General features: G+C 37.7%; 2 protein-coding genes across 2 annotated transcripts in view; both read right to left on the bottom strand.

Annotated features, from left to right (window-relative positions):
- Window positions 1-13,946, bottom strand: part of LOC111156971 (regulator of G protein signaling 7 binding protein) — a 97,822-nt gene extending 83,876 nt beyond the window's left edge. The window contains exons 1-2 of the mRNA XM_022518157.1: window positions 13,729-13,946; window positions 12,683-12,849 (exon numbers count right to left, since the gene is read on the bottom strand). Of these exons, the coding sequence (XP_022373865.1) occupies window positions 12,683-12,849; window positions 13,729-13,893 (332 nt within the window). The 5' untranslated portion in view covers window positions 13,894-13,946. The remainder of the gene's footprint in view (window positions 1-12,682; window positions 12,850-13,728) is intronic.
- A 66,398-nt stretch (window positions 13,947-80,344) lies between these two features.
- On the bottom strand, window positions 80,345-242,395 carry LOC111156979 (ring finger protein 180). The gene is given in 7 exon segments (XM_022518162.1): window positions 80,345-81,272; window positions 127,100-127,225; window positions 134,656-134,881; window positions 218,819-218,869; window positions 221,960-222,919; window positions 224,719-224,814; window positions 242,261-242,395. Coding segments are annotated over 7 exon segments (1,794 nt in total). The 3' UTR covers window positions 80,345-81,072.
- Window positions 242,396-288,358: the final 45,963 nt, after the last annotated feature.

The raw sequence follows: 288,358 nt of genomic DNA, 5'->3' as shown, positions 1-288,358 counted from the left end.
ATCGAGCCCCCACATCAGGCTCTGCATTCCACATGGAATCTACTTGAGACTCTCTCCCCCTCTGCCCCTCCCCTCTGTGTGTGCCTGCATGCGCCCCCCCACCTCAAATATTTTAAGAAAATCTGAAAAATGAAAACAAAAGAAGCCCAAAGACCGTAGTCCTCATATGATTCAACTACTGAGATAACCCCAGTGCCCAGCTACCTGCATAGTTGGGTCTATGATTAGACCCCTGTAGTCTAATCACTGCTACTTTGAGGTAGGTGCATTTCTTAGCCAAAATATCAGACTTGAAAACCTCTCCCTGGACTAAGTAGATACTATTTCAGATGAACGCATGTCCTCGTGAAAGGGTACCGCACATCGATTGTTCTCACACGGACATTGCTATTTCTCCTTTCCCTTGGTTCAAGACAGAAACGTTGACTCTGTGGCAGGGAGCCAGCAGCCACACAAATTAAAGAGAAAGGAATTGCCGCTTGTTCTTCAAAGTGTGGTACAAGCGCCACCATCCCCTTCTTGAAGTCTTGTTTCTTGGCTACAGTCACTGGAGCAGAGCTGATCACTGCCTCCCTTGTATCTGTCCTGTATCACCTGCACATCTCTGTCGCATCACCCATGCCGTGTTCTGTGATGACCTGTTGACATGTGTGTCTCTACATAGATGCTAGCCCCTAAGTTCCACAGAAGCAGAGCTGGGAACCTAACACTGTGCCTGGTCCAGAGTAGGTGTTCAGGATTTCATGGATAAATAAATGAACAAACAAAGCCAGAAGAAAATGGCAGAAGGGAGCTGGCAGACAGTGAGAGGTTGCCTCCCCCTTATTTCTCCCCACTGTAGCAGCCCTTTCCCCATGTGTCATGTCCAAGCTCCCTACCCATCACCAGTCTTGCTAAAGATCCCGTCCTAGGCCTCAGGAAGCATCACTTTGGCTTACAGGCTGGGACATTTTGTCCCCACTGGACAGTTAGGGTGAGGGATGTATGTGAGTCAGATCATGAAACTTGTGATTGGGAGATCCACGTGACCTGGTCCTGGCCAGTGACCTGCTCATGGAAGTTCTGTGTTAGGCTTCCGAGAAAGTCTGTCAGAAAGGGATGCATTTAATTATTTACATCTTTGCCTTTTATTCCCTGCTGGAAATGAAGACACAATTTCTAGAGCTGGAGCAGCAGTCTTGGGACCTCTCGCATCTCATACTTGATCTCTTTACATCACAAACCAATGCTTACTGTTCCCTACCCTTGACTTTTTAATGATGTGAGAAAATAAACGCTTCTGTGTTTAAGTCAATGAAATTCTATCTGTGTTATTTGCAGCCGAAGATAATTCCAAACTGATAGTCTAGTTTTGTTCTTTTTTTTTTTTCCTTAGACATGACTAGGTCAGTTAATGTCTGGACTTTCACATTTGCTCTTCCCTCTGGCCAAAGTACTTCTCTCACAGATCATCACCTAACTGGCACCTTCTCAAGGTCAGATACTAGGTTAGAATGTCATCCTGTGCAGGGCTGGGGGGCGGGGAGCTCTCTGAAAACCCCATCTGAGAATAACCACCCATAGTCCTCCATCATTCTTTAATCATATCATTCTCTTTTCTTCACTGCATTTATCACTCTCTGAATTGCAGTCCCCTTTGCCTGTTAGTTTTCACTCAGTGCATTCAGGCTGCTGTAACAAACCGTGGACTGGCTGGGTGGTTTGAAACAACAGAAATTTATTGCTTATTGGTCTGGAAGTTGGGCGGTCCAAGACCAAGGCGCCACATGGTCACGTCTGGTGAGGGCTCCCTTCGCAGCTCATAGCTGGTGCTTTCTTGCTGTGTCCTTACATGGTGGAAGGAGTGAGGGATCGTTCTGGAGCCCCTTTTAGAAGGGCCCTAATCCCATTTATGAAGGTTCCCCCTCATGGCTTGAGCTTCACCCAAAGGCCCTACCTCTCAATACTGTAACTTCGGGTATTAGGTTTTCAATGTAGCAGCTGTGCAGGAACATAAACATTCAGACCCATAGCACTTCTTGATCACCCTAACCAAGAAGGCAGGAACCTTCTTTATTCTGTTCAGAACTGCTGTATCTCCAGCACCTAGAAAAGCACGTGGCATATGGTGGGTGCTCTATAAATAGTTTCCCAGACAGGGAGGAAACTTTCCGAGTTGCAAAAAGAATATATTTTCCCCGTAGAATACACTGTTCTATGTTGCACAGGTTTATAATTTAGGAAACAATGGGTTAAATGCATTTTAGGACCTAAATGCTGCCTCACATAGTTTAGATGAGTTTCTAGTTCAGTTTCTCTTAATGGCCTCATTGCAATCTTGATCATAGGTTGTCCTGCAGCTTATCCTTGTATCCAGAAGGCACTGCCTCTCTACCTTTTATTCTTGAGAGCTCGTCAAATTTTAGCTCCTTGATGAAATTCTTTCTTTAGTTTATTAAAGGAAGTTATAAAATCGTTCCAAAAGGAGCCTTGCTCCATCTCAGGTAGTTATTTTCAAATTGATTTCTTGAGTGCTGCTGCTTATACTCCCTGCAGGCCCCATCCCGTTTCACATCCTGTCTGGAGACTATACTCAACCTCTTTCAACCGTACCCTTGCCGAACTTCCTGCCCTCTCCAGTGGTTCCTGCACCTCCTTTTCCACAGGTCCATTTAAAGTGGGAGAGGTTTGTCAATCCCCTTGGGACTCTCCCTTCTGTTTGGCATTTCGGTGTGAGGAGTATGGTGGGCTATCAGGAGACTACACATAAGACCTTGACATTCAGGAGAGTAAATGATCTCTTTTAATGGCTGAAGGGTTGGGGCACCTAGGTGGCTCCATTGGTTACATGTCTGCCTTCAGCTCGGGTCATGATCCCAGAGTCCTGGGATCTAGCCCGTGTCAGGCTCCCTGCTCAGCGGGAAGCCTGCTTATCTGTCTCCCACTCCCCTGCTTATGCTTGCTGTCTCTCTCTCTCTGTCAAATAAGGAAATAAAATCTTTAAAAAAATAATGTCTGAAGGGTAGGTTTTTATAGGGGGAATCCACAGATGCAGACTGATAGGATGGGACCATCCTTTATATACTTTGAGGGAATAAGAAGTCGATCTGTTTGAGGAGGTAAAGAATTTATGTCAGATGGTAGGAGAAGAGCCCAGGAATACAGTTTGGGTGCTGTGGCCCAGAGAGTTAGTGGTTGGCCGGTATCCATTCTCTCCCTTTCCTTTCTAGTCAAGGTGCCAGTCAGAGAAGAATACACTTCCAGTCTCCCCTGTACTTAGGTGGGAGCACGAGATGCAGTTCTGGAAGAAGTGTTTGGGTTTATTTAAAAAGAGCTGACCCAGCTGGGAAGTGTGGCCTTTCCCCTCTTTATCCTTTCCTTTGGACTGCTCGCTGGAGCTTCTGTCATAATCTTGGATCATAAGGTCAAGTTGAGGGTGGAAGGCCTATGCTAAGAGTGAGCAGCAGAGCCATGATTTCATGGAGCCCCGTGCCGGTTCTGAATTCCCATTCTGGGGCTGCTTTTCTGTGACAGAAGAAATCCTGGTGTCTTTTTTTTTTTTTTTTTTTTAAGATTTTTTATTTATTTATTTGACAGACAGAGATCACAAGGAGGCAGAGAGGCAGGCAGAGAGAGAGAGGAAGGGAAGCAGGCTCCCTGCCGAGCGGAGAGCCTGATGTGGGGCTCGATCCCAGGACTCTGGGATCATGACCTGAGCCGAAGGCAGAGGCTTTAACCCACTGAGCCACCCAGACGCCCCAAATCCTGGTGTCTTTAAGCAACTGCTTCTTTGGATTTTTTGTCCAATGCAGCCAAATGTAAGCCATTTTGATACAGATGCCCACGGGGGAGCTTTAAAAAAAAGATCTCAACATCCAGGCTGCATCCCAGATCGTTTAAATCAAAAACTCTAGGGATGGACCTCATGCATCAGCAATTTTTTAAAGCTTTCCAGGTGGTTCCAGTGTGTAGCCCAAGTTGAGAATCACGGCTTTAGGCTGCCAGGCCTCATGTTTAGCATGTTCAAGGATCCCCTGGAGGAGTGGGGTGGTACTCGTTAAAAACTGGAATTTCCACCCCTTACTCTCTAGAGATGTTGTTTCTTTAGCTGTGAGGGCACAGGTGATTCTGAGACTGCCAGTCCAGGAGGATCAGCTTTGAAGAAACACTGCTTTAGGTAATGGGCAATGGCTTCAAGTTTAAAGGCAAAGAAGTGGCAAGATTGGAAGAAAATGTCAGGAGCATTCATTTAGAACTAGTGAATAAGTTGAAAAGAAGAGGCGAGAGACGGGTGGTATGGAGACCAACTGGGAGACAGTGCGGTGCTTGATGGCCCCGGGGGTCCATCTGTGAGCTAAGAGGGAGACCTCAGAAATGGGGAGGAGAGGAGAGAGACAGTGGACACTGCGGAAGATAAAAGATCACAGAGTTTACTAACTGACAGGAGAGGAGGATTTATTATTTACTGACTCACTTATTCTTAGTGCCTAAAGAATACACTAGGGGTTTGACTTCTGGATTCATCCATATATCCCCACCTTCGCTCAAACTCCGTTAAATGGGTGTAGATGATTAGTTTCCTTACAGCCGCAAATGTTAAGTTGATTTTTGTTAACCTGGTGGGGGAACCTTTATTTGCTTAAATCAGCTCTTCCATTTAAAGGCTCAGACACTTTACACTAACAAGAGTCTTTTTGACAAATTTTAGTATTTGTTTATATATAAATACATGCATATATACATATAGACAAGGACTATACATATGGGCATATATGGATATAGACAAGCAATTAAATGTTTTTTCATGTGGTTTTTGCTTTTTTTAAAGTCTTGTCTCGTAGAGCAGAGGAAATAAATGAACACAGTTACTGCTCTTGAGCTGTGCTTTATGTACATATCCTTTTAGAAGATGGCTTTTAAGGGCGATCCTAATGGAAAAATCATTATTCAACCATTCAATATCCACTGAGCAGATAGATGTTAGGGTGATATTTTATCAAATAACTTTAAACATGACTTGAGTAACCTTAAAATAACACCCTGTCTGCTGATCCATTGTAATAATGAATACCTATGCCTTGGAAAGTGCTTGTAGGTGTGCCTTTTTTTTTTTTTTTTAAAGATTTTATTTATTTGAGAGAAAGAGGGAGCATGAAGGGGGGAGGGGCAGGGGGGAAGCAGACTCCCCATTGAGCAGGGAGCCTGATGCGGGACTTAAGGACCCTGAGATCAGGGCCTGAGCCCAAGGCAGACACTTAACCGACTGAGCCACCCAGGCACCCCTTAAGTGTACTTTTTAAGTCTTCTGTTGTTTAAAAGCAACATACTGGTTTTACAGCTACAAATCATAATGAAATAATAGATACATCATAAAATGTAAGTTAGTCTAACTGATCAGTTCTTACTGAAGTCTTTATTGGAATAGGTTTTACAATACCAACTAAAGTTAATGAACAGAAGGGACACATCCTCACTGACTTGGCACACAGGGAGCAAGCATGAATGAAACACGGCTTGGCTCTCTTGTACTTCACCATCTAAATAATAAAGTGACAGTAAATTTTCCAAAAGTTCATTTTAGTTTAATTTTCTCTCTGGCGCATTTGTTAAGAAGGCTCTAGCAGGGTGAAGGTCATTAGATCTGTTCAAAGCATAAAAAGGCTAACTTCAACAGGCCCCTGTCTAGATTCCATATCACCTGTCATTTTGTGGCTAATAATAACACTGTTCTTTAATTTGGTCTGAGTCAGTACTGTGTCAGTTGCTTATGGTTCTTAAGCAACAATATTAGTATCATGGAGAGACCACCAGCACCTGCCGACTTGCTAGCCAAGAAGACGACAGAATGTGAACACCGTGTATGTGGACTGTCACGAGGCTTTGCTATCCCCCTCCCTCCAGATATTCTCTCCTGCAGCTGGATTTTGGTTCCACGTTTATACACTAGTAGCTAAATTAATTAGAGCCAAGGGCTGACCATATTGGGGATTCAGTACCTTTGTGATCACATTCATTGCATACAGAAAGGGATCTAGTCCTTGGTCCCAAACTCCACCCCTAATGTGAGCTAAGTGAAGTCTTTGCAAATGATAAAGCACTGGGCACTGGGGAGTCTTTGTGTGAAGGTGTTGGGCAGAGCTCTACCTCCATTCCCATTGGGCCCAACAACCCAAAGTGTTCATTCTCCTACAGATGGGCCAAAGGAATTTGCTCTGGGTTGAATTATGTCTCCTCAGCCCTAAATTCATATGTTGAAGTCCTAACTCTTAGTACCGAAGAATGAGATCTTCTTTGGAAATACATTGTTGCAGACGTAATTGGTTCCGTTAGTGTGAGGTCAGACCAGAATAGATCAGGCGCCCCCAATCTGATATGACTGATATGATATGACTGGTTGTCTTAGAGAGAGACAAAATTTGGATCCACACACATACATGGCGGCGGGTGGGGGGAGGGATGTATGAGGATAAAGACAGAGGCACTTCAACAAGTCAAGGAACAAGCAGGATTGTCAGCAAACCCCCAGAAGCTAGAAGAGAGGAACAGATTCTTCCTCCCCACCCTCAGAAGGAACCACCCCTCCCTACACCTTGATCTTGGATGTGCAGCCTCCTTCTGTGTGACAAGAACTTCGTGATGTTTCTGCCACCCACTGGGGCCTACTTTGTCGCTGCAGCCCTAGCACACTAATAGAGAATTGTTCTCCAGTCCTTCCCTTTGATGGATAGCATATGGAACTCCCCTTTCATTATCTGACCAGTGAGAGTTAACATTTTTAAACCAAAAACACCTGTATATAGAAAGGGAACACACAGGACAGAGTGGATGGCTTGGCAGGCTTGCCAGCCAGGCCTCTGGTACTAATAAGTCCTCCTCCATCACGTGGATTAAGAAAGCTGAGGGGGCTGCCTCCAGGCTCACCAAGCACTTCCATACTCTCCCACCCCATGTACTGGCTGCCGTCTCAGCCTCGCTGTGGAAAGGAAGCATTACTGAGTGAGCTGCCAATCTGAATTTTCCCTCTCCCTGCCCTCCTGACTTCCTACCAAACAGAACAAGGAACAAATAAGAACCAGCTAAAAGTGGGACTGGAAAAAATGGGGCAGAAAAGTCAAATAGGAGTCAAACAAAACTAAAACAGACCAAAAGGGGAAAAAAAAAAAAAACAGGAGGAGAGGTGGAAGCAGAAAAGAAGAGTAAACTAGGCGTGGTTGGTCAGGAAACTAATTGCTGGAGGAAAAAAAATCTGAAATCTCTGGGTATGAATCTCTATGATATTCATTATATTATTCCCAGAATCCATTAGAAAATTAAGATTCTTCTTGTGATCCCGTGTGTTCACATCTCAACAAATTGTCTCTGGAATTCAATCATCAAACTTCCTGCATGATGCTTATTTTATTTTTTATAGCTTAGTTCTGTAACCAAAGTCTGTGATTCACCCTGAATTAACACAGAACACTGGAATGATGAAGGTAGAAGACTCAGGTCCCTCAGTTCAGCCCTTTCATTGAGGTGTGCAGAGAATGTAATAGACTCGTCCAATGTCACACAGCCTGTACCAGAGCTAGGCCAAAAGATTTTTTATAAATATGTAATTTATGAGGAATACAGTTTGATTTATACAAAGAAAATCTTTCTAAACTATTTTGAACCCTCACATATCCATATTGTTTTTAAGGTATTAAAGAAGCCTTGGGTCTCCTGGGTGGCTTAGTTGGTTGGGCATCTAAATCTTGGTTTTGGCCCAAGGCATGATCTCAGGGCTGTGAGATCAAGGCCCATGTCAGGCTCTGTGCTGAGTGTGGAGCCTGCTTGAGATAGTCTTTACCTCTGTCTCTCCCCTGTAATCGTGCTCTCAAAAAAAAAAAAAAAAAAAATTAAAGCCTTTTGATAGCCATCTGGGAAGCTTCAACCTAGAAGATTCCTCCAAACATAATGTAAGGAACTAAGATAAGCAAAAATTTATTTCAACCAAAGTATTTGAAAAATATTTGATGGATACATTTATTTTTCATATAAGTGTATCATGATGTCCTGAATTTTGCATGTCTTATGAATAATTACCTGAACTCAATCTGAATTTCATCATAGTGTATCCACGTGCTACTCAGTCTTCTGAGTGCTTGATGTACGTTTACTTTCAGTCCTTAACAATACTGTATGATTCAGTCTTATTAGCTATTAACCCCATTTTCTGATGAGAAAACTGAGGCAGGGAAGGACAGTATCTACCCTTATCCGAGGTTACACTATTTGTAAAAAGGCAGGGCTGAGATTTGAACACAGGCAAAGTCTGTGTACTTAGGCCAGTGTGTCTGTCTGCCCCACGCCCAGCCCACTGGCCATAGCATCATCTCCCGGCATCTGCTGGAGGATCCTGGCTCCTCTGGGGCCATTCCTAGCCTGCGTGCATGCGCTGTGCTCTTTTCTCTTGGTTCTCAGGACATGTTTGACGGAACTGGCGCCAGACCATGGAGCGATGGGCATGGGCTCTGGTCTTAGAGCAGCCTTGGATTGGCAGAGTAACCTCTGAAGGCTGGGAGTCACCTACCTGGCCCCACAGACCCTCTCAACTACTCCGTGGGGAGCATGACAGCCAGTTGACAGAGAAGGGAATCGAGATTCAGACAGTGAAGTAGTTCCATCAAGGTCACAGAAGATGGTTCTCTGCCGAGGTCTGCCTAAATGCGAAGTCTTCACATACACTTGCCCAAGTTGTCCCTAAAGCCACTTGAAAGCCTCTAAATCTCCTCAAATACGAAACAAGGAAATGGTGCTGTATGAGTACACTCTGTGCCCTGAAGGCCTAGGGATTCTTCAGAGGTATTTCGGAAGGAAGTCCAAAGTCACTGGCCCTGATAGCCACCTAACCCTGATGTATGTGTGTATGTATACACACACACGCACGCAGCAGGGCACAGCAATGCCACTTGAAATCTGCCTTCTAAGTCTGACTTTGCACATGTAGATGGAAGGAAGATTCTGTGGCTAAAACAAGTTTGGGGACCATTCTAGCAAGGGATCCCTGAGGCCCCTCTTAGCTTTAGTACCAATGAGAGGATCAGCATCGTAAAGGGACAGTAGCTGTGGTCACTCAAACCAGGCAGAAGAGACTGGGGGTTCACCTGGCTGGCTCTGTCCAGAAAACATCAGTTGTCTTTGAAAGAAAAGGATATACTGCAACTTTGGCTGATCTAGACACAGTTTGAAAAGCTGTTGTAAAGATGTCTGTGATGATCGCCTTCTTTCCCAGGGCCGGCTAGTGAGAGACACAGTCTCAGTTTTCTTGTGGTCACCATTCCCTGAGGGTATCATTTAAGGATGGAGGGGTCTAAGCATCTGTGGCTTAATCAAAACTCATGGGCTTTTCTCCTCTTCTTTGTTTATCTTGCCTCGTCCTCTTTTTACTCTGTCCTACCTTCAACCCAGTCTCCCTCCTCTGGCTTCAGTGCCAAGTGATAAACAGGAAAGGAGGGGTCTGTGCTGGTTAAGAAATAAGTCATTTCATTTACTCCTCCAAGTCTTGCTTTTGTCCCACCTATGTTCCTACTCAAAGCAAAGCACTGGAGTTTAGGTGACAGGTGTCAGGCTGGCATCTTGATGCATGCCCGGAGAGTCAAGTTTTCTGTTTCCCAATCCCTATAGTTTCCACCCCTTTCACTAAAAGGTGTGTATGTAGAAAAGAATAAGGCCAAGTGGGGGGCGCCTGGGTGGCTCAGTGGGTTAAAGCCTCTGCCTTCGGCTCAGGTCGTGATCCCAGGGTCCTGGGATCGGCCCGCATCGGGCTCTCTGCTCCGCGGGGAGCCTGCTTCCTCCCGTCTCTCTCTCTGCCTGCCTCTCTGCTTACCTGTGATCTCTGTTTGTTAAATAAATAAATAAAATCTTAAAAAAAAAAAAAAAAAAAGGAATAAGGCCAAGTGTTATTATTCATGGTGATGTTGATCATACCTTTTCACAGGACACTTACTGAGTTATATTTTACACATCATAAACTTCACTCATTTTGAATGTGCAATTCAATGATTTTTAGTAACTATTTAGTTGTACAATCATCACCAGTTCAATCTTGGAACACTTCCATCACCCCAGAAAGTTACCTCAAGCTCATTTGCAGTGACTCCCTGTTCCCACCCACAGATCTAGGCAACCACTAATCTCCTTTTTGAGGTGTATAGATATGCTTTTTCTGAGCATTTCATGTAAAAGGAATCATATAATAATGTGGCATTTTGTAACTGCTGTCTTTGATTTAGCGAACTCTTCTGATTCACCCATATGTTAGTGTGTTTTTGTATTTCATTTCTTTTTACATAATACTTTTTCAAGTGGCAGCATTATGTAGAGGAAAGATCATGGATTTCAGAAGCATGCAACGTAGGGCCAAATCACAGTCCTACCACTTCTGAGTTGTGTAACTTTGGGCAAGTACCTTAACCTCTTTGAGACCCATTTGTAAAAATAAGGATAATAATCATCTCTCCCTCAGAGGTTTATTCTATGAATTATCTGGATTGTGCTGGCAAGTGATGGGAGCTCAAGAAATCTAGGCTTTGTTTCTACATTCCCCAGGAGGCTTTGCTTTTCTTAACCCTGCATCAGAGTTTAAGGTGAATGCTACAGTCTCCCTACCAGCTTTCACATTAAACTTGACATGAGAGCCAACATAACTAGCAATGTTAGGAACAGAATTGCACCGAGAAGAATCATCACATCCTTCATTAATGAAACCCAGATGGTAAGAAGCTAAAGGGATTTCCTTCGGTCAGAATGCTGTCATTTTTTTTTTTAAGGAAGAAGGTTAAATTGTATTCATTATTTTAAGGAGAAAATGTTTCAGATTCTCTCCTAGAACACTGTACAGAGTAGGCCTTATCTTTGCAAGGCTCTAAGAACAACATATTTTCCCCACTAAGTCTTAAAAAACTGCTCCCAATGATATCAACTCTCAGGTAACATAAAAGTAAGTAGCAAGGGGCTACCAACCCCTGAGTATATCAAATTCATCTCAACTCCTCAAAACTCAACTTTGAGCCAGTAGTTTCAGACTCCTTCTTTCCTGAAACTTTGGAAGGACTGAAATTCTTGTGTTTGGTAATGCAGACTAAATCGAACTCTTTGTTTCTTTCTCCAGTCTATCTTCTGTGATTAGAACTTGTCACCCTTTGAGTTTCTCCTTAGAGAGGTCCTGAATATAACCCCATCGTACAGTCTTGGACACAAAGTTGACAAAGGTGCTACTCTTTAGCTCTGGGCATAACATTTCCTGTTGTTAAGCTGTTTTCCCTTCTGAATCATTGTTTCTCTACAGTTTTTACTCCACCACTGTTCCTCTTTGTGTTTCTGATTGTTTTACTTCCCTTCTTGTCTGGGATTTATCACAGCTGCATTTCTTCCCCGAATTCCTTAAACACTGAATCCCTTTCCACCTTCTAGATGGAATCCCAGATTCACTTCCTCTTAGGCACAGTGTAACAGTTAAAACAGAAAAGGATGAGGGTTCTAACTATTTCTACCAAATGAAATAGGTTTGTAATACACTTTTTGTCTCATCTCAAGGACATTAGATACTGTGTCTTTTCTCTTGATATAAAATGCCACTTGTTAAATGCAGTTACTGAGAAAGGCAACATAGGGCTTTCTAATCTGTATATACCAATAGTCACGATACATATTATCAGCCATATATTATTGGCATTAAAAATGACAGAGTGATTTCTTCAAATGGATAATTAGATTCAATTCCTACACATGATCAATCTGCAACATTATCAGATTAGTCTAATAGACTTGAACTTTGATTATGATACAGACATACATAGATAAACAGATAAAGGTTATAGCCAGATGGACTCAAACACTTAATGTATTTCTATAAGGATTCCTGTGTTTCCTCACTCTGTGTTCTTACTTGAGTGTAGTAACTGTTGACAAAATCCATGACTGACATCTTTCCTGATATTGAGAGATCAGGAAGAAGTAGATGGGGTCTCAGAGGAGAAGTTTCTGCTCACTGTATTAGCCCCTAAAGTAGGACCCGGGACCCATAAGGGGGATAAAAAGAGATAAAAATAATGGGGAGGGGCACATGAACAGCCTAGGTTTAGATGGATTTGTGAATTTCCCCAGTCTTCATAAAAATTTTCTTCTGTTAAAACTTTTCCTCTCATACACTACAGTGAGGAGAGTAATTTATATCCAAGACTTTATTTTAGAGATTTTATTTTAAATGGTATCACAGGAATTTATCTCATGGTATAAATAGTTTAGTCAATCTAGGATTTAGCAAAGATTTTCTCTCTACTGAACTGGCCTTTCGTGCCGTAGATGTTCAGCAGATGACAAATAATCTCGAGGCGTGATGACTTAACTTCATTTTGACAGCCAAACATTCTGCAAAAAAATTCCGAAGCCCTGTGTCCGGATATGTGGACAGCATACTGCCAGTTAATTTTAAAAAAGAAAAGTCACGTAATGACCCAGATATTGAATATATGTATATTTAAGAATCACACAACCTTCAGATTGTAATTTGGCACCTAGTTAGTCTGTCTACAGCTCTCGAAAGAGTCCTGGCTCAGGGTGATTGGTTAAAACCCCAGATTTGCAGAGATCACTTCTGAGGTCTTGACCACCAGAAATCACTGTCAGCATCCATGCATCAGTATATGAATGACCAAAAATAATGCCAAGAGTCTCCTACCCTGAGATGGCAGCAAGTTTTTGGTGTGCCTGACGAGCCATTTCACAGCCTTTGGTTCTGGTCTTGTGCATTTCCGCCCCGATTGAGGGGCAGCTGACAGAGACGTCCCCGATAGAAATGACCAACTCTCGGTACAGGGCCACTTGCGTGTTGAACTCCTGGACAAGCTGGAAAAGAATTGACTTTCTTTCAGGAACGTTTCCTATTTGGGTGTATACAAACATGGGTTTTCAGTGACCCCTCAGCCAACTCCACAAGTCTCCAGCTACAGACTGCTTAAAGATCAATGTACAAAGATGGTAAGTTTCTCTTTGTCCAAGGCGAGTGTTTATTTTCATCAGTAAGTCCGGGTGCAGAAGCTCTATTTCCAGACGTCCTCCCGCCCCCCGCCCCCACCCCCAATTCAGTTTCTGAAGAGCAAGAGCATATGCCACTCCCAGGTCACTAGAGCTTGATGCTGGGAACTCTCACATATAATGCTCCCCTTTACTACAGCTAAGATAAGGATTTTAAGTTGCGTGGGGAAGAAGGCCAAAGATAGGTTGCAATAGGGAAACGGTTCACCTCCTCCCAGGCCACTGAACCAGAGACTGGCTTAGGATCCTGACTGGAAGACCGGCCACAGCCTTTGCGCTGGAACCTTCGTCCCCTCTGCAGCGCCCCGTGTGCTCTGTTTGGGTTTATTTGCTGCTGTCTCCCCACAAAGCAGCACCCCCACCTTCCCATTCTCTCCCTCCCTGGTGAGCAAGCCACTTCACCGTGTCTTTCCTATCCACTATTCTCTGATGGGGTAGAGACATGACTTAAAGCAGCTGACCCTTGCTGTGGCACTTCTTTGCGGGGACATTACGACCCGGGTGCCACCCCGAATCTGGGGACTGCAGATTTAAAAATAGTGCATGTGCACGTGATCGGCATGGAGGAGCTGAGGGTGGGGGAGTGGCTGGCAGTCAAGCAAACGATTAACATACAAGATGCCCCCACCTCCTCTCCAAAAAAAAGAAAAAAGAAAAAAAGAAAAATAAAAAGGCGCAGTTTTCACCTACCATCTTGCAGTCGTCCAGGGCTCGTTGGGTTTTGTGGGCGCTTTCGGAGTTGCTGCCCCTGCGCTCCCAATCCCCGCTCTGCAGCGGGGGCTTGCTGATCTGGAAGATCGAGGAGCGGGTGGACCGGCTGGGGCGCTTTTTGCGCCCATTCGGTGCAGAACTCATGCATACACATCCACCAAGCCGAAGCCGCTGGTGCAGTGCGCCCCGGCGCGGGCGGCCCGGTCGTTGCCCTGCGCGCCGCCAAGCAGCCGGAGCCGGGAATCGAGGCGCGGCGCTCACAGGGTTGGGGCTGGCTGCGCGGGTGGGTAACCTTCAGCTTGAAGGAGAGCCGGGAAAGCGCTGGCTGTGCCGTGCAGCATCGCTTCCACTAAGCAGCGAGGAAGGGGCTCGGTCAAGTTCTGCTCAGCAGCATTGCCGGCCCTGTCCCGGGAGCTGGGCGCTGGCGCGGGCTCGCACTACCTTCCCCTCGGCATGGATCGCAACGCTGGGCCAGGAGGAACGCGCCGCCAGGCGGTTCTGAGTTTCCATTCAGATGGGGGAGCAGCTTTCAAAGCCTGCGCTGTAAGGTGGGGGTGGGGGGGCTGCGAGTGTCGCTCCGGCTTCAGTGTCTTCCCGCAGCGGCGCTCCGTCGTCTTTTCCCTCCCTCCCCCCACCCCGTCGCGGGGCCTGGAAGGGCTGGCAGTCCCCGAAGCAGGCAATCGGCTCTAATAGGCTGCCTTGATCCCCAGTCTCTACGGGCTCATCTGTTTGAGGATCCCAAATGAATCCGTGGCGGGACTGGCAGACGCCGGGAATCGGTCCGCCTGACGTTGTGCGCTGCCCCGCACATTGATAGGACGGGAATACTAATGTGATCCGGCCAGAGAACCCACCCCCCCTTCTCCCTCCACAGTTTATGCACTTACCCAATCAAATCCCCGGGAACGTCAGTTGCAATATTACTTCATCTGCGCTATTCTTAGAAGCGCAAAGTGTCATCAGAGTGGAGCACATTGCCACATGCTGGGACCTAAACATGGTTTTCAAACCAACCTGTGTGCGTTGAAGGCCCTCACCATCTCAGGCCATCCGGGGGCCCCAGATAATCAAAGCCCAAACGGAGGAGCAAGCGTGATTTTTCATTCAAAAGGAAAATGTCTTGATTGACCTAAAAGGAAAGCCTTGTTTCCCTGAGTGTGTTGCTGGTGTAGTTGTGTTTTTGTTTTTTTTTTTGTCTTTGTTGGGCATACAGGGAGGGGACTAGCAGCCGGTAGGGCAGAAGGCACAGTTTCAGTCAAATTGGTCCTCCTCCCGGTTTCACCAGTAACGTTCCTGGTCTTGTGTTCCAGAGTGTCCAGACCGTTCTGTTTCCCCTTGGAGGCATAACAAGAGCGAGCCACCAGGTCTCCCTTATGAGACATCAGTGAGCCAGAGGCTGGCGGAGGTGGTCCCGGAAAGTGGAAGGGGTGCCTGTGTAAAGGGGGGTGGGGTGGGAGTGAGTTGCTGGGCCATTTAAGTCCACTTTTACCACTGACCTCTGAAGATTCTTGTGGGAAGAAGAGGGGGGAGTTGACATTCTGCTCTAATGTTTGTTCCCATGAATGATTTGTTTGGAGGGGACAGAAAAAGAGGTCTACCACAGGGGAACTAATTATGTGTCCCAAAGCCTCATGAAGAACAAATCAGACGTTCCTGCTCACTCTCTTAAGAGGATATGGAGAGTACACACAGAGGGAGTGCCAGAAATAGGAAGACAGACACCTTAAGGAGGGTGTCTCTAGGGTTGTGGTCCCCCCCCCCCCCGCCCCCGCCCTTTTTAAAAAAGATAGGTAAACATAAAGGAGTGGGATAAGAAAGATATTTGGTCTTTGTCCCCAGTTCCTGTCACAGAGCTCCTAAAAGCCTTGGAATTTCCTGAGTTGATAAGGGTGATAGGAGTCTTCTGTCACTAGGAAGACTAAGAATTGGTTAGACGTTTGGACTCAGTCCCACCTCCAACTTCCTCGAAGAGGAGAAGGGCTAGAGATTGATGTAATCATGAATAGCCAGTAACCTTATAAATCATATCCACATCATGAAACCTCCATAAAAAGCACTACATAGTGGGATTGGGGGAGCTTCCAGGTTGGAGGTGTGGAAGGTTTGGGAAAGTGGCAAGCTCTGCATCCCCTGCCCCCATACCTTGCCCTGGGCATCTCTTCCTTCATTGCATTCTTTATAGTAAACTGGTAACTAAAGCCCTTTCCTAAGTTCTTTGAGTCAGGCTGACAAATTATGCAATCTGAGGGGGGGGTTTGTGGGAGCCTCTGAATGGGTCTCAGGTGCGACCAGAGTGTGGGCAATCTGTGGACCTGGTACTCATGTCGGTCCCTGGAGTGTAGGCAGTTGTGTGAGAAAGAGCCCTTAAATCATGGAGTCTGATGCTAACTCCAGGCAGTTAGGGGCAGGGTGGAGAGGAATTCCTGAACACCCAGCTGCTGCTGGAGAGTTGAACTAGTGGTGAAGGGGACACCAGCCATTGGGGAAGGAAAAAACCCTAACAGGTAGACATCTGGATGGCTATTCAGTTGTAGTTGCCTAGTATTTTACAAAGATTGAGAATCTTGGTGTGCTCCCTTCCCTCCAGGTGTTTGGATGACTTGGAGACCAGTGTGGGGAGCTCTTCTGTTGGCAGAGTCTCTCCAAATATTGGGAGATAAAAGAAGATAAAAGATAACTCTTAGCCAACTCTGACTATTCCTCTTTCCTCAGTTTCCATTTTCTCTGTGCTTCTGTGTGTAGGGAGAAGTTGAGAAACACTTCAGATGATTCAGTGAGATTGCTAGCACGTGGCGAAGGATGGGGATGCTGACAAAGTAGTTACAGGCAGGCTAAGGAGCCTTAAGGAAGAATGGATAATACTCATTTGTAAACTGTTTTACGTCCTGGTGATAATATAAACCCCTATCATAACAAGTAACGAACCCTTTCCACCCCTCCACCCCCAGGAGTTAAAGTCGGCTTTAACCCAAGGTTGGTAGCCCTTTGGGGAATTAAAGGAAAGGAGACTCCGTTTTACATGTGTGTGGTCAGAGGATAAAGAAAACAGGATGCTGATGGTCACTCTTCGGAAAATCTTTTGCCACCTTTCTCTTGTTTCCTCCTTTTCCCTGCGGGGTGATAGTGGCTGTCACCAGATTTGAGTGTCTCAAAGCTCCTCAGTAGTAGGCTTCTACTCCAACTACAACCATCTGGTTTTGACTCCCCCCTTCTTCTGCCTAGAGACAATTTCAACAAATTAAAAAAAAAAAGGCGACATAATTGTGCTGCCCGGTTTCTAGCCATATTTCTTGGAGGAGGTGGGGGGAGGGAAAAAATGGATTCAAACTCAGTGCCACATCTGAAGGACTACAGATTTGGAAACCTGCTGGGGCATTAAGCAGAAATTACCTTTGTCGATGCCCCTTGGCCTTCCCTGATACATAGCCCAAGCCATTTTCCTGAGAGGGGAGAAAAGTAGCATCCGTGCCAAAGCTGTCTCTCCCAGGGACAAATGCTGTAATCAGAATAGCAGCAGGCAGGCTTAGTTCCCTCACCTTCCCCCACACTCAGAACAGCATGAATTTACATTCCTGGGGCTGTCTGACTGCCAAATCGAAGGGTAAAGTGCAATTGGAAATCCCAATAAGAAGGGCACATTTTCTGGTCATCCAGACCCAGTTTTGGCACAGCCCTAATAATGGGTCCTCTGTAGGTTTATTTGCTTTGACGCCATCTCCTATCCTAGATTCACTCCAGTATAAGATCCGCCTTACATTTCACATTCTCTGGTAATTTCAGAGAATTCATTTTGATTTGCAATTTTTAAAAATAAATGTTAGTTTGGAGTGACTAGGAGTGTCTGTGAAGTTTCTTCAGGTTGGGGCTATAAGGCACCACACTAGGGCGCCTGGGTGGCTCAGTGGGTTAAAGCCTGTGCCTTCAGCTCAGGTCATGATCCCCGGGGCAGGTCGTGGGATTGAGCCCTGAGTCGGGCTCTCTGCTTGGTAGGGAGCCTGCTTCCTTTTCTCTCTCTGCCTGCCTCTCTGCCTACTTGTGATCTCTGTCAAGTAAATAAATAAAATCTTAAAAAAAAAAAAAAAATCTATTATAAGGAACCACACTGAGACCCAGAGATGCCCAGATGGGAGGCAGGTTTCATCTGGGAGTGAAGCTCAAGGTGAGAGCAAAAGTGAGAAAGGACCTTATTTGTGTGGGTCTGTGACCCAGGCAAAGAAATATTCATGAAGATGCCGAGCTCTGAGAAGTTGGGGAGATTTGAAGGGAATGATCGGGTTATTTCCTGTTCGTGTCAAAAGAGATTGAGTTGTTGAGAAGAATTTAGTGGGCAAACTACCTACTAAATGCTTTATTTCCACTAAATGCAGAAGGAAGTACAATACACTGGGAATACATACTTACTAGTTTCAAAAATAGGTTTGAGTATTTTTACTAGTTGCACTTCCATGGTCTGTGGGCCCCAAAGCTTATATAATTTGGAGGCCCCCTTTTAAAGAAAAAGAACACTGACACATTGTTTTGTATGGGAAATAAAGCACAAGAAAGCGTATTTTGCACTGATTACTGTACCCTCTGTATGTGTTTGGATCTGTGTTTGGGTCAGAGTGCAAATAAAACTCACTCATAAGAAAAAAAATGGAAAAATGTAAATACAAAACTAGATAAATGGTTTTGAAAAAGCCTGTGCAGGTGAGGTTTGCTGAAGTGAGTCTTCAATACCTTCATGGTAAATTGACACATTTTGTGTCTGTTTTATGCACAGTGGGCATCTGATGTTTTTCCTCCTCCATTTTTATTCCTCCTTTTCTGATAATAGCTCCTTAAGTTTTCTTTGAGGAATCGGTCTGACCTCAATTCTTCTGACATGACTCATGAATGGACATATGTCTCAGATGTGGTCAAAAAGAGTGGTCTATTCTAGTGGCCACAGTGATTGGATTACAGTGGGCATGACACTGAAGCTGAGCCAAGGAAATTTAGACCTTGGGGACTCTGGAACTCTTGGGTCAAAACATATGAAATAGCCTCAGTCAACCATTTTTGACCTATGTCAGAGGTAATTTCACCCTAATATTTTTTCTCTGTGTTGGGTTTCTTAGGGTGGTAGGATAACAGCCTGTAGTTCCTGGTGGCAGCCTTTTCCACTCAGGGTCACGCGACTGCCTGAGAGGCAACTCAGAAGAAAACAAAATGGAGAGATGGAGAAGGAGTCTCTTTCCTCCCTCTTCCCTCCCTTCCTCCCTCCTTCCCTTCCTACCTTCCTTCATATAGTTGACATATAATGTATCAGGTTTGGGTATATAGCTAAGTGATTCCATATTGGTATAAACAATTCACTGTTGAACAACACGGGTTTGAACTTCATGGGTCCACCTATGCATGGATTTTTTTTGATAAATGCAATATGGTACTGTAAATGTATTTTCTCTCATGATTTTCTTTAATATTTTCTTTTCTCTAGCTTTGTAAGAATACGGTAAATATCCAGCTTACACATATGTATTGAATGACTACCATGTTCTCAGTAAGGTTGCTGGTCAACAGTAGGCTATTAGTAGTTGTTTTGGGGTGGTCAGAGTTATACATGGATGTTTGACTGCATGGGGCTAGGCACTCCTAATCCCCGAGTTGTTCAAGGATCAACTGTATTGCCAAATGGTCACCACAGTGAGTAGGGTTGGTACCATCAGCATATACAGTTGCAGAATTACTTTTCTTGTGATGAGAACTTCTAAGGTTTCCTTCAACAATTTTCACACACGCAGTGTGGTTTTAACTATATTTGCCATGCTGGACATGATGTCACCATAACTTACTTATTTTATAACTGGGATTTTACATCTTTTGGCTCCCATCACCATTTTTGCCCTTCCCACCCCATGCCTCTGGCAACCACTGGTCTTTTTTCTGTATCTTTGAGCTTGTTTTTTTCTTTATCTCTTTTTGGATTTCACACGTAAGTGAGATCATACATTTGTCTTTCTGTCTCACTTCATTTAGCATGATGCCCTTTTGGTCCATCCATGTTGTGGCAAATGGCAAGATTTCCTTTTTGGTGGCTGAATAATATTCCACTGTGTGTGTGTGTGTGTGTGTGTGTGTGTGTGTGTGTGTGTGTGTACACCACATTTTCTTTATTCATTCATCTACCAGTGAATACTTAGATTGTTTGTATATCTTGATATTATAAAGAATGCTGTAGTGAATACGTGGGTGCATATATCTTTTTATTTTTAAAAATTTTATTAAAAAATTTTTTTTAAGTAGGCTCTACACCCAGTGTGGAATTTGAACTTAAAACCCTGAGGTCAAGAGTCACATGCTCTACTGACTGAGCCAGCCAGGTGCCCCAGTGCATGTATCTTTTTGAGTTAGTATTATCATTTTCTTCAGAAAATGAAATTCCTTTGAAGGGACTTGCTGGATTATATAGGAGCTCTATTCTTAATTTTTTGAGGAGTCTCCCCACTGTTTTCCACAGTAACTTGCACCAATTTACATTCCTACCAGTAGTGCCTGAGGGTTCCCTTTTCTCCACATCCTCACCAACACTTGTTATTTCTTTTTTTTTTTTTTTTTAAGATTTTATATATCTATTATTTGAGACAGAGAGAGAGAATGAGAGAGAGAACATGAGAGAGGTCGGCGGGAGAAGCAGACTCCCTGTCAAGCAGGGAGCCTGATGTGGGATTTGATCCTAGGACTCCAGGATCATGACCTGAGCTAAAGGCAGTTGCCTAAGCAACTGAGCCACCCAGGCGCCCTATTTCTTGGCCTTTGAAAAATGCCCATTCCAACAGGTGTGAGGGGATATCTACTAGTGATTTTGATTTGCATTTACTCTGATGATGAGTGATGTTGACCACCTTCTCACGTACCCTTTGGCCATCTGTCTCTCTTCTTTGGAAAAATGTCTATTTAGATCCCCTACCCATTTTTTAATATGATTTTTTTTTCTGCTATTGAATTATAGGAGTTCTTTATATACACATATAGAGGATAATAACCTCTTATCACATAGATGATTAGCAAATATTTTCTCCCATTCACTAGGTTACCTTTTCATTTTGTTCACAGTTTCCTTTGCTATGCAAAAACTTTTTTTTTTTTTTAAAGATTATTTATTTATTTGACAGAGAGAGATCACAAGTAGGCAGAGAGGCAAGCAGAAAGAGGGGGGAAGCAGGCTCCCCGCAGAGCAGAGAGCCCGATGTGGGGCTCCATCCCAGGACCCTGAGATTACTACCTGAGCCGAAGGCAGCGGCTTAACCCACTGAGCCACCCAGGCACCCCTATGCAAAAACTTTTTAGTTTGATGTAATCCTGCTTGTTTGCTTTCATTTTTGTTGCCTTTACTTTTGGTGTCAAATCCAAAATATCATTGCTAAGACCAATGTCAAGGAAACTGTCACATATATTTTCTATGGTTTTAGGTCTTACATTATAGGAGTTTTATGGCTTTAGGTCTTACATTAAAATTTTTAATCCATTTTGAATTAATTTTTTAAAAATTTATTTATTTGACACAGAGAGATCACAAGTAGGCAGAAGGGCAGGCAGAGAGAGAGGAGGAAGCAGGCTCCCTGCTGAACAGAGAGCCCGATGCGGGGCTCGATCCCAGGACTCTGAGATCATGACCTGAGCTGAAAGTAGAGGTTTTAACCCACTGAGCCACCCAGGCACCCCTTGAATTAATTTTTAAGTGTGGTGTAAGTTAGGGGTGTGTTTCATTCTTTTGCATGAGGCTGTCCATTTTTCCTCACACCGTTTATTGAAGAGACTGTCCTTTCCCCATTGTATATTCTTGGCTCCTTTGTCGCAAATAAATTGTTCATATATGTGTATGCTAATTTCTGAGTTCTCTACGGTGTTCTGTTGATTGATGAGCCTCTTTTTATGCCAATACCATACTGTTTTGATTATGATATCTGTGTAATATAGTTTGAAATCAGGGTGTGTGATGCTTCCAGCTTTGTTCTTTTCCTAGATTGCTTGGGTTATTGGGAGTCTCTTTGTTCTGTTTCTGTGGAAAATGCCATTAGAATTTTGATAGAGGGGCACCTGGGTGGCTCAGTGCGTTAAGCCACTGCCTTCGGCTCAGGTCATGATCCCAGTGTCTTGGGATCGAGTCCCACATCGGGCTCCTTGCTCAGCGGGGACCCTGCTTCTCTCTCTGCCTCTCCCTGCCACTTCGCCTACTCGTGCACTCTCTCTCTCTCTCTCTCTGACAAATAAATAAAATAAAAAAAAAAATTTTGATAGAGATTGCATTGAATCTGTAGATTGCTTTGGAGACTATGGACATTATAACAGTATTCTTTTAATATATGAGCACAATATTTTTCCATTTGTTTGTGTCTTCAATTTCTTTAATCAATTTCTTAAAGTTCTCAGTGTACACGTCTTTCACCTCATTGGTTAAGTTTATTCCTAGGTGTTTTACTTTTTTTGATGTCATTGTAGAAATACTGATTTTTAATATTACATGAGTAGGTGGATCTAACTTGGCCTCAAATTAATTTATACCTGTAATTTCAGTTAGGTGAACCAAATTCCTTTTAAACTCAGTTAGTTTGATCAGAGTTACCACAATATGCAGCCAGAAGAGTTCTGATTAAAATAATACATAAAGGCTAACTGTGCTCAAGTATATGATGCATCAAATTATGGTATCATAGTAGTTATTCACTATGAACAAAGCACCATGTTGCCTATGGAGAATACAAAAAAATCAAAGTTATGGTTCTTCGTTCTCAGGTACTTTAACTGAGGAGATGAATACATGCATACATGAAATAATGAAGAATGGTAAAATCTGTATTAGTGTTATTTTCTGATGTGTATGAATACTGCAGGAATTTAGAGATGGGATCAACCTCTGTAGGCTACTAGGACATTACTAGTACAATTACTAGGACAGGCTATGTGGTAGAGATAGAGGCAGCCTAATGGAGGTATGTGTAGGATCTGGATAGATGAAGGAGGGGGGAGAGCTGTCTAGGAGTTGGCTAATAGGAGCAAAGGCACAAGAGTGGAGTGCATGAAGAGCATGATTTGAATTGAACAGAATTGAATTGAACAGAATTGAATTGAACAGAAGGAAGACGGGCTAGTGTGGGAGTGATAGGGTTCCAGTCATGGAGGCAGGGTAAATGGCTCAGGTACTTCGTTCAGGAAAAGGAGGATAGTAGTTAGAAGCAGAGAAAACAATTTTCTTTGAAAGATAATCACTAAGCCACATTGAGAAGAAACACTAGGGGACTACTCAGGTCTCCCACTGACTCTGTAGACTTTTGAAAGAGTAGACTTGGGGACTCTCTTCCAGTGATCTAAGGAAACAGTGATTCAGGTTATGGGCAGAGAGGGAGTTCATGGTAGCCAACTTGTAGAGCAAAACAGAGGAGTTTGATCCTGACACTGTGTTGGGATAGACTGTAGGCAAAAGAGAATGACTGCTGTTTCTTGGTGAAGTGAATTGATAAGAGGCAAGTGATACTTTAAGAAAATGAATTTTGTAGTGGTAGGTAGGATGCCTTGTAATGAAGATGGAGTGAAGCTATTTGTTAGGCTGTTAAAATAATCCAAGTGGATCGGGAATCTGACTGGTCACTAAGAACTGGGGAGAAATTTAAGATGTTTTTATAGTGAGAGCATTACCTCATAATAGAACTGACTAGAAAACATTGTGAACTATCTGAGGTAAAAAGCAACAGGCATTTCAGTCTCCACAGAAAAAAACATCTAACTTTCAGTGTGTAGAGCTCTTTGAGCCTTCCATATACACAGGACATGTACCCTTTGGCCAGAGTTCTGCCTGACTTGTTAATGGATTCTTCTGGAACCTCCTGCCCGTTGACAAGACCTCTTTTTAGCCAACCATGGCTCTGGTCTAAACCTGATCTGCACCAAGTCTGTCCAACTCTGTCTTCAGTGGCCACTCTTTCCAACACAACTTGGTTCCTTTGAGGACGGTTCTGGGCCTGCCAAGTGTGCTGAAGCACATGTCCAAGGAACACTGCAGTGGACAGGCTGTGTCTGCAGAGCCAGTTGTTTAACTGTCCTTTGATCTGTCTGTGCCCTGGCTCATTTCTGGCTATTCTGTTTCCTGTCTTTGCTTCAGTCCCTGGTTCCTGTTTGCTGCCTCTCATCCTCTCTTTCTCTCTCGCTCTTCCTCCCTCTCCCTCTTCATTTCCCACTGTCCTTGTCTCTCCAATAATTACATAATTAATATGAACTAAAACAAATGATAGTGCAGATAAGGGCAAAGTCCCCTTTGAGTACCATCCCAGCCTCGGTCCTATCCTGTTTCCCTAGAAATAATCTTTCCTAGTGGTTTGCTGTGTAGATTTTCTGTTACATGGTTGTATACTTTACATCTCCCTGAAAAGAAGGTAGTCTTTCAGCATTGTTTATGTATGTGTATATTTTCATAGAAATGATTCATTGTATGTGTTACTCTGGGACCTATCTTCTGCTCAATGGTGTTGTCTTTGGAGAAGGTTCTCTGTCAGTACATATCTACATAGCCCTGCCACATCATATTCCAGAGTAAGAGATACATCACCGTTCACCAAACCATCCCTAGTTGGGACATTTAGATTATTTCCAATATTTTAATATTAACAATGTTGCAAGGAAATTCTTAAGCATGCTCTTTTCTTCATATGAAGGCATATATTTCATAAGAATTTATAAAGAAGTGAAATTGCTGGGTCATAGAGTATGTGCATTTACATTTGTAAGAGGCACTTTGAAATTTGTATCCCAAGTAGCTGTATCAAATTTCATGCCTGCTGGCTTCTTACAAAAGTACTGGTTTCCTCACATACCAGTTTGATATCATTAAACTTTTAAATTGTGCCAATTTGACTTTCTATATTGATCATATATTCTTACCTCTCAGCCTTCTAGTTTTTCCTCTTAGGATTCTACTTTCTTATGTCCTCTTAGCAAAGACTCTTTGTAGACTTTTCTGGATTGGTAATGATCCCCTATGCATGCATGCACATACACACGCACACATGCACGCGCACACACACTACTTTTCCATTCTTCATGGTTCCAGAACTCCTGCTCACGTGAGTAGCCCTGAGTGGGTGCAGCCCATCTCCAAAAGAGTGGGCTTCCAGATGGCTCACTATTAAGGAAAATAGGGCAGGGATGAGAGAAAAGAGTAAAAGATGAATTCATATTTCCTAGTCTTAGAAATTAGAAAATGGAGCTTTTCCTGATAGACTCAGGCAAGTGAAAATGCTAGACCTGGTAATAGCTTAGGGCTGGAGATATAAATTTAGAAGTCAGAAGAAAAACTGGTTCAAGGAAGCCTGGAGAATGTCTGTGTTTCCAGGAAGGATGTGTAGAAAGGAAAGCGGGCAGCGGGACATCCTGAGGCATGTTAGCAGGTAAGAGGTGAGACGAGACATGGAGCCAGCACAGGGATGGAGAAGGGACTGCCAGAAAAACAGAAGAATCACTCAGTGCAGTGTCACAAAGCACAAGGCAGAGTCCCAGTTAGGGAGTGAGCCGTAAGTTGTCCTAGAGATACTAAGGAGGAAAGGGACATAGAAAAATTCCTTTTGGCAAGGAGAGGTCATTGGGGAAAGTTGTGTATATCTAAATGGAAGAAACAGAACCCAAATGGTAAGTGAGCAATTAGGATAAGGAGGACAGGGTAAGGTGGAAGGGCCAGTGAGTATGAGAAGGACAGAGATAGGACAGTTGATACAGAATTGTGGTTCTGGTGTTTGCCTTTCAAAGCCCATTTTTGAAGGAGAAGGGAATAACCAGTGGATAAGCAAAAGTAACATGTTGTTTTAATAAAAACACATAATTATAGAAAAAAGGCATCAGAGAAGAGAGGGAAGAATGTGGTCCAATATGCAAATGAATGGAAATCTACTGATATTTTTGGAAATGAGAAGAGTGTGGACAATATTTCCGAGAGTCCTTAATTGGAATTCAGTGTTGTTGATCTCCGTTCAATACTGAAAATAAAATCTAGATTTAAAGTATCTAGATCTTAGATAATGCTAATAAAATAATCAATTGAATCAAACAAGGGCCACAAAATAACACCATTGGCTGGCTTCAGGGATTCAGGCATTCAAACTCTTCAATTTCTAATCTGATGACTGAAATTTGGAAGCATCCGAGGGTGGTGAGTGACATTCCTCTCACGAGAGAGGCCAGCTGAGAACCGGGCTTATGTTTCCACTTCAAGGTTGGTTCTGGGAGAAGATTCTAAAGTATCTCTCAATCACTTGTTCTAGACCCAGGAAACTTTGCAGCCAGGACATCATTCTTTATGTATGTTTCAAATTTTCCCCTGAAGCAATTTAATTCCATTTTCTTAGGGAATGTAGGAAATAAAGAGCATTTGTGGCCAGGTTGGAAGTGAGATGGATGAGTTAATATCAAAACTGGCTTTGAAATTGATGGTGTAGGGAAGTCTTCTAAGGTCTGACAGAAATAGGACAGAATTGAGGCTGGGAGAGTGTCTCTTAATTCCTAGGCATGGAGGATTGGGGGGGTTTTCCTCCACCAAGGAATCCGGGAGTAAGAGGGCCCTTTCGGGGCAGTACAAGATGGAGGTTTCAGCCTCAGCCTAAGATGAGTTCCAGCCCCTCCCGTCTGGCTCATTCTGTCCTCTCTCTCCATTTCTGTGGCAGTTGGAAGGACTTATCTGACGTCTCTGTTCTGGCAGCCTGGCAGAAGGACAGTGTGTCTGACTTCCAGTTTGGCAGTAAATACAGCTGCAGTACCTCTGGCTTTTTCAAAACTGCCAGGGCCCCGTCCGTCCCCAGTTCTCTGAGTCGTTGCACAACGATGGGTAAAACGAGGCCACCGTTCCCTTTACAGTAACTCTTACATCCTTAAAGAAGGATGGCAAGTCACCTTTCAGGTTTTTTTCCTTTCAGACTAAAATAATTCCATTGCTTCACCTTTCCCTCCAGGAGGCATGCATTCATTTTTGTTATTTCCAAAGAATTGGAACTAACTCTATAATAAGGTCTCTAATAATCTGATTAAAGTAAAAGCAACTTTCTTAGACCTTTGTGGTATAGCCCACAAATAAACAGTCTCTCTACTACTTTTTAAAACTAAATGACTGCTTTAGTAATCTGTTGACTCCATGATCCAAATGACAGATATGATTCTCACCTTACATGGCAATGTTAGTTAAGAGCAAATGTATATCGATAGGCTTTTACATCAGGCCTAAAATGAGAGAAAATAAATAAATAAAGGTTGATTTATTTAGAACTTTCAAAAGGAGAGGACCTTATTAATTATCAATGTTTTTGTGTGCATTAAATTGAGCTACCAGCTCCTTCCTTTTTACAAATAAAATTGTTCTTGTTACTCTAGTCATAATTAAATGCAAATTATTAAAATTCTCGGGTGAGGAGACTGTACAACAGGAGGAAGTATCTAAATCTGGCACAGTCCAGGGTTATATTGAGGAATAAGAAACCAATATTGAGTCATTGTTAGATAATTCTTCATTATAACATTAAAGACCACAGACCATTTCAGTTTTATATAATAAACTCAGATCATCATCAGCAAAACATTATCGAGTGTCTGGTGTTTTCAGGGCACTGGACTATGCAATCGGGAGTCTAAGAAATTAGATGATGATACCATGTCCACCCTCAGAGCCATCTGAACAGATACCAGTCTGAGACGGCAAGTGCTAAATGCTGTCACTCATGTCTGACTGAGGCATTCTGGGAAGTTAGTAGTATGGACATATAAGGAAGGGAAGAAGAAAATCTGGACAGGACGGAAACAAGGAAAACTGATCCTTGGTGGGGAACTAACTGGCCATTTTGTTGTGTGCAAAGGGGAAGGACAAAATTGGCCTGATTCATATGAACGTAAGAGTTCATGGAGATCTCATTTAGTGGGGATTTTTTGTTGTTGTTGTTCAAAAGCATGACTCATGTACCTACTGTGTGCTAGTTGCTGGGGATCCAAAGACAAGGTAAATTCCTGCCGAAGAGGAACTTTGAGCAACAGAAGTAGAAATGGCAATCAATCCCTCGGGGGGCAGTATCATCTGGGAGAGTAGTGTGTTGGGAGTGCATCTCCCAGAAGACAGGGTAATAGGAAAGCAGGCTGACAAGAGGGTTACAGAGAATGAGCTGCCATACAGAACTGAATCCTGTTTTCCAGAAGGAATTGGAGAGGTGAAGAAAAACTTAGAAATGTAAAATAGGAGTTTGCTGCTACTAGACCATGCCAACACTCTTGGGGACAGAGAAAGTTTGCAGCTCAGCGATCACATGGGTATAGAAACTCACCCACACCAGGCATCTGGTCTTTGCCAACAAAACTGACTTTAGATCTGAAGATTGTGATGCACGACCTGTCTTCGGAGTATCGGGCGGGGGGTGGGGCGCTGGGTGAAAGGCAGAGTGGGCTTGGGACACACAGAGTGACTTACCTGATTTCAGAAAGGTGGCCTCCCATATTGTTACTGAATGAGTAATGGGCCAGATTGCCCATAGAGGAGGGAGCCAGCACATTGCTTAAGTTGGAAGGAAAGATTTCAGGAAGAAATGAAATTGGAGGTGGGTCTTAAAAGAGGACTGAGATGAGGAGAAAACAATGATGAAACCTTTCAAAGCAGGGGACTCAGTAGAAGCAAGAGTACAAGAAGGTTCTGATGTCTGTAGTATGTGTGGGGAATGATAAGTACATCTGTTTGGCTGGATCTGAGGGTCTATATAAGCAAATGATAATCAAGGAGATTGGGAAAGTGGATTGGAGCCAGATTATAGCAGATATTGAAATATCAGGCCAAGTGTTTTGGACTGTATCCTATAAACACTAGAGAAAATTGATTTTATTTATTTATTTATTTTTTACTTAGGGAGTTGAAGTCCAGCAATGTTTTGTGACTATTAATCTGCTATCAATATACAAAATGGAGAAGGTAGAGTTAGCATGAGAAAGACTGATGCCATAAGATAATGGGAGCTGGAATTCAAAAGCCACGGTGGGGGAGGAAAGGGCATTTGTGAGGGATGTTACCTAGGAATACTTGGGAAAATCTGCAGAGATGGGGAAGGGTGGTGTGGAGAACGTTTCCAGTGTTTTAAATTTAGGAGGCCGAATCATGATACAGCCGTCGCCTGAAATAAGAAAATGCAGAGGAGAAGCTAGTTTGGTGAGGAAGTAATTAGGCTGCATCTTAATGTGTTAAGTTGTGGTGATGGTAAGACTTCTTTGGGAAGAAGCCTTGCAGATCATTATAAATGCCATGCCTGAAATTCAGTAAAGAGATGAGGGCTCTGGATGGATGTCTGAGAATTCCCCTGGTAGAAGTGAAAGTTTAGGGCCTGAGAATAAATCTCTGAGAGAAAGCGTAGAACGACTGTCCCCAGGCCATCTATCAAAGTCACTGGTACAATGGCAGTGGTCATTTCTGTCAACACCCCTCTTCTGCTAACAGAAGACCTCTTTGCATTTTAGAAGCTGCCTCTTTCTCTCTTTGTATGATTTGGTGACAGGGGGATGCAGTTATGGGGTCGTACTTCTCCACCCTAAGGGAGGATCACAACTGAATCTGAACAGTCAAAACATCCATCTCCCAGATGTAGTGACTAGTCCAAAGGTAGAGACAAGACGCTCTATCCTTTTAGGATTTGGCCTAGAGATTAAGGTAAAGAGGGTCAACTCTTTTCTGTGTAATCACTCACTATGTAGATAATGGAAGCCAGAAACTTCCTATAGTCCTCTTTACTACCACATAAATAGAACCTACCTGATAACTCAGTCACCCCAGAGGGAGGTAGAGACAGAGCTGTAATGTCATCATTTGAATCCTTAGAACCAGATATTGGTGAATATAGTTTTACCTCCTGTCTGCAATACACCACTTCATTTAGAGGCCACCGTACCACACAGCGAGAGGAGGGACCCAAACAAAGGCTACCTAACATGAGTGGGCTAAGTCATCTTGTTTATTTGGCCGTTTAGGTCTTTGTGATGACAGAACGGTTCTGTATCTTGATCACAATGGTAGTTTTGCACAACTGGGTAAAATGACCTAGAGCAATACACACATGTTGTACCAATGTTGGCTTCCTGGTTTTGATATTGTCCTATGGTTATGTAAGATGTAATCATTGGGAGAAACTGAGTGAAGCTAATATCTTTTAAACTGCCTACAAATCTGTAATTCTTCCTATAATATCTTTTCAACTTCCTGTATATCTATAATTCTAAAATAAAAATCATTAAAAAGGGCGCCTGGGTGGCTCAGTGGGTTAAGCTGCTGCCTTGGGCTCAGGTCATGATCTCAGGGTCCTGGGATCGAGTCCTGCATTGGGCTCTCTGCTCAGCAGGGAGCCTGCTTCCCTCTCTCTCTCTCTGCCTGCCTCTCTGCCTACTTGTGATCTCTGTCTGTCAAATAAATAAATAAAATCTTTTAAAAAAAATCATTAAAAATTGCTATTGACAAGAGCCACATTTAAATAAAGATGCAGAAAGATAGAAAGTTAAAGAGAAAAATACATTCCATGCAAGTAATAACCAAATTCAAGTTAATAGATGTATTAATATCAGAAAAAAATATACTTTAAAATAAGAGGCACTGGGGAGCCTGGGTGACTCAGTCAGTTAAGTGTCTGACTCTTGATTTGGGCTTAGGTCATGATCTTAGGGTCCTGAGATCAAGCCCTGGGATTCTGCTTGAGATTCTCTCTCTCCCACTCTCTCTGCCCCTCCCCCCAATCAATCAGTAAATCTTAAAAAAATAAAATAAGAGGCATTAATGTGAGATAATCACTCCATGGTGGTAAAAACTTTACTAGGAAGCTAACTGGTAACATAACCTCAAAACATATAAAGCAAAGATTTTAATGACTTAATTAAAAGGAGAAATAGACAAGCCCACAATCATAATAGGAGATTGTAACATACCTTTCTTAATAGGTAATAGATCAACCCATATTTTATAAAAATTAGTCATATAATAGATGTATAGCACAATAAATTGATATATGCCCAGGATTGTTATTTCCTTTCAGAGGCATTGGGAAACATTAGAATAACATATATAGACATCCAAAAAAAAAAAAAAAAAAAGAAAGAAAAAAACAAAAACAATGGAAGAAAGAAAAGGAAGTAGTTTTAGAACAAGGAAAAGCCAAAAGTGGTTCAGGAGTCTGAAATAAAAATCTAGATGATGATGGGTTTATTCATTCATTTATTATTTAAAGGGTATCAGAAAGTGCTCACCACATGTCTAGCTTTGTGCATATCGTAGGCACTCTAAAGAACAGTGATTATATGAAAATGAAAACTCCCTAGATGCTGCCATCTAACCTTTACAAGACCATGGCAGTAAAAGAGAGCCAGCAAAGGATTAAGTAGTAGCCAGCTGTGAATTCTTCACAGCCTTGGGAAGAAGAGAGTTTAAAAAAGGCAGAGAGAGGGGCACCTGGGTGGCTCAGTGGGTTGAAGCCTCTGCCTTCCGCTTGGGTTGTGATCTCGGCGTCCTGGGATCGAGCCCCGTGCCTGGCTCTCCGCTCGGTGGAGAGCCTGCTTCCTCCTCTCTCTCTGCCTGACTGTCTGCCTACTTGTGATCTCTGTCTGTCAATTAAATAAATACAATATTTAAAAAAAAATAAAAGGCAGAGAGAAAAGGTGACAGCTGGCTGAGCCAGCGCAACCCTTTTTAAGTATTCCTTCACATGGTATTATGAAAGATGGTACAAGTGTCCACATCTCTTTTTTATCTTTTTAACTGGGTCTATGGTGTTCACTCACAAGTGAAAGTGGCCAAGGAAATATCCCTTTGGCCAATGGTAACAACCTTTTTTTGAGGGTGGCATGAAGTGTGTGTATGTGTGTGTGTGTGTGTCTTTGGGATAGAGAAATGGAGAAAGAAATGGCCTCCAAGAGGCCAACATTCCTATGCTTTAAAAATTTTTTAAAAAAAATTGTTATCTTAACTAATAAGCTTGAAATTTGACCATTGGTTTATCAAAGATTTGGTTTATTTCTTTTGAGAGAGAGAGAGAGAGATCCAAGGAATATAAGAGAACTCTTTTCCATAACTTCGTATGGTTCCTTTCTCAGTTTTTGCCACTATTCCTTTCTATTAGGGTTGTCCTCTGAAATTTCTAAAATGTTGAAAACTAATAAGTAATTTGAGTCTTCCTTAAATATTAGGCCAAGAATTCACATCTAGTTCTATTTCCTATCTGAACTTATGGTCAGTAACATTGTCTAACTGAACTTACAGACAAGGATATTGACGTAGGAAACAAAAGCAAAAGAAATAATTAGATTTCCTTACAACTTACAGCCCACTGACAAATCCTCGAGACAGGCAGAGTGATCTTCCTCTAGGAACTCAACTGCCTCGATGCTGATACTTTGCTAAGGGCCAAAGGCAAACTTAGAATTATTCTGACTTCCAGGATCCTGTAAGTCTCCTTTACTATATAAAAATTCCTTCAGAAATTTCCTTTATTTCTATCCCCTACGATGCATTTTGGCAACCATCCTCCAGCATATGGCCTACTGCTATATATCTGAAGGGTCTCATGACTAAGGTTTTATTAGATAGTGATAAATGACCTTTTCCTAACAACAGCTAGCCCCCCAAGGTCCTGGAAACCTTGCTTCCAAAATCTCTTAGAGACTTACCCTATCCCTGTCCACTCCCAACTTGAAAGTGTATAATCAGCCATTCCTCATGACCTCAGTGCAGCTTTTTTTCTGCCCATGGATCCTGTCCTGGTGCTTTAATAAAATCAACTTTTTGCACCAAAGACATCAGAAGAATTCTTTCTTGACTATTTTCTCTGAACCCCAACATACCCATATCAGATGTCACCAGGTAATAGTGTAGTACAAATAATAAAAATTTAGCAGTATAAATATCCTGAAGTTTAAAATTTAAAAATATGAATTATTTTCCTATTATTAGATTCCCTTGGGTAAACTTAAACTCCTCTTCTAAGTAAATTCCCTCATCTAGTTTTTATCCTGCCACTGAAATTTGAGTAGTGTTCTTTAGTGCTCCATAAGCTAATCTTAAATCTTAAATCTCTACTCTAAGGGTCCAGATTGAAAAAAACACATTGCATTTCAGTGTAAATAAGAGATCTACCCCAAAACATATGCTCATAAAATATTTTTTAAAAGATTTTATTTATTTATTTGACAGAGATCACAAGTAGGCAGAGAGGCAGGCAGAGAGAGGAGGAAGCAGGCTCCCCAGTGAGCAGAAAGCCCGACAAGGGGCTCGAGCCCAGGACCCTGGGATCATGATCTGAGCTGAAGGCAGAGGATTTAACCCACTGAGCCACCCAGGCGCCCTTGTAAAATATTTCTAATATTAGACTAAAAAATCATAAGCACAGAGGTTAAAAAAATACCTTAATTTCAGAGTGACAAAAATCAGGCTGACCTCAGAATTCTTTTGCAATATTATGTACCAGAGGACAATGAATAAGGTCTGTAGTAATAATGAGGAAAGATTGTGTTTTCCAAATTTTATACCCAAGTTTTTACATCTGAGAGTTAAATGAAAATAGTTTATTGTCTGTAATGACCTATTTTTCTTGGTAAAATTATTGATAGATAAAGCAGAAGAACTCAAGAGTGGCAAAGTATAAAAAACAAAGCTAAGTATGATGAGTTGGCATTGATCTAGGCATATAACTAATATCGAAAGAGGCAATGTGTGGTGTTAATATAACACGATAGTAATAATCCAGACCTCAGGCCACACACACTGTTAACCAAAGCCAAGAAATACACATGCAAAAAAAAAAAAAAAAAAAAAAAAGAACTTCTATGGTATAACTACACAGTAATAATCTAGACCTCAAATCTCAGACATTGTTAAGAAAAACTGGGAATTAGAGGGGAGAAGGATGGGGGGTTAAAATGTGCTTATCACAACAATGGCACGCTTCAAAAGAGAGGGGAATTGTATTTAATGAGTTACATTGTTTAGCCTTACTAGTCATGGCAATAGTAAAAAAGCAGACCAACTTTAACTTGGTTTTATTCTTGTTTTCAAATTCTCTAATCTATTTACATTTCCTGAGTCCATTCAGCCTGTTCCCACCAACCTCTCTCTCCTATGCGATGGTCTTAACCAGGAAGAAGTGAATACATTGTTTAGCATTGCCTTTAACAGAAATCAGTGTAAGTTTAACAATGCCTTTAAAGATGAGCGCTGATAGGGGGCGCCTGGGTGGCTCGGTGGGTTAAGCCTCTGCCTTAGGCTCAGGTCATGATCTCAGGGTCCTGGGCACATCGGGCTCTCTGCTCAGCAAGGAGCCTGCTTCCTCCTTTCTCTCTCTGCCTGCCTCTCTGCCTACTTCTCTGCCTACTTGTGATCTCTGTCTGTTAAATAAATAAATAAAATCTTAAAAAAAAAAAAAAAGATGAGTGCTGATAGCATTTAAAAGAACTTACCAAAAAATTGAGAAATTTAAAGTAAAAGAGAGGAGGGGAACCTTCTAGTAAATGTGTGTGGAGTCATGTAATAATGTGAATCACACTAGAGGTAATGATGACAATAATAGCTGGATAAAATATTTTAAAATGCAATGGGTTGAAGGTACTGTGAGCCTCTGAAATAGAAGCCAGAGAAAAGTTTTCTCTTAAAAAATACTGAAGAGTTAAGAATTTCAAGGTTGTGATTTGGCTTGAGAATTGTTTGGCCTTATTCCTAACCCCCACAGCTACAGAGTTAGAAACCCACAGATATAAACCACTGCCTTACCAGCTCAAGGTGCCAGATCACACTTCATCATTGAAAAACTAGATGAAAGTATAAGGAGAAACTCTGTGGGACAGTAATAAAGAGTAAGATCAAAATCTGAGTATCAACTCTGCCTAAATTCCTGGCCAACAGCCAAACTGACTGACTCCAGGGGAGACAACAAAAAAGAGGCTTGAAAGACAGAACTTAAAAAGGCACCCATGAATTTACTGCCACTTTTTTTTTTTTTTTAAAGCAAGTACATTTTCCAATTATGTGCATTTTGGGCAAGATAAAGTTGAAAATTTAAGAATAAAACCAACTGGAGGACAGAACCTGAGGATGGCAGGTTGATTTGAAGTTGGTTAGAGGGTGGGTTGCCTAGAAGCAAGGAAACTTGAGGGTGATCTCTCAGATGTAAGTGTAATGTCAGTCCATATCCTTGGATGACTGTGAAATTACTTTCAAAACCTCCAGTAACTTCAAGAATTTCCAAAAACATTGAGGCACAGTGTGTACCACAGGCTAACATAGCAATTACTACACACTATAAGATTAGAATAGATATATCAGCAGTAGCATAACCTAGGAAAGACAAAGTTTCCAGTTTTAGTCCAGGCAAGTGAACTACCAGTAGAACAAAAAAGCAACAATCTGCAGATGAACACAACACAATTCAAAATCACTACAACATCATTATATAATGTCTAGTTTCCAACCAAATATTACTAGACATGCAAAGAAACAGGAAGGTGTGACTCATACTCAGAAAAATGGGATTCAGTAGAAAATGACTTCAAATGGGTCCAGATGTTGACTTAGCAGACCAAGACTTCAAAGCAACTATTACAAATATATTCATAGAATTAAAGGAAAATGTGTTCAAAGAACTAAAAATAAATGTTCTTGTTTGTCAAATATTTTTGGCAGTTTAGATCCTTTCCTGTTCCGTATAAATTTCAGAATCAGCTTGTCAGTTGCTGCAAAAGAGCCTGCAGGGATTTTGATATGGTTTATACTGAATCTATAGATCAGTTAGGAGAGAAATGACATTTTAATAATATTGAGTCTTCAAATCTATAAACCTGAAATACTCCTTTCCACTCAGATCTTCTGCAGTTTTCCTCAGTGTTTGTAAATTTTGATGTACAAGTCTTCCATTTTTTGGTTAACTTTATTTCTAAGTATTTTATCCTTTTAAAAATTTCCAGTTCTTTAAAAAAAATTTTTTTTACTTTTTAAAAATTTTTAAAAAAATTTTTAATTACTTCTTTTTAAGTAAGCTCCATGCCCAATGTGGGGCTTGAACCCAAAACCCTGAGACAAGAGTCACATGCTCTGTGGACCAGTCTAGACAGGTGCCCCAAAATGCATGTTTATTTAGAGGATTTAATTAATTTTAAGTAATTTCTACACCCAACAAGGAGCTCAAACTCACAAGCCCGAGATCAAGAGTCAGAAGCTCTATTGTCTGAACCAGCCAGGCACCCAATTTTTTGTATGTCTAGTAGAAATATAGTTGACATACATTGATTTCAGGTGTACAACATAATGATTCAACAATTACATACATTATGAAATCTCACCACAATAAAGCTAGTTACTTTGCATCACTGTACAAAGTTGTTACAATATTAGTGAGTATATTTCCTGTGTTGACATTTTATTCCTGTGATTTAACTGCTTTGTAACTGCAAGTTTACCTTATAATCTCCTTAAACTATTTCACCTGTCTCCCCACCTCCTTCTCTCTGCACCTACAAATTTGTTCTCTGTGTATGAGTCTGGCTTTGTTGTTGTTGATGTTTGTTTGTTTATTTATTTATTTATTTGAGATTCCACATATAAGGAAAATGATGTGATCTTTCTCTGTGTGACTTATTTCACTAGCCTAATAATCTCTGGGTTTACCAAGATTGTTACAAACAGTAAGATTTCATTCTTTTTTTATGGCTGAGTAGCATTCCCTTGAATATACAATGCCACATCTTCTTTATTCATCATCTGTTGATGGACATTTAGGTTGCTTCCATATCTTGGCTCTTCTAAATAGTGCTGGGATAAACATAGAGGTGCATCTGTCTTTTTGAACTAGTGTTTTCATTTACCTAAGGCAAATATCCCAAAGAGGACTTTTGGGTTGTATATTTTTATTTTTAATTTTTTGAGGAAACGTTACACCATTTCCACACTGGCTGCACCAATTTACATTCCCACCAATAGTGTATGTGGGTTACTTTTTCTCTACATTCTTGTCAACACTTCCTCTTTCTTCTCTTGTTGATTCTAGCCATTCTAATGGTGTGAAGCCCTATCTCATTGTGATTTTGATTTGCATTTCCTTGATGATTAGCGGTGTTGAGCACTTAATCATGTGTCTTTGGGCATCTGTATGTTGTCTTTGGAAAAATGTCTATTTAGGTCATTTCCCATTTTTAATTGGATTTGGGGGTTTTTTTGGTTTGTTTTCTGGTTTTGAGATGTTTGAGTTCTTGAAATATTCTGGGTATTAACCCCTTATGAGATAGATGATTTGCAGGTATTTTCTCCTATTCAGTAGTCTCCTTTTTCATTTGTTTAATGTAGTCCCAATTGTTGATTTTTGCTTTTGTTTCCCTTTCCTGAGGAGAAATATTCTGAAAAATATTGCTGTGGCTAATGTCCAGGAGATTACTGCTTATGTTTTCCTTTAGGAGTTTTATGGTTTTAGGTCTTACATTCGGGTCTTTAGTCCATTTTGAGTTTACTTTTGTGTAAGGAAGTGGTCCAATTTCATTGTTTTCCATGTAGCTATTGAGTTTTCCAAGCACCATTTATGAAGAGACTCTCTTTACCCCTATAGTATATTCTTGTCTCCTTTGTCATAAATTAATTGATCATTTAAGTGTGGATTGATTTCTGGGATCTCTTTTCTGTTCAGTTGATCTATGTATATATTTCATACTTTTCGGTTACTATAGCTTTGCAATATAATTTGATATATGAGATTTGATACCTCCTGCTTTGTTGTTTTTTCTCAAAATGCTTTGGCTCTCCAGGGTCTTTTGTGGTACCATACAAATTTTAGGATTACTTGTTCTAGTTTTATGAAAAATACTATTGGTATTCTGATAGGGATTGCATTGAATCTGTAGATTGCTTTGGATAGAATGGAAATTTTAATTCTTCTCATTCTTTTAATTAGAATTCTTCTAATTCTTTTAATTCTTCTAATCAATGAGCATGGTGTATCTTTCCAGTTTCTTTCATCAGTGTCTTAAAGTTTTCTGAGTATGGATCTTTCACCACCTTGGTTAAATTTATTTCTAGGTATTATATTCTTTTTGATACTATTGTAAGTGGGATTATTTTCTTACTTTCTCTTTCTCCTAGTTAATTATTAGTGTATAAAAATCTGAAGGATTTCTGTATATTGTTACTGTATCCAGCATCTTTACTGAATTCATTTATTAGTTTTAGTAGTTTTGGTGGAGTCTTTAGAGTTTTATATATGTAGTGTCATGTCATCTGCAAATAGTGACAATTTTACTTCTTTCTTACAAATTTGGAAGATTTTTTTTCTTTTCTGTTTGTTGTGGCTAGGACCTACAGTAATATGTCAAATAAAATTGGTGAGGGGGACATCCTTATCTTGTTTCTAAGCTTAGAAGAAAAGCTGCCAGCTTTTTACACTGAGTAGGGTTTTAGCTGTGAATTTTTCATATATGACACTTATATTCTGACACCTCGAGGTCTGAAATAAGTCTCAGTAAGCAACATATAGGTGAGTTTTGTTTTTCTATGCATTCAGTCACCCTCTGTGTTTTGATTGGTGCATTTAATCCATTTACATTTGAAGTGATTATTGATAGGTATGTAATTATTGATAGGTGTGTACTTACTGCCATTTTGGTAATTGTATTCTGGTTGTTTTGTGCTTCTCTGTTCTTCTCTTGTTCACTTCCCTTATGATTTCACAAGGGATTTCATTTTTTAAATTTAAATTTTAATTTTTTGTGTATCTGTCATAGATTTTTGGTTTGTGGTTACCATGAAATTGATATATAACATTCTGTGTACATAGCAATCTAGAAATACATTCTAAAAGCACTACATTTTGACTCCCTCTTACATGTTTTATATGTATGATGTCATATTCTACAACTTTTTATTTGGAATATCCCTTGAGTAGTTTTTTGTAGATAAAATTTATTTTATCACTTTTGTCTTTTAACCCTGATACTAGCTTTATAAGTGATTGATCTACTACTGCCTTCAGTGTATGTTTGATTTTACCAGTGAATTTTTTTTCTTTTATAATTGTCTGAGTTATATTTAGGATCTTTTCTGCTTAAGGAAATCCCTTTAACATTTCCTGTAAGGCCTGTGTTGTGATGGGGAACACCTTCGATTTTTGTTTTCCCGGGAAATTATTTATGTTTTCTTCAATTCTGAATGATAATCCTGCTGAGTTAAGTATTTTTGGTTTTAAGTTTTCCCATGAGAACTTTGAATATATTGTGCCACTTTCTTCTGATCTGTCAAGTTTCTGCTGAAAAATCAGCTAAGACACTTAGGGGGTTTCCATTGTATGTAACTAGTTGCTATTTTCCAGGTTCTTTCTGCACCTTTACTCTTTGGCCTTTTTATTATGTGTATTGTGGACTACTTTGGGTTTATCTTGTTTGGGGTTTTCTGTGCTTCCTCACCATAGATGTCGTTTTCCTTCTCCAGGTTACGGAAATTCTCAGCTAGTATTCTTCAAATAAGTTTTTTGCCCTCTTTCTCTCTCTTTTCCTTGTAGGACCCCTATAAAGTGAATGTTAGTAATGTTAGTACACTTGATGGTGCTGCCAAGGTGCCTTTATCCTCACCTTTTTAAATTCTTTTTTTTCCTCTCCAGCTTGGTTGCTTTTTACTACCATGTCATCCAGCTCAGACGTTTTCTTTTTCATCATTCTCTAATCTATAGTTGATTCCCTTTAGAGTATTTTCATATAAGTTACTGTATCCTTCAGTTCTGACTGGTTCTTTTAGACATTTTCTATCTCTTTGTAGAAGTTTTCACTGAGTTAATCCATTCTTTCAAGTCTGGTGACTATCTTTATGGCCATTACTTTGAGCTCTCTATTAGGTTGATTGCTTATGTGTGTTTTGCTTATCTTTTTCTGTGGTTTTGTCTTGTTCTTTTAGTTGAATTATATTCCTCTCTGTCATTGTTTTGTTTGACCGTTTGTGTTTGTTAGTATCAATTAGGTAGGTCAGCTATGTCTCTTGGTCTTGAAAGTAGTGAGTGGCCTTATGACCTCTGGTGCCCAGTACTGTTGTCCTCCTGGTCACCAGAACCCCTCTGTAAGGTAATGCACCCTCCTATTGTGGGTCAGCCACAACTGTTAAGGATGCCCACTTGGCAAGGCTAGCTCTCAGCCTGGCTGTCTGTATAGACCAGTGTAACTGCCGTGTGCTCCCTGGTGGGTAGAGTTAGCTCCTGGCCCAGCTGAGTGAGAGGCCTCGCTGTAGCTACTGTGGAGGCACTGGTAGTTGGGACTAGTTTCCCCAAACCTCAGGCAGGAATTGTTCTTAAAGGTGCTTGCTCTGGCTGGGTCTGCCAGTTGAATGTGGTGGGGTTGGAGCATCTTTGGAGGGGTGCCTGATAGAAAGGCCATTTGGGTAGGGTGGGTCCAAAGGGGATTGCATGGTGGGGCAAGCAGTGCCAGCATGGTAGATGGAGAGTGTCAGAGCTGGTTTCATGAGCATCCAGCTGGTTAGGCTGAAGGAGAACATGAAAATGGCACCCAGTAGCACTTCTCTTCCCAGGGAATGCTCCTGTAGAAGCCAGCCCTTCCAGCAGATGTCCTAAAATTAGCTAATGCATTTCCTCATGTGTACCCTATGTGGTTTTCAAACTGCTGCTTCTGTGCTGGGTCTCTGGCTAAGTGATACAGCATGCTGGCCCTTTAAGAGCAGAGACTCCGTTTCCTATAGCCCCCTGGTCCTCCTAGAATTAAGCCACACTGATTTTCAAAGGCATATGTCATGGGAGCTTGTCTTCCCATTGCAGGTGCTCAGAGCCAACCCCACTTGGGCTTGATCCCTTTGCTTCTCATGTTGTGCCTCCACACCTGTGATATACTTCCTGATTGTGGGTTGCCACTGTGCTGGAGGTTTGTTTCCCTACTTGCCTCTTTCCTTCCTGCTTTCTCAATGGAGCTTTCTCTTTATGCCTGTAGCTGTGAGAGGTCTGCTGCGTCAGTCTCAGGTCGTTTTCGTAGTGAATTGCCTTACAGGTAGCTGTTGCCTCTGTGCATCCCTGGGAGGAGGTGAGCTCAGGATCTTTCTGCTCCACCAACTGCCATGTCAGAATTTTGTTATTTTTGATGTTATTGTGCATGGAATTCCTTTCTGAATAGTTTGATTATTTGTGGTATATAGAAATAAGATCAGTTTTTGTAAACTGATCTTGTGTTCTTTGCTTTCGCCAACCTTTATGAGTTCATATAGCCATTTTGTATGTGGCTTTATTAGGAATTTTTTAACAATTTCACATTGTATGTAATTAAAGAATTTTACTTCTTTCTTTACAATCTGGGTGTCTTTTAGTTCAGTTTCTTGACTGATTATATTGTCTAGAACATCCATGAATGCTGAATCAAAGTGTTCAAAGTGGATATCCATGCATTGTTCTTAATCTCAGGGAGTGAAAATTTAGACTCTTAACATTAAGTACAATACTAACTATAGGTTTTACAGAGAGGCTCTTTATCAAGTTGGGGAAGTTCATTTCTGTTTCTCATTTTTGAGAAATGGGCACTGGATTTGGTCCAGTGATTTTTTTGTGTCTGTTGAGGGGATCATGTAGGTTGTGTCACTCATTCTCATATCTGCTATATTGAGTTAATTATTTTCTCCCTTGCATTCTTTTTCTTTTGCTGTCTCTCTCCTTTTTTTTTTTTTTAATATATATAATGTCTTACAGGACCTTTAATAATCTGTCAATCAATGTTGGTCATGGGGTCACCTTTGTCTTATTTATGATCTTATCAGGAACATATTTAGAGTAAGTTTACTATGTAATGTTTTGTTGTTGGTTCACCAGGCTGAAAAACGTGCCTTAATTTCTTAGATACTTATGAATTTTTCATGGTAGGTACCACTTACTTTAATAGAATTGCCCCCCTCATTGTTTGCCATAATGATTTCAGTTCTATATTTCAGCATATTACTATGGTGAATAACATTGATAGATTTTTTTTCTGGTGACAAATCATACCTACATTCTTAGGAATGTACGAACTCTAAAAAATGTAATTTTGAAAAGTACTATTGTATTTTGTTACTTTTGAAATAATTTTAAAACCACATTCATAAATAAAATGAGCATACATATTTTTCTTCATTTACTGTTATTATCTGACTTTGGCATCATAATTACACTGGCCTCGTGCAAAAAGCTGAACAGCTTTGTACGACTCATCTGTTAAACATTCTTGGCTTTTTGGAAGGGGGGATATTTGGCCATCACTTCAATTTCTTTAATGTTTACTTATTTATTCAAGCTTTATTTTGCCTATTTTATCAAATTTGGCACTTTGTATTCTTCTAGATGTATCCATTTAACCCAGATTCAATTGAACGAATGACCAACTGGCAATATTCCAAGGCCTTGCAGTACTCTGGGAGTACTTACTGATTAACTGGGATTCCATCTGTAAAATAGAATTCGATACAAGCATTAGTTTTCCCTTCAGCCTGTTCTCACAGAGAATGTCAGAGCCCACACCACAAGAGAAGACAGGATTCCTGAGTTGTAGTATTAGATGTGATTGAAAACCACTCCTGAAGGATCACGTGGTTAATCAGAAAACAAAGTGTGGAGTGTCTAGATTTTAAGTAAAAGTGGAAAAAATAAAGGCTCTTTACAATTATAGTAGAGGCAGAAAGGGGCCACCAGGATTGTGGCGAAGCCTGGAAAAAATGGGATGGGGGGAGGTGAAGGCATCCAGTGTAATCTTCTTTAGAACAGAAGCTGTATGGATATGTGTATGATTTTATTTAATTTTTTTAAGATTTTATTTATTTGATAGCTAAAGAGCACAAGTAGGCAGAGCGGCAGGCAGGGAGAGAGAGAAGCAGGCTCTCTGCTGAGCAGGGAGCCCGACTCAGGGCTCCATCCCAGGACCCCAGGATCATGACCTGAGCTGAAGGCAGACAGTCAACCAACTGAGCCACCCAGGCACCCAGAAGCTGTATTTATGATGCTAGTTTTATCCTCAGCCCCACACCTGCATGAAATAATGGTATTTAATTATGGTGAATTAACTATCAAAATGAAGGACCCTTTAGATGAAGCATAATCTGGGAAATGGATACCAAGAGTGTTTTACTGAAAGAGTTCTTGACTAACAGGCTGTTTTCCTGTAAAGAGGGCAAAATCCTTACAGAGGAGAGGTGTGAGGCTCCTAGACAAAAATATTTGCCCAGTAGTATTTTAATGCAATGAGCTTTGACAGCACTCTGTGAACCCAGAGCTTGCTAGTTTGCAAACTGTTTCACACATCCCAGGAAGAGAAGACTTAGGGGGATCTGTGTTACTGTTAAGCCATCAAGGTCCCCACAGCCCCTTGGCCAGGCCTCTCTAAACTGGGATTGGTCCAGTGGTGTCTGGTGACTGGGGCCTGCTCAGTGAGCTGGGCTGCCAACGCTGAGAATGCCTGGGAGGTCACCGCTAGGTCCTTTACTGAGAAATGGAGGCCCCTAGGGAGGTTCCACAGGTCACTGCCTTTGCCTTAAGAGCTGCAGGCTGAGCCCTCTCCGATGATCTAGGGGGCAGTGCGGGAGACATTGGTCTCACAACTCCATCTTTCTTTTCAATGACCTTCACAATGTGGACTGAAACCTGCAGCAGCCTGTGGGAGACACCACTATTGTTGGCTACCATCCACCCTGCCCAGTCCTGGAGGGGAAATGGGGGTGGTGAGTCTGGGAACCTGGTGAAGAAGTCTTGGAAGCTGTGAGGGCTTCTCCCACACAGACCAGGGATGCCCTGTTAGCTCCTGTAATCCTGGTAGTAATGGTCCTGGCGAATATGTCACCATGGTTTTCCAGGCTGGTCGTTAGAGGCAAGCCTAAGAAAGGGAAAAAGCAGGTAGTGGTGTCTGCACATGTTAATAAGGGAATAAAAACCTTTTATTGACATGTGAGCAAAGGGAAATGCCAGTAATATATTTAATCCAAACCTGGGTTCAAATTCAGCTTTTCCACCAATGGTTTGTGTGATCTTAGACAAGGGCTTATGCTTCTTAGATCTTTTCCATCATTTGTGAAAAGAATTGTTTTTTTCCTCTGCAAGATTAAGTGAGGAAATTTATGCAAAGAATTGATCCCTGTGTCTAGCTTGTGTGAGCATCTACTGTCAGTTAATTTTTTTTTGTATTCTAAAATTGCCAGGAGTGAGTGAGACATCTAAAACTACTAATAGTGAGCTACTAAATTTTGTCAGCATATCTTTTCTTTCTCCTTTGCTAAGACTGTTAAAAACTAGTACACCTGAAATTATCAGATATTTGACTAGAACTTAAAGGTAGGACGTGGAAGTGGAGCTGGGAAACATTTCAGGATTAGCATTTATGGGACCTACGTTTGGATTTCTGTTTGTTTTCGCCTCCTATGCTGGGGCAGGGCAAGGTGTTTGAACTTCTGAGTTTATTTGCCTTTTTGTAAAGTTAGGAGGTTGGATATCATCTGACATTGCTCTAGATGGAACATATTAGGAAATGGAGAGATATAGTGGGTATCATGTAGTGGAGTAGTGGGGTATAAAACTTGGAGTGGTAGAAAACATTGGATGCTGGGCTGGCAGTTGGGAAACTTGTCCAGGTTTTTGAGAATGATCAGAAAATTGTGACATGACTTCCCAGGTGTTTTAGCAATATGAAGGGTAGTTTTTTTGTGGAAAATTTTGGATTGGGGAAAACATGTTAAGAGAAGAAAATACTAGCCAACAGGATCCAACAGAACATTAAAAGGACTATTTACCATGACCAAGTGGGATTTATTCCTGGGCTGCAAGGTTGGTTCAACATCTGCAAATCGATCAGTGTGATACACTACATAAATAAAAGAAGGAACAAGCACCATATGATTCAACAGATGCAGAAAAAGCATTTGACAAAGTACAGCATCTTTTCTTGATTAAAACTTTTCACAGTGTAGGGATAGAGGGAACATACCTCAATATCATAAAAGTCATCTATGAAAAGCCCACAAAAAATATTCTCAATGGGAAAAAAACTGAGAGCTTTCCCCCCAAGATTAGAAACACGACACTATCACCACTGCTGTTCAACAGAGTACTAAAAGTCCTAGCCTTGGCAATCAGACAACAAAAAGAAATAAAAGGCATCTGAATAGGCAAAGAAGAAGTCAAACTCTCACTCTTTAAAGATGATGTGATACTTTATGTAGACAACCCAAAGAGTCCACTCCAAAATTGCTAGAACTCATACAGGAAGTGAAGTGGCAGGATATAAAATCAATGCATAGAAATCATTTGCATTTCTATACACCAACAGCAAGACAGAAGAAAAAGATTAAGGTGTAAATCCCATTTACAATTGCGCCCAATGCCAAAAGATACCTAGCCAAAGAAGCAAAGGATCTGTATACTCAGAAAACCATAGATTATTCATAAAAGAAATTGAGGAAGATGCAAAGAAATGGAAAAACAATTTGTGCTTCTGGATTAGATGAACAAATATTGTTAAAATGTGCTACCTAGTGCGATCTATATATTCGATGCAATCCCTATTAAAATACCATTGGCATTTTTCAAAGAGCTGGAAGAAACAATCCTAAAATTTGTACGGAATTAGAAAAGACTGTGAATAGCCAAAGGAATGTTGAAAAAGAAAACCAAAGCTGGTGGCATCACAATTCCAGACTTCAAGCTCTACTACAAAGCTGTAATCATCAAGGAAGTATGGTACTGGCACAGAGAAAGACACACAGATCAACGGAACAGAATAGAGAACCCTAAAATGGACCCTCAACTCTGTGGTCAACTAATCTTCAACAAAGCAGGAGAGAATGTCCAATGCAGAGAAAGACAGTCTCTTCAAGAAATGGTGTTGGGAAAAATTGAACAGCCACATGCAGAAGAATGAAATTGGACCACTTTCTTATACCATATACACAAAAATAGACTCAAAATGGATGAAAGACCTCAATGTGAGATAGGAGTCCATCAAAATCCTTGAGGAGAACACAGGCAACCATCTCTTTGACTTTGACCACAGCAATTTCTTGCTGGACACATCTCCAAAGCCAAGGGAAACAAAGGCAAAAATGAACTATTGGGACTTCATCAAGATAGAATCTTTTGCACAGCAAAGGAAACAGTTGACAAAATCAAAAGAGAACTGAGAGAATGGGAGAAGATACTTGGAAATGACATATGAGATAAAGGGCTAGTATCCAAAATCTATAAAGAACTTAACAAACTCAACACCCAGGGACACCTCGGTGGCTCAGTTGGTTAAGTGACTGCCTTCGGCTCAGGTCATGATCCTGGAGTCCTGGGAACAAGTCCTGCATTGGGCTCCCTGCTTGGCAGGGAGTCTGCTTCTTCCTCTGACCCTCCCTCTTCTCATGCTCTCTCTTTCTCTCTTATTCTCTCTCTCAAATAAATAAATAAAATCTTAAAAAACAAAACAAAACAAAAAAACAAACTCAGCACCCAAAGCACAAATAATCCAATCGAGAAATGGGCAGAAGACATGAACAGACACTTCTCCAAAGAAGACATAATATTGCTAACAGACATAGGGAAAAAGGCTCAACATCACTCGGCATCAGGAAAATACAGATCAAGGGCGCCTGGGTGGCTCAGTTGGTTAAGCCGCTGCCTTCGGCTCAGGTCATGATCTCAGGGTCCTGGGATCGAGTCCCGCATTGGGCTCTCTGCTCAGCAGGGAGCCTGCTTCCCTCTCTCTCTCTCTCTCTCTGCCTGCCTCTCTGTCTACTTGTGATCTCTCTCTGTCAAATAAATAAATAAAAAATCTTTAAAAAAAGAAAAAAGGAAAATACAGATCAAAACCAGGGTGAGATACTACTTCATACCAGTCAGAATGGCTAAAATGAACAAGTCAGGTTATGACAGATGTTGGCAAGGATGTGGAGAAAGAGGAACTTCCCTCCTACACTGTTGGTGGGAATGCAAGCTGGTGTAGCCACTCTGGAAAAAAGTATGGAGATTCCTCAAAAAATTGAAAATAGAGCTACCCTGTGACCCAGCAATCACACTACTGTGAATTTACCCTAAAGATACAAATATAGTGATCTGAAGGGGCATGTACACCTGAATGTTTATAGCAGCAATGTCCACAGTAGCCAAACTATGGGAGGAGCCTAGATGGATAAAGAAGAGGTGGTGTGTATTTGTGTATATATATGCGCATGCAATGGAATACTATGCAGCCATCAAAAATGGAATCTTGCCATTTGCATTGACATGGATGGAACTAGAGGATATTATGCTAAGCACAATAAGTCAGTGAGAGAACGACAGTTATCATATGATTTCACTGATATGTGGGATTTAAGAAATGAGGAAGAAGATCATAGGGGAAGAGAGGGATGAAATAAGATGAAACTAGAAAGGAAGACAAACCATTAAGAGACTCTTAATCATAGGAAACAAACTGAGGGTTGTCCAAGGGAAGGGAGTGAGAGGGATGGGGTAACTGGGTGATGGACATTGGGAAGGGTATATGTTGTAATGAGCACTGGGTATTATGTAGGACTTATGAATCACAGACCTGTACCTCGAAACAATACATTATATGTTAATTAATTGAATTTAAATAAAAAGGGAAAAAAGAGAAATTGATGGGTGCTTTTGTGGGGCAGTAAGAACTGAAAGGAATGGGTAGATTTGAGAGAGTGCAGGCACAGTGAATAAGACATCGTTGCTCATTCAGTGATGTGTGTACCAGTGTACGAAATGGAAAAGGGAGGGGGTCTCCAGTTACTCTTTTGTCTTACTGGGTAGCAAGAGCATTGAACTACTTCTGGCAGAGTAGCTGGTGTGATGGGAATTGGTGTTGGAAACGTAAGTTGAATTTAAGGTGTGCATTTACTTTGCGGATAGAAGTAAATAGCAAATAATTAGGCAAAATGCATATCTCAACCATCCTTTTTCTTTTTTAGTATTTTAATTCTTTTTTTTTTTTCTCTACAAGCTCTTTTGTACATGTATAGCTCTTCTGTAAATTGAGGGGGAAAATCCTTAAATTCTGTGGCTTCTATAAGGAAAAGACCATTTGTTCTGTACTGGCCTTATTGGGAACTACCAAGTTCCCCATATTAGGAGTGGGCTAATTTGCCTAGATGTTTTCACTGAAGACTGTCTAGTCGTGGATCTTCCGGGTTGTGTACTTGGAATTGTATGTTGGGGATCATATAGGAACCTGCATACATCTTTGACTGTGTGTAAGAACTGCAGTGTGTTCACATCAGAATGTAAACTATTCCAAGCAGGAATTTGATTTTAGCCATTATTTAATTCTTAGCACCCAAAATATTGTCTGCTATGGTACATAATGTGTACTGAATACATACTTTTTTGAATGGTAAAATATGGGAAGTGTGGTACAATTAGAACTAGATAGAATGGCTCTGAATGTTGACTTCATAATTTAATCTGCATTGGTAGTAGTGGTGAGCTAAATTCTAGTGATTCTTTTTTTTTTTTTTTTTTTTAATTCTAGTGATTCTTGGCCATTGCTGTCTTTTTAATAAACTTTATCTTAAACTTTTTTTTCTCTAGGCTTTCTTTGTGTTTTTTTCTTTTATTTATTTATTTATTTATTTATTTGACAGAGATTGAGATCACAAGTAGGAGGAGAGGCAGGCAGAGAGAGAGAGAGGAGGAAGCAGTCTCCCCGCTGAGCAGAGAGCCTGATGTGGGGCTCGATCCCAGGACCCTGAGATCATGACCTGAGCCAAAGGCAGAGGCTTAAGCCACTGAGCCACCCAGGCACCCCTAGGCTTTCTTTGTTTAACCAACTGAGCCACCCAGGCGTCCCAAGGCTTTCTTTGTTTTTGATGATCTTGACACTTTATTGGAGTACTAGTCAGGTATTTTGTAGAATGTCCTTGCAATCTTTTGGATCATTTTCTTATGATTAGACTAGGGTTATGAGTTTTTGGAAGGAAGACCATAGGGGTAAAGTGCCATTTTCATCACATCATTGTTGCATTTTTATCCACAGGACTTTTGACTGTCGATATTGACCTTGGTTGGGTTTCTATACTGTAAAGCTAATCTCCACAACACTGCTCTTTCATACTGTACTCTTTGGAAGGAAGTCACTGTGTGCAGCCTATACTTCCATGAGAGTGGGGAGTTCTGCTCTACTTCCTTGAGGGTGAAGTAGCTACATAAATTATTTGGAGTACTTTGGCATGAGAGATTACTTCTTCTTTCCTATTTTATACTTTTGTGACAAAAGTACCACCAACTTGGTTGCTGAACACAGTAGAAATTTATTCTTTTACAGTTTTGGAGGCTAGAAGTCTGAAATCAAGATGTTGGCAGGGCTGGCTCCTTCCAAGGGCTCTGAGGATGAATCTGTTCCATGCCTCTCTCCTAGCTTCTGGTGATGGCTGCCAATCCCTGGGGTTCTTTGGTTTGTACATGTATTATTACAATCTCTGTCTCTTGCTTCACATGGCGTTGTCCCTCTGTGTGTTTCTGTGTCAAAATTTTTTTCATCTTTTATGGATACCAGTCATTGAATTAGGGCTTACCTTAATGACCTTTCCTTAATTTAATTACATCTTCAAAGACCCTATTTCCAAATAAGGTAACCTTTACAGATCTGAGTGAAATGAGGTAGTATGAGACATGTGGTAAGCTATGAGGAAAGTGTTTCAGGCTGAGGAAGTTACAAAATCAAAGATTTTGAAGTAGGGCTGTGCTTAGAGGGTTCCGTGAACATCAGGAGGTGACAGGGGCTGGACGAGAGGAAGCAGAGGGAAGTTTGGTAGAAGATGAACTCGGAGAGGTAGCATGGATCAGAATATACAGAGCTGTGTACACCACGTTGACAATTTTGGGTTTTGCCAAATATTCTCAAAGAATGGTTTGGGGATCCTTGGAAGTCTCCATGAGATCCTCTGAAGGTCCTCAAAGCCAAACTATTTTAATAACAGTCTTAATAGATGTTATCTGCCTTGTTCACTCTAATTTTCTCCTGTCTGTGGAGTTTGAAAAGTTTGCTCATTTGGTTTCAGATATCACATTGCAAGTAATTGTTAAGAAACTGTCTCTGGTTGAGTTTTGAGGTATATTAAAGAAAAATATCCACCATTATCTGTGAAATTTATTGAAATACTTTTCCAGTTACCTGTCTGTGGGAGACCAGATTTGCTTCACATACTTTAGCCAAAGCATTCTCTTCCAGTAGATTAAATGCAACAGCAAATATGAGACTCCATCTATTCCTCTTAAGCTAGACATGAAAGAGATTTGCAGAAATCCACATTATTCATAGATTTTTTTTTTTTTTTTTTTGCTTTCGGAAAGAAATTCATCATAAAAATACATGTGGGGGTTTATTATTTAAATGAATTAATAGGTACATATTTTAATTTCTCAATTTTGATTTTAATATAGTAAATATTGCTAGATGTAACCCATATAAGAAGCTTTTTGGGGTCCTTAGTAACTTTAAGAGTGAAAAGAGTCTTGATATTTAAAATAAAGAGCCTCTGATGTAGATTATATATTGTTGGCAATAATGGTAGAGTCTTTCGGTTCATCTTTGTATCCCTAGGAACTAGCAATGTGTAGCAATTTATAAATTTGGAATTAGTTGCTTTGTACATTCTAGTCCTATATCAAACACCTAGCCCTGACCTGTTTTTTTAAAGCTCTAATTTAAATTCCTTGTAGTTAAAATAGTTTAATATTAGTTTCTGGTGTACAGTATTGTAGTTCAGTACTTCTATTACAACACTTATCACAAGTACACTTTTAGTACTCATCACCTGTTTCACCCATCCCCCCACCCACCTCCCCTCTGGTAATCATCAGTTTGTTCTCCATTGTGAAGAGTCTGTTTCTTCATTTACCTCTCTCTTCTCTTTTTTTTTTCCTTGCTCATTTGTTTCTTAAATTGCACCGATGAGTGAAATCCTATAGTTTTTGAATTTTTAACAAATTGGTAGCTGGTGTTGATGTTGCTGGTCTGAGGACATAATTTAGAAACCGCTCATCTGTATTATTTTACTGGAAATACTCATCAATTACATATGACTTATGTTTACTCACTGTATAATTTACTCATACACTCACTCTCCGTGCTTATTTCGTTCCTGTCTATGCAAGAGTCAGTCCAGATCTTATGGCTTTACTTTCCATTTTAGATTTAACTGTCCTGAGAGTCCTCTGATCTCTTGTATCACTCGCTTTTTGTATTTTTTTTTACTACTTTGCATAGTGTGTCTGTGTTATTTTCAATTTGTTTTTTGTTCATTTTCTTAAAAAAATGTATTTATTTATTTGAAAGAGAGAGAGAGCGAGGATGAGCAGGGGAGCCCAATGCAGAGTTCCATCCCAGGACCCTGGGATCTTGACCTGAGCTGAAAGCAGACTCTTTTTTTTTTTTTTTAAATTAACATATAATATATTATTTGCCCCAGGGGTACAGGTCTGTGAATCATCAGGCTTACACATTTCACAGCACTCACCCTCCCCAATGGCCATCACCCAGACACCCTATCCCTCCCACCCTTCTCGCCTCCAGCAACCCTCAGTTTGTCTCCTGAGATTAAGAGTCTCTTATGGTTTGTCTCCCTCCTGAAGGCAGACTCTAAACCAACTGAGCCACCCAGGTATCTCGGTTTTTTGTTTGTTTTTAAAAAAATGATGTATTACTCTGAATTACCCAGATCCTAGTGGGAAGCTCCATGATTTTTTCCTAATGTAATTATCATCCAAACAAAAATATGTAGTGTTTCTAACACCCTCCATGTCTTCCTCATGCCCTTCCCAAGTACATACCACTATTCTTTCATTTATCATGAGAGTCTACAAACTGTACTATGTCGTGTATGGCTTCTTTTGCTCAACATTGTTTATTTGGATTCACTTTATTGTTGCATTTGTCAGTAATTTGTTTTTATTGCTGAATTATATTCTAATGTGTGAATATATCATAATTGACTTATCTGTTCTACTGTTGAAGGACATTTGGATTATTTCCAGTATCTGAGGTTATGAAATTATTACTCTCAACATTCTTGCATAATTTTTTTAGTGGACAGAAGGACTCATTTCTGTTGGGTGTATGCCCAGGAGTGGAACTTGTGTGTCACATACAGGTATATGTATAGCTTCAAAGATGCTGCCAAGCATTTTCCCAAAATAGTTTTACCAGCAATATATTCATGAATAATGCTTGAGAGTTTTAATTGCTCCACATTCTTGCCATTTGGTATTGTCTACTTAGTTTTACCATTGTGGGTTTAATGTGTATTTCCCATTGAAAAATTGTATTGAGGGGCGCCTGGGTGGCTCAGTGGGTTAAAGCCTCTGCCTTCAGCTCAGGTCATGATCCCGGGGTCCTGGGATCGAGCCCCGCATCGGGCTCTCTGCTCAGCGGGGAGCCTGCTTCTTCCTCTCTCTCTGCCTGCCTCTCTGCCTACTTGTGATTTCTGTCTGTCAAATAAAAAACAAAAACAAAAACAAAAAACCTCAGTGTACTGACAGCCTTTTCTGAACTCAGGAGTGTTTTGCTCTCCTTTCTGAGAAATGTATAGATTTGCTGAAAGAGATGTTTATTTCCAGTTTGTTTGACATTCTGTTTATGCCATAAATCTATATATGATTGACTTAAGTTTTCTTTTGATAGGCCTTTTAGGGGTGGGTTCTGCTACTGGAAGAAGGTAATCACAAATAGTCACTCTCTGTGAGTTGTATTCATCTTATCAGTTTTGATAAGTATAATATTGAATTTTTGTTTTGACGTTTAAAATTCTCTTTTATGGGGGTGCCTGGGTGGCTCAGTGGGTTAAAGCCTTTGCTTTCAGCTCAGGTCATGATCCCAGGGTCCTGGGATCGAGCCCCGCATTGGGCTCTCTGCTCAGCAGGGAGCCTGCTTCCCCCTCTCCCTCTGCCTGCCTCTCTGCCTACTTGTAATCTCTGTCTGTCAAATAAATAAATAAAATCTTTAAAAAAAATAAATAAAATTCTCTTTTATGAATTTCATACAATTTGAAGAGTATAGTAAAGAATCAAGAAAAAGAAAATGCTGGCAATTTCATTATTTTAGGTAAACATTTTGGGCTACTTCCTTACAGTTTCTTTTATGTGCATTTTTCATGTAGTTGAGATTGAACTGTAATTGTGTAATCCCTGGCACTACTTTTTCTTAACCATTATATCAAGCTTTTCCCTATGTATATCATTTTCATTCTGACAGAATATAGATGATACACACTTGTGGGTAATCTGAGGAGAGTTGTTTTTTAATTTCAATTCTGTTTGGTCGCCATACACTGTATTATTAATTTCAGACGTTCTTGTGCTCTTTACATCATGTGCCCTCCTTAATGCCTGTCGTCCAGTTACCCACCTCTCCCACCCTCCCTCCAGCAACCCTCAGTTTGTTCCCTAGAGTTAACAGTCTCTTATGTCTTGGCTCTCTCTCTGTTTTTATCATAGTTTTATTGACGAGAGTTTAATAAAAGGACTATTTACAAAGTTGTGGAAGAGAAAGGGGAAACATAAGTAAAGGATAATATGGTATTGAGGACTTAAAATGTGGCTAGTCTGAATTCAGGGGTGCTATAAGTTTAATATATACACTGGATTTCTAAGAGTTAGTATGAAAATAGAAGAATGTAAAATACCTCATTAATCATTTTTTCATATTGGTTCCATATTGCAACAATAATATTTTGGATGCCTTGTGATAAATAAATGACATACATTGACAATAATTATATCTCTTTCTGTAAAAAATGTGGCTAGTAGAAAAATTAAAATTATATGCATTACTTGGATTATATTTCTCTGAGATAATACTAGTATGGAGTACACTTCAAAGATAAGCTGATAAAAACCATGATCCTCAGTAGAGGGTTGTAACCAATGCGTACATGGACCCAGAAAGGAAAAGAGTCTGGCCGATAAATACTTTGCCTCTGTTCTTTTTTCCAGGCCCTTTCTCAAATTCCTGGCTGTATCTACCATGGGTTAAACCCAATAGGGAGTCAGTTCATATAGTCCATGGGTTTGGCCTACTTAAGCCCAAAGCAGGGCAGAGACAGAGAATGAATCTGGAAAAGCCTTCTGAAGATGTGAAGTATAATAACTCATTAAAAGGCTTTGCAAATATAAGTTTCAAGGACTACACATTCCACTTAATGTATGACATTGTACTGTGGAAGTATTGGGTAAAGTTATGATGTAATTGGATTATGGGAATTATTTTGGATATATAGTTTGATTTTATATAAATGATAAACTGAGTTTTTGAATTAGAATAGCAATCATGCAATTTATGGATAAGAGATTTTTAAAGTGTACTCAAGAATTTGAAAATTTTGTACCTAGGTGGCTCAGTCAGTTAAGTGCCTGCCTTTGGCTCAGGTCACAATCCCAGGGTCCTGGGACTGAGTCCCCATATCAGGCTCCCCGATCAATGGTGAGTCTGCTTCTCCTTCTACCCCTCCCCCCGCTCATGATCTTGCTCTCAAATAAATAAATAAAATCTTTTTTAAAATTTTAAAAAGTATTTGCAAACAGAATTTTTATATTGCCTACTTTATTTCCATTATTAAAAGTAACTTTTTATGTAGGATTAGTCTTTGTCTATCGTTGATAGTAGGGCACACAACTTGGATTAAGTCCATTGAATTTCTTTCATTTGTTTACATTTATTGCTTTAAATCTGAGAGATTAATTGATAACAGTTCATCTTAATGGAACTTGATATTGCCAAAATGGTGAAATTAAGTAGTAAATTTCATTTTGAAATGGGAGAGCATTTAAAAACGTAATTCTACTCATTAAAAGTGTACCTAGTTGGGATGCCTGGGTGGCTCAGTCAGTTGAGCAGCTGCCTTTGGCTCAGGTCATGATCCTGGGGTCCTGGGATCGAGTCCCGCATTGGGCTCCTTTCTCAGCGGGAGCCTGCTTCCCTCTCTGCCTCTGCCTGCTGCTCTGCCTGCTTGTGATCGCTCTCTCTCTCTCTCTCTCTGGCAAATAAATAAATAAATAAATAAATCTTTAAAAAAAAAAGTGCACCTAGTATGAGGCATTTGTTGATAAACTTTTGATAGATGGGAAACTTACAAGGTTATGTAGGACGTTTTCTTTCACTAACTTATACAAGAAATGAATGTCTGTTAAAAATGGTGTAAGCGTATTATGATATCTGACTTCAAGGCATATGTACTAGCATGATCAAAATCCTTAATTTTGTTCTCAGTTTGAGCTATTCTTCTTAAAATATATGGTTTGCTTTGTACTTTTATCACAGAGCTAAATCATAAACATCTCTTCGGTTCTTAAATCCAGTACACATTCCAAATTAGAATCCAAATTAGAATCAATTATTTTTATAGTAATGTATTTCAGAATTAAATATAGCATATGAAGGTTTCAGTGGATGATTATTCTCATTACTGATCTCTGTAGAAAGACAAAATTCAACTGTAGTTCCTTTTAGGTTTAGTAGTGACTACCTATAGTGTATAGTTTAATAACAGGACTATTTACAAAGTTATGGGGAGAGAAAGAGAAATGATAAGGAAAGGATAATTTACTATTGAAGACTCAAAACATACTCTTTGGGTAAATACCAGTAGTGAAATTATAGAATTATTTGGTAGTTCTATTTTTAATTTTTTGAGGAGTCTCCATACTGTTTTTCAGAGTGGCTGTACCAGCTGGCATTCCCACCAACAGTGTAAGAGGGTTCCATTCCGCTTTCTCCATATCCTCACAGACACTTGTTACTTCTTTTTGATTCTAGCCATTCTGGCGGGTGTAAGGTAATAACTCAAGTTTAAAACCAACATAGCATATGTCCTCTTCTATCACCATAAATAAATGATGGTGTTTACTTCATTGGACCTTAATTTTCATGATCAGTTTATCAATTCATTTTGGTTTTATAAGCAACACAGATTTATACATAATTTAATATTTGAACTCATTTTAACTACCATTATGACAATATTTTTCAACACTCCAAATTATGAAAGAATTTATATCTTTCGTAAAGGGATTGCCACTCAAATTTAAGCAGCACTAAATTAATGAAAGAGCAGGTGAATTTAAATCAGTTTGTAATGAAAAGTATCTCCCTCCTCTTTTGTTCCTTATAGAAGTGCCTCAAACTATGAGTGGTTTATAATCAGTCTACATTAACTTTTAAATGTCCTTGAGGCCTTGAGTCTTGTCTTTTGTTCCAGATCTTGTCTTCTGCAAAATTGTGCCCTAGGGGTGTGTTTGTGTTACATTTGCAAGAGCTTGAGGGGAAGTATGGTCTGGGTTCTGTTTACATCTGTACATGCATTATCTCATATACCCCTCTGGTAGCTAGATTCCTTCAATAGGAAAGGAGCTATCTGTTCTGATTTTGGTCTAGTGTTAATGGATGACTTTATGTTCAGATCAGCTTGCCATCAGGGATGTTAAATATTTTTGTAAACAGTTTCCTGGCTCTAGAATTTATTGAAACATGCTCCTAAAATTTATGATAACTTAGCCCCTTAAATGAATCTGAGAAGTTAATGATTGTTGAAATACACAGTAATTTGATGTCTCTTTAATACTTTGATATTTAGAGGGAGGCGTGGGTGGCTCAGTGGGTTAAGCCTCTGCCTTCGGCTTTTTACTGTCTTCTTGCCCTTAGCATGTTTTCAAGTTTCATCCATCCAACTGGTTTTTGGTATGTTGAGTAAATTACATTTTAACATCAAACCGATCTGATGCTAACATGGAGAATAAACTCAAGAAACTTAAGGTAATGTAACTGGCTATCTGTGTGTACAGTTGAAGGTGAAGTGCATAGGAAAGGTTGTAAGTACCTTTTCCCCCAAAGTTAGAAATGCTTATTTCCCACAGTAAGTGCAGTTAAGACTGAGCTATAGCCAGTAGTGTTTTTTTTCCTTGTAAGTAGTTCACCTCTTGATTTTAAGTGTTGTTAGGTACATCCACAAGGGGATTTCACACATGATTTTAATTGGGCCTAGATTTTGCCCTTACTTTATTTAGATTATTGGTTTTTCTTCAACCTATAGTTGTATTACTTGACCTAGTAGGCTCTTATCCAGTGTTCTCCTTTTGGGTTGGTCATTTGCTTCAGAAAAATCCTACAGATGGGTGGAAATAGATTCTGTGAGATTCCCATGTATATTCTGATCTATGAGGCAACTTTCCTTTCTTTCAGAGTTCTCCTAGTATAAAGTCACTCCGTGTCATTTCCCTTTTTGAGTATACCCAAAACAGTATCTTGCACCCAGTAAGGCATTTTAGACATTCTTCATTAATTTTATAGGCTAGTATGAAATGAGGAGTAGACAGGAATTAATCATATTTTGACTTATTTCCCTAGAATAAGGGCCTGGTGGTGGGGTAGGGGAGGGGCACATCGCAGGAGCAGAATGAATGTTTGAAGTCAGAACTAAAAATGTAAAAATTATTTTAGGGTATTTTAGACTTTACCATGGTTAACTGGGTTTTAGCTGAATACTGACATGTTGAATAGATAGGGTGAAGATGATAGGAGGAAGGATGAAGCTGTGAAAAAGAGATAATTACGAATACATAGAGATGCTTTTCATTTCCTTCTTAGGGATCTGGTTAGTGGGTGTTGTAGCAGGGAAACGACCCTGAAAGAGTTGAGCAGCACTGTTGTTTGCCTGGAGGTCAGCTCATTTAAAAAGGCTTTCTTGCTGGGTGCCTGGGTGGCTCAGTTGGTTAAGTGTCTGCCTTTGGGCGCAGGTCATCTTCCCAGGGTCCTGGGATTGAGTTCCGCATTGGGCTTCCTGCTTGTCGGGAAGCCTGCTTCTCCTTCTGGCTCTGCCTGCCTCTCTGCCTATTGCTCTCTAGCTGTCTGTCACGTAAATAAATAAAATCTTAAAAATAAAAAAAAGCTTTCTGGCTGTCAGCATTAGTTGGGCTGGCAAATAAGAAGACTGAGTCAAATGCCAAAATCAACCCAGCTTCAGGCTAAGGGCGGTGCTGTATCAGCTTTTCTTCAATGAATAACTATTGGACAAACATTCCCATGTGCCCTGTCTTGGGCAATCAAGAAATTTCCATGTTCACAAGTTCTTGTATTCTTCTGTGTTAAATATTATTAGATTTTAGGGAAATCCTCAATTATCACATCCCAGGTCTGCTAGGAGGAAAAGATGGATTTTTCCAGCTGAGAGTTAATATCAGAACAGAAATTTCATCATTTTGGATGAAAACTTAGTAAAATGTTCCATAAAGTACTGTGTGCTTTTCTGCCTTCAAATTTATTGCTAAAGTTGACCCTGTTGAATGACTCAAGGTCATCCTCATTAACCTTGAGGAATGTGCAGGAGATATTAGGTGTAAAGGCAGATACCACAGAAAGAATTGACTTGGGTTGGAAAAGGGTACCCATTTAGACTGAGTCTTCTTGATAAAGTTCCATACATCACTTAAAAAAATTTAATAGCTTTATCGAATTAGAATTCCTATAGCAGGCAATTCACCCACGTAAAGTACACGACTGATTTTTAGTGCTGTGTGATCATCACGATAGTCAATTTTCAAACCTCTTCATCCTCCCAAGAAGAAACCCTGTGCACATTAGCAGTCATTTCTGGTTTTCCCTCAAAACCTGCAGTCCGAGGTGACCACCCATGTGCTTCTTTATAGATTTGTCTAGTACAGATCTTTTGTATAAATGGAATCATGGAATATGTGTCATTTCACAGCAAATGTTTTCAGGACACATCACATTCGCGTGCACCCTTACTTCGTTCCTTTTTATTGTGGACTTAGGTTTTAATTTCTCTTGGGTGTGTGTTTCTTGGGTATATATTTCCCTTGGGAGTGAATAAATGTTTCATTGTTGCTGTTTGTGTTTTTTCTCACCAAGGGGGAGTGAGGCACGCATGGTCATAAGACATGTTGGGAGTTGGAATAAAGCAGTTCTTTGTACATGGAAGAACAGTACACCCTGCGTGTGAGATAGCGGTATGAGTTTTGAAAGGCAAGGTGGGGCCAGCCTTGGGAAGGTGTGTCCTAAATATTTGAGACCTTTCACTGCGGGTTAAGGGGAACTGTCATTTAATATTAAGCAGGGGAGCAATATCTGATTTATATTTTAGAAAAATAACCAGTGGCAGTGACAGGGTGGAAAATAAGCTGTTGGGGGGATGAGAGGATATATGTGGGAGATATTTCCCAGGTATAATCAACACCCGTTAAAATTTGATTTGATGGGGCGCCTGGCTGGCTCAGTGTTAAAGCCTCTGCCTTCGGCTCAGGTCATGATCTCAGGGTCCTGGGATGGAGCCCCGCATCGGGCTCTCTGCTCAGCAGGGAGCCTGCTTCCTCCTCTCTCTCTGCCTGCTTCTCTGCCTACTTGTGATCTCCGTCTGTCAAATAAATAAATAAAATCTTTAAAAAAATTGATTTGATTTGAATGTAGTGATGTCAGAAATCTGAGTCGATTTGGATGCAGAGATAGTGTCAGATACCTTTAAATTGCTTTGAGGCAAGAAAGACGGTATTTGGGGGCCAATTAAATCAGTCTTTAGTTATGGATTCCATTATTCTGCAGGATGTGTTACTAGTCTTAAGCTTACTTTACACGTCTATGGACTGACATTCATGGCATTTCCTGGATTAGATACTGTACCCTTTCCTTCGCAGTCGACCACTTTTCTTGAAAAATAATTTCCCCGTTTCTGTTTAAAATTAGACTAAAAATTACTATCTGATGAATGAATTTGCACACGTGCAGACAAGAGAAGTCTGTGCCACTCCAACGGCAAGAGAGAGGATCGAGTTGAAGACGAGCGCCTTTGTCGCGGTAAATCCTATGGCCTGTAAGGGAGACAAGAGACACTGAAAGAGGAACAGGGTGAACAAAAAACATAATCAGTGGTGGACGGTTGTGTAGAACTGTTGGTTATGCTAACATGTTCTGCCTGGAAGGCTTTCACTTCTCAGGACTGCATAGCATGAGCCTGAGGAAGAAGAGTCAACCTGTTTCGAACTTGGAAGGACTTGACTTAGTGGTGCTTGCCGGACTAGAAGTTGTAAACCTTTGAGCAAATAGATCTATATCCTCAGGGTCATAAAGCTGTCAAAGGTGTGATCTGTGGTGAGTCTTCTTGCCATGGAAGTTAGATCAGATCATTTCTCTGCCTCAAGGTCTCCGATGTTTTCCCACCGCATTCAGAGTAAATGCCAGAATCCTCTCACGCCTTGTTCTCTCTCCACTTGCTGATGCCATCTTTTACTATGCTCTTCCTGACTATTTATTTTGTTCCAGTGACACAGGCCTTTTTGTCAGTGTGATTCCTTGAATAAGAAATTCCTTTTACCTCAGGGCATTTGCATTTCCTGGATTCCTGCTTCCAATACTCTTCTCCAGATATTTAGAAGGCTTATTCTCTCACTTTTTCCAAGTGTTTACTCCAAAGTTACCTTTTCAGTGAGTCCTTGATTGGTCTCCCCTGTACAAAATACAACTCTAGCATTTCATACCCCGTTCCTCCTCCCTAGCATTTATCACTGTCCGACATGCGGTATGTTTAATGTATTTATTTTATTGTATATCTCCCCCACTGTTGTGGAAACTCTATGTGGGCAAAGATTTTTATTTCTTTTCTATTTCCAGCTCCTGTAATAACACTGGGTATACACATTAGGTGTTCCTGTAAGGGCCTATTTAGCCAGAGTGATTCCATCATGGATTAAACAGTGATTTTGTTGTTTATGCAGTAAAACTTAAACTGACCCTACCCCTCCCTTTTAGACTTTTGGAAGTAGATATAATAAAATAGAGATTAAAAATAAAGAGGTTAGGAAGTAAAGAAGAAAGGGATTTCCTTTTCCTTTTATTCTGTCCCATGCAAGTGTGAGATGTACTGGTATTGGAGATAATGTATACTGGTGACAATTAGAGCACACTGATGCTTTGTACTACACAGAATTGAGACACCAATATAAATCACCTACGTGGGACTCAGGCTTTGTAAGTTGGGAAGAGGGAAAATCACAAATGTTCATTGAAACATGGGTAGATAGGAGCAGAAGGTAAGCCCAGTGATAAATTCCCAAATAAAGTATCTGTCATCTGACTGTATATTTGTGTAGCATATGCTTTATTCTCACATATGGTTTATGGTTAGTGGTGATAAATGCTTATATATTTTCTGAAGAAATCTGTGCACTTCAGATAAGCAGTGGAAGGGCCAGCCAGGAGTGGAGGAGTAGCTCCCCAGCCCTGCCCTCAGCACCTGCTCTCCTGGCTGTGCTGCTCTGTGCTCTGAGGCCCAGTCCTCCTTTCCAGAGCCGCAGGGGGTGGGCAAGTCCAAGGCCCTAAAGAGGAGGTTCTAAAATATTTTTTGTTTTCCTTTTTTCCCCACATGGAGCTTGTCTGGTGATATGAAGGGAAGCATTCTTACTTTTCCAGTGTAGCAAAATAAAATGTGTTCATTTAAATTTTCATACCTGATCTTACCTCTCACTAGTCTATATTTTGTAGAATTATCCAAGCATAGATTTTTCCATCGAGTGGATGGAATGGGATTTGGGTTGGATCCAGATGCAGTGCTAGGACACCAAATTGTAAAGAGATACTATCAAAGTTCAAGGACAGTTCTTAGGGAGAAAAAAATGCGTATCTTCTTGCTGTTAAGGAGTACATTGCAAAAGTGAGATTGATTTCCTTTGAAAATGTTTTAAATAAATTCCTTGTTTTGTGTTAACAGGTGCATTCATGCACATGCCCACATCCACACCTAAGTTTTCTTTTGAATGTTTCAGATCCTTGGTGGTTTATATAAATGTTTTCCATTGTATTTTTTTTATTCATGAATTTGACTAATCTATTATGTGCAGTTCTAATTTCATTGTTGCTCTTTGTCATGGTATTAGATTTTAAGGTATAGAACATCCAGAATTTATGCTTATTAATATGGTTCTATAAATGCTTGGCAAACATAGCCAGAGGTGGCTGAAGAGCTGTAAAATACAATAGTGGACTTCTAAGCTTTACATTTAGTGGAAAGCTAAAAGAACACATTTAATGTTCATATTTTTAATATATCTTCATTGTTAATGCCATTCTTAATTATGTACAATAAAACGTGGGTCACTAAAATCTGTGAGGACTATTAGGTTTAGCCCCATGCGTTCTGGAATATGCAAGCCAAGAGCCGTGTTAGGGTAGTGGCAGGAAGCTGGTTAAAAGTGCGAGGTGTAATCTCAGGAAACAAACTGAGGGTTGCTGGAGGGGAGGGGGGTGAGAAGGATGGGGTGGCTGGGTGATGGACATGGGGGAGGTTATATGCTATGGTGAGTGCTGTGAATTGTGTAAGACTGGTGACTCACAGAGCTGTACCCCTGAAACAAATAATACATTATATGTTAATTTAAAAATATATAACATATATAATTATATGTAATATATATTTTATATTATATATAATATATATTATATAATAAAATATGTTAATTAATATATATAATATGTTATGTATAATATATATAATTATATAAAAATATATAATAAAATATGTTAATTTTAAAAAGATGAGCACAAGAAAATAGGGGCAAAAAAAAAAAGTACAGGGTGTGGAGTCCCAAGGCTGAGAGCCGTGTAGTAGAATTCAGATGATGTTCAGTCTAAACAGATCTCCCAACCATTTTCCTTGTGTAGCCATATCTAAGGATTCTGGTAGCCTCTTCCTAAAGCTAGTAGGCAGTAGGGACAAGAACAACAGGGTCAAGGTTACCATGTTTAAATCGAGATAGGAGGACAGGAATTGAAAAGGTTGATTCACCCATATGGAAACGTATGTCTTCTTTGTATGAAATTGCATGTCAGTGCCTACTCATATATATATAGAGAGAGACAGAGAGAGAGAGAGAGAGATTGAACACGAGCAGGGGGAGTGGCAGGCAAAGGGAGAAGCAGGTTTCCCGCTGAGCAGGGAGCCTGATACAGGGCTCGATTCCAGGACCCTAGGATCATGACCTGAGCCGAAGGCAGATGCTTAACTGTGAGCTGTCCAGACATCCCCAGTACTGAAAGCCTTTGAAGAAGATTCGGATAGACCATTGGCAGTAATTGTGGTACCTGGCATAGAAGGACAAACTTGCCATATTTCTCAGGAAATAACACTTGCACCAATAGAACTATCAGAAAACAAGGCTTAAGAATTTTTCTCATTATAGGGATGCCTGGGTGTCTCAGTTGTTGCGTGTCTGCCTTTGGCTTAGGTCATGATCCTAGGGTCCTGGGATTGAGTCCCGCATATCGGCTCCTTACTCAGTGGGGACCCTGCTTCTCCCTCTGCCTGCCTCTCTCTCTCTCTCTGACAAGTAAATAAATAAAAAAAAGTTAAAGAATTTTTCTCATTATTAATAATGTGTGTAAAATTTCCAATTCTGTGGGGCACCTGGGTGGCTCAGTGGATTAAAACCTCTGCCTTTGGCTCAGGTCATGATCTCAGGGTCCTGGGATTGAGCCCCTCACTGGGCTCTCTGCTCAGCAGGAAACCTGCTTCCTCCTCTCTCTGTCTGCATCTCTGCCTACTTGTGATCTCTGTCAAATAAATAAAATCCTAAAAAAAAAAAAAGTTCCAATTCTGATTTAAATACTCTGTAGGTCATGTGGTTTGTTGTCAAGGCCCAAATAGATCTGACAACATTTTGGTATTGTTAAGCATATTAGACGATTTTGATTATTTTTTATTATTCTAGAATTAATTTTAATTCTAGGTATATTGCTCTAAAACTTTCTTTGCATTTGATTCTTTTTTTTTTTTTTTAAAGATTTTATTTATTTATTTGACAGAGAGATCACAAGCAGGCAGAGAGGCAGGCAGAGAGAGAGGAGGAAGCAGGCTCCCCTAGAGAGCAGAGAGCCCGATGGGGGGCTCGATCCCAGGACCCCGAGATCATGACCTGAGCCGAAGGCAGCGGCTTAACCCACTGAGCCACCCAGGCGCCCCTCTTTGCATTTGATTCTTATCAAGTCATGTAACTTTTGACTCTTCAGTGTGTTATGTAGAAAGCAATACATGTACATTTGTAAACATGTTGTGACTTAAATATATGCCTTGCTCCTTGTTTCCAGATTAAATGAGTTCTGTGCTCACCTTTTCGCAGTACTTACTGATACCTGATCTTTTTCCTCTTAGTCTTTGCTTATTTTTCCTGTCTGAATGTAATACACATGTCCTTTTCCTTCCGTTGTTGCTTTAAAGACCACTCTAACTTCACTCCCCTTTATGAATCTGACTTGATTCAGAATAGGAAAAAGTAGATAAGTGTATATAACTGTGACCATTAATATTTATTTTTCTAGAAAATTTGATGATAAAGTTGTAAGATGTGGGAATGAGATCGGATATAAAGTACTATATTTTTAGAAGACCTGAGTTTTTTTCCTTTTTTAAAAGATTTATTTAATTTTTGAGACAGAGAGAGAGAGAGATGGAGACAGAGACAGAGAAGAGGGAGAGGGGTAGAGGGTGAAGAAGAGAGAGGGAAGCAGACTTTTTGCTGTGCACGGAGCCCAAGACAGGGCTCTATCCCAGGACCTGAGATCATGTCCTGAGCAGAAATCAAGAGATGGCTGCTTAACTGAAGCCACCCAACCACTCCATGAGTTTTTCATCTTAATACACAGTTTATGTATTTTTTAAATGCAGTCTGTTACTTATTACTTTTGGTCCAGTTAAGACATTTTTTGTTCCTCCTTCCAGGAAGAAAGGAGGGATTATTGCCGAATTCATCAATGAACTATGTCCAAAAATTCACCTTGCAATAGTTAAAAATGAGATTGGGCCAAATTTATAAAGGGCTTATAATAGACTAGTTGATAAAATCATTTTCCTAAACTATGTGATAGTTTTAAGTTTATAATTTATGAAAGTAAAACGTAACTCCTGCTTTTTCTTAGCTATAAGCTGTACATATGTATGTGATTCCAGGAAAGAGACATTTTTTCCCCAGGGAGATCATGTGTGTGTCTTTGTAGTTTGTAGAAGGAAAAAGACACACACAGTTACTACCTGGATTAGGAATAGTGACTGGCAATGACCACCAGCTCTGCACGGTAGCGTCAAAACCTGGGTGGGGCTTTATCTGGTAGAGGTGGTACAACTTTCACTTAATTTCCTTCTGCTTTTAGCCCACAAAAGCCAAAATGCATGTGATGATATACATAGATACTGATGGTATCGTATCAATTCATGAAAACAGAAAGCAGAGAGGAGTGGAAAACTTGGTAGCAATGGTTTTAGCCTTTACATGAATAATCAGATACCAGGTAGATTTCCGAACTCTATTTTTAAATTAGATAGAATAGATAGACTCCTATGTAATAAGAATTGGTTCTGAAATTCTCAAGCTATGTGATGAGCATTTAAGTGGAGTTCAAATCATGGACAAACCTGAACACTGTTTACAGAACAAGTGGGCATTTATTCATTAAGTAGTGATTGAGCATATTTGGTTTTTGTTGAGTCAAGAAGTGAATAACCAGATCTTATATCTAGGTGTTATCATTGAGTTTTGCTGTGTGAATATGTACTACTTTATATGAAAGCTTTAAGAGTAGAGGGAAATGCAATCCAGGAGGTTAAAACCAGAGGGAACTAATTCACAGAGACAAAGTAGAACAAGAGCATCAGAAAGGATAAAGACGAAAGGTAGCAGGTAATAAAAAATGGAATATTAGCTGGCTACCCTCTAGCTTAGTATTTTTCTTCGATAATTTATTGATATGAACTCTGAACATCTACCTTATATGTTACAGATCACTTAATTTTACTCAGTAAACATGGCAAATATAAAATAACTTTTCAGATTGTGTTCAAGTTTTTATAGTTAAAATGACATGCTTAGAAAGGCAGCATGTTGGCTGCTTTAAAAAGTATTAATTTAAATGCATATTAATTTAGACAGGGCTGATCAAGAATGTAGAAGTTTCTTTGGAAACCCTTTATAATGAAAATATATAGTATAAAAATACAAGAGTTTAAAATACGAGAACATTTTAAGCCAGCTTCTTAAGCCATTTATATATTGACATGCTGATTATAAATCTTCAGTCTTTAAAACAGAACTCAACTAGCTGAGGCCTCTTAGGGTTTCCTCCAATTAACTTGAATTGATGAGGTTTATGGTAATTTATCATTTTTATAGCCTTGGAATTTGCCACTATACTTACCTCAAGGTTTTTGTGTTTTCCTTTTTTTCCCCAAGCAACCTACTTATTTTCTATCGGCCCTCCTTTCAGCATCTAATTTGGTTTTATTTCACTGACAAATAATGTCCATAGGGGGCAGGCTTCCTACTGGGAGCAAGGGTGTGCTGATGAAATCATTTATTTTTGGTTGTTGTCCTTTAATTAGATAGTCAGGCTTTGCACTGAAGTGAAAAAGACCTTTATTAAGTAAGTCATTCAGATGTATTGAAAAAGATTTAATGACCAAAATGTACAAGGGATACAAATAGAAAATGATCAAGATGATTAGTTCTCACATTTTACCATCTATTAGATTCAACCCAGGGAACTTTTGAGAATCCCTATTGCTATACCAATTAAATCAGAACATTTAGGAAGGAATAGGACCTAGGTAAGACGATTTTTTTTTTTTAAGATTTTATTTGAGAGAGAGAGAGAGAGAGAGAGAGAATAAGCCAGGGGAGGGGCAGAGAAGCAGGCTCCTCCCTGAGCAGAGAGCCCAGTGTGGGGACTTGATCCCAGGACTCTGGGATCATGACCTGAGCTGAAGGCAGACACTTAACCTACTAAGCTACCCAGGCGCCCTAGGTACGAGTATTTTTAAACACCCTCCCAAGTGAGTCTACTCTGTGGCCAAATTTGAAAACCAGTGACCTGTACCAGCTTGAAAGGGCTCTTGGGTTTGTTTTGTTTTTTAATATGTGATAGCTGTTACATGTGGCCCCAAAGCCTAAAATATTTACTGTACAGCCGTTGACAGAAAAAGTCATTTGGCCCACAATATAGATTATCATGTTTTCTCAGACAAAGGCTTCGGATCACATGAGAACTTGTTAGGAATGCAGGATGTGAGGGGCGCCTAGGTGGCTCAGTGGGTTAAAGCCTCTACCTTCAGCTGATCCCAGAACCCTGATTCCAGGGTTCTGGGATCGAGCCCCGAATCGGGCTCTCTGCTCAGCGGGGAGCCTGCTTCCCTTCCTCTCTCTGCCTGCCTCTCTGCCTACTTGTGATCTCTGTCAAATAAATAAATAAAATCTTTAATTAAAAAAAAAAAAAAGAAATGCTGGATCTGAAGCCCTGCCTCAGACGGATCCCTAGGGGATTCACGGGGATAGTAAAGTGGGAGAAGCACCGACACATGTCATGTTGATGACAGTAAGTATTAAGCTCCCTGATAATTTCCTTTACTGACTTAGATTTTATACTCCTTTTACCAAGGATTATTTTCCTATTTTTCTTAACCCTGCACAGTGATTTCCCGGGGTGATAGATTTATGCCGTTCTGTTGAGAATCTTAGTTCTCTTGCCTTGAATCTGCACTGGCCTAAGTGACGTTCTTGATGAATGGAAAGCCCCCAAAATACCATCCCAGGACTTGTGGTGATCAGCTGGTGATGAGCAGCTGTGTGGTTTCTGCCTGGCTTTCATGAGCGTGCCTTGTGGGAGTTGCGAACCGCCGTGGAAGGTGTCTGACCGCTCTGAGCCTGCCAGGCTAGAGAGACAGATGTCGGTACTCCATTTGACTGTTGTACCTGAGCCCACCTTTCAGTCATCCCTGCATGTCCCCCCCCACCCCAAAAGACTCTAGCCCTCTGGAAGAGTCTCCTGCCCCAGAGTTGTCACCAGCTGACCTCTGCTGTTGCCACGTGCAGCAGAAGAATCATACAGCTGAGCCCTGTCTGAAGCTCTGATCCGCAAAGTTGTGACAGATAATACAATGATTGTTTTCTTGAGCCACTGCATTTGGGATAGTTTGTTGTCCAGCCATAGATAATCAGGCCATCTGTAGGACATTTAAACACTTCTACGGTACCAGAGAATTATTATTAGAATGATGCAATAAACTTGTGAGTTAGTCCTCATTTTAAGGTTGGTCATTTTCTCTAAATAGGCCAGAGATAAAATTTAGTGGAAGGGCAGTTAGTTGAGCATACTCTTTGTGATGGCTTTGTGGTATGTCAGTGTAGCTAGACTAAACTGCATTCCCTAGAATTGTCTTTCCAGTATGTTTCTGGATAAAGAATAAGAGCTATTCTTCATAGGAGTTGGGAGATGGAAGGGAAATAGCAGCTATTTGTAACATATACACACTTACTCCTAGTTATTCAGTAAAACATTAAATTTACTGTAAAGAGACTTTGCAGATATGAAGTCCATAATCAGTCATTAGGAAAATTACTAGGGTGGGCCTGACTTAATCAGTTGAAAGTTCTTAAAAGACAGCAGCTTCGACCAGTGTCATTGCAATTCCAGCCTTCTTGTGATCTTCCATTTCTGACTACCTGCCCTATGGACTCTGGATTGTCTGACCAGGTCCCAAAAGTGTATAAGCCGTTTCAGTTCCTCGCTATGCATATGTGTACACACACACACGCACATCTGTACTGGATGTATAGATACATACATAGCTATGTCTGCAGGAATGGGGAGATTCTTCCTGCTGGGTTTGCTTGTTGGGTTGGCGTGGACACAGATTTTGATTCCAGCAGTGCTTCCTGGAGAATGGAGCTTAAGGATGAGTCCTCTGAGTGGGTTCTGATTTTCTGGAATTGTTTCTTGAATCTGATATTTATTTTATTTTATTTATTTATTTATTTATTTATTTTGAATCTGATAATATTTAAAGGCACAAATGGGCCTCTTCCCAGGAGCGAAAAAGGACGTTGAATGTTCCTGGCATGATGTGGGTCAAGAACTGCTCAAAGTCTCACCTTTAGCTACATGGCACTGAGCACCCGTAGAAGGTGGGGTGCTTACATATGAGCTACTCGGGAACATTTCTGTCAAAATAAGGTGCACGATGGTGTTGGTTAGTTACTTCCTCCTGTCCAGGGCGAAGTGGGGGATGAAAAAGATGAGCTGAAAACATCTATATCTGTCCTCCAAGAAACGCTTTTCTGCGGCGGACCACTGTATTTGGTCTGGCCAGAGCTACAGGGTTTCTGAGAACCAAGGTTAGAAGGTCCTCCTGGGCGTGGCTCATTCACAATGCAAATTTGATTCTCAGCCAGCGATTTTAAATTTTGGTTTCTGACTGTGAAGGAATAGGTTCCTAAAACTGAAGTGAAAACTTACGGGTAGATTCTGATAAAGCTGAGGATCTGAACTTCCTTAATAAAACTGAATCGTCTTTGCCAGTAGATGTAACCCTTTTGCCTCTACCTGGGGAAGTGTAGCGGCTTGTTCTGTGTGTCACCTTGACTGGGCCATGGGCTTCTTGGATATTGGATCCAACATTATTCTAGGTGTTTCTGTGAAGATGTTTTTGGGTGAGATTAAGATTTAAACTAGCAGAATGAGTAAGCAGGTCGCCCTTCCTGGGGCCAGTGGGTCTCCTCCAGTCGGGTGAGGGCCTAACTAGATCAAAAGGCTGACCTTCATCTGAGTCAGAGCCTTCTCTTGCCTGAGAGCCTTGGAACTGGGACATCACCTCTTCATGTTTCTACAGCAGCCTGCTGGCCTTCAGACTTGACCTCGACATTGGCTCTTCCTGCTGCGACAGCAGCTTCTGGACCTGGGACTCAAGCTGGGACAATGGCCATGCAGATTTAGGACTCACAAGCCTCCACAATCACGTGAGCCAATTCCGTATAAAGCCATTTGTATTTATCCTGATGGTCTGTATTCTCGGGAGAATGCTGAGTCATACAGGAAGATAGCCCCCTTTGACCTGAACAGCCTGGAATGGCCTCAGCAGAAGTAGTTACCGACAGGGAACGCCTGACCATTCTCAGGACCTACAACCCAGCAGCCCTTTTCATGTCTAGATCTACAACTAGATTGAAATCACAGCAACTCTCAAAAATGAAGTGCTAGTTGTGGCTCAGGAGGAGGGGTGAAACACACCAAAAAGAACTGAAAGATTTGAAAAACTTTTATAGACAGAAAGCCAGAGGGTGTATGTGAGAATGGGTATTATAGGTGCATCATCAAGGTGGAAGGGATATAAAGTTAGATCATGCTCACTTTGTTGACACGGGCTGACTCATCAGGGATTCTGGGCTCAGTGTTTAAGCTGAAAGAGTTATGAAGGGTTCTAAATGGTTGGGCAGTTGGTCAGCTGGCTGGACCCAAAGTGTGACCTATGTTAAATGAAGTCAAAATGCCTTATTATATTGTAGAGGATGGTATCCAAAGGCTTAAGGAGATGGTAATGGTACAATATATATATTCTATAAGAATTGCTTTCCAACCATGGAAGGACACACCTTTCACAACAGCTGTGAAAACAAAAAAGTCGTGGGGGGAACCTCAGCCTCTTCAAAAAACTCCGTGGTCTCTCTTCTTGATAGGTCAGAAATTAGAAAGGAGACCACTACCATTGAACTAGGATCACTAAACACAGTGGCGGTAACCAGATCCTGGGATGGCAGGAGCCACACGGTGGCAAGTCATTGCCAAAGACACAGTCGGCATGGTTAATATAACAAACAGTGCGGTCAAAATGGTAATCAGATTAGTCCGATTTACAGAGATTTATGCGGTTGGCCAATTATCAAGATATTTCCAGAGCAGAAATAGATGATCAGTCTATTGAATTCTTACTTTATCTGTATAAGCAGAGGAGTTCTAAGTCTACTGAACAGAAGTCTGACTTAAATTACTGAAACACAGAGTGCCTTCTATAAATTCCGGGTTTGAGCTGGTTACAAACCCAGGCTCCCCCACACCCTGCTACGCTGCCAAAAATATATTTAGTGTTAATCTGTCTCCCAGTCTTCCCCTAAAGGGATCCGTAGCCCTTTGCCAGGTTGACCGTACATTGGAGAAAGAGCTTTCTGGGATGTGATTTAGCCTAGCCATGTTGACACCCCTCAAAGCCATCACACCTTGCCTCCCCGTTGTCACCTGGGTAAACTGATCTCCTTAAACCATACTGCCTGACATGATAAAGCTGTTTCTATTGCAAACATGCCAGTTCTTTCCAGAACAGGATACAAAGTCCTGGGGTGATGTTCCCCTACTCCTTTGTAATGTAAATCCTGAGATTAATTAGCATCAGTACATCTTGTGATATAAAATTAGCTATTATGAACACAACTTATGCTAGATGATAGTAGGATAAGGCAAAGATAAAAATATTCGGTAATATTTATATCCACAATCACAAATCACACACTATTAATCAGTATAGACTTTTAGCTTCTTACAGGAAAAATGGACAGCCTAGGGGACTGCTAGAACTTTGGCACCCTGGGAGATTCCCCCTTACCATTGTCTTTCAGGGATGACCAGAGTAAGGCTGTAGAGTTTTAGGTGTCCACCCTTGGATGGTACCTGCAGATCATGCCGAACCCTGGGCCCATCATGCCCGAGTCTTTTGGTCAGTCAGTGCGGCTTAGGAAGACGGAGTTATGAGCTGAAAGAAATGCTGCTGTGCGCGCCTGACGTTATGGCTTGGTGATGGATCAGACAATACCCAGTTCATAATGGGTAGCTCAGGGATTATGGCCCATGGGCACAACTTCAGTCTCTAAGAAGGCCCGAAAGCTGTTTCTCAAAAGGAGAACAGTTACCTCCAGAGGATGGCGTGGCTTTGGTCTAAAACTGTAGGGCTCTGTTTTGTGATCTACCTATGGAAGCTTGCCAGAAGCTTCAAACGGCAGTCCCATCTACCTCTGACCGTTCAGACGCCTTCAGAAGTGCGGGATCTTGTGGCTCAAATGACAGAGCAGTTTGTGTGGTAGCGTGGACCTGTTGAAGAACCCTCTCTTATTCTAGTACTGCTCAGTACTGGAAGGGGTATTTTGACATGCTACAAACACTGGACTCTTAAAAATGTCACTGAGGAGGGATGCCTCTGAATTGTTTTATTACTGGTAAAGTCTATATATTAGGAACTGGACTTCTTAGGGGTAGTGAAAAGAATACAGCCTCAAGAAATAGGCATGTCTAGGTTTGACTTCTGGCTGTAGCACTTGGTAGCTGTGTGACACTGGAAAAGTTACCTAACCTCTTATAGCTCTAATTTTCTTGTCTATAAAATGGACATAGTAACAGAAGTCTTCTAGGGTTGTTGTGAGAAATACGATACCATATACAAAACACCTTGATAGTACGGGGTACACATTTATCACTGAAGATGTTAGTTCCTCCTTCTGCCATGCAGAATCACCCATACAAATGTTTGGGTAACAGGTGATTTCCAGTCTGCAGCTGACTCTGCCATCAGTTAGACCTAGTTGGCTGTGGGAGTTTTTACTGTGTCGACTTGGCTCACCTCCTATTATATTGCCCAGAGTCCTTTTTCTGTCTGGTCTTATCATAGTGGTTTTGTACTTTGCCTGGTAAGCTCAGCTCATGATACTTTTCCAAGAATTCCTTTCCTATATGGTGTCAGGTATAGTTGGCCGAAAGAGAGATTTTCAGGAGACCTGAAAAGCAGAAGCACGACCTGCCATTACACTCTGAAGGTCTTTGAGGTCTGAGGCAATGAGAGGCTGATGGAGATGGCCAGTAGGTTACAGTTTGTGCTTGTTTTCTCCTGATCTGCATTCATCTCGTCTTGACTGGTGGTACTCTGACCAGGAGGCCCTGGCTCACCGCCCCCATTCTTGGGCTAGGTGTTCACAGAAGTCAGTGCATGGAGCTAGTGGCTCTACAGAGACCAGCTTCTTTTTGTGGCCCCACTTTAAGGGCCGGATTGGTTGAGCTACCACACTTTCCTGAAACTTGCCTTTTCTAATGTTTAGGAAGATTTCTCTCTGATTTTGAACTCTCCTTTTTAGACCTTTACTTTCCCAGCTCTTCCAGCGTTTGTGTAAGGTCTCTTCCTAAATAGGGTCCTTATTCCTTAATGTAATATATATCTTGAGTTTTCTTCCCTGACTGAAAGACTCTGCTGTCCAGTACAGTGGCCAGCTGTTAGCCGCACGTGCCTATTGAGCCCCTGAGGTGGGGCTAGTCTGAATTGAGACACACTGTGTGGAATAAATACCAGATTTTAAAGACTTAATACAGAAAACACAGTATCTATTATTCTAAAACTGAATTGATATTAATTCTATATTAAAATGGTAACATGAGGGGCATCTGGGTGGCTCAGTGGGTTAAAGCCTCTGCCTTCAGCTCAGGTCAAAATCTCAGGATCCTGGGATGGAGCCTCACATCGAACTCTCTGCTTCCCCACCCCCCTGCCTGCCTCTCTGCCTACTTGTGATCTCTGTCTGTCAAATAAATAAATAAAATCTTTAAAATAAAAGATAACATGTTGAATGTAATCAGGTTAAGCACATTATTAAAATGTGTTTCTTGTCACTTTTACATGTAGCTGTTAGAATATTTAAAATTACATACAGAGCTCACATTATAAATTTCTCTGACAGCACAAATCTAAGTCTTTTTATTATATAGAGATGCTTTTTATGTGCTGGTGGCTACAAGGAGGATTTTCCTTTCTTTATCCATCATCTTATTATATCCGGGGTAGGTGTTGCTGTGGAATGAAATAAACATCTTCCAGGCATCTAGAGCTAGATGGAAGGACTCAAGGTTTGGTGGTGGTTAGGTGGAGTTGAAAAGCCATGTGAGTGCTTTGCCTCTAATATATAGGTTTGTATGAAATTTTGTGGATTAATGTGGGAATCCAAATATTACTATAATTCTTTTTTTCTATGATGAAACATATTCTAATTCCCAAGAAAAATAAACATAGAAGGAAGATTTAGTGAAAACAACTTGTTCTTGGTTGAAGACTGTTACTATATTAGGAGACCAAACACGGAAGAATATGTTATAAAATATTTAGTGCCTGTAAAATATGAGCTTTGGACTGCCAAATATTTAAAAATTGCTCTTATTATTCTATCAAGAATAGCCTATGTAAAGAATATTTTAATTATAGTTGAAAATTATATATATGTAGTCTATAACTCCTTTCTTGTCTTACAGTAATTGTCTAAAATATTTTAGAAACAAATCCAGTAGGAGATGTTTGAGCTTAAGGATAATTTGATAGGATAGTCTCAGGTTTATGATCAAAGGTAGAGCTCAGTAATGTACTGAGTGAATGTTACGATTTACTGGCGAGATTATTAACTTTATAGTACTATTATACAGAGCCATAACTGTTAGGAAAAGGAGGCCCCATTTTCCCTGGATTGGTATGGAATGGCATGCTGCTTCTAAATTGTAGGAGTGCAAAAAAATGATTCAGAGCACTCCCTGAGGTACTTATTATGTTACATGCTTTTAAGAAATAACACTGTAATTCCAATTGTAGGGAGGTATCATCAATAGAATTTTAAATGTTAAGAAAACAAATGCCAAAAACGGTATTTATTTTATCAAACGTAAAACTTCCTGGAGAACATCGAAAATGGGAACTCCATTGAGAATTGGGAATTCCATTGAGGAATACCTCAACTTTCTGAATAGTCTTATAAATACAGCAGAAAGCATTTGCTTTAGGTTCTCAGTAGGATGCTTTTCTCAGTGTGGCCATGTGCCAGGAGCCAAGTGCCACGATGCTACTAAATCTTGGGTTCAAACGAACTGGGACCCATGAAAGAAGAGAAGCGACTCTTCATCCTGTTGGCTAGAACACTTGACTTACAATTCGGTGTTGCCTAATGGCCCACTTAATTTTTTGCTATACTATGGCTTGTCAGCTTCAGGCAAAGTAAAATTTAGTTGTTTGTAATTAAGAACTCTACTCGTGCATGAACAATAATAAGGTGTTTGTGCCTTATTAATATCTTTAAAAAAAATAAGACCTTTCCTATGGCCTTTTTGAAAGTAAGATTTTAAAGAGCGGAGAAGAAAAAGAAGAACACATTTACTAACAGCTTGCTTTCACTAGCATTGTCTTTTAATCCACAAATACTATTTTTTCCTTTTCCTTTTTACAAAAGAAGAAACAAAAGTAGAGAGGTTAAGCAACTTGGCTGTTGCTAAATAATTGGTAAATACTGCTTTGTCTTTGCATAAATTGTTTGTCAAAGAACTTTTAGATCTGTTTCATCATTTTCTTGTGAACTGAATTTTACCCCAGAGAAATCCTCTGAAGAGTTGTTTTATGGAGCATAGTTTTACAGGTGAGGAAAATGAGGAAAGAAAGGTTAAGTAAAGTTTAGTCCTGTAACTAAGGATGGTAAAGAGTTCTCTTGATTCTTGCAGTTGTAATGAATAGTAAGAATTTGAGGTAAGAAGAAATGTCACAGTATATTTTATTATATATCTCCAGAAGTGGTGAGATTAGTGATAAGGATGATCTCACATTTGTTCTCTTCAGATAGATTCTAGATAAAGATATCAAGGCCAAAGTTTGGGTACTGGGGGAAAAAATAGGGAAAAGAGGAGAAATAGTTTTTTCCTTAAAAAAGGGGTGGGAGGGGTGCCTGGGTGGCTCAGTGGATTAGGCCTCTGCCTTCGGCTCAGGTCACGATCTCAGGGTCCTGGGATCGAGCCCCATACCAGGCTCTCTGCTCAGCAGGAAGCTTGCTTCCTCCTCTCTCTCTGCCTGCCTCTCTGCCTACTTGTGATCTCTGTCTGTCAAATAAATACATAAAATCTTTTAAAAGGGGGGGGGGGAGTCTGATTTGTGGATTTTAAATACTTACATACTGCTGCCACCAAGTAATTTCAGAAGCTTATTCAATAGATTTATATAAAATTATAGCATAACTCATTGTAATTCCCATATATTGGATAATATATGGTAAATATATGATATATATAATATATAAATACTGGTATAGTACTGTATAGTACTATATACTATAGTATAGTACAATTCTCAAGTGCTAAAACAATGAGAAATTTATCTTTTGGGAACAGTTACTGTAATGACAGGGATGCAAGATCCATTTGAGGTTTTTGAGTTCCTGGTTTTTCTAAGTGTGGCTCATGGGCCAGGAGATCCATACCACCTGATAGCTTATCAGCAATGAGGAGACTCAAGCCTACCCCATCCCTTCTGAAAAATATGCGTTTTAACAAGACTTAATGTGGGCATATGAAGGTTTAAGAAGTAATGCTGAGGTTCACTTTTGACCGAGGTTGATTTTAACACTATATATACTTACCTACAAATATTGGGATCAGAAGAGATAATACCAGTGGCATCCATTTAGTCCTGCAGAATTTGTGAAACAGGACTACATACTTTTTTTTTTTTTTGACATGTTAAAATTTTTTTAAATGAGAAAATTAAATTGCATTGTAGCTACACTGTTATGTTTTAAAAATCTTCTATGGAATTCACAACTAGGTACCTATTAATCTTCTGTTGTAAGGGAAATGAAAAGTCAAGGACTGTAGCTTACTCTTAGTTACATCTCATACCTACATTAATATCTATCATGGTGTTATTAATTATAGTCACTTAATTGCCCTTCTGTTTTCCTTCAACAAATGGTAAGACCTGCTTCCAAAACCAGAATGCTTTTCTGCACTTTTTTTTTAAATTTTTATTTTTTTTTTTATAGAGATAGAAAGTGAGAGAGAGCATGAGCGAGGAGAAGGTCAGAGAGAGAAGCAGACTCCCGGTGGAGCTGGGAGCCTGATGCGGGACTCAATCCCAGGACTCCAGGATCATGACCTGAGCCAAAGGCAGTCGCTTAACCAACTGAGCCACCCAGGTGCCTGCTTTTCTGCACTCTTATCTAAATACCTTCCTCATCAGTCTCCTTCCCCCATATTTGAGGGACATCACCAGTGGACCAGAGCACTTTTCTTCTTGGAGCCAAGATGGAACCTCAGAATCCTTCTCAATAAAGGTAGCCACAACAAATCAATCTAAGTTTGCAAACAGAATGGAAGCTCTTATCAAATGTAGTATTGCGTATTACACCATGTCCTGCAGATACTGTTTTTCATTGGTATAAGCAATGAAAATTGTTACAAAGTGTAAGTAGTTAATTCCTGCATTCTTGATTCAGATCATCTCTTACATTCCCAAAGCTCCTTTAGCAGTATTACGACCAGTCTTTAGTGAATGTCCCAGCTTCATCAAATTTTATCAGATGCCACAGAGAGTAAAATCACAGGTCTTGAAATCCCTCATAAATGAAGATAAATCAATCACTTTTAACTTTGTGTGACTTTGGTCACATCACTTCTCATCCTCACCAGTAACATGAGGTTAACATCATCTTATTCCAAGTGTACTGAGGAGATTAAATTAGTTAATATGTTAATGGGACCAGCTAAATATCTAAGATAGAACAGTTATGTAAATAAGCGTTATCCTTTCTCACTTCCCTTTTCCTCTTAATGGTTTTGTTGGTAGACGAGGTGACACATGTAAAGCAATGAAAATATTAACCTAGTTCTTACAAGAGCAATAACCTCTCTCACTCTGCTGTCAATAATAAAAATGGAACTTACTGGGCAGTCCGTGTACTTAGTAGGTACTCTTTGGGTGAGGCTCACAGGCTTATAAGTGTGAGAGAGTAAGAGAAACAGGACTGTGTCTTAGCAGCACTTAAATTTATTGACGGGTATGTAAGGAGAGGGAACCATAAACTTGGTGATAACAGTCCAAAAACTATCTTGAGAAGTGTTGAAATAAGAAAAATGATTCTCACAGGATGTTAATACCATGGCCTGAAGATACTTAATGATGTTTCTCATAAGATCTGTGTAAAAACTAAAAATGTATAAAAGCGATTCTTACTATAGGTGTTGTCTTCAATAAAAAAGGAAAACCAAGGCATCCTGGAGAAAAGGATACACTGATAGAACTTACTAAACGCATACAGTGAGAATTACTGAAAGTCAGAAACTACATGAAAGTCAAAGTTGAATGTGTAGGGGCCCCTGGGTGGCTCAGTGGGTTAAGCCGCTGCTTTCAGCTCAGGTCATGATCTCAGGGTCCTGGGATCGAGCCCCACAGCGGGCTCTCTGCTCAGTGGGGAGCCTGCTTCCCCCTCTCTCTTTGCCTGCCTCTCTGCCTACTTGTAATCTCTCTGTCAAATAAATAATTTTTTTTTAAATAGTTGAATGTGTTAAAATCTTTAGACTCTTAGGCCCACTGTGCTGTCTGATGGTGTCCTCTGCATTCAACTGCAGCATCTGTGAAGAGTTGAAGACTAACTGTCATTGCATTTAATCTGTATTCCCTTTTCTAAGGCATTCCTTAACAAATGATCCAGAGAAAAACCAAGTGTTTAAAAATCTCTATCTTCATTTAGCCACAGAGAAGGCATTTAAGTGATAACTTATTATTAATTGGCCTTTTTTTGGGGTCATATCATTTTAACTACCTTGGAGGCAAGATTCCAAGGCAGAAAGAACAGTAATAGTGGCTTTGCTGTTACATTGAGTGTTTATTACCAGAGTGACATTAGTAATAGAGCAGACTGAGAAATATTAAGCGCTTTTTTTTCATGCTTGATTTTGGTGATTCTTTGTACAACAAATTCTGATTCTTTCTATGTTTTGTCTAATTTAGATTCCCCTAGCTTCTACTGAGAGTAAAATGAATTGATTTCAGTTTGTGAAATTGTTTTTTTACAATCAAGAAATCACCTGCTGAAAGAATTCAGAAATGTAACTTGGGGCGTTTTTTTAAATGCATGTGTGAGAGTATTTAACCTTCACAGTAATTAAGCTCTGGAGAAATAGAAATTGTTGATAGAGATAGCCTAGAAAATTAAACCTTATTAAATAATACTAATTAGGGCATATCTCGGACTTCATCAGTTTCAGGATTTTTCTTTTTTTCCTTTGTTCTTTATTGGAAAATGAGTTTTTATGTGGTGGATCTGTGAAAAACACTAAACAAGAACAGCATACAATTTGTTTTACTCTAAAGCTCATTCATGTATTTATACATTTATTTTTATTCATAAATTTATTATCTATTGAATGGTGACTGCATGACAGATTCCAGAAGAAAATGGTTTCTTCTTATCTCAGGTTTTCTCTGGCTTCTAATAAATTGGGAGCTCTAGGAAATGCTGTACTTCTTAATATTTGGCAGCTTGTAGCTCCATTTGCATATAATTTAAATATTTTAAAGTAAAATTAGAAATTTATATTTCTAAAGTTACTTTTAATATGCCAAATGATGTTATTCTCAGACTAAGACTCATATAGCCCATCTAGAATGTTCCTTCAGACTATGCTTTCTTTTTTTTTTTTAAAGGGTATTTAAGGGTATTATTTTTATTTGTACTTAGTTTGTAGATACAGATCTATAAACTGATATTATCACTGAGCTACTATAATCATATTGGGAATCAAATCTGTTTCTCTGAGAACTCTCTTATCTGTTATACTACCAAGTTTGCTTCATGTATAGTTAGAATCAATTATTTATTTATTTATTTATTTACGTAGGCTCCATGCCCAGTGTAGGGACTGAACTCACCGAGATCAAGACCAGAGCTGAGCTCAAGAGTTGGACGCTTAATTGACTGAGCCATCCAGGTGCCCCTTTAATCAACTTTTTAATTTAGTAATGAGTAAAAGCACATTTGCTAGAGACGATAAACCAGGAATTGCTTGGGAAATGGCTGCAGTTCATTTTAAAGTTATTAAGATATTGCCCCCCCCCCAATCTGTGTTTTGTTAATTTTTCAGTCCTGACACGTATTACCCCCACTTGGAGCAATAAATTATAAATACCCATTTTTATTTCTGTAAGATAATACTGAGGTTTGTAAAAAATATTGTTTTACCACGATATTAGTTATATGCCACTAGACTAAGCATAATTTGTCTATTTTGATACATGAGCAAAAACTGATGCTTCTAAAATGTATTTAGTTTTCTGCTTTCTAGATTTGATAGGGTCTAGTGGACACTGCTGTTTCCTTTCACAGACATAATTTTAAAAACAGTAACAGTGTAGAATAAAAATCTGTTATTCTATGAACATCACATATAGGTGCTTTTATTCAAATACACTTAGTTGTAATTAGGCCAAATTTGGACTTTTCCTAGACTGAACTCTTGAGGCCTCGACAGTGACAATTTGTTTGATGGTGATATTTTTAGTGCCATGACAGTTTCACTTTCCTTGTGTAAAAGTATGTTCACTGCTTTATCAGATATATGATAGCACAGTGTAGGAATGTTGTTCATAATCAAAACACTCCTCATAGGTTACACAAAGACCATCTTAATTACTGAAATAAGCTACTTCTTTGTGCCTTAGTTTTCTCACTTGTGAAAGTGGGGTACTAGTGTTGTTTCCTATTCTGGAATAATTTAGATTTCCTTATTATTTTTTTTCAAATTAAGGGAAAAACCAATTCCAAGGCTTATAATACTGTAATAATAAAAAGAAATGCCAGGTTTTTTTTTGTATATACTCATAAGCCTATTTCCAAAAATTCCTTATTCCAGATATTAAATTACTTAATAAGAAAGAAAAAATGTAAAAGCCACTCTTTATTGCACATGTACAATATATTTAACAATCTCTGGGTTAAACAAATCACTAAAGTAGTTACATTTTGGACATGCATTGTTCTTTAAACTACTGAAAGTAAGTATTTTAATTCTTCAGGTGAGTAATCCTGTAATTTGGAAAGGATTAACACATCTCTTTCTATTGGGGGTCTTTCACATTTACTATTCTGTTCTTACAATAAATAAAAATGTTGCATTAATGCTATTATTAGGTCTGTTTAAAGAATAGCCAGCTTTTTTGATAATAGAACAGAAAATAAGTAGAGATAACTGGAAACCAAAACTGAATATACCCTGCTAGATTAATTCCCAGAAAGTATAATTTATATTTAATGCACATAATTTGCCTAAGAATAAGTGGTGATTGACTATTTTTTCAGCAAAGATACTATCTACCCAGATTATCATTTCATTTTGTATTTTTCCTACTTTTCAGTGGAGGGAAAACCTCAGTCTTTACAATTAAGTATAAAAGCAGTATTGTAAAATTAGAGCCCATAAATCCTAAACCAGGGGGAATTATGAAATTAATAGTGCATTGTTGCTAAGTGCTAGACAAACTAGCTTCTCAGTAAACTGTAGTTCATTGCATGAAAAACATTAATAAATAAGTCCATTATTCTCATACTTTCTATAAGCACCAACAATTTATATAATGCAACATTATAAAAACTTCAAAACACATTTTTAAAAAGGTTTAATTGCTATCTACATCATTTGTGATAGTTCAACTGTAGTAAGATATGAAAATTCCTAAAACGGAAAGAAAAAATAGCAAAGAAAGCAGAAAACAATGAATCCAATGACCCAGTTCACTGAATAAATATAGATGATCACCATATCCATGTCAAACCACCATCCACGGCTATCATCCTCAAAGTGCAGATAATCCATCCTGTGTGCACCATGTGGGAATTGCCTTCTTGTAACTGGAGCTGCACGTCTATGGAAACCTACAAGATGCATCAACACGTTACTGTAAAGCGCATGGAATTCAGGTATGTGCTCAGAAAGGAAGCTGTGTTACAAACACTGGGACCGTGAATAGAGCATATCTTGATGTCACTGAGTGATATATTGTATTCCTGACAGTCCCCCCCCCCAATGATAAACAATAGAGTCTCTTTTAGTTATGGGTTTTAAGGGCAGATCAGTAAAATTAGCAAAGAGTATGGGGTATGGAGTCAGGAGACCTATTCTTGTTCTGTCACTCTCTTTGGGTCTCTGACTGCTCATTTATACCATCTAATGACTTAATCACAACGGATCCTCACAAATTTTTAAATTATTTTCACAGGCGAGCAATTTCTACATTTGAACTCGATTCAGGTTGTATTGTCACAACCGCTCTTTGTAACTAGTGATCACCAACTTAACCTTTTATCTCATTTTCATTCTCTGGAGAATTTTATTGGTATTTGAATAAAATTCTATGAAGAAAATATCTCGTTTTAGCACTGAACAAACTGGACATACAAAATGGTACACCTTTGAAGAAATTTAGGTTTAATTTTTATAAATTTTAAAGCATGGGCTTACTTAAGGAGATTGGTATGTAAAAAGCCAATCTCAAAATCTCTAGCAACAACCTTGAAGAAAATGCACGGGGTATGTGAACGTAGAATGTTAGCAGTAAGTCAAGGTGCTACAGAGGTACTTCTGCAATGGACATAATTCTATTCCCAACCTGATTATGATTTCAGGCCTCTCTAGTTTTCGTATACAGAAAGTTTTTTTTCTGTTATATTCTGTCATATGGTGTTTAGATTGGCTCTAGCTGGTTTTTCATGCCCTTGTCTGCTCTTTGCTGGTGATGTCAAGAGAGACATGAAGCTCTAAAACGAAAGCACTGCTTAAGAACATAGGAGAAGAAGAAACTATAACAGGAACACAGGAATACATAAAATCACTTAAATTGAAAACAACATAGAACTTGAACCTGCCAATTGATATTTCACTATGAGATGTTAGTTTGTAAAAACCCCTCTTGCTATGGTAAAAGTCACATCAGTGGTTGAAAGGATATGAGAAATGCAACCAGTCAGTCATTTGATTGGACTCCAAGTGCCAGAAAATTATAAAACCAACCAACCAACCAGCCATCAAACAAACAAAAATACAAACAGACTAAAAATGACCTACTGTATCCTTTGGCTACTCAGGGCTCTGAAACTCAACTAGTATACTACAGAAGACAACTAGATCTGATCAGAAGTGTTTAGTAAAGGGACTAATTTTACCAGAAATTAATGCACTCAGTATTTAATAGTAGTAGGTGTGAAATTTTTTGTATGTGAGTGTGTACTTGTCAGTGCTTATGTTTTGGTACCAGAAAAACTACCAGAAAAAGCTAAAGAAAACATCATCTATATGGATAAAGGGAACATCTAGTGGAAACACCACCATGGGATCCTTCCCAGGCAGCTGGTGGCTCTTTGATCTCAGTTTTTAGCTGAATTGTTTGAGAGCTGCCTTACAGCACAGGAACACATGTGCAGGGAGGAACTTTCCTGGTGGGGGTTCCTAAATGCAGAGCATTTCAGGAAACCATAAAACCGCCACAATGGTCCTGATTTTAGCTGGTCGGGCCAAATGGCCACTTGCATTGCTATGTGTTTGTGGATTTTTTGGTCCCTATAGTGAAGGTAATCACCAGTCGGTGCCTGAAGGTGACCAAGATCAGAGGCAGCGACAAGTCCCAAGCTGATATCTTGTAGACATTAGGATCCTGGTGCCCAATTCTCAGGCCAGGGTGATCAGAGGGTGATAGGATCATTTTTTTGGACCCCAGTGGCTGTACAGTTGGGTGAGGATATCCTTGCCGATCAAAGCCTCTAGGGCTTCACCCTCACTATTACCAGCAACCCATCGCTGCACCAGCTTCCACATGGATACCCTCTCTGACAGGTTAGTGGCTATTGTTCACACAGAAGCCAGTGCCCCCAAAAGCTCACAGTTGTGTATTGCACAGGCCACTCACTGACAGTATAGACTCCTGGACTTGAGACTCCTTGGGGGTGACTGGTGTTGGACTCCAATGTGGCTGCTGCAGCCCCAACTTAGCTCTAGTGTGTAATGTGTGCACAGGTGCCACCCCCAAGGGTATAGAGGCCTTCCAAACACTCTGACACAACCTTCCTCCCACCTTATTAAGGGAGCCATTCTTCCTATGGCTTCCCTGGACAAAGCTAAAATCCCATCTGTCCTGAGACTGACCTTGCTAGTCATGTTTCAGACGTTCTAGCCCTCAATTTCAGGCAGTGAAGTAGACCCTTCCACTCTGTCTACAGCTATGGGTAGATCTATACATACAGCAATCTGGAAGAAAGACAGAGTACAGCAGGAGAGAGATGGAGGAATTTAGGACCAGATACATGTATCTACAGAAAGAGACATAAGATAGAACCTATGGAGGCAGATGCAGATGGAGATACAGGTGTATCTGTGTATATATCTAACTGGCAAATAGAATTCTTTTCTGATTTGCAGACTCTGAACATAAAGGTGTTGGAAAGTGGGCCTTAAATGAAGAAATTCAAAATCTCTCATCTCCCGGGGTAAAATGTTAATATTTTGAGGCAGAATTAAAAAAACAAGGAAATAAACTGCTGGCACCCACATTAAAAAAAAAAAAGTGGTAGTTCTTGTATGACTAAATGAAAGTATTACTGAGAAATATTACATCTCCTTGTGAAATAACTGCACTTTTTTTCGGTAATATGTACCTGCTAATTATTTAGAGCTTGAACATAAGCTTGCCCAATGGCAACATCTCTTGGTTGACCAATATATAGTTTCAGAGTCTTCTAAAAAAAAAAAATCAAATTTCAAAGGACTGATAATCTGATCGTAATCTTTGGTTTTTACTTACTAATGCCTACTTTAAGTATTTCTGTCCTTATTAGTCTTAGTGGGGACAATAGAATAAATTATGGAAAGGCTATAATTTTGGTAGCTGCTAGTAACTCTGGTGATAAAAGTTCTGTGAGGCTCAAGCTTTAAGCAGATTCTCGTTCATCCATTTTAACAATGGAAGAACACTAAACATGCTTCAGATCAAGCTGCTTATTCTGATGGCAAGGTTACACTCACTTGGGTAGTAGTATTTAAAGTCAAACTTCTTTGATCAAAGATAATTCTAGGTAACTGTTTATAGGATTAATATTTAAGAAAAGTACATAGCATCTTAATTTTTGTAATCAATGAACATGCAATAACTTTCCATTTAGTTGTGTCTTTTCCGACTACTTTCATCAATATTTTATAATTTTAATTATATTTACTTACATTATGTAGATGTAAAACATGAAATTAAAAAGGATGAGATAAAGGGGAAATGGTAAATTAGAGGGCCATATTTCAAATAGGTTTGTAATAATTCATAATGTTTTTGGCTGACTTCCTATCACATTTTATTTTGAAATTATTAATTTTTATTGCTTATAAAACGTTTACAATAGGATGATGTTTCTTCCTGTCTTTTTTGGTTGCTTTGTTAGTATTAAGTCTCTTGTGTACTTTGCACTAATATTTATCTAAAACTAGATAATATAATGTAAAATCCATTTAACTGGGCATATGCAGACTTCAACATATTTTAACAGATAGAAAACACACCAACGAAGTCCATCCTTCTGTTATTTGACTTCCAGTTTTCCTCAGCCAACATTACATACCATCATAACCTCTAAGTAAGAATGCCACTGTTAGTCTTCACTCAATATTATTAAAGCTTAACTTCTGTTTAGATAAGTAGAATATATTCTTTTATGTTCTCTTCCCACATTCCAGTGGGTTGCTTTGTACCCACCTGGGGGGGGTGTTCTTTTTTGGAGAGCATATTAAGAGAATTTCATCCCAACGGGTTTTTACGACTATCTAACCACCATTCTCTAAACTGCAGCCATTATTTTAAGAGAAAAGGGGGTCTTTCTGTTAGTATAGGAGGGAGGGGAAGTGGGAAAAGTTTTTGGCACATTCAAAGATTAGCCTAATACATAAACACAAATATTTCCAAAGTAGCTGATATTCTTTTTCCAAAGCTTCTTCACAAATAGAGGCTGGAGAATAGGTAGCACTATTATTGGAAATTATTATTATATAACAAAGTGATTTTTCTGACCTAAAGGATTATTTATAAATCTTAGATGTTTCAGATTTAAGTTTCAGTTGGTTGGGTCAAAGGAACGATGGTATTAATGGAATAGCCCTAGAAAAAAGTAGGGCTAAGAGAAGACATGGTACAAAAAGACGAAGCATTATGTATGGGTGGGGAGATCATATGTGCTGGTTTCCCCAGGACAGTCTCAGTTTACTTTTGTTGTCCTGGTAGAAGTACTAATAGAGTGCCTCTCATTCTGAAAGTGTTCTCATTAATGCTAATTTTCAGCTCTGAACACCACAAAGACTCAGGCAGTAAGTTTTTATAGGTAAGGTGGATAAGGATCATTGCTTAATATTAATTTCTTTTTCAAGAAAAAGAGAGAGAGAGGGGAGAGAGAGGGAGGGTCAGAGGGAGAGAAGATCTTAAGCAGTATCCATGCCCAGAGTGGAGCCTGATGAGGGGCTTGATCTCATGATCCGAGCTGAAATCAAGATAGCCACTTAACCCCCTGAGCCACCCAGGTACCCCTTAAATTTTTTCTAGGTGGGGAGTTAGTAAGTAGGTTTTTGTAAATATTTTGGGATTTTCAAAGCTATACATTGGATGGGATGATTGTAATTTCTCAATCAAAATCTGATGAAAGGAAAATCACCTCACAGATATTGTTACTTGGTACGTATTAGATTATGACATCAGAAGAATTGCAAGAATACTAACCAGTGATTAATTCCAGTAATCAGTAACTGATTCCCCTGTAAAATGATCACAATGAAAGGACCTAATCACTGGGCTACCATGAGGATTAGATGAATTAATACATATAAAGCACAGGCCTGGTCCATTATAAAGGTTCAGTGCATGTCAGATTTTTCTTCTTACATTATTATTACTATTGTTACTATTAATATGTGGAAGAAGCTACCTTTTCTTGCCAGAGCTTGTTCTTCATATTATGTCTATCTTTTCTGGATAAATCAATGAGTTGACCATTGATGGTTCAAACAAAATGGTTTCTAACTGTTTAAGTATGAGTTGATTTCTTCAAGGCAGTGGGTAATTTTAAGTACACTCTCAGGGTATAGACACTGAAACTATGAGATCTACTTAACATTTATAGAGGGCATATTTACGATCTGTTAGTTGCTGAGGATTTTAAGGTATTTTAGGAAACTATTAGGAAACATTATTATATATTATATATATAATATATATTAAGAAATGAAGGTATTTTAGGAAACTAGGAGTCTAGAGCAGTGTTTCTCAATCTTTTTTTTTTAAATTAAATTTAAATTTTTTTTAAAAATTAAATTTTTTTAAATTAGCACCCCCATAAGGGGAAAATAAGTTAAATTTAAATTTATGTATTCTAATCAATAAATTAACTTAAACCTACTTTCTTCCTAATGAGAGACAATAAATAGGAAAGAATAAGATTTTGTCAGGTACAGTTAAGCTTTTGAGGGCCACAAACCAAAGTATTGCCTAGGATTTTTTGGTGGCCCCCCAAACCAATCTTTGCCCCCAAAAATCCTAGGATGGCCTAGGAGACAGTATGCCTAAAACCATCATAGTGAAATATATACATATATATATAGTGATATAGGTAACTACTTTATTCCAAGAGCATTTGGATTGGAATTAATGGAGTGAAAACTTCTGCACCAGGAATTCACTTTTACATGGACTTAACCACAACCTATTACTGGTGAAAACCAATAATAGTCTGGTATTCAGACATGGCTTAAAGAGTATCTAATAATATTAGTACTTCTACCTGTGCTATTTTAAAGTAAAAAAAAAAAAAAAAAAAAAAAATCTCTCCCCCCCCCCCCCCCCCCATATATTACAGGGGAAAAAAAGCACTGTGCAGGGAAAATCATCTTCATCAAGAGATCAGAAAATTTGGATTCTTGTGCCAATATTAAACATAACCATTCGGTCAAGTCAAAATAGTGTCTCTGTATTTTGCAAGATGTTCATATGGTTTTCCTCCTTTAATCTGTTAAGGTGATGAATTCACACAGATTTTTAAAAAAATGTTGAATAATTTAAATCTATTAAAGTGACAGATTTTCCAATGTTTTATCATTCCTTCATACCTAGGACAAATTACATGTATTCATGATACTCATTTTCATATACCAATGAATTCAGCTTTATATATTTTATATGGAATTTTTATGCCTATGTTTGTAAGGAAGATTGGTGTATAATTTTCTGTTTTATGTTATTTTTGCCTGGTTTATCATTTTACTGGCTTTTTAAAATATGTTGGCAAATGGGTGACAATTCTACATGGGTCTCTGTGTGTCTATGTATCTTGTAAACAGAAGTAATGACTGCTTCTATTCTGTACTGTTTCTTGAAAGATATTCCTATAGCATACAATCTTGGCAGACAGGATGTTCCCCTTTGGGAACATACTATATTTGAAATATATAAAATAATTATAAAATAATTGAATTTTGGGGCACCTGGATGGCTCAGATGGTTGAGTATCTGACTTGATTTAGGCTCAGGTCATGATCTCAGTGTCGTGAGGTTAAGCCCCGCATTGGGCTCCGTGCTGAGCATGGAGCTTGCTGAAGACTTTTCTCTCTGCCCCCACCTCCTGCTTGCACTCTCTCTCTTAAAAAAAAAAAAAAATTAGAAAAAGAACTAAATTTTATGAGCTCAGAGCTCTCCAGGTAATACAACCCAGTGTGTGTGTGTAGGTATCATCTGGCCCTATCTGTAATGTCCTAGGAGAAAAAGGGATCAGGTATCCATCATCAATTCTGCTGTTTTGACTAATGTTGTGAGTAACAGACCATCCTTTGTTTCTGCCCCAGGAATCTTACACTTTTTGCAAACATCCATGAAAGTGGAAGACTAATTTGTTAGCTTGCTAATAGGGTAAAATCTCAGACCCTTGAGAGTTCTCAACATTTACAGTCTTGTGTCCTTTTTACTCTATGAAACAATGTGCATAAAATTACAATCCTTGATGGTTTGGTGAATCTAGCCTATAAAACCATTTGGCCCTGTTGTCTTTTCAAGTCTGGGGGTAAATTTTTAAATTCCAATTCTTTACTAGTTGTATCAGTTTCTTTATTAACCGCCAGTCTGTTAATGTTTTCTAAGGTTTTCTTAAGTTGTTTTTCCATTTTTATATATTATCCATTCAATCCAAGTTTTTAAACATATTGGACTAAAATTTGCATAATTGTGGTACATTTAGTGCTCCACGCAAATAATCTGGTCTTCTGAGTACATCGTTTATTTTGCACTTCTCTGCTGCTGAGAAGGTTAGGCATGGCCATGAGACTTGACCAATGAAAATGTCTGTTCAAACAAAATATTTTGCATTGTCTGGGTAGAGCATTTATCAGTTTGAAAGGCTGCAGCAGTCTTTTCCCTTCCTCCCTAGCAACTACCAAAATACCAGACAGACTGCTCAGTCAGCTTTGGTCATAAAGCTTAAGATGATGTGGCACAGAGGACTCAGGAGTTAAGGGAAAATTATTTCAACATCACTAGGCATTCTGATTGAGAATCACAAAATAATCTATAAAGCTATTCAAGAAAAGGATGATAATCCCTAAAGTTGAATCTGACTTTTTTTTCCCCCTCTCTTTTTTTTTCTTCATGTGTGAAAGTACTCTTGGAGAAATTTCATTGTGTGAAATTGAAGAGTAACAAAGGACTGTGGAGAAAATCTCCAAGTCAGAGTTAGGTTGAGAAAAAATACAAAGAAGAAACCACATTCTAGAATCTCAAACAGGTACTTCTGCCATTTTATAGATTCTATTTTCTAAAAATATCTCTGAAGGATTTTTCTCCTATCCTAGAAGATAAAGGCCATCACTCCCTGCCCCTCCGTATGGTTTAAGTTTACATTCACCATCAGAGACTATAAATAAGGTAGTCTCCATTATTTTGAAGACTCTTTCAGAGACATAAAGGTTGTGCACAATTATCTCATATATTTTTTCAATTTTAGCAACTTTCACAGTGCTTATACTGGATACTAAATGTGTTTGCTGAATGGATGGATGAGTGAGTGCCTGTATATAAGGAAAGACATCAGAAAATAGAATGAATAATTAGCCTGTTTTTCCAGAATGTTTCAAATCAGGCCTCCCAAATATATTTTTAGCAGGAACGGAATATTATTATGAATGTATTTGAGATGCATTTTGTAGCTCTTAAGAAAAAATATTCTTTAGAAGTTAGTTCAGAGAGCACTGAAATTAGTATTAAAAGGGAAAGAGTCGTCTGTCAAATGCCAAGCATTGGGCAAAGCCTCAGATATATCACTGAACAAGATAGACACACTGCATGCTCAGAGCTTAAACTCTGGTTTCGGAATGAACAACGATGACAGACTACTACTGATTGATTCTTATTTTACAGTCATTGCAATAAGTATCAAATTCATCAACACTTTGTAAATAAGGGAATTAGTTAAGGCTTATGGAGGTAAGGTAACTTCTACTAAGATTTGAAGCTATTTCTTTTTCTCTCATCTGGGGACCATTTGATTCCCAATTCTGCTAGTTAACAACTGTGTGATCCTGAGCAAGTTACTTCACCTTTCTTACTGAGTTTCTGGAGATAATGAATGAGGACAGTAAGATCTTTCCAGCCTTACCCATCTTACATGTAGTTAGGTGCTTTAAAAAAAGGAAGTATGCGATATCCTTCATGTGTGATGAGACAGACAAAAGGTTGAAGCACAGTATTTTACTGCTGTCTTTTTCGTATTACATAAGACATTTATAGTGCCAAGTTGATTGATCTAAGTAGGCCTTAGCAGAGGTGGAGTGATATTTTTATAGTCAAAAGTAGGTATAGAGTTACTCTGTTAATATACTTGAAAAGCTAATACAAAATGAATTTTAAATGTCATCTTTTTCTCCTGTATTTTTAGGATACCAGAGTCAAATGTATAAGTCCTATAAAATTAATTTTTTTTCTAATGAATACATTAAAGTATGTGTGGATTACATATAATTCTATAACACCTGTTTAATTTTCAGTATACAGTTGAACCATGAACAATATGGATTTGAGCTGTGCGGGGTCACTTACAAGTGGATTCTTTTTTTTTTTTAAAGATTTATTTACTTTAGAGAGAAAGAGAATGTGAGCTGGGGAGGGGCAGAGGGAGGGAACGAATCTCAAGCAGACTCCCCCCTGAGCACGGAGTCCCATGCAGGGGCTCCATCTCACCACCCTGAGATCATGACTTGAGTTGAAGAGTCGGGGGGTTAAACAACTAAGCCACCCAGGTGCCCCACAAGTGGATTTTTTCCCAATAAATACATACACAGTAATGTAAATGTATTCTCTTTTCCTTATGATTTTCTTAACATTTTTCTCTTGCTTTATAGTAAGAATACAGTATGTAATACATATACAAGTAGACTGTATATCTTATCAGCCAGGCTTCTGGTCAGCAGTTGGTTATAAGTAGCTTTGAAGGAGTCAAAATTTAAGTGTGGATTTTTAATTATGGAGGGGTATTGGCAACCTTAACATCTGTATTGTTCAAGGGTCAACTGCAGTTTATAAAGTTGTCAGGCAAAATCACAAAAAATTCTGTTTTGTTTCTGTTAACAAGGTAAAAAATGAATATCATGATTTCTTTCAAAGATATTTTTGTGGGGGCGCCTGGGTGGCTCAGTGGGTTAAGCCGCTGCCTTCGGCTCAGGTCATGATCTCAGGGTCCTGGGATCGAGTCCCGCATCAGGCTCTCTGCTCGGCGGGGAGCCTGCTTCCCTCTCTCTCTCTCTCTGCCTGCCTCTCTGTCTACTTGTGATCTCTCTCTGTCAAATAAATAAATAAAATCTTTAAAAAAAAATATTTTTGTGGCAAAAATATATAACACAAAATCTGCCATTTTAACAATTTTTTGGTGTACAACTCAATAGCATTAATTACATTTACAAAGTTGTACAACCATTATCACAAAGACAACCTTTGTCGCCATTAAGGAGTAATTTCCCATTCTCCTCAGTCTCTGGTAACCTCTAATCAATGAATTTGTCTATTCCGGGTATCGCATAGGAGTCAGATTATAAAATATTCATCCTTTGGGGTCTGGTTATTTCACCCAGTGTAACATTTTCAAGGTTCACTGATACTGTAAGCAGGATTCATAAATTCATTTCTTTTCATGGCTAAATAATATCCCATTGTATGTACATACCACATTTCTGTTTATCCATTGATTTGTTTATGGCTACCTGGATTGCTTCCATTTGTTGTCTATGATGAATAATGCTGCAGTAAACATTGGGATACAAGTATCTCTTCGAGTCCCTGTTTTCAGTTCTTTGGGGTATATATCCAGGAGAAGATCTGTTAAGTCATGGTAATTCTATATTTAGCTTTTTGAGGAAACTCCAAAATATTTTTGCAGTGGGATGCATCATTTTACTTCACTACCAGCAATCTTTGAGGATTCCTATTTCTCCACATTCTTGTAAATACTTGTTTTCTGTTAAAAATTTTTGTTAGAGCTGTTCTAGTAGGTGTGATCTCATTGTGGTTTTCATTCCCTTAATGACTAATGATGTTGAGCCTTTTAAAATATCCTTATTGGGGGCGCCTGGGTGGCTCAGTGGGTTAAAGCCTCTGCCTTCGGCTCAGGTCATGATCCCAGGGTACTGGGATCGAGCCCCGCATCGGGCTCTCTGCTCTGCAGGGAGCCTGCTTCCTCCTCTCTCTCTGCCTGCCTCTCTGCCTACTTGTGATTTCTCTCAAATAAATAAAATCTTAAAAAAAAAAAAAGAATTTAAAATATCCTTATTGGTTATTTGTATATCTTTGGAGAAATGTCTATTCAAGTCTGTTGCTCATTTTTTAATTGGGTTGTCTTACTGAGTTCTTTATATATATTCTGGGTATTAAGCCCTTATGAAATATGATTTGTAAATGTTTTCTCGTATGGAGGCTGCATTTAATGAAGTTCAGTTTTTTAATTTTAGTGTTCATGTTTTTGATATCATGCCCAAGAATCCAGTGGTCATGAAGACTTGCCCCTGTATTTTCTTCAAAAGAGTTTTACGGTTTTCTGTTAGAATGGCTAAAATTAACACAGCAAACAACAGGTGTTGGCAAGGATGCAGAGAAGGGGCAACCTCTTGTACTGTTGGTGGGAATGCAAACTGGGGCAGCCACTCTGGAGAACAGTATGGAGGTTCCTCAAAAAATTAAAAATAGAACTACCTGTAATCCAGCAATTTCACTAATACGTATTTACCCAAAGGATACAAAAATACTGATTCGAAGGGGCATATGCACCCCATTTTTTATAGCAGCAATGTCCACAACAGCCAAACTATAGAGAGTCCAGATGCCTATCAACAGATGAATGGATAAAGAAGATGTGGCATGCATACAACACACACACACACAAATAGAATATTACTTAGCCATCACAAAGAATGAATGCTTGCCATTTGCAATGATGTGGATGGGGCTAGAGTGTATTATGCTAAGTGAAATATATCAGTCAGAGAAAGACAAATACCATATGATCTCACCCATATATGGAATCTAAGAAAAAAAGAGATCAACATAAAGAGGAAAACAAAGGAGAGAGGGAAACCCTAAGAGACTCTTGAGGATACAGAACAAACTGAGGGCTGATGGAGGGAAGAGAGTGGGAGAACGGGCTAGATGAGTGATGGATATTAAAGAGAGCACTTGTGATGAGCACTGGATATTGTATGTCAGTGAGGAATCACTGAAATCTATTCCTAAAACCAACATTGCACTGTATGTTAAGTAAGTGCAATTTAAATTAAGAATAATGAACTAGTAACCTTATTATTTTCTGTTCTGTGTGAACTCTTAGGACATACCACATAAGCAATGTAGAATAAAATATAAATGACTAGAAACTTCGAGTTTCTAGAAACATGTAATCAGTCCTTTTAAGTTCTGCTTGGTATGTTTTGAGAAATTATCCTTAAGTCTTTCATTTTCCCAGATTAGAGAAAGCAACGAAAGAAAAAGCAGTTTCTGTGCCATTATTACTGTATTCGCTCTTTTCAATTTTAAGAAAAAGGAAATTTAAATGTAATAATGAAAAAAAAATGGGATAGAAATTAAATGGTGTTAGATTATATTATCATATTCTACTATAACATCTATGTATATAGCCTTGCATTATATCTAGTGTAGCTATAAAATATTTCAGCTATTTCAATACTGGTACAATTGTGATGTTTTTCTGTTTTAAGTATCTCAGGATGTTTTGGTTAACTCTAACACAAGCCTAATTAAGGAAAGGTAAAAATTTGAAGTTTTATCTGTTCAGGCATTTGAAAGTTTTCAGTGCCAAATTATAAATCTGGAAACATGAAAATATCTTCATATTATCCTATTAACTTTAGTGAGCTAATACTCTAATGCTATTAAAATTTGTAGGTATACATCTCATTTAATATTAATCTATTTTAAGCCATAATAAGTAAGTCCTTCTACTTCATGTGCACTGCAAAAATAAAAGACGCAGCTACAGCTATGGTATAGTTAATCATAGTCTTTCTGCCAGTTGACAAGAAGGATCTGGAACTTCTAAACATATCTTCAGATTATTAGCATACTCTTCATGTCCCCAAAGGAAACAAGCTGGGACTTTCTTAGACACTTACTACTTTTTAATTCTTTTTAGAATTTATCTCTTGAGATTACCTTGATAGCCAATTCAATCCAATTTCCTCTTTTAACATATATTTTTTAACATATATGTATTTACAGATGAACAGACAAATACTTAGTGCCTTGGATACAATACCACTTTATGGTCTCCCCAAATGTCCTGGCATTTTGCTCAGAGAAGTGTTCACAGCATATTGGCTAAACTTTAGTTTGTGCAATTACTTGTAGATTTCATAAATTTGCACTGTAGTTTCAGTTGTTTGTATTTGCTATCCAAAACAAATGGACAACTGTCACACACTATTAAACTATCACTACACTAAGCCAGGGTTAATTTCATTTTAGTGTAAAACAAACACCATCTCCTTTATTTATAGCGTTGCATTCCATCTAATTAATCTGCTCTTCATAATATTATGAATATGTTACTGCCTGGAAGTCAGAGAATTAAATAAAAGGGTTTTTTAAGGTCTTTCCATTCTGAGTCCACAGTTCTGTATTGCTGTATAACTACAAGTCCTAGCAGCTTCTAGAGTGATGTACCTCACCTTTGGTACTTTGGCTGCACATTGGAATCTCTGGAGGAGCTCTAAATACTGACATCTGGGATCCATCTCCAGAGATTCTGATTTAATTGGTCTGGGATATGGCTAGGGCACCAGGATTCATTCATGGTCACAGTGTGAAATAACAAATTAATACCCAGAAACTGTTTTGCTTCAAAAAACAAAATAAAACCTTAGCTCTTTCCTTCCTTAATACAGAAAAAAAAATTATTTTCCATCTGTTAAAGTCAGTTGAGGACCTGGAAATTTTCCGAGATGAGAAGTTCTGTTTCATAATAATTGTCTTATTTTGTAGTTGCTCTATTTTAGGAAGGCTAATTCCTGAAATTCTGGATTAAGATTATGAATGCTGATGATTATCTCTCTTGGAAGTTCTTTATCTTTTTATTAGTGTGATCAAGCTAACTGCTCACCTGAGTGGAGTGAAAAGAGTATGAGTAGTTTACATTTTACTTGCTATGAGGGATACATGATGCAAACCAAATTCCTTAGAAGCTGGTTATGTCATTTTGAAAAAAATGGTTTTTACTATGCAAGTTTAATAATACTCTAAAAAAAGAAAAAAAAACCCAAATTCCTTCCATAACGTCACAATTTTTGTTAGTCTAAAATATTTTTTAAGATTTATATATACTTAACTTACTAACAATTGGAAGGCTTCTGGTCAGTAAATATGAGTAATGTTCGATTGTATAACTATCTTATGTGAGGAAATGCAAACTATAACTTGTTCTACTTTGTATCTGTCATGACAGGTGGTATGAGTGTTTTTGGTTGGACATGTCCCTATTTTAAAGAGAAATTCTAGTTTTCAAATCATTTGTATCTGAGCACTGAGCATCATTTCATTAAGAAACTGTTGGATTATAGATTCCATCTCTTCACCTATAATTAATACATTTTATTTAATGAGCACTTCCTTGTTACTTTATTTTTCTCTTAGATGAATGTTGAGGTTATTATGGTGCTTTCTAATAAAGTTATGGATGGAGGCATGAGTATATAAAGATATAAGAGGCATGAAACACTCTTGTGGATAGTTATCTTTTCATTGGAGAGATTGTCCTAAGGGTGAAGCAGCCACACCTGTAAATATAAACCCTATTTATCATGAAAAGAAATAAGATTTGGAGTGATTACATGTGTTCACTTATGCTGTGCATTGCATAACTCCAGAGAGCACCTTTCAAAAACATGACAATTTTAAAGGTCCTTTCAGGACTACAATGTGGCAGTCCTGACTTCAAAGCTCTGACTGCTTTTAGAAGAGTCTAGGAGGTAAACTCAGGTAGATAATTCTCTATGATGAGGTAGCCTAGAATAAGCTAAGGAAGAGTAAGCTATACTGTGTAAAATATATTATCTAGATTCTGGTGAATGCAAGGCACCCATTATACTTGAGTTCAGGAAGTAGAAGTGGGAGGCATGTCAATTCAAGGCAATGGCTGTGAACCCAGAGACCTGAGCCACTGATAATATAGGGCTCAGTGACTGTTAATTCCCAGTGTCCTTTTTGTTGTTTTTAACAGCTTCCATTTTCTATTGACATTATCCACTCTTTTACCTATGTTGCCCATCTTTTTCTCTTTTCATTAGTATTTGTTTAAATAGCTATTTTAATATCCTAGTCTTATAACTCCAACATCTAGATCACTGGGGATCTACTCCTATTTTTTGCTTCCTCTTGATTATTGGTCACATTTTCCTAACCTTTGCTTGTCTCATAATTCTTTATTATATGAATGATTCATGCAAATAGAAGTAGATATTATTTCCTCCCAAGAGAGGGCTGACTCTTTTGTCAGACAGATAGGGTGAGCGCCTGATCACCTGAACCTGATAATAAGCTGGGGTAGAGGTAAAGTAAGGCTGCAGATTTCACTACACTCAGTCTACTGCACTCTACAGCCTATCCTATGTTTTTTTGCAGTCCTTTAATGGGACTTTATCTCTGTAGCCCTATGGAGTTCACTATGGGACCACAGGAGATTTGTACTCTGTTTTTCAGGTCTTGACTCCTCCTTGAGCACTGTCCTTTGGGTTTTTAGTTAAGAGTTTAGTAGGTCTCTATCTCCTCTAATCTGAAAGGTCTGCTTTTCAGAGGTTGTAAATGGAAGTCTATCCTTTCATCCTATAAGGTTTAAAATAGAGGAAATGTCAGACTTTTGCAGAAGGTGGTGGAGTAGGAGGATCCTAAGCTTACTTCATCCCACAAATACAACTCGATAACACTGACATCAGTGCAAATAACTCAGAAAAAAACCTGAAGACTGGCAGAACAGGCTGTCCACAGGTAAATGTAGAGAAGAGGCACATCAAAGAAGGTAGGAAGGGTGGAGATATGGTGGAAAGCTGAACAGACCCATGGGGCTGTCTGTGGGAGGGGAGGATGCTGCAGGCTTAGAGAGTGGAGAGAAACAGACCCTCACACCAGACACCCCATATACGGGGAAACTGCATAGGGAGAACGAATCCCTTAACATTTGGCTTTGAAAACCAGAGGGGCATAATTTCTTGCATTTTTATAATCAGTAGGGCTTAATACCTGGGACTTCAAAAATCAGTGGGCTCGGCTCTCAGAAACCTGGGAGGACTCAAGGAAAATGAGTCCCCACCCTTAAAGAGACAGCAAAACAAACAGCCCCACTGAGATTTGGCATAGAAGCAGGAGTTTGGAAAACACATGGGGTGTATGAGAAGGGCGTTTGTTTACTAAACTCAGAGTAGTCTGTGCTGGAGGGGCAGGGATCTTTGGGAGACTTCTCTAAGAACAAAAGACCTGGTGGGTGCTGTTTCCCTCCCCCAGCCTAGATACACGGACACCTGCGGGAACTAGCACAGTGACAACATTCTCCACCTACCTTACTAATAGAGTGGCCTGCCCTTGTGCATGTCTGCAGATCCACTCCCTCCAATGCAGCTGGCTTCAGCAGAATGTCTGGGCAGCTGCAGGTCCCCTCCCAAGCAGACCTTGCTGGCACTGTATGCCCTGCCCCGCAACTCTCCTGCAGACTTGCCCTCTCCATCTTACCAGAGGAGTTTGCTAAAGCAAATTCAAATCCCCTCCCATAGCAGACATGCACAAACCTCACTAACACCACAGGCCCTGTCTCTTTGTCCTCTTGTGGACTTGCCAGACTCTCATACTCACTTGGCCAGAACCCATCCAAAGCAATGCTACAAACCTGGCAGTATGCAAGCAGAACTGACAGAAGCCAGCACCACTCCAAAGTGACTCTTTTCCTGGGGAGTAGGGGAGACAACCACACACACTAATTTGACTATGGCCCCAGGAGGGGGTTGGGGGCAGACATCTGGTCAGACTGCAGGTCTCACCAACCAATGGAAGCTTCTTAGGGGACAACACAGGGAAAGTGCTCTGCAGTTGGGTGCTACCATATCTCCGGCAAACATGTGTTCTGACTCAAGCCTAGTGTGGCTCCAGATTAGCCCACTAACAACACAGGGACCAAATGCTCCCCCAAACAGGCAGAGAGAACCAGACTGAAGATAAAGGCAGCTCAGCCACAACACTAGGACAGAGCAGACACCTCTCATGTGCCAGGTTCTGGTGAACAGGGGACATGGTACTGCAGGGCACTAAATGACCTCTTCTTCATAAGACTACTACTTTCAAGAGCAAGAGATGTAGCTGACTTTCTTAAAAACAAACACAGATAATTAGACAAAATAAGAAGACAAATATGTGTGAAATGAACCATAGCAATAAAGCTAAATAAAAGAGATAAGTAATACACCTGATAGAGAATTTAAAGTAATGGTGAGAATGTCTGTAAGACCCTAAGCAAAGAGAAAACAATAAAGAACAAATCAGAGATGAAGAACTCAATAACTGAAATTAGAGGAAGCAGAAGAATGGCTAAATGACCTAGAGAACAGAGTAAAGGAAAGAAACCAAGCTGAACAGGAGACAGAAAAAATATGGGGAACTCAGTGACACCATCAAGCTTAATAATATTCACATTATAGAGATCCCACAATGAGAAGTGAGAGAAAAGGGGGCAGAAAATTTATCTGAAGAAATAATAGCTAAAAGTTTGAGTCTAGAGAAACAGAAATCCAGTTCCAGGAGGAACAGAGAGCCCCCAACAAAAATCAACCCACGTAGTTCCACACTAAGACACACAGTAATTAAAACAGCAACAAGTTCTTAAAAGTGACAAGAGAAAATTTAAAAAATTACATACATGGGAAAGCCCATAAAACACACAGTGATTTTTCAGCAGAAACTCTGCAAGGCAGAAGGGACTGACATGATAAATCCAAAATTCTGAAAGAAAACCTGCAACCGAGAATACTCCAGCAAAGCTATGATTCAGCATAGAAAGAGAGATAGAGTTTCCCAAACAAAAGTTAAAGGAATTCATCGCCACTAAATCTGCTCTATCAGAATTGTTAAATGGGACTCTCTGAGCAGAAAGGAAAGACCATAAAAGTAGGAGTAAGAAGAGCAGGAAGGAGAAAAACAGTAAAATTAAGTCTATTTTTAAAAGTTCATGGAGCCACAAAATGAAAAGATGTAAAGTATGACACCATATACCTAGAATGTTGGAGAGAAGTAAAAGAATGAGTTCAAACTTAAGCGACCATCAACTTAATACAGACTTTTAATAAGATATTACATACAAACTTAATGGTAACCATAAAAGAAAAATAGATATGCAAATAATGAAGAAAAAGAAATCCAGGTACATCACTAAATAAAGCTAGCAGAGAATGAGGGAAAAGACATATATATGGAGACAAATAAAATGAAAACACAATGGTCCAAAAAGTCTTTGGATTCAGCAAAAGCTGTCCTAAGAGGGAAGTCTATAGCAATACAGGCCTATCGCAAAAATAGTACAAAGGTTAAAAACCACATTATCATTTTAAGAGATATTAAAAAGGCATTTGACAAATTAGAACATCCATTCATGATAGAAACCATAACAAAGTGGATTTAGAGGGAACATACGTCAACATAATAAAGACCTTGTATGAAAAACCCAAAGGTAACATCATACTCAATGGTAAAATACTAAGAGCTTTTCCCCTGTGATCAGCAACAAGACAAGGATTTCCACTCACTTCTATTTAACATAGTACTGGGAATGGGAAAAAGTCTCTTCAACAAATGGTGTTGAGGAAAATGAACAGCTCTATCCAAAAGAACAAAATTGGATACCTATACCATACACAAAAAATTCAAAATGGATTAAAGACCTAAATGTGAGATCAAACCATTAAAATGCTAGAAAAGAGCACAGGCAGTAATTTCTCACATAGGCCATAGCAATGTTTTTCTGGATATGTCTCCTGAGGCAAGGGAAACAAAAGCAAAAGTAAACTACTGGGACTACATTGAAATAAAAAACTTCTGCACAGCAAAGGAAACTGTTAACTAAAAGATAACCTATTGAATGGGAGAAGCTATTGGCAAATGACTTATCTGATAAAGGGTTAGTATCCAAAATACATCAAGAACTGATAAAACTCAACACCCTGAAAACAAAAATCCAATTAAAAAGGGGACAGAAAACATGAATAGACATTTCTCCACAGAAGATACACAGCTGGCTAACAGACACATGCAAAGATGCTCAACATCACTCACCATTAGAGAAATGCAAATCAAAACCACAATAAGATATACCTTACACTGTCAGAATGGCTACAATAACCAACAAGGAAATAGCAACGGTTGGCAAGGATGCACAGAAAAAAGAACACTTGTGCACTACTGGTGGGAATAGAAATTGGTACAGCTACTGTGGCAAACAATATGGAGGTTCCTTCAAAAACCGTAAGCAGCATTACATTTTGACCCAGAAATTCCACTACCAGGTATTTACCTAAAGGATATGAAAACACTAATTTGAAAAACTATATGGACCCCTGTTTATTGCAGAATTATTTACAATAGCTAAATTATGGAAGCAGCCCAAGTGTCCATTGATAGATGCCTGGATAAGAAGATATGGTGTATGTGTGTGTGTGTGTGTGTAATGGGATATTACTCAGCCATAAAAAGGAATGAAATCTTGACATTTACAACAAAGTGGATGGAGCTAGAGAATATAAATCTAAGTGAAATAAGACAAAGAGAAATACCATATGATTTCACTCATACATGGAATTTAAAAAACAACAGAAATGAACAAAGGAAAAAGAGACAAACTAAAAAACAGACTTGTTACTATAGGGAACAAACTGACAGTTACCAGAGAGAAGGTGGGAGAGGGGTGGATCAAGAGTACATGTACCATGGCACTGAGTGTTATATAGTATTGTACAATTACTGTATTATATACCTGAAATGAACACTGTGTGTTAACTATACTGAAATTAAAGTTAAAATAAGGGAAATTTCTTAAGGAGAATTCTTACTATATATTTGTTGTAGGCCTCTTTCTATATTATGACTTGATAGTTAAACTCAGTAAGACTGCAGGAAATTCCTTTTTTGGCACCAACTACTTAATCTCTAGTTTTGCCACAGCTCTTAGCAGATGTCTTAGAGGGGAAATTTGCCATGTTTGGATTACTCTTCCAATCTGACATGCCAGTCCATATGGTTATTGAAACCTCTGCTCATTTCTCGTACTCCGACTTCTCTCCCTATGGCAAGAATGATCCTGAGATAATTCCCAGCCTTAGAAAATACTCCCAAAGAAGCACATAGCTGGCAATATTAGCTTTCCTCGGGGACTTTCCCCACAATGGAATTTTAATTCAGTTTACATTTTAAAATTTCCATATCTCCTTATTACTATGATTTTTGTAATTTATTATTTCCTCCTAAGACAGGGGCATTGATACTGATTCTTCCCATCATTTATTATATTTTACTATATCTTATATATCCTAGAGGAAGAACTCTCCACTGTTACTCCCAGAAATAGTAGCTTGACATGTGCTTATTCCTGCTGTTTTTCAGCGTTCTTTGGCTATTTTCTCATTGTTGTGGTCTGAATCAGGCCCCATGTACCCCTCTAATCTGGTTCCCTCATCCAGCACATCCATTTTTTGTTTTTTGTTTTTGTTTTTTTGCTGATGAGCAAATGAGATTGCTGGACCAAGAAAGAACAGCCCTGCATCCCATTTTATCGCTGTATCTCAAATATGTAATAAGTCTACAACACAGTGGAGGTCTACTAAAATTGTTCATATTTTCTGATCATTTGGGATAAAAGGTGTAATATAACAAAAACAATAGTCTGCAACCACTGCACAGATCCAGAATCCTCGTCAGAGAACCTTTATGCTCCCTGTTTACCTGTCATTACTCATAAGAGTATGCCACACACCTTGATCATAGAATAGGTTAAAATGATTACTAGGTGTCTCAGTGGTGGATTAAGTTTTCCATTTCTTCTCTTAAGGTCCATCTCCTTAATCTTCATTTTTCATTCCAAAATTGACCACAGTTTTCCAGGATGATTCATAATCAATACATGTATTGCCCACTGCACGAACATAGTGGTCAGACATTAGAACAAATTAACACTGCTGAAATACTTTTTTTAAAAAAATTAAATAACACCATTTACTAGACATTGACAGTCCAGTTTGAGTTTGGCTGTGCTGAGTTTCTTTATTCTTTCAAAATATTCAATGTCCATCCAGTACCAGAGTTATCTTACATTTTTCAGCAAGTTTAACTGTGTCATCTATTGTACAGAGTAGTTAGGGAATGCACTGGTATTAGGGAAAGCAATTAAAATCATCAGCTCAGGGCCAATGTCAGATGCAGCCACTCTCTCTCACCCTAAGAATTTGTCTCCAGTGCTAATTTCAGATGCCAATGGTCAGTGGGTGGGTTTTAAATATATGTGCATACGTATACATTTATGCTTCATATCCAAGTGTCTGGAAATGTATTTTCGGCCAACATCCAACTTCATATGGAATTAATAAAGCAACTTCTATATATGCAAAATAATAAAGGGGATGAGTTTGTGTGAGTCTGTAAGTGTGTATGTGAGAGACAGAGTGGGAGAGAATGAAAGTGCTGGTAGTTTTTAAGAGCTTTGGAATGGTGATGTTTGCAAAAATGTACAATTTGTATTAGAATTCATCTGGATCATAAACTTAAGAAAAGGCGTTCTAATTTTGAGTCCAATGCCTAACGGAACTATTCTGCCTTAGATAGCATGGATTCAGTGACCCAACACCAGATTAACATGGGGTCACATGAATGGGATGGACATATTCTAAATTAATGTGAGCTAGCACTTTAAACCTCTTGTCAGGTACTAGTTGCAGCTATGACTCTGTCAATCTTAGTTCTTTTCCCTTAAGTAACTGCTATTTCTAGACATTTCATCCTCAATTTATTAGTATCCAATTTCCAATTGACATGGTTCCCAGCCCTGTTACTATCTCTGAAACAGGACCTAGATACCAGATTCTATAAGGAACGGTTGAAGGAATGTGAATATTTCATGTGTGGAATGAAGACTTGCAAAGAACATCAAATGTGTCTTTGTATATTCTAAGAAAAATCTCTGTATAATCTAGGAAGATAAAGACATACCAATAAAAGAAAACTGTGAGAAGGCAGATTTTATTCAACAGAGATTTGTCTGATAGAATTGTTAAAATGTACAAACTTCCTTTTTTAGGTAGTGAACTCCCTAACATTGCATGTGATAAGCAGAGTATAGAAGTCCTTCTCTGAGTGGGATCATTGAGGCTGTTCGTGTACTTGTTGGAGCAGTTACATTATGTATCCTCTCTAGCTCCTTATAATCTATACCCTATATTTTAGTGGGAACGCATCTAACTACTTGTTTTTAAAGTAGTTTATGATACTCTCAGGCTTTGATACTTGGTTGGCTTCTGAAAAAATATTTTAAACTCCTAAGTAAATCCTACAGCAAAAATAAAGTCTGATTTCTGCCACTGGAAAATAAATAGAAAGGAAAAGGTACTATGGAATTTGTAAGCCCTTTCAAAAAATTATCTTGTGAATAAAATTGCTCCAGTTTCAGAGGAAATGTAAAGGTTAATGCACTCTCTGCTAAGAGGCACCATGAAGTTTGTAGCATATTTGAAAATTTCTCTGACTTACTTCCAGCTCTGTGAGAAGGCAAATTTCTGGTTTATATTCAGACTCCTGCTGTTTGAGCATGTATTGTTTTGTTTTCTATTAGAGATAAGCATTCTTTTCCATGTGGATATTCCTTCATTTATATTGAGCATGTATAAACTTGCAGAATTATTCTAACACCTTCAGATAATACTATGTCCAAATAAAACAATTCCCCAGGCTTTCACAAGAAATGAATGAATTTGTCATAAATAGTTCTCAGATGCCTGAAAATCAGCTCCATGCTTTTTATTACTGTCAGAAAAATTAAGACATGGAGTTTTAAATCATGACCTTTTTTTTTTTTAAATTTCCTTGACTTGAGAGTATAGTCAGAAAAAAATTCAACATGGAACTTTTTTTTTTCCTGCAAAAGATCTTGGTAAAACTTCTTAGCTAGTTAGCTTCACATGCATAATTATGTAAAAGTGTTTTCTTCAAGAACCAACCAACATGACATGAGTGGAAATCATGTCAACTGGATACTGATAAACTGAGGATACAATGCCTGGAAATGGTGGACACTTCAGGTAAGAGAACAAAGACTGACAGAGTCATCAGTGCAAATAGTACCTGATAACAAATTAGCTCATGTTTATCTAGAATATTTCCATCCCTTTCCACATCACCCATTTTATGTATAAAATATGAATTTATAAGAAGAAAAGCATTTAAAACATGTCAGCTTTGATCTGTCCACAGAAGCTTGGCAGCCAGAAGAGAGTGGAATGATACATTCAATGTGTTGAATGGTAAAAATATGCAGTCAAGAATACTTTATCCAGCAAGGCTGTTATTCAGAAAAGGAGAGAAAAAGAGTTTCCCAGACAAACAGAAACTGAAGAAATTCATGACCACTAAACCACCCCTGCAAGATATAATGAAGGGGACTCTTTGGGGGGAAATAAGACCAAAAGCAACCAAGACTAGAAGAAGGAGCATCACAAGAACACCAACTTTGCAGGGAACACAATAGTACTAAATTCATATCTATCAATCACTCTGAATGTAAATGGACTAATTGTTCCAATCAAAAGACAAAGGTTATCAGAATTGATTTAAAAAAAATTAGACCCTACAAGAGACTCATTTTAGAACTAAAGACACCTGCAGATTGAAAGTGAGGGGATGGAGAACCTGTCATTCTAATGGATGTCAAAAGATAGATAGCCATACTCATATCAGATAAGCTAGGTTTCAGACCATAGACTATGATGAGATGAAGAAGGGCATTATAGTATGATTAAGGGGTTCATCGATCAAGAAGATCTAACAATTAATATTTATGCTCCCAACTTGGGAGCACCCAAAAGATAAATCAATTAATAACACACTAAAGGAGGGGCACCTGGGTAGCTCAGTGGGTTAAACCTCTGCCTTCGGCTCAGGTCATGACCTCAGGGTCCTGGGATCGAGCCCCGCATCGGGCTCTCTGCTCAGCAGGGAGCCTGCTTCTCTGCCTACTTGTGATTTCTCTCTCTCTCTCTCTCTCTGTCAAATAAATAAATATATATTTTTTAAATAACGCACTAAAGGAACACAGTGATGATAATAATAGTAGGGAACTTTAACACCCTATTTATATCAATGGAGAGATCATCAAAGCAGAAAATAAACAAGGAAATAATGGCTCTGAATGACACACTGGACCAGATGGATTTAACAGGTATAATAAGAACATTTCATCCTAAAGTAGCAGAATATACATTCTTCTCAAGTGCTTATGGAACATTCTCCAGAAAAGATCACTTGTGGGTCAAAAATCAGCCCTCAACAAGTACTAAAAGACAAGTCATACCATACATATTTCAGACCTTGATACTATGAAACTTGAGGTCAACCACAAGAAAAAAATTGGGAAGACCACAGATATACAGAGGTTAAAGAATGAATGGGTTAACCAAGAAATTAAATAAATAAAAAAATACATAGAATCAAATGCAAATGAAAATAAGACAGTCTAAAACCTTTGGAATGCAGCAAAGGCAGTCCTAAAAGGGACATAAATTGCAATACAGGTCTACCTCAAAGAAGCAAGAAAAGCCTCAAATACACCTAAAAGAGCTAGAAAAAGAAAGCAAATAAAGCCCACATACAGCAAAAGAAGGGAAATAAAGATTAGAGCAGGAAAAAAACCAATACAGAAACCAATACAGAAAAAAAAAAAAAAAACCCAAAACCCAGCAGAACAGATCAATGAAACTAAGAGCTGGCTCTTTGAAAGAATTACTAAAATTGATATACCCCTAGCCAGATTAATCAAAAAGAAAAGAGAAAGGACCCAAATAAATAAAATCATGAATGAAAGAGGAGAGATCACAACCAACACCACAGAAATATGAACAATTATGAGAGTATTATGAAAAATTATATGCCAACAAACAGTATTTTGGAAGAAATGGACAAATTCTAGAAACATACAAACTACCAAAGCTGAAACAGGAAGAAATAGAAAATTTGAATAGACCCATAACCAGCAAAGAAATTGAAACAGTAATCAAAAATCTCCAACAAACAGAGAAGGCCAGATGGCTTCCCAGGGGAATTCTACCAGACATCTAAAGAAGAGTTAATACCTATTCTTTCCAAACTGTTTAAAAAAAAAAAAAGAAGGAAAACTTCCAGACTCATTCTACAAGACCAGTATTACCTTGAATTCAAAACCAGATAAAGACCCCACTAAAAAGGAGAATTCTAGTCCAATATTCTTTTTTTTTTTTTTTAAAGATTTTATTTATTTGACAGAGAGAAATCACAAGTAGGCAGAGAGGCAGGCAGAGAGAGGAGGAAGCAAGCTTCCCGCTGAGCAGAGAGCCCGATGCGGGGCTCAATCCCAGGACCCTGAGATCATGACCCGCGCTGAAGGCAGAGGCTTTAACCCACTGAGCCACCCAGGCGCCCCTCTAGTCCAATATTCTTAATGAACAAGGATGCAAAAATTCTCAAGATACTAGCAAATCAAATTCAATGCTACATTAAAAGAATTATTCACCCCAAACAAGTAGAATCTATTCCTGGGCTGCAAGGCTGGTTCAGTATTTGCAAGTCAACATAATATACCACATTAATAAAAAAAAAAAGGATAAGAACCGTATGATCCTCTCAACAGATGCAGAAGAAGCATCTGACAAAATAAAGCCTGCCCTCATCCTAAAACCTCAACAAGGTAGGGATACAGACAACATATCTCAACATCATAAGGCCATATACAAAAGATCCACATCTAATAACCTCCTCAATGGGAAAAAACTGAGAGCTTTTCCTCTATGATCAGGGGCAAGACAGAGATGTCCACTCTCACCATTGCTATTTAACATAATACTCCAAGTCTTAGCCTCAGCAATCAGTCAACAAAAGGCATCCAAACTGAGAAGGAAGAAGTCACACTTCACCATCTGGAAGATGATACTCTATGTAGAACATCTGATGTCCACAAAAAAATTGCTAGAACTAATACATGAAGTCAGTAAAATCACAGGGTACAAAATCAACATACAGAAATATGTTCCACTCTATACACCAATAATGAAGTAGTAGAAAAAGAAACCAAGGAATCAATCCCATTTACAATTGCACCAAAACCCACAAGATACCTAGGAATAAACCTAACCAAAGAGGGAGAAGATCTATACTCTGAAAAGTGTCACGAAAAAAATTGAAGAGGACACAATGAAAGGGAAAAACGTTCCATGATCAAGAATTCTAAGAACAAACATTGTTAAAATGTCTGTACTACCCAAAGCGAACTACACATTTAATGCAATCCCTGTAAATATACCACCAGCATTTTTCACAGAGCTAGAACAAACAATCCTAAAATCTGTATGGAACCACAAAGACCCTGAACAGCCAAAGTAATCCTGAAAAAAAGGCAAAGCTGCGGACATCATGATTCCAGACTTCAAGCTGTATTACAAAGCTGTGATCACTAAGACAATATGGTACTGGCACAAAACACACATATCAATGAAACAGAATAGAAAACCCAGAAATGGACCCAGAAGTGTACGATCAACTAATCTTCAACAAAGCAGTAAAGAATATCCAATGGAAAAAAAGACAATTTCTTCAACAAATGGTGCTGGGGAAAACTGGACCACTTTCTTATACCATACACAAAAATAAATGAAAAATGGATGAGACCTAAATGTGAGACAGGAAACCATCAAAATCCCAAAGAACAGAGGCGGCACCCTTTTTGACCTTGGCTGCAGCAACTTCTTACTAGACACATTGCCAGAGGCAAGGGAAACAAAAGCAAAAATCAACTACGGGTCTTCACCAAGCTAAAAAGTTTCTGCACAATGAAGGAAACATCCACAAAACTAAAAGACAGCCTATGGAATGGGAGAAGATATTTGCAAATAACATACCTGATAAAGGGTTAGTACCCAGAATCTGTAAAGAACTTATCAAACTCAACACCCCAAAACCAAATGATCCAGTTAAGAAATGGGCAGAAGACATGAATAGACACTTTTCCAAAGAAGACATCCAGACGGAAAACAGAATTATGAAAAGACTCTGAATGTCTCTCATCAACAGGGAAATACAAATCAAAATCCCAATGAGATACCACTTCACACCTGTCAGAATGTCTAAAATCAATAACACAGGAATCCAGAGATGTTGGCGAGGATGACGAGAAAGGGGAACCTTCCTGCACTGTTGTTGGGAATGCAGACTGGTATAGCCACTGGAAAACAGTATGGAGGCTCCTCAAAAAGTTAAAAATAGAACTACCCTTTGACTCAACAATTGCACTACTAGTATTTATCCGAAGTATACGAAAATATGGATTTGACATGCACCCTGATGTTTATAGCAGCATTGTGAACAGTACCAAAACTATGGAAAGAGCCCAAATGTCCATTGGCTCATGAATGGATAAGGAAGATGTAGTATGTATTTATGTATATTTATATATAAATATACGGATACATATACATAAATATATACATGTACACACACATATTTTTACACAAAGTAAAATATTACTCAGCCATCATAAAGAATGAAATCTTGCCATTTGTAGTGATGTGAATGGAGCTAGAGGGGATTATGCTAAGCAAAGTAAGTTAATCAGAGAAAGACAAATACCATATGATTTCACTCGTATGTGGAATTTAAGAAACAAAACAGATGAACCCATTGGAACACAAAGAAGAGGGAGGGAAGCCAATCCTAAGAGACTCAATGACAGAGAACAAACTGAGGGTTAATGGAGGGAAGAGGGAAGGGGAATGGGCTATATGGGTGATGAGTATTAAGGAGGGTACTTGTTAGGATGAACACTGGGTGTTGTGTATAAGTAATGAATCACTAAATTCTACTTCTGAAACCAGTATTACACTATATATATTAACTAGAATTTAAAAAGAATTTGAAAAGAAAGAGAAAACATGTCTGCTTGACTCTTCAATATTTCCAAGATACTACTTAGTAAAAGAAATAGGTCTATTCTAGTGTGAGTGAGCTATATGGCTAAATGAATTCTCTAAGAGTTTATATAAACTTTATTGATTTGGAAATCTAAAACTATGTTAAAATGTTTTGTTTCTGTAGAACACTAATTTTGTGGATCCAAAGGCAGCTATGGGAATGTCCATTCTGTTTCATACAACATCCCCTTTCTCACCTTACTTCCTCCTACCAACCACAGAAAACTAGGCTGTAAAGAATATTTTCTTAGGAAAACAATTAACATGGCAAAGGTGGCATGGTATGTTGAGTATGGTAGTAAAACTATGGGAATCACAGACCCCAATTTTCAAATATGACCTCATTTCCTGCAACTGTATTATCTTTTAGGAAGATAATTCAATCAATATCTTATTAAATGTGGTTTATTTTTTTTTAAAGATTTTATTTATTTATTTGACAGACAGAAATCACCAAGTAGGCAGAGAGGCAGGCAGAGAGAGAGGAGGAAGCAGGCTCCCTGCTGAGCAGAGAGCCCGATGTGGGGCTTGATCCCAGGATCCTGGGATCATGACCTGAGCCGAAGGCAGAGGCTTTAACCCACTGAGCCACCCAGGTGCCCCCCCCCTTTTTTGTCTTTTTAAGATTTTATTTATTTATTTGACAGAGAGAGATCACAAGTAGGCAGAGAGGCAGGCAGAGAGAGAGGAGGGGAAACAGGCTCCCCACTGAGCAGAGAGCCCGATGCGGGGCTCGATCCCAGGACTCTGGGATCATGACCTGAGCCAAAGGCAGAGCTGAGCCACCCAGGTGCCCTAAATGTGGTTTATTTCTTATAAAAATATTAAGAAATGAAGAAAAATACTACATGTAACGTATAGGATTGCCAAGAAGGAAATTTATGACCTTAACTATTAATTTTTAATAAGTAAAAAGGATAAAAATTAATGACCTAAAAAGCCACGTTAATATGGCATAAAAAGGATAGAATAAACCCAAGGAGTGTAGCAATAAGGATTTAATAAAGCACAGAAATTAATGAAGTGGAAAGTAAAGATATAATAGAGTCAATTTCAAAATTTTGTTTATGTTTTTTGTTTAAAAATTTTGTTTTTATTTTTTGATTAAAAAGAATAAAATTGAGAAGTATCTAGCAAGATCAGAAAAAAAAAAAAAAAAAACAAACCACCCAGAGTATGAGTAAATAATAAGAATACAAAGAAACATAACTTTAGATATGGGATAGATTAAAAGATATAAACAACTTTTTGTTAACAAATTTGAAAACAAAAAAAATGGACAAATTTCTAGCAAAAAGATATATAAACCAACTCAAGAAGAAATTGATAAAACAAATATATTCTAAAAAAGGAAATGGAGGCAATTTTACTCATATATACATATATTTTGAGACATATGTATATATGTCTCAAAATATTAGCAAACCAAATCTAGCAGGGCACAAAAATGATCAAATTGAGTTTATCTCAGGAATATAACAGTAGTTTCACATGAGAAAATCTATTACAACCTATTAATGCAATTCAGTACATTAACAGATTCATGAAGTAGAACTATTAAGATCTCAAGAAATGCTGAAAAAAAATCACAAAATTAAAAATCTATTCAAGAAAAAATTATTAGCAAATTGGGAACAGATGGTAACTTTCTTAAAACCTGATATAGAGTATCCACTGAAAACACAGAGCAACAGTCTACTCAATGGTAAATATTAAGTGTATATTTTAATATCAGGTATGCTATCACTTTTCCAATTCAAAATCAAATAGAAGCCCTCGCTCAGAAAGTATGGTAAGATAAAATAGAAAAAAGTATATTACACTGAAAGATATAAAACTGTCTTAATTTCAGATAAGATAGATATGATGGTCTTCACTGAAAGCTCTCCAAACTCTATAATTAGAGTGAATATAATTTATTAAAGTTGCTAAATATGAGACCACTATCCCACACAATTACATGTCCATACAACAATAATTATAGAATATTTTTTAAAACCTAGCATCACTGCATAATAAATATTCAGAAGAGTAGGCTATTATTTAAAGAAAGATAGAAACTTCTGTAACTTAAGAGAGAGATTCTAGATAAAGACCTAAATGAGAAGGTAAAACTATGAAGTTAATATAAAAAAAAAATCTAAGAGGAAATTTTTGGATTTGGGAATTTCTTAAAACTTCAAAACATAGTAGGGCAAAAGTAAGGTGGATTTAATTACATCAAAGTTAAGGATCTCTTTCAATGAAGGACAACATAAACAATATACAGATGATAAAGTGGGATAAGAAATCTGTAATGTCTAAAGTTGGTCAGGGATTAATACAGAGACTATATAAGAAATGTGGAAAGAATGATAAAGGCAAAAACCCTTTTAGAAAAATGAGTAAAGGATTTAAAAAATAAGCATCCAAAAGACTAATAAGCATTTGAAAGAATCTCAACCTGTTAAAGATCAGATATATGCAAATTAAAATAATGGAGGTTCCTAAGTCTTATTCTCTAACACATGTCAATTTCCAAAATTCTAATTCTTCCCAACCTTCAAGAACTGTTAATAGGTACCTACATCAGTCTTTTGGGAGAACTGCTGGCACTAATTTAGTCAAGTTAGGTGTATGCATATTCTATGATGTAGACATTGCTCTTAAGTCTACACACTAAATATATATTCACGTGGTTCACATTAAGATATTCATTAGTGTTATGTATGGTGTCAGGGACTGGAAGACATCCTGCATTCCAGTCAGTGAATACATAGATAAAATGTGGTAGATGCATATCAAAGTAGAGCATTAATTAATTAGAACCCACAGATTAGAGGTGCACATAGCAGCCTGGATGGATCTAAAAGCTTGGTGCTAGGCAAAAAAGTAAGAAATGGGGTGGCTCAGTTGGTTAAGCCTTCAGCTCAGGTCATGATCCTAGGGTCCTAGGATGAAACCTTGCATTAGGCTTCCTGCTTAGCAGGGAGCCTCCTACTCCCTTCTCCTGCTCTCCCTGCTTGTACACTCTTTCTCTCTGTTAAATAAATAAATAAATAAATAAATAAATAAAATTTTTTAAAAAAGAGAGTGCAATATATATTTCTGTAAATTAAAATATATGCACAGAAAATAACAAATACTATATAAGAATAGTAACAAAAAGATACACATTAAATAAACCAAACATAATAGAGTATGGGGATAAAAGGAAACCAGTGAGTGTGGACTAGTGATGATGGTATGCCATAAATTAAGAAACAGGACTCGTCCAACTCTGCACTCAAGGTTCAGAAATGGAGAAAAGAGGACAACAACATAGCAAGTATATAGATATAAATCTATACAAAAGATGTCTAAGGCAATTTGTAAAGAAAATTATAAAATTTTATTATAAGGCATTAAAGATTTAGAAGATCTAAATAAAAGAAGATTAAAAACTAGTTAGTAGACAGGGAGAATTGTTGCTGTAAGATGTCGGTTCTCTCCAAATTGACTCATACATTGAATAAGACCTCTTTATTTCAAAACAATGTAATTTTACATAGAACTTGACAAGATGATTCTAAAATTCAAAGAGCCAGGATAAAAACACAAAAAACCCAAAAACCAAGGCACTCTTACAGCATAATTAGTTTGAAAGGGGACATCAAGACTTATTATAAAGCTTTAGTAATTAACACAATATGGTACTGAGGTTTTGGAAAGATGATGGAGTAAGAGAATCCTGAGTTCTTGTTCTGTGGACAGGAAGAGATAACAACTGCATCAGTGCAACTGACCTTGAAAACAACCTGAGGACTACCAGACCTTCCACAGCTAATCCTAGAAAGAAAGTCACATAGAGAAAGGTAGGAGGAGTGGACACTGTTGGGACCAAAGTTCCTGCATGACTAATCACAAATGGGAGGGACCATCAGAAGCATGGAGAAACAAGAGGATCAGGTTACATGCCAGGCACCCTAGGCACTGGGGACCTGCAGTGAGAAGATGAGTCCCATAGTATTTGGTTTCAAAAGCCAGCAGGGCCTAACTCTGGGAACTTTAAAAATCAGCGGGCCTAATTCCCAGAGAGCCATGGGGTGATAAGAAACTGAGTCCCCAAACATAAAGGGCCAGCATACTAAGTAACTTACCTTGAGACACAAGCACAGAAGCAGCACTTTGAAAAGTGCCTAGGATATACATGAAGAAGCTTTTTTGACTACTCTAAGAATGTGTTTCCGAGGGGCAGGGATCTGTGGATTTTTCCACCAAAAGTACTGGTGAGTACCATTTCTCTTCCTCTTCCCTGGCCTAGACAGCCAGAGTCAGTAGTAACACTATCGACCTTGCTGGTACTGTGTGTCCTGCCCTAGCATTTCCCTGCCAACCTGTCCCTTCTGACTCACGTGCCTTAGCAGGCATTCCCCTAAAGTGGCTCCAGCCCTAACAATTCCTGTAGGTGGCCCTTGCTGGAATGGTACCCCTCCAAAATGAATCCCATCCTGGGAAAAGGGAGATAATCCCAGACACCAGTATGTCTGTAGTTCCTGCAGTTGGGCCTCTTAGCAAGCTGCACAGGGAACAGCCCTGCCCTTCAGTATGCTTGCAACTATGGTAGAAAGGTTAACTCTAGACAAGTAGGCTGAGTGCTGTCCCACCCACCAATAAGCTCCAATATAGCAGAAGGGCCTTTCAAAGACTGAGGGAGCAAACCCTGCCCCGTGTGCTGACAGCAAGTGAAGATGGTCATTGCAGCTGGCTGGGCTTAAGACAATCATGTCTCAGACACAACAGGAGGGCACATGCAGCCCACACAAGAGACACCCCTGGAGCAGCTGGCTCTGGTGACCAGGGGTAATTGAACTATAGGGCATCACAGGACCTCTTCTAAACTAGGCCACTACTTTCAATATCATGAGATATAGCTAAACTACCTAATACACAGAAATAAACACAGAGAGTTAGAAAAAAGGAGGCAAAGGAATAAGTCCCAAATGAAAGAACAAGACAAAATCACAGTAAAAGAGCTAAATGAAACAGAGATAAGCAGCATTTCTGATAAAGAATTAATAATAATAGTCATACATTAACAGATATTTCTCCAAAGACATACAAGTGGCCAGAAGACACAAGAAAAGATGCTCAGCATCACTCATCATCAGGGAAATGCAAATCGAAACTACAATGAATTATCACTTCATAACTGTCAGAATGGCTAAAATCAACATAAGAAAAAAATATTGGCAAGCATGGGCGGAAAAAGGAACCCTCTTGCACTGTTGGTGGGAATGCAAACTGGTGCAGCCATTGTGGAAAACAGTATGGAGTTTCCTTCAAAAGTTAAAAATGGGACTCCCCTACAACCCAGTAATTGTACTACTGGGTATTTACACCCAAAATAGAAAAACACTAATTCAAAGGGTTATATGCACCTTGATGTTTATAGCAGCATTATTTACAACAGCCTAGATATGGAAGCAGCCTAAGTGTCCATTGATAGATGAATGGATAAAGAAGATGTGAGATATATATATCATATATACATGATATATGTATATATATGTAATATATATATACACATTATTGTATATACATACATGTATATATCATGGAATATTATTCAGCCATTAAAAGAATAAAATCTTGCCATTTACAAGAACATGGATAGAGCTAGAGAGCTACAGAGTATAATGCTAAGTTAGAGAAAGGCAAGTATCATATAATTTCACTCATATGTGGAATTTAGAAAACAAATGAGCAAAGGGAAAGAAAAAGAAACCAAGATACACACTCTTAACTATAGAGAACAAACTGATGGTTACTAGAGAGAGCTAGGTGGGGGATGCATGAAAGAGATGATGGGGATTAAGGAGGGCACTTGTCAAGGTGAGCACTGGGTGACCACAGAATTATTGAATCACTATATTGTGTACCTGAAACTAATAAGACACTATGTTAACTACAATGGAGTTAAAATAAAACAATAAAAAATGGTCATAAAGATACTCATTGGAAACTGAGAAACAAGTGAATGAAATCAGGGAGAAGATCTACAAAGAGACAGGAAATATTAAAAAGACCATGCAAAGCTTAAATAAAGCTGAAATAAAATGCATGATAGAGGACATCAACAGCAGATTAGATGATGCAGAAAAGTTCTTTATAGATCTTGGATACCAGCCCTTTATCTGTAATGTTATTTGCAAATATCTTCTCCCATTCTGTGGGTTGCCTCTTTGTTTTATTGACTATTTCCTTAGCTGTACAAAAGCTTTTTATCTTGATTAAGTTTCAAAAGTTCATTTTCACTTTCATCTCCCTTGCCTTTGGAGACATGTCTTAAAAGCAGTTGCTGTGGCTGATGTCGAAGAGGTTACTGCCTACATTTTCCTCTACGATTGTGATGGATTCCTGTCTCACACTGAGGTCTTTCATCCATTTAGAGTTTATCTTTGTATGGTGTAAGAGAATGGTCAAGTTTCATTATTCTGAATATAGCTGTCCAATTTTCCCAGCACAATTTACTGAAGAGACTGTCTTTTCTCCATTGGATAGTTTTTCCTGCTTTGTTGAAGATTACTTGACCATAGAGTTGAGGGTCCATATCTGGGCTCTCTATTCTGTTCTACTGATCTATAAAGAAGCTCTCAAATTCAAGCCCAAAAAACAAATAATCAAGTCAAAAAATGGGCAGAAGACATGAACAGACACTTATCCAAGGAAGACATATGAATGGCTAACAGACATATGAAAAAATATTCAACATCATTAGCCAACAGGGAAATTCAAATCAAAACCCACTGAGATACCACCTTATACCAGTTAGAATGGCAAAAATTAACAAGGCAGAAAATGACAAATGTGGGAGAGGATGTGGAGAAAGGGGAACCCTCTTACACTGTTGGTGGGAATGCAAGTTGGGTACAGCCACTTTGGATAACAGTATGGAGGTTCCTCAAAAAGTTAAAAATAGAGCTACCCTATGACCCAGCAATTGCACTACAATTGCACTATGCAAAAATACAGGCATAGTTAAGAGAAGGGGCATATGCACCCCGATGTTCATAGCACCAATGTCTGGAAGAGCCAAATTGTGGAAGAAGGAGAGATGCCCTTCAACAGACAAATGGATAAAGACGAGGTGGTCCATATATACAATGGAATATTACTCAGCCATCAGAAAGGATGAATACCCACCATTTTTGTCAACATGGATGGAACTTGAGGGGATTACACTAAGTGAAATAAGTGAAGCGGAGAAAGACAATTATCATATGGTTTCACTTATATGTGGAACATAAGGAATAGCATGGAGGACTTTAGGAGAAGGAAGGGGGAAATGAAGGGGGGAAATCAAAGGGGGAGACAAAACATGAGAGACTATGGACTCTGGGAAAAAAACTGAGGGTTTCAGAGGGGCGGGGGTGGGGGGTTGGATTAGCCTAGTGATGGGTATTAAGAAGGGCACATATTTCAATGAGCACTGGGTGTTATATGCAAACAATGAATCATGGAGCACTACATCAAAAACTAATGAAATACTGTATGGTTACTAACATAGCATAATAAAAAAACCCAAACAACTAATATTCTTCAAATAAACTTGATAGTAATGAGAAAGTATATTTCAAATTTAAAGAAAAAAAAAAAAAGATGCCAAAGAATGGATCAGCAATCTGGAAGACAGGTACTAGACAGCAATGAAGCTGAACAGCAGAAAAAAGATTAATAAAAAAATGAGAACAGGTTAAGGAAACTGACATTATCAAGAGTAATAACATTTGCATTATAGGGATCCCAGAAGGAGAAGAGAGAGAGAGAAACAGGGTTATAAAACTTATCTAAAGAAAAAATAACCAAAAACGTCTCTAACCAATATCCTGGTCTAGAAAGCACAGAGAGAGTCCCTAGCAAAATGAACCCATAAGGTCTACACCAAGTCACGTTAATAATAAAAGTGACAAAAAGTAATGCTAAAGAGAGAGTTTTAAAAGCAATATGAAAGGTGTGCCTGGGTGGTTCAGTCAATTAAACATTCAACTCTTGGTTTCTGCTCAGATCTTGATCTCATGGGTTGTGGAATTGAGCCCCTGTATGGTTCTGTGCTCAGAAGGGAGTCTGCTTGAAGAGTATCTCCATCTGCCCCTCCCCCCCACTCATGTCTTCTTTCTCTCTCTCTCTAATAAATAAATAAATAAATAAATCTTTAAAAAAAAAAAAAGGCAGTGAGGGCTGGGAGGAAGATGGCGGAGGAGAAGAGGAACTAAATTTCATCTGGTCCCAGGAATTCAGCTAGATAGTTATCGGATCATTATGAACACCAACAAACTCAACAGGAGATAGAAGAGAAGAATAGTAACAATTCTATGAGTGAAAAAGCAACCACTTTCTGGAAGGTGGGACATGCAGAGAAGTGAATCCAGGGCGATATATGGAAAGATAGACCATGGCAGGAGGGAGCCTCTGTTGGCTGGCTACTGGCAAGTGAGAGAACAGCATAGCACAAAATCAGAACTTTTAGAAGTCTGCTCCATGGAGGGATGTTGCTCCAGTGGCTTAGCAAGGGGTGGAATCTTCACTGGGATAGTGTGGTCTCAGGACCCTCAGGGGTAGCAGAGCTCTGAGAGTAGCAAAGCTCCTAGGTATTGGAGAGGGGAAGCCTGCTGCAAGGACAGAGCCAAGGAGTGAGCTCTCAGCTTGGGGTTGCCATAAACCATGATCTGAGGCATAGTTGGGTCACTACTCTTTGAGAGGGATTCCACAAGTGGCAGATCCGGGCAGGACCCCCCACTTCCTCTACTGGGAGGAGTAGCACAAGAGCACATTGCAGGAATATGTGGGTTTAGAGGCTCCAAATGGAGCTGTGTGCCAGAGATAGAAATGCTCCATCACAGGCCAGTTGAGCAGAGATTGGGGCTGGAGACCAGGGAGACAGGAGTGACTGACTGCTTTTCTCTGAGGGCACACTGAGGAGTGGGGGCCCTGAGCACTCAGCTCCTCCAGGGCCAGAGATGGGGAGGTCGCCATTCTCATTCTCATCCTTCAAAGCTGTATAGAAAGCTTTCAGGGAACAAAATCTACTTAGAGCAAACCCAAGCAGATTACTCAGCCTGGCCCCTGGCAAGGACCATGCAGCTCCACCTGAGGGAAAGACACTTGAGAATCACTGCAACAGGCCCCTCCCCAGAAGATCAGCAAGAACATCCAGCAAGACCAAGTTTACCGATCAATAAGAACTGCAAAACTCTAGTGCTGGGGGAATACAGCACATAGAATTCATGAGTTTCCCGCCATGATTTTTTAGTCTTTCAAAGTTAATTTTTAAAATTTTCTTTATTTTTTTTCTAATTTTTTGAATTTTTCTTCCTTACCTTTCAACCAACATCTTATCAATTCCTTTTTTAAAATCTTTTTAAATTTTCATTTTTACAATCATATTCTCTCTCATTGTATTTAACCTTATTTTTTGTATATATATCAGTTTTTCTTTCTTAAAAGTTCTGGGATACAGTTTCTTCTAACAGACCAAAATATACTCTAAATCTAGTGTATGGCTTTGTTCTAATCTCCCACCTGATCACATCCCTTTTTTTTTTTTCTTAAATGTTTTTCTTTCTTTTTTCAACCAACTTCTTATCAATTCTTTTTTAAAAATCTTTTAAAATCTTCATCTTTACAGTCATATTCCATCCCTTCATCATATATATCCTTAATTTTGTATATATATGTTTTTCTTTCTTTAGAATTTTGCGAGGCAGTTTCTTCTAACAGACCAAAATACACCCCAAATCTAGTGTGTGCCTCTGTTCACCAGCCTGATCATATTCACAAATATATATATATGGATATATAAAAATATAATACAAATATAAAATATATATAGACACGTCTGTTCACCGCCCCCCCATACCCCATCTTGGGTCTCTTCTGATTTGTTTAGTGTATATTTTTCTGGGGTCATTATTACCCTTTTAGTGTCTGGTTCTCTCATTCATCTATTATTCTCTGGACAAATGACAAAATGGAAAAACCTACCTCAAAAAGAACAACAAGAGGCAGTACCAGCTGCCAGGGACCTAATCAATATGGACTTTAATAAGATGTTGGAACTAGAGTTCAGAATAACGATTATAAAGATATTAGAGAATCCCTTTCTGGAGAAATAAAAGAACTAAAATCTAACCAAATCAAAATCAGAAAGGCTATTAATGAGGTGCAATAAAAAATGGAGGCTCTTAACTGCTAGGGTAAATGAGGGTGAAGAGAGAATTAGTGATACAGAAGACCAAATGATGGAGAATAAAGAAGCTGAGAAAGAGAGAGATAAACAACTACTGGATCACGAGGGTAGAATTCAAGAGATAAGATGTTTCATCACAAGATGAAACAATATTAAAATAACTGGGGTCCCAGAAGAAGAAGAAGAGAGAGAGAAAGAAGGTATATTGCAGCAAATTATAGTGGAGGACTTCCCCAATTTGAGGAAGGAAATAGACATTAAAATCCAGGAGGCACATAGAATCCCCTCAGAATCAATAAAAATAGGTCAACACCCTGTCATCTAATAGTAAAACTTACAAGTCTCCAGAACAAAGAGTAAATCCTGAAAGCAGCTCAGGACAAGAAGTCTGTAAGCTACAAAGGTAGACTGGCAGCAGACCTATCCACAGAGACCTGGCAGGCCAGAAAGGACTGGCATGATATATTCAGAGCACTAAAAGAGAAAAATATGCAGCCAAGAATACTCTATCCAGCTAGGCTGTCATTGAAAATAGAAGGAGAGATAAAAAGCTTCCAGGACAAACAAAAAATAAAAGAATTTGCAAACACCAAACCGGCCCTATAGGAAATATTGAAAGGGGTCCTCTAAGCAAAGAGAGAGCCTAAAAGTAATGACCAGAGAGGAACAGAGACATATACAGTAACAGTCCCCTTACAGGCAATATAGTGGCACTAAATTCATACCTTTCAATAGTTACCCTGAATGTAAATGGGCTAAATGCCCCAATCAAAAGACATGGTATCAGAATGGATAAAAAAACAAAACCCATCAATATGCTGTCTACAAGGAACTCATTTTAGATCCAAAGACACCTCCAGATTTAAAGTGAAGAGGTGGAAAACAATTTACTATGCTAATGGACATCAAAAGAAAGCTGGGCTGGCAATCCTTATATCAGATAAATTAGACTTTAAGCCAAAGACTATAACAAGAGATGAGAAAGGACACTATATCATACTTAAAGGGTCTGTCCAACACGAGCCAATGATTTTAAATATCTATGCCCCTAACATGGGAGCAGCCAATTATATAAACCAATTAATAACAAAATCAAAGAAACACATTGACAATAATACAGTAATAGTAGGGGACTTTAACACCCCCCTCACTGAAATGGACAGATCATCTAAGCAAAATATCAATGAGGAAATAGACTTTAAATGACACACTGGACCAGATCGGCATCACAGATATATTTGAACATTCCACTCCAAAGCAATAGAATAACATTCTTCTCTAGTGCACATGGAACATTCTCCAGAATAGATCATATCCTGGGTCAAAAATTGGGTCTCAACTAGTACCAAAATATTGGGATCATTCTCTGCATATTTTTTGGATCACAATGCTTTGAAACTAGAACTCAATCACAAGAGGAAAGTTGGAAAGAACTGAAATACATGGAGGCTAAAGAGCATCTTACTAAAGAATGAATGGGTCAACCAGGAAATTAAAGAAGAATTTTTAAAAATTCATGGAAACAAATGAAAATGAAAAACACAACAGTTCAAAATCTTTGGGACACAGCAAAGGCGGTCCTAAAAGGAAAGCATATAGCAACACAAACCTTTCTTAAGAAACAAGAAAGGTCTTAAATACACAACCTAACTCCACACCTAAGGGAGTGGGAGACAGAAGAGCCAATGAAGCCTAAAGCCAGCAGGAGAAGAGAAATAATAAACATCAGAGCAGGAATCAATGAAATAGAAACCAAAAGAACAGTAGAATAGATCAACAAAACTAGGAGCTGGTTCTTTGAAAGAATTAAAAAGATTGATAAACCCTGGCCAGACTTATCAAAAAGAAAAGAGAAAGGACCCAAATCAATAGAATCATGAATGAAACAGGAGAGATCACAACAAACATTAAAGAAATACAAACAATTAGAAGAACATATTATGAGCAACTCTATGCCAGCAAATTTGACAATCTGGAAGAAATGGATGCATTCCTAGAGTTGTATAAACCACCAAAACTGAACCAGAAAGAAACAGAAAACCTGAACAGACCCAAAACCAGTAAGGAAACTGAAGCAGTCATCAAAAATCTCCCAACAAACAAGAGCCTAAGGCCAGATGGCTTCCCAAGGGAATTTAAAAAAGAATTAATACCTATTCTCCTGAAACTGTTCCAAAAAACAGAATAGAAGGAAAACATCCAAACTCATTTTATGAGGCCAACATTACCTTGATCCCCAAATCAGAGAAAGAGCCCATCAGAAAGGAGAATTACAGACCAATATCCCTGATGACATGGATGCAAAATTTCTCACCAAAATACTAGCCAATAGGATCCAACAGTACATTAAAAGAATTATTTACCACGACCAAGCGGGATTTATCCCTGGGCTGCAAGGTTGGTTCAACATCTGCAAATCAATCAATGTGATACAGTACATATTAGTAAAAGAAAGAACAATAACCATATGATACTCTCAATAGATGCTGAAAAAAGCCTTTGATAAAGTACAGCATCCTTTCTTTTTTTTTTTTTTTTTTTTTTTTTAAATTTTTTTTTTTTTTTTTTACAGAGAGAAATCACAAGTAAGCAGAGAGGCAGGCAGAGAGAGAGGAGGAAGCAGGCTCCCTGCTGAGCAGAAAGCCCGATGTGGGGCTCGAACCCAGGACCTGGGATCATGACCTGAGCCGAAGGCAGCGGCTTAACCCACTGAGCCACCCAGGCGCCCCAGCAGCATCCTTTCTTGATCAAAACTCTACACAGTGTAGGCATAGAGAGTACATACCTCAATATCATACAAGCCATCTATGAAAAGCCCGCAGCAAGTATCATTCTCAATGGGAAAAACTGAGAGCTTTCCCCCTAAGTCAGGAACATGGCAGGGATGTCCACTATCACCACTGCTATTCAACATAGTACTTGAAGTCCTCGCCTCAGCAATCAGACAACAAAAAGAAATAGAAGGCATCCAAATTGGCAAAGAAGAAGTCAAACTCTCAGTCTGCAGATGATATGATACTTTATGTGGAAAACCCAAAAGACTCTACTCCAAAACTGCTTGAACTCAAATAGGAATTCAGTAAAGTGTCAGGATATAAAATCAATGCACAGAAATCAGTTGCATTTCTATACACCAGCAACAAGACAGAAGAAAGAGAAATTAAGGAGTCGATCCCATTTACAATTGCACCCAAAACCGTTAGATACCTAGAAATAAATCTAACCAAAGAGGCAAAGAATCTGTACTCAGAAAACTATAGAATACTCATGAAAGAAATTGAGAAAGCCATAAAGAAATGGAAAAACATTCCATGCTCATGGATTGGAAGAACAAATATGAAAATGTCTATGCTACCTAGAGCAATCTACACATTTAATGCAATCCCTCAACTTTTTCCAAAGAAATGGAATAAATAATCCTAAAATTTGTATGGAACTAGAAAAGACCCTGAATTGCCAGAGGAATGTTGAAAAAGATAACCAAAGCTGGTGGCATCACAATTCCAGACTTTAAGTTCTTACATATTAGGTAAAGGGCTAGTATTCAAAATCTATAAAGATCTTATCAAACTCAACACCCAAAGCTGTACTCATCATGACAGTATGGAAGTGGCACAAAAACAGACACATAGATCAATGGGAAAGAATAGAAAGCCCAGAAATGGATCTTCAAGTATGGTCAACTCATCTTTGACAAAGCAGGAAAGCATGTCCAATGGAGAAAAGACAGTCTCTCGAACAAATGGTGTGGGGAAAATTGAACAGCTATATGCAGAAAAATGAAATTGGACCATTTTCTTACACCATACACAAAAATAGACTCAAAACGGATCAAAGACCTCAGTGTGAGACAGGAATCCATCCAAATCCTCAAGGAGAACACAGGCAGCAAGCTCTGTGACCTCACGTACAGCAACTTCTTCCTAGATACATCACTAAAGGCAAGCAAGGGCAAAAATGAACTATTGGGACTTCATCAAGATAAAAAGCTTCTGCACAGCAAAGGAAACAGTCAACAAAACCAAAATACAACTGACAGAATGGGAGAAAATATTTGCAAATGAAATATTAGGTAAAGGGTCAGTACCCAAAATCTATAAAGAACTTATCAAACTCAAACCCAAAGAACAAATAATCCTGTCAAGAAATGGGCAGAAGACATGAACAGACATTTCTGCAAAGAAGACATCCAAATGGCCAACAGACACATGAAAAAGTGCTCAACATCACTCGGCATCAGGGAAATACAAATCAAAACCTCACTGAGACACCACCTCACACCAGTCAGAATGGCTAAAATTAACCAGTCAGGAAATGACAGGTGTTGGCAAGGATGCAGAGAAAGCGGACCCTCCTACATTGCTGGTGGGAATGCAAGCTGGTACAGCCACTCTGGAAAACAGTATTGAAGTTCCTTAAGAAGTTGAAAATAGAGCTACCTTATGACCCAGCAATTGCACTACTGTGTCTTTACCCCAAAGATACAAATATACAAATGTAGTGATCCGAAGGAGCATGTGCACCCGAATGTCCACAGCAATGTCCACAATAGCCAAACTATGGAAAGAGCCTAGATGTCCACCAGCAGAGGAATGGATGAAGAAGACATGTGATACGCACACATGTGCGCGTGCGCGCACACACACACACACACATATACATGAGTATTATGCAGCCATCAAAAAAGCCTCCAAATATATATTTGAAGCCCCTAAAATCTTGCCATTTGCAATGACATGGATGGAACTAGAGGGTATTAAGCTAAGTGAAATAAGTCAGAGAAAGACAATTATCATATGACCTCACTGATATGAGGAATTTGAGAAACAAGACAGAGGATCATGGGGGAAGTGAGGGAAAAATGTAACAAGATGAAACGAGACAGGGAGACAAACCATAAGAGACTCTTCATATGAGGAAACAAATTGAGGGTTGTTGGAGTGGAGAGGGGTGGGAAGGATGGGGTTGTTGGGTGCTGGACATTGATGTGCTAAGGTGAGTGCTGTGAATAGTGTAAGACTGATGAATCACAGACCTGTACCCCTGAAACAAATAATACATTATATGTTAATAAAAAAATGAAAATGGGTTGCCTGGGTGGCTCAGTGGGTTGAGCCTCTGCCTTCGGCTCAGGTCGTGATTTCAGGGTCCTGGGATCGAGCCCCGCATTGGGCTCTCTGCTCAGTGGGGAGCCTGCTTCCTCCTCTCTCTCTGCCTGCCTCTCTGCCTACTTGTGATCTCTCTGTCAAATAAATAAATAAAATCTTTAAAACAAAATGAAAACATATAAGCAGTAAGAGAAAATAGTTACATACGAGGGAACCCCCGTAAGGCTAATATCTGATTTTTTAGCAGAAACTGTTCAAGCCAGAGGAAAATGGCATGATATATTTAAAGTGCTGAAGGAAAAAAAATCCTACAACCAAAATACTCTGTTAGAGCAAAATTGTCAAATCAATATGTTGTACACCTGCAACTAATATAACACTGTATTTCACTTAAAAATATTTTTAATTTTTGAAATTATTTTAAATATTTAATTAAAAACTTAATTAAAAATTATGGTTTGGGAAAAGAATTAGACAAACAGATGAAAGGAACCCAATAAAGACCTCAGAAATAAGCCCATATACATTGGAATATAAAATATGACAGACTAGTATGCATCAGTGGAGAAATGATGAATTATTTTCAATAAATGGTAACTGAAAAAAATGAAATAGGAAGAAAGCCCAAATTAATTGGATCCTTACCTACAATATAGAAAAATAAACAACCCTCACAAAACTTAGGAAACAACAACACGATCAATTCCAAGTACCTTTAGACTATTTGAAAAAGACACAGGAAGATATCTTAATGACACTGGGGATAGAGAAGAATTTCATGAGGCAGGTAATACAGACCAGAAAGATGGTGAAACAAATGCAAAACCACAATTTATCAAAAGATTCCAGAAAGACAACAAACAAACCACAACTGGGAGACGGTAGTGGCTATTCATTCATATAATTAGGAGAAAAAGGAGTCACCTGGAAATATTTTAAAACTCTCAAACATCAATAAGAAAAATGCAACCAATAAGAAAATGGACAAAATTTATGTAGGGATTTCACAGATGAAAAAATGCAATAGTCAATATTCATATAAAGCTATGATTATTCCACATTAGTTATTAGGAAATTGAAATTAAAAACCCAATGAGATACCACTTTTATACCTATCAGACTGGAAAATCTAAAGGACTGAAAATACCAAATGTGATAGACAAAGGTGATGATAAATCAGTACATTTAGGAAAAGCTTGTAACAAGTTCTGTGGAATCATATGGGGAAGACAAATATGAAATCACAAAGAACCAAGTATTTATTTGATAGTTTCAGTATCTTGGGATACAAAAAGGTGAAGGAAATTGTTTGGTTATCTGAGAGGTGCACCATTCTTTTTTAAAATTTGGGTGTACAGTAGATGATAGGATACAAAGGAATCTTTTAAAGTATCTAATTCATATTTTAAGTTTTCTTTGGTACAAAATCTTTCAAACAAGACTGATTTTCTTACATTTGCTTTCATATTATGCTTAAGTGTATCTATACCAAATCTGGGGATGAGTCTCTACAGTTAGTTATTACTTTATAAAATAGTACATGTTTATAAATGTCTTTAAACTATTTTCTTGGTTCAAACCACTGTATAAAGTTATATCTGTCCTTAAACTACTTTCTTCATGCCTCAGGGATTTCATAAATCAATTTATTTTTTGCCTCAACCATACAGGCCCCATTTCTATCTCCTTTTGGTTTCATGTCATCGTGGTACTGATTTTTTAGGTCTTCTGTAGAAGCTCCCCCGCATCCTGGCTCCTTGAAGATCAGAGTTCTCCATACCTGCAGCTTTCTAGACTCCATAATATCACAAGTTGTAAATGCTAAAACTGCACAGTAGTTCATGCACTGACCATGGTTTTATAAAAGGAGAAATTACATATTATGTCCATATTGTATGATTATCATTCTACAGAAAGAAATTCTCAAAGGTCAAAAAGGTATTAGAGATTGCCTTGACCTTATTTTGATAATTTAGGATGTTATTGCACATTAGCTCATTTGATCCTTACAACTATATTAATTAGATTGCACATATATACATGCTCCCATTTTACATATGGGAAAAAAGAAACAGAAGAATGGGTTCCTATGACAACTCTGAAGTCATTCCACTAGTCAGACCTGAACCCAGAAACTGGTATTCCTATTCCACTGTAATATCTCTGCAACACGCAGTACACCAAGACACTGCTATTTTCTACTTGTTTTAAATTTGTGAGACAATTGTAAAATATAAAATTAAATAAACTTACCTATGATAATGAATTATTCAGGATCCTTATAAGGAACACTAGTGCTTTGGTCAAATACAACTTTTGTCAAATCTGATACTTTTGCAATGAATTCATTATCCACATATTAAACATTATTGACAGCAAGGCAAAGTAAATTTAATCATTTGTTTTTCTCAAATTTTGCTCTTAATATATAGTTTCTATTTTCTTCATATACATATTGAAGCTTTCACCCAGAAGATACTTAGCAAAATTCTTCCTTAAAACTGATCAATGCAGAAACACATTTCCACTAACATTTTAGTAAAAAATGGCTTCAAAAAGAGACCTTTGACAAAGTTACTGAACTTTTTTGCATTAGTTTCCTTACCTCCAAAAAGATGGAATGCTTTTCTACAGCTTGGTAGTGGCCATTTTGCAGAGCTGGATTTCTGAAAGCTTTGTTTTATTTTCAAATATTCTTTAGGAAAGAATCTTTTTGTGGCATTGTTCAGTTCTAGAATAAAGCAAAAGAAAACAGTAGTTAAACATTAATTTGAGTACAATGGCAAGAATATGAAAAATTATTGTTGTAGTATTTTGATAATCAATTCAGATCGCTCTAAGAGAGAAGGAAAAGTGGAGTCAACACTGTAATTTTAACTCAAGCAAACCTAATTCCCCCAAATTCACATTTGATACAACTTTGATGTGTCTACACATAGAAAACAGACCTACTGGGTATCTCCTATGTCCTCTGCTATGCCAGACACAGCCAAGAGTGAGACACAGTCCCTGTCCTCAAGAAGACTGAAGAGTAAAAGATGGAAATAAACAGACAGAAAAGGAGAAAAATGTATTCTAGATGTGTGAAAGAGCAACTTGAGTGCAATAACGGCTCGGGATGAATGACGAAAAGGAAAAACCTCTTGAGTACTTTTTCCTACTTCATAATCTCTATTTCATTCTATATGTGGTGGTCGAGCATTTACTGAATCTAATGCTACTGATTTTGAGGGAGTTTAAAAAATACGGAATCAAATTCTCAACTTTTCAGAGATTTGCTTATGAGCCAAAAAGAAAATATTCAGTTGAAGTAAACACAGAGCAATCTGTGAAAAGGCAGGAGGATACTTATTTTAAATTCTAGAAAATATCCGAACTCTATATGAGCCACAGAAAGCATAAGGACATAGAGAAGAAATGCTCACATTTAAGGAGAACAACACAAGTCAGGGAAAGAGTTAAATCTGCTATTACAGCCTGCATTCAATAGAATATGGCTAGTTTGAATCACAGAAATACCAGTCATATAAATTTTTTAAAGAAAATTCTATATTTAAATTCAATTTAGTTAACATATACTATATTATTAGTTTCAGGGGTAGGATTTAGTGATTCTTCAGTTGCATAGACTACTCGGTGCTCATTACACCAAATACCCTCCTTAATGCAGTAATGTAGGTCTTAAAACCAACTCTTTCGACCTAGCAGTTTCTCACCCTCAGGTCTACTGGTAAGTACACACCCTATAGAATATGGGGTTCAGAAGAGTTCTGCATGCTGGGAAAAGAGAGGCCAGTCAGGAATATCCCACTCAGTATTGATGACTATCTGTACATCCTATGATAATAAATTTAAACTTTATTTTCACATTCTTTACTAGTAAATCATTCAAAGCTAAAATCTGGCTTAGGAAGTCCCATTATTCAGTTAAATATGCATCCTAATGACAAAGGCAGATATAACAGAGACAAAAACAAACCAAGAAATGTGTATTTGACAGTGTCAAAATTGAGTTATGGGTGTTACAGCCTGTGAATCATGATAATTACATAATTTATGCTGAACTCATGTTTGTATTTAGGACTTCCTATTTTATTAGCTAGGCAAGCCATAGTTAAAGATTTATCCACTTTTTTTTTTTTTAAAGATTTTGTCTATTTATTTGACAGACAGAGATTACAAGTAGGCAGAGAGGCAGGCAGAGAGAGAGAAGAGGAAGCAGGCTCCCCGCTGAGCAGAGAGCCCAAGGCGGGGCTCGATCCCAGGACCCTGAGATCTTGACCCAAGCCGAAGGCAGAGGCTTTAACCCACTGAGCCACCCAGGCGCCCCAAGATTTATCCACTTTAATCTGATAATTCCATTTATTATTTCTATTACAGTACTTTATACTCATAATATAATTTTTGTTCCAGAATAGTAAATGCACTGTTACCCTTTTTAACCCTTCAGTCCCAGGAGAACTCTGTTAATATTGTAAGACTTTTTCAAGTTAGAGCATTTATCCAAGCTTTCACCTCAAGCAGTGTGTTCACTTTGTACTTACTGAGGTTCTTTAATGACTTTGGACCACTCAAGAATCATTTTAGTCAATGTTTCATCACCCAAGAATAAGTAGTTTACTCTCTGCTAGAGGAATAATAAGGGGAGGAGGAGATCTAGTAAATTAAGCTCAGTTTAACCATCACATTTACTGAGCTCTAACTATGATTAAGATGAAATGTTAAGTACTTTATACTGTGATGATGCATACTTTTATTCTTTTGTATGTAAAGTTATATTTCAAGATTCAGAAAATGGCTTTTGAAGTCCTATGGATACAGATATAATACTGGATCCTCAAAAGACTATCACAGCATCCATTCCTGGCTTCTAAGAATCCATAATTCTGTCATCTGTGTGTAAAGAAATTGGGTTCTCTCTTCCCTGTCCATTGCATCACATTCAATGCTACAGTCTGGTTTATCACTTTTAAAAACTGTCACACACGTCTATGTTAAATATCCAATGGTATAGAAGGGCAAAAACAAAACAAAACAATCATGTGTTCCACTCCTTATTTCTACCCCCACTTCCAATCCCCAAGGACTGTTTAAGTGCTCCTATTGTTAGTTTTTTTCCTGGAGATTAACCCCCTCAAGTAAAAGTCAGTCATTTTTAAGACTTGGTTTGCAAAGCACTAGCAATATGTGAAATGATCAGGGTAATACTGAATGAAAATGTTTAAAAATGTCAAAGTTACCTATTTAATGTGTAGAAGAAATGTATAAACTAGATCAGATAAATTCACAAATATATTGCTAAGAATGAGGCTAATGTCAGTATTTAAGAAAAAAATGGTGATATGAAGAAAATTCTTAAGAAAAAAGTAATTCAGGTGGCACATGGATACAGTAAAAATTGTAAAGGTGGTACCAGATGGGTGCTTCACATGGGTACAAAATGAGTTTCATCAGAGAGTTAAGATCCTTTGCAAATGGCACTTTCTTGCCCCTCTTACACAGGTGCAAAGTTAGCATTGCCTTTGAGGCCCTGAAGATTTTAAGATACTTTGTGCACTTTCATTGTTTGAAAAGCACTGCTCTAAATATGCTTACTTTGATATTTCTTTATAATAAAAATATTTATTTCCACATATTAAAGCTTGAGAATGACTGCACTAGAAAATATCATGACACAGTCAGATACTCTTACTGATAAAAAGAATGAGTCTGGATTTCAGGCTCAGTGACTATTCTGTACAAGACAAACAAAAAAATAAAAGAGTGGAGGCATGGATGGACACAAGAACAAAACCACTATTAGCATAAGAATTAACAGACTGGACTTACTGGTAGAGAATAAGAGGAAGTGTAAAATGCTCTTAATGGGAATAGGGATAATAGACGAAGACCAATTATAGAGTAGATAAAAAGAGAAGTGTGATATTCTTTCGGATGAGCTGCATGTCCTGGATAAAGCCCAGCAGGACACGAGAATGTCAGACGGAACACAGAAAAATTCTCAACTGTGTAGGACTGGCCCCAAAACACTAGGATAACTGTCATCACTGCTCCCACTGACTAGATGCCAGTATCATCCCCCAATTATTGAGACAGCCAAAACATCCCCGGTGAAAAATCATAGGCCTCCTCCATGCTTTAAGTCCTGGATTAGCTTAAATGTCATTTCCTTATTTAGTTAAGGACTTCTATGCACAAGGTAAAATTTTCTTTTCTTTTTTCCAATACAGTTTACCAGTATATCTGCTCATCAGCATGTTCTGCTAGGTAAAGGCCCGAAAGTAGGGGGTATAGGGGTAGGGGCATCAAAAGGGAGATGGAGCTTGAATGGAAGCAAAGAGTGAAACAAGGGAGTCACTCTTGCTGGGGGTTTGGTGCATCTGAATGGGGAGGAGCGATGGCACTGAGTGATTTCGCAGTTGGGGAGGAGGTCATACTGACCCTGGCTCCCTTTGCAATCAATACCTGAGACACTCACATTTACTATATAACCATGGGTTAGGAGCTCCAAACATGGATACTGGGTCCGTAGTAGGACTGCCTACAGTAGGATCCTTCAGTGTCAGTCCACAATAGGGAAGTGACATACTTGGTTTGAAGGCTTCGGTCAGAAAGTCAATTCAAGAAAATACGACATGTTCCCTCAAACAAAAGCATGATGTTCCTGTCTGAGGTATTCCTCTTCTGTCACCTTGACAACCCCCACTCCACATAATGCTTGTTAACCATGGCCTTTTCCTTTCCTTGACGTGCTGATTTTAGATGGCCTGCAGATCCTGTTATGAAGCATATAGCCCCTCCCTGAATAGACTAAGTGTTGGGATACTGATGTGGGGACCCTGCATCAGAAATGATGTGAGGTTGCCAGTCAATGAATGGGAAGGGACTCACCTATCCAATCTTCCTCCTCAGACCTGCCTACACTGGTGTCCTTCTCATCTTCAAAGAAAAAAAGTACTCTAATTAATTTGGGACACACCAGAATTTCCCCAATCTCACAAGCAAGCTTAGAATCTGCCTTGTCCAAACTTGAGGACCCTCCTTTTTTCCAAAGTGACTTCACCATTTTATGTTTTATTTATTTATTTTTAATGTTTTAAATTTATTTTTTATTAACATGTAATGTATTATTTGTTTCAGGGGTACAGGTCTGTGATTCATCAGTCTCTAAGTACTCTAAGACAATAAACTAACTTCTCCAAAGTATCACCAAAAGCCCTTGAAACCAGAAAAGGAAAAAAGTCTCTTTTACAATAGCAACAACAAAAATATACAGGCAGAAAGCTAGTAAGAATTGTGCAGAGGGGCGCCTGGGTGGCTCAGTGGGTTAAAGCCTCTGCCTTCAGCTCAGGTCATGGTCTCAGGGTCCTGGGATCGAGCCCCGCATCGGGCTCTCTGCTCAGCAGGGAGCCTGCTTCACCCGACCCCTGCCTGCCTCTCTGCTTACTTGTGATCTCTGTCTGTCAAATAAATAAATAAAAATCTTAAAAAAAAAAAAAAAAAAGAATTGTGCAGAGACTTTAGGAAGGAGATTGCAGAAATGTATTGAGAGGTGATATACCATAATAACAATTACTCAATGTTATATCAATGTAAATTAAAAATATGAATTATTCCCATATAACTTATAATTTTAATGTACTTTTGAGTTATTAAAACATTCAAGATACAGTAGCTTTATGAGTAAAGTAGGGGCGCCTGGGTGGCTCAGTGGGTTAAGACTCTGCCTTCGGCTCAGGTCATGATCTCATGGTCTTGGGATCGAGCCCCACATCAGCCTCTCTGCTCATCAGGGAGCCTGCTTCCCCCTCTCACTCTGCATACTTATGATCTCTGTCTCTCTGTCAAATAAATAAAATCTTTAAAAAAAAGAGTAAAGTAATGGGGGTGGTGCCTGGGTGGCTCAGTCAGCTAAGTGTCCAGCTCTTGATTTCAGCTCAAGTCATGATCTCTGAGTCCTTAGTTGGAGCCTCCCCTGCTAAGGGCTCCGTACTCAGTGTGAAATCTGCTTGAGATTCTCCCTCTGCCCTTTCCCCTGCTCACAGGTGCACTTTCTCTCTCTAAAATAAATAAAAATCTTAAAAAAGCATAAAGTAACAGTATACAATAAGATGGAAATATGAATGGAAAAGAACAGCTGCAAAGAAATACATTTATATTTTAGTAATTGTTATTATTATTTTTTAAAGAATGGAAATTCAATTAGAATAGGAAAAATGGACTGTTCAACAATGTTGCCAGGATAAATGTCTAAGGACATGGAAAAAAAGCACTCCATTCTTAAACCAGGCACCATAAAGATGTTAAATGGAGTTAAACGTGGGGATAGAAGGACAAAATGGAAACCTAAAATAAATGTAATAAAAAGAATGTTTATATTATTCTTTAGTGGATAAGGACTTTTAATACCTAACTTTGAAATTAGAAATAATAAACACCAAGGTTGCTACATGAGACATAAAAATAGAAAAGTTCTGCACAGTCACAAAACATAATAAACATAACTAAAGTACAAAGGACAAACAGGAAAATGATTTACTGCCTATGACAAAAGTTGACACTAATTAAAAAACATATTTTTTAAAGATTTTTATTTATTTATTTGAGAGATAGATAGCAAGAGAGAGAGAGAGAGAGCACAGAGAGAGAGTGAGAGGGAGAAGCACACTCCCTGCTGAGCTAAGAGCCTGATGCGGGGCTTGATCCCAGGACCTTGAGATTGTGACCTGAGCTGAAGGCAGACGCTTAACCCACTGACCCACCCAGGTGCCCCTAAAAAGTCTTCTTGTTAATAAGCAAGAAAAACCATAAGAAAAATCAGCAAAGGTTAGGGTTAGAGATTTAAAAAGAAACAGAACAAAACAAACAAAAAATGCCCAGAGTGTAGAGAAAATAAACCCTTGGATAATGCTGCTTACAATAATTTTGGAACATAATTTTGCAACATATACATAGCTTTAAAACACAGAGGGCTTTAACTACCAGTTCTACTTCTGGAAATCCCTTGCAAAAAAATACTCAGTGATGTGTGCAAAATATTTATCCCTATATACTAGCAAATAATAACAAATAAATAACTAAACTAAATGTCCCATATAGTAGACAACTTAAGTAGTTCATGACATAACGACAAGCATTTTTTAGTGAAGCCAAGCAGGTTAAAAAAAAGCCCTATGTACAATATGATCACATTTTTTTCTGTAAGAAAAATAATTAAGTTCACATATGTAAAATATTCTAGAAAGATACACAGTCAAGGCGGTCTCTAAATGTTAGGACTTTGGAGGATTTTGAGTTTATAATTTTATCTGGATGTTCCGATTCTTCTCTAATGAAATTATATTACTTACATAATTTAAAAAGTTATTTTTATAAGGAAACTAGACGATAATGTTTTGGCTACTAGCAATGTCACTTGCCCTAAATTATACTTTGGTATTTCCTCAGCATTTATCAGAGTATACCGAAAGACACAGTGTCAGGAAACCTGATACTGCATTTGCTCTGAGGATGTTTTTGAGGACACTGCCTACTCTGTTTCTCAATATGCCCTAGAAGAGAAATCACATAAGAATTCCTTTTCAAGTGCCAGAAAAATGTTCGCTTTTTCTTAGGAAGTGGGAAGTTTCTTTTAACGAACCATGAGAATCACTTAATTGTACACTTACTTTTATTTTTCCTTAGAAGGGAGACTATTTAAAACTAAACACTTCCTCTAATAATAGTTACTATATACAGTCATATGGTTTATGTATCTGCCCATCTACACTCACCTGCAGAATGTGGAGATAGCATTTTCCTCCCTAACATTTGTTCCACAGTAGTGCACTCAGTAAATATTAGCTCTGCTTACTTCTATCATTCTTCCCTTTTTCTTCAGCAATTCTCTATGTTCCATATTCATTTGTTTTTCCTCTCTCCATTAGTGCGTTTTAAATACTATGTTAATTGGGTGATGGGCATTAAGGAGGGCACAAGATGTGATGAGCTCTGGGTATTATACAAAACTGATAAATTACTGAACACTACACCTGAAACTAATGATATACTACTATAATTTGGCTAGTTGAATTTAAATAAAAAAAGAAAAGAATAAATAGTATGTCACATTCCATCTTTACCGATACTTAGGTAATTATGTTAACAAAACAGAAGAGTTACCTGTCTGGAAAAAGACTCTGGAAATAATTGTCCGACACAATGGGCAGGGAGTGCTTGCAGGATTGTCTTTGGCAAGAGTCCGTAAGCAGGGCTCACAGAAGATGTGGTGGCACGGGTAACACATGTATGGGTTGAAATAAACATCCAGGCACACTGCACAGATGTAACTTTCCTTTTCTTCTGCATATTCATTGTCATCATCTGTACTCATCTCATTATTCAAAGTCTGCAAAACAGAAGCAAAAATAATTTTCCCGGTTCAGTATGAGATTGGTTTCCTTAAGAGTGAGTGCCTTTATATTTTGTTAAAATGAATAAAAATATTTACGAGAAGCACGTAATATCTGTTTTTGTGATATATTCAAAGTTACAGAAAGATTACCTTGCAACATAAGAAGAAACTCAAAACATACACGAAAAACCCAGAAGTCTTAATTTTTCTTTTTAGTTTTTTATATAATGCTGAATGCTAAAACATACCCAAAATACTGAAGCATACCCGTATCTCTATTTAACCAGTACTAGTTAAATAAGTATCAGGTATGCCCGTCCCAGGATTATAGACAGATTTCCCATCTATCCTATTCCCACTACGGCAAATAAAGTGCTTGTCACAAGGTTATGGAGCCTTGTATTGGCACGTGCAGATGATGAAAAGTGAGGGCAAGAGGATATCATATTTATCCTCATACCATGCAGGCATTCTCTATATTTTGTCCCTTTGTGGACCTCAAGGCCCCAAGAAATGGCCAAAGCCTAATGTACATCAGGCAGCAGACAAGGCAAAAAGACTTGCAGTAATTCCGGGATGAGCCTTGTGCTGGGAAATAGGATGAGTCCCTTCCCGCCTCCCAAAGAAAATAGGTAAGAAAGAGGTACTTAGGAAAGAGGCAGCTTAGACATTAGCAGCACGAGATCTGGTAAAAGAATTCCTGTGACTTAGCCTCACAATTTCCCCATCTGTGAAGATGATGTGAGGATGACACAAGGTAATCCACTAGATAACAGGCACTCTGTGAAAGTTTAATACAGAGAGGATATGAAGTAAATGTCTCTCGCCAACAGAAAGCTTGTGGCTATGATCTGAACAATAATAAAGAAAAATCTGCAGGAAAGGCAACAAAATCCATAATTTTCACTCATTATTGATGTATGAATATTTCCCCCTAAACTTCTAAGATATTTGCAAAGCGAAAGGCATAAGTAAATAATTAGTACTGAATTGGGCATCCCAAATAAAAACATCTACAGACCTAGATTCTGATTTACCTAAATTTTATTTCATAATGCCTGCTTATTCTGCTTGCATTAGATGCTCAGGACTATGCCTTGAGATTTGAACTAATTAACCTTGAAGAAACCCAGGGCATTAAAAAAAACCATAATTTGTAGAACCTCTTAAAGCATTTCAAATTATGACCCAAATATTTGCACAGAATTTTATTTCTATGAAGTACTTTGTCTCTACATATGCAACAAAAGTAACTAGATTTCAGTGAAATACACATCAAAGAAATAAAATCTTTGTTATTTAAAAACACAACAATATTTTAAAAATAAGCTTGATATAAGTTTGCAAACAGAAAGTAAGGTCACAACTATTCAGCTATTATTTAAGCTAAGTGAAGCAACCCTCCCCATAGAAATAACATTAATAAAGAGCTGTGGAATTCACTATGTTTTAAGGAGTTAAAAAGTTTAAGAGTTTTTATTAATTCAGAACAATTTATATCTGCCAATAAATACGGTTATACAAGAAGACAACAAAGTACCCCAAGGATAGAGTTCTACAGGGTTTTTCTCCAAATTGCAGAGATATACGGTTGTATAATAGAAAATTTGCTGTTGGATGGAGAACTACACTTTTTAAAGTTTTTTATTTAAATTCTCATTAGTTAGGCAATTATATTTAAAAAATTAATTACTCACTAAAGGAGTACTACCAACCTAGAAAGTGGTTTTTAATAGGTGTGTCTATGAACTCATCTTCTATCTCCTCAACGGTTTTTTTTTTTTTTTAATTTTATTTATTTATGACAGAGAGACAAAGCAAGAGAGGGAACATAAGCTGGGTGAGTGGAAGAGGGAGAAGCAGGCTTCCCCCTGGGCCCAGTGCAGGGCTCAGTCGACCTGAGCCGAAGGCAGATGCTTAACAGCTGAGCCATCCAGGCACTCCTCAATATTTCAATTGTTATAGATGAAGACCCCAGAAATGTTTATCAGAAATGGAGGAAAGAGGACAGAAAAGAGAGCTGGCAAGAACGAAAATCCTTTCTGGAACAAGGTATGCCGTTAGCAAATAATATAAAAATGTAAACTATGCTAAACCAGTTGGCAGAGTCAAGATTAAAAAAGATCGAATTTAACAGGGATATATATAAATTCCTAATTGAAGACTCCAAAATGGACTGCACATGTAGAAGATGAACAAAACTTAGCTAAAAGCAATTTATGTAAAGAAGACCTAGGGATTTTAACTGACTTAACTAAGCTCAATATATGACGTGGTTACTTAAAAAGCAATCTAAATTCAAGCGTGGGATAGGGTGGGCTTATGTGCCTCTCACTGTACAAAGATCACAACAGATTTGTAGCTACTTGGAGGAACACAGATAAACTAGAGTTATCAATAGAAACACTGAGGGCCACAGCAGCATGACTTCTGAAACCACCTCCTTGGAAGAACTGTTAAAAGATGGAGGGTATTCAGGCACCTGGGTGGCTTAGTCAGTTAAGCCTCTGCCTTCAGCCCGGGTCATGATCCCAGGGTCCTGGGATCAAGTCCTGATTCAGACTCTGTGCTCATAGGGGAGTCTGCTTCTCCCTCAACCCACACCCCTTTGCTGGTGATCTCTTTCTCAAGCTCTTTTTCTCTCAAATAAATAAATAAAACCTTAAAAAAAAAGATGGAGGATATTCATTCAGAAAAATATTAAGAGGAGATGAGATAAACAAGCATCTGCATGAGAGTGATCCTAATTTTCTTCTGTGTAGTTTTCATGAATAGATCTAAAAACAAACGGATATTAAGAGAAAGTAGATTATAAAATACCTATTTACAAGCCAAAATGACATGAACACAGCATACCATTTTTCCTCTTACACAGTACACTTGTCACGGAGCTAAACATTTATCTTGTGTTCCCCATGAAATACTTTGGGACTAGAAATAAGACAAAGTTGTACATATTAACTAATTTCCTGAACACAAAACCCCTATGAAGTAGGTAGTATTACTATCAGCATTTTTTAGAATAAAGAAAACTGAGAAACCGAGAGCTCATTAACTCAGATGGCTAGTGGTGCAGCTGGGATTTCAATCCAGCCCGTATGGATCTGGAGCAGCACTCTTCTTCACTACCACATTCTTAAGTGAGTTTAGGGACTTTGAAATGTCCTAGCAAAAAATAAATGTTAACGTCTGATGATTATGATGTAGGTTAAAAGAAAAAGACAAATTTAGATAGGATCTACAGGGAAGTAAGTGTTAAGGCATAGTTATTAAAATTAGCAAATGAATATAATAGGTGCCCAATGTACAACTAGTTTTGGCTCCAGGGGAATTATTCCACAAAGAACCACACACATGCAGGCTCTCAAACTCCTTTCTAGGGGCTTCCAGTCTCAGAAGAGGACAAAGTAAACTGATAAATAATCTAAAGCAGTGTTTCCAAAAAACCCAGTAAAAACTAGCCCAAAAATTAACAGACCAAGAGTTGTTATTAGTAATAATGACAACAAAACAGCAGTGCCTCTAGCTCATTTACAATATTGTGATTATTGCTATATTTGGTCTTATTCCTCCAACTTACTGTTTTTTAATAAGTGATAGGAGGGCAGTGAGTAAGAGCAAGACTCCAGAGCCTGTTTGGGCTCTGCCACTACTGCCTGTGAGACCTTATGCAAATCACTTAACTCCCTGGAGTCTCACTTTCCTAATTTGTAAGGTGGGAATACAGGAAGTACCTAACTCATAGACGCTGAAAGGATTAAACGAGGGAATATATATAAAACATTCAGAACAGTACCTGGAGCGTGTTTGCTGCTGTTATTATATTTAATGTTGTATTTAAGACTTATTAAAAAATGAGTCTTACGTTTACAGAAAAATTGTACAGAAAATAATAAAGAATTCCCACATACCTCCTTCCACCACACACACACACACACACACATACACACACACACACACATGCATGCACCCACGTGTACACGCACATACATAGTTTCACCTTCTGTTACCATTATGGTACATTTTTAGAGTTGATAACCAATACTGATACATTACTATTAACTGAAGTCCTTAGTTTATTATTTTAGTATATAGGCTGCCAAAGCGAGCCCAAGTCCATACTTTACATTAGGGTTCAGTCTTGGCTTTGTACATTCTATGAGTTTTAACAAATGAATGTCATCTATCCACAATTACAATATCACATAGAATTGTTTCACTGCCCTAAAAGCCCCATGCTCCCCCTATTCATCCCTTTTACCTTTTCTCCAACTCCTGTCAACTACTGGTCTCTATATAGTGTTCCTTTCCTAGAACGTCATGTAATAGGAGTTACACAGGATGTAGCCTTCTCAGACTGGCTCCTTTCACTTAGCGTTATGCATTCAAAGTTCTTCCTAATTGATCTTGAAGTTACTCCAGGTCGCTAATGAGAACTGCTCTTAATTCTACATCAGTTAATATCTTGGCTTTTAAGAAAAGCAATAAATTTGCTTCATTTTCTAAGTAAATGCAAACTGCCTTCCACCCTTTGGATATTCCTGAAAGACTGTGGTCCAGTGATGGCGGGCTGTCTTATTTTCTAGGACTGTTACATTCTTTTCAAAAACCTATCTTTATAATTTTATTTTCTTTAAACGTATGAGTTGAAATCAATATCATGATTTGATTTTGCTTCAACCTGTCTCCAAAGAAAGTAACAAATATAATGAAAATAAGTTAAAATTTGCACCTAATTAATTTATTCTGTGTGTATATATATTCTACCACATGCAGGGGGAAAAAAAAAAAGCCAAAAGCCAGTTTCTGCTAAGAATGACCTTGATGAAGCAGGAAAAAGATTAATTTTTATTAATTATTTATTTTTTAATACACCATGGGAGAGAAACAGGAAGTACACAGAAAGCATTCCTGCTGCATACCTAAGCATTTTTTTTTTTTTTTTTAAAGAAAAAGCTTCTTTGTTACTGTTTTAGTTGTGAGCTGAACTAGCTGTTTTTCCCACTGAATACCACTGTTATGTAATAAACAATGGCCAGGAAATCTCATTATTTAGATCTGGTTATTTGACAGGCATTTTAACAAAAATGAACAAAACAAACCTGTCACTTCAAAGGTAAAAACTGATAGTATTTGTTGCCAAATAAAATGATAAAATTTGGGCTTTCAAGCAAAAATCAAAATTTTAGAAATCTTCTGGATGCTTATAGCTTCCTAATACAGAATTCTCTGAAGAGACGATATTAACAATTTTTTGATATTGCTTACTGAAATATGACATTTAGAAGAGCTGTATGATTCAGTGAACCAAGAGTTAAATGCATGATATTACAAAACTATGCATAAGTAAGTTAAGTATTCAAAGTGTAAAGACAGACCAATGGATTTCAATGTAACAGAGTATTTAAAGTTCACATCAAGTGTCAGATTCCATATTGCAACTAACTTTTAATAATCTAGCACTTGTCAAGTTTTGGTGTAATATCAAAGACATCTATCCAAAATCATCTTGAAAAGCCATTATAATACAATTCCATTTTCTGTCTATGTGTCTAGCTAGATTTTCTTCATATACTTCAATCAAAACAACAGAAAAAGCTGGGGACATCACATTGCTAGATTTCAAGCTTTATTACAAAGCTATGATCACCAAGACAGCATGGTACTGGCACAAAAATAGACACACAGACCAACGTAACAGAGCAGAGATCCCGGATATGGACCCTTAACTCTATGGTCAAATAATCTTTGACAAAGCAGGAAAAAATATCCAATGGAAAAAAGACAGTCTCTTCAATAAATTGTGCTGGAAAATTGGACAGCTATATACAGAAGAATGAAACTCGACCGTTCTCTTACATCATACACAAAGATAAAACTCAAAATGTTTGAAAGACCTCAATGTGAGACAGTAATCCATCAAAATCCTAGAGAACACAGGCAGCAACCTCTTCAACATTGGCCACGGGAACTTCTTTTAAGACACGTCTCCAAAGAAAACAAAAGCGAAAATGAACTTTTGGGACTTCATCAAGATCAAAAGCACAGCAAAGGAAACAGTCAGCAAAACAAAGAGGCAACCCATGGAATGGGAGAAGATATTCACAAATGACACTACAGACAAGGGGCTGATATCCAAGATCTATAAAGAACTTCTCAAACTCAACACCCACAAAAAGATAACCAAGTCAAAAAACAGGCAGAAGACGAGCAGACTCTTCTCCAAAGAAGAAATACAAATGGCTAACAGGCACATGAAAAAGTGTTTATTATCATCATTAGCCAGCCATCAGGGGAAGTCAAATTAAAATCACATTGAGATACCACCTTACACCAGTTAGAACAGCCAAAATTAACAAGGCAAGAAACAAAAAATGTTGGAGAGGATGTGGAGAAAGGGGAACCCTCTTACACTGTTGGTGGGAATGCAAATTGGTGCAGCCACTTTGGAACACATTGTGGAGGTTCCTCAAAAAATTAAAAATAGAGCTACCCTATGACCTGGCAATTGCACTACTGGGTATTTACCTCAAAGGTACAGATGTAGTGAAAAGAAGGGCCCTATGCACCGCAATGTTCTTAGCAGCAATGTCCACAATAGCCAAACTGTGGAAATAGCTGAGATGCCCTTCAACAGACGAATGGATAAAGAAGATGTGGTCCATAGACACAATGGAATATTACTCAGCCATCAGAAAGGACGAATAACCAACTTTTGCATCAACATAGATGGGACTAGAGGAGATTATGCTGAGTGAAATAGGTCAAGCAGAGAAAGAGCATTATCATATGGTTTCACTTACTTGTGGAACCTAAAGAATAAAATGGAGGATATTAGGAGAAAGAAGAGAAAAATGAAGGGGGGGAAATCAGAGGGGGAGATGAATCATGAGAGACTGTGGACTCTGAGAAACAAACTGAGGGTTTCAGAGGGGACGGGGGTGGCGGGATGTGTTGGCCCAAAGACGGGTATTAAGGAGGGCACATATGGCATGGAGCACTGGGTAATATATGTAAATAATGCATCTTATTAATATATGTAAATAATGCATCAAAAACTAATGACATGATGATTCACAGAACTGTACCCTGGGGGGCAAATAATACATTATATGTTAATAAAAATAATTTAAAAGAACTAATGACATACTGCATGGTGACTAACGTAACAAAATAAAATAATAAAAAACAGAAAAATAACAACATATGGCAACAGATTGTACGCAGAAACAGATGTGAGAATACATATGTTGTTTATTAGGCCAAATATTAAAGAGATTTGCAAAAATTAAAACAAATGCCATTCTTCTCAAATTTTTTGAATAAATTATTTTTTTATTTATGTGTGAAATTTATTGTTGAAGATTGTAAATATGTAAACCATATCTATAAAAATTGACACATTTAACTGAACTTTTTTTTTACTTAAAAAAATTTTTTTATTAACATATTATGTATTATTAGCCCCAGGGGTATAGGTCTGTGAATCACCAGGTTTACACACTTCACAGCACTCACCATAGTATATACCTTCCCCAATGTCCATAACCCCACCACCCTCTCCCTAGCCTCCTCCCCCCAGCAACCCTCAGTTTGTTTTGTGAGATTAAGAGTCTCTTATGGTTTGTCTCCCTCCTGATCCCATCTTGTTTCATTTATTCTTTTCCTACCCCCCAAACCCCTGACATTGCATCTCAATTTCCTCATATCAGGGAGATCATATGATAATTGTCTTTCTCTGATTGACTTATTTCGCTATCATAATACCCTCTAGTCCACATCATTGCAAATGGCAAGATTTCATTTCTTTTGATGGCTGCATAGTATTCCATTGTATATATATCTCACATCTTCTTTATCCATTGAATAAATTATTTTTCATAATCTATGTTATGATTCCATGTAATGAAATTATCTGTGTATGAATAAATCTTTAGAATGTCTTCTCAGTTTTAATATATAATATGGTAAATATTTATAATCCATATACACAAAAGTTCTTTGGGGTTCTCAATAACTTTAAGATTTTAAAGGGATCTTGAGCCCAAAAAGTATGAGAACAAATACACTAGGAGGTAGAAAGCAAAGGTGACTTGGGTCATAGGACTGTATTAGATACTGTACTGAAGCATGTACGTTTTTAGTGAATTGGCAATATTAACAGTAATCTCATCTTACTAAGCAAGATGATTTAGGGAAAGAATATAATGCGAAGTCTAAATTATGGTCAGGTCTCTTCTATCTGAGATCTAAAGATATAAAGCTCCAAGAAGTATGAAAAGAATGGCAGCACACGGTAGGTAAGGAGAGAGGAAGTAAGTATGGAGCATTTACTTCAGAAAGCCATACCTAGATATGCCACCGTATAGAGAGAAAAAGCAATCCGCTTAATATTTACAGTTCTATTAGATGACAAATAACCTCATTTATTTTTTTTATTTGTATCTCTTTAAAGATTTTATTTATTGAGAGAGAGCACGTGTGCAAACAATGGGAGGAGCAAAGGGAGAGGGACAAGAAAACTCCGAACTGACTGCAGAGACCAATGCAGGGCTCACCTCAGGACCCTGGGATCATGACCTGAGCTGAAATATAGAGTGGGACAATCAACCGACTGAGCCACCCAGGAGCTCAATAAATAATATCATTTAAAATGAAAAGCAAGGGGTGCCTGGGTGGCTCAGTGGTTAAGCGTCTGCTTTCAGCTTAGGTCATGATCCCAGGGTCCTGGTATCGAGCCCCGCATTGAGCCCTATATCGGGTTCCCTGCTCAGCAGAAGGCCTGCTTCTCCCTCTCCCACTCCCCCTGCTTGTGTTCCCTCTCTCACTGTCTCTCTCTCTCTGTCAAATAAATAAACAAAATATTTAAAAATAAATGGAAAGCAAGAGCTACTATAATACTCTGAGGTGGCTTCTAAAGCATCAAGGAAAGATGAGATGATCTTCAATAGGATTTTAGTTACACTTTCTACGTTATAATTATGGGATAACTGGCAACTCATATGGGGTTCTTAATACAAATATTGACCTAATCAGAACACCTCATTAATAAGCTATTCTAGATAGACTGCAAATTACTTTATCTGAACTGGTTTTTTATAGCACTTTGCAAAACAGAAATACAGCTTTAGATTAGAGCTAATTCTAGGAATCTATGTCAAAATAATCTAAATATCCTGGCTTGAGTACTTGTGTACTTAAAAAAAAAAATCCAAAATAACATCCCAAGGTGTAGAGTAAATGTCAGTAGTTAGTACCTACAAAAGAAGAAACACACCAAATCCCTACAACCTGCAGTAAAGGAAAAACAGAATTCATGGGTTCTCAAATGAATACTGGGGCTGTTATAATTCAAAATTTTGAGTGGAAATTTCCCAGTATTTATTCCTGTAATCTTCCAGCATACCCACAGAAAGGAAGAGACTAAATGAAGGCTCTGCATACCTCTAGGAGGTGACCAATGATGGCTGAGAATATTTTTTCCCACACCATCATACTTCTCTGGATGTTTGTAGGTTATTACCATACTGAGTATTGCCCAAGCCATCAGATACAGAGTTATTCAGAAACCATTTATTCATTATGTTACTTTATAAATAAAAATCCCTTCAGGCCTCCACTCTGTATACTGATGAAACTAGATATATGTATAAAATAGAACATTCCAAAGAAGTACATATGGTCACTTTCCCTATACTGGCATTGGAAGACTTATATTTATCCCATTAAAAGCTCCAGGGGATGCAACTTTGTGGAGCTTATTTGTTCTCTTTTAAATATGAATATTAAACCACAGCGGTAATCAATTTACTTATGAAGCAAAAAATCAAGTAAATGAAGAACAAAAACTAAGGAAATAGTCCTTGCCTTGAAAGAACAGAAAATGACCCACATTCAGAGTAAATAATTGCAAATGCTCAGCCCAGAATTTATAAATTTCCCCAGATTACTTGGGTCTGGGGACTAAACGCAATGCATTAGAATGGAAACTCTTCTTCAGCAAAATTCAAAGAATATATTTCTGCCATTTCTGGCTTACTTTAGAGTACATATGTGCTCTAAAATTTACTGTTTTTTTTTTTTAATAGAAAAACTTATGACTTCTGCTTTATATAAGTTGTATTGCTCACCACCCCCATTTTTGGCATTTGAAATAAAATGTTTGCAATATTTTGCAGTGCTGGTCACTTTTTCAAAGTATCTTCTGTTTTTAGTTTGAAAACCAAGGATGTGCTAGCAGTTATTTTAAAAATACTACATGTTCTGCACAAGTTATTAGATCTTTATAAAATGATAAATGCTGCAGTATATATTCTATGCATATTTTTATGGAAACATTTAAATTTAATAATCACATACACTAAAAAATTACTATCCTGTCTGAAATTAAAGGAAGAGTGTTTTGTTATATAACATTTCTAACATATTAGTGATTCTGAAAGTTTTCACCTCATTTACAAAGTCTTCTGCCATGTTTACTGAAGGGAAGAAAAATGCGAATTCTAGGTCATTGGTTAGCTCCAAAAAGGAAAATATTGAGATATATCTTTATTTATGCTTATAGTTGGTAATACACAACCACATAGTTAGAGTGCACTAGTTACCATTTTCTTAAAGACTACAAAATGCAGTCATTATTCTACGGAACACATTACTTTGTCTCGATGTTGGAGAGAGGAGAGGGAGAGAGAACGCACTTCCCTTTGTCTTTTCTGGCTTCACTGTAACTGTCCATCTGCTTTATTTACCTTTCTCTTCAAGTGTGTCTTGTGTACATTTCTGCCTATTACTGACCTTTTTTTTTTTTTTTTTGCCATATAATTCATGTATCCTAAAACTCACCATTTTAAAGTGTACAGAGTTCAGGGGTTTTGGTATATTCATAAGGTGGTACAGCCATTTTACCACCATTGACTATCAGAAAAATTTCCTCACTCTGAAAAGAAACTGCATACCCATTATCAGTCACTTCCCATTTCCCTCTCTCCCCTCTTCTTGGAGCACCACCCTTGGAAACTGCAAATGTACTTTCTGTCTCTACAGATTTGCCTATTCTGAACATTTCATATAAACAAAATCATATAAAACATGTCCTGTTGTATCTGGCTTCTTTCATTTAATGTTTTCAAGGTTTATCTCTTATAGTATGTAACAGCATTTCATTCCCTTTTATGATCAAGTAATATTTCATTGTATGGAGATCCCTCATTTGGTTTACTGTTCCTGACTTCTTATATATGTATTCTCTGCCAACGGCCTTTTAGTAATGGTCTTTAAGAAAACTGTGTTCTGTACTTTCTATTTCCCTACATGAGCTTACCCTTTCTTACTGTCCTCAAAATCTATTTCCTTAGTACTGATGCCAGCAAAATCTTTGTTTAATCTTATCCCTCTTCTGATCTCCAAATACAAATTTACCACTGCCTTTTGTAAATGACTAGGATTCCAATCTTAGTATATTCTAACTTGAATTCACTTCTCCCCCAGATTTGACTCTTGATCCTTACCTCCTATATCCAATCCTTGCCAAGTTTAGTTCTTAAAGTGTTACAGTGTCTCCCTGTACTCCCTGATGATTCCCTTTATTTTCATTGCCTAATTAAGCTTTTTAATCTCTGTATTCTCTCAAAAAATATTTATTGAGTGCCTTCTGTGTACCAGCCACTTTCCCAGGCTCTGAGGATACACTATGGAGCTTCTAGTCTTGTGGCACAGAATAAAAAGATGCTAAGAAAGCATAAAACAGAGGAACTCGAATTAGTTTGGGGTCTAGAAAGGCTTCTTTGAGGTTGTGGTATTTAAGTTAACCTCTTGTTAGAAATCTTTTTGTTATAAATGACAGAAAACCCAGGTTAAAGTGGCTCAAAAGTTCAAATGGAATCTACTGGTGCCAGTAATAGAAAAATCTAGAAGTGTATCTAGCTTTAGGCAAGAATTGACTCAGTACCCTAAACAACATCTCTAAAAACTATCTTTTTCTTTCTCAGGCCAAATTCCTCACGAATTTAGAACTTTTGCATAAGCTGTTCCTTCTGGCTACTCTTTCACCTCTACTCTTCCCTAATTCCTACATACCATTCAGACCTGCATTGGTTTGGTATAGTGGACACTTTTGGGAAAACCTCTCTAGCATTCATTCCACCCATCTTCTGCCAACAGTTTACTGATTTTTTTTTTTAATTGGGAAATTCACCCTTTCCCACTTATAGCCATAACTATGTGTTCCAGCTGGCCTTAAGTGATTCAGGGGAAATGATATGGGAGGACTACCAGGAGGCTAATACTGATATATCAGTAGCCCTGTACTTTCTGTGAAACAAAGTGTCCTCCAGATCTCTATACAGGACATCTACTATCCATTTGCAAGTCCCTGTCATAGGAATCTAAAATAGCCTATGATCACATTAGATATAAAGCTTTTTGAATCTGAAATTATTAAAAATATACCAATATTCATGTTTTTTAAACTACTATTATTTCTGCTATTGTCAGAGCAAGGCAAGGGAGGCAAGGTAATAGAAGTGACTAGAAATGGCTAATCAATAGCCTTCAAACCATTTCTGTATAACTTCTGGCCATCAAAAAGGAATCACAAATATTATGTTTAATATATTTAATCACTGTATTCCTATTACTTAGAACAATGCTTGGCATATAGAAGTTGCTCAGTAACTACAACTTACATTTGAGAATAGGAAGACTGGTAAAAGAAAAATGTACTTGCCATACTGGAAAGACCTCAGAGAAACTATTCAGATGAATACAAGGAAAAAGATAAAAAATAACATCCATTTATACAGATAGAATGCATTAGCTGGGGTTCTCCAGAATCCAAAGTACAGCAGAAGTTTACATGCTGTTACTTTACTAGGGATTGCAGGTGTGAGAGAAAAGAGAGTGAGTGAGATAAAGAGGAAGAGAAAATACGAGGGGCCTGAGTAGGCCTTTAATTGGTACCAAGTAGAGTCTTAGGAGAGGGTTACTGACTATTGTGTCCCAACTACATGTAGTGTGATCTATAGTCTGCTGAGGGAGGAAGGGAGAAAAAGGTATCTGCTGGTGCCCATCTCCTATTGATCCAAAGTGTGCTCCACTGGGCATTAATACCCCCTCATCTCCGGGTTACACACACATGAGAACCGAGTAGGCCTCACTGCATCTAATGCTTCAGTGACAATAGAGAAGCCCCCCAAGGCAAAAGCTCTTAACCTGCTTGCTGGAGTAGCTTCTGGACAGAGCGAAAGTGGAGTTGTTCTCCAAGGCTGTAGCTAGGCAAGAACAAGTACTGCTGAGGGGATTTGTGGAGGTACAGATAAATACAGTTTAGTGTATTCATAGAGTGGAATACTATTCAGCAATAAAAAGAAATAAATTACTTACATACAAAACATCAATAGTGAATCATAAAACCAGTGTTTAATGGAAGAACCCTTACACTGAAGAGGACATAACACCTGATTCTATTTTTGTAAAATTCCGTAATTAGTTAGATTACTCTGTGGTTGAAAAAGATCAGAATAGTAGTTGGCTCCAAGATATGAAACAGAAAATGGCTGAGAAGGGGAAGAGGAAAATTTTTGAAATGATGTAAGGTTTTGTACCTTAGTGGAGATTATATACACAGGCATGTGCATCTGTTAAAATAGTAAATGGACAACTAAGATTTCTATATTTCACTGTATATAAAATTCATATCAAAAGAAAAACTACAAAAAATGTGACATATTCATGCAACAGAATATGATTCAACAGGAACAAACTACTGTGGCACAATTTAATACAGGATAATACCACTTTTACAGAAATAACATAGGCAGAACAATGCCATGTATTATATGGAGATATATATTCCTAGATATGTATCTTTCTATACATATTTCTAGACATATATATCTTTCTAGATATATATTTCTATATATATATTTCTTTCTCTCACTCTCTCTGTATGTATGTGTGTATATATATATATAATTTTTTCCTTTAAAAGACCAGAAGTTTATAAAATAAACTCCAAAGGCTGACTCTTTCTATGGGCAGTGGAAAATGATCTGGATTGGGAGTACTAACTAAAAGGTCTTCAACTTTTTATGCTATTTTAAAGACAATGTTTTAATTTTTTTTTAGTTAAAAATGAACTAAGTCAGTATCTATATTAATCAATCAAAAACAGAAAAATAGAAGTAATACATGATTGTTATAGGAAATCTAAAAATTACATTAAAATATAAATAGATTCAAATTCAATGTGGCAATTTGTATCCCAAACTATTTTTACTTCTTTGTCGGAAACACAGAATTTAAAAATGTCACTGGTTAAGAACAAAGAAACTCTGAAACTGCTGGCAGGTGGTTAAGAGAGGTCTACAAATTTTGAAACTCCTTCCACTTAATACCGCCAGGTGGTGTGAAGTATGTAGGTGTGTACGTGGTGCATACATAGCTACAAGCTTCTTAAATGTATTTATAAAATGAATATGATCATGTATAATATTAGAAGTTTTTTTTACAAAACAATGCACTGGATGATTCTTTGGTAGCAATATTATACTTTAACTTGCTCTCTAATATATTCACTTTCCAGAAAAATATATTCAAGACACTCCAATACTTAAATGAATTTCAGTATTTAGGATAATGCTGCTTTTTAAAAAAGAGATTATTTATTTGAGAGAGAGAGAAAGAGAGAAAGAGCATGAGTGGGAGGGGCAGAAGGAAAGGGAGAGAGAATATTAAGCAGACCCCACGCTGAGCAGGGAGCCCGACATGGGGCTTGATCTCAGAACCCTGAGATCATGATCTGAGCTGAAACCAAGAACAGTATTCAACCAACTGTGCCACCCAGGTGCCCCAGAATAATGCTGTTTTTGATGACAGGCGTTTGAGAACTTCCTTTGAAATGAAGTTGAGAAATAAAATGCAGAAAGTGGAGAAAATAATGGCAAGTAGATCACCAATAAATCACCTATGACCCCACTTCCCAATAAAATTCTGCTAATATTTTATATACTTTCTATTTCTTTTAATTTTAAATAATATTTCTAACTACATGGTATTTAGAATTATGGTTTTACATTCTGATTTACTACATTAGATTAAGAATTTCCCGTAATACTAAATCTCAAAATAAACAACAGTTTAAAGACTGTATAATAATGTAACTATATGGTTTGCTTAAATAAGCTCCAATTATTAGCTATTTAGAGTTCTTGCCTTTCTCTTTTTTACTGTTTTATATAACTTTGTGCTAGCTATTTGCTCTGCCTCAAATGCTCCCTTCTATGTCTGTGAATTGCTGATTCTTTTCTTATTTCTTTAGGTCTCAGCGTAAATATTATTTCAAAGAGGCCTACCCATAAGATGCTATCTAAATTAAAGCAGCACCACCATCTCCCAATGCACACAATAAATGTGACACTTTATCACTGAGTTTAGAAAATAATGTGCAGCAGTGTCTGGGTGGTTCAGCCGGTTAAGCAGCTGCCTTCAGCTCAGGTCATGATCTCAGGGTCCTGGGAACGATCCCCTTGTTGGGTTCCCCTCTCCTCGGTGAGTGTGCTTGTCCCTCTCCCTCTACCCCTCTTCCTGCTTGCACTCTCTTTCTTTCTCTCTCTCTAATAAATAAAATCTTCAAAAATTTTAAGAAAAAGAAAATAATGTCAAACCACTTAAGTTTCATTTTCTCTATATATGAGTAATAGTTTTTGCTTAATCTACTTCTTAGTATATTCATGGTTCTTACAATATTACACATAATATGTGAAAAGTTTAGGTGATATAAAATTGTTTATCAGTATAGCATGTTATTATGGTCTTTTTATGGAAGGCAACACACACACACACACACACACCCCTTTTCTGTCCAGCAGGGCTGAGGACAAAAACATTTCTAACCCAGGTTTCTTTATTTACTTTAGTATCTGGGTAAATTCCTGCTCCTGGCAATCAAAAGAGCCTGAGATCCCGCTATTAAAAGATATGAGGATAACAGCTTGGTACAGCATTTATCTCCATGGGAAGTCTGTACCAAAGATGGAATGGATTAAAAAAAACCCACAAGACTCATCTATATGCTGCCTATAAGAAACTCATATCAGACCTAAAGACACATACAGATTGAGAATGAAGGGATGGAAGAAATGTTTCCCATGGAAATGAAAGCAAAACAAACAAACAAACAAAGAAAACCAAAAACCAAATCCAAAACAAAAAAATACTTCCTAGAAACACGTTTCCTAGAAATATACAACCTTCTGAAATTGAATTAGGAAGACAAAGAAAATCTGAACATACTGATAACTAGTAACAATACTGAATCAGTAATCAGAACATTCCCAATAAACTGAAGTCCAGACCCAGCTGGATCCACAGGTGAATTCTACCAAATATTTAAGAAAGAATTAATACATATTCTTCTCAAAGTATTAAAAAAATAGAAGAGGAAGAAAATGTCCCAAATGCACTGTACAAGCTAGCAATACTGTCATGCATAAAACGATGAACACACTACAAAAAAGAAAACTATAGGCCAATATCCATAATGAGTACAGATGCACAAATCCTCAAAAAATATTAGCAAACCACATTCAACAATACATGAAAAGGACCATTCACCACAACCAAGTGGGATTCATTTCAGGGAAACAAGGATGGCTCAATATTTGCAAATCAATCAGCATTATACACCACACCAAAAAACAAAAACAAAAACAAACAACCAAAAAAAAAAAAAAACACCCCCAAAATAAAAATCGTATGATCACTTCAATAGATGCAGAAAAAGCATCTGACAAAATTCAAAATCTATTCATGATAAAAACTCAACAAAGTGGGTTTAGAGGGAACATATCAACATACTAAAGCCCATAGATGACAAACCCATAGCTACTATCATCAAACTCAGTGATGAAAAACTGAGAACTTTTCCTCTGAGATCAGGAACAAGACAGAAGTGTCTACTCTCACCACTTTTACTCAATATGGTACTGGAAGTCCTAGCCCTAACAACAAGACAAGAAAAATAAATACAAGGCCTCTAAACTGGTAATAAAGAAGTAACACTTTCACTATTTGTAGATAACAGGAGACTGTAACTCCACCAAAAAAAGCTATTAGAAGTAAAAATGAATTCAAAAAAGTTGTAGGATACAAAATTAATATGTAGAAGTTGGTTTCAGTTCTAAAAATAACAACAAAGTAGCATAAAGAAAAACTAAAAAAGCAATTCTCTTACCTTGTGCCAAAAAGAAGAAAGTACTTAGGAATAAACTTAACCATGCAGGTTGTGGGGGGAAAAAAAAAAACTGAAAACAATGGAAAGGCATACTATGCTCATGGATTAGAAGAACATCAACAGCATTTTTCACAGAACCAGAATAATCCTAATGTTACACTGGAACCACGAAAGACCTGAAGTAGCTAAAGCAATCAAGCTGGAGGTATTACAAATCCCAGATTTCAAGATACACTACAAAGCTGTAACAATCAAAGCAGTATGGTAATGGTACAAAAACAGACACGTAGATCAATGGAACAAAATAGAAAGCCCAGGATTAATCTCATGTTTATATAGTCAATTAATTTATGACAAAGGAGGGAAGAATGTACAGTGGGGAAAAGACAATCTCTTTGATAAGTGGTGTTGAGAAAACTGGGCAGGTACATGCAAAAGAATGAAACTGGGCCACTTTCTTATACCATATACAAAAATAAGCTCAAAATGCATTAAAGACCTAAATGAAAGATATGAAACCATAAAACCCCTAGAAGAAAATATGCATAGTAATCTGTTAAACAACAACCTTGTGAACACTTTTCTAGGTATGTCTCTGGAGGCAAGGGAAATAAATGCAAAAATAAACTACTGGGAACTATACCAATCCATCAATCAATCAATCAATTAATGCAAGCATTTTCACAGTGAAGGAGACTATCCACATAATGAAAAGGCAATCTACTAAATGGGAAAAATATTTGTAAGTGATATGTCTGATAGGGCATTAGTATCTAAAATATACAAATAACTTTACAATTCCATAACAACAAAAAACTTCCCAAATAAGCAGATTAAAATGGGCCCAGGATCTGAATATACATTCTTCCAAAGAAGATATATAGATGGCCAAAGACACATGCAGAGATGCTCAACATCAGTGATCATCAAGGAAGTGCAAATCAAAACCATAATGATAAATCACATCACACTAGTCAGAATGACTAGAATGAAAAACAAGTGATGGCGAGATTGTGGAGAAAAAGCAACCCTCATGCACTGTTAGCAGGAATGTAAACTGATACAGCCATTGTGGAAAAGAGATGGAGAGATGGATGTTCCTTAAAAAGTTAAAAATAGAAATACTGTATAATCCGGTAATTCCACTACTGGGTGTTTACCCAAGAAAGTGAAAAGATATATGCAGCCCCATGTTTACTGCTGCATTATTTACAAGAGCCAAGATATGGAAGCTGCCTAAAATGTTCACCAACAGAGGAATGGATAAAGGAGATGTCATATGTAATAGACACAATGTATACAATACAACTCAACAAGAAAAAAAGAAAGTCATCTTGCCATTTGGGACAACATGGATGGACCTAAAGGATATTATGCTAAGTGAAATAAGTCAGACTGGGAAAGACAAAATCCATGTCATTTCACTTATATGTGGAATCTAAAAAAACAAATGATCAAACAAACAAAAAAAAAGGCAGAAAAAGATCCATAAATACAGAATACAAAATGATGGTTGCCGGAAAGGAGGGATTGGGGGATGGGTAAAATGTGGGAAGGGGAGTGGGAGTTGTAAGCTTCCAGTTATGGAATGAATAAATCATGGGGATGAAAGGTCCTTATTGAAATTGAAAATACAATTTCAAATGGTACTGTAATAGTGTTGTATGGTGACAGATGGTAGCTACATTTGTGGTAAACATAGCATAAGGTACAGAGTTGTGGAATCACTATGCTGAACACCTGAAATGAATGTAACGACATGTGTCAAGTCTACTTTTATGAAAAAAAATCTATACCAACAAAGAAACTTTTGTATTATGATTTAGAAATCACACTCATGTACTCAATAGTTTGGCTGGTAATTAGCTTTTTAGTGTAAATATCACAAAACAAAAAATTATAACTTAATTATATATATAAAATTAAATTTTCATATGGTTTCTAGAAAGTACTGTAAAATTTAACTATACCTACTTCACAAATATCTTCATTTACAAAATGTGGCATAAGAGCTAAGTGACATTTAAGCAATATTTGCATTCTGATATTTTAAGATTTAATGGTCTATTAGTGTCTCTGAATCTTATTTCATAAAAAATTATGTTGATGAAGCCAGTTCAGTATTTTAAAGACATGGTTAGCTAAGAGCATCTTCACATATATTTTAAAGTTTTAAAAATTTTATGAATATGGGTTGTTTCTTTTCTTGGGTGTTTCCATCTTGGTTTCTGCTTGTGCACTTGTTTTCTGATGTTAGCAATCAGACTTTCTGTCTGAAATTTCTGCCATTCAATTTTATATGGATATAAAGCATTTCTGTAATTATTGACTGTGTCAGAATGAATAATGCACTTACTAGTCTCATTATTTCCATTTCTATTATCCAGGTGGAAAGAGGTTATCTCATTTTAATAGAAAGCATTAGAAAGATTTTATATGACTTGGTGCAATGTAAATAAAATATTATATTTTTCAACCCTTCCAACAAGTAGAGGACATGTATCTTGCATTGTGGACCTAGAAAAGACATGAATAGATTATTATGTTATGAAAATTTCCACAATTCAGGTCTGTATTAAGTCCCTTATATCTGAACTTTTCAAACGTCTAATTTCTAAAGAAAAAGAAGGCATTTGTAATTTTAAACAAGGAAGTTGTGACATTTCAGAGTTTCTGAGGTAAACCTCCAGTCAAGCTAAGGCCAAGGTGAAAGCATGTAACACCCAGAAGGAAGGATAAAAGATAGCTACAAAGTTATTACAGCACCATCTAAGTGAACTAGAGCTCCAGTACAAGCTGAAACACCTGAGTGGAAATAAGGCCACAGGCCATTCTTGGAAGCAGGACAATTTCTGACCTGTCCTCAGGCACCTCCTAAGTTAACAAGCTTAGGTAGGTTTGGTTCAGATGAAATGTGAGACTGAGTTGGGCAAAGCTGGGGCAGGAAATGATTTACCTTATAGATGTTTATACCAAATAGGATTCCAATCAAAATAGTCTGACTATATGTATCTTTGACTGTAAATTGGTTTCTCTTGGCATTTTAACATTTCTGAAATTCATATGCAATTTTAACCAGATACAGTTCTTTCATCTGAAAATCTTCCCACTTCTCTCCAAACGTATTAATTAAACTGTCAATCCACAGTGTCTTAAAAATTCAAGAAAAAAGGCAAATTTGCCCTAAGTTTAAAAAAACAAAACAAAACAAAACAAAAAACTCAACAGCTGCTATGGGCTATGGAACATGACATTCATTTTATACTTGGTATGTTCTAGGCCTACTGTTAATGCTTTTACATACATATAATATAAAATTTAACTCTCAAAACAACCCTTATCTTCCATGTTATGGTCTGAACTGTAGTGTCCCCCCAGTATTCATATGTTGAAGCCCTAACTCTCAATGTTATGGTATTTGGAGATGGGGGCCTTTGACAGGTAATCAGGTTTACATGAGGTCAGGAGGGTGGAACCCTCTCCTGATGAGATTACCGTCCTTTTAAGAGGAGGAAAACTGAGAGAAAGTTTCTCTTTCCCTGTACAAGCAAAGGAATACCGTGCAAAAAAGCAAGAAGGCAGTTGTCTAACCAAGAAAGCGGGAGCTCACCAGGAGCCCAATTTGCCAGCACTTTGATGTAGGACTTGCTAGTCACCAAAACTGTGAGAAATAAATGTCTGCTGTTTGAGCCACCCATTCTATGTATGGTATTTTATTACAGCAGCACAGGCAGACTAAGATAATCCTCCTCGCAGAGATTAGGGAAAGGGGGCTCAGAGTGACTGAGTAAGCTTAAGGTCAAGATAACTTATTTCAGCCAGAGATCTGTTTAACCTAAAAACTAACTCTGAACCACTTCTTTATATTGCATCCATGAAATTTAATATTATCCTTTGAATCACATTTATTCTCTGTAAGTTTTTCCTGTATTTTTCATGTAATACACATTCTTCATCCTGGTCCAAGGTACAATCATCTTTTGCCTAAGGTGCTGCAAGAGCCTCCTACTAGCTTTCCCTACTTCTACCTGGTACACATATTTTCTCTCTCTTCCTGTATACCCCAAAGTCTATTTTTTTTTTGAGATTTTATTTATTTATTTGACAGAGAGAGAGGGAGAGCACACATAAGCAAGGGCAGAGGGAGAGGGAGAAGCCCGATGTGGGACTGGATCTCAGGACCCTGGGATCATGACTTGCACCGAAGGTGACCGCTTAACTGACTGAGCCACCTGGGCGTCCCAACCCCAAGGTCTATTTTTAACACAGAAATCGGGGTGGGGGGGATCATTTCTTTTTCTTTTTTTTTTTTTTTAAGAAACAGCCTTTTTTTTTTTTTCCTTTTTTTTTAGAGAGAGAGAGAAAGCACACAAGCAGGCAGAGAGGCAGGCAGAGGCAGAGAGAGAGGCAGGCTCCCTGCTGAGCAAGGAGCCCGATGCGGGACTCGATGCCAGGACCCTGGGATCATGACCTGAGCCGAAGGCAGCGGCTTAACCCACTGAGCCACCCAGGCGTCCCCGGGGGGATCATTTCAAAATGTCACGTCATGTTATTGGTTCATAAAACCACTCAGAATAAAAGCTATATTGTCTTTACAATGGCCTATAAGTCTTGCATGATCCTTCCCAACCACCCTTACTTCTCTGACTTCATCTTCTACCACAACCTACTTCTCACCATGCTCTAGCCGCAGTGACCTGCTTGTTGGTCCTACTATTATCTTAGATCAGTACTTCTATGTTAAGACTTTTGCATTTATTGTTATGTCTAGAATGATTTTTTCAGATAGTCTTCTCACCTCTTTCAAGTCTCTGATCAATTCTCATGTTCTCAGTAAGTCCTACCTTGACTAACCCCACTTAACACCACAGCCTGACCCCCACCCTGACATTTCTAGTTGGCTCTACTTTTTTTCATGACATTTATCAACTTCTAATATACACATAAATTTACTTATTATGTTTATTGTATGACCCCTATGCATAAATGGAAGATCCAAGAGAGCAACAGACTTTATCTGTTTTACTCACTGATGTAAACCCAAGTGCCAAGAACACTGCTTGACAAGTAGCAGGAAACAATAAATACTGGTTGAATGAATGAATGTAAAAGATTGTTATAGAAGACAGACTATATTTTAGGTGAGAAATTAAGAAAAGGCCTCAGTCAACACTCATTAACTTACCAACAGAATGTAGAAGTAGGAGTTTAGGAGTTTAGATAACTCTAAGTTATTTCACATGTTTAAATGTGAAATGTTTAAATGTTTAAAGTCCACTATTTATTGTGGAAAATTAAGAAATATAGAAAAAAACACAGTGAAGATGAAAACCACCCATTTGCCAGAATAATCACTAATATTATATATAACTAGTATTTTCCTATGTATAAACATAGCTTTAAATTTTTCTAAAAAAAATTAAGATTATCCTCTCTTGTTTTTCCCTAAAGGAGATACACATACACAAATGTCTTCCATTTAAACACAACAGAGAAACATCTCCTTTAATGCTATATTTTCATCTAGCTATAATCACTTCTCTCTTTTCCTTCAGAGTCAAGTCCCTGGAAAGAGAAGAACATCAGTTCTGTCTATTCTTTCCCACAACCCACTACTAGACTAGAACTGCTGTAGCCAAAGTCATCTACGACAAAATTGCCACACCCAATAGATTTTTAGTTCTCATTATACATGGCAGTTCCACTGTCATGCATAAAACAATGCATTAAACATTTAAACATTCTCAGCCAATTCCTTCTCTTACAAACGGTCATTATCAAGAATGCCACTTGAACAAAGTCTACTTTTGAAATTTCTTATCCTGGTTCCTTTTCTGGCTTCCAGTGACCACCACCCACGGAATGTTGGTATTCTGTAGTGCTCAGCCTTGGACCTTCTCTTTTTTTTAACACCGCCTATTCTCCTTAAGGAACCTCACCTTTCGTTCTTATAGTTGTAGCTACTACCTGTTAAACTGATCACTCAATAGTCTCTTGCTTTAGCTCGGATCACTCTCCTGAACCCCAAATCAGTGAGTCTATAGTTATCCACTAACTATAGATATGTGTATTTGCTACCCAGGCATAGGAAAACAGTGTGGTCAAAGGTAATTTAACTTTTCCCTCAAACCTGCAAAATCTTAGTGACTGTTACCATAATCCACTTATTTATCCAAGAAAGAAATTTAGTAATCATTTTAGATTTTTCCCTCATCTTCATTTTCTATATCTTACCAGCAACCAGTTTATATAGATTGTTTAAAACCTGTGTGTTTATTCCCCTTTTCCCTTCCCACTGTTAATTCCTCAGTTAAGGCCTCATTATCTCTTGCTTGGCCTTAGAGTCTACTCCTCTTTCATGATCACTACAATTCATGCTCTATGCTGCTGCCAGATAGATCCTTCTAAATGGAACATGGAATACATTGCTGTCTGTATTCCTATGGGAAGAGAAATTTTTGCCATTCTTTTCAGTCCAGAGAAACTTAGGTCCAGCCTCAGTTACCTCTATCAGTTTAGAGGTAACTGATCAACTGATCAACTATTACTAACTGGTGGATGAAGCCACTAGGTTAAGAATACAAGCTCTGCCATCATCCTCTTTTCCTTTTTCACATGATACTAAAATACTTAGAAACGTGATGATTTTAGGCTAAGAGACTAGCTTGGTGCCTGGTGGCAAGTTTAAATTTGGAGCTTTATTTTCTAATTATAAAAGGAATACATGCTTATGGTAACGAAGCAGAGAAGATGATGCAATAAGTCATAAAGGCAAAACATATTGTGGCAGACGCTACTGGTTGGATAACCCAATACTTTTCTCAACCCCTTTCTCCTTTATAAGAATTATTTGTCATTATAGGAGCCAGAAAGTTTAAGTAGTTGTTTACCCTGGATTTCTTATAGCTAGAGTTGGCCCAAATTTGGCCAATGAGAAATGAAAAAAGTAAGCTGAAAATTCCTGGTAAAACTTTGGATTTCTCTATGAAAAGGGCAGAAATAGCTGATACTATCCCTGCCCTTTCCTTGAACATGATGATCCCAATATTTGGATCTTATCAGCCCTCTTACAACATGAGGCAACACACATGAGAACAGAAGTGGAGGCAAAATTAGAATCTTTATCTTGATTCTAATTTGATTCTTACCTTGATAGCAGAAACTATCTCTAGACTTATTACATGATAAAAATAAACACTGACCTGTTAAGCTCCCTGTCTGTCAAGTTTATTTCATTTATGGCTATAGTCACAATAAGCATCTCCATTCTGCCTCCCCATTCCCTGTCTCTCCGATGTAACCATCCTGGAGGCAACACTGGTGAATCCCTTTATGACTTTTTTTTTTGGCTATACCACATATAGAAGCACATGTACACATAAATATTCTGCTGCCAATTTCTTCACTTATCAATATACCATGTTAGTAGACAATGATCTTTATTTTCCTCTTATTTGTCTAACCTAGTGCCTGACTAACCTTTTTTTACATACATAAATATTATCATCTCATAGCTTCTTTTGATATTTCAGATTTTCTTTTTTCTTTGCTTGCCTTCCCTCTCCCTCCCCTCTGTAGTCCTGATCCCGTGCCCAGTCTCCCCATCTCATTTCTTGCAGCATTCCATCGTATACCTTTTCATTTCCTCTATGAGGCCTGATCATTCTCATTTTACTACTCTACCCTCCGTAAAATGTTCCGATTCCTTTGTTGTGCCCTTACTATTCTTTTCACACCTTTCATAATACCTATATTGATCCCTCTCTGACATTTCTAAGATCCTTGCAGGTATAGACTACTGTAACTGGACAGGAACGGTCAAACTATTTGGCCTATGGGCCAAATACAGCCTGCTTCTTGATTTTGTAAACAAAATTTCACTGGAACACAGCCATAATCATTGCTGCATGTTCTGTGTGTTGCTACTAAGGAGTTGTGACAGAGACTGTTTGCTCAGCAAACTCTACAGTATAGGCCATTACCTACTAGGCTAAGAAGTCTCATCATGCTTCTGAATGTAATATACTAATTTCTACCACAACCAACAAATACTTGTTGAGTCAACAAATAATTATGTCAGGCCCTGGAGATTTTCTTAGTCAGCTTGGGCTATGATAAAATACCATGAACTGGGTACCTTCAACGGGAACGTTTCTCATAGTTCTGGATGTGGGTATCCAAGATCAGGGTAGCAGCACAGTTGGGTTCTGGTGAGGGCTGTCTTCCTGACTTGCAGATGGCTGCCTTCTTCCCTTATGCTCACATGACACTCCTTTCACGTGTGTCTCTTCCTTTCCTTATAAGGCCACTAATCCTGTTGGATCAGGACTCCACCTTTATAACCACTTAGCCTTAATTGCCTCCAAAAACCCTATCTCCAAATACAGTCACACTGGGGATCAGGACTTCAACACATGGATTTGCCAGGAAGGGGAAGGGAACAATTTAGCCCTTAGCAGAAATACAAAAGGCACTATGGATGCTGCTGTGAACATACCTAGCAAGACTTATAAACTAATTTTTTAAAAAAAGAAGAAGCATCAAGAGGAGGTATTTTCAAGAATTGGAGTGCTAAGTAGCAGAAAGAGGGAATAATTAAGGAATGGGACACCAAGGGCCTGATCTAGAGCTGTTGAACTGGGAATTTAAGATATTTTGAAACCAAAATCAGTAGGAGATATTTTTCATTTGAGTGGAGGAACATACACTGGTTTTATAAGGAAAAATTCTGATTTTTTTCCTTTTAAGCCTTAAAATAATCAAATCTCTTGAGTTTACATTTTTATTTTGATTTGCATGCTCCTATTTCTTTTGAAGATTTTTTTAAAAAAAAGAAGTCCAAGAAGGAACACTGAAAAAATAAAATTAAATAAAAAAAAAAAGTCCAAGATATTATTTCCTGACTTCCAGGCAGGTGAAAGTCCCATGGGGCTAACCACTGAGAAAGAACACAGCTCCAAAACAAAAGTCATTCTTCAGCCTCCCGCAACCATCCTTATGCCTGCCAGTCAGTGCCTGAGCCACTGAACCCAGCTACTCCTAAGCCACAGCATGTCAAGGGAGAGGGATAGAGACAATCTCTAGCAGACTCCCTGCTGAGGATGGAGCATGAAGTGGGGATTGATCTCACAACCCTGAGATCATAACCTAAGCCAAAATCAACAGTCAGATATTTAACCAACCGAACCACTCAGGTGCCCCAAAATAATTTAATTATTAAATTTTTGGCATTTGATTTTCAAGAGACCGGGATTCTGAGTATAAATGATAGATATGGAAGATTTTTTTTTCCCCTGCTCCTCTTATCTCTGTTCCGTTAGCTCAAGATATACTAGACAAAGATTCTATGGGACTGGGCAAGAATCTGGTGGATCTCTGAGAACGCACTCAGCAATATATTCACCCAGGCTTAAAACTGGTGGAAGGGTAACAGGATAGAAAATCCATCAGGTTTAGAGTTTTGATAACAGGGAAGCCTATAACTTCCCATCTCCAGAATGGAGTCTCAGGAGGAAGTCAGGTCTCAGAATTCTTTCCTGCTTAGTGCAGTAAGGGAGTGGCAGAGGTTGGCATTTATTTGGCAGAGTGGGTTGTCAAGATTTTTCAGTCAATACAAAGAAAAAGTAAAGTGACCAGGTAGATAGCTCAGAAGGTATTAGCAGGCCAAATATCCATCCCATCTGCCAACATGCTGTACTTGAAAGGTTCTAAAAATTTAAGATGCAGACCCTAGGGGGAAAAGAAAGGGAGAAAGGTTGTACTGATTTAGTTTGCGGCCTCCAACAGAAAAATGCTCAAAATGGAAAATTCATTCATTCATATTTATTCAACAAATATTCACTAGGTACTTATTATATATGAATAATTTTTCTTTAAAAAATAAGGAAAATTACATTTCCTGTATATGTGACTTTGTGGACTATGATTCAATCCTAGAGTAAATCTCCCTCTCTCATCTTTTCATTATATCATTTAATCTCTTTTCATAAAACTTAAATATGTCTACCTTTCTCTAAATCTCACTCTTTTGCATTTTTTTTTATGCCTGACACAAAGTCTGTGCTATGTCATGGAAAAAGTTTAGATATTAAAGTTATCAGAAAATAGCAGTGATTAAGAAATGAAACATGGAAGCTACTTCAAATATATAGACATTTTTATTACAGAACTCTTTTCATTTCTGATTCTTAAAGAAATATACATTTTTAAAATGTCATTGTTATGTCATAAGAAACTGTATTTCTAGTCTCAAAATATGACTTTAAATTTGCATAAATACATATTCCAAATTTGACAGTTTTGGATTTCTAACATATGCTAGCTCCTGTATCAGTCATCAAAAATATATTTTAAGAAACAACTGGAAAAGATTTTTATATTGTCAAAAAAGACTTTTGGTCAATATGGGGAAGCAAGTCAAGGCAGTAAGCCTCCCTCCAGTGCTACTTAAATAAAAAAGCTAGATAAAATGTTCAAAAACCTATCTATGTTGAGGATATAGGTCAGGAGTCAAAACTCTAGGCTCTATATAGAGCAAGCAAGTTAGAAAGCCTCTTTGGTTTGTGGAATGTGGTACAGAAGCCAGCTACTCTGGACAAAGAGTCAGCAGAAGGATACCAGGACTTCAAACCTGCACTATTTGTTGGTGTGAGGTCTCAATTAGCACTTCCAAAGAACCTTGGAAACCCTGGATAGAGAAAATAATATAAAGTTAAGTCCTGTACTAGTGAAAGCAATATGATGACAACAAAGCCAAACACAAAACTGACCACAAGGGGTTTCTTCCACAATTCAGGGCACTTGAGAGTCACAGAGAACCAACTCCTACTGAAGTTAGTTTATAATAAAAAATTACTAAGTATGCCATAAAATTTGTAACTAAAAATTATAAGTACATGTATGAATGGAAGAACTAACTTGGACAAATACACAGAATGGAGAAATTTACAAGAAACTTTAAGTGCATTGAAAGATTTTATTTTAATTTTTTATTTCTTTTAATTTTTTAATTTTTTAAATTTTTAATTTAATTTTTTTATTTTTCTTTTTTACATTGAAAGGGGATTTTAAAAGCAGAACAGCATCAATAAGGCAAGAACAGGCTACCATCAAAATATGATTTAAAAAAAAGCAAATTTGAAACTGAACCTAAATGGAGACTGTAAATATAAAAAAGGTTAAAAAAGATAAAATTACCAAACCAATAAAAAGTGCTAAAAGAAACATACAGAACAACTAATCTTTAAGATTCTCAGCTAATTTTAGAGAAAGTAGACTCTTCCTTGAGCTCTTCCAAGTAGAAAATAGGGCTATAAGGATTTCAGAAAATAACCTAATTCAGTAGTACATTCAAAGCTTTTCTAAAGAGTTCTTTTAAATAATACTCCATACATTTCTCAAATAATTTTATTATACTTTTCTAGTCTAGTGGTTTCCAATTTCACTGTCAAATCTGTGGGAACAGTTCTAATATGTTGTTTTTGTTTTTTCCTGCCCCTTACTAAGTCACTGCCTGGCTCTCTCATGTGACTCTTCTAAAACCTTCACCATTCCTTTCAAATTCTTCCTGGGTCTACAGTTTATCTTTCTCTGATGGCTTCTCACATTAAACACACACACTGCACAGAATTCTCTCGGTCTTGCATTTTGTCCTCCCCTTCTCCTTGTCACAGCAAAACTTTAAAGAACTGCCTCTACTTGTTTTCCTCATTTTTTTTTTCACTTCTGCAAATATTCCTCAACCCCTTTCTGTTGGATTACTGTTACTAGATTCAACCAATATTTCTGTTTTCATCTCTCTCGATCTCTTAGCTACACTTGACACTACTGATTATTCTCTTCTTAAACATTTTTAAATGTCTTGCAATATATGTCACTTCTCTTGATTTTTTAAACACAACATTCTCAAACCTGAAACTAATATAATACTGTATGTTAACTGGAAATAAAAGAAAAACAAAAAAAATAAAAAATATAATACAACTTTTTTTTCTTATCTTCCTGCTTGCTCCTCTGTGCATCTTCCTTTTTCCTCCCACAAACTGGGGGCTCCTTAATGCTTAGTCCTAAACTGTCTTCACATTTTTTTCTTTTCTATGTATATAATTTCCCTCGGCAATGGACCTACAGCCTTTGCTAATAACTGTATAAAGATGACTTTCAGCTCTTTAACTCTGTCCTAGACTCTCTTTTGAGCTCTGTAACTATGTATCTAGTGTCCATTTGGTATTTTTGTTGTGATTTCTTAAAGCACCTCCATTCAATATGTCTCAAACTGAATTCACAACCTTCTATCTGTAATGGAGTCAACTCTGATTTTCTTTAACTTACTGAACCCATCCAGCTGCACAAGGTAGTACTCTAGTTGTTACCTTTAATATTTCTTCCTAATTTATCAGTACATCCTGTTTACTAGTCCTTGAATTTCTCTTGAATCTACTTCTATCTTAGAAAGATAGATAGGATTCTTTACAATCCTTCAGCAGGAATATTTCAATGAACTACTAACAGGTCCTTATATCCATTTTGCATCTTAACAACTTTTGCATATTTTGCCAAAATAATTTTTCAAATTCCCATTCTTATCACACCACACCATGGTTTAAAAAACCTCCAGAGGGGGTGCCCGAGTGGCTCAGATGGTAAAGGTTTCGACTCTTGATCTCAGCTCAGGTCTTGATCTCAAGGTTGTGATTTCAAGCCCCACAATGGGGTTCATGCTGGTCATGGAGCCCACTTAAAAAACAAATACAAAAAACAAAAAACAAAAAACACCACACAAACCAACCTCCAATGATTTCCTTTTGCTCCCAGGCTAAAGAACAAATATCTATCCATGCTCCCTCCTACTCTTCATCCTTCACTATCCAGGTTATTGCGCTCTGGGCTCTATCTAGCCTGTCCTTCTTGTATTTCCTTACAAGATACAAATCTTGGCACATGTTGGTTTATTTATCTGGAATGATGGGCTCTCATACGTCTTTAGTTACCTCCTACTCACTTATTAGATCTTGGCTAAAAAGACACTTTTTCAGGGAAGTTTTTCTGACTCCTTAATCTAAAATAGGTCCCCCAATTACATGCTCTTATAGCAACATATTCTTCCCTTTCACTGCACATGTCATACTTTGAATTTCATGTCTTTGTGTATGAGAGCTTGATTAAGGTATGCCATACCCACTAGGCTTTCACCTCTGTGCCTCATACGTTACCTGTTATGCACTAGTCATTCAATTATATCTGTGGAATACTGTGGGTTTAAGAAATTGCCAGTGTTTTAAAATAATTTAATTTTTAAATTCTTCATTTCTAAACTATTCTATTTTATAATCCCTGCCCTCTAAGTCTATTTGCATCCTGATTTTCTTTCTTGATTGGGTAAAAAGAAGAAGGATTGTAGCTGGGGAGTTGAGAGCTGTGTATAAACCCAGAGATGCTCCTGAAAATGTGTGCGAAATTCTCCTTCATTTGTGTCACAGTATGGGAAAACACACACACACCTGATAACTGCTGCTCTAGACTGCCAAATAATAAATTACTTATTTTTCAAAATAAACCTAAAGCTCTCAGAAGAAGAGAAATAATTTTAAGACATCCGAAGACATGCCTCTTTAGGCTAGTCAGCAACATGTGACTAAGGGAAGTCACATTTTGTTCACTCTGTTGTATCCACTGTGTGGTGTCCTAGTTTTAACCTCCCCTCTGGGAATAAGCAAGTTTTTTTGATAAGTAACTATAACAGGCAGAAAGTAGAACAATCCAGTTTTCCAAAATAGTGCTTCAAGTTTACAGGATATTATGTTCCTTATACTGATGGTTACACAAAAGACGAAGATATCAGTCACATGCTTTATTCCAGTTTTACAGACATCAACAAAAATTCAGTTCACATACATAATATTTACTTTGTTCAACAAGCATGATGCTGTGCATAATATTCTAAGCTAAATTTTAAAATGTTGACCTATCTGTGGAAATCACTGCATATTACAGAATGTTTGTGTACTCCTCAAATTCATACATTGAATCCTAATCCTAATATATATGATGGTATTTGGAGGTGGGGTCTTTGGGTGGTGCTTAAACCATGAGGGTAAAGCCCCCATGAATGGGATCAGCATCTCTATAAAAAGACCCCAGGGAGCTCCCTTGCCCTTCCCCAAGTGTAAGAACACAATGAAAAGACGGCCTTCTATGAACCAGAAAGCAGGCTCTCAACAGGCACAGAATCTGCTTGTGCCTTGGTCTTGGAATTCCCAGCCTCCAGAGTTGTGAGAAATGTTTTTTTTTTTAAATCTGTCTGCCCATGGTAATTTTGTTGTAGCAGCCTGAGCAGACTAAGACATTGTATCATCCATTTAAAGGCTGAATATTATACAAAGTACATTATTGTTCTAATTAAAGAGGTAATAAATACAAGAAAAACGCAAAGGAAATAAAATCCTAAATAACATTTTTTTTTGATAACCAAGATAAATATGGTTAATATTTTGTTATTTGAATTTTGGTTTGGTGTGTGTATGTATGATTTTCTACAAAAATAAGATCATGGTATATGTATTTTCCCACTGTGAACATTTTGTAAACTTGCATTCTTCTCTATCCTCATAACAGATGCAAAATATTCCAGAGCAGTGATTGTTAACTGAGTTGATGTTTTGGGACATTGGCCAAGGTCTGCAAATAATTTTTATTGACTGGGGATGTATGAGTGCAACTAGTGTCTATGGATCTGGTGATTAGAGGCCAGGAATGCTGCTAAATATATTATAACACACAGGCAGCCCCATTAACAAAATTATCTAGTCCAAAATGTCAAGAGGGACAAGGTTGAGAAACCCTATTTCAGTGCGAAGTGCATTTTAAATGCTGCAATCAATGGAAGGTGAAATCAAATCTTCCATGGCACTGTCACTAATTTCTGAAGAAGTATTACTAAATCTCCACTGTACTTTGCGGGATGCATAACGTCTCTTTTAATATTCTTAAAACTCTTTGTGATGTATTCCTACTGGGTAGCTTTTAAAAAGCAAAGAAATATCCTTCAAACAATGCTTTAACATTCAGTCATAGAGGTATAATTTCTTAACTCAGCATATACATCTCTCACAGCACTCTGCATCTCTCCTTCCTAGAATTTCTCACAATGTAATTTCACATTGATTTATGTATCTCCTCCACTGAATTACAACTTCCACGTTTTTTTCATCATTATGTTTCCTAGCACAAGGCCTTACACTTAACAAAACTTAAATGTTAGATGAAGGAATGAATAACAGTAGTAACTAGTGCAATGAAGTAATTACTTTTTATACTTTGGTTACATATGCAAAAGAAATTATAAATATAAATAAAATGAAAGTCATGTGTACTAACTGCACTTAATATTCAAAAGCAGCATACACACTTACTGTGTCAAATGTTCAACATTAAAAGGAGGGTTACACATAGTTAAAATGGCAGAAAACACCAATAGCATGTATTCGCACACCTCACAGTGATTTTTTTTCATGAATGACTGAACACAATAATGTAATTCATACCCAGTAATAGTTTAACTTCTCCATTCACTAATTCATCTATTTACTCTTTTTAAGAAAAAAAGATTTTATTTATTTATTTGAGAGAGAGAGGGATCACAAGCAGGAAGGAAGGGTAGAGGGAGAAGCCGACTCCCCAATGAGCAGGGATCCAGATTCATACTCGATTCCAGGGTCCTGCGATCATGACCTGAGCCGAAGGCACATGCTTAACCAACTGGGCCACGCAGGTGCCCATTATCTATTTACTCTTCTTTTCAGATTAATATACAGATGTAGAATGTCAAGTACATTCCTTCAAATTAAGTGGATTCCTTTAAATTAAGTATTTTATTGTTCAGTTTTGTCTCTTTCAACTCTATTAGGGATCAAAGACCAGAAATTACACTGAAAGACGTTAGCTGAGTTTTCCCTCCCTTCCCCTATGGTCCTCCCAACTATTTCTTACGTTATACAAATGAGTGACACCATGTGATAATTGTCTTTCTCTGCTTGACTTACTTCACTTATCATAATCCCCTCCAGTCCATTCATCATAGAGAGAGACAAACCATGAGAGACTCTGGACTCCAGGAAACAAACTGAAGGTTACAGAAGGGACGGGGTGTCGGGGGATAGGATAGCCAGGTGATGGGCATTAAGGAGGGCATGTGTTGTGATGAGCACTGGGTGTTATACACAACTAATGAATCACTGAACACTACATCAAAAACTAATGATGTACACTAGGTGTGGTGCATAAATAATGAATCTTGGAACACTGAAAAATAAAATAATTTAAAAAAACAAAAAACTACTGATGTACTATAAGTTGGCTAATTGAACATGATAGTAAAACAAACACATAAAGAAGTCAGTTGAAAGTATCTACAAGACTATTAGCTGATATCTCAATGATACAACATCAACAAAAAAGTACATCAGTTATGATTTGGTCATGTGTTAAGTTCTTTATATTCATCAAAATTATCTGACTTCACCTTCAGATAATTTTTTTGTATGAACAAAATTTCTAAACTGTATCTTTTCCGTAGTAGCTCAAAATCTAATTTGGGGAAGCAAAATAGATCAAGAGCTAAAAAAAAAAAAATCAATTACAGGAATATACATTTTTTTAAAAAATTTATTTGTCAGAGATAGAGCACAAGCAGGGGGAGCAGCAGGCAGAGGGAGAGGGAGAAACAGGCTCCCCGCTGAACCAGGAGCCCCATGTGGGACTTGGTCCCAGGACCCCGGGATCATGAACTGATCTGAAGTCAGGTCTTAACTGATTGAGCCACCGAGGCATTGCCTATACAAACATTTTTTTAAAAAACCTTTAAAAACTTATGCTTCAGAAAGGTGTTAAGTTCAATTCCCAGTTTTGCCACTTAATATAGTTTGTGATCTGAGATAAATTACTTACCTGAGTCTCAGTTTATTCATTTGCACAATGAGACTAATACCACTTAACTTCACATATTTGTTAATAAAGATTAATGAGATCTTACATATAAAGCATCCAATAAAGAGCCTAACACAAGTGCACATTAAATAAATGACCCGTTTACAGCCATGGGCATACTCAGCAAATATAATCTAGACTCTGCCCTCAAATTCTTAGGCAAGAAAGAAAAGAATATTGTGCTATAATTTGCTTAGTTAGACATGTGTACAGGGAAATGAATAATGCATTTACAAGTTAAGTTCCCTTTTCCTTGCCCAGATATTTACTGTCAAATTGAAGAGAGAAGCAGATGCTGCCTTGGTGGTATAATCCATTTATTTTCTCTTCAGTTGGGCAGGGCTGGTTATCAATAATAATACTCCCCTCTAAAATGGGATAGATACAAGACAGGACAAATGCCGTAGTTTGCCCATTTATTTCAAAAGTATCTTTTTAAGTCTTTCTGTGAAATATATTAGTTCCTTAAAAGGAAAACAAAACAAAACAACACTAAAGAAATCTTTTGTTTTTGTGCCAGTATTCAGAAGGGAAGAGGTGAGCGGAGGAAACTCTTGTCAGCATATTACCATGGTGGGCAGGATTTACCTGGCCCATACGTTTCAACTAGGCAGTGTTGCCTGCACCGAAGGCCTGTAGTAAGTGAAAAGTGATGGGTGCCTCCAAGCTCCTAAGATTTAAAAGTAGGTCATTACTTCACATATATGACAAAAACATTCATGCTCCATTGGAAAATCAGCTTTATTTCAAAAATAGATTTAGAAGTTAGAAAAAAAGTCAGAGGGGAACAACTGTGACACTAATTCCAATTTCCAAAGGTACATGTGAGTTACTCTGATACCCCACAGCTCAGCTGAACAGTACCGGTATTAGAAGAGCAATTTTTATCTTAGATGAACACATCAGGGCCTTTGTAAGAATTTTTGAAAACCATTTTCAATTTTGCTTAGAGAGGAACAAACAAATAATTTTCAGGCTTTTATCTGGGCACATGAGAATACTAAAGAGAGACTGTAGCGCTCTATGAGGCACAAGTAAACACAGAGAAGGCAACTCAAATTTGTCACATGTGGGGTGCTGCTGGATATGACAGGCTATCACAGCAGAAATTTTAGGAAAAACAAAACCATCATGCATTTCCTCTTAAAAATTGTGACAGAGAGGTAGGATAGTTTTCAGTAAGTGGTAGTGATTTATAAATAAAGACAGCATAAAAATAGTAAAGCAAAGTAAAGTAAAAAAAAAAAGTGACTAGTGAATTTAACAGTGTTTCATTGGATGGGTTGTTTGAAATCATCCCTCAAAGGAACTGAAAGATATCAACCACTGAAGAACTGGCACACGAGAGCCAAGAATGGTATGAACAAGGCTATGGGCTTGGAAATCAGCAATTTGGATGCAGGTATGCAACAAAAGATAGAGATGGTAGAGGAAGTAATAGTAGATCACTGTGGGCTGGTGGTTTCCTGATTGAGGATTTTGTGCTGTGCTATGAATCAGGATAAGTTTCAAGGAATGGTTCCTGTGATAAAGAAAAGTGCTTAAGGAAGAGGGGCCAGCTCTGCATATGAGTGACAGATGTTAAGAGGGAATAAAGACAGGACACATTCCCCAAGGCTGTTGCTGCAGTCCAAATATAAGATGACAACAGGCTGGACTGAGTTTTTGGCTGTAGCACTATAGACAAATGGGCAACAGCAGATGATACATTTTTCTTAAGTCAGTAAATCAGAATATACCAGTTCTTTTGGAATTAACCAAATGCTTCTCAGAAGTGGAAAAATTCAAAATCTTACTTTGGTATGTTCTTCTCCTTCATGTATAAGATGTACTTTGATTTTAAAAGCTAAAAAGAAGTTACTTAGATGGTAGTATCAGAAACATCAATGTTGAAATGTCAGCAGAGGAAATACAGATAGGTTTTTGTCCCCTCCATGCAGATTCTCCATACCTAAGACATTTGAAAGTTTATAACAGAAAAAAAAAAAAAAAAAAAAAAAGCATGCCTGGGTGGCTCAGTCCCTGAGATCACAACCTGAGCCTTTGGCTCAGGTTGTGATCTCAGGGTTCTGGGATCGAGCCCCACAACAGGCTCCTGGCTCAGCGGGGAGCCTGCTTCTCCCTCTGCCACCCCCCCTGCTTGTATGCTATCTCTCTTTCTGACAAATAAATAAAATCTTAAAAAAAAAAAAGAAAAAGGAAAAGCAAATGTCAAGTACACTAAAAAAAAAAAAGGGGGTGGCAAAGATTTTAATACAAATCCTGCATTGCTTCCTAACTTACAATGTGGCCAGAGGGGAGAAAACCCTAAAAACTAGTACTATAGTTAGAATTCCATCTCTTAATTGAGAACACTCAGATGCTTTGTCTATTGTGTGAAAAAAAGCCCCTGAAATACAGTAGGAACCTTAAAAAATAATGCTAGCTGAAAGTTAAGGGCATGATGCGAATTCCAGCTTCATCACCTCATAACCAAAATGAATCAATACTGAAAGCTAATCAGGAAGATAGAAAAATTAATGGTGATTAGTATTTGTTTGTTTGTTTTTTTAAGATTTTATTTATTTATTTGACAGACATAGGCAGAGAGGCAGGCAGAGAGAGAGGGAGAAGCAGGCTCTCCGCTGAGCAGAGAGCCGGATGCTAGGCTCCAGCCCAGGACCCTGAGATCATGAACTGAGCCAAAGGCAGAGGCTTAACCCACTGAACCACCCAGGCGCCCCTGGTGACTAGTATTTGTAACCAAAATCTCTTAAACTATGATCATGGACAGAATGGAGGGGGCAGGTAACGTGAACTAGAATGGGCCATGAATTAAGTACTTCTCTAACCTCTATTTGAAATTTATCACTTCCTTCAATGATGAAAATGGAGGACAAACCTCAGCCATATTTGTGGTACCTGTGACACTGTCACCAACAGAAATTAAAGATATTTTGATATGACATGACAGTTATTACAGATATCCCCAAATAGCATTTATACTTATTACTGTGATGACTTTACAGTAACATTTAGACCCACAGCTAGGTTCTGTTATTTAATGCCTTAAAATAAAGAAGCATATGTATTACTATACCACAAATGTGTATCATGTTCGTAACTTTTTCAGTATGTTTACTTTCTTATTTATGTATTTTATTTTATACATATAATTTTTTTTTTTAAAGGAAGTGTATACAGGCTTTACCAGTTCACCAAAGAGGTCCACGGCACAAGAATGGTGAAAAACTCATAGTCTAAATATAAGATAAAGGCAATTCATTTTACCACAGTTCAAAATCTATTAATAGAACGCTTTGGGCCAGAGAGGTTTACGAATTCAGAATTTTAAAACATTCAGATTGGTGGAGAAGCTGCATATAACGTAATGTGCCAGCACAGTGTTGGGTAGCATCTTGGAATCAAGCATAATTCAGCAAAACAGAGGAAAATACACACCAAGTGGAACAAATAAAAGCAATAAATACTTTCCCATTACTTCAAGTCAGGTCTTACTGCAAATGCATTCTAATCAGGACAGGTTTTGTGACCAAAAGAAAATGAAATAAAAAATTTGGTTTTCAGAGTTTTTTGAATTTTGGCATTGTGATAAGGGATTATGGTCCAATTTGTGTTATGGATAAATAAATACCCCTCTACTCTGTCTTCTCCCCTACTTACACCATAACTCCATAATAACTTACACCTACAACTCCATAATTTTAAAATAATCTTGTTTCCCCTTAAGTTTTGAATGTTAGTAATACGATTTTCTTAGAAGTTTGGTTGCAGCAGTTAAGCTTGTAGTAGAAAGCCATCATGTCTTTTTCTACAGTTCAGAGAAATCAGGTAATGAAATTTTGGTAATTGGTAGTTACTCTGAGTGAGCAGTGAGCAACATCTCTTTTAGTGAGGACTTTGGTATTTCTGGCTACTCATCATCTATAATATTCTGGGCTCATTCTCTCAGCAACAAATTATTCATTCAGTTATATGTCATACATATACATTATAATCATAGTAACTTTATAATGAGGAGCTAGTATACTATAACCACTGTAGTTATAACAATCCTTAACCATCTGGAGGCTGAAATGTGAACTTCAACGCTAAGTTTAGCTATTAATAGAGCTTTTTTAGTAACTATATAGAATTTTTCATTTCATTTTTCTTCTATGTAGCACCAACACATATTAAGATGTTCTATTGATGTATGACCCATTTTGGGGAAAACACATTCATTTACCAAAGAATACAGATATTGGAAAGAAAAAGCAAGAATAGAAAACAGAAGACACTTTACAATCCATCAATTTGTGAAAAAAGGCATGTAAAATAAATAAACAAGGCACAATATGTTTGCTCTGCTGGGAAATTAAACTAGTATACCAACAATGATGTAAACCTAGCATGGCAAACACTGAATAAAAAGTATGTAAATTTATATAATAAAAATGCATAAACTACATCAGAAAAAATATAGATGAATCTTAGCAATGCAAGGTTAAATCAAAACATTATGTAATTAAATTACAAAATATTATATAATTAAATCAAAACATTATATAATTTCAGAACAATAAGCTCTCCATATAAAATTCAAAATGAATAAAACTAAATAATATACTGATCACACATTTGTGTATATGTGTCATAAAACTAAAACAAACCAGAAATACATTTAACAGAGGATACTCTGTCTAGTTCTGCATTGGACATTGAGTTCATGAGAATTCATCAAATCATTAATACCTTAAAAAAAAGAAACCCAAATAAGTAAGTAAATGTGTATAAGTGAATGATTTCTTGTCATGTTCTATAAGAAAAGGCAATTTTGAGCAACTGGGAAAATAGTGTGTTTTGCATTAAAAAAAAAAAAAGTTAACAGGTCTTCAATGAAACTACTCTGTCAGTTGATTTTTTACTTCAGGGCTGTTAACCAAAATATGACAGGATAAATTAGGAATTGTCAGTGGTTAAAAGGTTTTTTACCTATTTCAGTTACATCTTATCAAGGGATATACTGGAACCAGCTCAAAGAGCCAAATCTGCATATCTCTTTTCAAAGGTCTTTTTCTTTCACTGACTTCATATTGGTTGCTTGAAATCAGCCTCAGTGAGAGTATTTATACTACAGAACTAGGCAAGTGCTACAAGTCAGGGCTCCTCCCCAACCCCTACTCCCTGTACAGAGAAATATTTTACTCAAGTATAACTGGCATATAGAAAATTTATAAATGCACCATGAATTCTAACCAAATGAAAACACCTGTGTACCCACTATCTAAATGAAGAAATAGAACATTACTAACATCCTGAAGTACCTTTCATTCTTCTTCCTAGAAAACCCATTCTCAGGCAGGGAACTTACTCAAAGTCACAGAGACTGTAAGTTTCAAAGTCAGGACTTAGCTACAGAGTTCTTACACAATGTCATTTTCATTGCCATCCTATCTCCTTCCCAGTTTTACTTGCTGGGACTCCCATAACATAGGATATCTGAACTAGCAGCTTAGGCAGAATCTCTTATTTTGTAGTGGGAGTTTTGGCTGGGCAGAGACATTGTTGGTATACCACAAACACTCCTTTGGAGAAACTAAAGAAGGTTGCGGCAGGAGACTGGTATAGGAAGAAAGGTACCTGCTGCTCACATAAATGTTGGAGGATTCTTTTTAAGGGTTTTAATGCTCAAAATAAACCACTCAAGGCTAAAATTAACTTTCTCTATGACAGATATGAAATAAACAAAACTCCTTTGTTACTTATGAAAAGGTCTTTGAACAGTGTTTGTATCTCAACGCCATTGTGTTTCTAAAAATTAATGTTAACTATTTCCCTATTTAAAAAATATGAAGCAATTAACTGACACTTTTTAAAAATTTGATACTTTTGTTCATGATAATTAGTTACTAGTAAACTATATATTTAAAATTCATATTCATTGGTTGTTTGAACACTCAGGTATGGTAATAGGAATGAGTCATCAATTTCTACAAATACCTTAGGTTAGGGGTGCTAATTTAGCTGTTCAGTTATTTATTTTTTTTGGCTGTTCAATTTTGAAACATGAAAAGAGTAATATATAAGTGAATGGTTTATTTAGGCATATAGCACAGTGCCCAACACATAGGTGACACTCAGTAAGTGATTCCCCAAGACTGGTTTTATTTATTTATGCATCTAGCAAAGGGAAAAAAGTAATCTTAAAGAATGGGTAATTCAACAACCTCATATTTAGCTTCGAAATGAATGTATCCCTTTTGCCTTTATTTTTCTATTTATTTGATTAAAATAGTTTGTGTCACCTTAGTGACATTTACCACTGTAAGTGAAGGAATATCCCAGGGGGTTACTACCTGAGATATAAAAGCTGCTAAGGTAACTTAAATGCAGAAAAATTTTTAAATAATAATAATAAAATGACAGTTCAAAAGATGTTCTTAAGAATACTGGTAAAACTGGCTATGAGGTCAATAACAATATAATTTTGTTTTCTGGTCAATAAGACTCAAATTGTATCAGCTAAGTAGCGTAATCCTATTCTCAAGCAGTATAAATACACCAAGATAAAACACCAAGCTTCCAAAGTGCAAGTTTTAGCTCCATCTCTACCAGACAAGTAATCATGAACAGTGACTTAACTTCTTTATGCTTATGTTTTGTCACCTGTAAAAGAAGAAAAATCAAAGTACCTTCCTCATAGAACTGTTTTGACATTAAATTAGCTAATATTCATATGGAGTTTAGATGAGAGCCCAGAAGTCAGTAAAAGTTATGTTATTACTTTTTTTAAGATTTTATTTATTTATTTGTCAGAGAGAGAATGAGAGACAGCAAGCATAAGCACAAGCAGGGGAAGCAGCAGGCAGAGGGAGAAGCAGACTCCCCACTAAGCGAGAAGCCTTATGCAGGCCTTGATCCCAGGACCCTAAGATCACAACCTGAGCTGAGGGCAGATGCTCAACCAACTGAACCACCTAGGTGTCCCTACATGTGTTATTATTTTTACTTCTTTATCATAATATTTGTATTTATGGATACTGCCTTGAATTTGCCAAGAATATAAAAATATATGTTAAACATGATACGCTCAAATCACAATGCACATAAATTTTTATTGTTCACTATATGTACCTAACTACCAATCTCTCTGAAAAATAATAAGTTATTTTAATATTTAACACTGTAAAAAATGGAATACATATTTTGCTAATTTATATTTTTACCACATTAAGTGATATTGAATACATCTTTAAGTACTACCGACAGTATGAACTAGCAACTCATTATCTACAGAATCAGTCTTGGAGGTCAAACTACTATCTCTATCAACCAGTCCACAAAGCCAAGCAATAACCCTTGAAACAACTGGCTCCAAATGGCCAGGGCTTGATTAATAACAGCCTCCTTACTTTGTGCCCCCACTTCCAAATTAGGACAAACTGAAGAAAGCCAAACATTCACTCCTAACCAATCACATGGGACACCCTGCTTTTAGTTAGGCCCCCTATAGCTTCTCCATGCCAACAATCTCTAATAAGGGTACATTTGAAGCCTTTCCTTTTTCCTACCATAAAAACTTCCCATTTGCGGTACCTGGGTGGCTCAGTTAGTTAAATGTCTTAGGGTTATGAGTTCAAGCCCCCTGCTGGGCTCCACACTGGGCATGGAGCCTACTTAAAAAAAAAAAAAAAAAAAAAAGAAAGAAAGAAAAAGAAAAGATTTCCCATTCATCTCCCTGCCTTTGAGTCAGCCAAATGCAAGTGATGGTGGCTAACTCACATGCTATAGCAAGTTTAAAATAAATAGCTTTTGCTTATTCACATTTGCATGATCTTCGTTTATCTCCATATGGTATTCATTAACAAAAGACCCAAAAGAATTTGCCATTTAAAACATATATTTGAAATATTTAATCAGATAATAGCATTTTCAGAAAGAAAAAGAATTTGGGGGAAGGGCACTCAATGAGGTTATTGTGCCTAAAAAGCTGTTTTTTTGTTTTTTTTGTTTGCTTGTTTTTTTAGAAAAAAGGAAAAAGTCCTATAATATCATGTATTATAATACCCTGAGAATCAATGAACAAAAAATATTGGTATTATAAGTATGTAAAAGAATACAATTAACAAATGAAGTCACTTCTATCCAAGGTTGCTCTTGTGGGCAGAAGCATGATATGCTAAGTGATTAAATGAATTCTGAGCTTACAGAGGACTACTAGAAAGCCAAAACTATTAAATCTAATATTTCTGCATGTATTAAATAAATCTATTAGAAACAATGAAATTTTTTATGTATGAGGAAACTAAGGCTCAGAGAGATGATAAATAATCCTTACCTAGTCATACAGCTACTTATTATGTGGTCAGGGCTCAATCCTAAAATGATAGGATTCCAAAGCAAGACAGTGAGGAATTGGTTTTTCTAAATTAACAGATTTTACAAATAACTCAGAAAATGTTAGTAGTGTGACCTAAGGCTTTTAACCAAAAATTGCAGAAATTAATTTTTTTTCTTACTTAAATACAAAGTAATTCACTTCAAAAGAAAGACTGTTCTTTTATAAATAACTCTCTGAAACCAAACAGGTCATATTGAGAAACACAAACACCATATGATTTCACTGATATGTGGAATCTAAAAAAACAAATGAGCAAACAAACAAAAGCAGAATCATACCTGTTAATACAGAATATCAACTAATAGTTGCCAGAGGGTTAGGGGGATGGGCAAAAGGGGTGAACATCGGGTGGGAGGTATAGGCTTCTAGTTATGGAATTAGAAAGTCATAGGAGTAAAAGGCACAGCAGAGGGAATATAGTCAACCATATTTTAATAGTTGTACAGTGACAGATAGTAGTTACACTTGTGGTAAGCAAAGCATAACAGAAAAAAGTTGTATCACGACGTCGTACACCTAAAACTAATGTACCATTATGTGTCAACTATACTCACCCCCACAAAAAAACCTCACCTCTGAAATCAGTTATAAAAAGACAGTAGAAAACAATAAAACTTCATTGATAGGGGAATGACAAAAGAAATTACGGCCTAACTATACAGTGGAATGTTTTGTAGCCATTAAAAATGATGATGAATATCCCAGACCTGGAAAAATTGTCACGAGGTTAAGTTAGGGAAAAAGCAGTTTATAAGAGTCTATGCAGAATTAATCTTTTTGGGAAAATGTCTATATACATAAATTCTGTATGTGTAAATATAGGCATTACATAATATGTAATAGACATAATACTACATTCATATATTTATTTATTGTGTTTATTAAATTGTATATATGTAAAGTCTATAAGAGATATGGATCTCTTATCCCAAATGTTATGGATTATGGATCTCTTATCCCAAAATGTTACGAGTAATTGTTTTTTGCTTCTATAAATAGGATTATCAGAGATGTTTATTTTTTCACAGTGTTTGAATTTTTATAATGAGCATAGAGAACTCTTATAATCATAAGCAAACATAAAGAAACAAATTGTGTTTATGTTAAAAGGTAAGAAAACAGAACCACATCTCTAAGATGCCTTGGTGAGTAGATACAGAGCAAAGGTGTGTATCTGCAATATTAAACATTACAAGGCTGATAGCTGAATGACTAGTTTAAGTTTTCTTAGGGCCAAGAAAATATCTCTAAATCAGAATAAGCTTCAAGAAAAGTATTCTGCTCCTCCAGATACTAATCTCTTGCAAACACCCTCATCCTCTGCAATCTCTCTCCAACTCATTCTTTTACTGTGGCTCTCCCACAGAACAGTCCTCTCTGTCCTTGGACTCACACAGTGAGTGCGGTCTCCTCAGCCTCTTCACAGACTTACAGACACCTCCTTCCTTGCCTGAACATTTCTTACCCAGCACATCACTTCTACAGCCTTCTCATAAAAGAGTGCTCCTCCTACAATACATTCTTCCCAGTAAATCAAGTGGGGTTGGTATTCTCTAGCCCTAATTCCTCTTGCAGAGTAGTGCTCTTCTACTTTTGAGAAAAACAAGCAAAAAAATCCCACCAATAACACTCACACACACGGCTACTGAAGCTGCTGCTTCTACTCACTGCTGTCCGCCTTGCTCCATCACTTAGAAGTATCCCACCTCTGTACCCTCACATTCAGAAAACCCACTCTGACACTCGATCCCTTCATTAAAGATGGTGTTTCTCTAGTTGCATGTACAACATTTCTCCCTTTCATTTAATCCACTCTTTCTGTAGAACTAGTCTTCCATATCTAATCAATTACCTGAGAAGATGTTTTTCAAACTGTATCTCAACCAAAGATATCTTAAAAAATTTATTTATTTATTTATTCATTTATTTGAAAGAGAGAGAGAGAAAGCATGAGCAGGAGGGGCAGAGGGAGAGAGAACCTCAAGCAGACTCCTTGCTGAGTGTGGAGCCTGACACAGGGCTCGATCCCATGATCCCAAGATCATAACTTGAGCCAAAACCAAGAGTCCGACACCCAACTGACTACACGACCCAGATGGCCCCCCAAATATATCTTTTAAACTCAAACTTATATAACCATATAACCATATATACAAAATCAACTATTGAATTCATCTGCCTAAATATCCCACAAACATGTCAGTCTTGGCATGTCTACCTATTCCTTATGTCACTCCCCTCCCAAACTTGCTCCTTAACCTGCATTTATAATTGAAGGAATTAGCATCCTCAATTCATTCACCACCAAATCTATTCTTTCTGTTTCACCATCACATCTAATTAGTTCTCCAGTACTGTTGGCACTCATTTTCTCTCAAATTTGTTGATATCCAATGTTATTTTAAGCTCCCTTACCAGGCTTTCTGTAACAACCTCCTAAACTAGTTTCTCTGATTATCATTTCTAAATCTTATCTTCCTCCCTTCCTCCTCTACACTTCTGCTATACTGGCTTCTAAAACACAGCCTTATAAGGTCATTCTTAATTTTGTTTTAAAGTTCTTAGCAAGGCATAAAATTGTCTTTTAGTTCTGGCTTCTACACATTCTTCCACCTTGACTCCTGGTCAGAAGTGCTCCCATTTATACTCTTCTTCCAACATTACCATTTTCTCGTTTAGCCTCTGAATAAGCAATGTGCTCTCCCCTTTCACTCTTCTCTGCCTCACCTCCTACTCAACTCCTGACTGACTGTCTCACAAGACTTCATGTAAGGATTCCCAGGCAAAAATATCTTCTGACCCTTTAACTTTCCTGTGCAGAGTTGCCTGTTTTTCCAGGATCCTGTCTATATCTCTTTTATGGCACTTGTCAAAATTATAAGGACATCACTGCCTTATCTCCATCTCAGCTATTAGACTGTGAATTCCTATAGAGCGACCACTCCACTGTGCCTTTTATCTATTTTCCTAACCTAAGAGTATTCTGTACACAAAAAGTGTTCAGCATTAGTGAATAAATGAAATAAATAAAAAAAAAATTTAACTTTACCCATTGTCAATTTGATTTACTTTTTAGATGACTGGTTTAAGTATTTTTTAAAAGTAAGGATCCATAACTTGTCTAGTGGCTGGTTAATTTTTTTGAGGAATGTTTTTTAAAAAATTTAGTTCAAGGGACACCTGGGTGGATCGGTCATTAAGTGTCTGCCTTTGGCTCGGGTCATGATCCCAGCGTCCTGGGATGGAGCCCCACACTGGGCTCCCTGCTCAGCGGGAAGCCTGCTTCTCCCTCTCCCACTTGCCCTGCTTGTATTCCCTCTCTCACTGTCTCTCTCTGTCAAATAAATAAATAAAATCTTAAAAAATTTTTAGTTCAAAAATTGTGATCTTCCTTTAGAAATATGGAAAACATGATTTATTTATGGGAAAATTTAGCATAGAATAGTAGCAGCTGACTCCTGATAGTGTGGGTTCTCTTTCCCTAATATCAAGGTATCAGGTATCATTTCAGATGGCTTAGATACATTTACCAAATGACTTTCTAAGGTACATTACATGAGTCTGGGGGAGGACATATATTAATGTCTAGGGAAAAACATGGGAATTAAATTTTCTTTTCACTAATGTTCTGTACATTTTCTTAGGCATTTTGTTTTATGTAGTATGCTTGAAGCTTGCCATATTCTATAGTTAGCTAGGTCCATTACAGTGTACAATATCCAAACAAAAAGATTATATAAGAAGGATGGATAATCACAAGAGACTGTCCTATATTTTTACTATGGCTTGCTTTATGACTGCATTATTACAAAACCTAGTTTTATTTGATAAGTCTATTTATAAATGCATTTTCTTCCAGTTCAAACTCTCCTAAATGCTTTCTGTAACATGACACATTACAAAAAGCATGTTGTAAAACTCCAGAGATTTTCTGGTGCCCCCAAGGTATAAAATTCTTTATTACTATTTAAACGAAAGAAGAAATAAAGTAAACAATTTTGGTCTGAGGAGCCATACGTTACCAGAAACAAGACAACAGTATGGTTCTGTCAGTCCCTGAGGAGAAGGAATCATTAGATGAAACACCATCTCCACGAATTTTATCTTCCTCTTGTCATCAAGCCCTATTCATCGCCATTCTGACCCTGCTTCTTAAATAGCAACTTCCTAGAAAATAGCTAAAGACAGACTTCAGACAGGTTTAGTTCTCCAAAGGTTTTAGCTGCCTAAGGAGTAACCTCTCTTTAAGCTAGAAAGTAACCCTTTATAATCTTGATTTTAAAAGAAAATCAATACATATAAAATATCTGTAGATATATAAGTAGATCTATAAATTTGTAATCTCTCTGTATTTATATATCTTACGTAACTATATAGAATTTTAAAATATTTTCCATTTTTCAAAGGTGAAGTGGCGGAATTTGGGCCTGGTTTTCAGGCTCAGAACACCCAAATGTTCAATTTTACCCTTTACAATAACACTGGTATAAGTATTAAGAAAATGTTAAAGTCTAAGAAGAGAAGATATACACCTAATGGTAAAGGCAAATTTAACATAAAAAATAACTTTATTAATAATACTTGACACTTCTCTAATTCTTACTATATGCAAAGTACTGTTCTAAAATTAAAGTGTATTATCTTATTTAATCCCCACAGTAACCTGAGGTGTGGGCAATATTATCTTCAATTTATAGACATGGGCACTGAAGCCCAGAGATGTTGAGTTATTTGACAGCTATTAATAGAAAAAGCCAGGACTTAGCGAAACTGTTCTGATTCCAGAGCCCAGGTTCTGGGCTGACACTATGCTAAGCTGCTTAACCTCTTAGATTCTTAACCATGTGACATATAATTAAAAAAAAAATGAGTGAAGGTTGTCAAATGGTACAAACTTCCAGTTATAAAAATAAGTAAGCGCTGGGAACATAATGTACCACATTGACTATAGGTAATGAGACTGAATAGTGTATTTGAAAGTTGCTGAGAGAATCTATCTTGAAAGTTCACATCACAAGAGAAGGAAATTTTAACTATACATAGTGATAAATATTGAGATAAATGCCCTGAAAGAAATACAATCACGGAGACGAATCACAAAGCAACCTGGTCTAATCTGGTGGGTACAGAAAAATTTCCAAGGAAGGGATGCTTTAACTGATTTGTGAAGGATGAGCAGGATTAAAAAGGCAAAATGGGGAAGGCGGTGGGAAGGGGCCCAAACAGAGGTTACAAGTGGGAGTGGAAGGAGCACAGATCTAGCAGAGAACGCAGCAGGATGAAGCTAGAGAGGCACACGGACATGGACCAGGCTGGGCTTCTTCAGCCATGTTAGAATGTTGATATTCATCCTAAGAGCAAGACATCTATGGAGGGTTTCTAAGAAGGGAGAAGGTGTCTGTGTTTTGTAAAGATCACTCTGGCTGCAATAGGGAGGGAAGATTAGAAGGCCAAGTGGTTTCCCAGGTGATCATGCTATGCTACTAATGTATTAGGCAATGTGGAAAAAGAAGAGGAGGCAGAGATTTATAAAGTAAATAGCATTTTGAATAACCAATAGACTTTACACTTAATGCTTGCAAAATGATTTGACTTACAAGTAGTCATTTGCATATTTTTTTTGCTTTTTAACCACATAACAAGAACTTACTCATTCAACTAATATTTACCAGACCAGGTGCTATAACATATCAGGCACCATTCCACACACTAGGGTTTCAGGATTAAAAAAGTAAAACACTCTCTTCTAATGGAAATGAGAGATAATATACAAGTAAGCAAATGAAAAAATAAGACACTTGCAAGTAAGATAAGTACTGTCAAGAAAATAAAACAGAGATCCTTGAGAACTACCAGTGGTTAGAAAAGGCCTCTCTGAGAATGAAGCATTTGTTCAAAAACAAGCACAACCACCCAACTAGAGAAGGAGTCAAGAGCAGAGGATAAGTCTGAAGGTGGGCCTATGTGTGAATATAACCAGGAAACATCAACAAGGCTAGTGCAGTCAAAATGAAGCAAACAAAGGGGAGAGCAGTAGAAGAATGGTTAAGAACACAGGCTGGGGTAGGGGGCAGATCATTAGGGTCCTGACACTGTGATGAGGAATTCTTATTTTCTTCTATGGCATATTCATTATATGGCAATGGGAAGCCATAGGACATTTTGATACAGAGGAGAAACATGATCTGTGTTAGCTGGGGACAGGACGGGGTGGGAGGGTGTGGGGGCAAGCACAGTAGCAGGAAGGTAAATTAAATTTGTACTGTGGTCTAGGCAAGTGACAGTGATGATATGATTATTGCTGGAAAGTGGAAACAAATGGATTCAGGACATACAAAGACAACTATACTTGGTTGATAGAAAATGTCTACTTTTGTTAGATTACAGAAGTTTGCTATTTCAAGGAAACCTATGGGAAATACTTTTGCAAAAGAAAGAATTTGTCCTCATTTCAGCCATAATATAAATTCAGATTTTGACATATTTCATTTGTTTAAAAGTGAATATGTCTGTATTATTTTAACTCAGGGGTTTTCCCTACCTTTATAGGGGCACACAAGCGTTATAATGAGGAAACATCTCTTACTAGAAGCACTTGAGGATATAGACTAGAGAGAAAAGTGAAAACTATGCCAGTACTAACTCTACCTTCTACTCTAAGATCTTATAGATTTTCAGTTTACCCTGCCCATAAAGCTTCTAGGACTCTACTGCATTTACCAGGTTGATGGAATAAATAAAACACATTAGAAGCCTCAGTCAGAAACTTTTCAGACTGAAAAAGAGTACCCTGAGTAACAGTTTGGTAACAAAAATGCTAAACCCCAGGTGAGCAAATTTTACCTCATTTATTTCTTTAAAACTGTAAGAGTCATCTGTGAAAATTTCTAGTTTTTAATTTCTTTTTCTTTGAAGAAAAAGAAATGTTAGTATTCCAGTAATTTAGAGAGAATATTACTTCAGTTGTGATGGTCAGAGGACAAGATGGATATAGATGATGTAAATATTTCTAGAAACTGAAGGCTCACAACTGACAAATTTATCATAAAATATCTACAGGAGACATAAAACCCACTGACATACCTTAAACACTTGGCATTAAAAAAAAACTTACAGAAGGGGACTCTAGAGCGTCATGTTTATCATCCAGCAAGTATAAATATTAAGGTCACTAAATTGACATGTGCAAGAACACAAGTGAATCTAACCTATTTAGCTCTCATTTCCTTTGTGTAGACAAGGACAACAATCTTCAGGGAAAAGCATTCATCTCCAGTTTAAAGCTTCATTTCTTGTGGCCAATAGTCAGAATTCTACCCTTCCATGATTTCTTTCCCTTCATCCATCCCTCAACCCTCAGAGGACTTGGGGAGCCACAGAGCTCATATGAATCAGGAAATCTTAGGTGGGAGGCAGAAGGGTATCCTCTGCCAATACTGGCTCTGGGCTGGGGAGGGCAGGCCTCCTTTGCAGAGTGTAGAAAGATTATCATCTGCTAACTACAAGAAAAATAAGCTTCTCTATCAGTTTCCTTCCCAATCAACTATTTAAGGCATAAAGTTCATGTTTAACACCTTCAAAACTTTATCTGGATTCTCTCAAAACTCTTTGGTCAAGAAGCCTAGTTCTTACAAATCAAGAACATTTGCATCTAAAACAATTGTTTTCGTAAGAATTAAAAACACTGTGTCATCAACAACAAAATAAATAAGCAAGCAAAAAACCCAGATGCTCTACTTCATTGATCTGTTTTTTTCTGAATTGTTTGCCCTCTAGTCATGGACAATGCAGGTATAGAACAGAGCCCAGCTGAACAGTGGAGGGAAACAGGGAGAGGCACAATGGAGGAGAGCGTCAGTTAGTAGTTCGTAAGATTATCTGCTTCAGTGAGACTTTTGTACTTCTTAAATTCTATAACTGATAACTACAGCCCTAGGAAAGTTAATTTTTTTCCATCCTTAATTTACTATGTAGTATAGCACTGAAAATTAAGAACATCCAGTTCATTAAGCTGTTAAAAGTATTTAGAATGCGACCATTCCTCAACCTTAACATTCGAAGGCATAAATTAATATAATAATAGTTGCTGCAGAATCATCTATGTGGTGCTAGGCAACGAGCTTCCTTCCTCTTCCTTCTGCAGAGTTTTGGATGAGTTAAGAAACCTTCCAAATGAAATAAACACAATAACTGATTATATGTAGTTTTAACAAATAAAGTTTTATTTTCTCAGTCACTAAGAAGCCTGAAACTGTGGGCTGCAAACTTCCGTAGCTCTGGGCCTTGTGTTCTTAAGACAGGAAGGACAAGTGTCTAGACCAGACACATTGGTTCCTTGTGCACACAAGAAAAAGCTTTTCCTAGAAGGTCCTGGAAGATTCTGCTTCTTTTCCACTGATTGCAATTATGCCACACAGTCAGTCCTAGATAAAGGGCAGAATGGCTAAGTTTTTTCCCTAGGGTTTGCTTTGTTTTATTTTTGGGGGAGGGTCCTCCATAGTAAAGGCAGGCGAAGAAGAAGGAGGCTAGAAACAGGCGCTGAATTAGTGAACAGTGTGTGCCACAATTACACTTGGTATAGCTTCAAAATAATATATCTGATGTTAAAAACAACAACTGGGAGAGGCCCAAATAGAAATCCATTTCTATGTACTTAAAAAATGTCATGCATTCACTTGTTCATATTGAATTCCTACATATAGTAGTAAACACAACCTAAAAAGACTTTATTCTTGTGGTGCTTGGAGTCTAGTGGAGATAAAGAAACAATAAGACATATATATTAGGTGATAATAAGTACTGTGAAGAAACAGTAACTTTAAGAAAATAGAGAATATATGTGTAGGGTCACTTAGGGTAGTCAAACATTTGAGTAGAAATGTGAAAGAGATGAGAGACTCACGTGGGTACCTGGGGGCAGATCCTTCCAGACAGAAGGTTCAAGCCCTTGGTGTGAATAAGAGAACCAAGTGACTGGTGTGGCTATAACTCAGTGGATGAGGGGATGAGTACTGATGCCATCAGAGAAGGCAGAATGTTACAGTCAGTCTCACTTCTAGTGAATAATCATTGGCTGAAGCAGACCTGTCATCTAGTTTCCACTGGAAATGTAAAACCAGTGACAGTGTACCAGGCACTCCAATACACGTCAGCATAAAATCCAGTTTATAAATGAGGGACCCGAGGCTCACACTGGATAAGGCACTTACAGTCTCTATTATAAACACAATATGGCCTCATCATTTTGGCACATGGCCTGCTGGTCCTTGTCATTTACTATGTCAGCAATGTTGGATTAAGCAAGATTTAACAGACTTCTTACATAGAGGATCCATCCAGACTGATCTGCATTTCGACCACCCAAAAGGAGAGCACAAATTACAGAGTATTTCCATATTTAATATACTATTGAAACAGAGATTAACATTTTGTGGAAAGCTAACTGTGGATACTTCCATATATTATAGTTCTATGTGTATTCATTGTGCTGATAGCTAATGTGTAAGAAAGATACAATAGCACTTGCTATTCAGACCTATTTGGTTCCTGAGTTCAGATGGTGAGGAGTGAAAGTACACAAAGAAAATGTGTATCTCTAAAACTGTGCTGAAATCTACTCGTTTCTTAAGTTTAAAGAGTGAGGGATACCTGTATATTTTGATAGCTGAATAATACTTTAGCGGTTTCATCTATGATTTTGAAAAGATAACATCCAAAAATATATTTTTTTATATTCAGCAGAAAATCGTAATCTCAAGTACAACTTTTATCATGTTTCTTATTTTAAATGCAAATTTGTTGTCCTTGAGACAATGAATTTGCAAGGTAAGCATTTTCAGATAAATATAATGCTTATTTTTAAGATGACTTATTTATATACAGGCAGACACATTATAAAATATTCATAAGGGCGAGCATATCTTTAAGAGAAAGATAACAGTTCCATGACAGAGGGCACCATGTTTCATAAGATCACTGATTTAAAAATGTTTCCATTTGCCAAATGAAGCCAAATTAATAATTTAGTTTGCTCTAAAATGCCACAATCAATACAACAGCTTCTAACTCAAGTGAGCAACAATACTTTAAAAGACAATTGCCTTATAAAATAGATTCCATTCTTGTTTTGAGCCAGACACATAAAAAAGAAAGGGCAGTATTTTCTAGCAGACAGGAAAATGCAACATACAGCAAAAGCAATTAGTACAAGGCACAAAGTGAGCTGTCTATAAATGACAAATGAAAGCTGGGTACAAAATAGCCGAAAGCAATGAATCTCGAACATTAAAGAACACATGAATCACCTGGGGGAACTTATTAAAATGCAGATTATGATTCAATAGGGAGAGTGGGGCCTAGGGTAGTATACTTCTAACAAGTTCTTGAGTGAGGTTAGTGCTACTTGTTCATGGACTCCACTTCTGCAGCAAACCCTTACATACACTGTTTTATATATTTCTGACAACTGCGATGCTGTTTTGAGAACTATACTACGAGGGTCAAAGTAATACTCAAAGGCTTTCTTTAAAACATACTGTTATGTTTCACTGGCAAGAGAAGCAATAGTAAGTTCTTTAAAAACAAAATCAAACAAAACACCCAGAAAGCACCAATCACCATTATAAAGTTGCTCTTCAAAATTATAAAAATTTCTGGGGCGCCTGGGTGGCTCAGTGGGTTAAAGCCTCTGCTTTCAGCTCAGGTCATGATTCCAGGGTCATGGGATCGAGCCCCGCATGGGGCTCTCCGCTCAGCGGGGAGCCTGCTTCCTCCTCTCTCTCTGCCTGCTTCTCTGCCTACTTGTGATCTCTGTCAAATAAATAAATAAAATCTTTAAAAAAAATTATAAAAATTTCAACTGATACTTGAGATTAGAAGAAAAGAGACCAATTTGGATTTTAAGAACTCTGAGGTTTCTTACCAAGGAGATGTGAATCTCTCAGCCTAAGGCTGGGAATATTGGGTTAAAAGGCCTGTTATACCCTGAGAGGATAATGACAGTGTAGCAATTGGACAGGACCAAGAGTATGAAGTTAAAAAACACATACCTACCAACAGTCACTTCTAGGAATTTATCCTGAGGAAATAACAAGACTGGAGGTGTACATTTAGAATATGTTGTATCAGCCAAAAAGTGTCAACTAACAAAGTTACCAAAGAAGGGGATTGGTTAAATAAATTATGGTATAACCATAAAACGAAATACTAGGTGGCCAGTAAAATGTTGAGATAGCTCTATGGTTATCAAAATGGGAGCATGTTTACAGAACACTGTTAAGAAAAAAAGCTAGAATACATTGTGTGCAAAATTATGCCACTTAACTAAATGCAAACTTTGGAATAGTAGGTCATGAGTCATTTGGGAGGTTTTGCTTGTTTGTTTGCTTATCTGAATATTCTATTTTTTCCCAAACAATGATTACTTTAATAAAAGAAAATGAATAAGCATTTTTTCCTGGCACAAATATTTGGGATTTAGAGTTATATCCCACAAATTCAGATTTTGAGTAAACTACTTAACTTCTTTGTATGCAAATCAGTTTCCTCACCTATAAAGCAGGCATACTAACAGTACAAACTTTATAGAATGGCTGCAAGCATGAATATAGGCTTATAGATGTAAAGTGCTTAAAACAGAACCTCACACAGTGAGGGCTATATCAAATGTGGCTCTTTCTTTTTTAAAATGTTTAAACTAGTCTCTTGCTGATCCCATGTCTGAGATGACGTTATCACTAACAAATCTGCTTTTGCACCTGAGTTGATATGCTAATTCTGGGACCTTTCAAGGTTCCTGGCAGAGGAAGAGTGTAAATGAGAGAAAAAATACCCTCAAGTAGACAAACAGCAGGCAAAGCAGAACTCTGGACATAACTACCCAGCAATTTTCAACGTGCAGAAGGACTACTTGTAAACTGCCAGTAAGAGGATAAACTACTTCAATCTTTCTAAGATATAATTTGGTAGTGTGTTTTAAACCAAAACCTTAATAATTATGCTCCTAGGAATTTAGCTTAAAGAAGGCAGCAGAACACAAAGAGTTGAGATTCAAGGAGGTCAGTTTATATTAAAGAAAATTTGTTCACAATCTAAGTTTTCAACAGTGGGATACAGCTGAAAAAAAACAATACATCTGAATACAGAACCCAAGATAGACTAGAAACTCAATGTTAACTTAAAGATTTTTAATATAGTATGGATAGGAGAGTTTGGGGGAACTCAATATTTTAAAAGAAAAAATAAAGACATAATATTTAAAAGAAAATTCTGTGTCAGACATATTTCCTTTATTTGGGTATTCAGGAGACAGTTTATATCCACAAATAAAGGTATAAATAAAGCTGCATTTATTTGGGTCTTTATTAAGGCTCATTCGAGATATATGCAGCAACTGTACTAATACACCTAAAAATCAAACTGTTAGATTTCCTTACGGTCACACATGCTGTATTATTTCTTGTACTTGAAAAGTAAAAATGTATTTTGCTTTTCTCAACAGTGACATTCCAATGCTTTTCAAGTATTTTTCTCCGTCACCAGATCTGCTTAATATTTATTCGGCTCCTAATAGAGGCCAGGTATAAAGGAAAAACAGTCACGGCCTGCAAGGAGCTGTAGTGAAAGCTGCCACAAAATGATAAATGATGCCTCCCTGTGGTGGCTCAGACCAGGCATTTATACAGAAAAGGGAGAAATTGCCAAGCAATTCTGTGTGTTTTTATAAAACAAAATCAAATTTTTTAAAAAGATTTATTTATTTTAGAGAGAGAACAAGCAACTGAGCATGCACAGAGGAGAGGGAGAAGCAGAGGGAGAAAGAGAACCTCAAGCAGACTCCCCACTGAGTGTAGAGCCCCACAAAGGGCTAGATCAATGTCATGACCCTGAGATCAAGACCTGAGACAAAACCAAGAGTCCAACACTTAACCAACTGAGCCACCCAAGTGCCCCCCAAAACCAAATTTCTGAGTGTACACTCTATAACCATACAAATTAAGTTTATTATCTACATGTAAACTTCAAAATATAATTTAGAGCACATATCTATTAAAAAATTTACGTGTGAATTATAGACTTCATTATCTCAAATTCCTTCCTCAAATCACTCATTTATTTTTTTTTCATATAAAGGAGAAGGAGTATATTTAGGCATTTCCTCCCTCAGCAGTCCCTCTCTTGGTTAGGCTTCCTCAGAAGTATTATCACATTGTTCAAGACAGAGGTTAATGGTAGATTCCTTATTAATGCTTTCTCTCAGATAGTCAAAATAAACATTTACTTAAAAAGTAAAAAAACCTTAGAGAAACAATATTGAGAGCCACTTTTCATTAAGGATTATTATTGGTTCTCCATTATTATCATAGTGATTATATTGGTTATATAGCTAACTTTTATTAAGTGTTTCTTGTTAAGTGTTTTAGTCTGCCCTAAGTACCTAGTATTTATTAGTCATTAAACCCTCACAGCCATTTTAGAAAAGTAAGTAAGGCACAGGAATTTTAAATATATTTAAAGTTAGTTAAATAATAGATGATGGACTCAGATCAAAGCCCATAGTCAGGGTCCAGAGCCCATGCTTATTATCACTACCTCATTCTGACCACTAAAAACAAGAACTAGAGGTCATTCTTTAAAATCTGAAAGACACAAATTAAAGCATAAGTAGATTAATGTACTTCAAATGTAACAAGCATATGGAACCACCAGGAGCTTAAAATATTTAGGTAAACAGATAGTTGCTCAATAACGAATCATTAGGAAAACTAGGATGCACAAACAAATACAGCCTCAGTCTGCTGGGGCCAGATGCTGACCTTTAACGAACAAACAGCCAGCCCCCTATCCACTGTAGTTCCCACAATATTTCCACAATATCTATTACCAACAGACCCAAAGGCAAATCCATTTAAATGGCAGTCCCTATAAAAAGTCAGAGCAGGACCTGGCACAGAAGGGTCCAGGCTATCTAACGATTACCATCATCATGATGGCTGTTTACATAACACACAGATAATATTAAGGTAGACATAAAGCATACAGCACCAGTTGCACAAGGACTGCTTTTGTTACTTCAGGGATTCTGTCATATATTCTTATTTTTGTGCAAATCACCTGAAAGAGATCTGTGAATTCTCCCCTCTGGGTCTAGTGAACTCGATTCAGTGTGTTTTCAAAGTCTTCAAAGTCACTGGCAAGGATAAAATTCAGAAACAATGTATTCAGACGCCAAGGTTGTGACAATAATTTACACTGTTTGGTGTTACTTGGGAGATAGCAAGTAAAAGAGGCAAAATAAAAGCAAGCTGGTAACACTTGTCTTTCAAACTCAATTCCCAGCATTCTATACCTCTCTCAACTGTTAGGGGCTTACTCAATTTCTTACTTTGCTCTCTTCTTCAACAGTAGCTAATGAAGGCTGCTAATGCATAGTGCGTGTATCATTTAATCACGTCAACAACCTGCCAGGCAGTTACTCTGCATTGTTCTGTTGAAGAGACAGAGACCTTGAAATTGGACACATTTGGTTTGGAATCACAGCATTGCCATATAGCAATTGTAGGACATTAGGCACATTTTGAGTATCTTTGTATTCCAGTTGTTTCATATGCAAATGGGGAGTAAATGCAGAATATTACAAAATTAGAAATACCATTTATAGGATAGGCATTGTATAAATAAGCCTCTGCCACACATTTTTTACACTTCCAAAAATTCTGATTTCTGTAATGCCATTTTAATGTTTTGCGATCATTTAACCCTATTTAGCTTTACTTTCTAATATTATCTCAAAATGGTGATGTTTTATCAACTGGGAAGACTTAAAATGTTTTAATAGTTCACAATCTGTAAAGACACATGTAGTTAGACAGCATATGACAGTCTTTCCGCAAGGTAATTCAGCAAGGTAAAACTCTGTATTTTTGATGAATCATTTTAATTCTAGAATTTACTCTTAGGAAATAATCCTGGATAAACACAATTAACTTGAGGTATGTCATCTAAACATGTCCCAAAACTGTCCAACAATTAAATATATTTTCATATGTTCTGAAAATTCATTTTAATATTATTTGGTTATTTAAACATTATAGAGGAGTAAGTACTAACATGGAAAGATATCATAAGATTACCAAAAGAAAAGCAGTTTTGAAAATAACATACAAATTGACTTCATTTTGTACAAAGAAGTGACAGAAAATGTGCAAGAAGATGGAATTATAGGAAATTTATACATACATTAACAGCAGTAGGATACTAGGCACATACCTTTACCCTAACACTAGCTCTAAAGCTAATTCTAACACAAACACTCACCCTAACAACTTACCACTAACCCCTAGCCCTAACCCTAAACTTATCCCTCTGGAGATGTCCCTGAACTACAGGGTAATAGGCACATGGCTCACCCTGGCCCTAACCCTAACCCTAAACTTTATTCTAGTCCTAAAACAAACCCTAATCCTAGATCTGAGGGGAAAAAAAGATTTGGTATATACATGCAATAGAATATTATTCAACCATAAAAAGTAGATTAAAATCTTGCTATTTGCAATGCCATGGATGGAGCTACAGAGTGTAATGCTAAGTGAAATAAGGTAGAGACAAACACCATATGATTTCACTCCCATGGAATTTAAAAAACAAAAGAAATGGCAAATGGAAGGGAAAAAAGAAACAGGGGCAAACCAAGAAACAGACTCTTAGCTACAGAGAACACTCTGATGGTTAACAGAGGGGAGGTGGGTGGGCATGGATGAAATAGGAGATGGGGACTAAGGAATGCTCTTGTGATGAGCCCAGGGTGATGTATGGAAGTGTTGAATCACTATATTGTACACCTGAATTTAATTAGTTGGCATTAAAATAAAAAGTTAAAAACGCATATTAATAGCAGTTATTACTGTTGATTTCTATATCTTTTTTTTTTTTTTCAAAATAAGCCCATATTTTTGCTGTGTTGTAATAAAAACTAGATAACAGTTTACGTAAATCTAGTTACAAAGAAATATATAAAAAATTGATAGTTATTATATGGATATAGGGAGGAAGAGTCCAAGACAGAAAAGATATGTGTAGATTGTAAAGGCACCTTAGTAGGAAATTTAAGCATAAACTAGTATAAGAAAAGGAAGGATGGGAGGATGAAATGTCATCAAGGAGAAACACAGTAATAGCAAATCAAGGTAGAAAAATGTGATGAGGTAAATACTATACAACTAGTACCATCTATGATATTTCATATTGCCTGTTCCTGGGAAATTGTCATCTGGATATGTCTGCCTATCTAGATATGTCCTGTAAGCAGTTATGGTCATTAGAGCACATGGAAAATAAGGCACACAATTCTGACATCAGGATAGCTTTAAATTTCACTTTTATAAAATAAGGACATGTTGGAACATATTCTGAGAAGAAATTAAGACAGTGACATGCACCTTAAAAGATGAGAGTACTTGATCAAATGTTACTTTATTCATGTTTTAAACTAATTAAATTAACCATTGTACTGGGGTCCTACCTCCAGATAGCTAACTATTAAAGCCCATATAGTCTTATGTTTAATTGGTGTCTATAATATCAGCAAGAGAGTATATTCTTACACTCCCTGCCACTCTCTGCTTGCAACATTTTTTTTTCTCCACTGGTTAACCCTGCCTCCTTCAGGGTGACATCACTTCCTCAAGGTCTCTGTTTGGGACCCCTAAACTTCACCACTATATATAAACAGGCAAACTAAGGCTCCCTTATAACATTTTTCATATCATACAGTATTTACTGGTTTACTATCTTCGCTAATAGACTGTGAGCTCCATTAAGGGCAGGGAAAAGGGTTGTTTTGCACTCTGTTGGATTCCCAGTGTTTAGCACACAGGCTGATATAACATAGGAACTTAAACACTATGTGGATGAATGGATGAGAGCTATACGTGTTGATGGCACCTTGGTTCTTTGTAGATCTGGCATGGACTTACATTAAGGCTCATCATAAAACATCTCTCCCAAATTTATTTTTCTACTTATTACAAGGAGAGCTACCAAGAACATGAGTCAGCACTTCATATATCTCCTTTGTGAGGAGCTTAATGGAGATGACTTTTCAGCAATACCAAAAATACTCATTTCCCCAATGGTTTTTACTTCACGGGCACTACGTATTATGTACCTAGTCTTTTCCCTCTTTGTCCTGGTTGTGTTGATCTTCTGTGCTAACTTCACTCCCAGTTTCATCTTCTTTATTTGTGCTTATCCTTCTCCATATTTCCTTATTTAAAAATATAATCTTTCTCCCTCAGCCTCTCTCCCTACTTGTGCTCTCTCTCAAGTTGATAAATAAAATCTTTTAAAAAATATAATCTTTTGTATGCCTCAAATCTTTCTAGGAAATAACCAGAAGACCTAAACAGATTAATACTTTCAAATTCAGACAAAATCATAATAATCTGTGGCTAAGACAATACTCTGGGTAATATGGTACTTGAATGGATTGCTAAGGATGATCAGTTTTCAGTTCCTCGTATACTCAATTAGTATACTTTTTGCATAATTTAAGTTTGAAATATGGGTCTTTGGAGGACATTTCTTAAATTCTACCTTGGCTTTTTTTCCTCTGCCATTTCTTTTCTGTTTTCTCCTCATACCTCATCTTATTTAAAGCCCTCTCCAGATTATTTGATATTCTTCCTTCTGATCTCCCAATTTCCAGACAACTTGCCTCAGTCTCCACAATGTACCCCCAAGAGTAATCTCACTAAAATATAAACTGCTGTCAGTGCCTCCTATTGCTCAAAGGTAACCTCAGCATTACCTGGGAGTCTGTCACCAAATCCCCTCGGGCCCTCCACAAGCTGATCAGTCTTTTGTCTAGTCATACTTAACTACGTAAGGTTCAAAGACAGACCAGGCTAATTCATGTCTCTGTAACTTTCTTTACGTTACTCTTACTGCCTAGATTGCTCTTTACCACCCTGAATAACCAGCAAAAACCCTTTCCTCTTCTAAGGTAACTTAATATCTACTCATTATACTGGACAGCTCAAGCACCATGTTTCTCGTGAAATACTTTGTCTTTCTCGGGTAGAACTGATTACTTCCTCCTTTGTATCCCCAGTATATCTGATAAAATGCCTATCATCATTTTATTTCCATTTTTCTCCCTTCAGTAACCTAGGTTCTCCATGAAAAAGATCATGCTTCATTTATTCCCATATCCTCAGTGCCTAGTATAGCGCCTGACACATGTCTGTTGAACTGAATTCCTCACTTCAACTGCTTATTTCTTTTCTTCTTTTTTCTGAGATGATTCTACTGAGAAATGTTGCTGTGCAATGCTGAGGAAAAGCAACAAGAACAGCAGCCAAATCAGATGGCTCTCAACACTCACGAACTGACTGACTCAGTCTGAGCAGGAGATGCAGGCTCCAAGATGAAGAGGTACAGTCACTGTCCATCATCAACCTTCAAAGCAGTGTTTTTCAAACTGTGAGTTTTGACCCATTAAGGAGTCAAGAAATGAATTCAGCATGTCAAAATAGTATAGAGAGCCCTGAAAAACAATTCTGACAGTGATCATGTACCCTCCAGTTAAAAAAAAATTCTTCCTTTAATTTTAGTCATTTTTATGCATGCAGAGTGTAAGAATACCTCCAAGCCCTGAGCTAAGAGCAATACTATTTTATGACTGCAATAAAAAATCACTTAAATCAACAGGCTGGGCTCTTACACATACTTCAAATTCTAACTGGGGCCATGACCCATTTCCCTCCCACTGCCATCTGCCAGGGTCCCTACCACACTTCTCGGGCATATTAGATGTTGCCTTCTTCTCTTCAATCTTCTTGGGAAAGGGAACCCTAGGACTGAAAGCTGAGTCTTTCCTGTGGGTCTCCTGTGTAACCGGACCCTCAAGCAACCCAGCTTTCCCCACCAAGTTCCACCCTTGCCTCCTTTTAAATATTTTTCTGGACCATTTTCATTAGTGACCACACGCCAGCTTGGCTTACTGCTGGCCTTCAACCCAGTCTCGCCTGTTGAAGAGACTGTCTAGATAGCCTGCCACTTCACATGGATTCTGCTATGCCGTTGTCTAGGGTATAGTGTTATGATCCCAGCTATGCCAATCTACTCATTGGAGGTACTTTTCTTCAGGTATGCTCTGATATTATTCTGTTAAATTCCACCAGTGTAAAGGATAAGGGTATTTATTAATTTTGGTTCTCTAGGAACTACTGAAAGATCTGCAACTGTTTCAAATATTATAATTAATGTAGTTGCAGTGAAGAATAAAGCTCTACTTTATTTTTTTAATTTTTAAAGAAGATTTTGTTTATTTGACAGAGAGAGAGAGAGATAGTGAGAGACAGTACGGTTGGGATGGAGGGGCAGAGGAAGAGGGAGAAGCAGGCTCCCTGCTAAGCAGGGAGCCCCATGCTGGGCTTGATCCTAGGGCCCTGGGATCATGGCCAGAGCTGAAGGCAGATGATTAATGACTGAGCCACCCAGGTGCCCCTAAAGCTCTACTTTAAAAGCTTCAATGAAATTGATTTTCTTTATAAATGTGAATGATTTCTAGTAGGTTGAATTTTATGCTATAGTGATGGTACCTGGTAAACAATTCATGGAAAATACTATTTGCTATTTGCATAAAAACTATGTTTACACAGACATGCACACATACATGTATTTATTTGTATTCCTTTTTTTTTTTTTTTTTAGTAAAGATTAACTGCCCCTTAAGAGTTCTTTCAAGCTTTTATTTCTGAACACTTAATTTTTATGCAAACTTCACCTTCCTGAGATAGTCTTAGTTTTATACATCACTGAATATTTTTATTTTAGTAAGTAGGAGCACTGATTGCCAGTTTAACAACAACAAAAATCTCACTTCATTTAGTCATCCAAATATTACCTTTCACATCCAAAGTCACCTTGGTATTTTGAACAGAGTCTTAGCTATTTTCCAGAAAGAATCAACTCATTCCTGAAAAAACTATAAAACATATAAACAAACCTAATAAGAGCATATATATTAATAAACTCTCAAAATATGAGAAAAGAAGTTTTATTTAAAAGGAGAATTTAGAAGGGTACTTGTTCTTCAGTATGCTTTGCTTCTTTAGCAGTAAGAATAAAATTTTTGATGAGATATGAGCGAATTATTATTTGTGTAATACACAAATGACCTAAAAAATAAATACTTTATCAAGTCAGAACATCAGAAACATGTGAACAGTCAGAAACTCTTACATACACAGGCTGATCCACAAATAAAGAAACACAGATGCAAAATACCTGTAAAAACTTGTAACACATATGCTTTTTTTTTTTTTTGACTCCAAATACAAGTGACTCAAAGGAAGACACATTCTAGCAGTTAGTAGATACAAGACAGATCCCCGCTAAATGAGGCCCACCAGAACTAACAGCATTGCTAAGTGCCAATCTATGTGCCTGTGTAGGGCAGGGGGTAGGAATGGTGGCTGGATTAAAAAAAGATCATGAATTTATAGATAAGAATCTACTTTTATAGACAAGTATTTAGGAACTAAGTTAACTGCTCATTTATAGATTATGTCAATAACAATCTTTTTAATATGTCATAATTAAAGTATTATTCAACTGCAACACATTGTTAAATTATACAACACTTTCCTGTGTTTCTTTTAAATTTCTTCCTGATGTTTCTTTTAAAACATTAACAACAGTTCTTTTGTATCTCAACACTACCACATACTTGCTACATGATTTAGATTAAAATAGTTCACCCCTTTTATAAAATAATAATTCCTATGTGATACGGTTACTGTGCAAATTAGAAACAATATATGCAAAGTGCCCCATACTCTTTGCTTAATCACACAGCTAATAATCAGTAGTTTCAGGATTTAGGGGTTTGAATGTAGTCAAAAGCAAAATTATTACCATTAGTACAAGTACAGTACTATCCTAAGTCTTAATACTGGTTTTCAAATAAAGAATGTGGGATTTTTTTTTTTTTCAAAGAGCTCTATTGGATAAAAAGGTTTTTTTTAATTTTTTTTTAATTTTATTTTTTATAAACATATATTTTTATCCCCAGGGGTACAGGTCTGTGAATCGCCAGGTTTACATACTTCACAGCACTCACCATAGCACATACCCTCCCCAATGTCCATAACCCCATCGCCCCTCTCCCAACCCCCCTCCCCCCATCAACCCTCAGTTTGTTTTGTGAGATTAAGAGTCACTTATGGTTTGTCTCCCTCCCAATCCCATCTTGTTTCATTTACTCTTCTCCTACCCCCTTAACCCCCCATGTTGCATCTCCTCTCCCTCATATCAGGGAGATCATATGATAGTTGTCTTTCTCCGATTGACTTATTTCGCTAAGCATGATACCCTCTAGTTCCATCCACGTCATCGCAAATGGCAAGATTTCATTTCTTTTGATGGCTGCATAGTATTCCATTGTGTATATATACCACATCTTCTTTATCCATTCGTCTGTTGATGGGATTTTTTTATATAAGAAAACTAAGAGTAAATATTCCATATAAGAAAGCTCTCCCTCCCACACCGACATGCATACACTCAGCTATCCTTGTTCTGTTATTTTATCTTTCTTATTTGAACATTTAAGACTTGTGAGTGATCTTTGACAAACTATTCAATTCAGTTATGAAAGAAGAGAAGGAGGAAATTAGAAAACACTTTCTATCATATTCACCCAACAGTTAGTAACTGCCTATGTTGCCTGAACCTACGAAGCATCAGGAGGAAAGACACAGAGACCCTGCCCATTAGAGGCTCACAGTCTAGTCTGAGCATACACATAACCTTACAGGCTGCTCCCTGTTATAAGCAGGGGGCTTATAAAGAGCCTAGGAGACAGCTAAATGTGCTAGGGTAAACTGACCAAAGATTAACATTTAAATGAGGGTTGTCAGGTACCTGGGTGGCTCAGTGGGTTAAGCCTCTGCCTTCGGCTCAGGTCATGATCTCAGGGTCCTGGGATCAAGTCCTGCATCGGGCTCTCTGCTTGGCAGGGAGCCTGCTTCCTCCTCTCTCTCTCTCTCTGCCAGCCTCTCTGCCTACTTCTGATCTCTCTCTGTCAAATAAATAAATAAAATCTTTAAAAAAAAAATAAAAAATAAATAAATGAGGGTTGAAGGATGAGGAGGATGAGGAGGAAGAAAAAAGAACTGTGGAATGGGAGCAAACTGAATGAGTGTGGGTACTAATTTCAGAAACAAGGATCATGGATTTTTAGGTAAGAAACTGTTGTGGCCAGGTACATTTTAGCTGTAATTCGTGAAGATATTAAGGGCTTGAAACAGAGCCTCACATAATGAGAGCAGAAGAAAAGAGATAGTTTAAAGGCAGGAGGTATTAGCTTTAATAACCAATGACAAGTGTGATAACAAATAATATGTGGGTAACAAAGGAAATGGAATCATGAATAATTCCCAAATTTCTAGCTTTGGCAACTGGTTAATGCTATAAATTTAGATAGAAAATCCATGAAAAGTGGCAAGAAATTCAACGCTGGGGTTGTTTATCTTAGAAAACTTCAGAATTGTATGTGGATTCAGTCACTATAATAATAGGTATCTTTCACAAAGTAAGTGCATAAACCTAGCTCAGTGTGGCTACCTATGACAAATGTATATATGAACATAGGGTGTGTACTATTTATTGTTATAGAGTCAATTCATGTTTATCTTAAATATTTGGAAGAAAAAAGAAAGATCTTTGTAAATCTTGGTAAAATTTTGGTGTACTTTCTTCCATTATTTTTCACAATTGTGATCAAATTATCTACAAACATATTTTTATGCCCTGCTTTCTTCCCCACTTAACATTATGACATAAAATTTTTAAAAAAGATTTTATTTACTTATTTGACACAGAGAGAGAGAGTACAAGCAGGGGGAGCATCAGGCAAATGGAGAAGGAGAAGCAGACTCCCTACTGAGCAAGGAGCCCAGTGTGGGACTGGATCCCAGGGCCCTGAGATCATGACCTGAGCTAAGGCAGATGCTTAATGACTGGAGCCACTCAGGTGCCCCTGGCATAACATTTTAAAGGAATGACTCCAACAAAAATACTCTGAGTATTATGGTAAAATGACAAAGGGTTACTGCTATTTAGAAAGCCTAGGCATATAAGACCATAAAGTTAGAAAGCTTAATAAAGTATTGCCACTGACCATGCTATTAATCTTTAAATCGTTACTAATTGAATAACAAATGGGGAAGAAGAGACATGTAAATAGTATCTATCCGTCAAATTCTTATTTTCTGTGAATGAGGCTCTAAACATGTAGGAGAAATTAAGGCTCAGGTATACAAGTTCAAGGCCTGTACAAGACCTCACTGCTAAATTGTCAGTGGAGCCAGGATTCAAACCTCAATCTGTTAGCTCTTCTGATGGTCTTTCCAGTATGCTATTCTGTCCCCCTCAACACAAGCCACAAAGAATGACATGTTTTCTGCAAAGGCTGAGCATATTCATTTTTAATGCAAGGAGATTATTCAGGGGAGTCAGCCTCAATTCTAGTGGCAGTGAATGAGAACAAGACAGGCGGAGTGGTAGACAACATAATTCCAGGGGGTCTTTTCAGTTCTAACATCTGTGACTGCACTCTTCACTAGGGCTCCTGAACTGTTTTCTTCCAGCTCCCAATTCTATTAGTTTTCCTTCACAGAATTTGGTGAGTATCACCCAATATACATTGGATGAGAGAGAAGATCTGGTCTCTTCTCAGAGGCTTGCACGCAATCTTGTTATCAGTTCATGGAGAGCATACACAAGAACCCATAAGCAAAACTTGGCCCACTGTGCCATTTATAATGCTTCTTAATGGTAATTATGATTATTTTCTCATGGCATTGATTTTTTAAATGTTTTTCACTTCTAGTTTCCTTAAGAAAACATATGTTGGCTGTTTGATTTCCTATTTCACTACTTCACATTGCTTTAAACTAGAGGCATAATTTAAAAATCAATAAAGTAACAAATTGCTCTTTATCAGTTGTTTCACCTAATTTCTGATCTACCGGCACAAACACTGCTCACTTAAAAAAGAAACGAGATAATGAATAGTATTCAGTGAACACTAAGATGGTGGTTCAAAATCCTGGCTGTACATCACTAAAATAACACAGAAAGCTTTTCAAATATTTTAATGACTAGGACAACTCCCGATAAATTTAATAGGACTCCTAGGGAGGGGAGTTGAAAATACGGTATTATTTAAAAATCTCCCCAGAGGGGCACCTGAGTGGCTCAGTTATTTAAGCATCTGCCTTTGGATTAGGTCATGATCCCAGGGTCCCGGGATCTAGCCCTGCACCAGGCTCCCTGTTCAGTGGGAGCCTGCTTTTCTCTCTCCTCCTCCCCCTGCCTGTGTTCTCTCTGTGTCAAATAAATAAATAAATAATCTTAAAAAAAAATCTCCCCAGAAAAGTCCATTTAAGTTAAAGGGAAAAGTCACTGGGGGTAAATACTTTGGCTACAACAAGTTTTCCATGGAGTTTTCTGGATGAATCAAAGACAAATGAGGATTAACTCTTAACATTCTGAAGTATATAGCACTTGTAATACAGATTGCAAAATGGTCCTAATAACTCCTTCTATGGCTGTATCCATGCTCCTTCTCAATGTGACTTTTTTTGTTTCTCTCACCAAGAGGAAGACTCTGTTTCTCCACCTATGAATCTGGTCTATCCTCATGATCTACTTTGACCAATGATATATAGTAAATGTCATGTTCTATGATGTCCAAGACTAGATTTCAAGTGTATACAGCTTCTACTCTATCCATCTTAGAAGGCAATGTGGCCTTATGAAAATCCTTAAGGATGAAAGAGCACATGGACAAAGAGAAAAAACTCAAACACCATCAACCTCCTTATGAGTGAATTAGGCCATCATGGACCTTTTAGGCCAAGTTAAGTGCCAGATGATGTGGGAAAGACTAGCTTGAGTAGTAACCAGCTGATCCTAGCCAAAACTGCTAGCCAAAAGATTTAGAAACAAATAATGTAGATGTTGTTTTAAGCCGGTAAATTTTGAGGGAGCATTTATAGCAAGAGATAACTAATATAGTAGTCTTAATGGACATAATAAATACTAAAGACAAAATAATACATTCTGTTCTACTTTGTCAAAAGTAGTACTTATGTGCTGTAAATACCTGCTTGTATATTTTAAAAAGAGAAGGAAAAAAAAAACCAGAAGTATAGTTTTGCAGACATAGTCTTTCATTTTTTTAATAATTCAATAACATATATTTAGGTTAGAACTTGAAATATAAGATCAAAATGTAAGCAAAGACTTTTTTTTTTTTAAAGATTTATTTATTTGAGAGAGAAAGAGAGAGAGAGAGCACAAGACAGGGGAGGGCCAAAGGGAGAGGGAGAGATTCTCTAGTAGACTCCACACTGAGCACAGCGCCTGATGCGGGGCTCAATCCCACAATCCCGAATCATGACCTGAGCCAAAATCAGGAATCAGTCGCTCAACCAAATGAGCCATCCAGGCGCCCCAAGTAAAGACCTTTTATTTTTTTTTTATTATTTTTTTTTAAAGATTTTTTATTTATTTGACAGACAGAGATCACAAGTAGGCAGAGAGGCAGGCAGAGAGAGAGGAGGAAGCAGGCTCCCCGCTGAGCAGAGAGCCCGATGCGGGGCTCGATCCCAGGACCCTGGGATCATGACCTGAGCCGAAAGCAGAGGCTTTATCCCACTGAGCCACCCAGGCGCCCCAAGACCTTTTATACCAGAGAAAAATCTACTGTAAAAATAATTTTATTTATTTATTTATTTTTAAGATTTTATTCATTTTTTTGACAGACAGCAAAAGAGAGAGCTCAAGCAGGGGAGGAGTAGGGAGAAGCGGGTTCCCCCACTGAACAAGGAGCCCAACACAGGGCTCAATCCCAGAACCCTGGGATCATGGTCTGAGCTGAAGGTAGATGCTTAACTGACTAAGCCAGCAAGGCGCCCCTAAAAATAATTTTATATCATTTCATGTACATTCAACATTTAAAAATTGTCAATTTCTCACTTTGTATATGAGAAAGCTTTTAAGTCTCAAAACTTTTTAAAAATCACCCAACCCAAAGTATATAATATTTATATTATAAATTACCCAAAACGTCCAGTTTTCAGTATATTGCTTTTGCAAAAATTCACTTCATTTAACAATTACTTATTGAGTGTCTATATACAATAATTAGTCACTGAGTGTCTACATAAAAAGCATGTCTTAGTTGTTATCCAAGGAAGACCCAAAGAATGTTGGTTTGGTTAATTTTTCAGTGATTTTTAGGAATATGCCACATAGTAGAGGTAATAAGACAAATTTGGGGAGTTAGAGCTATAGGGACAATCATTTCTACCTAAGTAAGTATGAAAGACTCTGAGAAAAAAAATCTTTTAACTGTGTCTTAAGAGATGATCAGCATTTCAAAAGGATGCTCTGGTTCCAGGATGACAATCCATGTAAGTAAAACCACAGAATAATTAAGCTAAGAGGTGAAACATTTCAGATACAGTAAGCCGTCCAATCTGGCTGGAATAGAAAGTCTGGGATACAACTGACGGTAGGCCTGCAAAGACATGGCATGGCATCCTAGATAGTTATTTATCCTGTAGGCAATTGTAGTCAAAGAGGTTTGGGAAGACGTAAAAGGAAAAAATGTGGAGCCAAAAACAAAATAAAAGAGATTGAAAAGAGAGGATTGCTGGGAGGCCACTGAAATAGTCCAAATGTGAAGAATCTTATCTATTGCTGTAATAAACAGTAGTCTTGGGAGTAACAAGAGAAGGAAGCAGATACAGAAGGTATGTGAAAAAAAGCAAAGGGAAATCCTAAGGGAAAGGGAAATCCTAAATCTTTCCACAGGTAGCGGTGTGATGAGGCTGTGTGTGCCTCTTCAGACTCACTAGAATTCAGAAAAATAACTTTTAAATAAGATATCAAGTCCTGGGACGCCTGGGTGGCTCAGTTGGTTAAGCGGCTGCCTTCGGCTCAGGTCATGGTCCCAGCGTCCTGGGATCGAGTCCCACATCGGGCTCCTTGCTTGGCGAGGAGCCTGCTTCTCCCTCTGCCTCTGCCTGCCACTCTGCCTGTGCTCGTGCTCTCTCTAACAAATAAATAAAATCTTTAAAAAAAAAAAAAATATATCAAGTCCTGGCAGCTTTTTTTTCTTCCTTACTGCTCAGGATTAAGACAACTTCATGTAAAGGAAAAGTATGCAGTTTATCACCAAGGACACCAAGAAATGCCCAAAGGCTGTATTTCTCAGTTACATCCTCTGCTCCTTGGGAGTCCTCAATCACTGATTACTATAATCTTCTTAGAAGACATAATACTGGTACCCCAAAGAATTCCCCCACGTCTCTTCCATGCTCCCTGAAGCAGAGTTCCTAGGAATAAACCACCTGTGCCCTGGTGCTTAGATCTTTCATTTTAGCTTTCATGACATACATCAAGAGTCTTTAAAAATATTGATGCTTTAAACTGGTCTAGATTTTTCTGCACAGAAAAGTATAGACTTTTTGTGTCTCTTTGCTAGATTATCTATATACTGCTGAAACTGCTAAGATCTAACCACCCAATCAATTCCAGACAGTCATATTAGCCAAAATATTTTGCTTTTTGGACTTCTTGACTGCTTGATACCTAAAACTTTAAATAATGGTAATAATAGTAACAGCTACCAATTATTGGGTGCTCCTTATGTAAAATGCATGTGCTTGACACTGTGCAAACATTTCCTAACTTAGTCTTACGCATGCCTTATGAAGAATATATTTTAAAGTTTTTTTTTGCATGAGGAAATCAAGGCCCAGAGAGGGTAAGTAATCCATTAAGTGATTATCTAGCCAGTGCTGTACAGAGTCTGCCCACAAGCCCACAGTTTGAACCATGTTACTACATTACTTCTCATTATACTCATGAAGCTCCAAGGCCTAACAGAATCATGAGATAAGATGGAAAGCAGTGGATAGAGCACAGTGATTAAGAACACAGATTCCTAAGCCCTAAGACCTGGGTTTGATCCACTTAGTTCTACCACTAGTTCTACCACTTAGCTGGGTGGTGGATGCCCACCATTAGGTGCGTCACCCTGGACAAGATCCTTAACCTTTACGGGTAAAACAGCAATAATACAGTAACTATCTCATGGGGTTGCCATGAAGATTAAGTAAAGAATATATTGAAAAGGAATGGAAGAGCTCCTGGCACAGAGAAAGCGCTATGTCAGTGTTCACTGTTGTTACTGTTGTTGTTTATCATTATCATTACCACTGTGTGATTCCGAAGCATGTGACCAACTTGAAATCAATCCTGTGTGACATACCATTTAAGAAGGTTTGTTCACTTGTTTTCATTAATATTGATCTTACAACTTTTGATAGATGTAGTCTAGTAACATCAAGGAGAGATGTTTAAACTTCAACTTCAGTCAACTTTAGAACAAGTATTTAAGAGTTAGCAAGTCTGTGTACTGGAATTAACTAGGGTGCTTTAAAAAAACTGTCTAGGGCCTGTCCCAGACTTAGCGCACTAGAATCGCTGAGGGATTGTAAAAAGCTCCCCTAGTGATCCTGATGCAGCCGGTCCAGAGCCGAGGATTTGACAACCACCATACCGTGTAATTCTTGAGGCATCAAGAAAACCTATCTGGAGAGATTAAAAATCTCCCTCTCTTCCCTAAACATGTTACTGAGATCAAGTTGTATCAGAAAGCTAAAAATAGAAACTTTTATGCTTTGGAAACCTTGTGAAAAGGAAGCCATCATATTCTCAGTATTTATTACTGCCTTGTGGAAAAGAAACTTTTGGCATTTGGTATGACAACAATCACCTACCAGGTGCCAGTCAAGCATTGTGTACAAAGATTTTTTCGTTCTCAAGTATGCAGCCCCAAACTTTGATAAAATCTAAGTGTTTTTAAAAAGCAAAATATCCTAACACTGAAAATAGTCACTTTAAAATAAAGGAATTGGGGGCGCCTGGGTGGCTCAGTGGGTTAAAGCCTCTGCCTTCGGCTCAGGTCCTGATCCCAGGGTCCTGGGATCGAGCCCCGCATCAGGCTCTCTGCTCAGCGGGGAGCCTGCTTCCCCCTCTCTCTCTGCCTGCCTCTGTGCCTACTTGTGATCTCTGTCAAATAAGTATATAAAATCTTTAAAAAAAAATAAAATAAAGGAATTGGTTCCTATCATTTCACGTGTGCTGAAATGAGCACTCTCCTTTGGTATGCACCTACCTATTGTGGCTACAAAGGCTATCCAATTTCTTGGATGAGCTGGGACATTCTTTTCTTTTCTTTCCTCTTTAGGCTTAACCCCGGGAGTAAACCCATTCATGTAATATAGATTACATGATCGCAATTCATGCAAGTTAGGGACTGCCAAAGAATGCTTCAGAACCTGCTAAAAGAGCGGAATTCAGCAATTCAGTTCTGGATAAGCAGGGACTCTTGATCCTATCATAACATACACTATTCTGCCAACCTACTATTAATTAGTTTAAAGGCTAACTTAAAGTTCTAGCTTCTAGATCTAGCATAATGATTAGAGACTTAGATAACTACTGAGTTAACTGAAAGAGAACTCACTTAACTAAGCAAGTTTGTGGCAACTCTTTCCCATTTACTTTATACCATCAGAGAAGAAGTCATATAGTCTTTCTTTCATATGGCACTTAGTTGTTTCAAAGTATTATAAAAAATAACATTAGGAAGACTGGTCTTTTAGGGTACCTAGGATGTCAGTAAGTACAAAAAACTAACACGGACATCCTAAATGAAAGCTATCCTTTTTATCACCAATATACCTGTGGTCTCTGACTAGTATTTCTATGTACTAAAACAGACCTAGTAGTCAGTCTTGGTATAGTCTTGTGCTACTTGGGAGTTACTGATGTGCCAAGAAGATGTGGTTTATTGTTCAGCGTTCCTTTACCCAGAGTCCTGGTTCAAGGCTATACTGTAAGTTAGACCAATACTACCTTCAGTACCATACCTTTTATCCAACAGCCCTTGCTCTCAAGCTGTTGTCTCTGTCCAGAGCCCACTAAACCTTTGTAAAAATGCCTTGTGCCTCTTATTTTTTTCTGAATCAGCTCCTCCATCCAAACTTAATTGCCCTTTAACCTACTTAGGTAAGACCTGAAGGACTAATGGAATTACTTCTGTCAAATTATGATGCTAATGTCCAATAGAGGATTAATTAATTATGCCTCTGGAACACATATTTATTTTCAGAAAAACCCAAGAAAACTACAAAAATGAGTAATGTGGAAAATTCCAAGGAAGGTCAGAGAAAACTCTCATTTTTCCCCCAAGCTTTCAAGATCTATAATAGCTATTTCTTTCTCTCAAGATTGGCTTAACTCATAAATTTCACTAAAACTGTATGTGGTAGGCAGAATAATCTTCTCCTCCTACCAAAGATGCCAACATCCAAATTCCTGGATCCTGTGGGTATGTTAAAGGTCAAAAAGAAGACTTTAGATGGAATTAGATTTGCTAATCAGATGACCTGAAAATAAGGAGATTAGCCTGGATTAATTAGGAAGGCCCAACATAATTACAAGTCATTACATGGAAAAAGGACAAAAGAAGAGTCAGAACCAAAGAGATGACATCATAAGAAAGACTCAACCAGCTATTATTCGTTTTGAAGATGGAAGGTAAGCATGAGCCAAAAAATGTGGACTGCAGAAGCTAGAAAAGGTGAACAAATAAAATGGTTTCTCTCCTTGAACTTCCAGAAAGTAATGCAACTCTGCCAACACTTCTCATTTTAGCCCAGTGAGACTCATTTCAGACTTTTGATCACCAGCGCTATAATAAATTTGTGTTGTTATAAGTAACTCAATGTGGGGAAATTGGTTATAGTAACATTAGGAAATGAATATACCACCAAAGTACACAGAGGGAGCTAGTACTCTAATTTCCTTAAAATACATGCTTAGGATTTTTCCTACAGGATTATGCTGCTGCTTTACAGATGTTGCCTCATTTGTATTTGCTAGTAATTAGACAGCATGGGCAGATGATCAACTGTTGTGCCTTGAGATAAAAGGGAAAAAGAAAGATGGAACAACTATAAATAATTTTCCTTACACCATAAAAAATGTCTTTAAATGTTCAACTGGAAAAAAAAATACAATTACTGAAAAGAACTCATTGGCTGGTATGGCGTTATTCTGAATATTCTTTTATTCAAGAATAGGGGAAGGATGGGGATGCCTGAGTGGCTCAGTTGGTTAAGCTGCTGCTTTTGGCTCGGGTCATGATCCTAGGGTGCTAGAATCAAGTCCCACGGCAGGCTCCTTGCTCAGCGGGGAGCCTGCTTCTCTCTCTGCCCCTGCCTGCTACTGTGCCTGCTTGTGTGCTCTCTGATAAATAGATAAATAAAATCTTTAAAAAATAAAAAATAGGGGAAGGATGGTTTATCAGATGGGAGTTAACAAAACTCCGCTAAACATCAAATTGCAAACGGTTGTGATCTATAAGTTGATATCATTTCACTCGCCTCTGCCAGCACCCCAACCCACACTGAAACACATCTGCCACTGGTTTTATCCTGAACTTAGGGGACAGGCCCATTTCCAGAAAACTATACATGTCACTTGAACCTTAAACCAAAATAGATGCAATATTTATTGCTCCTTCAAAATACGGTATCCCAAATATCATCACAGTGTAGCTGTTTTATTCCAACATAATAAATGCCACTGAAAAGGAATGCAGAGAAAACACTGACAGATTTTTAGCTCATGGCAATAAGGGGAAACATGCCTATTATTTTGTAAACTCCTTCTCACAAAGCACAAATTCTCTTACTGTTAAAATCTGACAAGAGACTAAAATTTACACCATTCCATACTCCACCCCAGTATATGAAATTCTTTGATGGAAAGAAATGGTTTTGTTTCCCTGCAAAAGGAATTTTGGTGCCCTCTGGTGTTGGAAAACTAGCGATCCACCTCACCTTTATAAACTAGCACTCCAGGGAGGGTCATAAAAGCATACAGTTAAAGAGTGGAACAGCTTATCCCAACATAGACATACAGTTCTTTTTTAGTGGAAAGATATATAGATATACAGTTACTTAGTTATAAAGATATAGAGTTATTCTTTAATGGGAAGTTTTGCTCTTGGTTTATTAATCAATGTTTATTCTGATAGAATATTAGACAAGTACTATTAAAAAAACCTGAGCCCATCGGTAGAAGACTCCTTGCCTACACTACCTGTTGGAGCCTCCCTAGCTTTACAAAAAGGATAACAAAGGTAAATGGTTTCAGATTTTGCATCAAAAGTAATGAATAAAAAGGGTGACATTATTAGGACGATAGGATTTATAATTAATTCTTCAACTGTATTACAAAATGTGAAAGGCATTAAAAAAAAAGAATAAAACCTAAGATAACACCTGTGAAAAATACTATCTTCGGAACATAACTAAAAGAGTTTGAGCTCCCCATATAGCACTCCGAATCATATTTTCCCTTCCTCTGAGAAATACCGACTTTATTCAATTTGATGTTTAAATAATTGATGTGTAAATGTATTTTTTTTTTCAGTTTCCTGAACTTTCTCTAACACTGTTAGGCTGCTTCTAAAATTAAAAATTCCCTTTAAATTATTACTTTTTTAAGAAAGCCCAGGGGACAGCAGTTACAACCAGTCATGCAGAGCCAGGGAGAGGGTTCCAGCTACCTCCCCAGTTTGGGGGCACCTGGAAGCTGATATTCTAAGGTTATTAATGCATGAGAAGAGCAGGCGAGACTTATGTCTCAGCATCTGACAGTTTCAAGGAGGTTTGAGCAGGACAAGAAGGCCCCGACTATGATTTTTTTTTTAAATAGGTTAGTACAGAAACGGGACAATGAGGGACGACAGGTGGGCAGCGTATACCACAATGGTCCGTGTGGTAAATGAAGCCAAATGTAGAGTTAGAGAATGAAAACCAGGCAGTCTTCCCAGAGCGCACAAGGCCAAAAGAGTTGAAAACGTAGTCTAGTTCTATTCATCCAACACACCTAGCACTAAGCTCAGTCCCACCTGATAAGCTCCAATCTTCTCCAAGCATCTCTCTGGCAGTAGCTCACTGATTATTCTGTTTTTCCTCTTCCCCAAACAAATCAGCCTTTTCCACATTTTGGGACAGGACAGCACACATCCTTGCCATTCTCTTACACCCACTGCCTTTTCCCCTCAGTGCCTGAGGAAGTGACGGCCTTCACACTCCCCTGTAGTGTCCAAAGCCTGCCTTCCTCCCGCTTCCTCCTGCTTCACAAGCTACCAGCTCACGGGAAAGAGCTGATCCAAGTAAAACACCTTGTACTGCACCTAGCACAAGCCAAAGCTCAGTAACTTTAAGCTGCTCTTTCCATCACTCCCACCGCTAACAAACTCTCCATTCCATTCCCTCCCTCGGGCTTGCCGAGTCAAAACTCATTCTCTTAATGCCAGACTAAGAAAAGCTTTGTGAATATACCAAATGTTACTTGGGCAGAAATATTTGTACTGTCTTTTACTATATGTAAGGAGCTATTTTAGGTGTTAGAAGGTAAGATCAAAGTATCTTGTCTTTTCCAGTATGGTTCTTCATCTAATTCCTTCTCCACCTGGTTCTAGCCAGCTGCCTTTCTTCTGTACCATCCATCAGAATAAATTCTCATTGCTCTTGTAAATAAATCCTTCATCAAAGACTCCAGAAATTGACTTCTAACCCACTTTTAATTGCTTTTTTGTTGATCTTCCTTCTTTTCAATAGTTCTCAACTCTGGCTACATGTTGGGATCACTTGAAAATTAAAATATACTGTATGTATATATATATTTTAATAAACACAAACACATGTACTGATGCCCAGTGTAGACCAAGTGAAATATAAACTGATCGAGGCCAGGCAGTCACATTTTTAGAAGCTCCTCAGAGGATTCCAACCTGTAGCTAGGGTTAAGGAACCAATGTTAGCCAGAACTGGTTAATTTTCCATGCCTGAATCATTGGATATGTCATTTATCTGTTTAATTCATATACTCTGCAACCACTTATTGAGCTCTTACCACGGATCTAGCCTAAAACTACTCAGCAGCTATAAGGCATCCTCATAATCAAATATATGTTTCTGACTACTCCATCACAATTCTTTCTCAGCTAACCTCTCTTCTCTGTCATCAATCTTACCACTTCCACACAATCTTCCTACCCTTTCCCAATCAAGCTTGATTCTTTGTGAATGCTCTGGAATTCTCCAGTGCATCTCACGTCTTGGTCAAAACAACCCCAGATCAAATAAGCTCTTGGCCAAGATTCTCTACAATATGACACCTCTGCAAATACCTAAGAAAAAGATCACTGATGTTCATATGTGTCTCCCCCCTTCACTTGAAGGTCCATGAGTAGAGGAATCCTATTTCATTCATTGCTGTATCTTCAATATTCTGCATAGTTATGGACCAAGAGTGTTCTACCCCATGGATATTAGTAAAATGCAGAAAAGGATGAAAAAATATAAAGGTATGTGGTAATAAGATATTTTCTTAATCATCTAAGAATGATAAAACATGTGAGGAGAATCTCTCTTCAGAGGTCATGGTATAATGGTTAACAGCATGGACTCTGGGATCTGATCTGCCACATATCACTTCTATGGGCCTAGAATAAAAACCGTGGGCATTGAGTCTATAATAAGCTTTCCTGACACACAATACTGAACATGTTTTCACAATTTTTGATGTAAGAAGTTCATTCTATATAACTCAATGGGGATAGAACCTTGGGGGTATGTACATGGTTTTGTCCAGAATTTGCCCTATACATCTTTTCCCTTTGCTGAGTTGGTCTGTATCTTTATATTGTAATAAAACATAGTTGTGAGTGTGACCACGGGGTGAGTCCCTTGAGTCCTCTTAGTGAATCATCGAATGTGGGGTGGTCTTGGGGACTCATATAATCTATAACCCCAGCTTAATCATAAGAAAAGTATTTGTCAATCTTAATTGAGGGAAATACTACAAAATAGCTCAGCAGCATTCCTCTGTCAAAGTCATCAAAAACAGGGAAAGTCTGAGAAATTCTTAAAGGCAAGAGGAGCCTAAGGAGACATGGTAACGAAATGTAATGTGGTACCCTGGATAAGATCCTGGAACAGAGGAAAGAACTATGCTCCATATATATAATGGAGTATTATGCCTCTATCAGAAAGGATGAATATCCAACATTTTTTATCAACATGGACAGGCCTGGAGGAGATTATGCTGAGTGAAATAAGTCAAGCAGAGAGAGTCAATTATCATATGGTTTCATTTATTTATGGAGCATAAGGAATAACATGGAGGACACTGAAAATGGAGAGAAGTGAGTTGGGGAAAATCGGGAGGGGGAGACGAACCATGAGAGACTGTGGACTCTGAGAATTAAACTGAGGGTTTTAGTGGGGAGGGCTGTGGGGATTGAGTGAGCCTAGTGGTGGGTATTAAGGAGGGCATGTGTTGCATAAAACACTGGGTGTGGTGCATAAACAATGAATTTTGGAACACTGAAAAGAAATAAAATAAAATGGAATGGAAAAAAATAGATAAATAAATAAATAAACTATAGGTAAAAACTAAAAAATTGTGACTAAAGTAGAGCCTAATTAATACTAATATATCAATACTGATTCATTACTTGCAAATGTAGCATACTAATATAAATTATTTTTTTAAGATTTATTTAGTTATTTTAGAAAGACAGAGAGAAAGTGTGTGTGCACGTAAGCAGGGAGAAAGAGGGAAAGAGAGAGAATCCTCAAGTAGACTCCCTGCTGAGCGTGGAGCCCGACTCAGGGCTCAATCCCAGGACCCTGAGATCATGACCTGACCCAAAAGCAAGACCCAACCGCTTAACCGACTGATCCACTCAGGCTCCCCACTAATGTAACTTATTAATATGATAAACTAGGTGGAGGCATATGGGAAATCTCTGACCTAGCTTCACAACTTTTATATAAATCTAAAACTATTCTAAAATAAAAAAGCTTTCATTAAAAAAAATTCTTGATCACTTACTGCATGTACAGAGTATTGTGCTAAGCATTAGAAAATTTAGATCTTAAGGTAAAGGAATTAGCAATTCCATGTAATTTGGTCCACAGTTATTTATCTATATTTTGAAATCAATTGAAATGGCAGGAAAACAAAGTTAAGGTATTTGGTGATGTCTATTAAAACTGACTACTTATTGATATCTTATTATCTCACGAGATGGTGACTTCCTGCAAGGTAGAAACAATTCCAAAGTATCGACTAATGAACAAGCCCTAAGTGTTGTTTCATTAATATAATGAAAGAGCTGGCCAACAGGCAACATAAGAAAGATGCCCCAAATCTGCATACCTCAATATTATCAAAGCCATCTATGAAAAACCCACCGCAAATATCATTCCCAATGGAGAAAAACTGAAAGCTTTTCCGCTAAGGTCAGGAACACGGCAGGGATGTCCATTATCACCACTGCTATTCAACATAGTAATAGAAGTCCTAGCCTCAGCAATCAGACAACAAAAAGAAATTAAAGGCATCCAAAAAAGCAAAAATAGAATTAGCATATTATCCAGTAATTCCACTACTGGCTATTTGCCCAAAGAAAATGAAAACATTAATTTGCAAAGATCTATGTATCCTTATGCTTGCTGTACCATTACTTACAAGAACTAAGACAGAGAAGCACCAAGTGTCCATCCATCCATAAATAGATGGATAAGGAAAATGTGGTGTGTATGTATATGTATATGTGTGTGTAAATACACACATACACATTAATACACACACACACACACACACACACACACACACACACACACTCAAATGATGGAATATTACTCAGCCATAAAAAAGAATGAGATCTTGCCATTTGTAACAACATGGATGGACCTATAATACTAAAGATATAATACTAAGTAAAATAAGTCAACAAGGGAAGACAAACACTGTATGATTTCACTTGTATGTAGAATTTAAGAAACAAAACAAATGAATAAACCAAGAAAAAAGGAGACAAAAAACTAACTTTTACATACAAAGAACAAATTAGTAGCTGCCAGAGGGGGGGTCAGTTGGGGTATGGGTGAAACAGGTGAAGGGGATTAGGATTGAATTTATCTTGATGAGCACTGAATAATGTACAGAACTGGTTGTTTTATTGTATAGCTAAAAGTAAAATAACACTGTATGCTAATTATACTTCAATAAAAAAATAAAAGGAAGAGAGTAATGAACAAACTGAAACCATAAATCGACACAAAGTAGACTGAGAAATAAATACCACTCTGTCTCCATATATGACTAAAGATCATGACGTTCTTCCTAAAAGAAGACTGTTTCATGACCAAGTATATGCGTTTAATGAAACCAGTAAAATCTGTGTTGTTTTGTCAGATTTTCATTGCTAAGGCTTTTTCTTTCAATAAACCATTAATTTTCTGTTGGAAGCAGAGAAAAAATGGGGAAGAATTGCTCAATATGTGGATTACTATTACAGTTCAGAGATATAAAAATTTCTCCTCTTTTAAAGGGACAACTGAGTATGTGTTTGGAATATGATCTCTGCATGATTTGAAGATGATGAATCAAGTGATAAAAGAATAAATGAACTCCTTTAAAATCTACGCAAAGTTCAAAATGATCACTATGTAAAAATCCATGGAAATGAAATTTAGTGCCTTTGTGGAAGATATGTATCTTTTCTAGATAAACCCAAATAAGCAGGTCTTTGGAATAATTTATTGGGTCCTAGTCTCCCCAGGGCCTAAATCACACCTTTGTAATAATACAAGTAGTCTTAATTCATTTAACTCACTGAGAACAAAATAATATAGTCATTGTAAATGGTTCAGTGATTTATTACAAACCATGATATTAGGTCAATTACTTTATATTCTCATGCACAACACTCCAGAGAAAAATGAGGTATATTCTTTGTTTCACAATAGTTTCTTGTGGGCTTTAAAGAGACATTTTTTTTACTCATATTAAATAGACTTAAGGTTAAAAAATAAACACAATAGGGGCGCCTGGGTGGCTCAGTGGGTTAAAGCCTCTGCCTGTGGCTTAGGTCATGATCCCAGGGTCCTGGGATCAAGCCCTGCATCGGGCTCTCTGCTCAGCAGGGAGCCTGCTTCCCCTCCTCTCTCTCTGCCTGCCTCTCTGTCTACTTGTGAGCTCTCTGTCAAATAAATAAATAAAATCTTTAAAAAAAAAATGAAAACAAATAGAATGAAATGCTGTTTACGAAGAATTGTTTTAAAAATATTATGCAATTGTACTAGGGACAGTTTTACTTTCCCTCAATCCAGAGGAAGAAATATTTTCCCCAGGAAGAAATTTTTGATTAATTTCCTTAAAATGCTAGTATTTCAGTCTTTTCATGATTATATTAACGACTTAGACAAACAAGGTGGGCAAAAAAAAAAAAAAGTCTCAAAAGAAATTAGAAAGTTTGAACTGAATTATAATAAATTATATAAATTATAATAAAAACCATATAACAACCATAATGTTATAGGATGTAGCTAATGCAGCAACTAAAGGGAAGTTTACAGCATTAAATGCTTAGATGAGAAAGAAAGATTTCCAAACAATAATCTTCTAAGATTCCAATTAATAAGTTGCTAAGTATTTTTTTTAAAAGGAAGGAAAATGAAGGGAAGAAAGAAAATATTACAGGTAAGAGCAGAAATTAAGAATTTAAAAGTAGCAAACAATGGAAAATATAATTGAAATCCAAGGCTGGTTCTTTGAAAAGATCCATAAAATTGATAATCTAGCAGAACTTAAAAAAAAAAAGAAGAAGAAAGAAAAAAGAGAGCAAGAGAGAAGATACAAACCATCATTAATTATAAGCTTTTAAAGGAGATATCATTACCAATCCAAGCCATTAAAAGGATTATAAGGGAATATTACGAACAATACTAATATACAATTTCAACAACTTAGATAATTCACTGAAAAAAACAATCAAAACTTAGCCAAAATGAAAGAGATACATAAACTGTTCTATAAGTACTAAAGAAACAGAATTCAGTTCAAAACCTTCCAAAAAGGAAATCTTCAGGCCCAGAAAGTTTCATTAACAAATATTTAAGAAAAAATAACATCAATTCTTCAAAATATTTTCCAGAAAACTGAAGAGGAAAGATTACTTCCTAACTCATTTTACATGACCAGTACTATCTGGATATCAAAACCACACAAGAACAGCACAAAAATACAGAATACCTTGGGCCAATATCCATCATGTGCAGAGGTTAGGAAAAAACTCTCAAAAATTATTGCAAATAATATCCAGCAATATATAGGAAGAAAAATACAATATAATAAAAGTGGTGTTTATTGTGGGACTGAAAGACTGACTCAGTATAATAATCAAGTATTAACACTGAAAACACACAATCCTATCAATTGATGAGAGAAAGCATTTGACAAAATTCAACATCCATTTATAATAAAACTTCCAGCAAACTAGGAATATAAGGAAACTTCCTCAACCTGATAAAGGGCATCTACAAAACACCTAAAACTAACATACTTAATGGTGAGAGGCTGAATGCTTCCTTATATCAGGAAAAAGACAAGGATGTCTGTTCTCCACATTTCTACTCAATACTGTACTAGATGTTCTAGCTACTTCAATAACAAAAAAAAAAGGGGGGGGGGAGAAAAAAAGAAAAAAGATTCTGGATTGGAAAGGAAGAAGTAATGTTGTATTTATTTGCAGACACTATGATCATCTACTAGAAAATACAATGGAATCTAAAAAACAACTACTATTCCTACTATGTTAGATTAGAAAGGTTGTAAGATATAAGATCATACTAACTCAATTTTATTTTTACATATTATCAATGAACAACTGGAAATTCAAACTTAAGAAAACAGTATGATTTTACAACAGTAAAAAATATGAATACTTAGGAATAAATCTGACAAGATGTCAAAAGATCTGTACTTTCAAATAACAAGATACAAAGTCAAAACAAAAATCCATTGTGTTTTTGTACACTAGCAATACACAATTAATAGCAATATAAAAATTTAAAAAATTAACATCAAAAAGTAAATAGGTATAAAGCTAACAAAACATGCATAGGTTCTGAATGCTAAAAAAGTGTAAAAATATGGATGAAAGAAATCAAAGACCTAAACAAATGGAGAGACATACCATGTTCGAGGATTAGGAAAATCAACACAGTAATGATTTCAGTTTTCCCCAAGTTGATCTACAGATTTCATATAATTACAATCAAAATCCCCACAGGACTTTTTTGGTAAATAAACAGACTGATTCTAAATTTTACATGAAAAGGTAAAGGAACTACAATAAATAAAACAAGTTTAATTAAGAACAGTTAAGTTAGAGGAATCACAGACTCCTACTTTATGATTTATTATAGCTACAAAAACTAAGAGAAAGGACTCCTGGCAATGAGAGAGACACAAAAATGAACTGAAGAGAATAGATAATGCAGAAATAGAACCCCCACACATACAGCCAATTGGTCTTTGATAAAGTTGCAAAAGCATTTCAATGGAGAAAGGTCAGTGTTTTCCACAAACGGTGCTGGAACAATCAAGCACTCTATGTAAAACAGCAAACCTCAACTGAAACCTCACACTTTATCAAAAAGAAATAAACTCAAAATGAATCATAATTCTTAATGTGGTACTTAAAATTAAAAAACTTTTAGATGAAGCCTAAAAGCACCTAAATCATTAGGAAAAAATCTTTATAACCTGAGAATTAGGCAAAAGAGGTCTTAGGTATGACACCAATGGCATAATCCATTTAAAAAAATGGGAAATTAGGCTTTATCAAAATTAAGTATGTTTGCTTCACAGAGAAAAAAAAATTAAGAGACAAAAAGGACAAACTACAAACTCAGAGAAGATCTTTACAAATCACATATGCAATGAAAAACTTATATCCAAAATAAAGAACTCTCACAACTCAACATAATGAACATAACCCAATTAAGAATGACCAAAATATCTAAACAGACACTTCCCTACACAATATATACAAATGGAAAAATAAGCATATGAAAAATGTTCAACATCATTAGGAAAATGCCATCAGCAAAATGCAAACGAAAACCACAATATGATAGGACTACATACCCACTTACAACAATTTAAAAAATATTGAGAATACCAGGCGTAAGTGAGGACTCACAGCAAAGGAAATTCTCATATACCAGGTCTTGAAATACAAAATGATATAACCATTTTCCAAACTGGAAAACAATCTGACAGTTTCTTACAAAGTTAAATATATACTTACCATGCGATCCAGTATTCTCATTCCTGAGTATTTACCTTAGAGAAATGAAAACTTAGGTTCACAGGATAACTTGTACAGGAATGGTTTGAACAGCTCTATTCATAACTGCCCAAATCTTGAACAACTCCCTTGTCTTGAACAGGACAATGAACAAACTGCAGTTTATTGGTATAATAGAATACTACTGAGCAACAAAAAAGAACAAACAATAGATACATTCAACAACTTGAATGAATCTCATAGGCAACTGTACTGTATCAAAGAAGCTGGTCTCTAGAGGTTATATAGTATATGATTCTAATTTTATAGCATTACATCATTATTTTACAACATCATCAAAAGACAAGCTAAAGTAATAGAGAACAGATCAATGGTTTTCAGAGATTAGAGATAGGACAAGGATATAATTATAAAGATATAATCAAAGCACAACTATAAAGGCACAAGGGAGATGTTGGGGGTGATGGAACTACTCTGTATCCCCACTGTGGTGGCTGTTATATCAATCTGTGTGTTCAGATCATAGAGCTATATGCCAAGAATATATTTTATCGCATAGTAATTAAAAAACTAAAACAGAAACCCAACAAGTGAACCCAACAAGAAACCCAATGGTGAATAAGAAAAGAGGTTTGTTCAGCACTGTCTTTCCCCCAAAGTAGAAGTTTAATTAACATCTGTTGAATAAAACACTGAAAATTAGTTTTAGTTTCTATTTCAATATTAATCCCATTTATACCCTTAAGCTTCAAAAATTTAAATAACTTTTTATAGTGTCATTAACATTTTTATTATGGTATCTGCCACATAAGGATGTCTAGTTTGTGGGGGGGGGAAATTACTAAAATATCAAATGAAAGTCCTAAATCTAGATTTCCCAACCATTATTTTAAACTTAAAAAATATTATCATTAACAATAGGTAACCTTTCCTTTATATCTTGTATGTTTATCTTCCTTATTTAAAAAAGGGCAGGAGGTACTTGGGTGGCCCAGTTGGCTAGGTATTAGACCCTTGTTTCAGTTCAGGTCACGATTTCAGGGTGCTGAGATGGAGCCCCACATCTGGCTCTGTGCTCAGTGGGGAGTCCACTTCTCTCCCTCTCTCCCCCCTTCTCTTTCTCTCTCCCTTAGTCACTCCCACTTGTGTGAGCACTCACTCTCTAAAATAAATAAATGGATCTTTTAAAAATAAAGAAGGGCAGGATCTACGTTGAAGTCATTACTCAAAGGCATGGTATATGAAACATGTATTTGATAAATGTTTACAGAATTAACTACTCCTTAGTAAAGATGGAATGAGCTGAATAGCTAAGCCATTAATTTATCTCAGGGATGAAATCTTTCCAGGACTTATCTTTTGGCTTGAATTAACAAAACCGTTAAAAATTCTTCTTTAGCGCTCTAACTGGGGTGTGCACTCACATCACTAACTCATATGCCACTTCCATGCTTTTGCAGAAGTTTTCTTTGCTAAGGATATATTCGGCATTTGTTTGCCAGTAGCTCCCGTGCAACCAAACAGTCCTCCTAGGACCCTGCCATAGTATTCCCTATACCGACCTGCCACGGGTCTGACTAGAATTCCTTCGTTCTGCTTCACTAGCCAAGCAGTCTGGTTAAACCACATGTATGTGAATGAATAAAAGTACCCTTTAAAAAAAACAAACAAACCCAACACTGATGTTGGTCTTGCTTAGCTTTAACTTGTATGAAAATAGTGTTCCTATGCTGGAAAATGATCAGTAATATAGTTTAAGTTCTCAGAAGTACCCAGCTCAAGAATTAAACACATTTTTTTAAATTGCAAAGATGTTACCTGCATAAATTTATAATACAGAGCAGGTATAATTTTTATACTTCTTTTAAAGTTCTATTTGTTTGAGAGTTATCTGAAGCCCTCTATATCGTTTTTAAGGTAGACTTTCTGAATATTCACTTAACATATGTCCATCCCCAATTTATCTATGGGTTTAAGTCAAATTTTCAATAAAAAATATTGGATTTCATAGCTTCAATATATACTTAATATATTAAACATGAAGTATATTATAATGGTGCTAAAATATATTCATTTTTTACATTCTACAATATATGCTTTGATGCCACATTACACCATCACCTGCAAATAAACCGAACTACAATGCTCTTGTCAGCATCCAGTCAAAAATATAATAATTACCCATAATTATACTCTCTAACCAAATGATGAAAAATAATTAACCTGATTGAAGCACTCAATGCAGTAATTTTATTCTATTCAGTCTATGACTAGGATCATAAGCAATGAGTTTGCTGAATTGTTTAAAAAAATGATTATGCAAAGTTGCAGCTTTCTATATTTAAGCTCTGTGGATGTTGTTAATATTCAACATACTGATTAATAAGGATTGCTATTTACTATAAACAAGTAGGTAACAGAGACAATTTGCAAAAAAAAGTGTGCATAGAAATATACTGGTCCTCAAACTTCCAAATTTTCATGAGCACCTCATCCACTGGCTTTAATTGGTCTCCAGAACCTGCAATTTATTGTTCAGCACTTTCGCATAACCATTTTTGAACCTATCATTATAGATACAGGAGTTTAAACCATAGAGAAGCACTCTTTCCTATAAAATTACAATAAGGGTCAATTGTTATTAAGATAAACTTCACAAATCAGTAGATTTAACCATATCTGGATCATTTGAGCACATAATTACATAATGTTCCTTAAAAATATCCATTTAAGCTAAAAGTGATGAAAGTCAATTAATTTGTCACTCAATTAAATTAGAAAGAATTCTTTGTTTCAAACTGACCAGAGATAAAAATCATTGCAAACAATCCCAACATGAACAAATTTTAAATGTATATGACAATCTCACCTCAACATCATGAGATTAGTATTCATGTAAAATACTAGGATTTAGGAAAACTTCCCGAAAGGACATTTCCTAACCATATGTGAACAGAGACAGGTTTACACTTGCCGATTTTAAGAGAGGTGCGTGACTATGAAGTTCACCTAGACGGAAATGTCATTTCAACACTCATTAAAACCATGTTTTTATAATATAGGTATTCAAAGTTAGCTCCTCTCCCCAAACCCCAAGATTTTACAACACGGAATTTTTAGTAAACCTCTTCAAAAAATTACCTGCTTCTGTAGCCATCTTTCATGCCTTCGTTGTTTCCTTCTCAGATTTTTCAATTTGCTCCTTTCTCTCTTACTGAGCCTCTGGTTAATGGCCCCCAGTGAAAAACTGCCCGAGCGCAGGAAGTCCAGTGCCGAGAGGGGCTCTTCCTGGTCCGAGGCCTCCAGCATGCTCCTGCCAGCTGAGGGCAGGTCCATCACGAAAGTCAGGTTGTTAGAACTTGCATGGTCAGAGTACACTGCAGAAGCTTCTAGACCACACTGAAATTCTCCTCCTCTTTGTGTCTGGGTCTCACGGGGAGCCACTGAAAATCTTTGCAGCAGCATATTAGGATCAAAATTGGATGAAATCTGAAAGGAACAGTTATTTTTACTAGATTCTAAAGGCAAGCCTGAAAGGTGAATAGGCTGTGTTTCATTTAGCCTGGGACAGGCAGCAGTCTTACTATGTATTTTATAAAAAGTGGGTAATAAAGTCAGTTTCTCACTGATGTTCAGATCCAAACTATGTGATTTCCTATGAAAAGCTCTTCTAGTGCATCTGCCAGTCACAAGCTGAGGAACAAAAAGCTGGTATTTTGGATCTGATGCTTTGAAGAGCAGTTTTTCATTCTTCATCTGAAAATATGTTGACCGTACCTCCAGGCAGAGTGCTTCTGTTAATCTTCCAGAGCCATTATTATTTTGGGCCATATTTAAAACCCCGTGATTTCTGTTTCTGGAGGCGCCACCTGTCAGCAGAGTTTCCTTGTCACAACCTGACTGAACTCTAGGATGTGACAAGTATTTCAGCGATGGTCTCATTAGTCGGCCTGCCCGTGTTGGCTGATAATCGGTCCAGCTCTTAGAGAGATGTACAGCTGCAAGCTGGCCACAGGAACATTTTGGAGTGCTGACAAAATTAAAGCCCCCTAAACGGGCCCCACAGAAAGGGCAGTTCAGTTTTCCAACTGTCCACTGGGCCTACAGGTAATAAAGGAAAGTAAGACAATGCTTTCATTGTAAAGTAATCAAACAGAATGTGAGCTGTATTTTTTTTTTAAAGCCAACCACATGAAAGTTTTCTATGCCACAGCAAAGGCTAGCTTTCTGTTTTCTGATTGGTAGACAGAATAGTAAAGGGAAACAAGCCTTCTAATAAACAGAGATAAGCAACTCCAAAGTTCTAGAATGATAACATACTGCACATCAGCCCACCCCAACAATACTCCCAAGCATTCTAAAAGAATCGCTCAAACAATAGGCAGAATATGGATACAGTGTGAACTAATGAAAAGAAAAATACACTATGGAACCAGGAAGCAAATCAGTCTACAGAGCTTAATTTGCAAGTAAAATCTCACAGAAAAGTGTCTGTTTTGATACCCTTCTTGCATACCAAACACTGTGGGAGGGAACCTTACCCAACCAACAGAATAAAGCTCTTCCTGCCTTTTTACATACAACCAAAAGATACTGGTTGCATACATAACAGTGCATTTTTTATACACAAGTGCGAAATTAATAATGAACTGGCTTAAAATTATTTTTTTCAGGAGAGACAGTGGAATATCTGTAGCACCCTCATACATTTTGTAAAGTTCAGGACAGTGAAAGCCAGGGCACTGGCTTGTTCCCAGGAAATCATTACAATGTGAGAATGAATGCAGAGGATATCTATCAAATGTTATTTTTTAACAACAACCAAAAAGTCAGGGGAGAATGGCAACTATATTTTTTTCAAAAATCATATTACTTAACACTTTTTCAATGCATGTTTCAAAATGTGAGAAATAATAATATCATATTGTTAACAAGGTGAGTTCTTGCTCTTATAATATTTCATTAAGGAGCCTTAAAAATTTGGTAATTTGATTTTGATTGTACCACTGAGAATCATTAATTATCCAGTTTATTTTATACACATACGCATACATGAATAATATAGGACATTTCATTTACTCAGTAGGTATTGTTCTAGGTGCTGGAGATAACAGTAATAAACAAAAGAGAAAAAATTCTGACTTTATGGAGTTTTTATTCTGGTAGGGGAGCTAGGCAATTAACAAGACCAGTAAGCCATATATGTATGTGGGTAAGCATGTGTGCATGCATGCATGTGTGTGTGTGTGTGTATATTTATGTCTATATTTATATAGGTCATATATGCTCATGTATGCTTACGAGTACTATATATTACATATTGTATGTGCGTATATGTAAAACATAGCTATTTAAATCAGAGAGGAGGAGAAAGGAAGTGTGGAGTGATAATAGCAGAGTAGGGGAACTGACAGTTTGCAGAGGCAATGCCTCATTGTGAGTAAAGATACATGGAAATAAGGGAAGCAGTAAATAACTGTGGGAAGAGCAATCAAGGAAGGGGAAATACTATGTTTTAAAGTCTGAGATAAAAAAGTACCTGGAGCTCTCGAGTAATAATGAAGAAGCCAGTAGGTGTAATCAAGAGTTACAGACCCTTTCTTATCTCTTGAAAGAATGCATTCAAGAAAAATAGCTCTAAAAAAATCCTGGAAGGGGTGCCTGGGTGGCTCAGTGGGTTAAGCCACTGCCTTCAGCTCAGGTCATGATCTCAGGGTCCTGGGATCGAGTCATCGGGCTCTCTGCTCAGCAGGGAGCCTGCTTCCCTCTCTCTCTCTTTGCCTGCCTCTCCGTCTACTTGTGATCTCTCTCTGTCAAATAAATAAATAAAAATCTTAAAAAAAAAAAAAAATCCTGGAAGTAGTAAATTCCTAATTTTGCTCAGAAACTAAGGAACTTACTTTTTGTATTAGGCAGTTTATCCATTCTGGAAGAGCTTCTATATCCATGTGCCACACATGACAAATACTCTGATCATCAGCAGAATCATGTGTGTCCTGTTGTATCAAAATGCATGATATTAGTTATTACCAGTTCTGGATTTATTTAACAAATTTCATATTTGAGTAAAACACAAAAATATAAATTCAGTTTTAGCTAGGAAGAAAATAACCACTGCTCTCCTCTTCTCATTCCCATCCCAAAAACAAACCCACAAAGACAAAAACAAATTTTCAAGAAATAACTGCTTGTGAATTAAAAAAAAAAAAAAAAGCCTCCATTCCATTGATTTTATCAAATTAAATTTAAAATTTAGCAAAAAGTCATTCAACAGACGAATCTGGCACTCTATTCCTTTTCCTGAATATGAGAAAAAAATAATGCCATTCATGACAACTTTCCCAGGTCTTTAATCCCTGATTCCATCTGGACTCTACTAAGAATAAAGAAGCTGCCAAACAATCTATTGAGGTACTCAAGAAAAGTACAAGAGGATGGGGGAGAAGAATAAATTCATAGGCAACCAGAAAAGTCTCAACTAAATTTCAGCTGTATTAGAAGAAGAAAATTTCAGAGAGAGATACTTTTGGCTTTCTGAAACAGATGTGTAGGAATATATGTGATATACAGGTGAAACTGTACACATATCAGAAAAATGCAGGGCAGGCTAGCATGGAGATACAGGACTCTTTATAACCTTAATTAACCTTACACCAATTTGCGTTTACCTCTCTGGGTCTCAGTTTTCTCACCTGTAAAAAAAACTTCTTGATAATTGCTAAGATCCCTTCTGGGTATACAAAATTGCATTCTGTGATGGCAGAAAAGAGTTTCTTGAGAAGAAGAGGGAAAAATAATGCTTCTGTCCATATACCCATTCCCAGCATGAGATTTTACACAGCAGTAACTTTTCCAAGTTGCCAAAGCATAACGTTTTTTTAGATTTCCCTAGCAGTGACACTATTAGGTACTATAATTACATTAACAAAATAAATAAGGAAATTACTAAACATACTTGCAAAGTCTGTGTGCACAGTGATAAGAATGAAATAAGACAGAATCTCTGTAAGAACCTGTTGCCAAATAATCTACATTAGATTGTGATGTGGAACCAAGATTGCCAAATTTCTAGGTTTAATTTCCCAAGTTGGTGCCTCTGAGCATTATAATCACTTTCTCTTCCATGAATACATCTTAAGATACTAAATGGTGGCCCAGTATACAAGAAAAGTTTCAGTATGATTTATTTGCCTGTCAGAAAGATCTATAAAGAAACCACCTTTACCTAATTTCTGTCAGGCTCCCAAAAGATCCCAACTTAATAAAAATGCGAAAGGGAACTGAGCTATTGTTGTATGTTAGACCACATTTCATTATTTCATATACTGTACACAACAGTATTTGCTATACTATAAATGAGAGCACTAAGCCAAATTCAAGATTGTAACAGAGGAAAAATACTTTTATTAAAAGGTCTGAAAAAATTTTCCATTTCTAATGTCTGATTCAACAACACAGGCTGAAAATAGTTCAAAGGCAAATACAAAGTCCTCTGAGAAGGGTATATAGTGGGCGAAAGAGAAATTTTATAGTTTTATTAATGATGCCTGAACTCTAAATCTGGCTAACAGACTGCAACTTATCACGTGAATAGAAAGAGCCAAGATGCCCTTCAATGGACGAATGGATAAGGAAGATGTGGTCCATATACACTATGGAGTATTATGCCTCCATCAGAAAGGATGAATACCCAACTTTGTAGCAACATGGATGGGACTGGAAGAGATTATGATGAGTGAAATAATTCAAGCAGAGAGAGTCAATTATCATATGGTTTCACTTATTTGTGGAGCATAACAAATAACATGGAGGACATGGGGAGATGGAGAGGAGAAGGGACCTGAGGGAAATTGGAAGGGGAGGTGAACCGTGAGAGACTATGGACTCTGAAAAACAACCTGAGGGTTTTGAAGGGGCCGGGGGTGGGAGGTTGGGGGAACCAGGTGGTGGGTATTGGGGAGGGCACGTATTGCATGGAGCACTGGGTGTGGTGCAAAAACAATGAATACTGTTATGCTGAAAAGAAATTAAAAAAAAAAAAAAGAAAAGAAAGAATAGTAAGAAAAGGCCAGGCAAATCCATGTCAAAATGAAGAAGGTATTATTGAATGGAAGCAAAGTTAGGAAGAAAGGAGGAGATACTAGAAACAGTCTCTAGCTCAATCATCTTACTGCTCCCTAATATATATGTCCTCACAAGAGTGCCGGGCAGACGTACAAAGGTTTATTTTATCCTAGATTCTCATAAAACCAAAGAAGGAAAAATTCAGGTAGAGGTAAGTAATTACTGGTTCCAGTATAGTAAAGTAAGCACATAATCTAGTGTATCCTCCCTCTCAAAACAAAGTATTTATCAAAGACAATTATAAAAGTAACCAAGAACTGAACTAAAAAATATAGCTGGGGAGATTTCTGTGAACCAGAAATTATGAGGAGCCTCTGGAAGATGAATGAGGAAATAGCAGCACAATGTATTCAAGTTCCAAGTACATAATAGATGAGAACAACACAAATAATGGTCCATATCAACGTGGTGAAAACGAGAGACAAAAAAAAAGCCCTGGGTAACCATCAGGGGTAGAATGGATGTCTGTCTGTCTCCAGGCAAGAGGTGTACCTAAAGAAGAGAGAAATAGAGCAACATCTCAGGGTAGCTGGAAATGCCTAGAAAAAAAAATGGAAAGCAGTTACAGGAACTCCAGAAGATGAGCTACTCAGGATCAATCTCTATTCTTGCTGAAAATAGTACCATGACATGTAAAGAACATGAGCTAGATTTGTTTGTACTAATAAGATACATCTCTACTACTACTGTTTGCTATTTTTAAAAAGTCAAGTGAATTAGAAATAAATGCACTCTGAGCTATGCTATTAAAAGCATACACAACCTAAAAATAAGTAGTATTACAACTTTTCTAAGGAAACAAACATAAAAAGTACCTAAGATGCCATGTACCAAGTTGACAACATTGGTTAGATTTGAAGGAAGAAAGACGAAGGTTAGGAGTTACTAAAAGGAAACTTAACTTTCTCATTATTGCTTTACTGGGAGAATATATTAAATAATACTTGTATAATTAAAATTTAATTTGAAAATTGATTCAAGTAAAAATAAAAGAAACATTACTTCTGATTCTGGCAATGTAAAAGTAAGTGGTATTAGACATTCTCTCAGCAAGCATTTTAATAGATAACACTTAGCAATAACTTACACCTGTCAGAAAGGCTAAAGTAAAAATCTCAAGAAATAACAGGTGTTGACAAAGACGTGGAGAAAAAAGTCACTGGCAATCACTTTTGGTGTGACTATAAATGGGTACAGTCACTGTGGAAAACAGTATGGAGACTTTTTAAAAAATTAAAAATACAGGAGACAAACCATAAGAGACTATGGACTCTGAGAAACAAACTGAGGGTTTCGACAGGAGGAGGGTGGGGGGATGGGTGAGCCTGGTAGTAGGTATTAAGGAGGGCATGGATCAGTGGATATTTCATGCAAACAATCAATCACGGAACACTACATCAAAACTAATGATGTACTGTATGGTGACTAACATAAGAAAAAGAGAAGAAGAGAAAATTTTTAAATTAAATAGAATTAAAAATTAAAAGTAGAAATATAGTATGATCCAATAATTCCACTAATGGGCAATTTACCGGCCCCCCCCAAACAATGAAAACACTGCTTTGAAAAGACTGATTCACATTTATGTTTATTGCAGCCTTACTTATGATAGCCAAGATATGGAAGCAATCTAATTGATAAAGATGTGGTACACATATACAATTCATTCTCACTGTTTCTATACCACACTGTATTGATGGTCCAAGTCAGCAGAGTATGGCAAGAAGAGGAAAAGAGACACACAGATTAAAAATAAAACAACAAGATATATATACACAATGGAATACCATGCAGCCATCAAAAGAAATGAAATCTTGCCATTTGCGACGACGTGGATGGAACTAGAGGGTATCATGCTTAGCGAAATAAGTCAATCGGAGAAAGACAACTATCATATGATCTCCCTGATATGAGGGAGAGGAGATGCAACATGGGGGGTTAAGGGGGTAGGAGAAGAGTAAATGAGACAAGATGGGATTGGGAGGGAGACAAACCATAAGTGACTCTTAATCTCACAAAACAAACTGAGGGTTAATCGGGGGAGGGGGGTTGGGGGGGGTGGGATTATGGACATTGGGGAGGGTATGTGCTATGATGAGTGCTGTGAAGTGTGTAAACCTGGCGATTCACAGACCTGTACCCCTGGGGATAAAAATATATGTTTATAAAAAATAAAATTAAAAAAAATTATAAAAAAAAATAAAATAAAACAAGATACAACTTCTCATCAAATAAGATGGATAATAAAGAAAAAAGAACATAAGTGAAGAAGAAAGAAATAGAACAGTGATTCATGCTAGAACATGGATAACATTGAAAACATTATGCTGGGTAAAAGAAGGCAGACACAGAAGGCTACATATTGTATGACTGCATTTATGTAAAATATCCAGAGTCCAGCACATCTATAGACATAAAGCAGATCAGTAGTTGCCTGGGTTTTGAGGGAAGGGTAAATGGAGAGTGACAGCTTAATGAGTATGAGCTTTCCTCTTGGGAGGATGAAAATGTCCTGGAATTAGACAGTGATGATGGCTGTGCAATGCTGTAAATGTACTAAATATCACTAGTAGTAAATTTTATATTATGTATATTTTAGCACAATTTTTATAAAAGAACAATGTAACTCTTTTATTTGTAGTCAGCAGAATATGAAGAAACTACTACTAAGGAATTCACCAAAATGGCTGTTTAAATTAAGAAGTTTGCATAATTTCAGTATACGATGTCAACATACAAAGGTCTGTGTATCACATTTCTGTATATTAACAACAAATAATGGGAAAGCAAAAATGTTTAAAGTATCACTTAGAAAAGTATCCAAAAATATGCCCTCATTATGTATAAATTTGATGCAATATATTTAAGATCTGTCTACTGAGAACTATAGAACACTATACAAAGAAATTAAAGAAGACCGAATTAAACCAATGAATATATCATATTTTTAAGATATCAGTTCTTCCCAGATTAATTTACAGATTCACCACAATCCCACTCAAAATCCTAGCAGGCTTATTTGTAGAAACTGACAGATTACAAAATTTACGTGAATGCAAATGATCTGAAACACCCCAAGAAATTCTGCAACAGAAGACGAAAGGCGGAGTCCATACACTTCTACTTTCAACACTTACTGGATCAGTGGAACAGGATAGAACCCAAATAGACCTGTATACATGCTCAATTAATTTTTGGTAAATATGCCAAGGTGATGAGAAAAGATACACTCTTCAAAAACTGGTGATGGAACAACTTGATAAACGTATGAGGCTAAAGGAAAACAAAAAAGTCCCAAACAATCTTTTTTTAAATTAACATACAATGTATTATTTGCTTCAGGGGACAGGGCTGTGAATCATCAGGCTTACACAATTCACAGCACTCACCATAGCACATACCCTCCCCAATGTCCATGACCCAGCCACCCTATCCCTCCCATCCCTCTCCCCTCCAGTAACCCTCTGCTTGGTTTCCTGAGATTAAGAGTCTCTTATGGTTTGTCTCCCTCCCTGGTCCCATCTTGTTTCATTTTTTCCCTCCCTTTCCCCCACCACCCCCTACCCTGCCTCTCAAATTCCTCATATCAGAGAGAGCATATGATAATTGTCTTTCTCTGATTGACTAACTAGAGGGTATTATGCTAAACAAAAAAATCTTGATGCTTACCACATACCATACATAAAAATAACTCAAAATAGATCTGAGTCCTAAAAGGTAACACTGTAAGTACAAACTGTCTAGAAGAAAACATAGAGGAGAAAACCCTGTGATAGGAAATGTATTCTCAGAGCAGAAAAACACAATCCATTTAAAAAAAAAATGATAAGGTGGATTTCATAAAAATTAAAACAATCAACTATTTGAAAGGTATCAGTAAAGAAATAAAAACACAAACCACAGACTGGAAGAAAATTCATAAAACCTGTATCCAACAAGAAATTTTTAGCCAGAATATTAAAAAAACCTCTTACAACTTAATAAGGAAAAAAAAAAAAACCAACCCACAATTTTAAAAATGAGAACAAGATTTTTAACAGACACCTCACAGAGGGCACATACTGATGTTCAAAACCACATTTTAAAAAAGGCAGAACACCATTAGTCACTGCAGAAATGCAAATTCAAACAACAATGGATTCTACTGTACATTTATTTTAAAAGTTCATAAAGAAGAAAAAGAGCAGGATGAAGAGAGAAAGAAAAAGAAAAGAACTAGCAGTATCAGTACTTACAAAGAGCAACCAAAAATCTCATACATTGCCAGCATGAAAGCAAAATGGTACAGACATTTTAGAAAACCTATGGTCAGTCACTTAAAAACAATACCTACACTTACCCTAAGACCTAGCAGTAGCTGGCAATAACCAGGAGAAATGAAAATAGATATCCACATAAAGATTTGTATACAAATATTCATAACAACTTTATTATAGCTCAAAATTATAAACATCCTAAACGTCCAAAACGACTATGGCATCCCTACAATGGATAAACAACCATAGGATCCACGTAATGTAGTAATATTCAGTAACAAAAAATCAGCTACTGACATATGCAACAACATGATTCAATCTGAAGTGTGCTTGCTTTTACTTCCTGTATTCTTAGAGAAAATTCCTTTAAAAATGTGAATTTTTAACAGTTTGGTCATATATGAGCCAAAGCTCATCTTAACAAATTTAAGTGGACTATACAAATCTGTTTGTTAAAGAACCTTGGGAAACTTACTGAAAATGACTCAATAAAAATAAGCAGTCTAGCTTTAACGAAATACCTTGCCTTAGAAATGAAACGAAGGTATGGATAACATCTTTGCAGAATAGAATTAATCTCACAAAGCAGAATAGAATTAATCTCACAAACGTCTGGCCTCATACACATTAGCCCCTTACATTAGGAGCTGACCTTTATTGAGATTAGTCTAACTGTGACAAATTTTTTTTTTTTTAATTTATTTGACAGACAGAGATCACAAGTAGGCCGAGAGGCAGGCAGAGAGAGAGAGAGAGAGAGAGAGGAGGAAGCAGGCTCCCTGCTAAGCAGAGAGCCCGGTGTGGGGCTCAATCCCAGGACCCTGGGATCATGACCCAAGCCAAAGGCAGAGGCTTTAACCCACTGAGCCACCCAGGCACCCCTGTGATAAATTTTTTAAAAGACTATTATTGAGAACACAAGCTGGAATTAACAAATAAAGTCATTTTTACTTTGATATTAGATCCAAAACTTTCTCTGAGTTTTCAAGGTTTTATCTATATATGGACTAAGTAAATATTTCTACACTGGTACAAAGAACTGTAGCATATTAATGTCAAAGTAAATTAATGGCAGTCATCCTATCAATATTTACTGAATGATTACTAGACACCATATTAACCATATAAAGGGAGATAAAATTTATATATATATATATACACACACATGCACACACATACACATACATATAAAATGAAGTAATAAATAAAGTATACATATATATATGTGTATATATATATATATATATATATATATATATATATATGCCAGTGACTATGCTGGGTACCTTACATTTATTATCTCATTTTGTTATTTCATTGTGCATACTCCATTATATTATGTAATCAAATAAAGTGATCATATTTAATCTTGTAAGACTGACCATAATAACACAGAAACCATCATCGACTATAAATTGTAGGGATGCTTCCTGAACATTCTTAAGAGAATAAACTGGAATCACAGTTCTAAGAACTATGAAGGGTATTTTAGAAGGTACTTACTTTTACTAGCTCACTAATATTTATGCTGTGTTTACTATACCCAGGCACAGTAGGGACTGTTTTAAGGATTTAAGGATTTTTACTATTTTACAGACAGGGAAACAAAGACAAGAGAAATTAGGTAACTTTTAAGTAAGTTGTCCAAGGTCACAGAAGCAAGGATTTCCAGCAGACAGTCGAGCTTCAGAACTTCCATCCTCAGTCACTGAGGACAGAGTGACCTCAGTCACTGAAGTGTTACTTCCTGTATCAAATAAATACTATCGTTTTCAGGCAATCAACCTTCTGATATCATTAGCATGAGTATGTTTTCAGCCATGATACTACTTTTCCCTTACAAAAAAAAAAAACAAAAAAAACCAAAAACCTGAGCCATAACTTATTTTTAAATTAACCACAAATGATACACTAACTTATAGAAAATGAAAGGTAGGTTTAGAAAAAAATTCTACAACTGATTCTGAATGGGACCCAACCTGATTTTTATTTGAGAACTATTAATATGAAGCAAGCACACATTTTTCTCTTAATAGTTAAGAGTTAAAGCATTGTCTCATGCCAACAGAGGAAGAAGAAAATCAATTACAGCAACTGATACACCTGAGAGGAATGTGAAAGGCTAGGTGAAGAATGTACAGTGTTCTCCATTTTTTCCTCAGGCAACTTAGGTATAGCAAACAAAGACAGCCAGGATCAACGAAGGAGCCTCAATTATAAATGAGACTGCCAACTACTTCACCTGTACTTACACACAGTCTTAGAAAACATATGTAATATTCATGGTATTTACTTGCAATATAGTTTAACAGGTAAAGCAGGGCATCACACTATTAAGTTTATAAGTCTACTGTCAACTAATTTTTTTTAAAAAGGTTTTTTATTAACATAAAATGTATCATTAGCCCCAGGGGTACAGGTCTGTGAATTGCCAGGTTTACACATTTCACAGCATTCACTATAGTATATACCCTCCCCAATGTCCATAACCCCACCACCCTCTCCCTATACCCCTCCCCCTGGCAACTCTCAGTTTGTTTTGTTGGATTAAGAGTCTCTAATGGTTTGTCTTGTCAACTAATTTTTAAAAATCAAAAACATATGTGATAAGACAAGTTTTAACAGATGTATTTTAAGATAAATGACTACAATGGAAGCAACCTGATTTTAGGAATTTAAAGCCTTTAAAGTAATAGCATGAAAGGTTATCTCCTTTGGGAAAAAATTAAACTGAAAATTACAAAAACAGTATTATTAGGACTTAAAAAAACCTTGCAAAACAGTTTTTTCAGGTCTCGAATTTATACTTGGGGGAGGAAGGAAGAGAAGAAGGAGGAATTAACAGCCAATTTCACTTAATGCTATCCAAGAAATATTGACAAAATATTTTGTAACTGAAATAATTTGTTCAAGCAGCAGGGGGAGCCAAGGCATTGTTATTTTGTTTGTTCTTTAAGGGTAGGGAATGTTTCTGGTTGCTATGTACAGGGAGAACTTCATGTAATTTTAAAATTACAAATGTTATGCACTATCTTTTTATCATTAAATGAACTTTAGGATTTTTAATTAAGCCGACAGTTTTAATGTATAAAGCTGACATAGACAATTTAATATTATATGATATTTTTGAAAGATGTTTAACATTTGGCATTTCCAATATTAGCATTAATACTCCCTCAGCTAATTCATTAAAAGTAAGCCAACTATATATTTAACTACACGGCTATAAACATAAAAGGGAAAAGACTGGGTAAAAAATACGTCATTTACATTATTAATTAGAGTGTTACAAATATAAAGGAATCAAATTCTATTATCCTGCCCTCTTTTTTTCCTATTTGTACTCTGAGAAGGTACTTGAGGATGAAAACTTTTTTTTACTCAAAAAGTCAGAATGAATACAAAAATGATTTAAAGCCTCACTTAAGTTCTCCCCACATTCAACCTTGTCAACTTTCTAAAAATTCACTCTTCACACAACACACACAATAAAAATAATCTTTTTAAAATTCAATGGTCATATCACTCCTTTTCATTAGCTTCCCAGCTTTTAGAATAAAGATCAAAGCCCTTAATTTGGCTCACAAGACCATAAATGACCTAATACCTTTCTTTGTAGCTTTAAATCCTGCCAAACTCCCTCTTGATCTCTGAACTCCAATCATGGAAATCTTCTAATTCCATGGATAGCCCATATTCTCTCCAGCACAGGGCCCCAAAGCTTAGAATGTGCTACCTCATGTATTGCTGTCACTAGTCTTCCACCACATCCCCACACAAGTCACTTCCTCAGACAAGCCTTCCTGTTACAAGTTAGTTCAATCCTGTCTATATCCTGTTCTTATGGCTTTCTATACTTTTTCTCTTTGCCATTTACATGGCCATAAATTAGTATTTATGATCAATCACTATCCCAAAAGCTTCGCAAGGACAGGGCATCTCCCTTGTGCTCTTGTTTGAATTTCCAGTGTCTATTATAGGAACTGTTTGTTGTGTCTTAGCTTGGGCTGCCTTACCAAAATACCAGACATAGCCCGTGTGACTTAAACAGAAGACATTTATTCCTCTCAGTTCCAAAGGTTAGAAATCTGAGATCAAAGTGGCAGCATGCTCAAATACCAGAAAGATCGCTCTTCTTAGCTTGTGATAGCCATCTTCTCACAGAGACCACACATGGTGGACAGAAAGAGAGACCTCTCTCTTCTTATAAAGACACAGTCTTTTCAGGTTAGGGTCCTATTCTTAAGATCTCATTTAACCTTAATTACCCCCTAAAGACCCATCTCCGGATGCAAACACACCGGGGAATAAAACTTCACCATGAGCTTATAGAGGAGATACCATTAAGTCTACAGCATGTGGAAAGATTAAATATGAAATAAATATATGCTGACACTAACAAAAGAGAACATAGAAATATTTCAAAATAAACAATATAAGTATGATTTATTTCATTATTGTAGCTACTGGAAAAAAGATACCATCAGGTTAATAAAGTCAGAGAGAAAATGAGCAAAATATGTTAGCCAAAAAAAGGTGGAAAAGCTGTATAATCCAATACTCAATTCAACATTCAGTAATCATATCTTGGCCACCTTGATTCTAGGGGTGGAGTTTGAAAGCTGAAAAACTCCACAGGCTGTAACTGAAAAAGAGTCATAACCCTGTCATTATAATGCTTTAAAATAAGTGTTGGACCATTCCTCAGTCCCCATTTTCCTCCATTCACTAAAACCTGGTACTTGGCCTTCAATTCTCTCAACTACAATGAACCTTGACCTCCCCTTTGCTAAAGCCAATGTACACTGTCATGTAGGGTGTCTATACATGTCCAGTTTGTATGCCAGTTCAACACAAATCTGGAGGGCACCCTTCACAGACCAACACCCTTCAGAACTCTGCGGTGTACAACCTGTACACTGAAGCTAGTGTCTGGTCTTTGACATCTCCCCAAAAGACCCAGTGCCATTAACCAATCCCTCTTCCTAGGAGATACCCATCCACTGAATTGTGTAACACTGTACCCTGATTTTTAGCCCTACCTTTCTTGCTCGTCTTTTTTCCTACTGTGTGTGCTTTGTTTTCTCTGTCCATCCTTTAAACACTCCTTGGCCCTCTTTCTCACTGCATTCACATTGCACATGGCAATCTCATGCACTGTCACAGTGGTACTCTCCACTTGTATGCTGATGACTCCCAGAACCCCACTTTTAGTTCAGATCTCTGTTCTCAATCCCATATCCTTAGAATCGGCAGCCTCTTAGAAATCTCTACTGGAATGTTCTATGAGCCACATAAACTTGACATGTCCAAAGCTGTATCAAAATTGACTAAAAAACTAAAACTGAGGACACCATTCTTAATCACTGGCCAAGACCTCACAAATGGAGAGCATTTCTGTCATTGCATTTTTATGTTTTCAGGGTTTTTGTTATTTTATTTTATTTTTTTAAAGATTTTACTTATTTTTTTGACAGAGATCACAAGTAGTCAGAGAGGCAGACAGAGAGAGAGGGAGAGGCAGGCTCCTCACTGAGCAGAGAGCCTGATGCAGGGCTTGATCCCAGGACCCTGAGATCATGACCTGAGCCGAAGGCAGAGGCCCAACACACTGAGCCACCCAGGCGCCCCAGGGTTTTTGTTATTTTGATTTTGGTTTTGGTTCTTGCTCATATTTCATGTATCTTAAGCCTAAAAGCTGGGGTAGGAGCCCCTTTCCTCCTTGTGGACACTGTCTCAAAATTTGAGTAGTTGACAGTGTAAACTGTCTCAAAATTTCCTTCCAAATTCCTTCTTACATGCCTTACTACATGCCAGGGGCTGGAAAGCTAAAGTTCAAATGTCCTAGATTGCCTTACAGCTCAAGTTCCACACATGACCTAGCTTCCACCAAGCTGATATACCTTCTCAGTATTATGAAAGCAGAAGAGAGGACTGTGTCTGTGCTCTTTTTTTCTAGTAAGCTTGGTTTTGAAGGTATTTGGTTACTCTGCAGCAAGTTACTGTGATCCCAGTATCAAGTTTTTGATGTTAAAAAGCAGAGTGTGGGACCTCCATTTCCTGGCATGGACAGGGCTAAAGAAATGTGGTCCTTGAGCCAAAAGCTATGGATGTCGTCTTCCCAGTTTCCTGATTCTCTGTGTTGTTCTGAGGGTCATTTCAAGTCCGTGTGGGGTGCTGAGGACAGCAGACATAGTCTGAGATTCACTCAGGGTGAGGAGATTCTAAGGGGGACCCCCTACATAAATATGGGTTATAATCTCAGTATAAGGGTGAACGAACAGTAAATGTGTTGCTCAGAGGAAGACAGAAGGAAACTTGCTAATGTCAACTGTGGTACTCAGTAAAAGGAAAGGGAAAAAATCTTCCCCTCAGGGCACAGAACAATTTCTTAAACAAAAAGTACAAAATATGAAGGAGATGACTAAAAGTCAACTACAGTACATGATGAACTCCTGTTCCTTTAAAAATTCCACAAAGAGTACAATATAAGTTACACAAACTGGCCAAAGATATTTGCAATAGAAAAACCAATAAAGGATTACTATTTAGAACACATAAAGAAAAACTAAAAAAACAAAAAAACAAAAAAACAAAAAAAAACAAACAAACAAACAAAGGAAAAGTACCTACAAAAACCAGGTAAGAAAAAAAAGCCATTTGACAGAAAACACCAAGAGCCTGAGAGATGAGATGTGGAATGCTAGTGACAGCGACAATGGGGGTGATAAGCAATGCTCAAGACCTGCTCTTAGCATTGTCAACAGAAACAGTTCAGGGCTGCCCAGCAAAGGCTGAGCGTGCACATGTCTTAGGAGGCTGCTGCCTTTACTCTCAGAAATTCACTCCTGCCCATGGGTGCCAAGGTATGTACAAGAGAGCTCATAATAGCACTGTTTGTAATAGCAAAACACTGTAAGACTCCAATGTCTGTCAAAGCAGGAATGCATTATACACTGTGAAGTATTAATGCGCCAGAACACTACACCAAAGTAAGAATCAGTGGGAACTGTACTAACCATGGTGATTTCAGTGAAAGCAACAATTCCTGGAAAAGGACCCACTTACAGTATAATTTCATTTACAGAAATTAAAACAACACAACACTTTCAGAAACAAACTTATTTTATACACATGACTTTTTAACTGTATAGTTTAATAGGCAATAAAGATAAGAGGTGATAAATTAAGCATTCTTTCAGCATAGTATCTGATAAAATTATGTTTAGGTTCAGTATTTTTAGTTTCCTTTAATTAAAACAGATCTTTTGCAGGGTGCCTGGGTGGCTCAGTGGGTTAAGCCTCTGCCTTCGGCTCAGGTCATGATCCCAGGGTCCTGGGATCGAGTCCCGCATCGGGCTCTCTGCTCAGCAGGGAGCCTGCTTCCCTTCCTCTCTCTTTCTGCCTGTCTCTCTGCCTGCTTGTGGTCTCTCTCTGTCAAATAAATAAATAAATTCTTTAAGAAAAAAAACCCAAATCTTTTGTTCATCATTAATAATTTTTATGAAATGCTTCCATGTGTAAAATGTAAAGCATTTTTATAGTTAAAGAAAGACTGAAAGAGAAGCAAATACCAATATATCCACTACTCAGTTTAACTAATATACAACAACTACTTTAGAAGCCCCCTCAGGATCCTTGATTACAGACTTCTCCCAGACTTAACAATGATACTAATTCTGAAGATTAGCTTTTAAGAGGTTTTTATATATGTATGTCTTATTTTACATGCATATATTTTAATATTTAATGGAAATACAAACATTGAATGTAGATTTCTATAAATATATATTTAACACATTGTTTTATATATTTCTATCCTATAAGGCAGTTTCAATAGCTATATATATGTGTCTATATATGTGTGTATATATACATAAATATATATAATAAATAATATAATAATAATATAATAAATATAATAAATAGTATAATATAATATTATATTATTGTATAATAATATAATGTATTATATTATTGTATAATAATATAATGTAATATATAATTATATTATTAATAAATAAATAAAATTAACAAACAATAAATAAAATGTATATATATGTATACATATACATTTTATTTTAAATATGAAGCTATGGCAACAAAAATGCAGTTCAGTGGTTACCTGGGTCTGGGCATGGGTGCAGGGCAAATGGGCCTAACGTAACTTTTTGGAGTGATGGAAGGTTTTGAAACTATATTATAGTGACAGTTGCTCAACTCAAATATTTGCTAAAAGTCATGTAACCACATTCTTTTTTTTTTTTTTAAAGATTTTATTTATTTGACACACAGAGAGAGAAATCACAAGCAGGCAGAGAGGCAGGCAGAGAGAGAGAGGAGGAAACAGGCTCCCTGCTGAGCAGAGAGCCCGATGTGGGGCTCGATCCCAGGACCCTGAGATCATGACCTGAGCCGAAGGCAGAGGCTTTAACCCACTGAGCCACCCAGGCGCCCCTGTAACCATATTCTTACAATGGATGAATTTTATGGCTTATAAATTATACTTACAAAGTTATGTGTGTGTGTGTGTGTGTGTGTGTGTGTGTGTGCGCGCACGCACGTGTGTGTTACTGTTCTGGTTCTTCTGGGAAGCCTTCCATAACTAGCCCAGGGGGGCAGTTGGTTCACCTCCCTTTGTCACTGGACTTATCAAATCAGGATATACTGCTTGGCCTGTCTTCATCTAGGTTTAAAGCCCCTAAAAAAATAAAACAAAATTAAAAAATAAAAAATAAAAATAAAGCTCCTGGAGAAGTAGAATGCTTTTTTGTATTCTGCATCCCTTTCTTGTACAACCCATGCCAATACTAAAGTAGCACTTAACGTTTTCTTGCTCATTAAATAACTATTAAATGAATTAATAACTGGGAGTTCTGCACTTAAATAAAAGTATCAGCCACTCTACTGAGAAGGTGTGAAATTGCATGCTGTCCTGAGGGAGGAACAAAAGGAGCAAAGAGACGGTGGAGTTTAGAGTACTTGCTCTGGACCTTCAGTGTCAGGTCCAACTCTAGCTGCATTGCTTAGGAAAAGTATGATCTGGAGCAAATAATGTAAATGTCTGTACCTCAGTTTCCTTATCTATGAAGTAGAGATTATCTTCCTCAAGACAATCTATTCTTACCGTATACAGAATAATATAAGACATTTAGAACAATGCCTAACCAACAAACACATAAGAAGGTACTTGACATCATTAATCAGTAGGGAAATGCAAATTAAAACAGTAATGATATACCAGTACACATCTATCAGAACAACTAAAATTACAAAGTCTGAAAAAGGGCTGAAAAAGATGTAGAACAACTGAAATTTACATTTACTTTGGAAAACTGGTAGCAGCTTCTAAAAACATTAAAATACACCTGCTCTGATGGCCAGGAAGGAATACTGACCAGTGAAGTTTAGGAAGATGCAGGTTGAAACATGAATGAAGGTGACTGTGACTGCCTTCCCAACAGAACCCAGGAAAGCTCCCTAATTTAGATTCTGCATGACAGAAAAAGGCAGGCATGAGAAGGTCTCATTATTGCCTTTGAGGATTGCAGTTGAGACGAGCATGCTTATAAAGTGAATTAATATTTTAAAGCATTTAGAAACAATGCCTGACATAGCAATGTTATACCAGTAGACAGAGTTAAAAAAATACCTACTTTGTGGGCCCTCAGAAAAAATAAAACGGAAACACAGAAAATCTTTTACAAGAATATTGAAAGTAGTTTTATTCATAACCCAAAACTAGAAATTCAGATATCTAACAAGAAAAAAATTGATAAATTATATATCCATAAACGATAAATGGCATTCTACTCAGTAAAAACAAAAACAACAAAAACCCAAAAAAACATAAATGAATCTCTAAAACATTTGCTAACCAAAATAAGTCAGGTACAAATGACATGCTGCATGTTTCCATGTGAATGAAGGTGAAGAACAGGCAAAACTAGTGTACAGTGAGAGACATCAGTATAGTGATTGTCCTATGAGAGGGAGAGGAGGCAACTGGCTGGAAAAGGGCAAAACAACCTTCTGGAGTGATGGGAATTTATATATTGATCTGATTCACAGCAGAAAGGAGTGAAAAATTTATCAAATTGCATACTTAATTTTTTTTACTCTGTGTAAATAATACCCAACAAATTATTCTTAGCATAAGTTTTCCCCCCCATTAAAATGTTTTGTCCATTTTTAAGAAGTATCTGATATGTAGTAAGTATGCAAACAAAATTAGCTACTATTATCCATTCTAGTTGGCTACTTTGTTAGAGTGGTGAGGAAATAATCATGATTACATATGGTTGAGGCGAAAAACAAAACAAAACAAAAAGCCCACAAACTAACAAGAACCAAAACCTGAGTGTCTCTCAAAGAAGGGGAAACAAACAATGACAGCTGATTATAGTCACTGTATTGAAAGAACTCCCTACCTTCTATGAATTACTGTCGAGTTGTACTTCTTTCATACTGCCTCTTCCCTAATGCTCTTAGAGCAGTTGAGGGATTTTATTTTTATTGTTTAAAAGCCACTTATTTTCACCAGGATGTCTAATAAAGAGCTTTTAAATATTACTTAGATTTTCCTATTGACTTTCAAATTACACATGAAGTTGCTCTTCTAGGTCCATATTGAATACTAACTATACACACAAACACACATACATATATAGACATATATCTCTATACATGCACACAAATATATATGTATTTATAAATATATATATAAAATAGGTTTTCCATTTCTTACTAGGATCTTGAACTTAATTGTGACTAAAGCTCATTCATGGTGGGGATACGAAAAACACTAACGATTATCTTCAACTTACATCTATGATACTGCACTTTGAGGGCATGTTCATGTCAGCAGCTAAATGTACAGTTAATTTTAGCCATGGAAAATGAGATGGCTTGTGAATACTACTTTGAAATGTTTTCATTGGTAAAGCAAAATAAAGTAAAAGGACCTAAGACAAGTGTTAAAGGGATAGGTGTGCACCTGTGGGTGTGCCCACAGCATTCAGATACTAGCAAAGTGTTTGAAGACTGAGTTCACAGTACTTACCTTAAGAACTTGATTCTCAAGATAATTCATCAAACAACCAGAATTTGCTATACATTTTCTACATTTCCAACAACGAAGAATACTTATGTCTTCTTGATTATGATTTTGAGTTATCAATTCTTTGCTTCTTTTCATCTGTGGAAAAATTAACACATTTTTAAAAGTTGAACTGTGTCAGATTAAATGTGATTTTCTAAACTCTTACCACAACATTAGTTACACATGGATCAGAAGAAAGAGAATTATCATTTAATGAGGTACATACTAGTAACCAGGTCTTAGCTTAGCAGGACTCCTACCAAAGAACTACAAATATTCTTCTAAATAGGAAGTTTTAAATACCCACAGCATTAAATTTGAAATACAACAGAATTTATTGAGTTGCAGTTAGTTATGTGAAAATGGGAAGTACTTACTTTAAATTCATGGCAAAAATTCCTAAACCTGAATGCAGTAATTTCTCTTCTATATTGTACTCAGTGAAACACAAAGACTTATAGAAGAGCCCTACCAATTTTGTAGTCTACTTTTACACCTGAGATTTTATGTAAATAATGGAAATTAGACCATTTGGGCAGAAGAGTTTCACACTAATAATGATCCCAAAATAGGTGGAGTATATTTATTAACTTGTCTGGTAACTATTTATTAGAAAGAAAGGAAATGTCTACTAAGCTATCCACAAGGAACTGACTAACTTCCCTGGCCACATTTCCTCATTTGTTAGCTCCTTCATCTTTCATTCATTCATTCAACATTAACTGACAGCTAACCAAATGCCATACAGTGAGTCAAACTCCAGGGGGCAACAGGCTGAGTAACACTTCTTTTCTGTCTTAGAGGTACACACTGTGCTATAGCTCAACAGTTTTTTACCTGAGATCATTATAATCGCTGGGGAAGTTTTAAAAAATGATGCTTAGGCCCCACTCCTAGAAATTTTAACTTATTTGGAGATGGGGAGTGAGTTAGGAGTGGGCACTTTAAAAAAATTACCCCAGGTAATCCCAGATAATTTTTTAAAGTATAGTCAGGTTGAAGACAGAGATGTATTACACAAACTATTAACTAAATTGCAACAGCTGTAAGGACTATAGAAGAGGGAAAACTGATGAACCCTAACCACATTTAAGGATTTAAGGAATGCTGTATAAGAGGGGGCAGCATCTCTGACCTTCAGGTAGCTAATTCCAGTTCTGTCTCCACAGATATCATCAGAGCTCATCTCATTTAAATTATGTCCTCAATAATCTCGAGAACATCTTAATTTGCAAATGTCTTATCTCTTCCTGCTTGATGTGCCTTTCTTCATTGTTGAAACCCTCTCTATTTGGCACTCCTTTCTCCTCTCTATATCCTTCTTAGTATCTTATGTCCCCATCTCCCTTTTAACCACAAATAGTTCTCAGCCAAGAGTAGGGACTCCAAGAAGAGGTCCTATCAGAATCAACAATGGAGGAGGTAGGCAAGATGGCGGAGGAGTAGCAGACTGAAATGATATCAGGTCACAGGAGTTCAGCTAGATAGCTATCAAACCATTCCGAACACCTACAAACTCAACAGGAGATTGAAGAGAAGAAGAGCAGCAATTCTAGGAACAGAAAATTGACTACTTTCTGAAAGGTAGGACATGCGGAGAAGTGCATCCGAAGTGACGGGAAGATAGACTGTGGGAGGAGGGGCTGGCTCCCGGCAAGCAGGGGAGCAGCAGAACACAAAATCAGAATTTTCAGAAGTGTGCTCCACTGAAGGACATTGCTCGAGAGGCTAAGCGGGGGTGGAGCCCTCGCAGGGGCAGTGCGGTCTCAGGTCCCGCAGGGTCACAGAAAGATTGGGGGTGTCTGAGTGTGGCAGAGCTCCCAGGTATTGAAGCGGGGAAGCCGACTACAGAGACAGAGCCAAAGAGTGAGCTCTCAGCTCAGGGTTACCTTAAATCGTGATCCGTGGCACAGTTGGACCACCTCTCTTTGAGCAGGGACCCCACAAGTGGCAGATCTGGGGAGACTCACGTTCCTCCCCCAGGAGGAGCAGCATGGAGCAGGAATCGGCTGGGTTTGGAGACTCCAAAGGGGGCTGTGTGCCAGAGATAGAAATGCTCAGTCACAGGCCAGGTGAGCTTGGAGTGTGGTCAGATACCAGGGAGACAGGAGTGACTGACCTATTTTCTCTGAGGACGCACTGAGGAGTGGAGCACCAAGCTCTCAGCTCTTACTGCCATTTTCATTCCCGTCCTCCAGAGCTCTATGGAAAGCGTTCAGGGAACAAAAGCTCCTGAGAGTGAACCTGACCAGATCTCTTAGCCAGGTCCCTGGAAAGGGTGGTGCAATTCTGCCTCAGGCAAAGACATTCGAGAATCACTGTAACAGGCCCCTCCCCCAGAAGATCAGCAAGAACATCCAGCCAAGACCAAGTTCACCAATCAATGAGAACTGTGGAACTCCAGAGCTCAGGAAAGCAACACATAGAATTCATGGCTTTTCCTCCATGATCATTTAGTCTTGTAAAGTTAAATTAAATTTTTTTAAAATTTTATGTTTCTTATTCTATTTTTAACTTCTCTTCTTTCCTCTATGTTTTTAATTAGTTTATCTTAACAATACCTCTCTAAAAAAAATCTTTTTAAACCTCCATTATTATAGTCATATTCTATCCCTCATTGTATTTAACCTTATTTTTTGTATATATATAGGTTTTTTATTTTCTAAAAAAACTTTGGGTACAATTTCTTCTGATAGATCAAAATACACCCTAAATCTAAATTTACACCTTAAATCTAGCACATGGCTTTGTTCTAGTCTCCAACCTGAGCACATTCTTTTTTTTTTCCTTTTCTTTCTTTTTCCAACCAAATTATCTTATCAATTTCTTTTTCAGAATTTTTTAAAATTTTCATCATTACAGTCACATTCTATCCCTTCATCATGTTCACCCTTATTTTTGTATATATATAAGTCTTTCTTTCTTTAAAATTTTGGGATATAGTTTTTTCTAAGAGACCAAAACACACCCAAAATCAAGTGGGTGGCTCTGTTCTATTCACCAGTCCTATATATATATATATATATATATATATATACACACACACAAACACATACACACACACACACACACATACATACATATAAACATATATATAAATTTCTTTTTAAACCTTTTCTTTGCCCCTGGTTTGGGGGTCTCTTCTGATTTGGTTAGTGTACATTTTTCTGGGGTCTTTGGCACCTTTTAGTATTTTATTCTCTCATTCATATATTCTTATCTGGATAAAATGACACAGCAGAAAACTCACCACAAAAAAAACACAACAAGAGGTATTACTGACAGCTAGGGACCTAATCAAGACACTGGAATATGTCACAACTAGAGTTCAGAATGACAATTCTCAAGGTGCTAGCTGGGCTTGAAAAAGGTATGGAAGATACTAGTGTGGAGAAATAAAATTCCTTTCTGGAGAAATAAAAGAACTAAAATCTAAGCAAGTTGAAATAAAAAAGCTATTAATGAGGTGCAATAAAAAATGAAGGCTCTTACTACTAGGATAAATGAGGCAGAAGAGAGAATTAGTGATATAACAGACCAAATGATGGAGAATAAAGAAGCTGGGCAAAAGAGAGACAAACAACTACTGGACCATGAGGGGAGAATTCAAGGGATAAGTGATACCATAAGACGAAACAATATTAGAATAATTGGGATTCCAGAAGAAGAAAGAGAGAGGGGCAGAAGGTATATTGGAGCAAATTATAGTAAAGAATTTCCCTAATATGGCAAAGGGAATAAGCATCAAAATCCGGGAGGCACAGAGAAACCCCCACAAAATCAATAAAAATAGGTCCACACCCTGTTATCTAATACGAAAACTTACAAGTCTTAGTGACAAAGAGAAAATCCTGAAAGCAGCTCGGGACAAGAAGTCTGTAACATACAATGATGGAAATATAAGATTGGCAGCAGACCTGTCCACAGAGACCTAGCAGGCCAGAAAGAACTGGCATGATATATTCAGAGCACTAAATGAGAAAAATATGCAGCCAAGAATACTATATCCAGCTAGGCTATCACTGAAAACAGACGAAGAGATGAAAAGCTTCCAGGACAAACAAAAACTAAAAGACTCTGCAAAGACCAAACCAGCCCTACAGGAAATATTGAAAGGGGCCCTCTAAGTAGAGAGAGAGCCTAAAAGTAGTACACTAGAAAGGAACAGAAACAATACAGAGAAATAGTCACCCTACAGGCAATACAATGGCACTAAATTAAAATCTTTCAACAGTTACCCTGAATGTAAATGGGCTAAATGCCCCAATCAAAAGACACAGGGTATCAGAATGGATAAAAACATAAGACCAATCGATATGCTGTCTACATGAAATTCACTTTAAATTCAAAGACACCTCCAGATTTAAAATGAGAGGGTGGAAAACAATTTACCATGCTAATCGACATCAAAAGAAAGCTGGTGTGGCAATCCTTATATCAGATAAATTAGATTTTAAGCCAAAGACTATATAAGGGATGAGGAAGGACACTATATCATACTCAAAGGGTTTGTCCAACAAGAAGATCTAACAATTTCAAATATCTATGCCCCTAACATGGGAACAGCCGACTATATAAACCAATTAATAACAAAATCAAAGAAAGAAATCGACAATAATACAAAATAGTAGGGGACTTTAACACACCCCTCACTGAAATGGACAGATCTAAGCAAAAAATCAACAAGGAAATAAAGGCCTTAATTGACATACTGGACCAGATGAACATCACAGATATATTCAGAACATTTCATCCCAAAGCAACAGAATACACATTCTTCTCTAATGCACATGAACATTCTCCAGAATAGATCACATCCTGGGTCACAAATCAGGCCTCAACTGGAACCAAAAGATTGGGATCATTCCCTGCATATTTTCAGACCACAATGCTCTGAAGTTACAACTCAATCAAAAGAGGAAAGACGGAAAGAACTCAAATACACGGAGGCTAAAAAGCATCTGACTAAAGAATGAATGGGTCAACCGGGAAATTAAAGAAGAATTGAAAAAATTTAGGGAAACAAATGAAAATGAAAACACAACTGTACAAAATCTGTGGGAAATAGCAAAGGCGGTCCTGAGAGGAAAGTATATAGCAAAACAAGCCTTTCTCAAGAAACAAGAAAGGTCCCAAATACACAACCTAACCCTACACCTAAAGGAGCTAGAGAAAGAACAGCAAAGCAAGCCTAAACCCAGCAGAAGAAGAGAAATAACAAAGATCAGAGCAGAAATCAATGAAATAGAAACCAAAAGAACAGTAGAACAAATCAATGAAACTAGGAGCTGGTTCTTTGAAAGAATTAATAAGATTGATAAACCCCTGACCAGACTTCTCAAAAAGAAAAGAGAAAGGGCCCAAATCAATAAAATCTTGAATGAAAGAGGAGAGACAACAACCAACACCAAAGAAATACAAATAATTATAAGAACTTATTAGGAGCAAATTTACACAGCAAATTTGACAATCTGGAAGAAATGGATGCATTCCTAGAGACATATAAAGTACCAAAACTGAAACAGGAAGAAATAGAAAACCTGAACAGACCCATAACCAGTTAGGAGATTAAAGTAATCATCAAAAATCTACCAACAAACAAGGGCCAAGGGCCAGACAGGCTTCCCACAGCAAAGGAAACAGTTAACAAAACCAAAAGACAACTGACAGAATGGGAGAAGATATTTGCAAATGACATATCAGATAAAGGGCTACTATCCAAAATCTATAAAGAGCTTAGCAAACTCAACACCCAAAGAACAAATAATCCAATCAAGAAATGGGCAGAGGACATGAACAGACATTTCTGCAAAGAAGACATCCAGATGGCCAACAGACACATGAAAAAGTGCTCCACATCACTCGGCATCAGGGAAATACGAATCAAAACCACAATGAGATACCACCTCACAGCAGTCAGAATGGCTAAAATTAACAAGTCAGGAAATGACAGATGCTGGCGAGGATGCAGAGAAAGGGGAACCCTCCTACACTGCTGGTGGGAATGCAAGCTGGTGCAACCACTCTGGAAAACAGCATGGAGGTTCCTCAAAAAGTTGAAAATAGAGCTACCTTACGATCCAGCAGTTGCACTACTGGGTATTTACCCTAAAGATACAAATGTAATGATCCAAAGGGGCATGTGCACCAGAATGTTCTTAGCAGCAATGTCCACAATAGCCAAACTATGGAAAGTACCTAGGTGTCCATCAACAGATGAATGGATTAAGAAGAGGTGATATCTAAATACAATGGAATACTATGCAGACATCAAAAGAAATGAAATCTTTCCATATGCAATGACGTGGATGGAACTAGAGGGTATTATGCGGAGCAAAATAATCAGAGAAAGACAATTATAATATGATCTCCCTCATATGAGGAATTTGAGAGGCAGGGTTGGAGGTTTGGGGGCTAGGGAAAGAAAAAATGAAACAAGATGGGATTGGGAGGGAGACAAAGCCTAAGAGACTTTTAATCTCAGAAAACAAACTAAGGGTTGCTGGGGGAAGGGGGTATGCAGAGGATGGTTGGGTTATGGACATTGGGGAGGGTATGTGCTATGATGAGTGCTGTGAAGTGTGTAAACCTGGCAATTCTCAGACCTGTACCCCTGGGGCTAGTAATACATTATATGTTAATCAAAAATAAAAAATTTATTAAAAAAAAAGAAGTGTGTAGTCTTTATAACTTATGTAATGATATAACTTATATAAAAGAAAAACTAGCTCCAAAAATATAATACAACTTTGACATACCAAGTAGACAGGGATACATAAAACAAAATGAATATAAGAAAATTATATACCAATTTATTTGTGAACATGGATGCTAGAAGCCTAAATAAGATACTAGAACCCAACAGAACCCAACAATTAAAACAAAGTTTTTTGACCAAATAAGATTATTTTCAGAAATTCAAGGAATGTATAAAATGGAAAAGAATCTATTCATTATATTCAACAAACTAAAAGATTCAAAGGAAAAAACACACAACCACCTTAAAAGATGCAAAATAAAACTTGTGAAATTCCACACTTACTCATCATTAAAAAATGAAAATACTTAGCATTGTAGACACAGAAGGAAGTTTACCTAACTTGACAAGGAAGGAATTTATTGAAAACTTCAGTAATTATTATATTTGATCACAAAAATTTAAAAGCATCCCCTGAAAATCAAGAAGACAATTTTGCTCACTATTCACCATATTATTCAACTTCACAGCAGAACTATTAGCTAACACAATTGAAGGAAAGTAAGGAAAAGGCTTAAGGACTGAAAAGAGTTAATAAGTGAAAAGGAAACTAAATTTCTGTTCTAATACATGACATCATTTTTTCTTTTTTGGGCTGCGGATATTTCCAACTTCTTAGGACTATGTAAATCACAGTGGTTAGCAAGTTTGTTCCATGATACTGAGGAGCAAACATGTATGGATAAACATTTCTATCACACACACACACACACACACACACACACACACACACACACACAATTTCTCAGTTCCCTTACCACACTGCTCATTCTCTTGATTTTCAGCTCAACTACATCACTTTCATGTACTTGGTACTGTATATAAGACTTTTATATACTGGTATACATATCTGCCTTAAGCTGTTAAAATTCAACTTTTTAAAAAAGATTTTATTTATTTTAAAGACAGAGAAAGAGAGCATGAGCTTGTGGGCAGGGGAGGGGCAAAGGAAGAGGGAGAGAGAGAATCCTAAATTGACTCTACACTGAGCATGGAGCCTGACCCCAGGGCTTGATCTCATGACCCTAGATCATGACCTGAGCCCAAATCAAGAGTCAGACCCTTAACAGATGAGCCACCCAGGCACCCCTAAATTCAGCTTTCTGATTTACATTCAATACTTCCAGTATTATTAATGAGCAGAAAGACACCTCCCGCCCCCCTCCAGTACATTTCTTACCAGTTTACATGGTAAGAATAAAAATCATGGGAAATACTTTCCCACACCGTTTTCCTTATTTGAAGGACATAGTGTGCTACTGAAAGAAATCTTCTGGGACACAATGTTACATTTAAAAATAAGGTAATGCAGTACTAGTAATATACTAATTCTCATGTAGAATTGATTTCTCAGTCTGGGTACTTATTTATGGGTACATGTACTCACTTTGTGAAAATTCATCAGGCTGTACACTTGCAATCCATTTCCTCTTCTCTAATAACTTTCAAGATAAAAATTACTTTAAAAACTTGCAGCGACTTCAAAGTCAGTCTTTGTTTCCCTCTCCCCTATCATAAAATCCCATGGTTGCCTCTATTTTGAGAAAAGTGGGTAAAGAATGCTCAATATGGAGCAATGTCTATAGTGGTAACTTTCATCATTTAGTTCTGGTTATGAGGTCAGTTTTTATGATATATGGAAGTCAAGGAATTCCAACGGGAATGAGACAAGGAATCAGAGATGTGTTTTCCTACCTCTGCTTAGAAGGGGATTACCCATTACCAGGGAAAACTGGAGAATGCGGAAAATGTAATAATGTGCCCCTGCTGGCCTCTCATTATACAACCAATGTGCCAAAAATCAGTTTATACATGGATACAGTCCAAGCCCCTTTCACCACCAAAGAACTGGTTAAACGCTAAAGGAGACTTTTGTAATTCAAACCCTGAATAAGTTGCAATGGGTTAAGATAGAAAAAGCTAATGTTAAGGCCTCTCATATAAGCATTATAGTTCACAATGTGCTACTCTTCACACCAACTTCAAATTTAACAGGAGACAACAACAAAAAAATACACTTTCGTGTTTCATGCATAGAACTTTGTATTCTAATTTTGTATCATAATAGTACAAAAAAGAGACAGTTTTAAATTAGTGATTTCCAGCAGTTTCATCATCTTTATATACTATTATCTAAAATTGGGGCAGAGAGAGGGAGAGATGAATAGGTGGAACACAGGGGAATTTTAGGGCAGTGAAACTACAGTTTGGAATACTAGAATAGTGGATACATGATGTTATATGTGTGCTAAAACCTACAGAACCATATATAACACGAAGAGCAAACCCTACTGTAAACAATGGACTTTAAAAATAATACGTCGGGGTGCCTGGGTGGCTCAGTGGGTTAAGCCTCTGCCTTCGGCTCAGGTCATGATCTTAGGGTCCTGGGATTGAGCCCCGCATCAGGCTCTCTGCTCAGCAGTGAGCCTGCTTCCCCCTCTCTCTGCCTACCTGTGATGTCTCTCTCTCTCTCTCTGTCAAATAAATAAATAAAATCTTTTAAAAAAAAAAGAAAAATAATACGTCAATATCCTTTCATTAATTCTAACAAGTGTTTCACATTAATAGTAGATGTTAATAGGAGAAACTGTACAGGGGGAGAGGAATGCATGGAAGCTTTCTTTCTGCTCAATTTTTTTTTAAAAGATTTTATTTATTTGCCAGAGAGAGAGAGAGAGAGAGCAAGTGAGTACACACACAAGCAGGCAGAGAGGCAGGCAGAGGCAGTGAGAGAAGCAGGTTCCCTGCTGAGCAAGGAGCCCGATGCGGGACTCGATTCCATGACCCTGGGATCATGACCTGAACCGAAGGCAGAGGCTTAACCCACTGAGCCACCCAGGTATCCCTCAATTTTTTTTTTATAAAGCTAAAACTGCTCTAAATATAAAGTGTATTAATTAAAAATATATAATTGTTTTGATGTCTAGTAATAGCATTATTTACTCAAAGTTATTAGTATTCGTTAACAAAACAGGGTAAATTTATTTTTGCCTTGGTTATTTAAATAATTCAAAGTAGCTCTTCCTCTGAAATTTGATACAATATTGGTTTTGCTAAATATACAAAAAATTTCTACATTGTAGAACAGGTATGGTGCCTGTTTAGGGTTATTGGGATACCATAACAGAATACCACAGACTGGGTGGCTTAAACAACAGAAATTTATTTGCTCAAGTTCTGAAGACTAAAAATCCAGTATCAGAGTGCCAGAAATTTGGGTCTCTCTTTTTAGCTTCCAGACAGCTGCTTTTCCCCTGTATCTTCACATGGACTTTCTACAATCCCTGTACATTTCTGGTGCATCTTTCCATTCTTATTAGGATGGCAGTCCTATTAGATTATGGCCTCACCCTTATGATCTCATTTAACCTTAGTTACATTTTTGAAGGCTGTATCTCCAAATACAATCATATTGGGGGTAAGCATTTGGACACATGGATTTGGTAGGGGAGGTTTGGGGGCAGAGTTCAGTCTACATTTCTTTCTTTTTTTTTTTTTTTAATATTTTATTTATTTATTTGACAGGCAGAGATCACAGAGAAGCAGGCAGAGAGAGAGGAGGAAGCAGGCTCCCTGCTGAGCAGAGGAGCCGATGCGGGGCTCGATCCCAGGACCCTGGGATCATGACCTGAGCTGAAGGCAGAGGCTTTAACCCACTGAGCCACCCAGGTGCCCCCAGTCCCAATTTCTTCCTCTGGTCCCCAAAACACATTCCCTTCTCACATGCAAAATACATTCATCCTATCATTCTAACAGCTCCAAAAATCTTAACCTATTCCAGAATCAATTCCCATTCCCAAGTAGCATCTAAGTCAAGTATGGGTGACACTTGAAGTATTCCTGAGGCAAAATTCTTCTACAGCTGTTAACCTGTGAAACCAGAGCAATTTTGTGCTTCTAAAATAAAATGGTGGGACAAGCAGAGGATAGACACAGTTCTATGCACTAAATACAAAACTGACTTTTTGTTGTCTGATGTTTTAAACTTTAAAAAAAAAAAAAAAAAGTCAATGTAAAGAGAAAAATCTGAAAGAAAAGAGGAGACAAGTCCCAGGCAAGTCCAAAACCTAGCAAGCCAAATTTCATTGGATATTAAGGCTCAACAATAATTTTCTTGAGCTCAACGCTCTGCCCTTGAGGGCCCGCCAAGGTGGTGGTTCTGTCTTCTGTCCACTGCACAGGCCGCTCAGCACCCTTGGCCATGGGAGGCAGTCTTGCCCCTGAAGCTATGAGCAATGACAGCCTGGCCAGATGAAACTGCAAAGGTGGCCCCACACTATGAAACTCAGGAGAGGAGAGCCTTGCCCTCTAGGCCTGTGTACTCAGGGCCTGGACAGGCAATGGCAATCCTGCTAATCTCAGTTACCCTCAGGGTCATTGTTCCCTTTTCTTGAAGGATAAGATGGGTTCATAGCTGGGTAGCTCTTTATCCTGTTTTAAAGGATCCCATAAATTTAAAAACCTTTCCTTCTTCTGTCCTCTTTAGTTCAAACTGGCAATGTCTCTGCTGGTATGATCTCATCTCTATTCTTTGTGTTTGTTGAAAAGGCTAATTAGATCCAAAGGTAATCTCTTTTTGGAGGAATTAGGACTAGACTCCTATTGGATTAGGGCCTGATCCTATGACCTCATTTAACCTTAATTACCTCCTTAAAGGCCTAACTCCAAATAAAATTACATTAGGGATTAGGGCTTCAACATATAGATATAGGGAGAGAGGGAAGACAATTCAGTCCATAATAGTACCTAGAGATACCAAGCCAGTTTTCTCAACTTCCACATTATTAGAATGCTCATGTTTTATTGTGTTTCCTGTTAAAGAATGTATAAAAAGAAAGTTCTGGCATAAAAGAAAATATTTAGTTCATAATTCCTCAAAAGGTAAAAGTTATCTGCTAGTGAAAAAGAAAGAAATATGGCTAAAGAATTTGCAGGTCTCTTATCTATTATTTATGAATTTCTTAAAAATTAGCACCAAAGGATGTAAAATTGGTAAAAATGTGACATGAGTAATGCATACTAAATTAGAAAATAAAACACTAAACTGATATAGCCAATTCAAACCATCTCAGAGGGAATAACATTTCTAGCTTTTTTTTTTTTTTTAAGAAAAAGCTAATGAAACTATACTATAGTAACGGTTGATGTCAACCTCAACTCTCAATACCATGTTAACTCAGCAGAGTGGATGTTACTATTATGTTATATAATAATGAAGTATCTATACCCCTCAGGTCTGCTGAAGACTGGCTAGGAAGCAGCACTTCTATAGATAAACATGTCAGCGGGAGTCTATTTTCTGCTGATGAGATAGGATTCCTCTTTAATGTACAACCAAAACAGATATTAGCTCTTATAAAGCAATGATTCCATGAAGAGGAAGGAAGGAAGGAAGGATGGAAGGAAAGAAGGAAAGAAAAAGAAAGAAGAAAGTCAGTCTTACTCTTTTGTAATTATGATAGCAGTAAAAAATCATAACTATTAAAAGAAATTGGAGTATTTTTATTTTTTTTAGGATTTTAATTATTGATTTGAGAGAGGGAGAGAGAGCATGAGCAGGGGTGGGGCAGAGGGAGAAGGAGAAGCAAACTCTCCACTGAGATGGGAGCCAGACTTGGGGCTCGGTCCCAGGACCCCGGGATCATGACCTGAGCTGAAGGCAGATGCTTAACCCAGTGAGCCACCAGGCACGAAGTAGTTCATATACATATGTATATATTTCCTGTATATACAAGGTTAATAAAAAATATATTGATGTCTGGCAGGATTTTTAGAGAATGACTACTAAATGATTTTTTAGAGCATGATATTTTTAGAGAACGACTACTAAAATCAGAGAGAAAATGACTTATATAATAGGTATATTCCACTACTGGTTCAGAAACACACTGTCATACCTTCTGGGGGCTTAAATTAAAAATGTGTATATGATTTTTTTTTTTTTTTTTGCTTAAAACATCATGGTGTATTTTTAGCTTTTAGACTAAGGCGTAGTTTGTCAGCTAAAGGTTGTATATACTAGAAGTGTTTGGTACATTCCGTCTCCATAAAATGAGAAGGATTATTCCTTTTGTAATATAAAATGCAGAATGTTCTTAATGAAAGAGAAATCTCATTGTTACAGAGGACACAATAACCCCAGAAGTAATCCATGACTATTTTACAGAAGTGGGCTTTGGAAACATGATTGTGAACATGAATAGAACACCTAATGTAGTAACTCTAGTGAGAATAACCTGCACAGATATTATCCTGTACACTGACGTCGGGTCAGCTCTCTTTGCTGATGGTTGATTGTGATATGTGTTGTCAACACAGAAGAATAAAATATGCCCAAATCCAAGCAAGCCAATGAAAAGTAGAATTAATAACACTGTAATCAATTGTCAGTAAAAAGTTACAAAAATACAAATGACTGAGTTTTCAAAGTAATAAACAGCCACTACATTTGTTTGTGACCTGTGTAATAACACATCAGGACCCAAAAGTAACCTTAAGCTAAGCAAAAATTAAAAAGGGGTCTTATAGATACGACCAGATCCCTATGGAATTTATATGCCTTATGGGGCTCTGTAGTTATTTCTAGAACACACATTATTTAGTGAAAGCTAGCTTACAATTCAGCATTCCTCTTCCATTAGTTTCCAGTCTTTCTCAAGGGTATCAGATCCTGTATAAGTACAAATAAGAGACTGAATTGGCTGACTTCTAAACTGCCAATTCTGCAATTCTAGACTTAGTAGCTACAGTGACTAAAACAGCAATTACAGCCAGCAAATTATTAATTCTAAAAATATCCAAGTCACAAATCACAGAAAGAGAATTTTCTTTAGTAACTGTTGATGTCACACACTTCTGGATTCAAACATGATAAAGTCAATTTCAACAGCTTTATTAAAATGGTGCTGCACATACTTATGTATTCACATCCAGAAACATTGAATTTGAAAAGCATCCAACTTTTGTTGATAACCAAGTACTGAGTAGTTCACACTACCTCATCTCCATCTACCTACCTTTCACCCATCCTCTCTGCTACCTCCCCTGGAAAAGCTGAACTCTTAGGCATGATGCAAAGCATATTTAACTTTAAGGAGAAAAGGTAGTATGAATCTGAAGTTGCAGTAGCTACCCAGTTACTTCCTACCTTCTCCTGTAACTACATACAGTTACATACTACAATGCAATACCACCTCTTTATTCTTTTAAATTTCTCTTTTTTGCCTTTTCTTTCTCTCATACATATACCTCAGGCACTCAGTCCTGAATGCTCGTTGCAGGTTTTCAATACAAGTCATACTTTCAAGAATTGAAAAAAAAAAAAAATTAAAGAAGCACATTTTGTTAACTTTTGTATTTTGATTAATTTTGTCCATTTTAACTGCTACCATTCTTTGGTAAAAGAATGAATGAATTGGGGCACCTGGGCAGCTCAGTCAGGTAAGTCTATGACTCTTCAGTTCAGGTGGTGACTCAGGATCATGAAATTGAGCTGCAGGACTGGCCCTGTGCTGGGCGTGGAAACTGCTTAAGATTCTCTCCCTTCCTCTGCCCACACTCCTCCCACTTATGTGCACACATGCACATGCCCTCTTTCTCTCTGTGTCAAAAAATAAAAATTAAAATTAAAAAAGAAGGAATGAATTCTAAAGATGAATGGAAATAAGAGTGTGTAGGACCCATATATTCACTAATTTCTTCATGCTACTTTCTAAGGGGAAAATGTAAGAAAAGGTAGAAATTACATACAGAATTAACAGAACTGTAAGGAAAGCAAAATACACTTTACAAATAAATGGTGTGCTTTTGTATTCACATGTAAATACTAGAAATCACCATAGAGTAAGTCTGCCATTTTTTGTTTCAGTAGTAGATTTAGTCATTTTGGGGATTTTTGAGGCATCTAAAATATGTCTAATGTATTTTAAATAAAACTGCCAATAATATCCCTAACTGGACTGAGAAGAGACAGCAGAAAGAAGAAAATAAAATCAGGAGATTGTTTAAAATCAGTCTTAAGTTGTGCTTTGAAGCTACAGATATTCATTCATTCAATAAGTATTTGCCAGGCATCTACTATTTTGTCAGGGAATATGAAGAATAACAAACACATGTACTGTGAAAACATATGAGACGTTGAGAGGGGTTCTAAGCCAGCTGGGTGAGAGAGAGTACACAAAATTATCAGGGTTCTGGGAGGGAAACATCTCAATAAAGAATTGATCTTGAGGTTAAACAGAGGCTTATTTCCCCCAAATGTTTCTCAGACTGATTTCTAGCAAAGTAAATAAGAGCTATAAGGTATTTACTTTATGTAAAATATTTTAATATGATATGAGCCACGGTCTTAATCAAAAGGTGGCACTAAGTAGTTGTTTAACTTGCCTTACTTTTATTGGATGGCTATAGTCTTTTCGATGGGTCAAGTATCCACAACCAAGAAGATTCCAATGCGAAAGGGGCAGCAAAGATAAGCACAGTAACCTGGCTTCAAAATCCAGTTTTCCTCTAGGCAAAAGGAACAGTTACACAGAGAGGCTTTTTGTTGGCTATAGTGGCAACTATATACTTGGTTACTGGGAAAGATTGTCAGTAATTGAGATCCAAAAGGAAAAAAAAAAAAAACCAAAAACAACAGTAGGTATGTCCCAGTGGATAAAGCACTGACCTGGAAGCTAAAAACCTTGGGCTTCTTTACTTAATTATCCCATCATCTTCCCCCCTAAAAGGGTTTACAGCTCCTGGTATTTTACCACTTGCTCTTTCCTGAGCAGTCTTTAGTTGTGAATAGTTCATGAGTTACTTAAGTCTCTGATTAGTACTCAAGTCACTGTACCACCAGGGATGACACTAATGCATACATTTTTTTCTTCCTATACTCTGTAAGCTCCCAGGAAAAAAAGTAAGATTTAGTTTTAGATAAAATTCTTTTTTTTTTTTTTTTAAGATTTTATTTATTTGAGACAGAGGGAGAGAAAAAGAGCACGGGGGAGGGAGGGACAGAGGGAGAGGTAGAAGCAGACTCCCCCGCTGAATAGGGAACCCAGCGTGGGGCTCAATCCCATGACCCTGAGATCCTGACCTGAGCCAAAGGCAGATACTTAATGAGTCACCCAGGTGCCCCTAAGTTTTAGATAAAATTCTAAATATAAAGCATAATGAAAAACACTGCTGCAGTTATCCAGCCAAAAGCCAAGACTCTGATCAGGGTGGGAGCAGTGGTGGTAGTAAGTAATGGTCAAATTCCAGATACACACTGTAGACAGAGCAAACAGGATTTCCGGACAGAGTGAACATAGGGTCTGAGAGAAGAATCAAGCATACCTCCAATTTTTTTAGTATGAACAACTTTAAGGATGGAACTGCCATCAACTGATATGGGGAAGGATGCAGGTGCATGGAGTTCAGTTTAGGGCACATTAAATTTGAGAGGTCTATTTAACTTTCTTTTTTAAAAAAGATTTTATTTATTTATTTGACAGAGAGAGAGCACAAGTAGGCAGAGCAGCAGGAAGAAGCGGGCTCTCTGCTGAGTAGGGAGTCCCATGGGGGCTCGATCCCAGAACCCTGGGATCATGACCTGAGCTGAAGGCAGATGCTTAACTGACTGAACCACCCAGGCACCCCTTGACTTGCAAGTATAACTATTAAGTACACAGCTGGATTCAGGAATCTGGACTTGTAAAGAGTGTCTGAGCAGGAGATTTAAATGTGGGATGGTTCTCTAAAGCCAGACAATGGTTGAGATCTACAAGGTTTTAAGTATGGAAAAGAACCAAATACTGACCCCTCATTCTCACTCAGTTCCTCCTGAGTTTTATAATCTTGGAACATAAACTCTACCACGAGACAAGTATGGGGCCCTGTTTGAGGACCTGTCTCTCCAAAAAGAAGTTTCACACTGAACAGGTGCTGAAGGGACATCACCAGAACAAAAATACCCGTTAGGGAAGCTTCTCAGTTTGTGTGTGTTGGGGCGGGGAGGGGAGGGGGTCCCTGGCTCATCTTGGTAGTATAAATTCAAGATCTAAAATCTGAAGTTAAGGCTTCTCAGGTGATTGAGAAGACATGAGAATCTGAAAACGGATAAAGGAAAAGAATCAAATCAACCACTTAGTTATTCTACCTTTGCTAAACAGACTATTTTAGGATAACCAAATAGTTAATGAGGAAAAACTCGATGAGGCATCATGCTAATAAATATAGGATGATTAATACAATCACCATTTTTCAACCCCTAATAAAATGATAGATTTAGGGGAAAAGATCCTCAAAAGATACAAGAAATAGAAAAAAGGGTAATTAACATTATTTTATAATATAAACACAAGGCTGTACCACATGAACTCAAAGATCAACCCTAACATCATCACTAAAGAACCATAAGTAAATAGAGAACAACTGTATTAGTTTGCTAGGGCTACCATAACAAAGTACCACAGACTGGATGGCTTTAATAACAGAAATTTGTCTCACAGTTCTAGAAGCTAGAGGTCTAAAATCAAGGGACTATCAGGATTGGTTTTCTCTGAGCTCTTTCTCTTTGGGTTTTAGATGTCTTCCTTCTCATGGATCCTCATATGGTCTTTGAAGGCATCCATCCTGATGTCTTTTTGTGAATCCAAATTTCCTCGGCTTATAAGGACAACAATCAGACTGGATAGAGGCCTACACAAACAGCCTCATTCTAACTTAAGCCCCTCTTTAAAGACTTTATCTCCAAACACAGTCACATTCTGGGATACTGGGAATTAGCTCTTCAACATATTAATTCACAAGGACACATTTCAGCCCATAAAAACAACCAAACATAAAGCACCTCCTGAGATAATGCAATTAAAAGTACTCAGCACCATCTGTATTCTTTTAAAACATTTAAATTGGAACCAAATCAAGCATCAAAATCTGAGAACCATTTTTCTTTACTAAATGAAGAATAAGGGGACATTTTAAATGACACCAATAAGCATACAACTGGCCATATACAGAATGTGAAAAATTCCACAAATGACTTTAAGAGATATATCAATCAAATGCAATGTGTAGACCATGTTCTAATCACGTAGACCATGATTTGAAGAAGTTGGCTCTAGAAAATGTGTTTTTGAGACAAATGGGGAAAAGTACACATGAACTACATATTGGATCATACTAAAAAATGGTTAACCTTGTGGATGTGATAATATAATGCAGTAATATTTTTTTAAAGGTTCTCAGGCTACAGAGAAATATTGTAACTTTGGTCATTCATAGGCAAAACTATATAATAGAGAAACAAATGACATAATGTAGGAAGAAGAAAAATGAAAGAATAATAGATATTAAAGCTGGCTGATGGATACATAAGGATTCATTATGCCATTCTCTCTACTTCTGTGTATGTTTGAAATTTTTTATAAATAAAGTTAATAAAGAGAATTTTCAAACGAGACTTTTCTCTGTATTCTGCTCAGAAACTAGGTCAATACAAACTTTCTTATAGACTTTCTTATATAGACTTTCTTATAATCTCTCTGGGTCAGCAATTTTTTCCCCCTAATCTACTGCCCTTTCTAAGGGGAATGCTGCCCTTTCTAAGTCCTGGCTTTACTGGGAAGTTTCTGTTGCCACCTCTCTGCCCTCATGTGTAGCCAAGGACTCTGGTATCCTGGATGACTAGAAGTATTAAAATCCATGTCCCTAAGTAAAAACAAAAGAAACAAGCCCCTATGTCATTGAACCGAGGCAACCTCACTCCAAGAGCAAGGACACTTTCTCTTGGGTCTACTTTCCAAGCTCTCCCCACCTTTGTTTTTGGTTCCGTTGCTTTCTTTTATTTTGGTACAATTTCATCTATGAATCTACATGATATATAATCAAACATTTCTAGACAGGTCCTAGATATCTGGAGCACAGGTTTCAGGTTATCGTAACCCGTAGCCTCTCCTGTGCAAGAAAAACTTATTATTATTCCTGTTATTTAGCAGTGTCACTCAGAGTTATAGCCATGATTCTTCGAATTTGTTCGGAAAACTTGAAAACCCAGAAAGGAAGGTGAGGGAAGAGGATTAAGGTGGATTAAGGGCAAAAGCTTCCTCGCCATTTTTTAAAAAAAAGATAGAATGGAGGGCAGCCGGGATGGCTCAGTCAGTTAAGCGTCCGGCTCTTGATTGCGGCTCATGTATTGATCCCAGAGTCCTGGGATCGAACCCTGCCTTGGCTTCTGTGCTCAGCAGGCAGTGTACTTGTCCTTCTCAGTCACCCTCTGCCCCTCCCCAACTCACACACACATACACACATTCTCTGTATATAATCTTAAAAATAAAAAAGGGTAAATGGAATAGAATTTCTCTAACAGACCAAGGGAGAACTGTGGAGAAAGGAAGACAATTCATTCCATAGGCTCTATAAACAATAAGCAAATAAATGTGTGGCCTCACAAATTCTAGGCCAGAAATTATGGTTCTAGTCACCAAAATTTTACTTTATGAAAATCTGAAACATTTTATCCTCTACACTGAAGGAAGAGTCTGTTGAAAATGCGAAAACAATCATTTCTCTCCTGCTTCTTTCAGAGGCTTCCTCCTGCTTTGCTGACCAGGTTGCTGCCCAGGCTCTGCCCCTGTCTGCCCTGCAGTCCAGCAGTCCAGCCTCTTTCAGATCCTCCACTCTACTGGCTCCCTCCTCCGACTCCTGTCGCTGGATCCCTGGAGAGCTCACCTCTAGCCTCTAAGGAGTACCTCCGTATCCTTCAAGTCTCGGCTTAAATACCCCTTTCTGAGGGGGTTTGGATAATAAACTATTATTTTCCACTGAAGACCTTTCTAGTTCTCCCTCAGAACATTCATCACACTTTTAATTACTTGTCCCACGTCCATCTTCCTTGCTGAGTTGCAAGCTTCTTGACAGTTCTATCTACTATAGTGCTGACACAGTATGGGGCATCATTCAGTTGACTGAGTAAGCAAGTAAGCAGAGGAAAGACAAAAAAAAAAAAAAAATCACTTCCTTACTCTGCTTAACATCGAGGCAAAATTTATTGGCATCACCAGGGTACTCTGGCAAACACCACCAAAGGTCTGGTCTCAGGCTCATAAAGCTATTATAAAGGCTGACTTTTTAGAGGCTCCATCTTAGAACACTGTCTGAGTTGCAAGACATCATATGTGGTTGGATGACTATGAGTTTCTGGATGTATTCGAATTATTTATAAACCTCGATGGAGAAATCTATCAGAAAACTAGACTTTTTCTCTTTTTAATTAGCAAAGGGCCAGAAAGAGATGCATACACTCTTTATATATTTAAACTGAAATCTCTATATATACAATATGAAGTCAAAGAGTTGGTATTATTTTAAATACTAGCTAGTATTTTCGAGTACAGTACTTATAAAATGGCATTAGCTCTTTTAATCATCAGGACATTCCGGTGAGGTAATAATTGTTAACTTCATTTCACAGATAAGGAAACTGAGGCCCAGAGAAGAGAAGTAACTTTCTAAACTATTCTCACCACTTTGTGAGGGCAAAGTTCTTATTTTCTTTGAGTCTTAAGATTTATAAGGATAGGAGGAGTGAAGTGGATTGAAGCCCTCATGGACAGTTTAAAGTTGGGATGGGGCAAAGTTCTCTCTGTTAAGCTATTTACTGGAATAGAGGAGGCAAAAACACCACAGCCTGCCCACCCCCGCTCCCCTACCTGCTGGCATCTTAGAGGACTACAGTTAAGAAGAGCAGACGGTAAGGCATGGAAACGGCAACTAGTTACAAGTATCAAGATCTACTTTCAGTCTTGATCAGCTTTTGGGTGGCATCAGAAGTATTCTCCTGTAGCCATTCTAACAATAAAACAGGGCCCAATAAGCCAACAGAGCCTGCAAAAACTGCACACACTCCTAGCTTACCATCTGGATATTGGTACTTTTTTGGTTTTAACATTTGCTTTGACTTGGTGTACTTTACATCATGACAAACCTATCATTTACTCTCCCGCTTACCACTGCCTGGCAAGCAAGTGCTTGTCTACGTAGAACCTTGCTATCCTACATAAACAGTCCTTCATCATGGATCACTCTGAAATTCAATAATGCTCATAACTAAGAATATGTGGCTTATGGTCATCCTGAAATGGCCATGCTGCACCAGTGATTCTTTCGGTCTTTCCCTTCACTGAGGCCCTCAGAGGCTACTGAAGAATGTACCGTTTGGCTTGTCTTCTTTAAATGTTTCTGCACCTGTGATGCGCTAATTTATCCCACATTCCGAGCAGTTACTCATGATTCAGTGCATCTAATATGCATAATTTCACAACAAAACATTTAATGATAATCAGTAAGACTGTCTAATGAAACTGATTCAATTTTTAAAATTTCTTTTGAGAATGCCAGTATTTAAGAAAGTGGCAGTAGCACTGTTGTCCTCATACAAAAGCTTGTAAGGGATTCCAAAATAACATCTTGACAAAAGAAAAGAAGAGCTTAAATATTTCACTATTTTGCTGAAGCATAAGTTGAATACTCAGGATACAAACATATTATTCATGCAACTACTACCTATGAAGCCTTTGAAATTAATGTTACATCACTGTTCCTTTCAATAACAAACCTTCCTCTGTTCCACAGTATTTCAGAGATTTCATTTTAGGAATGAATCACAGGAAGACCTGACTAGACTTGGTGTGAAACAGACAAAGTAAAAAAATTACCATGATCACTCTTCCACCCACCTACTCAGATCTATGGTAGCAGAGTTTGAGAAAATACAAAAGCACTCAATCCCGTTTCCCTGTCTCTAGAAGGCTTTCACCATCTGGTTCCCTGTGCTCTTCTGTTCTTCAGAGAGGGCATCATGCCCCACCCTTTACTACCCATCCATTTCCCTGGGAGAGAAACCGACAGGACCCATGCAAACCCAGATACAACGGCAATTCTGCCATACACTGTCAACAGGGTTCTTTGCGTTTCAAAGAATGCTTTGCGTTCTCCGAATGCTCTGTGGCACCTGCCACAAACCCCTACAATTCCCACCTGTGCACTTGCTGATATTTGCGTGGAACACAGCAAGTGAAAGAACATCCAGGAGTTTCAGGGCAGTGTCTGAGAGGCTGAGAGGGATGTCTTCCCAGTTCGCTACTTGTAGAGGACTTACCTACCTGAGGGAACTGACTGAAGGGCAGAAAGAAGCCTCTTAGTCTGTATTTATCAGGCAGTCTGTATCAACAACAAGGGTGGCAAGGAAATGTAGGCACTAACATACAGAAATTCTTCTGAGCAAAGGACAATCTACTCTTAGGGTCACTTTTTTCCCTGGTTTTTGTGTTTTATGAGGTTTTTGGGTTTTTTAAATTTTATGTCATGTTTTCATTTTATTCTGTATCTTCATAGGAACTGAATGAGAGAGAGAAAAAATTACACTGGAGGCTACTATTCAGATACCAATTTTGAACTGGGAAACTTTTGTACAACTTGTTACAAGATTAATAATTTTATGGATATTCCAGTGTTAAGCTATATGGCATGTTTACTTTTTACCTAGAAATAATTTATATCAGTAAGGTAAAAAGCTGCAAAACTTGGGAAAACACTATTTCAAGAAGAGGAAATGCACATGGCTAGCAATCATGTGGAAAGTGGTCAATTTCACCAGAAATGGGGAAAGTTAAAATTAAAATAAGATACCATTTCATGACCATTACATTGGGGAAAATTTAAACATCTCACAATATCCCATGTAAAAAACGATATGAAGCTACACCGACAGTCTCATCAACTGCTATGGGGAAGTACAAGTAGGCACAACCGTTTTGGAAAGCAAACTGCCAAACTGTGGTAAAAGAGAATGTTTACCTACTGATTTACAGTTTTACATCTAGGTTTTTATGTACATAAAAAATATATAAGAACATTCACCTTAGCAACACTTTGCAGTAGGTCTGACGCATAAATTTCTGTTCATTGATACAATTTAATACTGTATAGCAATAAAAGCAAACTAGAGGGACATGTATCTAGAAAAAATTCCAAATTATGTTAAATAAGGAAAAAAGGCTGCAGAAATATACTCATTAAAAAATGACATACACAGCATAGCGACAGTTACAAAAAAAACTTTTAGGGCAGGCGCAACAATGTTATATTTTGTTAACAGATACATCCTGAGGTAGTATAAGTTTAAAAATATGAATGGGAATAAAAGACACCAAGTCTAAGATAATTGTAACCACTAAGAAGGAATATAGGGGGCTTAAATCTTATTTTTAAAAATCAGAAAAAATATTAAATGTTAATTTTTATTTGACTAAGTAATGAAAACATGAGTCTTCATGTTATTATTCACTATTTGAAATGTTTTATGATTTTCCTAAACTTCAAATTATTTTTAGTAACATGGAAACCACATAATCTGCATCCTATATTATAAGCATTTCTCAATGTTAATACCTAAAACATTTATTCTGCTTTCAAGAGTACATAAAGCAACATTAGAATTGCATTTGAGACTTACTTACAGTCCTATATATACACTGAAGAGAAAAGAGGCTACGACCATAATCTTTGGGTCAAAGATTAACTTTGCTAGTGCTTCTCACGTGTTGTGTATCTGAAATATCTGAATATTTTTAAAAGAACATATGCTCAGTAAATAAATAAATAAACAAATGGACAGACGCTCAAGCCTTATCCTAAACCTGCTTGAATCAGAATCATTGCTTTGAGAACCACATACAGCTAAGACTGAAAACCACTGATCTACCAAAATGGCACAAAGAGAAAAATGAGCAATTCTGATTGATTCAGATAAGTCACATGGTTCAAATGGTAGAGGGACAGGTTTGTCAATGACTATGTAGACAGTTCTATGCCTCCCACCTATGCACTGTACAAGCAAAACGTAAAACATAAAAGAATAATTGAGAAGGCATGTATAATAATTTCATAACAGCTAACATCACGAGGGAAAAAAAAAGACAGTAGTTCAAATGAAATGCATCATTCACAAACAAAGTGTTCTTGCATGACAATAACTAAATTAGACTAGAAAAAAAAAAAAAACAGGACATCACAGGACTGTAAGAGAGTGAAGCTGGGGTACTTATTTCCCTAGCTCCTTCCTTGCCTGGTCACAGAAAGGCCAGAGCTGTAAGTTGAACAGACTTTTCCACATAGTTACCCTCTTAGGGCTTTAGTCATGGTTCCCTTCTTAATATCCATTCAGGCCTAGGGAAAGTAATGGCTCCCACTACTGCTAGTCCTGGGATGCTGAATTCACCATCCATTGTTGGCTTATTTTAATCCAGGCATACCTTTCAAGTTAAACTCTTCTCCATTATCCCATTTGAGACTGCAACCTATTTTCTATTAGAACACTAACTAATTGTGAAGCATGAAAAAATTGTACTGAGTATCTGATTAATAAATTTATTTCATAGATCTAATGTTAGGTGTATCCTATTATCCAGTATTCTAGTTCATATATATGATTCAGAAACAAATATATATTTAAGGTATGACTTGTGCCTTTGAGGGAAAAAAATCAAGGTGGAGAACAAGTTCAAATAGAAAGTAACTGAAATAATAAAAGATAGAGAAAGTAGCCAACACATAGAACTATCTGGTAAACTATAAATAAGAACTAGGAAGTCAGGGAAAGCTTTGTGGAAAACAGTGGTATTACAGTGGGATCTTAAAGAATAGAGAGGATTTAGAGAGTGTTAGTCAAGTAAAGTGGAGAGAAATGGATACTTTGAGCAAGAAAACTAAAATAAGCCAAAACACTAAATTGGGAAAGGATATGGTTGTTTGGTGAGCAAACAGTATAATGCCTGACTAGAAGAGAGAAAGCTTTATTTAAAACTATACAGCCTTAGCTGGTTTTAAGTCAGATAGGTGTAGCTATGTAAATATTTATTATACAATTTATATATTATCCTAAAGACAAGTAGTCTGAGAAAAAATGGGTTTTGCCATAAAACCAAAAATTAAAAGAGAGTATGGCCAGAAAAAATACAACTTAGTTTTAATTTCTATCTCTATTAAATAAACTTTAAACAGTCCTCAATTTACTCATTGTACCATTGGCCCGACTGTCTACACTATTCATTAAAAGCTGTCTACTTTGGTGCCCATACTTCAATTCTAGCCCCTTGGATGAATTTTTTTTTTTAAAGATTTTTTTTTTTTATTTAATTATTTGAGAGAGAGAGAGCATCAGAGAGAGCATGAGAGAGAGGATGAGAGGAGAGAGGTCAGTGGGAGAAGCAGACTCCCTGCTGAGCAGGGAGCCCGATGTGGGACTCGATCCTGGGACTCCAGAATCATGACCTGAGCTGAAGGCAGTTGCCTAACCAACTGAGCCACCCAGGCGCCCCTGGATGAATTTTTTTAATAGGCTTCTAAATAGGACAAGCAATTCTCAACCAGAATACCTCTTATGCTTATCTCAGCCATTTTATGAAGGATGTTTTGAAGCTGCTTTAAAAATGTGTGCTAATGATCTACTGATTGTTTCTAAAGTCTTCCAGCTATCACACGATCAGTGAATTAATCAGATAAAGAGTTTATAGAATTTGAGACCAGTTCTATTATTAATATAACCTTCTTCAATATTTCTGCTTGCTCCAGAGAAATTTATCAGGATTAAAAAAGATGCAATGGATCTAATTTTCTTAGCTTTTCCACTTTTCTAAAAGATTTGCCACTCAAGCCATTTGCTTACATTTTTTTTTCAAAATCTAAGGAAGCAGTAAAACACCTTGTTAAACAGTTAATGCTTACAGTACCAAGAATAGTTAGATTTCATCAATATGATTCTATTTTTATACACTTTATCATATACTAGGGTGAAAAAAGAATTTTTTTGAAGATTTATTTGAGAGAGAAAGGGAGAGAGATGGTGCCCATGCTTATGTGCCGGGGGAGGGGCAGAGACAATTTTAAGCCGACTCTCTACTCACACAGCCCATCATGAGGCCTAACATGGGGCTCCATCTCATGACCCCTGAGATCATGACCTGAGCTAAAATGAAGAATTGGATGCTTAACCAACTGAGCCATGAAGATGCTCCAAAACACATTTTAATGTGGGTATTTTTGTGTCCCCATTTTACTGTGGACTACGATCAATTGTCAGGGTATGAAACAAATTATTAGTTTCAAAATACTTAAACATGCAAATGTACACATAGAAATAAATATTTCTATGTACAAAAATACACACAGACATAGAACTTTAGCCTTCAAGTAGGCATTGCCCCCTTCAGAATGTTCCCTCTGGGAAGATGCAGTCATTCTAACAATGTTGCCATTATTTAAAACTATTACTAAGTCACCCTTTTCAAATAGCTTTCATAGCCTTTCAAATAATCTTTCAAACATCCTTAATAGTGGTAAAATCTTGAAGGTACAAATGAGTTTCACAATCATGCAGAAATCATTTTATCAAGTTTTTCCAATAAAATATGGGTTCAAACTGAGTTAGTTTTTAAAATTGAAAAAGTACAAACAAAAATCAGTCCTTAAAAAAGTGATCCTCAAAGTATGTTTCTAGAAATTGCAAAAGATTTGAAATAATTGTGACTAGCAGCAATACTTTTACAAGTGTTTAGCTTCCTAAAGTGACTACTTGGAATGACCACTCTCTTTCAAAAAATTATTAACAGCATGTTTACAGGGAGAGACAGAGTTTCATGACTCCACAGTCACACTTTGAAGTCACAGGGCATCTTTTTTTCCATGTAGTTAACCATATTTACTTCATTAATTCTCTAAATATCCCTTATGAGAGAAAGGCCAGATTATCATTCCTTTTTTTTTTTCCCCAGGTAGCTGAATGAAGGCTGAATAAGGAAAGAATCTTGTTTATTTCATGAGTTGATAAATGAGTCTAGGCATACTGTGCTAGACTAACATTTGTGCTATGTAGTTAGAAAAATGTAAATGAAATGTTTTAGCTTTATGCTGCTGGACAGAAAGGCATTAAATGAGGTAGATGTGTCATAAAATATTACAGAGATCTATTAAAATGATTATTAATTCATTGCACACTTGCCTGAAAGAATTCTTGCTTCATGTATGACAGCTACTTATTAAAGAGGCTGGCGTCTACCTTAAAATACACTCATAAGCATTCTACTGGAGTCTACTTTATCAAAAAAAGAATGCTACTTGATTTTAGAAGGAAAAATATCTTCATTTTGAAAAACCAAAAATACAAATCAAAAAGAGAGGAAGAAAAACGGGCAGTCAAAGATCTATCAACAAACTCATGTAAGAGCAAACTCTAGGGAAACTGGTGAACAGTTGCTGGTTGTGGAGAGTTAAAAAACAACATAAATGCATGATTACAAGTCAAATTTTACTGAAATTACTGAAATGGCTATTCTCCTAAACTTTTAATTCTTCTGTTTGAGAAAAGAAAACCTGCTGCTCAATATTCTAGAATACCTATGTGCCCACTTCTTCCATTCTACTTATTCATTAAATAAATATTTAGGGCTCCCAGCAGCACCATATTTAAATAGGATATTAAAGATCTGACAGGCCAAAGACAAATTTAGTCCTCACTGTTACTCCTGGATCCTATTCAACAACTGAAACTGTAACAGCGCTCCAGCTGGTCTTAAGGGCTAACTTGCTTCAAGTTAACACACTCCTTGTCTGCTGATTTAAGGCCCTTGATCTGTAATAAAACTAATTTGCTTTCTTTGAGATCTGCAGACCACTGGCCTTGGACTAAGAGACTAGAACCCTCCCAGGGCACAGAGGTCCACAAGTATGCTTAAAGCCACCTCGACTTTCTGATTGGCCCAGCAATCTTTCAGCCAATTTTTTTTTTTTTCCGTTTTAAGGCCACACGAATAACTTCAATGATCTCCCTTTGTCCACCTTTGTCAATCTTGCCCTCCCCTGCATAAAGAACAGAGTACTCTTGTACAACTACCCCTGGGTACCAAGGAACCAGATCTTGTACAGCCTCCAAGTACCAAGATAACTCAGTAGCTGGTATCACCAAGTCTACATGTAATCAATAAATGTTACAGAGTACTATACTCCCTTAACTGATTAAACCCCTTTAAAAACCTCTGGGCCACACAGAAACCTAGGAAAGCCTTTGGACAAAAGTCCACCTTCTCCCCCAGAGGGCTGGTCTCCTGAATAAAGCTCATATTCCTCTCCAACCAAAACTCATCTCTTGAAGAAAGGAGGGATGGGGGTAGGGGGTAAGAGGGTGGTGGGTATTGAGGAGGGCACCTGATAAGACTGGGTGTTATACTTAAATAATGAATCACCGAGCACTACACCAAAAACTAATTATGTGCGATACAGTGGCTAACTGAACATAACTTGAAACACACACACACACACACACCAAAAAAAAAAAAAAAAACAACCAACAACAAAGAAACAAACAAACAAAAAAAAACAACCAAACAAACAAAACCCTCCTCTCTTGGATATTGGTCTTTCCAGCAACAGGCAGCTGAACTTAGGTCTCCCCAACAAAATGATTCCAGTCTTTTAAGCAACACTTTTTAGGGATAATATTCCAAGAGTCTGAAAAAACTCCATTTTTAATGAGAGGTGTTAGTAATTAATGACTTACAAAACATAAAGAGTATCCAATGGGCATTCTGAGTCCTACATTTTGTACGGGGTTAAGTGACTGGACCAAGAATAACTCTCAGCCAGACAAGTTCTAATCACACCTCCCACACCGGCTGGCTGCTTAGTTCTGATAAAATCATGTTTCGGCGTGGGTGCCTCAGCTGTCTGGTCTATAAAATGGGGTAATTTAATAGGTACCTGTCCATACAACGCTCCTTTGAAGTTAACTAATGAATGCTGTCTCGGATGCACCTGAAACTATCAGATGCTACTAAAGTATTGAGTACTATCTGGAAAAGAACACGGGGCAATACATACACATTAGTGCTAAATACGGCAGTAATAATAACAGCCCCCGCCCCCAACCCTCTCCTCATCTCCGCCCCGCTGCACAAAGCGTCCTTATAACCTCAGCCTAGCCAAGACTATACACTCTGGATCCACGACTGCAACAAAAGCAGCTAAAAGGCCAACACCAAAATGGACCAGACAAAAGAAAGTGGCTCTGAGCTGAGGCAACGGGCCACAGAAGGGGGTGTGTGCCGACTCTTCCCAGAAGCTCTCTGATGAAACAGGGCTCAGTTCCCCAACTCCGACCCGGAGGGCATCCAACAATCGACCCAGTCGCCCACCACCCGCTCCCTGCCCTCCGCCGGAACCCTGCTCCCCCTGCCCCCAAGCGTGGCCCCGATCTTCACGGCCCTGGCTCGCATCTCCAGACCCGGTGTAATTCCACCCGGTCCAGGGTCACGCCCGGAAGGCTCCGCAGAGAGCCTCAAGTGCGCAAGTTAAACCGCTGGGGCCGCATCACCTGAGGCCGGGGCGGGAGGCAGCCAGGCCAGCCCCAGCCCCAGCCCAGCCCAGGCCAGCCCAGCCCTCCAGCAGTCCTAGCTCCCCGACTGGAGCCCCGCAGAGCCACCACAGCCGGTCACGGCCAGCGGAGGCCAGACACCGTCCGGGAGGCGCGCCCCACCGGGCTCTGAGCCGCCAGACCTTACCTGCGTCTGTGTCCGGGAGCCGTGGGCTCCGCGCCCCCTCCTGGCGCGCCCCGCGCCTCACGCCCCGCGCCTCACGCCCCGCAGCCCGGCTCTGAGGACTCGCAGCGCCGCGGCTCTAGCGGCCGCGATGCCGGTTCTGCGAGACGGGAAGCGACAGGAGCCAAACCACGCGGAAAGCGCTCCGGCTCGCCTGGGTCTCGGCGCCCCGGCGCTCCGCACTACACACCGCCCAGCTCACTCACCTCGGTGGGTTCCGCCCCGGCTGAGTGTGGGCGACGCCCCGCCCTGACCCACTGCCTACCCGAGCGGCGCCAGCAGTGCCGGGCTCGGCGAGACCCGGACGAAGTTGTTCTCTCTTGCCGTCCCCTTGCCAGAGCAACCGAAGTTTCCTGGGCCTCCTGCAACCTCCGCCTCACCTAGTCGCAACCGGAGGTTTGAGTTCCGAGCCCACCTGCTGGGTCTGTTGCTTCTTGTGCCTTAATTTCCACCTTTGTTCAGCTGGGATTCATTACTAAACTGTTCTTGACTTCATTCTTGACGAATTACAGTTCCTTTGTGAGTTGATGACCAGAAGTAAATCAAAAGTGCTTATTCAGGGAGTGTTGTGGGGTGAGGGTCCTCTTGGAGTAAATCTTGCCTTGTCAACAGCACATCAAAATAATGAAGACAGATGATCCAGAGACTATAAATAAGGTTCGGAACATAAAAAGCAAGTTTTATTAGTTGGTTTGAGGAAGGGGAGGAAGCTCTAAGGAGGGAGCCTCTGAAACTGTATTGGTTTTTCTGCTAGATAGAAATTTCAATTTGCCTGAAGTGGCTTATTTGGACTCCTGGGCAAGACTGGGGTTGCATGTAATGATTTCCCACCAGAGAATCTAAGGCAATCAATAACAAAACCAAAGACATCAAAAAGTACAGGAAACTACAGACCAATATACCTTACAAATATTAATACAAAACTCCACAATAAAAACCTGGCAACCTAAATCCAACATAATCAAAACATTTTATAACATGACCAAGAAGGACTTCCCTGAGGAATGCAAGTTGGTTTATTGAAGTAATACTCTTAGAAGAAAAGGCATATAGACATTGGGGAGGGTATGTGCTATGGTGAGTGCTGTGAAGTGTGTAAGCCTGATGATTCACAGACCTGTATCCCTGAAGCAAATAATACATTCTATGTTAATAAAAACAATTAATTAAAAAAAGAAGAAAAGGCAAAGGCCACAGGATCATCTCAATAAATGAAGAAAAAACACTTGATAAAATCTAACACGTTTTCATGATAAAAACATTCAACTAAAAGGGAACCTCCTCAACATGATAAAAGGCATCTATAAAAAACCCAAAGCTAAGATCATACCTAATGAAGTTTTCCCTAAGATCAAGAATAAGACAAAAATGTCCTCTCTTCCTACTTCTTTTCAACTTTGTACTGCAGGTTTTAGCTAGGACAATTAGGCTAGAATGGTTAAATACCTAACAGTAAATACAGCAAATACAAGACAAAGAATTATTGAGGAAAACCAAGACAATTGCCCTTGGAACTGAAGGGCATTAGGACACAAGCTTTCATCTCAATGGATAGAAATGATCTATACCAAGCTGTATTATTGTGAAATTTCAAAGCATATAATGGCCAGAGAAAAGATTTTAATAGATTCCAAGGAGGGAAAACATAGATCATTTATGAACCTTCAGAAATTAAAATGACATTCGACTTTTTGACAGAAACAAATTCTGAGGGAAAATTATGTCCAATCTAAAAAATAACATGAGGTTAAAAACAGGTATTTCAGATATGCAAAATTTTAAGTATTTTTTTTTCATGCATCCTTTCTCAGAAAACAATTGGAGGATGTGCTCCATTACAACAAATGGTTTGCCAGAAGAGAGAAGTGAAATTTACACCCAAGTCAACTATGGTTGGCACAGTGGCCCTCAAAAAGATGTTCACACCCTAATCTCTGGAACCTGTAAATATGTTACATTACATAGCAAAAAGGACTTTGCAGATGTCATTAGAGTTAGGAACTCAAAATAGGAAGACTACCCTAGATGATCCAGGTAGGCCCAATGTAATCACATGGTTCTTTAGAAGCAGAAAAACTCCAGCTGGAATCAGAAAGATGAGACATAAGGGAATATTAGAGAGATTTAAGGCCTGAAACTTGCTAGAATCTCCCAGTGCTGGAGGAAACCATATGAAAAACACAAGGAAGAATGTGGGCAGCTCATAGAACCAGAAACCTGGCTAGATTCACTGTTTTTTGTTTTGTTTTTTTAAGAAATAAATTTTTAGAAGTACAAAGTTTATTACCAACAGGCCTGGCAGAAGAAAGACAAGACAAAAAGTCTTAGCACTTTCTGATTAAGGCATGTAATTTAGTCTCTTATTTACTATGAAGCCACAGAATATAGTCAGAGAAATGACAGGGTTGAAAAATCTGGCAAATAAAAACAGGATACCCAGTTAAAATTAAGTTTTGGACAAAATTTTAGTATAAAAATACTTATACTAAAAAAATCTTTCATTGTAAGTTCAAATTCAACTGGTTATCCATAGTGACCTAAAAAGTGAGCCCTCAAAACAATGGTCCTCAACACTGACGGTACATTGGTAGCTCCTAAAGGGCTGGTGAGGATACCCATGCCCACTGTCACCCTGGTATGACTGAATCAGAATTCCCTGGGGTGGGAGCCCAGTTGAGTCCAGTGTACAATCAAGGTTAAAAACTGGAACCCTAGAGAGGAGTCAAGGTGTACAGGTATGGTGAACTGAAACCAACCTCCCCTGCCAGTTTACAACCTGTAAGTAAAAAAATATTCTAACAAATTTTCTAACAAATATTCGTAGTCTCAAAGTTACCAATGAAGACTACGGTTTTCAATACTTTGCAGAAGAGCTTTAATTTTTTTTTGTACAGACAGATAAAAGCTCCACTTCCTGGTTATAAGGTACCAAATAAATACTAATTTAACTACTAGGTAATTGGTATCTCAATATTTACTGATAGTATATGGCACCCTACCAGATATAATGGCTAGCAGAGTATGAAGTCATCTCCAAGTCCCTATGTCAGTAGTCTTCGCACTACCTAAGAGTTGAGGTTTCTAACTTCTGGCTTCAGTTACAATTATCATTCAAAATTAAGATCAATAACAAGGGAATTATAACTTATGCCTAGAGACCCAAAACTGTGTGCCACAACTCCTGCCATTTGAGATTAGAGCAGGGCTTTTAGGTGATCTGAGACAGCAGGCAGTTAGAAAGAAAAACTTGAGTTAATGGCATCATTTGCAGAGGCAATCTTGGAAGTTGTGAGACCACCATGGGAAGACAAAGAGTCCTTAGGAAAATTCTAGGTTTAGGACCACAGCAGAAAAAGAGCTAAAGAAGTTCCTGTTGGAAAGACTGGAAAGAACTGTAAGAAAACCATGTTGTAGAAAGCAAAGGCTTTCCATGGGAGTGTGAAGAACAAGTAGATGGTGTTGGACATGGCAAAGAGGTGAAGGAGGAAGAGGAAAGGCCACTCGGTTTGATGACTCACAAGGCAGTACAGGATAGCTCAGCTGTTGGGCTCTGGAACCAGAGGCCCCTGGCTTGAATCCCACTTAAATTCATAAAACCTTAGGACAAGTTTCCGTGTCTCTCTTTGCCTTAGTTTCTTCATTCAAAAATAGGAAATAATGTAGAGTTATTATGAAGTTTCAATGATTTTATCTACATAAAGTGCTTAAAATGATATCTCACATAGAGTAAGGACTCAGAAAATACCAGTTGTTAATTGCTAGTATTATTGACAAGCTTTAAGAAAACAGTTTGTGTAGAATAATACTTTAGTTGGGTCTCATTTCAGTGAAATGACGCAAATCCAATTCAAGTTGACCCAAGGACAATATTCACAGGAATAAATCTATGATAGTTTTATGCATATTCAGATCTAAGTGCTCAGATGTTGCCATCAGCAGGATATCTCAATCTTTTGGCATTATTTTTCCGTGTTGGCTTTATTTTTAGGCAGGATCAGCCTATGCAGTGGCAAATTTGGCCTCCAGTAACTCCAGGCTGAAATTCAAGCTGTTTAGCGATTGCAGTGGAAAAAGAATACCTCTTTCCCACTAGTCGTAGCAAAGTTCTAGAACTGAGGCTTAGTATACAGACTTTGACTGCATGCCCACTCTCATCAATCACTATGAAAAGAAGGAGGTAACTAGCAGGTTGGCCAAGTGAGTGTCATTTACTCACCCATAAAACTCATGTGTGAGTGTATTGAGATGTGGGTGTTGGGAGGAATTAGCCTCCTTACTCAGGCCATAAAGGTTGAAAGTGGAAGAAGTATAATTTCCAAAAAGAATGTTGGGTACTATTATCAGAATATGGAGATGGATATTTAGGCAGGCAAAAATAAAATGTCTATTTTAAGGGGTGACTGTACAGTTAAATGAGCACAGAATAAAAGATTACTGAACATCAGATAAAGAGCCAGGCTGAAGCTTGAGTGATGGTAGAAATCTGTATGTAAGTTTAGAGACTTTCTTCAAAATGTTCATCATCTCAGGAAGAAAAATAAAAGCCATCTAATGATATGATTTACATGAGGCCCAGACTTGGGAAAGTTAGCATGCTCAAAGGACAAGGATCAAAGGGATGAGTGTTTCATAAAAGAAGTGCTGGTGAATCTGTGGGTCCCAGATTGGGCAGGGATGCAACAAGGCCAGAAAAACACTGGCAAAGTAATCTCTACGTTCCTGCAGTAGGAATATTACACAACTAATGCTGAAGTTATAGAGCAAAGCAATGCTCCTAGAGATGGGTACGTAACAGGAATGGAGATGGGAAAAGCCTTCAGGAAAAAGTAGTTGTGTGTTTTCCCTTTGACACTCTTTCTTCACGACATAGAAGACTATAGACATACTGCAATTTGAACTCAAATCAATTGAAATCTGAAAAAGCTGAATAAATCTGATTTTGTATTTACAAGTAATCAATACACACTAATTTGTGTTTTATTACTGTTGGAATGAAATGTGACTCCATCCAAAACACTTTAGTGACACTAAACCATAGGCTTATTTAGTTACTATATTAAATTATAATTATATATAATACAGTTATATATACTAATTAAAATACTTAACATATTTATCATAAATATAGATTAAATAAATTAGCATTACTAAAATCAGGACAGAATTTTTTTTTTAACCAGGTATGTTCATTCCCTAATCTTTGCAACACTAATAGGAAAAATCTTCTTTCAAAGAAAAGCATGATATTATGAAAATATCAAAGAAGACTTGAGATTTATGATTTATTAGCTACATAATCTTGCACAAGTCACCTACTTACTTAAGACTGATTTTAAATGGTATGTCTTAGTCCTGTTTTGTTCTGTTCTGTTCTGATTATCAGAACCTGATCAGAATCAGTCCTATTCTGATAATCAGATGTGAACATTATGTGACAATGTCTTATAAACAACAAAATCATTTAAATAGGTCATTTTTTATTAGAAATATTTTACAATTTAGATACCTACTTGATTAATCCAAAATTAGATAGACTTAACATTAATTTCTAGCCTACTCATAAAGGATACACATTTTAAGACTAACTCTTCATTTAAGTACTTCCTTCCAAATTATTGAGGCAACTCCCCAATCACAGTCTTCTGCCCCTCACTGAGTTGTGTTTTCTCAGTTAATAATTCAAAGTAGTGTTCAATCAATTTGTTTATTGGAGTCAATACAACCAATTGATTTATAGTAACAGAGACTATTACTAGTTTCAAAGAGGTTACATATCCTTTCCACCTTCAAATGTTAAGGGACCCATTCCAAATGTTAGTTGTTTGGTTTTAGAATTTATTCATTTTTAAAGATTTATTCATCTATTTTAGGAAGGGTTGGGGGGGAGAGAGAGAGAGAGCACACACATGAGCAGAGGGGCATAAGGAGAGGGAGAGACTCTCCAGCAGACTCCTCACTCAGCACAGAACCTGATGTGGGGCTCCATCCCAGGACCCTGAGATCATGACCTGAGCTAAAGTCTAGAGTGGGAAGCTCATCCTTCTGAGCCACCCCAGTGAAATCCCTGGTTTTAGAATTTAAATGAAATTGGCTAATGGAAGCAGTTGTTTTTCATCAGAGAGTAAGAAAGAGGGAGAGAAGAGAAAACGCAAAAAAATGTGATTTACATGTGCTGCCTTGCCAAAATAATTCAAGCAAATATAACCACTTAAATATTATGACAGTTTTTATTTGAGCTAACTCTAGCAGCAGTGGATCTGAATCTATCAGACCGCCTACTCTTGCTTTCCCTGCAAAAGGTTCAACTTGCAGTGTGTCCTAAATTTTAAGTTTATGGTCTTGGGCCCTGAAGACATGAAATTCACAAATTTACCAAAATAGCATCATTTATATTGGTATATATCATTTCATATACCTCTCTGTCCCATAAACTATTTATATTCGAAATAGATGCCACTATTGTCCTTTAATGGAGGAGTCACAAATTTACAGTCTTATAGTTTCATTTGCAGTCTTTACTGTTAGCTACCCAGTAAGTGAAGATGCCCCTATCAGTAATTCTTGAAATAAATAAACAAACAAAGAAATAAAGGAAGAAAGGAAAGGGAAGGGAAAGGGAAAAGAAAAAAGGGAAGAAAGGAAAAGAAAAGAAAGGGAAAAGGAAAGGTTATGATTAGCGGCTTGCTCTTAGTATTACCTAGAGGGCAAAGTTCTAGACACAGTGCCTTCATGAAATTGGGCCATTTAATTAGATATTTCACAGGAAAGGAATGAATGCCACTGTGATGCCTGAAGGCGCTCTGCATACTGGGGATAGTTTAGTCCTGTCTTCTCCAGTCAGGATCATGAGGAGGATTCTACTTCTGTAGGGTTTGTCCACGTACAGCGAGAGGGCGTTACAGCACAGATTCCTTGGCCGTAGCTTCAGCCTTCATCTTCAAGGGCCAAAAAGCCAAATGCTGATTTGAGTGTCATTTGTGTAACACAGACATCATCTTTATTTTGAAAACCAATTATGTTACTATTTTGTGGTGTTACTATATCCAAAGTTGAATGAAAAAAAATTCTCTGAACTGATTTTGTGAAGCAATGAGTCCATGAAAGAAAGAAAGCAAAAAAAGTTAATATGGTTGCCCTCAGGAAGCATTTTGTTTCGTCAGGGAATGAGGCTTCTGAGAATCTTTGGGTCCAGATCATGAACAGGGCATAGGTTCAGAAACTTAAGAATGAATAACCTTGGTCGGTTAAGATCAGAGAGGAAGGAAAGATTGAGGACATGATGGCAGTACCTCGTACTGACAGAGCTAGCTGGAACGTACCTGGCATGTCTACCAATCTCAAGTAAAGATGAGCAAGGAGAATCACCAAGGTGCACTGTAATGAGCACCTCGCTGCTGCAGCGCTAAGCAATGATTAATGATTGTATTATAATACTAGACTTTTAAAATTATTAATATAATTTATGCCAACATTGCAGCACCATTTAAAATAAATTTTCAGCTTTAATCCGATACTCAAGAATTCATTCTACACTGGTGATTTTCAGTTTTGGCCTTGACTTTGGCCAAATATGATATAAACATTCAGTTGTTCAAACAAAATGCATATTTGGTGCACTGCAATGGGAGATTTAGTTAAACTTTCCATGCAACTCAGCAACTGCTTCCATAATATCCTGGAAGAAAGCTATTCAGTTCTGTTAGGGCTCTTCCAGTGATGAGCAATTTACTTGTGAACAAAGCAAAATTTTCCTTGTCTTGTTAATAGACAGCTCTAATTAATCAAATTTTCTTTACCATATCATCCTGAAATCTTCCTCATGACATTTGGTTCACTACCCTTAATTCTGTCCTCTGATGGAACACAGTAATAGAATACCAGCTTCATAAGATAAACCTTTAAAGATCTGCAGGCAATCCACTGCCATTTCATTTTCAGGCTAAGTGTTATCAGGCCTTCAGCTATTTATGGCACACACAGGCCACACACGTCAGTGTCCTAGTGCTCTCCTCTAATATTTGATACCCTTCTTTAAAAATGTAGAACCCAGATTTAGAGCCTACATTCGCTCAAGAGATTTTTATTAAGAATCTCTCTTGTGGGGCGCCTGGGTGGCTCAGTGGGTTAAGCCTCTGCCTTCAGCTTGGGTCATGATCTCAGGGTCCTGGGATCGAGCCCTGCATCAGGCTCCCTGCTCAGCAGGGAGCCTGCTTCCCCAGCTCTCTCTGCCTCTTTGCCTACTTGTGATCTCTCTGTCAAATAAATTAAAAAAAAAAAAAAAAAAAGAATCTCTCTTCTGTGTATGTAGAGTGGGAAGATACAGCAGTGAACAGAACAGATAAAAATCTTGCCCCTGTTGAGCTTACATTCGCACAAGGAGCGATATCAAATAAGTAAAACCCACTGGCGTGTCAGAAAGTAAAATACACTATGGAGGAAAGCAAAGCAGGGAAGGCAAATAAGACGTTCTGAGGGTAGGGGTGGGGTTCCATGTCATAAACCTCCCTTGAAGTACTCTGTTTCCAAGGATGCTGCTTCCTGTTGGGACCCTAACTGATAAAGTGCTATCGGAGTAGATATGGAAGAGGTAAGCCATGTGCACACCTGAGGACACACACACTCCAGGAGCAGCTGGTTCAAAGGTATGTTGCTACACACATAGTCTGGGAGTGCGGAGTACAGAAGACCTTTCATCTCCCTTGACCACTGCATTATATGCCCATCGGTGTAGTCAAAGGTTGTAGCCATACTCTTTGTTAATAAGTTTGTTATAACTCTAATCCGATTCTTTTAAGATTTTATTTAATTTTTTTTCTTTTAAGATTTTAGAACAGAATACAGGATTATACATGTGTATCAATTTTTGTCTTTTTTCATTAAACTTATCTTTAACAGGCACTCACTATGTCAAATGTCATGCTACTTACTGGGAATCCAGTGGTTAATACCATGAGAGTGGTTTCTACTCCTCTGGAAGTTTTAGCCTAGGGTAGGCAACAAATAATCACACAAATAAAAGTAAAATTAAAATTCTAAGTGCTATGTAAGGAAGGTACAATGTAGTATGAGAGACCATACCTGAAGAATTCGACTTCAGTATGGATGTTCAGGAAAATCTGAGAAAAATGATGATTGAGATAAAAGTGAAAAAAGAAAGTGGGCAATTTGGTGAAATGGGAAATTTAAAACATTCTAGAAGAAGAAAAGAGTATGTAAAGGCTCTAGAGATGAACTTGAATTGTCAGTTCGAGAAACTGGAAAGAAGCCCTTAGGTTTGACACAGATCCAGAGAATAAATGTATAAGGAAAAATGAGGCTAACAAAATAAAAAATGGCTAGATCATGCAGGGCCTCATGAGCTATGGTAAATATTTTGTTGTTTATTTCCAAAGTAGTGAGTATCCACTGAAGAGATCTAGCAGCTGTGTGAATGCATCAGGTAAGTGTTTTGAAAATACCTGTCTGGTAACAGCATGCAGAATGAATCCGAAGGAGTTAAGAAGAGACTCAAGAATACCAATTAGGGGCTACTCTAGTAACCTTGAGGAGAAATGTTGGGATTACGGAAGGAATGGAATACCCTTCCTCTTTGAGAGATCTTGAGGTGAAATTGTCACAAAAGAGAAAGTTGGTGCCTATGATGACTGCACTCTATTTCTGGTTTGCATAATTGGCTAGATGGTAGTAGCGTTCAGATTAAAAGTAGACTACTTTAAGAGACCCATGCTTTAGAAAGAAAGATGGTGAATTTGGATATAGGAAATCTAACATTGTCCATAAAGATATCCAAGAAGAAAGGTCAAGCAGGCAGATGGGAATGTGGATCTGGGGCTCCAAAGACAGTCTCCATACAACCAGCCAACTCTACAGCTTCTCACCATCATACTGGTTTTCTGATACATAGTTACCAAAATTCCAAAAATCCTGATTCTATTTCTAGCTGTTTTTATTTCTGAGTCCTCTGAAATTTGGTGATGTACTTTCCATGTACTCTTCCAGTTTGGTGACTATGAACCAGACAGTGTTAAATCCTTATCAAGAGCTCAGTTTGGAAACCTTAAATCCCAAGTGGATACTGACTGTGATTTGAAACAGCATTCTCCAAGCTGTGCGTGTTCTCTGGGCTATTAGCATATATTTTACATTTCTGGCCAGCCCTGTGCCGCCTTCTTTTCTTTCTTCTTGGTATATGTGTCTTTCCTATTTCTGCTGTGTACTTTTGGCATGATAGCCTCAAAAGATAGAAATGGGTAGCTAAAAAAGTAGAGAAAAAAATGAATAAACTTTTAAGGTACCAAAGCTTTAAGTGTTTACTTGAAAAATGACTAAGGGAAGAACATTACATAGCAACCATGTGTGTTTATTGCTTTTTGGTAAATCTAGGCTATTCCTTTTACTGATTCATTGTGTGTCTGTTCTGGTACTTAGTATAAAGTTATCAGGAACAGCCAGCTGTAATATCCCTGGTTATATGTAGAGCATGGCTCCATGTTTTCCACTGCCCTAGATGATGTTCCAAATCCCAATCTTTCATACACAGAGCTGAATTCTAAGGCATCTTACACATCTCTACATAACCCAGAGGTCAACTGTCTGTCTTCTTCTCAGTCAGCTCTTTTCTGTTTCCACAAGAAGGCAAAGCTCACCAAGCATACTATAAACTTTGCAGCTTTGCGGATCCCAGCAAGATCATGCTACCCCCCAACCCCAGCATATCTCTTTCAAAAATCTAATTTTTTTTTTTAAAGATCCTATGTATTATTTGACAGACAGAGATCACAAGTAGGCAGAGAGACAGGCAGAGAAAGGAGGAAGCAGGCCCCCCACTGAGCAGAGAGCTCGATGTGGGCCTTGCGGGGCTCAATCCCAGGACCCTGGGATCATGACCTGAGCCAAAGGCAGAGGCTTTAACCCACTGAGCCACCCAGGTGCCCTTCAAAATCTGATTCTGCTGTCCCTTCCCAAGTCTCTGCTTCTGGCCACACCATCACTAGACTCCTCTTTAGACACTCCCATCTCACAGGTCTCAGCTGAGACCTCCTGGTTTCTGTGCTCCTAGATGTTTCTTCCTCAGGAATTTCTATCTCTGCTTCTCAATGTTTCTTCTATAGAGCTATTTAGTGATTTCCTAGTTTCTAGCTCTAAGTTTTCACACCTCACAGAGCTCACCAACAAAGGACCTTCCAGGTACTAGGATCTAGTCTCCGAGGGCAGTGGGATATGGTGAATCATATTGAGTATTTTTTAAAAAAACGTGAGATATTTATGACATTTTCTCATTCCTCCCACACAGAAGGAAAATCAGGCTCTTTTTCTAGTGTCTCAAAGCCACCCCAGGGAAAAGAGTACTTTTGGGAGGAACGTAAAACTGGAATTACTATAGATGGTATTCACTAAAAAACACTCTAACATTAGACTGGAGGGGAAAGTAAGAAATCTGGGAAATTAGGAGGGGTGGAGGGGATGAATTATTTTGAGGAGGTTATAAGAAATGTAGACAATTTATACCCAGAAAGTACTGTATTATAACAACCTATGTTTTATTTGAAAAAAGTTAATGAAGGGCAATCCAGTAACTAATAAGGCAATTGATCTCCAAGTAGAGAAATAGTGTGATAAATATGCTTACTAATTTGAATCTATAGTCTACCAAAACTGGTTAATGACTGAGAAAATTAAGAAGGAATCCATTTTCCTGAGATGTGAAAGATCCATCAGAATGACTAGCTTTATCAGTGATCCACACCAGAAATTTTGAAAATTAGTATATGGATGTTAGAAATGATTCTTTATTCATGTTGTCCGTGGGGTTTAAAGTGTACAGACTGGCAAAAACAAAACAAAACAAAACACTTCACAGTTACCTCCAGGCTTGCATGAATAGCTAATAAAAATCTTCTAATCCCAGGAGACTATGCTGTTGAGAGTACCCTAACCCTAAGCCTATGGACGACACTGGGTCATGTGTATAGGTACTTCTGGAGGTGTCTGTTATCTGATCTTACCGGAAAGTTGACAGACTCCTATAACTAGAACATTACTGCCTCTGCCTTGGTGAATCTTTCTTCTGTCTTTTATTATTATTATTATTTTTTTAATCATTTTTTAAAATTTATTTTCAGCATAACAGTATTCATTGTTTTTGTACCACACCCAGTGCTCCATGCAATCCGTGCCCTCTCTAATACCCACCACCTGGTTCCCCCAACCTCCCACCCCCCCACCTCTTCAAACCCTTCAGATTGTTTTTCAGAGTCCATAGTCTCTCATTGTTCACCTCCCCTTCCAATTTCCCCCAACTCCCTTCTCCTAACTCCCCATGTCCTCCATGCTATTTGTTATGCTCCACAAATAAGTGAAACCATATGATAATTGACTCTCTCTGCTTGACTTATTTCGCTCAGCATAATCTCTTCTGGTCCCGTCCATGTTGCTACAAAAGTTGGGTATTCATCTTTTTTGATGGAGGCATAATACTCCATAGTGTATATGGACCACATCTTCCTTATCCATTTGTCCATTGAAGGGCATCTTGGTTCTTTCCACAGTTTGGCAACCATGGCCATTGCTGCTATAAACATTGGGGTATAGATGACCCTTCTTTTCACTATATCTGTATCTTAGTAGAGAGCCCAGATATGGACCCTCAACTCTATGGTCAGTTAATCTTTGACAAAACAGGAAAAAATATACAGTGGAAAAAATACAGTCTCTTCAATAAATGGTGCTGGGAAAACTGGGCAGCTATATGTAGAAGAATGAAACTCGACCATTCTCTTACACCGTACACAAAGATAAACTCAAAATGGATAAAAGGCCTCAACGTGAGACAGGAATCCATCAGAATCCTAGAGGAGAACATAGGCAGTAACCTCTTCGATATCAGCCACAGCAACTTCTTTCAAGATATGTCTCCAAAGGCAAAGGAAACAAAAGCCAAAATAAACTTTTGGGACTTCCTCAAGATCAAAAGCTTCTGCACAGCAAAGGAAACAGTCAACAAAACAAAGAGGCAACCCACGGAATGGGAGAAGATATTTGCAAATGACAGTACAGACAAAAGATTGATATTCAGGATCTATAAAGAACTCCTCAAACTCAACACACACAAAACAGATAATCATATCAAAAAATGGGCAGAAGATATGAACAGACACTTCTCCAATGAAGACATACAAATGGCTATCAGACACATGAAAAAATGTTCATCATCACTAGCCATCAGGGAGATTCAAATTAAAACCACATTGAGATACCACCTTACACCAGTTAGAATGGCCAAAATTAGCAAGACAGGAAACAACATGTGTTGGAGAGGATGTGGAGAAAGGGGAACCCTGTTACACTGTTGGTGGGAATGCAAGTTGGTGCAGCCTCTTTGGAGAACAGTGTAGAGATTCCTCAAGAAATTAAAAATAAAACTTCCCTATCACCCTGCAATTGCACTATTATTATTATTTTTTAAGATTTTATTTGATGGAGAGACACAGCAAGAGAGGCAACAGAAGCAGAAGGAGTGTGAGAGGGAGAAGCAGGCTTCCTGCTGAGCAGAGAGGCCTATGCGGGGCTTGATTCCAGGACCCTGAGATCATGACCTGAACGGAAGCCGGAAGCTTATCCCACTCAGCCACCCAGGCGCCCTTTTCTGTCCTTTAAAGGACAGAAAGACAAGGACAGAAGACAAGCACAAAGTCTTTTTAAAGGACAGAAGACATCGATGTCATTGAGTTTACACAATAGGTTAGTCATTTTTTTGTCCCCATTTGTGTGTGTGTGTGTGTGTGTGTGTGTGTGTGTGTTGTGGTAAAATACGCATAACAAAATTTACCACCGGAATGATTTTTAAGTGGACAGTTCAATGATATTAAATACACTCAGAGTGCTACCATCATCACCATCCACTTCCAGAACTTTCTATTTTTTCAAACTTAAACTCTGTACCCATTAAATAATTCCCTATTATTCCTTTTCCCACCCAGTCCCTTGCAACCACCATTCAACTTTTTATCTCTATAATTTCAACTACTCTGAGCACCTCGTGTAAGTGGAATAATACAGTATTTCTATCTTTTTGACTGGCTAATTTCACTTAACATAATGTCCTCAAGCTTTATCCATGTTATAACATATGTCATAATTTCGTTCCTTTATAAGGCTGGATATTATTCCACTGTCACTTTTTTTTTCTTTTGGCCCACTTTTCTCCTCTAGGATTTATAGCTGGGGAAATTTTGGCTTGAGACTTGTTTTCATTGAAATACTCCATCTGGTAGCAAGAGTTTGGGGGAGGAGAAGAGTCCTTACTTATGTCTGTTGAACCAGAATATTGTTATTTACCAAAAGTATCTAATAATTAGGATTGATCAAATTGGCTTAAGTCAGTTAATCAGTGTTTAGTATAAAATATTATCAACATCTTTATTTATTTATGAAATCTCAGGATTATAAACCATTTTTTAGAAGAAATGTAGCCATATTCTGTGAATAGTTGTGTTACAGTCAAGTAGGAAAATTTTTAACAATATAAAATTCTTATTTTTTATTCATTTATTTCAAAGCTGCTTCCCAAATAAAATAATTCTAAGTAATTCTTTAGAGCTAGACTTTTGATATCTAAATGGGGTCAGAGTTTGGATTCAACCTTTTAGAAATATGACTTTTTAGCCACATATACATAGAAAAATGATTTTTTAGTTTCGAGTTAATTTTTTGCAGGTGTTCTCATTGCTTAAAGCAGTGGGGCACAAAGGAGAAATTCCCTTACAAATGCTGTGCCTGTTCTAGGACAGGAAACTTTCATTTCTGCATTATTATTACAATTCAGAAAGAGACCAAGGAGGAGCCAAGGTGAACAAAGAGAGGGAATTACAAGAAATCAAACAGAAAATGTTGCCCAAAGGAAGCAAACATGATAGGAATTGGAGACAAAAGAAATGATCAAGTTCAGACTGATGAAATAAATAAGTGCCCACTACAAAATCTCTATCTTGGGTCTAAGTGTTTAAAATTATAATTTTGAAATGTAAATTATTATTTTTTTTAATTTTATTTTTTATAAACATATAATATATTTTTATCCCCAGGGGTACAGGTCTGTGAATCGCCAGGTTTACACACTTCACAGCACTCACCATAGCACAAACCTCCCCAATGTCCATAACCCCCCCCCCCCCCCCCCCCCCCCCCCCCCATCAACCCTCAGTTTGTTTTGTGAGATTAAGAGTCATTGTTTTCTAGTATTGGAAAAAAAATGAATGCTTTTCTCTGCTGGGAGATAAAATAACATATATCGAGCTGATTCACTAAACATTACAATGTGCTAGGCTCTTCGAAAAAACAGTACCTTTATTTTTTAACTCCTTGCTCAATACTAAGAACATATGACTTGCTTATGTATGCAAGTTCATCATAATAGGAAAGCAGTAAGACTGGTGGAAAGATAAAATTGGCACTTTTAGAGGATGTACATTTACTTAAGATGGAAACAATCTAGAAAAAAAATAGGAGGTATCACAGAAGCCATCCAGATGTAGCAACAGCTTCTTAAAGTAAGAGAGTTCCCCATATATCAATCTAAAAATGGTGAAAATGTTGGTAATAAAATTTCATCATATATGAAAAAAAAAAAAAAGAGAGTTCCCCATGGAGACTTTAGCTATGGATGATGCCACTGGTGCAGGGTAAGGATTCCTTCAACGCAACGACTTGCCTCTGCTTCCTAGGGTTCTGGGACTGTTGACCCACCAGATAGAGGTAATTGGGGGAGAACAACCCAAGAACATTCCTAAAGATTTGCTGCAGAACAAAATGATGAGATGGTCAGTCTCCCAAGAGCATCCTTCAGCAGGACAAGCTTGCGTTGGAGGTCATTTCTGAAAAGTACTACAGAGAATAGAGCCTTTACTGTATTACACATGTGGGCATCCTCAAAGGTAAAATTTAAAGAACTCAGGATAAGCCTGAGGTATGTAAGGCTACAAAAGACAAGAGTCAAGTGTGTGTGTATAATATGCATGTAAATATTGCCACTAGGTATGCATGTTATTTACAGGTAGCCAGAGCTTAGAACTTTAAATGCCAGAACTAGAACCATTTTTCCTGGGCCTCAATCACCATTCAGAAACCGTGTCTATCACCTCTTCCCAAATCTGTATTACCTATTAAAAACAAGTAAATTATTTACTTTGAGGTCAAACATCACACTAGACATGTTAAGATCCTGAAGAGCTCAATTTGTCACTGAAATTAGCAATATTTTAGGAATATAATGTGTGTTTTCTCTATCGTCACCCATTAACTCCCAAAATAGCAAGTTGACATCCGAAAACCATTTTTAAAGGACTAGTCAATAAACTTTCATGATAAAAAATACTTTAACATAGAATAAAACCTATTTAAAACAAACTTCCTTGGGGCACTGGGGTGGCTCAGTTGGTTAAGCATCCAACTATTGATTTCAGCTCAGGTCATGATCTGAGGTTGTGATATTCAGGCCTGTGTTGAGTTTCATGCTGGGCGTTGGCCTGCTTAACATTGTCTCTCTCCCTCCAACCCCCACCACTATCTAAAAAAAATAATAAAATAAAATAAAAACCAAAGCTTTCTTGTCTTATAACAATATTTCTATCTTAGTATTTTATACCACCACCAACGAGAGGACAGGGAATATAAAATTTATGGACA

This window comes from Enhydra lutris, unplaced genomic scaffold (genome assembly GCF_002288905.1).
Source record: "Enhydra lutris kenyoni isolate GAN:26980312 unplaced genomic scaffold, ASM228890v2 scaffoldscaffold50, whole genome shotgun sequence".
Taxonomy (NCBI): domain Eukaryota; kingdom Metazoa; phylum Chordata; class Mammalia; order Carnivora; family Mustelidae; genus Enhydra; species Enhydra lutris.
This window is presented reverse-complemented; position numbering and strand designations above follow the sequence as displayed.